Raw genomic sequence first — 288,358 nt, 5'->3', positions numbered from 1 at the left:
TGGTTTCCTTCCAAATTGGCAGTACATGTTCAGGAGATTAAAACAGTGTGGGTGGTGACCATACAGGGGATTCAATCCACTGGTTAGCATTTAGCCATTTAAGGAATAAATACACATCCACAGTGTAAGCTGCCAAGTCAGGATACAACATGAAGTTACTCACAAGTTCCCTACACAGACCTGGCTAAATTCTGGAAAGCTTTCATATTCAGTAATAAAAACAAATGTGCCATCTCTGTACCTACAACTAGTGTGATTGAAGTCATAGGAACCACAGTTTCAGGTGAATAAATGTGCTAAAACTGCACACACACTCTTGAAAATAACAACTTAATATGTGATCATTACTTCGTGTGGTAAAGGTGGATGCTAAAGCTGCACTGTGTACACGTTACTCTTGTTTTAGACCCTATTCCCTATTGGATGAACATTTTGGGGACCCAAAATGGGGCACAAAGACATTTTATGGGGTCAGAAAAATACAAAAATGCATTATAATAGTATGAATGAATGAACAAATTTATTATAGGCTTGTACATTAATCATTGCACTTGGTACAATAATTATAATAAACATAAAAACCAAAAAAACTAATAAGCTAGAAGCAAAAACTTATTTTTTTGTTGCCTGTCCTTTTTACCTGATACACTGCTCACATTAAATTAAATGTGTATAACATCCAGCAGTCACACACACCTACACACACACACACACGCACACAAACACAAAAATCAACAACAAAAACATATCTACCATCTCAATTCAATATTCCTAAATGATTCTAAACTTAAAGCATTTTTTTTTTTTTTAACTTTGTCAAAGGAGTAAATAACTTACATGCATCATCAGGTCCATTCCATAATTTCACACCCACAACCCCAGTCCATCTAGACTTCACATTTGTCCTCACTTTAGTCCATTCACAAACACAAAGATCTCCAAATTTATAATTACTTTCTCTTAATTAATTTCTTAGTCAGAAAAAAAGAGTTTATAAATATTTACATCAGTACCATGTGAAATTCAGAGGAAAAGCCTCAGCTGTAAAATATATAGGAGGAAAAATATTGTAGAAGACAAAACAGACACAGCAGATGTAAACAGCAGTGTGCTGCCAGTTAATTAGAATAACTTGTTAGAACTAATTGTTGCCATAATCATTCTATGTGCGTCTGTTATTCCAACATCAGTCAACGTGTAGACATTCTGTTAAATCATGATGTGTTCAACTAAATCTGTGGAGTGAATTTGTGCTGCATTAGCCAAATTCACAAGCAATAACTTGTGCATTAACACACAGGACATTATGAGCAGTGAGCTGCCATTAAAGACGTTCAGGGGCCAAATTCAGATCTTCATCAATACTTTGGTCAAGACCACCGACACATGAATTAGCCTTCATGTACCTATAGCATAACACAGAGAGGCTCTGGTCCGACTGAGAATCAAATACCAAACCTTTTAGCTGTGGGGTGGAAGTGCTAACCTCCACAAATGAATGAATGAACGAATAAAAGAATGAATGAAAGAATGAGTGAATGAATGAAAGGAAAGTGTCTATCACCTCACTTCAAGATGGCACTAAATGCTACACACTATGGAAATAAATTTGTGCCATCAAATACTGAATAGTTGTATTTTGCAAGAATTTTTTTTTTTAATGTATTTTGTGAATTGAATTTTTTAGGTTTTTTTTTTTTTGGAATAGTTGAATTTCAAATGTTTTTTACACATAGTTTCATAATCTGAATTCAATTATTTAAAAAAAAAAAGTTTCTAAATTTAAAATTCTCAAATGCAGTGCTTTTCAAATTCAAAATAAAAAAAAATCATTATAGCACGGACATCTTGATCAGGTAAAGCAAGCCACTTGATCTAACTTTCCCCCAATCATGTGTCGTGCAGAAGATCACGTGATGCTCAGGTAGCGGCACATGCACAGCAATTCACATGATTACCGCATATGTGCACCGATACCTGAGCGTCATGTGATGTTCAGCGCGATGCATGATTGGGTGAAAGTTAGATCAAGTGGCTTGTTACTCCATTGGTTTTACCTGGTCAAGATGTCCGTACTGTATTGAATTTGAAACGCATTGTATTTGAGAATACTGAATTAAAAAAACTTTTTTTTTTTAAATAATTCAGATTATGAAACTCTGTGTAAAAAAAAAAAAAAATAATTCCACCATTAAAAAAAAATTCAACTATAAAAAATTCAATTTACTAAATATACTCAGTGCCAATGAAAACACAACACTTGAATGTATTTTATTGTTCCTGAGCTGCATCAATATGTTTAAGTTTCACCTGTATAAGATAATCCCAGACAATTTCTTAACAACCTGAGACAGGTTGAGCTATTGTCACGCTTGAATGAACTTGTCTCCATTCATAAGACTTGTTTTTCTCATTGCTCAGCTGCTCAACTTAAGGAATTGTGGTCAGTTAAGGAGTGGTCATGTTCTGTATATAAAGGCAAGCTGAAAAGCACCAAAATCATTTGCAATAACTCAGCGATGCCTAGACTGACACGTGACCAAAGATGCCATGCTATGGGGCTCCTGGAGGCTGGAATCTCTGCTCGGCAGGTGGCGCACCGTTTTGGATGCAATGTGTCCACCATAGTCAGGATGCAACAGAGGCATGAAGAAACTGGCTCAACTGCAGACAGACCTCGCCCTGGACGAGCACGTGTGACCACGCCACAGCAGGATCGCTACATTGAGCTGCAGCACCTCCGGGACCGCTTTGTGACTTTTGGTTTTGGGGGTCCTTGAGTTTCTTGCTTTATCCTTATTTTTTGTCAACAAATTTGGATGTGATTTTTTATTTTTACTGTATAGAAATGGCCTATGATTAATTCCAAAGAAATTATGGAATAAGAATCCTCATCGATTTAAAAAAATATAAGAATCTTCAAGTGTTGCGTTTTCATTGGCACTGAGTATACAACTCTTCAGTATCTGAGGGCATAGATTTACTTCCATACACACTGCACCTTTAATCTGTCATGACCTTAGATGCTTGTTTGTGATTCTCAAGGTATTCAACAGACAGATATGTGAGGGTGTGGAGAGCTAATCTGGATTCATATTTTTCCGACAGACAATTGTACTTTCAGTCTGGTATTGAGGGCATGCCACAGGGAACCTTGTATGGCCTCATGCTGTTGAAATTGTGGCGTCTCTTTCCTGTGTGACGGTCAGATTCCTCTCATATACACGTGACATAACTGTCTGCGTTGCTGTCGTTGCATTGTTGTATTTACACATGATAAAGTGACGCACTGACGTTGGATGAAAGGAGATAGTGGAGCAGGGTCATCTGTGGTCATCGTGCAAACCCCTCTGGACATCTGTGCCTCCTAAGACCAACACCCACCGTTTCCATGGCACTCTGACAGAAGGTCAACAAACAGGGAGAAACACTTCTCACTTCTAATTTAGAAGTTTTCCAACCATCCTTTGAGGAACTCGTCTGCCTCACGCAAGACCAGGGATGTGTAGAGAAAAACACTGTCCAAAATCACAGCTCCATTAGATTTCATTAAATAATAACACTGAAACTAGAACCCCACAGGCACAGCTCAGAGGTAAATTAAATGTAGAGAACTGTATTTATCCCCTCATAATCTTACCAGAGCTATTACAGTTTTCAGTAGTTTTGTTTTTCATTCGTATTTAAGATTGCTTTTTGATTTTATCAGTTTCATTCTGGGTTAGGGTTAGCTAGGTTTAGTTAGTTTAGTTTTTCAGATATTGTGAGGAAAGTCCTGAATTATAGAAGATGAAAAGGAAAGGATGAAAGACGTTTTGATATCAAATACACTGTTATCAAGTATTTAACATTCAGGTCACCAGTGACGCAGTTCAGGGTTAGAGGTTATGTTTGAGCCATGTTTAAGCTGATGTAGTTTAGAGTGAGTTTCAGCCATGGGTCAAACTGAAAAAAAATTGGCTTTCAAAGCAAATGAAGAGTATTGCTCTTCGTTTGTGTGATACATAATTTAGTTTAGTTTATTTGTCTCAAACTTTTAAGTAAAAAAAACAAAACAAAACAAAAAACAAACAATAAAAGCAAGAAATCAGTTACATATGCACCCATCAACTGTCATTAATCACAGAAAAAGTAACAAAATCCAATAAATTTAACATAAATGTACATATGTATCAACTCATAAACAGTTTGAGAAGGGACAGAAAGAAGCAAAGGCTTATCTAGTCCTGCCCCTCCCTTACTTTCAGTGTCAGATTCTTTACCAAAAAATGTCCTTCATCAGCTATCACATTAAAATAGATAACAAATAACCAGTCATACCACTTTTGTATTGGTTGTTTCTCCATTGCGCAACCATTATGCCAAGAAATAAAAATAAACAAATGGAGACTAAACTATGCAGGGTATAATATGTAAACCCCAAACTTAAACCAACCAGAAATATCTCCAATTACATATACCATATTATGAAAGTGGTCTGATTACTCAGTGTATTTGTACCTGTCAATTAATATTTGTTTGTATTCTCTTTTAAATAGCAGCGTATTCTTACACAACTTTAAAGTTTCATCAAGTTTATTCCATAGCTTGATCCCACATGCAGAAATGTACTTACTTTTCAGAGTTGTGTTGACCGCTGAGTAAATAAAGTTATGTTCAACCCTTAGATCAGGGGTGTCCAAATCCGGTCCTCGAGGGCCAGTATCCTACATGTTTTAAATATTTCTTTCTTCCAGCACACCTGGTTCAATTAATGATCAGCTCATTATCATGGTCTGCAGAAGCCTGATAATGACGTAATGGCTTCCAGGTGTGATCGAAGAGGGAAACTTCTAAAACATACAGGATACTGGCCCTTGAGGACCGGAGTTTGACACCCCTGCTTTAGACTGTAGCCTTCGTCTCTCATTTTGAACATGTTTTGCAAATTGCTAGGTAGTCTAATTAACGCAGGTAGTCTAATTAACCCTTTCATGCATGAATTGTGAGAACCTGAGTCAACATTTATTTTTTGAGTGTTTTTGTTCCTCCTTAGCCATGAAAAAAAATGTGATTGAGGTTGTTTTTTTTTTTTTTCTATGGAGTTACAAAAATATCCATGCATTTCATTTTTGAAGTAAAGAAACGTGTTTAAAACCAAATATCAGAAAGTGATATGAAAACAATGAAATAAAAACATTTTTAATACTGCTAATCTGATGTCTTCTCATATTTTAACATATTCTAATGCTAGTAATTGCTCACTTCATGGAGATGATATGCAACAAAAACCCTTTTTGTCTAAACAAATAATTGATTTACACACAAACATGTTCGTGCAGATCAGGCTTTATCAAGAACAGCACAGTTACAGTGATGGCATGAATGTCAATGTATGGGATGATGCATAAGTGTCCACTGTGTTGGCTGATATGGAACTAAAACAACAAAACCCATTAATATACAAGAGAACAGCTGTAGAATAACAGTCTACTGTAGTGACCTATGCATGAAAGGGTTAATATAGGTAGTCTAACTAACACAGGTCGATTGGCACAGGTTGTAACAGGTACAACAGAGGACCCAAGTGCAGAACCAGGAGCTCAATATGAACACTGTTTATTTATCCAGCAAACAAACACCAGACATGGGGCAGGCAGCAGCTGAGTTGGGGTCAGGTGATAGGTCAGGAAAGCCAGGCAAAGTCAAAGGGACAGAAGGCAGATAGGTCAACCGGGGAACGGGCAGAGAGATGTGGTCAGATGAAAGCAGGTGGGTTACCAGGGGGCAGACAGGCAGGTGGACATCCAGGCAGGGCAGGTCAGAGACAGTCAGGATCGAGGTTCAGGTAGGAAAAACACTGGACAGTCACACACAAGGTATAGAACAATCTGGCAAAGAACAGAGGGCAGAGGGATGAATATATACACTCCTGCCTGATGAGCAACAGGTGTGCTCACAGGTGAGTGGATTTAACTGATTAGGAGGAGTGGTATAGTGTGTGTGTGTGTGTGTGTGTGTGTGTGAGAGAGAGAGAGAGAGAGAGAGAGAGAGAAAGAAAAAGGAGCAGCAAAACAGACAGAGATGTGACCCAGGTAGTCTAATTAACACAGGTAGTAATCCCAAATTACCAAAATTCTTATTTTTGAATCGTAATTTTAAAGTTTTTAAGTGAGTCCTATCTGACCTATCTTATTTGATTTGATTCTGTTTTCCCACAGACATTTAATAAAGAGCAAAGCCATTTTACTCTAAGTGTCTGCTTTTATTCGTAAAGTTGTGTAGATCTGATGTGATTTCACCTGCAGCTATATTTGGGTGTTTCTCTGAAACTGGTCCCTAAAAACAGGACAGAGGGGCTAAAAATTCAAACCAGATGTAGACTAATGTTATGAAGCAAGTTTGGAAGCACTTTGGGTCTATTTTAAAAATAACTAGAAGCACTCGGAGAGCGCAGACCTCCGCCAAGGCTGATCAGTGGCCCCCCCCCCCCGTGGGCCCCCCCACCCCCGATCACCACCAAAATTTTATTATTTCTTCCTCATCCCATTTCCAACAAACCCTGAAAATTTCATCCAAATCTGTCCATAACTTTTTGAGTTATGTTGCACACTAATGATCAGTGCCCCCCCCCGTGGGCCCCCCCACCCCCGATCACCACCAAAATTTAATAATTTCTTCCTTATCCCATTTCCAACAAACCCTGAAAATTTCATCCAAATCTGTCCATAACTTTTTGAGTTATGTTGCACACTAACGGACAGACAAACAAACAGACAGACAAACAAACAAACAAACAAACAAACAAACCCTGGCAAAAACATAACCTCCTTGGCGGAGGTAAATATTTACTGCGATAAAAGAGAAAGTATTTTTCGGATAAAACATATTTTATAGTATTTTTATATAAAAATCTGTATGTAACATGGTAGAAAGGACACAAAAATTACGTGCTACTATTTTTTCGAATATCTTTTTATTCTCTCACAGGTACATTTTGGGAATCAAATTAATTATACAAAGCAAAGTGTTTCACAAAAATGACCGCTGTGACAAAATCACTCACGATTAATTTTTGTTTAACTGGGCAAGTTCTGCGTGTAACACCAGTGAACATGATGCGTTACACATGAAACCTGGAATGAGACTGAGACTGATGAAAAACCCACATGTCTGGATTAGAAAAACTACTTGGATCGTCACATTTAACACAGTGTCTTTATTTATACTCTATATAAGACCATTTACAGCCATGTTTTCCAGATCAAATGTACTAACACCTGGGTAGCTTTTCATGTCCCAATTTGGGTCCTATTTTTGGCCCCAGTATTTTATCAGAAATTAAGTATATATAGAGTATATATTTTTTGCATTTATCTGAGGTCATCATTAGGCACATTCTGGGGGGAAATATGTCTAAATTTCTCTTTTATTATTGGGTCTAAAAAAGTTGGCAAAGTGCCAGGTACCAAAATAAACACAGTTTCATGGACATACCCATTTACTTTTAATTGCATTGCATTTTACTTTTTATTTCAGTTAACAATATGAATTTTATTGTTACTTTTATTTCAGTCTTAGTTTTCATTTAGTATAATAACCCTGAATTCAGTGATTGATCATCAACACACTAACATTTCACTCACGGTTCGTTGAAGGGGTTCAGAGGGTCCACGATGACGCATTAACCCCGTATGAACTATAGCGAGAGATGTAGGAGGTGTGACGAGAGAGTAGAAGCAGAGAGGAAGAGATAAGGTGAAGTGTGATGAGGTATGGTGTTCCTGATGACGAGGCAGAACAGGCAGGGAGTACACAGTTCATGTTCAAGGAGGGAGAGTGGACGTGTGTGTGTGGGTGAGGTACCGAGAGAGAATGGGGAGGAAAAGAGAGGAACGGTATAGAGGATAGAGGGAGGACAGACAGACAGTGTGAGGGAGTAGTCTTATCTTAGCCTGTGTATCGTAGTGGCCTGCTCTCATGCACACGGAGGAGGTGGAGCTCTTTATCGTACGCCAGGAATAGTCGAGCTGACTCCTACACTGTGCACTGTGTGTCATATAGGTGAAGAAAGGAGGCAAAGAAGAAGACAGATAAGAACATGCAAAGAGGCATGAAGGGAATTGTGCAGACCTTCCCCTCCAGTAGCAGCATTTTCTTTTTTTTATAGAGGTCTTTTGTGTAAGAAAAAGTGGAAATAGCATATGTGTAAAATAATCTGTTACAAAGAGTTGCACTGAAAACACTGTTTGGAGTATTTTTTTGACTGTTAAGGCACAATCTGAGAGTGCTACTTAAAGATTTTCTTTTGCAAATCAACACAATACTTCACCCCAAACCAGCATAATGATTTACGTCTTTTGCAAAAGTAAGTAAGTCACTACATTACACACAAAACCTCTGACACTGGGGGTGTGAATGAAAAACATTTGTGTGTGTTGGTTTTCAGTGTAGAACAAAGTTATTTACTTTAAAACTTGGTCATCTACGCAGTAATCCCACAGTTACCTAAATATGTAAAATGTGGACTCTCATTCTCAATGTAATGTCTATCACTTTCACTTTACAACTCCAATAATTTGTAAACCAGTGCATTCTGTTTTTATTCGTATTTTACACAGTGGCACAAGTACATTGGAATTGGGGCTGAATTTGGTCATTTAATAATCAACAATGTGCAATAATGAAAATCTAAAACTACAATAACAACTGTGTCTACCTGTCACGGTCCTCTGCACTTTAACTATATATAAATGTGTGAATGTGTGACTTGACAAATGGAGAGGAGCGGAGTGTGTGTGTCTTCTTTTTTTATACTGTTTTTACTACTTTGTACTATTAACATTTTTTTTGCATTGTATATTTCCCTTTTTTTTTTACTCAAGAAGTTCCATCTTCATTGTGTATGCTCTGTCTGTGTATACAATGGCAATAAAAGGAATCTTGAAACTTGTAAACACTGTTGGGTTGTAATTAGGGCTGTCGAAATTAATGAATTAACACGGATTAACCCATCATCACGATTAATTTGATTAAAAATTTTAACACAATTAACCCATCAGAATGATTGAACGTCTCTGCAAATGTATTCGGGTCAGTTTTTCCAAGTAGAGTGACCATCGCGCATGTGCAAACGAGCAGTTGATCCGGTAGTGACATGCAACAGAACCAACCTATAAAGATGGAAGACACTAAACAGTAGGTTGGCCCTCTGGATGGAAATATGAGGACAAAAAAAAAACAAGACGGAACATAAAATATTATGCACACACTGCAGGAAGGAGTTTTCTTTTCACCGAAGCACTTCCAGCGTAAAATACCACATGAACGCAAAGCATACGTTAGTCTGAGTTTCTACTAGCACTTCAGCTAACATGTTGCCCAGCTTTGACAAACACGTTAACTGCATATATATTCCCTTCATTCTTGAGTCTGTTTGCTCATGCAAAATGAAAAGGGATTATTATAGATAAAAAAATCAATTATATTTAATCGTGATTAATTGAGATTAATCCACAGCAACCCTGTGATTAATCTAATTAAAGATTTAATCATTTGACAGCACTAGTTGTAATACAAGATATAATGAAAGCTATCAGATAAATGTAGTGGAGTTCAAAGAACAATACCTGCCTCTAAGATGTAGTTAAGTAAATGTAAAAAGGAGCAGAAAATGACACTTCAGTAAATACAGTAGTTGAGGAAATGTAGTCCGCATGTATCTTTTTTCAGTAGCTTCCACATGGTTGTATTTATCATATGCTGGATTACACACAATGATAAATGGAGGCTGTATCTGACGGACATAACGCTACATTCATTCACAACTGAGTTTCCCTCTGGTGAGAAGCATGTGTGACTCTGTAGAGCCTTCTCCAGGTAATCTTCAACGCTGTCTTTGTCTGTTTTTTATTTTATATTTACTGCCTCAGAACTTTGCTGAATTAAACTACAATAAACCAACGACAAGGAACTGAAATGATCATAATCTAGGAAAAAACAGGAAGGACACTGGCTTTAAATCAATACTGACTGAGGAGAAGTCACACTCGCTGACAACACCCAGTTTAAAGGCAACTGTGAAACAATTATTTGATATTGTTGCTCTTTAAATAGCAAAGTACAAGGTTGTCATTATCATTATGGAACAATTTAGATAATTTGCACATAAACAACTAAACTGACAGAGAATAGCATTCATACTGACGGAGGAGTACATGCAGATGTTTATTAACTGTACTGCAGACATAAAAATGCACGACTGGATTATTACTGTTAACTTTATACCTCATCCTGCACACACAGGAAACATCATTCACGGACTCAGAGTGATAGTGCGCAGTCACAGAACAGTAACCTGCATTGTTATGATGCATTGATACCCATACAGACTGTATATGCAATATGGACTGGAATTACAGGCACTTGCTGTGCATGTTTAGTATGCAGTTACAGTTAGTTTGCTTGGCACCAAAGCCATGATAGATGCATGTCCTTATTTGCATCACATCATGCTATAATAAACACTTTGGGGTGCTATTTTTTTGTTTTTAATCACAGTCTCTTTGCCACAATTTGACATTCTCTACAACATATATCTTCTCCAGGAATGCGAGGAAAAACACTGGCACAAATTCCAGGAGTGGTTTACTCTCCCGGACGGGCTTAGCAGTTGGGTTGGAAAAGTACCTCTATCTGTCTGGATATGTCCCCCGCCAGCAGAGCAGAAACGGCAGCATGCCAGCACTTCTGCACCTGTGTCCCCGCCCTGCACTTTGGAGGGAAATAATTCAGGTTGGACCAGTTTGGTTGTTGATGATAGCAATAAGTGTAAATGGTAGTAGTAAATTCTGAAGTGTTTGTGTGTATGTTCTTGTCATTTTAAGTCATGCAATTCCATATGATCAGACTTTGCAAGAAATTGACATTGCCAAGCTGCAGGACATGGTGACATCTGAGTTGAACAGACACAGACAGAGGCCAAAAGCCTGTGTCACATACAAAACTCTTAAGATATGAAAGAACCTCATTATAATATACATCAGGGATCAGATCAGTACAATTAATTTCATTTTTCATCTATGATATTCTTTTACATACACTTGTACAGTAGTGGATCCAGAAAAAATGGAAGGGTGGGAGGCTATTCATACATACATATGTATTACCCTTCTCCGAATTGTCATATTCCTGCTCAACAGGTCTGCCCGCTTTGTTTACAGAACATACTGTGCATTATGGTCATATTTCAAACGCAATATACACTTTAATCTTAAATAACCCTGAAGCATAGATGTAAATGTCACATCCCGAAAAGTACCAAGACAATCAGATCGCAAATAGGTCGATCCTTAGGCCAGCTGAGATTAAACTCAATACGCTTTGGACTGCAATGCGGAACACTGAGGTTCACTTCCTGGTCAAAGCAGCAAGGTTTTCTGCAGATTTTCATTTGAGGGGGTGTGGCACCACGGGCGCCGGTAGGTAAATCCGCCATTGCTTGTACATGTTAATTAGATATGCAGGCCTCGTAAGTTATTTTTCTTCCACAGTCATCACCTGCAATGTAGAATAAAGAAACAATGGAAATGTAGTTCCACATTTACATCAGTAGACTGATCCTTTTCAGAGGTTTTGTGTGTGTGAGTGTGGTCATAAAGCACAGCCACACCCTTGTCGTAGTAAAATTACACATATATTTTACCACAACCCAAACAAAACCCAACCGTTGTTGCAAAACTGTGGTGTCAAAATGACAATGTCTGCTACCCTATCCATACTACGACAGCCTACCCGTTTTTTATGTGACTAACGCCTCGGCTTATAGTTACATCTGGAGGAAGCTGACTTATAGAAAAGGAGAAGGAAGTAATGATCAGCCTAGATTGGAACACATTGTTTCTGTATGGAGCAAATATGAGTGCCAGCACTATCTCCATTAATAAAGCCATATGTGTCTACTCAGTGTGGAAAATATTCTGAGGTTTGTACATTTTTTTGGCAGAAGATCAAATACCTTGCTTTCCCCCATGTGTTAAATCCCCTGTATACTGGCATGAAATATAAAATACATCTTTGTGTATTTAATGTAAAGTTTCTCATTTTGTCATTTTGCCTGCATGTGCTCTGTGTGTGCTATAGTCACATGCCTCGCAGCGTTGTCACCTTAACAACCCTCGCTGTGCACCTAAGGGAGAACTGGAAAGATGTGATTCAGATAGCTTCCGTGATAAAAATCTTGTCTTTAAAGAAGCAAGCCTCAGAGCGTCATGTTGCCGTGCAGCTGACAAACAGCAAAGAGGTGAGAAGTGAAGCAATGACAGAAAGAAAGATATCTGCCTCACCCTCAAGGCTGGAGGTTTTCCAAACCACAGCCCCCTCCAAAAAACTTATTTTCTCTCAGCATGAGGCTCCACTCGGTCTCTTTAAGCAGGCCCTAATTAGATTAGTGGACTTTATTAGTTGCCCAGTGAACAGAGAAAAGAAGTAGATAGAGAAATAGAAAAAGAGGGAAAGAAAACCCTTAATAAACAGCCATGTCGTCACTCTTTGATGTATCGTGCCTGTGAAATATGCTCCTTGTCCCCTGCAAATGCCCTTCATCACCCAACATTCACTCAGTCAGAAACACACTTGCCCTCGGGGTTCAGTGTGGTGAGACCCTGAGCACGCGAACCAGTGCCTGTCTTTCATTTTGCTTTTGCAAAAGCAATGAGAGAGGTGGAGGCCAAGAGAGACAGAGGGAGCGAGAGAAATTACGAGACGTGCTCCCTACATTCCTTCCAATTTAATGGCTGCTCTAGTATGTCCTGTTTTGACAAGGCATGAATTTGGGCCCCAATACTCTCCACTATTTCCTTCCAGCAGATGACTTACACTATGGCTTAGTGATTGGAGAGCATGAGGGGTTCCCTTTTCAGAAATGTTAAGCTGAAACATTACCTGAAGTACCATAAACACACAGCATCCAGTCTGTAAGATGATCACTTTGGCATCATCATGTGGTGAATTACTTTCAGTGTCTGCCATCGTTCATTTTAGTAACAGCTTTATCTTCTTTTTAAAACCCAATTTGCAGGAAAATCAGCAAAGGTTGAAGTAAATTGTCCCTTCTGGAGATGTTTTGTTTTTGTTTTTTTTTTAGCGTGAGTTGAAATCCCTTCAGAAAGAGGAAAATAAAGTGAATCTATGTTTATTCACTGTTTGTTCATTTAGCGCGCTGCAGGATCCATCTGTTGTTGTTCAATTTTCCTTGTTTGACCCTGAATGAATGTTATTGTCAGCTTAGGAAAGATGCAATATGTAATGTTCTCTGTATTTTGTGCTGCTGTTTTAGTGCCCAAAGCAAGCTTGTGATACTGAACTGCTGAATAAAAATTACAAATGATGAATTAGAGACTTCACCGGATGCACAGTGATTTATGAAGGATTAAGTGTTAATTCATCAACTGATAATACACACAGATTATAAAACCATGGATGATGGTAATGATCCTCACTGTGGGCTAATTACATGATGACAAAGTACACTGCAAATTATTTGGTTCTTATCAAGATAAAAAAAACAAAACAAAAAACTTAGATTTAGTATTACATTCATTCATTCAAGCTTTATTAAGCACACAAAAACTAGATCCATGGGATAAGATTAAAAACACACAAAAAAAAAGAAAAAAAAAAAGAGCATTAATCCATGCGTTACTTACACATAAAGGGTCGATCACCAGTGAGACCACATTTTAGATGCACTGGAAAAAAAAATCTAAATCTTACCAAGTGTATTTTTGTCATTTCTAGTCAAAATATCTCATCACACTTAAATCCAGACAAAAGATATATCATCAACCATTTAGTAATATTTGCCAAATTTCACACCAGCACTTTTTTCCAACTATTTAAATAACTTGAAGAACATTATAAACTCTAAAGGAAGTAAAATAAAAAGACTGTGTCAAGTGTATAATCTTATTTAATTTCTATAATTTCTATTTTTATACCTCAAGCTTTTTTTATTTAGATTTCTTCTTATTATTATTTTTTTTTCTTTCCATTTCTATCTAGATATTGAAAATGTAAAATATTTTGTGAAATATGTTTTTGTTTTTATCCTACTTTGATATAATATTGTGTATACATACTGTTCAATTGTTCATTGTTCAATTTAAAAAAAAAAAAAAAAATCTCATCACACTTGAAATAAGACATAATCACCTAAAGAGTAACTTTCCAGTGAGATATAAAAACTTATTTTTAGACAATAGATCTGGAAAATCTTATTTCAAGAAATCTTACCAGGATAATTTTCGCTTGTTCCATTGGCAGATTTTTTTTGCTTGAATTAAGCCAAAAATAAATCTTCCAATGGAACAAGTGAAAATTATCTTTCTGCATGGACAGATATTTCACTTGTTTTGAGTACCTTTTTTTCCTCACATTTTGTGTTTTTATCTTGTTTTTGGACACCCTTTTTTGCAGTGTAGTTTTGGTCCTTCCAAAAACGTTACCTTTAGTTGTTAATGGTTCTGCATCCTGCTTTCATTTTAATAGCAAACGAGAAAATCTTTCCGGTATTTAAACACAACACAGCCACAAACCCATTTTCTGGCTGAATCTGGTTAAAAGTTCATAGCATGGTGGGTAGTGTTAGTTTGGTGGAGGTTTTGTCAAAAAGGTGTGGCTGCTGTGTAAATCTGTGTAAGCTCTGGTGGTGAAAACGATAATGGAAGCCTTCTGGTTTTATCACCGTGCAGAGACGTGTGTTAAAGTCAGACTTCAGCAGAAAACTCCAGCAGTGGAGCACAAGATAGAAGGACTGACACGTCTGATAACGTCAGAATCAAATTCATGGTTTCCTTGCAGTGGTTTCCCCTGGCTGAAGCTCTTGTGTTTGATTTAAAGGCTGCTGCTGCCAAACACACCAGTCCTCCCACTATTTCTCGAGTAATGGCAGAATCACATCTTACATTTCTGTCTCTGCAGCTTTCATGCACAGTAGAACAAAAAACTGTTCAGCTATCTGTTCTCTCTTCCCTTCCGTTCTCTTCATTCCTTCAATCCATTTGCTGACCAGAACAGAAATTGCCAGCACTTTGAGCTCGTGTGTGTGTTTATGCTTCAGCGTGGAGCCCTTGGGAAGTGAGTCAGTGTGCAATCTCAGTCAGCCCGTATCATAATGACTGCTCATTACCTACCATGCTCTCATATAAAGATATATTTATACACCCGAGGACATAACCTCATCGCTCATCTACATAACAATTATGGCTCATTTTATAGGCCTCTTTGGAGCCGTAGAGGAAGCTCAGAATGCACTCAGCTGCATGAACATACTGGGTGAGGGTGACAGTCAGGTTTGGAAATTAGCAACAGCAACCAGCAGAACTCTGGTAAAGTTTCTGAAAGTTTCTCCGCAATCTCTGACAGATTGATAGATAGATAGATTAATCAGTGGTTGTACTGTATTTGCTGTGGTTAGCTGATAATATGGTGGAAGTGGCTATAAAGCTTTCACAATCCTCTGTGCCCCATAAACAAAACAGGGTCTTATAATAGTTTCTCATTTGAGTGACTAATGGTGCAACAGAGTATTGTTCGCTAACAAATATGCACTTTTACAAGCCTCAAGTACCATTTCACCATAGATTCAGCACTGGAAAAACACAAAACATTGAAGGTTCATGGTTTATAACTGGTTATAACTGGTTACTGGTCACCAGGTTAACAGCTAACAAGCTTGACTTACTTGGATATTTATTTCTAAGACTCACTCTGAACTGGAAAATGAGCTTTATATTCATCACAAATAAGGCAGAAATACTGAGTCTTAACTGCAATAACTGCTACCAATGGTAATAATAATTAAAAGTTAGTTGTATATCAATGAAATTTACAGGAGAGGGGATGAACATATGTGGTTGAGTCTCATCTTTAAGTGACAAGAACAGCTTCTAAAAATCAAGACTATGTTGAGAAGAGGATGTGAATTGTGAACCATAAAGGTCTAATCTGTTACAGCAGCTGTAACTTGTTCATATGTTCATTAAAGTGATGTTTATATCAAGACTTTCTGAGGGCAGCTGGGTTTTAGCTAAATGGATACATTTGACTAAATCCATTCAGTTTGGCTGACAAATGATCATAGAATACAATAGTATACATTCTGCAGAAGGATTGAAGTGATAATGTGAGAATGAATGAGAATGAATAACCAGTGGAGGGGTATAAAAGAAATCATTTGTGTATGAATGGACATTTACTTCACATTAAGCTCAAATCCTCAAACTATAACATAAAAACAAACACTGGTTCATAGTAGATTTATGAGAAATAAAAGAAAAGCTAATATTATCACAGTCAAACAGTTGCAATCATTGATACTTGTACTTTGAACCCTGGATTTGACTAAACAGCTCATACTGTAGGAGTTGGATTTTTTTGTCCATCTGTCAGCTGATATGTGGACATTGCCCTTTGTGCCATTTGACTCAAACCAATGTACATTTACTCTCTCGAGTGTTCGTGCAGCTTAATTGCAGTTAATAATCAACAAATAGAGCCACATTATAGGTATCACAGGCTAAATGCATCATCATCATCAATCATAAACGAGGCCTGTGTTTTGGATTAGGCTCAATGCACGCAGGTGTGGGTTGATTTCAGTGTGTGCATGAGTACATTTATCTAGAACAGATGGTTGATGTCCAGAGGAGAGATAGGAGGCTGGTGCTGAACATGCTGATTTGCTTCCCTGGAGATACGATGTCGTGCAAGTCTTGCCAAACACACCTGTTTTCAATCTTAAAAAAAAAAAAAAAAAAAAGGTCAAAGTGTCTTAGGCTAAAAACTTAGCAAGTCACTGTACTGTTTTTTAATCATTTTAAAAATATGAAATGAACTTAATACATTTGTTTACATGTATTTATGTGAAAATGAGCTTGGTTCAGTGGTTTTCCTTTCAACAGTGATGTACTGGAAGTGACATTTGCTTTGTGGTTTAGCAGGAGACAGACGTGTTGATTTCTGTTAGAGCTAGCTGCTTCCTCTGCTCTCACACACATACACCGACACTCTGGCACACCAACACACAAACACACACACCCTCACATACACACACACACACACACAAACACCCTCACATACACACACACACACACACACACACCAAAGTGGCTCACCATTGCAAGCACGGGTGCAATTGTGTCCCTGTTTGATCTGATCAGTGCCAGAAGTTGACGGATGTCCCCTTCGCATGTGTTGCTTGGTTCAGAACGACACTAACTGGAAACCTTGATAAAAGAGCTGCTTCAGCAGTGAAAGTGTGTGGGAAGTGATAGCTTAAGGCTTTGGCTGTGTGTGCGCGTGCAGACGTGTGTGCATATGTGTGTGTTCAAGTGTGAAAGTGCATGGGCCTGGCAGATGTGTGGGCCATCAGTGACCTTGATACCACAGATGTTCAGAATAAAACAAAGGCCTCAGATCTGTCTTTTTTCTTTTGCTCTTTCTCTTTCACCAACCAAACAAAAGTCCATACAACATAATCAAAACAAAAAGGCTTTCTGCCCATCTTTTTCCAAAGCAGCACAAGCAACACAAACCTGCAGAAGCTGCAGCATTGCCAAGGTTGTGCTATAGTTAAAATATTTCAACCCCTGAGCAATGACTAATAGTAAAAACGTCTTGCAACAAAATGCTGATGCAAATCAACAGCAGCACCGAGCTGAAGCTGCAGATGCGAGGTTTTAACATCTGTAAACCATCTCTCTGGGTAAACTGAGACAGCCAGGATAAATGTGGGCAGTAGAAGTGAATAGGATGCTCTTGCCTTTCACTGAACTAGACTCCCAACTGTGGTTGTGGTTGCACTGGACAGCTCCCAGGCCTAAGTGTGGGTTGTGTATGTGCGTGTCTAACTTGTGCTCAAGACTGATGTTGTAAGTTGGAGTATTCTTGGTTTGTTTTACTGCTAAAGGGTGTGACAAAAATTTATAAAGTAAAACAACCACCAGAAACGTTGGTTATCCTCATCCATATATCTTCAATATATTATCTTGACACGGTCCTCTTTAGAGATACATTTCAGTGCAATGTGTTTCATCTGCTCTTGTGCATAAATGGTTAATATAAAAACAAATATTGAATGGAGGAGGGAGAATAAACTCCTACACTATTGCAAACACAATCATAATTCCTCTATTACAAGATCATTGACAGAAACTACAAAGCTGCTCTTATTTTTCCATTGTATCATTATTGTTCCTTCAACCTACATCACCTACACACCTAGTCACTAGAGGAGTGTAATTTCAGGAGCAGGAAAACCAGGAACACCTCCATTTCATCATAAAAATTCATTCTCAGTTGATTAAATATTACAATTTGATGTTATTCTCAGGAATATAATTGTTTTTTCTGCTGCCTGGTTCATGGAAAAGAAATCTGACATATTTTTTAAAGGCATAAACAATATGGGTTTTAATATAAAAGCAGTATTTTTTGAGTCCCAACCGTTCTGAGAGTTTGTGGCCTTCTCTCTCTAGGGCTTGATTAAATATATCTCTCAGTTAGGGTCATGCATTTTCATCCATAGTCAAAACACACACACACGGACACAATGGTGTCAAATGCAGGGCGAGTTGGCGTCCCTTGGAAGAGGTCAACTCCCTGGAGAAGAACATCCCCCATCATGACACCGCAGCTTTTCACCTAAATTAAGGCCAACTTAAAAAGCTTTGTGATGTGGTTTTCTGCGTTGCAATAAAAATCATGTTAGGAGTTTATGACTCTGTGTCATCTCTTTCATGTTTTCTCAGTCACATGAGTCTTGACAGTGAAATCACTCTAACTCTAGCCTGTGTTATCTCCTGTACCACATCTGAAACTCACTGTGCTTTGGTTATATGTGTCATGTATGCAGGTTTTATCCCACTAGCAGCAATGTTTTCATAAAAACTGAAAAGTTTTAGGGTCCTACCCAAGGTCATGGGTGTGAGTATGGACTGCCATGATGCATAGCTGAGAGAAAAGGGGTAGGGAGAGATGGGGAATAATAGTCACTTCATTGGGACTCAAACAGGGGGGAACACATTTTGTGATTTACACACCCCAGCATGTTTACACAGTCACCTCCTTAATTTTTTTAAAACACATATCTGTTTGTGGACTAAAGACATTGGTGTGTTTGCCACATTCTTGCATTCTTGACTTTAAACCGCAGTGTCAAATGGAGGAGGCTGGCATGCCCTTGAGCACATCCACTATGAGGTTGTATACTGATCCAAAGTGAAAACAAGAAAACTTTGAAAGAAAACAGAAGGGCACAGAAGAGATTCATTTCATGTATAAAATGAGTTTCAAGTTGCTGTAAACTGATTTGCATACTACAGTAAAATAAGATTAAAGAAAATAGACTTAAAAACTTGGTATCTCCACTGGCTCCCTGTTCTATATCGTCTTCATTTCAAAATTCTTGTGCTAACTTTCCGGGCCCTACATGGCCAGGCCCCTGCATACATTGCTTCCCTGATCCAGCCCTACAGCTCAACTTGTAGCTTGAGGTCTTCAGGACAGCACCTGCTGATGGTTCCACGGACCTGTTTTGGCACACGCGGTGACAGGTCTTTTAAAGCTGTGGCACCACGTCTATGGAATGACCTGCCTCTACACCTACGGTCCATGGACTCTGTAGAGAGCTTTAAGAAACACCTCAAAACCCTCCTGTTCAAAAAGGCTTTTTAGTTTCCCACCTGACCCAGGACCACCACAGACTGATTACACTCTATGTATTCATCATAACGTACTCCATGTGTCATCCCCCCCCCCCCCCCCCCCCCAGTCTCTCTATATCTCTATCGCTCTCTCTTTTCTCCTCCTTTACTCTCTCTCTCTCTCTTTAACCCCAACTGGTCAAGGCAGACAGCCATCCTTCAGGAGTCTGGGTCTGCTCGAGGTTTCTGCTGTTAAAGGGAAGTTTTTCCTCGCCACTGTCACCAATCACAAGTGTTTGCTCCTGAAGGATTCTGTTGGGTCTCTGTAAACTTAATTTGATTCTGATTTGAATTGATAAAGCACTTTGTGACTCTGTCTGTGAAAAGTGCTCTATAAATAAAATTTACTTTACTTACTTACTTTACTATTGTTTTGAAAAATGTTAGCACAAACAGAAAACTTGTAGATGATTTGAATTAAGTGAGAGCCAATTTTTCCTCACCTGATTTGTGTACCTCTTGTCTGACCTGCTGCCTTCATGTAGGGGTTTAACTTTTCACATCTGACTCCTCAGAGGTCATGACCTTAGCTCCACCATAGCAGAGCCAATCACACGCATTAGACGACTATGGGTTGACCTCACTGTGACCTGTGGTTGCCGATACTTCCTGTTGCCACACGTCTGTCCTCAGGTCAAACATTACTCATCGTCAAACACCCCAGAGATCATCTGCAGCCAGGTTTCAGTTCCAACTTTGTTGCTTTTATAAAGTTCTACACATTTTCATCCACATGTTGTTTGGGCCGATACGTTACACAGTATGCACAGTCAAAAAAACTTTCACAATGAAACAGTATGATTCATATCAACCAAGCTTTTACCATATTGCACTGGAGTTCTGTCAGTAAATTACATATGCACACAGATAAATTCATGCACTATTCTGCATGGTTATAAACTCAGCGTAGCATCCAAACAGGTGTGTACAATGACAAAAATGCTAAATTATATGCATTCATGCATACATCACAAATGAGATTTCATTTTTTGAGGTGAATCTGACTGTCAAAGGCAGTTTGTAACATTTAGCTGCTGTTATTGCCAAAGCACATACATATTTAGATACTTTGGGGTCATATTATGGTGGCCTCACGTGCCATTTCCCAGCTGCCTGAACTGTGATGTATATGTGGAAAAGACACGGCCTCATGTTATTAGCTGGAGCACGAGTCACCCCAACAGTTGATTGTTGCCTTATTTCTGCTGAGCGGCTCTTCTTCCTTTCCCTCAGACACACATGTCATCGAACCCTCAGGGCCAGAAGAAAGAAATCAAAGACATGTGACCTGCAAAGGGATGGAAAGAGGGGTAAAATGGTGCATTCATGTGCTTGTCTCATGCGCAGGTCTTAAAACATTCAGTTGGCCTTCGGGTTATAAAAATACTTTACGTCTCCGTGATATTACTACAGAGCACTCATTCTTGAAAATATAACCAGACATTTTTCTTCATATTATCTTACAGTAAATTTGAAGGAAAGTTACTTTATTTGAGGAGATTCATATGTAACTGTAGTGGTGTTCTGATGACCTGTGCTGCAGGAGCGGACTCAAATCGGCTGTGCTGTAGTCGGCCAGGTCACACAGCCAGGGCCGCATGAGTCACTGAGCCCAGAGCAAAACCAAAATGTGTAAAAACTTCACATTGGCAGATTAGTTTGTTTACATCCTGCACTGGACGTGATTTGGCCAGGCCGAAGCAAGGCACAGCCAAGAAGCTTGTCTTCTCATTCCTGTCTTTAACTCCATCCTTTCTACCTCTTTCCTTTTATATTTCTTCCTTCCTTCTTTTCTTTCTCCCTCCTTAACTATCTCCCCTTCATCTCCACCATTCTCACAGCTGCCAAGAGCACATGACCATAAGGCAGAATGAAGCGGAAAAATAAAGCAGCCCTGCCCCTTGTAAAAAAAAAGAAATAAAAAAAAAAAATCAGACAAATTATTAACAACAAGAAACAGATGGGGAAGTTGTATTTCCAGAATAAAACAAGACATTCGTTAAGAAAAAAAAAAAAAAAAAAAAAAAAAGTTAAGGCTGCCAAACTGTGAGCTCATACTCTGTAGGTCTTCTGCTGAATATCTATTCATAGCACCAGCTCCAAGATGTCAGACTTTTATGACCCATTTCTCTTGTTATCTGCAGCAACAATTAGGGGCCTGCTAATTTAACTCTGGGAATATGGAAGCATTTTTCTGTCTTGGAGGCAAAGCAAAGACAGCTGACAGTGAACTGATGTTTGCAGGGACCGATCTGCATAGTTCACAACTCTTGGAAGTCAATGAGGGACCTTGGCTTTGTGTGCGGGTGTCAGCAAAACCATCAACAGAGTAGGGTAACACAAACACACAGACATCCACACCTTGTATCAGCTCTAATTTTGAGGTCATGACTGGCTGGCTTTCTTTCTTTAAAGCAGTGGTGTTACATCTGTACCATGATGTACTGGCTGTCAACCTCAGAGTGAAAGAGGTAAACTCTTCACCTCTGTAAAATGAGGTGAAAAGTTTACGTCTTTCACTTGAACGATGAACTCTTCAGCTATGCTTGTTCTCACCCTGTGTAAGTCAACTGCTGCTTTTGATCCCTTGAACCCTCATATGTCAGTCTCTTAGCTTGACAGTCATGCCTTTTCAAAAAAAGAAAAAAAACAAAACACTAAAGCAGCTGAGAACGCCAAATCACATCATATGTTAAAGACTCAGATGTTCTCATAGGTGTCATGAATTAATCTGCTCTGGTCCAAATGGTGCAACAAAACCAAGGCGACAGCCAGGGAAACGTCAGTCATGTGTGACCACGCCCCCACCGCACCGGCGAGAGGTCACATCAGGCAAATAAATGAAACCACCTGTGAGGGTCAATTCATGCCTAAGCTACATTCACACCACCTGCCGTAGTACTCAGTTCAGATTTTTCTTTGTTGTTTTTGGATGTTTGTCACATTATTTCTCAGATTTAACCAATGTTAAATTCTTGTCAGAACTGGTCACAGCCCTGAACTGACCCACATAACACACCAAACCAGACATCAGCCACAGTATGCTATTGTACAGAAGTAAACATGGCAGCCAGTGAAGTCAGCATTTACAGTTTCAGTTTACAGTTTGTGTGTGTGTGTGTGTGTGTGTGTGTAATACTGAATGACACCAGTTATGTGAAAAATTAGACTTGTATCTAGACTATATTAAACTAGATTCACACTGAAAGAAAGCATGCGTTATTTCTGTTATTTTTGTTATTTTTGTTATTTGTGATTTAGGGTTAGGGGGTTAGGGTAAGGGGGTTAGGGTTATGGTTAGGGTTATGGTTATGGTTAGGGTTAGAGGTTAGGGTTAGGGGTTAGGGTTAGGGTTTGGGTTAGGGTTAGGGTTAGGATTATGGTTAGGGTTAGGGTTATGGCACTTCACATGCTAACAACAGTTAGGCATCACAGTATGAACAGCACCAGTCACATGCAATCTGATTCATTCAGTTCTGATCCATTCCACTTCCATATGTGGACCTCTATAACATACAGCTCTAATCATGTGTGGTGTAAGACCATTCTGAACTGTCACATCAGACTTTTAGATCACTGTAGACTGAGATTACCTGTGACAGGCAATGATGTCTATCTATCTATCTATCTATCTATCTATCTATCTATCTATCTATCTATCTATCTATCTATCTATCTATCTATCTATCTATCTATCTATCTATCTATCTATCTACTTTGTATTGCTTAAAACCTCTTTGTGCTCTGTTTAATTTTATTTTATTAGTGTGCTTTCTTTCTGTTCTGTCTTCTTACAGTAGGGGTATCTAGTCTCATTCATCAGTTCAATAGACTCTGATTCATGAAGCGATTCAGCGATTCATGAATAATTCAGTGAGTCATTAATTTGTGAATGATTCACTGATTCGTGAACAATTCAGCAATTTATGAACAATTTAGTGAGTCAGCAATTCGTGAACAATTCAGAATCGATTCAGCAACTTGGCTCTACTCGGCAGAGGTAAGACCAATCTAAAAACATCTTATTAACCTTGACAGTAACCATTACCCTGTAGTCACTTTTCCATTGGGCATATGCGCAAAACTTTGCCGATATTTACTAAATGTTGAAAAAACAGGAGTGCGTAATGTTTTGCATTAAATCACAAATGCAATGATTTGTTTATTTATTATCGTGAGATGTCACAAGAAGTCATTCCATAAACATGGTGACGAACGGAAATATCATGTTGATTCAAAGATATATTCATTTTTGTACCACAGCTCTGGTGCTCATAATTAGACTTCAAAGTTGACATAGACGTCTTACTGAGGCAGTAGAGCATCCAGCCTCTTACACCTGGGAGTGACTACAAATGATGCGTTTTTGGGAAGTGGTAGAAACTGTGCTAAATTCAAAAATTATTCGATTTCCTCTTGTATCCACACATACCGCGCCATGTTTGTTTTAAAACTTTGCTTGTTGTAACATCCATTAACATCCATTTTTTGGTCATGTGACTCTAGTTGCAGAAAAAGGTCTTTCCATTGCAGTTTTGTGTGATATACCTATTTCCCTATGCCCCAAAAAAACACTTCTCTCAAGCGCAAAAACTTTTCATCAAAAAATGAGAGTTTTGGCGAAATTGTCATTTTTCCATTTGGCAAATCTTTTGGCACAAGTTATATTTGTGCAATTTGAGGGTCAGTGGAAAAGCGACTAGTGACTACTTTGTAATTTTTGGGTTGAAATATCCGACTTGGCTTCTTGTGGTGTATTTTTTTATGAATATTTCTGTTTGTTTGGTTAAATTCTGTACCACTTTACACTGGAATCTAGAGGCCAAGTGAAAAAAAAAACTAAAAAAAACAAAACAAAAACATTGTCAATGTACAAAGAGAAAAAACTCTCAGATATTAGTCAGACTGAGCAATAAGGTGCATTAAGTGTGAGCCTTCTTGCAGGCTCCTGCCAGCAGATTAAATTGGATTCACGACTGTCCAGGTAATAAATATGCACCATGTCCTCATCGTATGCTCAGTACACATCAGCCACAAAAATGTCTGAGTCTGGTGACAGACATTAACTTTAACATCTGTTTGGTTCCTGTCAGCCGTAGCGTTCACCCTTATGTGGACACCAGATGAGTGTAATTGTAACCACCTGAAGGTTAAGGGCCCCCTAAGGCTAAACAGATCCTGATTTAGAAAAGCTGGACCTCAAGGACACATTTTCAATCAGAAAGATTGTTCTTCTGAAATGTATCTATTTATCTGCATCAAAAAAAAAAAAAAGTTTAGTCTTACTGTTAGTTTGAAACTGCTTATGTTTGATGTTATTTTCATGATAATGTGGCTGTAAAATGGAGAAAATAAAGAGGGAATTGGCATTAGAAGGACAGATCCAGTCACAGCAAACATCAGATAAATGTAATGAGTCACAGTAACATTAAACAGTTTTCCTTGGACACAAGACTTGATTTAATTAGCGTGTGTAACATAAACAAAAGGAAAACGCATAAGAATGTTATCTACTCTACGCTTTTGCACTTGTTCATAAGCATTCAAAGTTGCTTTGTTTTCTGTAGAGGGTACAAGATTTCCATAAGCCTTTATGGATCAGCAACAAAAGATTAGTAAGCATTGTTTCACTCAAATTTCATCTAAATCTGAGGGGAAAACAGATTTTTGAGTGCATTTCTAGCAGACAGACAGGAAACCTACAAGCGGCGAGATGCAAAAAAATGCATGTCGTCTTTGCAGCCAAGATAAGTGTTGTGTTAATGATGATATACGTATAGTTATTAAAGTACCAAGAGGAAACACATATTGTCTTTGTTAAAACGTATTAAAAGTCCTTTCTGGGTGTTTAAAAAACAGGCTATGAGCTCACTAGTAATTATCACAGTCACGCTCACAGCCAATATGATCTATTGTAGAAATAACTCTCTCACTCACTCTCCGTATTTGACTCCTACACACCGCTGGTATCAACAGGAAAGAGGCAGCCAATGAAACTAATTGGGTGGTGTGTGTTTTATGAAAAGAACAGGCTGTACTGTCCCGAGCTCCCTCCCACAGCTCTCTGACTGGTTGGCTCATAAGTGGTCTGCTTTTCTTCTCACTGATCTGATTGGAGCCAGGGAAAGCCAATAACTGAAAACTTTTTTTCCCTCTTTTCCTCAGGACTTACCCTTGTTGTTTTCAACTTGAGAGGTAGAGCTGGGGTGAGACGTTCCAGCACAGTCACAGCCTTAAGTCAGGAGCATGTATGTGCACTCAAGATATGGAAGTGTGCAGTGGATTTGTACCTGATCACACTCACTTTTCCATCATTTCTTTGATTAAAGCTAATTGCGCTCTTACTGCAAGTGATATTATTGGAAAACAGTCCTTTTTTGGAAAATTATAGGAACATTTAGAAATGCTCTGGCAGTCTAAATAATTTAGCAGACTGCATGTGTTTTTTAAATATATATTATTAGGTTACTAGAGTGAATTAAAGAGCAGCCATGATGTGATTCATGAGTGGTTAGGCGGCTGATTAGGTATGATATAGTTCCAGATCCCATCACTGCTGTGTCATTCCTCAGACTGCGGGTCACATTAAACCTCTTTAATAAAGTGGTTGCAGCTCTTTCAGGTCAAGATTTTGTAATCACAAAGATCACTGTAGTTTACATGGGCGGCTCACTTAAAACTAAAGACTACAAGTAAGTGTTTGTGAAGGGTGGAGCAGATGTATGCTTTGCAATCGAAATATTAAAATAGTGAGCACATGCATCTTTCACCAGCAGCAAAAAAACACAGGATATATAGTCAATTATAGGCTCAGTTTTGCAAGAGTTTATTGATCAAAAAACAATAATGAAAATATATATTTACATATATGGAAAAAATGTTGCTTTGGAAAGCTATACATACACCCACAAAAAGCTCAACATAAATAAGTTAGTATAGTTTTTTCAGTGTTTTTCTTATAAAAAAAAAAAAAAAGGCACACAGGTACACTTCAAAGTTTTACACCAACTGAGGCAGTGTAACTTTGTTTTTCTGCCTCACAAAAATGAGAAATTAATAATAGTGCAATTACATGTTCCACATGAATTCCACACCACAAAGAATGATCTTTGATTCACATATTTGCATAAAATACAGCCCAGTGATTTTAACATATTTGATCTATGTTAACCTGGACATAACCATGAATTAACATGGGCTGGGGTCAGTGAACTATTCTAACTCACCTAATTTAAAATAGAAAGTTAATTCTTAGGACTATTAGCAAATACTGTTAAATTTGATTGGATATTGCTCAGCAGTTCAGCCACCCCACCCACCCCCCACAAAAAAAAGGCACAAACTTTGGCAAAAAAAAAAAAAGACAGAGAGAAAAAGAAAAGACAACAAAAAAGGAACAAAGGAATGAAATAATTAAAACAACTAAAATGGGGAACTAGGAGAAATTATTTGCATGTAAACTTTATCTGTCATGGTTATTCCCAGTTAGATGGACCCTCAACTTACAGTGTGGCCATCTGGGCCTTCAAAAATAAAACACATAACACTGGGACCAATAAAGCCAAAGAAAAACTGAAGACATTTGTTTCCCAATAACCCTGACTTTTGAAATCTGCATTTTAACTTACATCAAATTACCTGAATAATGACACAATATGACCACTTTAAACAAAATAACATTTCTCTGTTGGAAACTGCACTGCAATTTCCCGAGTCAAATTCACAAACTCAAATACACTTAACAAAGTTATGAAAAGCATATTATGCTTTTTTATGTGCTACATCTGAAAACGTAGGTAGTAGAAAAAAATGAGCAAAAATCCATTTGCACACTGCTACATCGTCTGCTGCTTCTGAGGCAAATTAATTAAAAAGAGTGCCAAAACTTGATAGTGTACATATTCAGTGCTTGTGCAGCCTCTACTCCTCCCCTCTTAAGAAAGGCTGCTTCTTAACTTTTTCTCCCCGCTCTGTCGTCTGTCAGATGATGAGAAAGGCTACAGTATTCCACCAGCAACAGGTCTGTGTCCCTGCTCTGCGGGACAGAAAGAGGAAACAGGCTTTGAATGGTGCAATTGAAAACGCGGTTGCTCATGCTTGATATCCCTCATGCACACACACACACAACGGGGGAACAGTCACGTATGACGGCCTACACACACACACACACACACTGTCACAGACTGAGGACAGGAGTCAGTGCAGAAGTGTGTGTTCCTGATCCCAGTACCACTGCTGTTGTGCGCATTCACACCCAGGCTTCTACTTTTTCATAACTCTTATGCTGTCACTGACTGACCTGTTATTCACTGGACCTCCGGTTTGCCGTTCAGCTCCACCGGCAGACCGGCTGCACCGTCCGACTGCTCTTCATCATCATCATCATCATCATCCTCATCTCCGTTGGTTCGTGCGTTTTTACTGGACCGCTCCGTGGAACAGGGACCTGCGTGGCACACGAGAGGAACATTGGTCAGGGTGTTTGTGTGGAGCTGCACGTCTGCTTTACACGGCACCTGACAGACAGCCTGGGCTCTGTCTGGCGGAAAACGAAACGCATTTCAATAAACGGTGAGCAAGTTACGAGGAAGAGGAGGAGAACGCAGTCAGCATAAAGAGTCTGTGCGGGCTGTAGACTTTTTTTTTTTTTTACTCCGACAGGAATGCATATCAGTCGCGTTTCCAAATGCACGGTCGCAGCTGTAAGTTGAACTCGGGACTGAGCTGCCTTGCATTGTGGTACATGGACACACACACACACACACACACACACACACACACACACACACACACACACACACACACACACACAGGGCGCGTCTGCACACACACGGGTACTACAAGGACGCGCCGCAGAGAAAAACAAAAGGCGTGACAGTCTCAGTGAGTCAAGGCTTGTCACCTGAGTCGTTTGCAGGTCGCTTCCTTGAGCCGTCTCTGCCCGGTGGACGATCCGGATGCCCCTCGTTCCTCTCCTGGGTGTCCTGTCGGCTGTTACCGCAGTTTAAGTCCTCATCTCGCCGGGGCCGCTTGCTCCCGTGAGGCGCTCTGCGAAAATACTCCGGTGCGTCGCTGTCCGCCTGCCACTCGTAATCACCCGTAGGAAGCGGTGTGTCGCTAACGGGATCAAAATTATACGTCTCCCTAATCCGCTGCACATCTTCCTGTATCGTAGCCTCCAGATCCCTTCGTATCTCCTCTCGGTCAGGTGTGCCAAAAAGACATCTGCGCACCGAAGGTCTGACACTGTCCGGCTGCCGCGCATCCACTCTCTCCAATGTCGGGCTCGCATTAGAAAGGCGAACATCTGACATTTTGTTGCACATATGACAAGGGGAAAACACTCAAACAACAACCAAACCCTTTCGAAGACTGTTATTTCCAAGTAGTATTCCGTTCAAATGCAAAGTCACGGGGACGAAGCATGTATACTCCGCGCGTATCATCCAACAGAGTTACGCGCAAAAAGGGCAGAAAGCGTCTCCAAAGCCGCTGGAGGGTTTAAGAGAGCCACTCCTGTCAACTCCGTAGTAAGCAAATGAAAACAACAAGTCAAGTCATAACAGCCAACATGGCGTTAGAGGGAGCCGCGAGTGAAGGAAGAAAGTTGACATCAAGGACTATTTAAACAGAGAAGGCAATTCATTGGTCTGCGCTCTAGGACCGCCCACTGCGCGCTCTTAAAGCCGAACAGGGGAAACAACACAGAGGCTGGACTGGATTAACTCCACACATGAATATGGCCTAATAATTGTGTGCGATGTGTTAAATAGACACGGAAAAGCTGAAGGAAAGGAGGCTGGAAAATCAAAGCCTGCATCTGCCTTGTTCTTAGTGCACCATTTATCACAGCAGACAACGGGTTAATCATTTTCAGTTAGTTTCATTTGACTTTATCTGTCAATTGTGCACTTTTTAAAAAATAATCAAGCCGTTGTCTCAAGTGTAAATCCTGATAAGAAAACAATATATGAAAAGATTAGTCTTCCAGCAGCAGTGCTGTGCCAAGCTCTCGCTCCAGGCTGGCAACACTATCACATAAATCAATCACCAAATGACTGTGCTAGTGCTGACAGATATCACAGCTTGATCTGATTTGGTGTCACATAAATGGCTCAGGCACACATGATTCAATCAGTGTAAATCTGTTCTGTTACAGATTCAAGGTTATAGGAGGACGATTACAGCTCGGTTTAATGCAGGAAAATGGCCCAAAAAACCCCCACAGATCTGCCTCCTGGTAGTGGATGACATCAGCTTATGGGCAGAAAGCCTTCCGTCATCATTGGCAGTGTGCCTATCGCTGTCAGACTTTGCCACTGGTGCCACAGGGCTGGTTTGTGTGTCTCACTACGTGTAATTGCTTGTACACAAGAAAGGAAACAAGATGTTTTTAAGACTTTGACAGTCACACACAGCCTTGTGTGTTTTCACAATGTATCTTTAAAAAAAAAAAAGTCATTTGAGTGTACAATTAGTTTTCATGTCAAGACTCCAGAGTGGTTAAATTAATTTAGGCAACATGTGGAAATTGGTGAAGGCATCAGAGTAAACGCCACTTGTGCACAGGAGTTCGTGATGTCCTAGCTCACTCACTCTAAAGCGAGTGTCACTCTACATTCCTCAGCAGCAATTGGCAATAAAAAAAAAAAAAAAGAAAGAAAAAAAAAGAAAAACACTGGGCCTGCCTTTAAGGACCATGCTGTTTCAATTAACCCTTGAAAAAGAAGTCAAACATCTCGTGATAAATACAGCGAGGCCATCTGTTATTTCAGTGTTATCGCCGGGATCTCACTTAATGCATAATGTGTTTATGCTGCTACAAACTGAGCACAGTGTCGTAAAGACTGATTCCTGAGATGAAAACTTGAGGATCACTCAATATTTTGGCTACATACATTTGTTATGAAGTTCAGTCTGACATTGTAAACTGTAAAAACTGAAAAAATGGGGCTCAGCAACACAACAAAGTGTAACTGATACAATGCTACAACATTAATTCAAAAATCTTAGGGTGTAACATTTTGACCCAGGGTTTAAACAAAACCCAGACAGATTACTGTGTAACATTTATATACTTTAAGACAGAGAAACATAGTAAAATAGATTGTTACGGCTTCACAGAAGTCAACAGAGCATACACTTGTCAAAACACATCATATCAATATTAATGTTAACATATTGTATGTTGCCAAAAAGCAATAAAATTGTGTTATGTCATATGAAAGCCTACTAAAAACTTTGCAACACCCATAATTCATCAAGTTCAAAGACAGACTGTCTATGTGTTACTGCCTTCTGTCCATTGCAAAGGTAACAGAAACATGAAACGGGTCTTGAAGACACCTCTATGACAAATGCTACAGTCAAAAATGGATTTGGATTGTCAATGTGGCTGTCTTTCTGCACCAATTTCCCAATTTTAACTGTAAAATAAACAGAACCTTTTAAGCTAACCTACCACAAGAGTAGTGTTAGCTTGATAAACACTATCCAGAGCACAAAAACATGGTGTTCCCTCAGTTTGGTTTGGATCAAAAGTACTGGGGGAAAAAAAAAAAACCAAATCTTATCCCATCTTTATGACAAAAGCTATTCAGATGTTTGTCAGGATATGGACCTATTGCCCAGAGTCAGGACACAGCAGTCTTGGAGCTTTGCCTCTTCTTGGCCAGCTCAGCCTGAATCTGATGAGGGAACTGGTCCAAGTACTTGTTCACACACTGCATGCAGAACCTCTTGGTGTAGAAAAGACTGCAATCCTGACAGAAAGGGAAGCAGAGTTCAGTATGAGCGTACTGAGCTGGATACGTCCACTCACATTTACCTGATGTCTTATCCTTATCATTTAGTTAAACAGGATTAATTGATTCAAAACGCTGCAGCCTTTAGGTTCACTCAGTACATACATAAACCACATGATTATAAAGAGGAAAACTGCAGATCCATGTTTTCTTTTTTTTCTCCACTAGAAGGTCAGATCATGCCAAGTGGAAAAAAACTGTAACAGGAGCACTGCTTGGATTTCAAAGTCGAGGTGGACATGCACTTTGAGCTCTTCTAGCTCACAGTCTCCTGTCCTAACATACTGCAAAAGCCAAAGCAGGGACATGTAAACACCTACTACAGTATTCTTACCGATCCAACACACACACAGCTGCTGCACATGCTACAGGTAGAGCCCAGCACCAGAAACTTCTCCTTATCCGGACTGAACGGGTCCTTAGTCACAAAACACTCCTCAAGCAGCCTGAAGGAGGGAAACAACGAACTTTAAAAACATCTACGGTACGCAAAGACAATATTTTAAACGCATCCTTATCGCCAACGTTACGCGCAGTCGCCCTTACGTTAGCTTTAGCATAGTTAGCTCCTGTAGCATTTAGCTTAGATTTCACTTACACTATAGCTCTGGTGTTTGGTGGTTTCTGGCCGTAGTATGTAAAAGGGCTGCTTAAACCACACAACTGGCAGGTAAATATTTCTGAGGGGCTTCGCTTATACTTTCAGTCATTTTTCGGCAGACATTAGCAGCGCTGACGAAAGTTACTTCCTGGTTTTCATGACGCCCTCGTTTGTGTTCAATGAAGCTCTAGCGCCACCTGTTGGAGCGGGGGAGCAAAGCCATGGCCTCTACTGGTGACACGGATAAAAGAAGGGAGGTGGTTATGGAAGTGCATCTGTGTCCTCAGATTTGGAATTATAAAAGACAGTGAATTTCTAGCAGATTTATTTTTTTTTGCACTGAAATTAAGTATCTGAATTTTTTGCATCTGAATTTTTGCACCTGAATGTTTGCATCTGAATTCATTGCATCTGATTTTTTTTTTATTCTAAATTCATGAACATAGTTGAATTTAGAGGAAAAACTATTCAGATTATTTCAGTGCAAAATAAAGTTCAGATACTTACTTTCAGTGCAAAAAAAAAATAATAATAATTTCAAAAATCCAGATATGTAATTTCACTGCAAAAAAAAAAAATTCCGATACTTAATGTCAGTTCAAATAAAGGTCAGATACTTAATTTCAGTGCAAAAAATAAATAAATAAATCAGATACTTCATTTCAGTGCAAAAAATTCAGATACTTCATTTCAATGCAAAAAAATTCAGATACTTAATTTCAGTGCCAAAAAAAAAAAAAAAAAATCAGATACTTAATTTCAGAGCAAAAAAAGTTCAGATACTTAATTTCAGTGCAAAAAAAAAAAAAATCAGATACTTAATTTCAGAGCAAAAAAAGTTCAGATACTTAATTTCAGTGCAAAAAAAAAAAAAAAAAAATCAGATACTTAATTTCAGAGGAAAAAAAATCAGATACTTAATTTCAGTGCAAAAAAAAAAAAAAATCAGATACTTAATTTCAGTGCAAAAAAAAAAATTCAAATACTTAATTTCAGTGCAAAAAAAAAATTAGAGACTTGATTTCAGTGCAAAAAAAATTCAGATACTAATTTCAGTGCAAAAAAAATTTCAGATACTTAATTTCAGTGCAAAAAAAAAAAAATCAGAGACTTGATTTCAGTGCAAAAAAAATTCAGATACTAATTTCAGTGCAAAAAAAAATTCAGATACTTAATTTCAGTGCAAAAAAAAAAATCAGATACTTAATTTCAGTGCAAAAAAAAAAAAAAAAATCAGATACTTAATTTCAGTGCAAAAAAAAAAAAAAATTCAGATACTTAATTTCAGTGCAAAAAATAAATAAATAAATCAGATACTTCATTTCAGTGCAAAAAATTCAGATACTTCATTTCAATGCAAAAAAATTCAGATACTTAATTTCAGTGCCAAAAAAAAAAAAAAAAATCAGATACTTAATTTCAGAGCAAAAAAAGTTCAGATACTTAATTTCAGTGCAAAAAAAAAAAAAAAATCAGATACTTAATTTCAGAGCAAAAAAAGTTCAGATACTTAATTTCAGTGCAAAAAAAAAAAAAAAAATCAGATACTTAATTTCAGAGGAAAAAAAATCAGATACTTAATTTCAGTGCAAAAAAAAATAAAAAATCAGATACTTAATTTCAGTGCAAAAAAAAAAATTCAAATACTTAATTTCAGTGCAAAAAAAAAAATTAGAGACTTGATTTCAGTGCAAAAAAAATTCAGATACTAATTTCAGTGCAAAAAAAATTTCAGATACTTAATTTCAGTGCAAAAAAAAAAAATCAGAGACTTGATTTCAGTGCAAAAAAAATTCAGATACTAATTTCAGTGCAAAAAAAAATTCAGATACTTAATTTCAGTGCAAAAAAAAAAATCAGATACTTAATTTCAGTGCAAAAAAAAAAAAAAAATCAGATACTTAATTTCAGTGCAAAAAAAAAAAAAAATTCAGATACTTAATTTCAGTGCAAAAAAAAAAAAAAATCAGATACTTAATTTCAGTGCAAAAAAAAAATTCAGATACTTTCAGAGCAAAAAAAATTCAGATACTTAATTTCAGTGCAAAAAAAAAATAAATCAGATACTTAATTTCAGTGCAAAAAAAAAAATTCAAATACTTAATTTCAGTGCAAAAAAAAAAAAGAAGAATCAGAGACTTGATTTCAGTGCAAAAAAAATTCAGATACTTAATTTCAGTGCAAAAAAAATTCAGATACATAATTTCAGTGCAAAAAAAAAATTCAGATACTTAATTTCAGTGCAAAAAAAAAAAAAAAATCAGATACTTAATTTCAGTGCAAAAAAAAAAAAAAAATTTCAGATACTTTCAGAGCAAAAAAAAATTCAGATACTTAATTTCAGTGCAAAAAAAAAAATCAGATACTTAATTTAGTGCAAAAAAAAGAAAAAATTCAGATACTTAATTTCAGTGCAAAAAAAAAATTCAGTTTCTTTTATAATTCAAAATCTGATGACACAGATTTACTTCCACAGTAACAACCATAACAGGCCACACACGAGGCTAAATAAAAATTAAAGTTACTTATTACTGTTACTATTACTTAATTTCAGTGCAAAAAAAAAAAAAAATCAGATACTTAATTTCAGTGCAAAAAAAAAAAAAAAAAAATTTCAGATACTTTCAGTGCAAAAAAAATTCAGATACTAATTTCAGTGCAAAAAAAATTTCAGATACTTAATTTCAGTGCAAAAAAAAAAAAATCAGAGACTTGATTTCAGTGCAAAAAAAATTCAGATACTAATTTCAGTGCAAAAAAAAATTCAGATACTTAATTTCAGTGCAAAAAAAAAAATCAGATACTTAATTTCAGTGCAAAAAAAAAAAAAAATCAGATACTTAATTTCAGTGCAAAAAAAAAAAAAAATTCAGATACTTAATTTCAGTGCAAAAAAAAAAAAAAATCAGATACTTAATTTCAGTGCAAAAAAAAAATTCAGATACTTTCAGAGCAAAAAAAATTCAGATACTTAATTTCAGTGCAAAAAAAAATAAATCAGATACTTAATTTCAGTGCAAAAAAAAAAATTCAAATACTTAATTTCAGTGCAAAAAAAAAAAGAAGAATCAGAGACTTGATTTCAGTGCAAAAAAAATTCAGATACTTAATTTCAGTGCAAAAAAAATTCAGATACATAATTTCAGTGCAAAAAAAAAATTCAGATACTTAATTTCAGTGCAAAAAAAAAAAAAATCAGATACTTAATTTCAGTGCAAAAAAAAAAAAAAAAAAAATTTCAGATACTTTCAGAGCAAAAAAAAATTCAGATACTTAATTTCAGTGCAAAAAAAAAAAATCAGATACTTAATTTAGTGCAAAAAAAAGAAAAAATTCAGATACTTAATTTCAGTGCAAAAAAAAAATTCAGTTTCTTTTATAATTCAAAATCTGATGACACAGATTTACTTCCACAGTAACAACCATAACAGGCCACACACGAGGCTAAATAAAAATTAAAGTTGTCGGTGATACCTACAACTAACAGTGTAATTTGCTAGTTTCTATATATCTGCACTTTTTGAGGTATTTGCCTTAAAAATGTCAACTAAATAAGACATTAAACACAGGTCAATAAGTTAGAGCAGACATTCCTTAGATAAATATATTAGTTTTATTTGTTCAGGCGAGTTCATTTATATTGTACTAAAAATATTAAAACTTTCATTAAAACAAGAAATGAAGTTACAACACTACACTGTCCCATTCATTCCTTTTCTATGTCTACATGAAATTCCATGAACTGTTGACACCACATACTTACTATATTTACAAAATAAAACATACACGATTATTATATTTGTGGTTAAAACAAATGATACTGGCTCACAGTGTATTATTAGAAAAAAATTAAATGGCACAAAATGTTCTGTAACATCTATTTGTTTTCTTAAGTGCTTACTCCTCCTGAGGGTCTGAGGGGTGCTGGAGTCTATCTATATTCTAAAACACTGATCTAAAAAAAACTTAAAGGGTTACGTTTATGCATTTGATGATGATTTCAAAACAGACTCAAGCTTTAAGATTCCTTTTCACCTGCAAATACAGATATTTTTCTCAACAAAATACATTGAAAGTGGTCAGAGAAGATTTGGCATCTTTCAATAAGGCATTGATAAACTTTAAAACATGAAAACATGCCACTGATTGAGTAATTCTCTGAAATAACATAAAACCCTCTAAATATATGTCTGACATATAATAGCTGTATCATTAGCTCAATCAGCACCCAAGCATTTAGGAAGACTTTAAATCATCATTGTTCACACATAGGCTATTGATTTAGTTAGTGTTCACATTCATGTCAGTGTTGTTAATGTGTGTACACTCCTTTTAGAAGCTAAGAGTATTCCACCAGTCGACAACAATCTGTGTAGAGGGACAGTCTGCATCCAGGCTTCAGTTGCTACTTGCGGAAATTAACCCATAAAAACCCAGTGCTACTTTTGTGTCAGTTCGCAAATGAATTTTTCCTCTATTTTTAACCTTTCTTGAGTGATTTATCAACATTTATTCTCATATTATGCTTTGTATTTTATATTCTTAAATAAAAATCAGGTATTTTCCTCTACATTTAATTTATTGATCATGTGGATGTTCATCAAAGCTCCAATTAAAGTTGAGGGTTATTATATCAAAAATAGAGGAAACGGAAGAAAAGGTGACTTTTTCAGTAAAATCTATCATTAACTGAACATAAAAACAAGTGTCTCCATTCACTGTCATTGATCCAACTCCATGGGTTTTACTGGTGAATAAATGCTGTAGAAGATGATGGTGTTTCTACGGTAACTACGGAGCCTCTGAACGTCCAAATGGGTCATATCTGATGACCATGAAAAGATGAATAACTGCATTTCACACCAATTATTTACATGGATTGATAGGATTAGTGGATCGACAGGGATTTATCATTTTATATCAGTAAATGGTTTTGGTTGCCTGTAGATGTTTGGGTCTTTATGGGTTAATTTTAAAGAAGAATTACACTTGTATACAGCATACCTCGACCAAAGTGTCACAGTTCTCTCATGATTTACTGGCTTGTTTGTCTATCTGTAGGATAACACAAAACTACTGCATTGATTTCCATAAAACTTGGTGGAAGGATAGGGCAGAGGCAAAAAAACAAAGGACATCATAAAATAAAAAAAAAAAAAAAAAAAGGAAAATATTCATAAAATTAAGCTAGAACTTTCCAATGTTAGGAACGTGAAAAAGCACATTTAGGACCAGCCCCTTTTTAGTGCAACATGATTAAATGTCATGTTTTATTCCATGTCCACCGAGTTTCACTGTTAATCTAGTCGTGTTTGTGCAACAAGCCAACAGATGCAGTTGATTATATTACAACCTCACCTACAAAGAAGTGATTACCTCTGGGCTAAAACATATCCCTTTTTCATTGAGCACTCATGTTTACTTTCCAAGAGCTGCCTCCCTGATAAATAAATTCATCTGTGTTTTGTTCCAGTGAAGACTTAGTCTGAATGCAGCCTTTTGGTGTCACAGCCCTGTGCATCTACACAAAACACACAATAAGTTGCTTCCAGTGCACTGATCTGCAGACCTTCACATTCTCAGTACATGTCCCTGTATATTTCCTGAAGAAGCGGGTGCAGAGACGCATCCTCTGTTGTCTTGATTTCCTGGATTAACTGAGCATGCTCCGTGACCAGCTCGCGGAGGTCAGCCAGTTTCTGCAGCAGTCTGGGAAAGAGGAAGGCATCGTCGGGGTGGTTGGCCAGCAGGTGGAGCCGAAGTGCCTGAATGATACTTTCTTGTAGCTGCTCCACAAGAGGCGCATCCACTAGGCCTGGACGGTCTGGAATAGAGGCCATTAGACATTTGAAGAGAAAAAAAAGATCATTTGTATAAATTTAAGATACACTACAAACAACAAGTTATGGATATTTTTTTAATTTTTGGGCTATTTCCTTTAATTGGGATTCTTGCACAGCGTGTTTTACTTTTTTTGTGTGTGAATTGAAACATATTTTTTTTAATGACCAGACATAGTTTTATTTACAATTGGCAAAAATGACCCCCCAAAAAAAAGACAAAAAAAAAAAAGAAATATCCTTACCTTTTTGTTTGTAGTATATAAGAGCACATTTGAATTTATTTTACTACTATAATTCAATTATTTTCATCCCATCTAACAACAAAAAGACAGTTACCTCCACAGCAGATAATGGCTGCCACAAACAGGGCCAGGTCACTGTCATCCAATTCCAGACAGTTGAAACGTGAGGCAAACTGGAATTTGGGCTCCATCATGTCACTCAAAGGCCGTCGAAGGCTCTTCAGGAACTCACGGGTGATGAAACCTCTGCCGCGAGCCACCAGAAGACCATCTTTGTTCATGCAGGAAGCCAAGAGGGTGAATAGAGCTTCATACACACCATATTTTAACAGGGTCACCTAAATATGAGGCAAGCAGAGGAAACAGATACAGTCACATTAGGAAAAAAGTGTACAGTCTACAATGCAAAATGATTCCCAAGTATGTTTCTCTGGATTGAAGAAAAGTCGAGGCCCCACAGCTCGTGCACACAGACTAAAAGAATTAAGTGATTCAGTCCACATGTTTATTCTCAAAAATGACACAAATTATAGTTTAGTTTTTTTACTTTTCTCTTTGGTTGGTATAATTACAGCTCAGAAAAAGGAGCATTCGTTTTGTATTATTGAGCAAAAATTACACACTAAATTCTTGGCTCTGTTATGTTTACTTCTGTTTGTGGCACAAGTTGAATGAATGTAATAGAAAATAGGAATAAGAATAAATTGCACGTACATATACTAATACATTTACAGAACAAATAGTGATTTTCTGACGTCAGGAAAAACAAGATGAGTGCAGACTACTATTGTAGAGTATACAGGGTGGGGAAGCAAAATTTACAATATTTTGAGGCAGGGATTGAAAGACAGTGTATGACCAATTAGTTTATTGAAAGTCATGAGAATTTATTTGCCACAAGAAAATTGACATCATAGAAAATGTTTGTATTCTATGTGTCCTCCTTCTTTCTCAATAACTGCCTTCACACGCTTCCTGAAACTTGCGCAAGTGTTCCTCAAATATTCGGGTGACAACTTCTCCCATTCTTCTTTAATAGTATCTTCCAGACTTTCTCGTATTAGTTTTGCTCATAGTCATTCTCTTCTTTACATTATAAACAGTCTTTATGGACACTCCAACTATTTTTGAAATCTCCTTTGGTGTGACGAGTGCATTCAGCAAATCACACACTCTTTGACGTTTGCTTTCCTGATTACTCATATGGGCAAAAGTTTCTGAAAAAGGTATGGATAATAGTGTTAGGTATGATTGTGACATCAATATATGTTTGGTTTCAAAACAATTGACGTAGTGCCTGCTGAGAAAAAAACAACTAAATGTTCATTGTAAATTTTGCCTCCCCACCCTGTACAGACTTTTAATTTTTCACTAAGAGTGTTATGTAAGGTCTAGTGTAAAGTGAGCAGGACCAGCACAAAGTGTGGATCACCATGACAAGGTTCATTTCACTATAATGTTGCACTGGTTATAGGGCCATGTTTATTATTATTTACAGAAATGAGAAGTAACAAAGTACAAATACTTTGCTATTATACCTAAGTATATTTTTCATTCGTTTTGTTTGTACTTTTTACTTTCACCTTCTACAGTTTCAAAACAGGCTCTATACTTCTATACTATGTGGTATGTGGTAAAACCTACATGTATGGATGTGCAGTAACAGACAGTCCTTAGTGTATAGAGCAGTGAATATCAACTATGACAAATATTATAAGATATAATAAGGCATAGCATACAAGAGAGGGAGACTTGACAACCGAGGAAAAAAGGTGGCCTATTTCATGAAATATCCAAGAGAGCAGAATGATGAGGTAACGTGAAGTTTAACGCAAAAACAGACAGTACATCTCATTTTTTTTCTTTTACTTTTAGTCATCATTCAGAGCTTTTTGTCTGTACTTTTACTTGAGCTAATAAGTTAAATCAGTCTTTTGGCTTTTGCAGTGCTACCTGTGATTCTATTTCAGGACAGAATATGTGCACTTTTGCCACCTCTGCTGCTTTGCCGTCCAGACTTGATGCCACCTTGGTCCATTCATGTCTTTTTTACTGTCAACATGATGGTCAGTGAAAAACCACCCTCAGATGCTCTCAAAAAGAAACATTATAATTGTTATTGTTTTCTTTAATTTCTATCCTGTGTTGCCTGTGGAGGGTTATGGGAATACACTAGCTGCTGTGAAGGGGGAGGACAAATTAATTGAGCTGTACTTGAATGTATACATTGTATTGTACTGAAAAAAAAAAAAGAAAATCTAATAAAAACTAAGTTAAAATAAAAATCAATGTTATCACAGGGGAGGCCTTCATTTTCTAATGGTTATGCAACAAGCGCCACCACTTCATCAGATATGCAGGATATTTATGATCATTTGTGTTTGACGTATCTTATCAATAAGAACCTGTTCTTCTTCTTTCTCTGGCTCACATTGGAACCTTACAGGATGTAGCTTGACAAAATAATTCACCTCATTCTATTTGATGTTTGAAGTTTAGTATTCAAGATATATTCATGTTTAAGTTCTGTCTGCAGACCATGAGCAGTCATCTCTGTTGGAATAATAATCTCTGTTGTCCTGTTTGTTGGTCAACAGTGTAGATAAAAATCTGGAGTGGCGTTTGTTCAGGTAGGCCACAAAGTCCACATCAGGATGTGATTGACAGCAGCTGATCCCAAAGCCTGCCCATGTCAGCTGATCTATTCTGCATATCAGGTTGGCTAAACTCATGCAAGTCGTCATTTTTTTATTTGCTCAACTATCACTGTTTCTTCTGCTGGCTAGCTTTGCTGCTCTTCTTCACCTCTCATCTCTGCCCTTACTCTTGTTTCTACTCTCTACCCTCTACAGTCGTAGAAAAAATGATTAGACCACCCTTTGTTTTCTTCAATTTCTTGTTCATTTTAATGCCTGGTACAACTAAAGGTACATTTGTTTAGACTAATATATTAACAACAAAAATAGCTCATAGTAGTTTAATTTCAGAGCTGATATCTAGTCATTTTTCATGTTTTCTTGATAATCAAAATCACTTCAGTTCTTACATCAGTATCTATGGCATTGTACTGACAAAAACAGTGCTTTTAGGCATTCCATGTTTTCTTTTCTGTCTGTTTTAGTCACATAATACACACAGGAGTTAATACTTGATTGCATAACCACTGTTTTTGATGACTTTTGATGGTCTAATATTTTTTCCGCAACTGTATGTTCCATATATAATGTATTCATATGAAATACTTCATTTTGATGAAAGTGCTCCTGATTGAAATTTAGATGCCACCAAATCCTTATCATCAATTTACACACTTCAAGTTTTAATAAAACATGTCTCAGTTCAAGGAAGCTTCATTTGATGAGGCTGGTTCACACCCCTGTCTACAAACCCTGTCCCAGTGGGGACACTCACCTGATCGTTCAGATCCAGGCTCTGGAAACCCGGCACTGCTTTGGCAAACTCCGTCAGCTCAGTGACCGTCTCCACTGATGTGCTCTGGCAGCAGTGGAAGAGCCTGGCTTCAGCCTCCCTCTGCTGGAGCTCCCCACACACCCCAGCAGGAACCAGCTCCCCAGCTTGAAGGCTGATCTCAATCTCTGGATATTTACCGTCTACCATATGGGCTGCTAATGTCCTCTCTGCCAGCTGGAACGTCTCCATATCATGAATGATGAAAGGCTGCTGGGAGAGACAGGAGATGATGTTGGTAGGTGAGTCAGACCTTCACATCTTATTTGAAAAAGTTGCACATGCACTTAGAGACTAGCAGAATGAAGATCATTTTCCCCTCACTGGATTGTTGGTCTTTCCGGTGAGAATGAGCCGTGCTTTTGCTTTGTTCATGTTGAAGTTCTTCATGTAGGCTTTGTGGATCTGCATAATAAGAACCTTGTGGTCACCCTGCATGGGGCTGGCCTCCTCCTTCTCAATCACCTTGCATTCTGCCTTCAGCTTTAGCTTTTCCGCCTGGGGCATCCGACCAAACCTGATGGCTGATTCATGGAGACATTCATCTTTTTTTTTTTTTTTTTTTTAAATCCCATCTAGAACAATTTTCGAGTTGTAAACTTCCTATAGAGAAAGGAATTCAGACTCCTGCAGCACACATACACAAACATTCGCCTACGTTCTGTTCTTCTCGTCCATGTCGTCTTCCTGTCTGGTTTATGACACTGTTCTGTCTGCAGTGGGAGGCCATCTTAACAAACTCAATGACCCCTCAGCCTTCAGAGCAGATGATAGACCAGATGTGGAGCTATATGTGTCTGTGCTTACTCAGCGTCATGTAGGCTCTGGCAGGACACGTTCTACAAAAACGCAGTCAATGTAAAGCATGTGGGCTGGTGCTAAATCAAAGAAAGACATCTGAATATGTGCTTTAATGTCAACTGAGGACTTTGTGGAGCACTTTTAATGCATTCACCATGCTTATTTGTCATTTCTGTAGTGCTATTTCATTAAGAATTTGCTTTTCATTTCATTTCTTTAACCACAATCATAGATTTGTGGAGTGTTCAACATTACCATTGTGGGACATGCCCACTGAGAGGCACTTGTGGAATCTGCAGTACTGGCACTTATTACGATTCTTCTTTTGGATTTTGCATTTACGTGCACACTTATCATACTCCAGCTTCAGCCTGATGGTCCTCCTGAAGAAACCCTGGTCGAGAAAGAATAACACTTATTAATAAAGGGCAGTGATTCATCCATCTGCATTTACAGGGTCAGCCTTGAGGTTAAACATAAAAATGGGTCATTTTTGCCACTTTGACATATACCTGATATCTGATCACGATGATCATTATCACTGTCAAACTGTGTGTTAAAGAAGGCTTGAGTTTGACACTTATATCTGCAGAACCCTCTCCTGGTATACATGTACGCTATAAGAACTCTGCAAACTACTGTTTCAGTTTGGACAGCCCTACGTGATGGAACTGTATCTATTCTTACACGTACATACTTCAAGGAGTACATTGAACCTTGAACTTTCAAGAACTGTGATTGGATAAGACACCCCGGCTAAAATGCTAGAAGATATCACACGTGCTAAAGCATTTGATCCTCTGAAACACTACACACACACACACACACACACACACACACACACACTTATATAAATAACTGCAATTTCAGCCAAGACACATCACTTCGTATCAAAAACAGAATATATATAGTGGCAATGTAAATAAAGCCACATGGTCACATATAGCATCAATCATCACTTTGCAAGAGGCTGTATGTTAAAGAGCATGTGGTTATTATTGGTTATTATGCACTATGTGTCCATTTAGTTGTCATGGAAAATTTGTACATTTCCTTTTTGTGTCTATTGTAACTGTAAATGTAGAGTTTTGTGGAAGGAACTGGGTATGATCTCCATAAACAAGGTCTGGACATATACACTGTTTACTATAGATAGATAGGATAGATAAGATAGATAAGATAGATAAGATAGATAAGATAGATAGATAGATAGATAGATAGATAGATAGATAGATAGATAGATAGATAGATAGATAGATAGAAAAAAAACCCCAAAAAACTCCATACATTCAAGAGGCAGTCATACCAGTGTTTCCAGAACAGACATGTGTAACGTATAGAACTATATGAAAGATTAGTCAGCAATAAAATTGCAGTATTTTATGAATGATTCAGGCGACATAAATTTAAACATCAGATTTCTCAACACAGCACACAATGAATCAACATGATTAAACATAAACAATTCACTGGCACTAGTCCATCTGGGCTTTTTTAATAAGAATCTTAGAGCATCATTGTATACCACTGTCAGTCTGTGGAAGCTGGCCTTTTTATAGTTCACCCACAAATGTGCTGTGTACAGAGGGGTGCAGTATGCTCTAAACAGAGTCAGTTTCACCTGCACTATAAAGCTGGAATAAAATATTTTTACTTTGTCTCATGAAATAATTGTGACAATGTGATTTATTCCTGATAGATAAAGTGTAACTGGGACTCATTATGTAATCACTGAACCTGGTCAAAGGTAATACTGATGTGTATAAATAGGAATAAAAAGAGGAATGTGTCTGAAATCAAAATGATTCCAACTTTATAGGCAACATGTCATCAAAAACAACAAAACTAGATGGTCACTCAGAGGGGCCACAGTCTTATATTTCAATCAAATGCAATCAAAACACTAGAAAAGCACTCGGAGAGCGCAGACCTCCATCTAGGCAGATCAGCCCCCCCACATCACCACCAAAATCTAATCATTTATTCCTTGTGCCAGTATCAACATTTTCTGACAATTTCATCCAAATCCGTCCATAACTTTTTATGTTACCTTGCTAACAGAAAGACGAACAAACAGCCCCCCCCCCCCCCAATGTCCACCAAAATTTAATCATTTGTTCCTTGTGCCAGTATCAACATTTCATGAAAATTTCATGAAAATCCGTCCATAACTTTTTGAGTTATCTTGCTAACAGACAAACAAAGAAACAAACAAACAGACAGACAGACAAACCCACTTGGCAGAGGTAATAATCTTAGATACAAAAAAGTAAAAAAAAAAAACAACAACAAAAAAAAACCCTCTAGCCTCTGCCCCTCTGTATGCATTAACTACAGAATTCAATGGCTTCATCGTTGGCCCATCCAAAAGGTTTAATCAGTGCAGTTGTTTTTTTGTTTTGTGTGCATAATCCTGCTGACAGACAGACAGTAATGAAAACATACCCTCTGTGGTGGAGGCAACAACAGAGCAGCATATGCACGCAGATGTGCGTGGTTACAGTTTTCATGTCAATACTTGCCTCTACTTTGTTATGATATATCGTTGTGAGAGGTGAGTAACAGGATGACAAACATGAGTAACTATCTTTATTGTGCAATGCTCCGTTACAGGCAAACAACACTTTAGATAATACATTTACTCAATCTGATTTATCTAACAGGTAGAAGATTGGTAGCACAAACATCCCACATGCATACTATAACCACACTCAAGCTCTAACAACATAGATTTATACTACATTCCTCTCATTTTCCTGCGATTGCATGCTTCTCTTTTAACCAGTAAAGCCCCAAACATCCACCACTGACTAAAAGCATCTACTGATCTAAACTGTTGATCCACTAATCCTACCAATTCATGTAAACAGCTGGTGTAAAATACAGTTATTCATGTTTTCATGGTCATCAGATATGACCCATTTGGATGTTCAGAGGCTCCGTAGTTACCGTGGAAACACTGTCATCTTCTACAACATTGATTCACTAGTAAAACCCATGGAGTTGGATCAATGACGGTGGATGGACACACCGGGTTTATGTTCAGTTAATGATAGATTTTACTGAAAAATATGCTTTTTCTTCCATCTTTCCTGTTTTGATACAATGACCTTTGACTTTACTCTGAGCTTTTATGAACATCTACATCAGTGTTTTTCAACCTTGGGGTCGGGACCCCACATGGGGTCGCCTGGAATTCAAATGGGGTCACCTGAAATTTCTAGTGATTGATAAAAATTTTTTAAAAAAGCTGCAGCGATGTGTGCAGGCTCATCTGTCCCATTAAATATGATGAGTTGACCGAGACAATCCCAATCCATAACAGACATGACAAACTGTGAAGCTGAAACTGAAGCACCGTGGTACTGTTTATCTGTCAAATGTTCATTGTGGTCAGTTTCAGATGCTGCAGCTCTTTCATAATTCATACTTTGAGTTCTTGTTTGTTCAGTATTAATTGTCAGCCTTGTAAATCCAAGCTGGACTAACTGTACATATCCTGACCAAGGAAAGTCAAATTCTCACTTTGTGCAGTGATCTATACCTGGCTTTTCTGCCTCCGTCCATAATAATATACATTAGACTAAATGCCATCTAAAATTAACATTTATCTGTAACATAGTACAGCAAATTATTACATGATTAAAAACAAATTTATTTTAGCAAAAAAAAATTTCTACATTTTGAATGTCTGGGGTCGCCAGAAATTTGTGATGTTAAAATGGGGTCACGAGTCAAAAAAGGTTGGGAACCAGTGATCTAATCAGTTAATTAAACGTATCAAAAATAGATGATTTTTACTGGAAATAAAATGGAAAAAATCAGAGGATAATATTATAATTGATGGTGATAAATCACTTAGGAAAGGTTAAATAGAGAAAAAAAATCATTTGGGAACTGCCGCAAAAGTCACTCTGGGTCCTTGTGGATTAATGGGGATGGTGTTGAGGATGACAAACCGAAACAGAGCTTATCCACCATGGAAGAACTGAGAACTGTGATGGCTAAGGACAGAGCAGTGTCAAAATAAAACTCTCACATCTGCAGCATCTTACACTTTAGTGTCATCTTATGCTTACTTTGAATAGCAGCCTGAACTCTGCCTGAAAAAAACAAGTAAAGGTTGTATGCCAAGTCAAGCAGCTGCCTGTAAAGTATTTGTGGTGATTCTGATGAATGAGTTGTGGGTCTCACTCAAAAACATACAGATGTGCATTGTGCAACAGATGGGGGATTCTGTAAAACTTGGACAGAGGAATGAAAATCGTGAAATACCAGTATCCTGCTTGTGTCTATCGGTCTTGTCCCCTTTAGTGTAGATTAAAGAGAAATTGAAGCCACATTGCCAGTGCAGTGAAAAAAAATCTCTGAGCGAGGGAGAAAACAAGCAGCTACAGCGTGTATGAAACACAGAAAGTGAGTATGAAACACAGAAATAAGAAAACAAGCCGCATTTGCAAACGTATTCTCTATCTACCAATATTCTTGTTCACTGTGTTGTTTCTTTTTCATGAGGCAAACAGCAGGTTCTATTCCTAGTGGAGCTACTATTAAAGAGGGGAAAAAGTTTCCAACAGGCCAGGTCACACATTACAAAGTCATGCAAAAATAGCAAACAAAGACTCAGATTAGCAGCAACCACCTGTAGCTGGATTAGAGAGGTATGAGACTGCAAGGCTTAGTGCAGTGATAATGTTTAATGTTTAAGAACATACAACTGATCGCTGAGCTGAACACGTGTAGATGTGCTCTCTACTCGTTTCATAAAATTACCAAGGTGACTTTGTAGAGGGAAGGAAGGAAGGCCGCTGTGTGTAGAGGTTTGTCTATGAGTGTGCTACTGTCACTAAATTGGGCTCTGGGCCAAGTGGGGGAGAGGTGACAAGTCAACCAAGGCCACCCTGTCCCCCACCACACATGACCTGGCTGCATGTCTCAGAAACTTTCCACTGGCCTCTAGGTCAGGCGCCTTTGCATGCTGATCTGTGTGTGTGTGTGTGTGTGTGTGTTTTGGATGTGTGTGCTTGTATGTATGTGCAGATTTACTGTTCAATTCATGGGAACCAAAGCAAAGACAAGGCAACAGCACTGATCCGCCTGAATCTGAATACAACTGTCTATATGGTTATACTTATTACTTTGTATGGCCTTTATGAGCTCTCTCACATGTCAGTCCACACACACACAAACACACACACACACACGCACACACATGCACAGTCCTCTAAGTAGTGGTACTATCTCCGTTCTGTTCCCACACCCCTCACCTTGCAGCCCTCACAGGCATGTACCCCGTAGTGGAAGCCTGAAGCCTTGTCAGAACACACTCTGCACTCCACAGTGAGGGGGTTCAAGCTCTCCTCTGCACCTGGCACTGCTCCACAAACCCCCGAAGACGGACTTGAGGCTGGTGTCAAAGTATCTACAGCATACAGCACAAGAAAACACACACAAAATACGTACTTTCAGAGGAGTCCATTTGAGTATGCTGTAGAAGTGGCTCCTGTAGATTCATTTTAGTTGATAAAATGACTAAAGACATGAGTCCTCTTGTTAAGTGCACTTATACAGAAATACGGAGATGGTAGTATGTATGAGTGGCAGAGGGAAAGGAGATTGTATCTACTTAACCGTCAACAGACAGTGTTTTACATGAGACAGTGTAATGATCCGCATTAACAGCAACTAGCTCAGGAATGCCATCAAAATAAACTCATGTTTATCACAGATTAAAAGTGATTTCCGGATGTTGCTCTGCATAATAATTATTTAGCCTGTATTTATAATATAAAGACATCTGTGTCAGAATAAAAATGGAGCCATTTGTTTATAATCAACTGAATTACAATGTATTTTTTCATCAGCATGAAATACTTTAACTTCTGTAGATCTCCTAAATCACAGGTGTCAAACATGTGGCCCAGGGGCCAAAATCGGCCCACCAAAGGGTCCAGTCCAGCCCCTGGGATGAATCTGTGAAATGCAGAAATTAAACTGAAGATATTAACAATTCAAATCATATTTGGTCAGTTGAATCTAAAGTGGGTCAGACCAGTAAAATACTATCATAATAACCTATAAATAATGAAAAAGGCAAATTTTTCTCTTTGTTTTAGTGTAAAAAATTTATATTACACAAAAATGTTTACATTTACAGACTAGCCTTTTACAAAAAATGTGAATAACCTGAAATGTCTTAAGAAAAGTATGTGGAATTGCACCAATATTCTGCCTGTCTCTAAATGTGTTGTGTAGATCCACAGGTTGATCAGATTTGTTCATGTTGTGTTCAAGTATGGTTTGTAGATGGAAACATTTTCATTATAGAATTTGACTTTTTTCACCCAAAAACATAGAAAAAAACTTTGGAGTTTACATTATTTATGAGTTCTTATCCTATTATTTATATTATTTTACTGGTCCAGCCCAACTGATATCACATTAGGCTGTATGTGGCCCCTGAACTAAAATGACTTTGACACCCCTGTCCTAAATCATCCAATCCCATAAGCCTTGTAGTGAATGTACATATTTTTTGTATGTTTTTCAGGCCACAGGTCTACTCACCCAGTGCTATGGAGCTGTCAGATCCTGAGCCAGTGCTCTGGTACTCAGGAAAATCAAAGCCCAGCGTGTTGTCCTCTATGGACCGGGAGATGTCGGCCAGATCGTCCATCAGGTCACCACACAGTGGGCTGTCCAGAAGGGAATCCCCAAGTGGGGATGGGGGACAGTAGAGATCCCCTGCCATGGTGCAGCACAGGGTTCCAAATGTTTGAGGTAATCCCTTACTCACCAGACTGTGATGTGCAGAGAGGGAGAATGACAAGAATGAGGTCTGTGAATCCTGAGGCAACTGTTAAGATAAGTGTGAGTTAGAAAACCGGTCAGGATAGTTTTTCATTTTAGTGCAAACTGCAACTACAATACTCTTCAACCTGCAGGCTTCACTGAGTTTAATAAGACAGCTGTGGTCACAGTGGAACGGTTTACTGCCCACAGAATGTGACGGTTTCACATTTGAAAACTGAAATTTGTGAAAATGGGTTTCAGTGTGAATAAGCCTGAAAATACAGGCCTTACATTTTAGTGTGAACCAAGATTGAATAATATGATTAACTAGTGCGTTGACCTGTGGGGATGCACGGGTTCTAGATGTGGTCGTATTTATGATGTTGTGTATTCGCACATGCTGTACCGCATTTGTCCAGCAGTCACCGCAAAAGTGTTCTGGGTATAGCATTGGGATTGTAAGGCTACTGTATTCCAAAATTACTAACATCTCCCAAAATATTGGTCCTGTCAACTTGCCATTTCCACTAGTCTGTTCACTGACCAAAAACACATAAGAATGACAAACTGCAGCAGTCAGCTCTGTACGGATTTTGTGTAAATCCCGAGACACACACACACACACACACAGAAGATACTTGGCTTTTATAATATAGATAATAATAATAATAATAATAATAATAATAATTATTATTATTATTATTATTATTATTGGACAATAATATGAAACTATTGCATTATTTAGATTTTTATATGATTTAGTATCAGTGTGATGAAATGCACTGATCTGGTATTTAATTTACTGGATTAAATGAATTTTTGTTATTATGAGATTATTATTATTTTCTTTTCTTTTTTTTCCTTTTTTTTTTAACTATAGGACAACTTCTGTCTCAAATATTACATGTGTGCTGTATATACAGGGGCCTGATGAGCTCTGATGGTGTTTGTCTACATAGAGACAAAAGAGTTTCAAAAACACAAAAGACAACAAGTGTTTATTGGAGCAGTAAATCAGCAGCAGACTGATCCTTGTTTTCATGTATAGGAAGAGGAACTTGAGGTCTATTTCCTCTTCTGCTTCAGATATTTATCCACAAGAAAGTAGGCTGACGAAGTGAGCTTGTTAACATCAAAAATGATGAACCTATTCATTTAAAAAGGATGTTTTGTTCTTAAAGCTATGTTTATACCACGCAGGTGACTGTGCAGTATGTGAACACCGCCCACTGAGTCAACAACACATGATTATTTCTGTGCATTATTAACACACAATGGCTCAACCTGTCCAGGCAAAGCAGAGACAGTGAGTTTGTCTGAGAGCTTCACTTATTTATTAACCAAAGGATTTAAACAGACTGCGTGTATGAACGGCTTTAAGTCACTTTCTCTTCGTCAGATAACATTTCACTCCTCCCTGTTTTGTTCTCTGTCGGCCTCTTTCTCAGCGTGCATGTTAAAGTATGTGTAGGAGGGAGTTTGGTGGAGCTTCCAGCTGCTCACAGCAGTGTAAGAACATCTGTTTGAGACATTGTACAACACCACAGCTCCATGTTCATGCTCAATAAGACTCCATCCAACTTCCAGTAATTCATACTGGCAGATGTTATTGTTGTTGTCTGACTGACTGTCCAGATTACGATTTTACAAAGTACTGTATGACTATAAACACAGAACAACATTGCTCTGAATAAATCCAGGAGTAAACGTTAAAACATCATTTGCATAAGTTTCATCTAATTAGTACACAGAGGGCCGGCTGTAGAGCTCTCACAGGGTTAATATGAGCTCAATGCTAAATCTCAGTTTACACAGCTGCTTGCTAATTTAAACAAGAAATAGACACTATCTAATATGAGTTTTGCTGGATTAACTTTCACTGTTTCACTGTGCATGTGGACCTGATTGTTAAAAATGATAACTCAGTAAAAGGCTGTTGATCTGCTTTGGTACTTTCTGGTATGAGACGTCAGACACTCAGGACACAATGGATCTAAGCGTACTTGTTCTTCTCCATGTAGTTTTTGTGTTGCAAAATTTCAGGGGACATGTCTGGACATGGTGTTCCAGTTGATTAATGGAGGAATATTCACAGTGAGTATGTGTGTACAGATGTATGCAATCCAATCCAACGTGAAGGAGTCCGATCATACAGACTCTGCTGATGATTAATTGTTTTATGACTATTGCATCAAGTTGCTCTGATGCAGAAAATGTGCTCTCTGACAATAAGCATGATTTGTCCATCAGAGGGTAAAACCTATATAACAGTAAACAGCTGTCAGTAAAATAGGATCATCTGTAATAACTGCTGACTATTTCTTTCTTTGTCTTCTACATGAATTATTATTATATTATAATAATCATTTCAGGAAAACGTGGGTTTTTTTTATAGAGCACCTGAGTAATGCAATCACTGCTAGAAGAAAAGACTAAAGGGTGTGCAACCCTGGACCCCACCCCACCCCACCCCTTTCCCAATTGTTTTTATTTTTTATTAATGAATGAATGAATGAATTAATTCATTTATTTAGTCTGCTTGTTTTTAACCTTTTTTTTTTTTTGCGCTTAACTATTTTTCATTGTCAATATTCCTATAACCAAGTAACCTACTTATGTGATTTTTTTTTTCCCTAAACTTACTTGATTTTTGTTTGGTTTGTATGGAGGTGTGTGGGATGGGAGTGGGGTGGAAGGGAAGTAGTTGAGGGTTAGTTCTAAGACTACTTCAGAAAGAACCTGTCTAGAAAATGTGCTAACTAGGGCTGTGTATCGGCATGAATCTGGCGATATGATACAAATCACAATACTAGGATCACAATATGATATATCGCGATATATCACGATACTGTTAACACGGCAATGTTTTTTGTTTTGTTTCTTTTTTTTAAAGATTATTTCCTGGAAACATTTATTGTTCAGCATTTGGATAAATAAAGTTTTAACATGCAGCTTTACCAGTACAAAAACACACACAAATAAATAAATAAATAGTGTTTTACAGACATTAAAGCTTAAGTTCTGGCTTAAATCTTCTTATTCTATTGCAAAAAGAATCCATAGTGTTCAGTCCCTGAATCATCCAACATCAGAACATTATTTTGTACGTTCCCAATAAATAAAACAAACATTTACCTCTTTCAGACAGTAAAAAGGGCTTTTAAGGATGCTTGAATTATCCATTATTTAACAAAACAGGATTATCAGTTTTTTTAAAAAATTACATGTATGACCTGCAATATCACAATAATACTTTTGTAGTATACAGAACAAAATACCCATGTGAATATAAAAATAGCTTGAAAAACAAAAAACAAAAATGAACCTCCACCATGTCTGCATTTGAATAAATACCTAACAATATCAATACAGTACTTTTTAATATCGATACAGTATCTTGAAGTGAAATATTGCAATATATTGCGATATCGATATTTTCTTACACCCCCGGTGCTAACCCTTTTTGTTTTCTTTTCTCTTTAATATGGCTCTGACTGTACCTATTCTTTGCCTGTATGTGCAGAAACCAGTGATTTATCTTGTATTTTACTGTTCATTCTCACTGTTTGATAATGGCATAAAATCAATAAAAAGTTGGGAGGAAAAAAAAGTGTGTATATATATATATATATATATATATATATATATATATATATATATATATATATATATATATATGAGTTATTATGAAGGCATCCATAAGTAGGTCACCTTTCAGACACTTTGATGTTCACATTTTTCCAAAACAGTCCAGATAGCCCAGCCCTTGTTTCCACATCACCTCAAACAACATTGTATTTTAATTCCCAGTGGAGCTATAACCCCAACCTGAAGGCTCTATCTGAAGTTCACAGGAGACCAGGAAACTGGAGTCACTCTGAGACACATCCTGCTTTCAACCCAGTAACAGATGACAGCAGTGATAAAGGGGAAGAATAGAATCTGCTTTTACTATTTTGGTTTGATTTCATTTGCAACATCAACTCAAAGACATTTCCAAAAGAGGGCCGGATTTCCAAACCTCATTTATCAGAACCATCAGCTGACCTGGGTTCAGTGCAGATCCTTTTAAGGACCTTTTATTCTGTCTGCTTTAGGGTCAATCACAGCAAGAAAGTCCACTACTAACATATTGAAAAGGAGTTGTGCAGTCAGTGTTCATGTTTGACAGCTCCTTCTACTGCTGCAGCACAGGAAAGGAAATGAAAACCTTTTGAGGTCTGAAAGGGGGATTTCAGGCCAACAAAAATGTTCCTTCCATTAGAATGACAACAAGTAGGTGCGCATCTGTCAGCACCAGCCAGGAACTAACCTTTCAGCTCTTTCATAACACTGTACTGAGATCAGCCACCCACAGAATCACAAATAGGTTAGATGTTTTTCATTTAATAAACCATTTTAGACGGAAACTAAACTCCCAAACACTCCCAAGTTCAAACCCCATCATGGATAAGGGAGCTCTTAAAGATTTAGAATCAGCATTTACATAAGAGTATTTGCTGAAAGAAAGGTTGAATTACCTCCGGGGCAGCTGTCCGGAGCATTTCCAGATGATGGTGCGGCTCTGTTTGCAGAAGGAGGTGTTTGTGTCCCGGGACTCTCCGACAGATCTTGCGTCGTTTCTTTCCGTGCCGTCAAAACCCTCCTCATCCTCAACAGGAAATAACGTAACGACGGACGGCGACACGCGCACACACACCTACCCACACACCTATGGCCGCAGCCAATGATCGCACAGGAGCCCGAGCGACACTTTTTTTTTTTTTTTTTTTTTTTTTTAATTCTATGAGACTTGTACTTCCCATGGTTCCAGACGTCACGGGTGGCTGTGAACGCGTCCCGTGATGCGTGCCCTCCTGTCCTAAATATGGCAGCACATTTACACTGTAGTTGCTCTCAACCAGTCTTTGTAATGACACTTGAACGCAACACATTCAACACGTTAACACCCACGTAAGTGCGTAATTAAAGGCTACTTTTTTTATAATAGTTTAATGAAGTGTTTCTATTTTCCAACTTGCATTAACCTCATGAGACCCAGTAAGTAAACATTTTTGCCGTTTTACATTAAATAACTGCCGTAATTGGAAAAAGCATGATGCTAGTTTTTTCAGATACTTTTAATTTTTTTTTTAAAAATATGTCCTTTTCAGTTTTTTGTTTTTTGTTTTTTTTTTTTTAAGTTGTGAAACTCTTGTCCACTACAGAGGACAAAAATGCATTGCTGGGTCTCAGGAAGTTAAATAACTTCTAGAGCTCTTTTTTTTTTTTTTTTTTTTTTTTTTTTTTTACATACTTTATTTTGGAAACAGCATGATGTAACACTTTTTTCAAATACATTTTACTTTTTTTTTTTTTTTTTTAAATATGTCCTTTACAGTGAAGTTTTGTTTTGTTTTTTTTTTTAAGTAAAAGTTGTGAAACTCTTGTCCACTACAGAGGACAAAAATGCATTGCTGGGTCTCAGAAAGTTAAATAACTTCTAGAGCTTTATTTATTTATTTTACATACTTTATTTTGGAAACAGCATGATGCAACACTTTTTTCAGATACATTTTTAATTTTTTTTTTTTTAAATATGTCCTTTTCAGTGAACTTTTTTTTTTTTTTTTTTTTTTAAGTAAAGTTGTGAAACTCTTGTCCACTACAGAGGACAAAAATGCATTGCTGAGTCTCAGGAGGTTAAAATAACTTCTATAGTTTTGTTTTTTTTGTGTGTTTTTTTTTACATACTTTATTCTGGAAACAGCATGATGCAACCCTTTTTTCAAATACATTTAATTTTTTTTTTTTTTTAAATGTCCTTTTCAGTGAAAATTTTTTTTTTTTTTTTTAAGTTGTGAAACTCTTGTCCACTACAGAGGACAGAAATGGATTGTTGGGTCTCAGGAGGTTAAAATAATTTCTGTAGCTTTTTCTTCTTCTTCTTCTTTTTTTTTTTTTTCTTTACATACTTTATTTTTTATGAGCCAGTGTCTAATGTAGTTGAGAAATTATGCTTAACCCTTTCATGCATAGTGGTCACTACAGTTGACAGTTATTCTACAGCTGTTCTCTTGTATATTCATGGATTTTGTTGTTTTAGTTCCATATCAGCCAACACAGTGGACGCCTATGCATCATCTCATACACTGCCATTCATACCATTACTATACCTTTGCTGTTCTTGATAAACCTGATCGTGTCTGAGTGTAAAAAATTATTAGACTGTAATTAAGTTTTGTTTTGCTTGTTTGTTTGTTTTTTAAATAATGTTTTTTTTTTTTGCATATTATTTTCTTGCAGGTATGTTAAAATGTGAGAAAACATCAGATTAGCAGCATTAAAAATGTTTTTTATTTCATAGTTTTCTCAGTATATCAGTAAATGCATGTTTCTTTGCTTCTAAAATCAAATGCATGGTGTCCAGCTGAGAGGACATTTTTGTAACTCCATGAAAAATAGGTTCATAAAAAATCAGTTGCATTTTTTTTCATGCTTGAAGAGGAATAAAAACACTCACGGAAAAAAAACAAAAAACAAAACTTAATTAAGGTTCTCATAATTCATGCATGAAAGGGTTAAACATGAGACCATGGATGTCAAACTCATTTAATTTCAGGGGCCACATACATCCCAAAATAATGGTATAATAACTAAAAGCAATTCATAACAACTCCAATTTTTCCCCTTTGGTTTGGTGTAAAAATGTAAAATTACATTTAAAAAAAAGTTTACATTTACAAACTATATTTTCACAAAAAATGTGAGTACCCTAAACAGGTATGAACAACCTGAAACCTTTTAAGAGAAGTACAATTTTAATAATTTTATTCCTATTTTGTGTATTTGTAGATCTACTGTGTGTTAGTTGTGATGTACATGAATAAATCACAAGCTGAGACATAATATTGTTAAAATCGCACTCATTTTTAAAAAGAAATTTCAGGATTGCTCATGGTTATTCATATTATTCATATTTTTTAAAAGGATAGTCTGCAGATGCAAACATTTTCATAATGTAATTGTACTTTTTTCACTCTAAAATGGAGAAAAGTTTGGAGTTGACATTATTCAAAGGTTATTGTGTTATTATTTTTCTGGTCCAGGCTGTACGTGGCCCCTGAACTAAAAAGTTTGACACACCTGTGGCTGCTCTAAACCAGTCTCTGTAATGAGACGTAAACGCAGCACATTCTGAATATTATTAACACCCACATAAATGCTCAATTAAATGTCACTTTTTACAATAGTTTAATCAAAAGTTTCTATTGACCATAAACCCTTTATGCATCAGATCACTAGGCAGTCACATGTTCTGTTGGTGTTCCTCTGGTCATAGCATTCATAATTTTACTTTTATATCGAGATTAACTGAAAATGTACTGGAGTGTGTATCTGTCGTCTCGTCTACTGTAAATTTCCTTGCACCACTATACAATGTCTGGCGCCCTCTACTGTATATCTATGCACACCAGTGTTTGGATGTGAGATACTTTGCAGCTTTAGTGGAGTGTGTTTCACAGTACCAAGTGGGAGGGTGATAATTGATGATTTTTTTTGCTGATACCTCAGTGCCTGGTCTCCCTTTTCATCTGTGAAACACACAATCTCATGTTTTCTGATGTGGAAATGTGTCTCTGCAGTCGAGGTTTGGGATGGAATTGGAAAGCACCTCAAAGCCTGTGAGTATACTCTGAAAGTCACAATTTGCATTTTGTCTAAGTGTATACATGTAAAATCTACTACTTCTAAGCTGTAAAACACATCCAACACATTTTAGACTCCCGTTTGTTTCACCACACAAGCTTAAATGAATGATGCAACATTTTAAAGAAATTATTTCAACACAATGACATTACTTCTTTTTTTTTAGCCTTTATTTATTTTTTTAATGAAACAATACAAAGTTAAGACTTGAATGATGCTAAAAGAAAGTCAAAAATTCTACATGTACTTTCTTTATCTAAATATACCCAGCTGCAAATGTGTAATATGAGTACGGATATCAAGTGAATAATGTGATTTGGCACCACAAAGAAATGTCTGAAATCAAATAGCACATCTTTGTGACATTCACTATGCGAGATTTGTTTTCTGGCGAAGATGAGTGTGGTCCTGTGATGTATTGCTGCCCTCCAGGGAAGGCAGTAGGTTGTATAGTTAGCTCCTGATGGGGTAAAATCACAACCCTGAAACCACACAACCTACTACCTCACCCTGTACGAACATCATAAGTCACCCGGGTCGGTAAGATGATCTGGATCCTTGGGTTTACGCAGAGTTCTCACCTGATCACTGCACAAATGAAGATGCAAGGACTTTATCACATTGAGGTTTGTAAGTTAAGACACTGGTAAGTAGGAACAAATATAATCACAAAAAATATAAAAGTGAATATTTTAATCATAATAATCCTATTTGATATAAGAGACTCTTAAACCTGCTCTTATCTTAATACCATAACCCAACCAACACAAGATTTGTTTAAATATAATTTCATTCATCTAAAAATAAAAACAGAAGATATATTTTTTAGATATTTTACAGAGGACTCTGTAGAAACGATGGTGAGGACGGTGATGCTGCTATCACAGTCGCTTCAGGAAAGACAGTAAGTTGTATAGTCATCTGACAGCTTGGGAATGACCCTAAAACTATACAACCTACTACCTCACCCCAAAGGACAGTTTATCTCCTGCAGGCGTCCTTCGTGTCACTATGTGGACGGTGGGTCCTGCAGGAACACCGATGCGAGACAAACAATTCCTCTGGAAACTGAGAGAGAAATAATGTCATCTGCTCTTTTCAGTGGATTACAATCTGAGCTTTTCCCAGATGATTCTCTGATTAAAAGATGACAATTACCATGTAAGGGTGCTTTCAGCTGAGGTAATTTTATCAGATGTATTATTCCCAACATTAAAAATTAATTTCCATTCCTTTATAAAAAACATGTTTTGTTTTGGTTTTTTTTGCCACTAGAAATCAAAGGACTTTTTTACTTTTATGCCATTTGGATGAATTGAAGATAACTGAATAATCAAGATGCAAGTCCAACATTGACAATAATAACCAGTTAATTTCTAATTTTATTTTTGACATTTATTACTTACCTTATCACATTTCTAAAAATAGCATTTTTGTGAATGACCAAAAAACTGATTTTCTTGATATTTTTTTTGTAACTTCTTATGTTAAAAGGATCAAATTTGATGAGAAAATAGAGAAAGAGTGAATCTAATCATGCCTCATGAATTATATTTCATTACTTACCTTACCTTACCCTATCACAGCACTTCCTGTACATCACTTACACCCGACAGTCGCCTCTGCCTGATGGAGACAAACAAGAGGAGAGTGAGATGCTGTTACTGTTCAGACTTTAACCTCTTGTTTTACTGATGAGCATCACCTAACCACAGCACCTCTTCTCTGTAAGTGTACCTGCACAAACACCACAGTAAGAACCAGACATGCACCTGCACACAACTGCGTGTTCATGTGTTCATGTGTGCACATTCACACATAGAAACACAGAGGGCAGTGTTACAAGAGTGTTACACAAACACATCCACATAGTCGACTGTGAAAAATGACAACTCCATTCCAAAAGTAGTCCACTAACATGTGTTACGCCTCATCTGTAGCCCATTTGTGTATGTAGCAGGAAATCTTGGTGCAAATGAGCATGCATTTGAATGTCTGTGTGTGTTTGGTTGAGGGGCTAAAAGGTCAAACAGACAGGTTGCGGTTGTTTCAGGGAGTTTCCCGAGTGAGACAGGAGAAGCTGCGGCTCTGCTGTGGTTTCCCCTCGAGCTGGAGAGCGACGGGGGAGACGTGAGGAAGCGAGGAGGGGTCAGTCTTATAAAAGTGACTCACTGCCTTCACTTCTCACACATATACAAATATAGACGCACACACACATGCATGGACGAGATTGTGGTTGTTTTATTGTCGGCTGGTTATCCCATAAATGCCACACAAATCTCTACACGAGCTACAAACTCCTTAATGTCCAGGCCTGTGAGGTAAATGCCAGGCCTGACTGCGCATCTCCCTCCTTCACTTACTCGACTAATGTGCTGTAAAGCCAACAGCCAATAAGGTTCTCAAAGCACAAGGCCATCTACTTTTCAGAAACACAAAAAGTTATGCAGATAGTGTTTAATACACTAGCTTGTAAATGTAGGTCTCCGATATTTTTGGAAATGATTTTAAAGTTTCTGAAGTGAAAAAATAAATTAAAATGGCAGGATAGAAATTCAACATTAACATCTTTTCTGAACCAGCATCGCCATTACTCGATAAACAAACCTCTGCCCCAATAACAAAAATATGAATGTGTGTCTGTGTATTATCCAAAATACAAAGAACTGCATTTTAAAGAAGAAATATTAATATTAATTTACTTTACTGTTCAGTGCTGTGAGAAGCTCAAAGTAAATTCTGTTCAACTCAAATGAAAAGGGACGGAAGCAAAAATCTGTCTATTTTTTATTTTAATTTTTTTGTAACTTGAGTGAACCAGTCTTTAAACAACCTTTAAACACTTACATTTTATTTACATATGTTAAATTAACCCTTTAGGCGCCTGAGTTTTATATTTATATATATATATATATATATATATATGTGTGTGTGTGTGTGTGTGTATATATATATATGTATAATTTTGATTTCAAGATTTCAAAAAGCTGCCTGTTTTATTCAGTTATGCTGCTTGTCGTAATATTGTGATTTTAGTGCATAAAGTTTTAACACTTATTTTGCAGGGGTTAGATCATACACTCCCCCTAATTGTAATATTTTTCTTTGAGTCTACTCACTATTGCAATCATTTTTATTAATTATGTTCCTTGATGAAATGTATTCATCATCATTTAACTCCATAAAGTCCATAAAATAATTATATTAACTAATGAGACGCACTAAAGGAGAGTGTCCTGTGGCCACACACTCTCACACATGACCTTCAAAGGAATATTTACTTAACATTATGGACACAAACGGCGCCAAGAACAGTAAAACAGAGTTAAACTGTCAGGACTGATCCTTAAAATGATGTGAAAATAACCACTGCACTCTGTGAAGTGAGTGAAACCTGAACATCTAGAAAACTGAAATGAAACTATAAAATAAGCATATATATAAATCAAAAGCAATTACTTCCACCTCAGTTTTGTCATTTTTATTTCTACGTAATGGCTGTCTCAGTCGTGCTGAGAGAAAGGACGAGAGATGAACAGAACATGAGTTGAGACTAAAACTCATGACCCAGACTCAGACCCATGTCCAACAGCGATATGTCTGTGAAATCACATCTCTTAATTCAGTGCGTTTGAGAGTAAAAAGTGAAAAACCCCTAAACTTAGCTCTAGTCTCACCCTGAACTTGTGTCCCACCCTCTGGCCTGCAGTGGACTAAAACCACCAACAGGTGTCATGTCTCCCCAAGTCCACAGTGAGAGTGTGTGCAGGGCTAAGGGCTCCTGTGACAATGAGGCCTTTGTGCAGTTCCGGGTGCCAGCCGGTGTGTCCTCGTGTACTGTTTCCCTCTAATCTTCATTTGACCTTTAGGCTGACGGCTTTTCTTTCCCTTTTTCCCGACTAATTTCCTTTGAGGAGATTATCTTTGAGCTGCAGCAGAGACTTACTGATTCAGATGACATGACACACACAACACGCCGGAGCGGTTTTGATGGAACATGTCGCTCGCTGCCACAGTCATTGCCGTGTGCCGGGAACAATGTAAGCCAGACTGTGTTCAATAAACTAATGACAAACTGCGCGCATTGTGTTGTTGTGTGCCTGTAGGCCGCTGAAAGAGGGACGCAACAGATGCCTACGCTCCGTTAGAGATAAACGGTTTGATTTGAACTTTGAGGATTCAGTAACATGGTGCAGTGTGCAAACACACAAACGAACAGTTAAAAATCCTCACAGTCTGAAGAAAATTTAAGCTTGTATGAAATCTCAAAGAAAGTTGAAAATACAGAAAATAAATAAAATGTGGAAACTTACCTCAACAATGAGGTGTGATGAAGTACGGTTGCTTCCAATTGTGAAGCCTGCAAATGAAAGAGAAAAAAAATTCTGTAAAAGAAATACATATAACTATTTTAAATATAGTTATAGTACACACGCGCGCGCACACACACACGCGCACACACACACACACACACACACACACACACACACACACACCTAGGTGTCCATGTAGCCATCAAGTCATAAACCTGCCAAGCAGCTACTTGAGTGTATCATTAAGGGTGATGTAGCACATGTTAAAGTGATCATGGCTCAGGATTCTGCAGCCATTTTTAGACTGGATAACTTTATTACCATCTACTGGACACTGGTGAATAAGCTTAGATTCATCTCTCACAAAAGCATATGCTTCAAAAAATTACCAGTGGGAATTCTACTACTTTGTGTTATTAGAATTACAAATAAGGCAGTGGCTTTCTGAAACATTTATTTTAATATTCTGCTTTAAACCGGGTCTTAATGGGGCCGTGTTTTACTTTCTTAAAATGCTGAAATTATAAAAGTGCTAAAAATATAGAATTTATTAAAGCCAGTGAGTATGCATTAATTTAAGAATGAAAAAATAACACATTTTACCAAATTATTTTTATATTAGTAAACAACAAAAATAAGAATTTCTGATGTTAAAAAGAATATTATAATACTCTGTCTACACGTCTTTCTCTGAAACACACACATACATACACACACACACACACACACACACACACACACACACACACAAATACACACAGTCACATGCAAATTAAATAATTTAATAAAAGCGTGTGTTCTAATATATTGTGAATAATAATACAGTAATAATAAAGAATAATTCAATAAAAACATAATGTATATGTTGTGAGAAGGAATACAAAAATAGTTTTCAAAAGGCACACAAATATCAAAGGATCAAACGTAAATAAATAAAACAGCAATTTAAAAAAAAATCTGAATTTCTCAAAAATAAATACTACAATATATTTCTTACATTTAAATCCATTTTATCGCATTTTAAGTTTGTATAAACTATAAACATACACATTTAAGGACTTTGTATTATTTGACACTTGGAAAATCCATAGGATTGTTTTAATTATTTGATATTCTTGAGAAGCGTTTCAGTCTACTTTAGTGTGACTCTCTGCACAACACAACCTCATAACTGAAACACACTAGCAACGACACTTCCCCACACACAGAAACTCACTCACCTGTGTGTGTGCGCACACACACACACACAGTAAGATGAGAAAACAGGAGGTGGAACTGAGAGGTGGCTGAAAGTAAATCACAACAAATGAGTCTTGTACCTTATTTCCCCTCTGATTTGCAGCTTCACAAATTAAAATTCACTCATTTGACAAATTAATGGAGCATTAAACAAAACTGTCAGACTCTATCATTAGAGCTGAAATGCTCACTGTGGCTCAACAGTGATCAATATGTAGATTAAGTGTGCGTCTGTTTTTAAAGGCATCATTGCTGCTTCTCTATGAAATTTGTTTGTGTTTATAAGGATTTACTATTTGAGTATAATTATCAAATAAACCTCTGTGTGTTTGAATAAGACTGAGTGGCCATCTGTAATGTGTGCATTGTGTGTGTGTGTGTGTGTGTGTGTGTGTGTGTGTGAATGCTCAGAGGAGGAGGCTGTGCCCTGCACTCCTTGGTGGAGGCGTGGGAACCCCATTCATCTTAGAAACCAGGGTTCATTGTGGGGTACATAGCATCAAATGTGTCTGGGTGTTTGCCTGTGTCTGTGTGTGTTTGTGTGTGTTTGTGTGTGTGCATGCATCCTGTGTGTTTAGATCAAGACATAGTGTGGTTGTCTTTATGCTCCCATTTCCATCATTTTTTTTAAATTTTAAAACATAAGAAGCTGAGTTTTTAACTGACCAATACATAAGATAAGGCAGAACGAAACACTATTTGTATGTGGGTTTTTTTTTAGTTTATATAAATCACAATTTTTCAAGTACATGAAAGCAGCCTTTTGGAGAGATGCCTCATCAAAGTGTCCTACAGTACAACCGGATTCATGTTGATGAATATCACGTCTCTGACTATGTTGTTTTTTTGCTCATTCTTTTCATAGGAATTTCTTTGTGAAAGTGCCAGTATTTTAAGTAAATACACAGTATGCGTTTCATCATTATTCATGATATAAACCAACCCAACAGATCAGAGCCTGTAAATAGGGCATTCTCCAACATGTCTGTGTCACGGGAAAGCATTACACAACATAACCGATGTTATTACAGTAATTTCCTAAGTTACAAAACATGCAACAATGCACGTTTGTCCATGTTTGTTGAAGACAACCTGATAAAGATAGTAGAGTCAGAGGGAAGGAAAATGTACAAAACACTAAAATAGGAAGCAGAACAATCCAACATCCTTCATTTGTCTCTGTGGCGGTTATTACTGCAGCAACTCGTGTGCTGATTGGTGTCCAAAAATGATAGGCTGCTTCTCAAAATGCTGACGTATTTGCGCATTCTTTCACCTGGCTGACACTCTCAGACGAAGGGTTCGGACTCATAGAGCATGGGACAGATGCTGGGGGTTTCCTCCAAGGGTGACAGTGATGGTTGAACCCTTTAGTACAAGAATGGCGGATGAACAGGCCTGTCAAACGTAGGACGTAGGTGGGATGACTAGAGCTATCTGTGATGACTCACACTGCCTCCACTCCTACCTATTGGTCACGGTCGACTGATGCACTGAGGTGTTCATACTGGCAGGCAATGTGAAAAAAATATATAATGTTTTCAGTTAGTGCTCCTTTGAAATATTGATTTATGGGTGATAATGAAAAGGGCCGTGCAAGAAGGAACTGAAGAGGGGTGTGGCGTATTGAATTTCTTAATTATGCGGAGGAATATGTTATAATACATGTAAATCAGAGTTCGTATGTGTCCTCGGGGATGAAACAGATGTGATATTAATAGTTGTTAGTATAGAACTTTTAAGAATACTTTATTAAAGCATAGCGATCTCCTCTGGTTTATATCCGTAACTCAAATTTAGGTATTTCATTAAGGTTAGAAGCTTTTAAGCCATATAATCAAGGTAAAGGGGAAACGTCTGTGGCTTTATGTCTTAAATCACTGTCTTGTTTAAACATATTAAGGAAAATTTACAAAATGAAAAAAGTGCTTCGTACTTGCAATGCATTTTTCAGCAAATCTAAATTAACTGTATGTACGTTAGTCCTGTTTGAGCCCTATTAAAGCTACGAGTGGCCACGTGTCAGCATTGATCTATTTTCAAATGTTTCACTGTCTGTTACAAAGCAAACAAGTCCAACATTAATTTAGAAGAGGTGTTCCAAGAGAAAAGTCAATATGAGAGTAGCGGGTAATAATTTACTGTTAGCTGGACAGGAGAAAGAGATACAGAAGTAGACTGAGAGAGAGAGAGAGAGAAAGAGAGAATGCGTCGTGGTGGGGCTCGGCCTGGTGTAGCAGGCCTTGTCTGGCCCTCGGCCCAACATTACAGCACTGGTCCTTCTCTACTCCCTCCAAAATCGTCTCTCTTTCACAGACACAAAGGCCGAAGGAGGGTAAAACTGCAGGTACGAATGCACCGGCGGGGAGATTAGCTTGGTTTTGTTCGAAATTCAAAGCTCATGCCACGTTTCCTCCTGATTTTCGCCTATATTTAGTTAAGCCTGCTCTCTGTGGATAGTGCTGTAGCAGGCAAACCAGAAGCTCTGAAGGAAATAACACCCAGGCACAGCATTCAAACACAGGAACATCAAGATCAGGTCAAACCAGGATTCTCTGTGATGATTGTTTTGTCTTGGTGATTTATCAGTTCATTAATCTCTGCATGTGTGCATGAGCCCACGTTCGTACACACACACTAGCATACATGCACACTCATATACTTACCTCCACACCCACACACAATCTTTGACTTACCCACAGAGACTTTGAGGCAACTGGCACACACACGCAGCCATCGGCTATCCGGGTTAGGCGCCGAAATCTCTGCCGTTCATTGTGTTGGATTCCTCAGTAGCTGCACAGTATGTCCACATATCCTCTCTGTAGAGAAGGGCAGAGAGGGAGCTTGGATTCAGTCACACAGCTCTGCACTCCCTGCAAGGAGTAGGCGGGCACGCCAAGGAGAGACCCATTCAGAGTCCCAGAAAGTGCCAGCCTCCCTGTCTGCCTCAGCGTCTTGTCTGTACGTCTGTCTGCCCCTCTGTCTGGGTTTTAGCCTGTCAATCTGGCCACCTTACTCCAGCCCTGTGTCTGAGCTTTGAGTAACCTGCCTCACCTCAGCTAACTGTTTTCTAATATTTACAAAGCGGCTCTCCTCACTTTCCCCTGTCTGCCACCTACTAGTCGGAGACTGTCAGGGCCCGCCACAATGGGGAGGCCATGTGGGTTTCCCATGGAGTCGCGTGTTCCTCCCGTCTGGCAGTTAACAAGGCTTTGAATGAGGAATGTTAGCAAACAGAGCCACTGAATGTCGGGTGAATGCTAAGCCAGGCAGCCAGTCAGATTGCAGCACTGGCCCGGGCATATGAATAATGCAGAAGACTCAACAGGGAGGAGAGGAGGCTAAGCTCCGCCTCCCTCTGCCCCTTCCTATCTCCACCCGCCCCTCCTTCTTTTCCCCGCTCGAAACTCAAATGCCTTCACGGGAGTAAGAGAGCAGAGAGGGGGGAATGAGAGAATTCAAGCTCTCTGCTGCTGCTCAAGTCCTGCAAGAGTAAAATAGTTACACATGCACACACATGTAATTACTACAAATCAGTTCTTAAAACATGCCACTTTCCTCTGATGTTGGGAGCTATCGCACTCTTTTTTATTGCTTTTTGTGTCTTTTGTTTGGAATTGGCACCTGTCCCAGAAAAAGCCCCGTCGCTGCTCCGCCTTCCTGCTCCCCTTTCACTGGAGACTGCCCACGAGAGAGAGAGAGAGAGAGAGAGAGAGAGAAAGAGACAGAGAGAGAGAGAGAGAGAGAGAGAGAGAGAGAGAGAGAGAGAGATGGGGGTGGGGGGGTAAGAGAGGGTGGGGCAGAGAACCCAAAAGAGGGAGAGGTTTAGAGATGGAAGGGGTGAGGGAGGTGGAGGGCAAAGCAGATAAGAGGAAAAATGAGAGAAATCATCTGTGAATCCGATAGCTGTTGAAATCAAAACACATTCACATTTAACACAAAAATCTAGCAGCTGGTCCTGTAACATGCCGAAGACAAAATGCTGTCTTCCTCCTCAGTTTTAGGGAGCGAAGGCGCCACTTACGAGAAAAGGAAGAATGGCGAGCAGTCAAGGAGCACGTGCTTGAAAAGCCTTCACATCACGAGTGGGCACGAACCAAAATGACTCTCTCTACCCAGTCCAGTTTAACTCTACTGATAACAGCGGAAAGCAGCCAATACTAGTCGTATGGAAGCGGTCGATGCCCGCAAAAGCAAGGAAACGGGTGTCCCGAAAATATCTTCGAAAATGGCGCAGCAATATCGAAGTAGGAGTAAAGCAAAGCCACTTGTTGCACGATATTGAGCAGCAGATCTTGCAGAGAGAGGCATAAGCAGGCACAGGGTTAAAATCCTGGGACTGGGAGTAGTAAAAAATCCCTCCCTCTTTTGGCACAGCCTAGCTAAAGGGGAGGGCCTGCCTGTAGAAATAGCAGCAGAGCGTTTTTCCCCTGTTTTTTTTTCAGAGCTGCAGCGTCCTAGTCTACCCTCTTGCATGTGGCCGGGACCCAGGGAGAGAGGAGGAGGAGAGCGATGGATAGAAAAAGAAGCAAGAGCCTAGAGGGGAGGGGGCGAGAGAGGGAGGGATAAGAGCTGTGAGTGGAGGAGAAAAGGCTCAGCTGATGATGAAACAGGGACGTGTGGGAGTTCGTGCGCCCTACGTGTTTTCATCGCCAGCCCAGCGCAACGTGCGCATGAACGAGGAGGGTAGGGAGGGAACGAGGGGATGGAGGGGGGCACGGTAAACTCCTTCTGAGGAGGACAGCAACAGCAAATACACATGCTTACAAATGATTAAGAGATTGCAGGACAACTTGCAACACTTAACTTTGAGATTCATCGGCGCGATTACTCTGGTGTCTTTTCATTTATAGAACTGTTGCTGCTGTGACTTTGAAAGACATTTGTGTTTGACCTACATGTCCTCTCAGTATGGCGGAGTGGAGTGGGAGCGATGACTTCGAAGGCCAAAAAAGTAGTTCTGGGATGAAAACTCACAAACACTGTCTTCATTACTCCATCTTTTTCTCCGCCACACATACGTTAATGAGTTGAAACGCTGTACTGGCTATACTGGCACACAATCAAAGTGAGATAAGCACCTGGGTGCGACTGCCCTGCCATGATTGCGACAGTGAACCATGCTGTAAAATCCTGTAATATTTACTGCAGTGCACCCGCTATGTGCCATTACTAGGCCACCCTCGCCTCTCTGCGAACAAGGTAATCTGCAGTAGCAGCCGTTCTGCGTGCGAATAAGGAGAGGAGAAATGTCGGGCAGTAACCGAACGATAAAATGGACTCTGCTGATGACTCTGCTCATGTCCTGCACCCTCCTTCCCCCTCCGCCTTCCCCTCAGTGTCCAGCCTTTTCTGTCTCCCACCCTTTCTTGTCCTATGAGTAGCACTGTTATAGCCGATAGTAATAAACAACCCATTCTGAGCAGCTACTGTTAATTTAAAACCCTATGAGGGCGATCTTTTTAACATTTTTTGTGGTAGATACCACCCTGCTGCCTTAACCCCCACCCCACCCCCAAAGCCCCCACCCTCGTTCACTCTCTCGAACACACACCTACCACCCTCTGCATCAGCCTGCTAAAGGTTATTCACACCCGTCCGGTTTCCACCCGACTCCCCTCTCCAAAACTTCTCTTTGTGGCCAAAATGCCGTAATGCCCTTTAGCTGTTTGCAACTGATTCCGCATGGCAAAAAAACAACTTCCTCTCTTTGGACACCATTCTCCTCCCCTACAGTCTGTTTCCCAAAGAAACCCAGAACTCAGCACAGGCAAATTTTCCCCCTCCTCTCTCCCCAAAGTAACAGCCACACAAAATAGAGAAGAAAAAGGGAAAAGTGTCCAAAAAGACGACAGATCCCACATCATGGAATAAGGCTAGTTTGTCTCTATTTCAATCTGTCTTTTTTATTCATGCAGAGTCGAAAGGAAAATATGCACTTTGACAAAAAGGTGGGGAAACCTCTTTGTATCCACTTAACCTCTTTTCCAGTATGTGTGTTTTTACTGTGCAGTACAAATCGAAGAACGAAGGACAAGTGAGTGTAAGCGAATGAACAGCAAACTAACATGGCCGCTCGGTTAGTTGCAGGCTCTTCTACCTCCTCACTCTTGGAGACTTGGCGACTGAAAGAGAAGGCGGTACGCTGCTGTGTGTTTCTAACTCACAGGACACGAGAGAGCAAGACAGAGAGTGAGTGCACTTGTCTTTCTACAGTGTCAAATGAAACTCAGGTTCGCTGTGTTTTGCGTAGCGTGGCACCGTGCGCATATTAAAAACATGCACGGCATGAACGCAAAAACACAAAATGAACACAAACTAGCAAGAAATCAGGTTATTACATGAGTTTCAAATGAGCCAACCAACAATTTGACTGCACTCTATCAAGATAGGTATTCTCTCATATCCCCGCATGAGAAAAGAGAATTGAGCTCGAAACAGTCATCAGGGTGAACACTGTGACGTCACATCTCGCCACGTCTTTGAACCAATTACAATTGCTCCAAGTATAAATCGCCATTACAAGAACATGCAGAATATAAATCAAACTATTGTGTAAACATGCGCATGTTTCTTCGGCAATCTGAAGAGTCCCTTAGTCCTCATCTATCTAAGACACTGTTCCTGATAGTCAGTTGTTTACCATCTAACATGTGGCAGGAATTCAAAAAACTTGGCAGAGTCTGTTCCACCGTACGTCGTGGAGAGTTCATTTGAGGATACAGCTCTGGTTTTGGCTCAGCTGCCAACTTCTGACACTGTAGCCCTCTGCGCGGCCTCGCCCCTGCAGGAGCGGTCTGCGTAATGCTGCCATTGATGAAACTCCAATATTAACAACCTCATTTATGACACCTCCAAGCGTCCATAACCACAATTTTTTAAATGAGCCCCTTTCACCTCCGGGTTAAATCCAAGCTGTGCTCTACCTTACCAGACATTTATTGTTCATGTGTAAAGGCATAATGCATTGTTGATATTTGATAGGAATTCAATAGGCCTGGTCATATTCTAAAAGTCACACACACTTGCACACCAGTTACACAGTTGGTGAAGGCATAAAAGAAGCTGCAGTGAAGTGATTATTACAACATGACTTTTTAAAATCTGCAAAAATCATACAGCTGAAAGGGAGTTTAATACAAAACAGTCAAATAAACCTCCCAGAGTTAACTTGCCAATGATGCACAACGCATAGTGGCAACATGGTAATGAATGCCTGAGTTTAAATGTGTTATAGTTCACTCATGGGCCAAAACAATAGAGTTGTTGATTCCATCGTCTTATCAGACCCCCGGCGCCTTCACATCCTTATGAATCACACCACAAATCCACCACTAACTGCAAACAAATACCATCAATCAACACATTTAACACACACACACACACACACACACACACACACACACACATTCAATTCACAGTGATCATGTACACAAACTGTGGGTACATCGTCCTAGGACAAACAACACATGTACTACCTCATGGTGAACCACCCTGCGCCACACATTTAAATAATACAGAAAAACAAGGAAACTGATTGTTTTTTAATGGGGATTAAAGAAAATATTTTTTAAAAAAACCTTCTCCTTGAAGAAAATGAATTAAAACATAAATAAATGGGAAAAAATATAAATCCATTAGTTCTCCAAAAATGCAGTTCTTCACTGAAGTGAGATGAATGTCCGACCTGCTAAAGCAGCCGTCTAAATACTTTACTTACTGCATTTATTAATTGCAAATTTGGGGCCATATGAGTGACCTAAGCCTGTCCTGAATGGTAAATACTCACACATGTAGGCTTTTGTTATTTTTCAACTCAGTAAATTATGGTGATACATACATTCACACGCCCGCGTTCCACTTCTTCCTCTCTTCGGTGACCAGTGCGCCGGGCCCGCTCCCTCTACAAGGTGGTCCGCGAAGGGGCCCCTCAGCAGCACGTGCCTTGACAACTTCTCTATTACAGCCGTGACCCCTAAGGTCAGACTCTGAAGAGTTACGAACAAAGGCCACGACCCTGGGGTCAGAAGTGTAACGCCGGGGGCAGGCCGGGGCCCCACAGCAAAGGAAGCGTGCTGTTTGCTTTGAAAGGTAAGGATCACTAACACAGAGGCCTAATAAGGATTAAGGGGCCATCCCCTTTGGGATGTCACTCTGGGGCCTCATACATCAGTCTCTATTAACCTCTGTGACCCTCAGCGGCCATTATAAGGCTATGGGTCACAGACGCACACACTGCAAGCTGTAAAACCTAACGTCGCATGCAGCCTCTCACTCGGGTGACGCTGATTACATGGACAAATTGTTTTAAAGAGTTAAACGCCTTGTCAAATAGGGCCCCGTGCTCCGTCTAAGGAGTGTGGCCTGTTCAGGCAATTTTCAACTTGTTGAAATAGCGGGAAGATTTCTGATTGTCAGGAGTGTATTTTTCGATAAATCATAATGTTTAGTACTTGTATTTCACTCTATGAGTATTAGAGGAAAAGTGTGGGAGATCTCAAAAATTAAATGTACCACTGTAAATTATGAGAAATAATTTTTTAGATGTTTTTCAGCCACGTCCCTTTTGCAAGACTTATAGAGTTTAACAAAATTTCCTAAAAGCAGGTGAGCATCGATTGAGAGACCAGATCACAAAATGGAGGACAGGAGACAACATGGCAGCCCACTGATGCAGTAATTCAGACACTGCTTATAATTTGCCAAATCGCTAGAAAAACCTTAACTCTAACCCAACAAATCTTAAATTACACTTGACCCACTGTTAAACAAAGTTATTTTTAAACACATTACAAAGCAGAAAGCTCCGATACACAGTGTACAAGTTAAAGATATGAATTCTTTCAGTCACAAACAGATCCGAAGGTGAAACCTGAACAACTCAAGTGTGAACATACCATACACTTTGCACTTTTTATTCTCTCTGCTATGTTTTCATCAATATTAAATAATTCCTTTTTTGAATTAAAAGTATTTCATTTGTTTGAAGTTTTTTTTAAGAGTACAAAACAAACTTATCTGATGCTAGAATGAGAAACAGGAGAGCCTGCTGCACTGCTGCACACAGATCATTTCTATCTCCATCAATTTACTGATATGCAAGGAAAACAAGTAAATACATTTACTGGAAAAAGAGGAAAAGCAAGACCAAAATATGAAGATTATATACAAATGTAAATATAAAGTACAAAACAATACCAACAAACCGATTATAACCAAGAGTAAAGGAAAAAGGCAAAGAGGGAATTACTGGTAAAACAGAAGTAATATTCATTCATAAAAAAGGAAGCACATTTAACCAGGGATCAAAATGATTTTTCCATCTTTAAATAAATATTTAAACACTGCAATAATGAATTCATTTACAAAATAAAACTTAAAAATAAGAAGAAATGCAATTGTAAATCTGAGCGAAGCATGCTCATTTGAAAGAAATGCTGACTTTTTTTCCCCCTCAGAATGAATTGTGAATAAAAGAAAACCTGCTTTTCTCATTTTAGATTCTTAGAATTTAGTGATTAAATACCTGTCATTTTATTTATTCTGCTGTACAGAATTTTCAAAGTAATTTAGCTTCACTGTTTTGGAAGACACTGAACGTTTAGTCAGATTGGCAAAGTTGAAGCTGTGCTGCACTTCTATTCACTCCAAGTTCATTATAGTGAATTAATATTGAAAAAAAAAACCCAACATATTACTATAATATAAAAATAAGAAGTGAAGATTCTATAAAGTTCTAATGTTTTAGTTTCAACTGGAAACAGGAATGATTTAAGAAATTCATTAGCTTCTGTAATTAAAATGTATGTAGAAAGCTGAAACACAGAAAGCCACAACATATTCTTATTCCTAATAAAATATCTTTAGGCAGGTGAAATTATAAAAAAAATACACAGTAAATGGTAAGGAAATAAGCAGGGATTTCTGTCTATTAATAATTTAAATATTTGATCTTTTACACATTTTGAAGAAATAATTTTAAAAGAAAACCTTTCCTTTGCAGCAATAAAGACCATGAATACATTAAAACTTATTTAAGTTTCTCTTCATTTCATATTTTAAAAAGTGCAAATAGAAAACACTTTTAAATGAAGTATATTTTTTGTTATGTTTTAAAAATGATTTTTTTTTTTTTAAATTTTGCTTTGAAATGAATGCGGGGTAAAGCAGATAAGTTCACTCTTCATGAACGAAGTGATATAAAGCTTTAAGGTCAAAAACAGCCTCTTCAGTGCAAAGGCACAAACTGAACAGATTGATTCGTGTATTTCTTTGATAATCATTAAGCCACTCACCTCTGAAAACCGAGCCTCTGTGTGGACGGAGCCTGTTCGGCAGCAAAGCAGAGCAAAGGTTGGAAAAGAGGAGAGACCAAAGTGGACCTGCACTCGCTTACAGACAAGCGTCCTGAACAGCTTTAAAACAGCCAAACAGGCAATAAATTCCAAACAAGCAGCACTTTGACAGCTTCACAGCTCTTCCTTTTTGTGTCTCTTCACATCATTGGAGTAAGGGCAGTGCTTTGGGAAAATCATCGTCCTACTTTCAGTTAACCATGAGACTCCCTTCTCTAGGTCATTTTGCAAATAGTAGGTTTATTAGAAAAGTTTGGTTTCTAATTTAGCTAACAAAATACAGCGCTCATCCCGATGACATTAAAAAATGTAATTAAAGGATCTTTATCCAGGGAACAAAGCAACGTTGCTTTAACCTTGGTAGTTTTTGGTCATTTTTAATCATTGTGAAGCCTTGCAAAATTTAATTTACAATAAAGCTCATGCTGCAATCCCTATACATTTGTCTCACAGAATATTAAATATTCTTTCACTGTGTGATTAAAATATTCTACATTGCTGGATGACCCAAGAAAAATGCCTTGAACCCAAACTCAAATGTTCTTAAGACTCAAACGTTTCGGCTCCAGTGTTTATATTATTTTTGTTTACAGTGCTACGCTGAAATAATCAAATTTACAGGCTGCAAACAGATAAAAAATGTCAATCTAAAATACAATTATAGACGCATGTTTTTTGCAGATTTTAAAACTTACCCCTCTTCTCCCTCCCCACAACACACACACACACACACACCCCTCTTGATTCATATCTACTGACTGGTCATGTATCGGGGTCCGTCCCGCATTAATAAATGATTCTTTTTCAGCTCTTTTCAGACATCAGCTTACATGCAGGTCTCTGACATGCTCAGGGAGTGGTACCACCTCTTAAATGGTTCGGACCTACTGTTGGTTCTAGTTCAATGCCACGTCACAGAGCCACTGCAGGCTGGATGGGCCTGCATGACCTAGCTCGGCCCAGATAGGAGCCCTTCATGTCCCAGCCCCCCCCCCAAGAGCCACGTTTCATACAAGGAAGGTGCTGAAGGGTGTGATGTGAACCTATGTTTTATTTTAACTGCAAGTGCAATCTCCCTGTCCTTCTTATCAGGAAACTGCCAAATTGAGTGACTGCCACCTTCGTCTTAGCCGCCTGTATCCAATTCAGCTGACTAAGAGCGGAGGAAGACTCCAAAGAGAGTATTTGTTTGATTTCATATTGATCATGAATCTGGACACACACGCTGGCAGATGCTCTCACTCACTCTCTCTCTCCGTCTCACACACACACACACACACACACACACACACACACACGTTTGGAGTTATCTGCTTTACACAGAAAGCATACGAGTATGTCTCTATGTCTAAATCAGACCTAGGCTATTTATGCCACATGTAAAATATCTGAACTTATCTGATAATCTATATCATTATTTAATGCTATATTACAGTGGCTGAATAAGAAAAAGACAGATAGAGAGAGTGTGTGTGTGTGTGTGTGTGTGTGTGTGTGTGTGATTTAATGATGTACTCAAGGACATCGATGAAGCATGCTAAAATTGAAAAATGAAGAGTGCTAATAGTTTGGAGTGTCTTCTAACTGCCCCAGCCAGCAAGTCTCGATGCTAGTGATTTATCTTTAATTGGATTTTACACAGAGGTCTCCCTGTGGGAACTGGCAGTCTCATTTTTGAACTGTCCCCGCAAGTTTGAGCAAAATGTACAGACAAATGCGAAAAGTTGGTCTAGGACTAAACAGAAAATACAATTACATCTTCTTTTTTTTTTTTTCTTGTAACAACTGTTTTATAATTCAATACAGATACAGTGCACATTTTTACATATATCTTAGTTAAAACATACACTGCAGACTGTTTTCACATTTATTTGGATCAGTTTTCTTGTATTCTCTTATAAGGACTGACCTCAATCTTGACCACAAAGCACTGTTTCAAATGATCTCATTCAAAAAAAAAAAAGGAAAACATACAGTAGTATTTAACTTTTCAACAAGATTAGCTTCAACATGGACATTAACCAGACACTGAAATACTATAATTATACTATGATGTTTCATATTATATGATTACTTTTATTTTTAAATACATTTCCTCTTAAATTTTCAATAAATCTACTCATATTTACTAAACTCACCCGTCAGTCACAACTCTTACTCTGAGTGGAGTGATCATGTACTGTTTTTGGTTTTCCCCATTAACTCTGAACTCACAGTGGTTTCCAGTGCAGTCTAGTGAGAGGGGAAAAGAGACGCTGGCTCTCAGGGGTTAAGATGCTAGCAGTCATGTGCCTGTCGGCTGCAACAAAAGCCTGCCTATGTAGGGTGCATACAGATGGAGCGAGCTCCTTTGTGTGCAGTGTTTCACACGTCGCAGCCTCAGAGTTGCCAGGTCTGGCTCTCTGGGCCTGGCTACAGGCCTAGCTAGCAGCTTGTAGCACCTGACGCTGGGCTCTCACTCTGCTTTTCTTTGCCTCAGACCCAAGTGCAGCAAGTTTGAAAGATAATGGAACAGAAGTCCAAATAGTGGGTCACACAGCTCAACAGAAACAAATGCAACAAAATACGGCACAGCAGAGCTCGGCACTGTGGCCTGGCGGGCTCGGATCCGCATGACAGGGGCAATTGTACGCATGGTTCCCACTGCCACAAAATATTTGATTGTCTTCCTTTGCTGTCTCAATGGCTCCTGTAAAATACCTACCAAGACTTGCAGAGTACTGATAAAAATACAACTGTTGCCTGTATGGATGGTGTGTACAGTGTGTTGTGTATAATGTGTGCATAGTTTTGTATCCTACTATATACACTGTCTGTGTACAGTATGTCTGTGTATTCTGCTATATTTATGCTACAGGAGCCAAGTCACTAAGGCGAATTCCTTATAGTGCAGATGTTAGTGTACACAGTGATAAAACCAGCTAAAGTTTAGAAACAAGTTTTAAGGTGGGAGAAGCTCATGGGTCACATAATTGATTTCTCTGCATTCTCACATATATTACAGAAGCAAACCCTCTGTTCTCAGTAGAGAGGGCAGAGATATATTTTTTTCATAAATATATTTTGGTGCTGGGTGTTTTTCCTGTAGCTATGTACTGTAAAACTGGTGTACAGTAATTATGACACACCATGAAAACATTTCTTTCTTATGCTTTCCATGGAATCAATTCTATTAGAAATAATACAGGAACTAGGACTACACAAATAGGGATTCAGCTGTTGATGTAAACAAGCCCAGATGTATACAGCCCAGTGTGGACCATCTGTAATTAGTTGTCTGTACTCGATATGTACAAAGACCAAACTTTGAAAAGATCAGTGCATTTCATTTCGCATTATAAGTAATATATAAACACAAATGTCTTCGAGGCATGTCATTGTGATACAAACTAAGGTCATTCTGTTTGTTGCAGAGGGCTACTGCATGGTGATATAACTGCACTGTAAATAAAGTGATAAAGGAGGCTGATGCTGAGAGGTATGAAAAAACATATACAGGCAGGCACTCAGCATTGCGCAAAGTATTACACTACAAATTTACAGTACGATCACTCATAAGGCACTCTGGTGGAAGCTTTTACCCAGGCTGACCTGCAGTGAGTGAGCAGGTGGGAGGTTCCTGTCCTGCATGAGGACCCTTCAGCTGCACACCTGGTTGTTATGGCGATTGACATTTCAAAAGCAGGACAATCTCTCTGAGCACCGGGACAGCCTGCTGCCCTGACTACACTTAAAACCCACATAAAATGGATGGAACTGCTATGGTGGAAGTGTATTACTGCATTACTTCAAGTACATAGTCAACTGCTCCAGTTCATCAAAAATATCATGACAGATATAAGCCCACATTCAATATAAAAAAAAATAAAATTTATTTTAAATGTTCGCTGTGCTGTTGGTTTTGGAATGTGAAAGTCCCAAATGAGTGGTGAGCGCAAAGCAACACTATAAAAAAATAAAACCAGTAAAAGTAAATCCTGTTATCCTCCCAAAACTCATAATAAATCTTTGATGAAACAACACTCTGCTCTCTCCAAGTACTGAACTCAAACAAGCTGACGGGCACCAAACTAACTGGTCTGGGGTTATCGGTGTTGAGACTAATAATGGATTCGAACGAATAAAAGCAACTGGTTTTGCCTTGCATACGAAATGTTTTACGTTACCCATTTAAAGCAGTAGCAACAAATGATGGTCATCAGAAAAGGTGCTAACAGATATGTTGGTGTCGTGGTAGTAGTTAGTAGTCCCATTTGAATTTTGCACTGCTAGCAGTAAGTTAACTTCCCTTATTTAAGTTAGCAGTGCCCTAGTTTTTATAGTTTGCTTTTCAAAACCAAATAAGTTTCCAGAGAACAAAAGTAACAAACTAAAAGCCCATCAAGCAATGTGTTACTTTACTTCTTTAGAAGTGGCACAATGGTCATTTATCTTGCCAGCACACTTTACAGTGAAGCTAGGGAGGTGCAATTAGCTCCCACATACTGTCACGACGTGTTCAACACCACATTTCCAATTTTATTAAGAGTGTAAATATTCCAGGATCAGGAAATAGAGGTCAATAGGCATAGACACGTACATATAGTATGTGTAAAAGAAAGTCTCATACAAACAAAAAAACTCTGTCACCAATCCCGCCCTGACACACATACAGTCTTAGACTCAGGACCCCGTGGTTCTACACCATATGCTTACAGTTACATACACCAGGACGGCCCGGGTCGGTGCCTGACAACCACAGCGGCGGAGGAGACGTGAGAGAGGGAGGGGGGGAAAAAAGGTACCCTAGTGTGTTAGTTTTCTGCCAGGGAGTCCCTATTGACCTGTTAAACCTTTGTGACTGGAACAAATGCAAATGGCGCTGACTTGTTCACACAAAATACTAAAGGCCCATTCAAATGAGGCCCCAGGCCACAATGCAGCAGTGGCCGAGCGCTCCGTGGAGGCAGGGCAGCCCCCAGTCTGAGAGAGACACACACAGACACAGATTCTTTTAGCCATTGCACACTCCATACTGGTTGTTTGGTGAAGAGCAACCATCCAGTCTCCTTACCTCTGCTTTGTGAACACAGACACGCACACGAACAAGATAAAGTTACCTTACACCTCTTTGCCGAGTCTCCACTTAGTACTATATCACAATTACTGTTGCTCTGCCCTGAACTTTACCCAATAATTACCTTGTATGACATACTTTGTAATTGGACGCCAGTGGACCTGAACCGTGTCTGGTATCAAAGGTGACACCAGGCATGCTTGATAATGGCAAACTGCTTTATTCACCTTGACTGTTAAGGGAACTAACTATGTGGCTACTCATATCCTCCTATCTGTCATATCCTCCTATTTTAATTGTGACCAAAGGGACTGAACCGCAAGTGGGAAAGAGACAAGAGAGAGGTCAAAAGAGGCAGACACACTAGTAAGTATGCATGACACTAAATGTAAGTAGGGCTGTCATAATATAGACGTTTGAACAGATCATTAATTGTCATAGAGATGATTGCAATTAACAATATTATCTGTTCTGTTTATTATCTTTATGACATTACTGTATTTTAACTAATAATAGTTTAATTACGTACATATGCATTATGTAGAAGAAGAGCCTATTTGCAACAATGGTTATTATATTTCTATGTGTTTATTTCAACAAAAAACTGAACATGTATATATGGTGAAAATCAAATTAAGGACAGAAATTATCAGAACTGAACATTTAATTTGGGCAGACAGTGTGAAATTCAAATGGGTGCTTCTATGAAACTGGTCCCTAAAAATTCAAATCAGATGTAGACTAATGTTATGAAGCAAGTTTGGAAGCACTTTGGGTCTATTTAAAAAACAAATATTTACTGAGATAAAAAAGACAAACTATTTTTCAGATTCATTTCACATTTTTATATTATTTTACATTATATTTAATACAAAAATCTGAATGTAACATGGTCAAAATGACACAAAAATTATGTGCTACTATTTTTTTGAATATCTTTTTATTCTCTCGCAGGTACATTTTGGGAATTAAACTAATTATGTAAGGCAGAGTGTTTCACAAAAATGCCCGCTGTTGCAAAATCACTCGCAATGTATATGTGTTCAGATGGGCAGGTTCTGCATGTAACACATGTGGACACGATGGGTTACACACCAAACCTGGTATGAGCCTGAGATTCATGAAAAACCCACATGTCTGGATTAGAAAAACCACTAGGATCATCACATTTAACACAGTGTCTTTATTTCTAGCAGTATATAAGACCATTTACAGCCATGTTTACCAGATCAAATACACTGACGCCTAGGTAGCTTTTCATGTCCCAGTTTAGGTCCTATTTTTGGCCCCAATATTTTATTAAAAATTCCTTAATTTTGGGATGGCTCAGAGCAAGAGTATAATTTTTTTTGCATTTATCTGAGGTCATCATTAAGTATATCCTGGGGAGGAATATGTCTCAATTTTTATTTTATTATTGGGTCTAAAAAGCTGGCAAAGTGCCTGATACCAAAATAAACCCAGTTTCATAGAAGCACTCAAATATAAAATGATAATTACTGAAATACTGGGCCAAGCTATAAGATAAGATAAGATAAGATAAGATAAGATAAGATATGTTTTTATTCAAAAATTGGGAAAATGGGTTATACTGAGATAAGTTCACTGAAGGAAAACAATGCGGAAATAAGGATAAAAGATGTAATTTCCGTTAGTTTCACCTCTTTGTTTTGAGACATACATATGGAGATCATTACCAACATCTCATGTTCTGATTACTTTTTAAGTGTTATTTTAATGTGGCTTTCTTTCTTTTCTTGATTTGATAGAAACTGGCTTTCCCCTTAGTTATAAATAAACTTTATGTGCATCTGTATCTGCATGTAAAATAATCAGAATTATTTCTAATAATTCTAATATGGTGATTATATAATTATTGTGCAAGGTCTAAATGTAAATGAATCAATCATTCTAAAAAATGGAATCACTTATGAAGACTTCTGTGTTGAAGTCAACCCATAATGCTGAATGCTAGGAGTTCTTGTGCATGTAAAGACACAAAAATGTAAAAAGTGAGGTGTTTACATGCCAGAGACGTGGAAGTAAGCCAGACAACCCTGCTGAGGTTTTCTATAATCAGACTGTGAGCCAAACTGAGCTATTCAAACTGAGATATGAGATTTGTATGAGTCAGCCCACAACTGAGTTAACAAAAATAAAATTCCTCTGCATGTAGATGTACTCACTGGTGCTAAAGACAAATTCAGCTAAGGCAATAGTGGAGGATTTAGGATTAAAGTGTCCATCACTGTGTCAACAAATCAACTGTAAATTAAATATGCAAAGCGAAGTGCACAGACAGGAACTGAGAGGCTGGAGAGGGCTCTGGTTTCTGATTGGACTGTAAATGTCACACAAGGCTGGCATTGAAATAAAATGTTATCATCTGATACTGAGGCACACACATTTCCCTCTGAAATACAGAGCTTTGGATGTCATGGTGGGCTTTTTTGTTCCATCCATTTCTCTCCAAAGAGAAGATTAGTAGGAGCCTGAGGATGGCTCTCACCAGCACATCTGGACAACACCTGATCTGTGGGACGTTGCCTACTGGACCTGCATCAGACTGATTCTATCAAATGAGTGCTTTTATCCCAAATGTAGTGATGTGGTGGGAAGTAAAACTACCACCCTTAACTTTATACATCTCATATATTGCAATTTTGTGACATATAATTTCATATTGCACACATTAAATATCATATTCCTGGTACTATACTGTAAATGCTGGTGCAGAGTTCCCTGAAATTTTATAAATATGATTCGGACTGATTTTATTTTATTTTTTTCCTTCTTTGCAATGTTCACACTTGCAAAAAAATAAAAATAAAAAAAAATAGCTGTTTGACTGATTCGTCTGATCAAGTTTGTGCACATTAATTTCAGCTATGCATAAAATCCATAAAATTTAAATAAATCTTAGTTTATATGTGTTTATTTCACATAATATATATATACATGTATATATAAATATATACAAATTTTAAAATCTTCCTCAACACTACTGTTTTAGTTTTAAATGACGAAAGTGAATAAAAGTTATCTATGAGTGTTTTAATTGCTGCTGCTTTTTGTGCAAATATTTCTTCTTTTTTTTTAAAGTTCTTAAAAATTCTGTCATATTACTTTGGTGTTTTCAGTAAGCTGAAGTCAGTTGCTGAAGCACTTCAGTTTTTTGGCTTTTTTTTTCATCCTCAGTCGTGGGCTTTGCTGTGGCTGTTTGCTGTGTGCTGAGTGACACCTGCAGAGGTCACACGTGAGCTAAAACTCCACAGGGAGAAGGGCAGAGGAAGTGGAGGGGAAGAGAAACACCACAGAGAGGCACAGGGAGATGACGAACCAGACTGTGGTCAAACTGAATTTGCAAATACTTGTTTTTTTTTTTTGTTTTTTTTTACCAGCTGTCTAGTTTGAAGGCAAGAACTGTTTGGCATACACAATTATACAATAACTACAGAAGGACACAATACACACCAAAAAACCTCATATTTTCTATAATGTTAATTGTAAATAAAAAGTAGGCACAAAATAAAATAAATCATATTATTATTTAAGGCTGTTGCTACAGTTCTTCCACTACATTGCAGAGAATATCTCTATTTCCACTCCCCTACATTTATTTCTGTAAAATAAGCAGTTACAGACTAGAGTAGGGGCTTAATGCATCTGAATCCACTCTAAACATTCAGTTGGATTATGTTCAATATGAAACTGCATACATCACCAAACTGCACATCCATTACTTCATTCATCAAGCACTTTTAATTGTCACACAGCATTTTGCCTCCATGTGTAAATGCACAACTTAAATGGAAAAATATTACCTTCCAGGGATACTATTCAGCATTTCAGACTTTTTTTGTCTGGTCATGACCAGTGCAGAGAATGCACTAACATACACCGATGGCCATGAACTAAATCTAAATTCTGTGGTTAAATAATGTACTGTACACCTTTAATACCCCTCAGCCAAATATAGTGTAAGATTCTGTTAAAAGTTACTGCCCTATAATTTACATTACATTGTCTTTGTGTAAATTTGGTGCGCATATCTCAATGCATTCTTCAAATAATGCGATTATGTCGTTGAAAAGACATGTCACCATTTGACCTTGAAATAGAAAGCATTTGACCTTAAAAAAGCTCCATGCCAAGATGCATCCACAGTATAAATTTAATGCAGATATCTCAATACATTCTTCAGATAATGCGATTACGTTGCTGAATGGACGGATGGACGGACAGACAGAAAGACAGACAGACAGACAGACAGACGACAAAATGATTACAATACCCTTTCGGCCAGAAGTTGGCTGAGGGGTAAAACGTCTATTCTAGTCTATCAGTAAATCTTCCAACATTGTTCATTGTTCAGGCCCACCAAACTTTATTTTATATTCTTGTAAAGTTTCCAAATATAATGAAAATGCCATGTTGAATTATAGGCAAATCTGTGGACATTAACACAAGGGACATGCAGAATATTTCCATTTCCACAGTGGGGCTAAAAAATGCAGTATCTTGAGGCTGAATAGTTCCTTGAGTACAAACAGTGGCTTCAGTGAAGCTTTGAGACAGAGTGCAGTTTGTATGTGACATCATGTGTCTGTCTGTGGGGAAGATAGATTTTTTTCCTCTCACTTAGGAGACGCTTTAAGAAAACATCATGTTTGAAACCGTTTAAGTGAACTCACTGAACTTTTCCAAGACTGATATTCATCAAATTGTGCAGAAATTAGCCTGATCCAGTATACTACTCAGATCTACTAACACATGTGAGATAAAACAGCTACTAAAAACTAGTTGCAACCGCAAACAGCAATACCACTTACAGACTCTTAACATCATGAATCACATCTACTCAGTCAGCTCCAGCTATTGTTTCACTATTTCAACTCTAAAACAAACCATGGAATATTTTCTCACCAAAGTGGATTAATCTAAATGAGCACAAGCCGAGTTGTCTTTTCGGAGTAGAAGTTCACTCATTCACTGTGCACTTCACTCAAAAAACCCATAAGGTTCTGATTTATAGGGAGTAAAAAGACGTAATGTCTTACGAATCAACCTCTCAGAAGAAAATAAAAAAAACACATTATCACACAACTGTCTTTTTGGTCCCCAGAGGTTGTCCTTAGGATCATATCCCTCTAACTCCCTAATATCATTAGAACACTCCATACCTAAAGCCAGCTATCTTTCCTAGTCACTGCAAACATCCAAATGCTAACAGTGTCACCAGACAAATCTAAGGCTCATCACTCCAATCTGGCTGGAATTATTATGATTGATTAAAATATTGTCTGGCTTTAATCATGACTTAAGTATCAATCATTGTATTTTCTGTCGTGTTAAATCATCTCCATTTTATTCCTTAAATGTTCTTTAATCAACTTATTCCCCTTTTAATTAAGAATGTGTTTTTCAGGAGATACAGAACAATTATTTATACATTATGCCTGACATTTTAGCTGTAAAATACATAAATCTATTTTGCCTTATTCTGGAGACATGAAGCTACAAAAACATTTAATAAATGGCATTAGTTTAAATCCAAAGTGACGTAATACTGCTGTATATTCCATCAGTGTTGCCATGAGCTTACCTGTTTTGCAGTTTCTTGGCTTTGAGTTTCCTCGTCTGTTTGTTTCCACTGTTGCCCTGCACCAAACACAAGACATAACAAAATATTCAGAATCATACATCGGTACGAAATGTCACTACTACAAAAAATGGAGGAGCTCAGTAATTGATTAGGGCATGTTACACAAGTTCCTGCTACGTGTTGTTCCCCCACACAGTGCTAGTACGAGCCGAGGACAGGACATTCTTCCTGGAACATTTCTGATGTTACACATAAATGCTTTCAAGCACAGACCAGATGGATTTTTTTTGTATACTTTTTTGCATCTATTGCTTTTAAAGATAGAATAATAGCATCAATATTAATTATTAGTTGTGGCTGATAAAGCAGCTTCCATTTCCTGTAAAGTGGTCGATTTTTCATATACTTCTGTATCATAACTGCCCAAACAGCAGCAGAAAATTACTAAATTGTTCTCCACTAGAAGCCCTACAGGACAGCTGTGCAGGATGTATTGATAAGGAAGCCTCATTATCACTGTGTACCCCCTGTACTTTGAAAAGGAAATAATGTTAGAGTTCTTGGTATATCCATGCAATGTTTTCTATTGCAGTTTGCACAAAAAACTGTTACAAGCATATGGATTATTATGAAGATATTAAAATGTTTTTATGGTCTATGACTCCTTGCTAGGAGAAGAAGATGGAAACGTATCAAAAGTCCTGTGAGATTTAAGTTATTAGAGTAGAGTGAGCATTGCAAAGTCCGAACGAAGTGTGACCCACGGTCCATGACTATGTACTTTTAAGACTCATATGCCCTGACAGCTGATGATGGACTTTTTCTGGTCCCAAAACAAACAAAACTGGAAGGTCATTTGTTTTTATTTTTTACTACATTCCTATGCTGGTGTATTTACATGTCCAATCCAAATAAAGATAAAATATAAAAAATAAAATAGAAAAGATGGAAATGCACGTAAAGATCGAGTCATGTAAACAAACAAAAAAAAAGTCTTAAAAATACGATGATGCAGATTTTGGGTTAAAATGTCCAGTATATATATATAATATATATATATATATATAATATATATATATATATATATATAATAAATTACTATAAACTCCTTGCAAAATTTCTGCAGCGTCAATGAAAAAATGGAGTGTTAGTTAACTTTTCTTTGCTATGACTCTTTCAGGCCAATCCACTGCAAAAGATGCACCAAAAAAATTTTTACTTCACAATAATAAAACACCTCATTTATTCATTTTTACATGGTTCAGAGCACAAAGTCCATCACTTTGGCCCTGATACGAGTGGGAAATCGAGCCTGGTTCAAGGTCATGTGGACAGGGTGGAGGTTTAAAGCAGCCCTTCTCTGGTGATATGAGGAGTGTAAACAGTGACAATGCATGAAGACAGGAGTTAACCACTAAAAACAGTGCATCTTCTTTGCTGAAAGTGTATTCATGAATCCTGCTGCGGCTGCAGTATTTCCTACCACAGCATGTTCTAGTTCTACCTTGCAAGCGTACGACTTAAACAGTTAAAGACTCTGCAACATCTGAAAGACCCTGAGTAGGTGGTTTCAGTTACAATATGTGACTTCTATGCTCTTATTTAATCCCTGAAATTCCCCCTTTACTGCAATAGATAAGATTATCTCAATTAGAGGTTAGGTCATGTTGTTTCAACTTTTTAGCTACTGCCATGGGTTTTGAGTGTAATAAATGTTATATAATATGAAATAAATAGAACCCAGATAACCTTCCAGCTAAATAAACCTGACGAAAAAATTATTACAGTTTAAAGGATGTGATTAAGATAAGACATTAAACAGCTTTCACCTTGTCCTCCGGTGCTGTCGCTTTGGCAGGTAATTCACTTTAATATTTCAGCCATTTATCTGACGCTCCCACCTCGATAGGTTTATCAGCTATTTTTAGTTTTGGATCCATTTGTTCCTTCTATATAATCTCATATTAAAGCTATACAAACGTCCAGAATTCAGCACTAAATCTCATCACCGGGCTGCGGAGCACGAGTGGGTGTTTTACATGTCTTTAGCCTCCTAAGTACATAATACGGGCAGCCTCTTTTTGCTGTGTGTATGTTAAAACTGAACCGGAAGAACCTGCACTGCTCCCCGCAGAGCACTGCTTCATTTGCTTTTCGTCTCTCCTTTCCTCTCCCCCTCCCCATCTTCTCACAGGACTCGTGAACTCTCTATAAACCCGCCGATTCCCTCCAGAACGCTGCTGTCTATCCAACATCAGTAGAACTAGAAATAAGACAAAAGAGTGAGAAAAAAAAAAAAACTGAAGAGACAATAAGGCAAAGAGAATAAAAGAGAGCGAAAGAGATAGAGATAGACAGAGACAGAGAGAGAAGCAGGCCAGATTGCGAAGGGTTGAATCAATGCAGCAGCTTGGTCTTTTTTTTCTCCCCTCTTTTTTTTTTTCTTTTTTTTTCTCTCTCTCTCAAATGATTCACAGTGGAAAGAAAAGGCCTATTCCTTGTCCTCAGTTGAACTCCACATCAGCTTCCTGTTAGAAAGGCAAGGAGGAAACACCCAGAGCAACACGCGCGTGCGCACACACACACAAACACACACAAATACACACAGAGGAAGGCCTTCACTAGTGGATTCTTCACTGCCAGAGAAATTAGGTCAAGCACTTAAATGCCCTGCACTGAGATGCGCAGAGATTTAAAACGTGTTTGGTGGGGACAGTAAAAGCAACAGACACGCATGCATGCTAATGCTTGTTGCACTTGCAAACACACTAACCACACTTTATACCATCAATTCATGGTTTGCCACATTAATAAAACCAATAAAAAACTCTGAAATTATTGTTGACAGACACCCTTTGCGCTTACGGTTAATACACCATCCATCCGTAAGGATTAAAACCTGATAACATGCCTCCGACACACAGAATAAAACAGAAATGTGCTTAAAAAGGTAAAGAAAGTACAGTATAAGTCCCCTGATAGATAAACTAAAACTAAAGCAGCTAGAATGCATGCATTCACAAAACGCCAGATGACCTGATTAGGGAGTGGCAGGAGTCTATGTGCGCCTCTCCAACAGTTCTGGACAGGAAGGGACAGCAGAGCACGCCACATTGCAGTATCAGCCGTGCACGCCGAACCCCCCCCACACACATACACACACACACACACACACACACATACAAACACACCACCACCACCTCACCGTCCCCACCGCCTCCCGCCCTCTGACCTGAAATGCCCTTAAAGAAACAACACACCACATCGCCATCACATCCAATCAACTATTCATAGAAGGGGTGGATTGCGCTCGGACTGATCTTGCCGTTTAAGGTTTCAATCAATTGCGTGAGATATGAGAGAGCAGGAGGGGGAGTGGGGACAGAGGATGAAGCTGTACCGAAAGCAAATGGAGAGAAAATTTGGGTGAATCCAAGCCTTTCTCGTCTACATCCTGGCATATGCCAATCTGGTGCTCAACAGGGCTCAGAGCTATAGGGTGGCAGGGGAAAAAAATCCAGACAATAATCTCGCCAACTTTCACTCCGCAGCCATGTGCTTTCTCCTGTCCCACTGACTCACACTGAAGAAATACTCCCAGTCCATTGTCCGAGAGCCACCTGTGTTTCTGCTCCATTTTTTCGAAGTCACAATGGCATTTTCCTGTTTACAGGGACTATGCTTTCTAAACATGCAATATGAGGGGCAATACTACATCACATTTGGAGAGCTTGTTCATGATTGAGAACTGTGGCTAAAAGGTCACACGGCCCCTGTATGACAGATCTGTTCCTCTTTCCAGTGTGAAAAAATAGAGATACGGAAAAGGACGAGAGCATGATAGAGGACATATAGAAGTTTCTGTCAGTCAGCATGGCTCTTTTCTTTGAAAAACTGCTGCCTAGCACTTTCCCTGACACTCCAGCATGAACAAAATTTTACCCACACCACTGTTAAAGCCTTGAGAGTACATACAAACAAAAAATAGCATGTTGTAAGATATGCAGGATGTCACAGATGAACAACCCCTCAAGAATAACAGAGAAATCAGGGTGTGAGTATGTGTTAAACTTTTGACTTAAGCCGAGTATAAGGAGCCAAAGTGTGCTGCACTACTGTGGGTGAAACCAGCCTCAAAGTTATCTTTGGCATGAACAATATCTGTGGCATGATCTGAGACAAGCTAGGTCTGAATGTTGCACATAATATGGCGGTATACTACAGGTGAAAATACGCAGTAAAGAAAGATGGAAAAAAAAAATAAAGGCTGAATTTTCATGTGGTGTAAACAGAAGTGTAATTTCACAGTATAGGAATCATTTAAACAAAAATAAATGCAATTATTCTTTAGTTAATACAGAAAGACGTATGCATGAATTGACTGGTTTTAGGAAAATTTGCATTTTTATCAAATTCTTTCATAGCCAAAACACAAAGAGATTTTGACCATAAAGTAAATGTTCTATAAACATATTTGGTCTGTTCTTAAATGCTTTATATACCTACAATACCTACATGTTCCTTTTTTTATCTACACAATACACTCCCTCAAACCCACAGTACAATACATTAAATAAACAGTCCTATTATCACATGCACACACTTTAACTCCTCAAACCTTTTTACTTTGATGCCTTTCAAAACATCTTTTGGTCTTCTACAGAAGCTCACAGTGCACCTGAGAAACAGGCAGGGAGCCCATCCAGGCCTTTTAACCATTAAAAATACATCCAGCTACTGCTGAGTTAACTCCTCTCAGATTTCAATGAATTAATTTCATCAAAAACTTCTCTGAGGGAAGCCACAGTGACACATGAGTGGAAACCGCACAGCTCTACCATATGTCCTCATGTCTTCCATACAGCTCTGCAGACGCAGCTTTATTAAATGCACATTGAAGTGAAATCCTACAAATTGCTCGGTCGGGAAGCGGGATGTTTTCCGGCGGACTGACGTGATGTGTCCGCTGCCTATCTGTGTTTGCATCGGGGACAACAAAGGGGAAGATTATGCCTTTCCGCCGAGGGAAACTAGGGCACGTACAGGCGACCTCTTTTCTTGTATTATGAGAGAGAATGTACAGTCTGGGCACAGAGTCACCGTCACCTAAAGCCAAAGACATGTTTAGGACTTGTTTTCACATTTAAGCCACCATTATGTGAGGCTGTTTCCATATGCGCTTTTGTTGTTTTGTTTTTAATCCAACTGTAAACTTACCCTGTGGATGCTTTAGTCAGAACCCTGTCCATATCCAGTGACACAACCAGTCAACACTGAATAAATCGCTAAATGCGTTACGCTCCAAAATACCACGTCGTTGTCATTATTGCGCTTTTTACGCACATGTTCAACCTGGAAAACTCGGCTCACGGAGACAAAGGGAACATTTCAGACTACGCACCGAAAGAGATGAAGTTCAAGTTGGAAATGCTCTCTCCCTGCGCCGTGTTCAACTCCAAGTCCGCGGGCTTTATATTTCCCAGACGGTGGCTGGTCTTCTTCTATTGTCTGGACGCAAAAAAAAAAAAAAAAAAAAAAAAAAAAAAAACACAAACGGCACAAAATAAAAGCGACAAAGCGGTAATATCGGCAGATTGGGAAGTGGTAAATGTCGTCGCATTTGTTGCGTTAGAAGACAGGCTTCAGGAGCTGCCACCAGGACACCGAAGAAGTGTGTGTTGCCCCCCCTGTGTGCGTGTGTGTCCGCGGCCATCCTGCTGGGTTCAGTGGGGACAGACGGGCTGCAGACTGCGCCGTGCGTCCTGCGCCGCCGATGAACCAGATGCGTCAGGTTCAGCTGAGGTGAAGCCCCGTTATACAACCAGCCCGGCTGTGCAGTCTGCACCACCGAGCTGCTTATTTAATGTCTGCGAAAAGGAGAGCAAAAAAAGAAAAGAAAAAGCAAATCACATTGGAATATGTGCAAAAGCGGGCTGTGTTGAGTTGATTATTAAAGGGTGCCTGCTTCACTCCCCCCTCCTGCCCCCACCTCGAGTCGAAAAATGCTTTTTTTTTTTTTTTTTTTTTTTTTTTTTTGAAGACTTATCTAATGTCTATGAAATATGCGTTTTTATTCATTTTATTTTTAATAATGTTCAACTACTATAGATAATCCACTAGTACTTCGGTATTACAAACTGCAACGTAATGAAATAGTAAAGTAATAATAAAATATTTTAAAGAGTGAAGCATGTGAATTGCCTTTTAAGATACCTTCTATGTAATTTTTTTATTTTATTTTAAGTATTTATTTATTTATTTATTTATTTATTTATTTATTTACTAACAACAGTATTTTTCGACATAAAAACAGCCAATTCATTTTTGCACACCTACTAAAGTCATGTAAAAAATAAATTATCAATCATGGAGAGCTTTAACTGCGTTTCTATCACATTGCGACACAGTAACAGTAAAAAACACATTTAAACTTATTTCTCGGGCTACCTACGGGTTTTTCTTCGTAGCTCATTAATTTATTCTCACTTGTGATGCAAAAATATACATTTTACACACCTGTCTGCCTGCGTTAATGAGCTTGATTCAGTTTCTCCCAATTAGAAGTTGGAGGATGCGCAGTCGTAGCCCCTCAGGTGACATATAGACAAGCCCAGACTTGTTGAGTCGTCCGATTGGCCTCACATACACCTTATTGATTAATCAACTGGATATTACTGTGGAGATGCAACCAACCCGTCAGTCCGAAGGTTAACAGGAAAAAAAAAAGTCCCCTAGTATAAAACACCTCCGACACTAGGGACAACAACTCAGAGGTAATCCTCTGAACATACAGGACTAAAGAACATGGAACTTTAATACACACACACACACACACACACAAAATACAGCATTTTTATTCCAACAGAAAAGTCTAGACTTTTTATATGATTTTTTTTTTTTTTTTTCAACAAAGGAATACGAATTAGTAGAGTATGTTTTTGAAGCATTATTAAGAAAATCAGATAGATAGATAGATAGATAGATAGATAGATAGATAGATAGATAGATAGATAGATAATAACACAGACACATAATGAAATGTTCAACCTCGTAGACCCCTGTAGAGTCACTATTTAAAAATGCAGACAGCTGAAACAGATAAATAAAGAGCTTTGAAGGCATGTATAACAAGTAACTTCTAACATTGAGTCTTTGTGTATGTTTATGAAAGCACTCCTTTAATAAGAAATTATGTAATGTAAATGTAGTGACTGATTAAAAAAATAAATAAATAGATTAATTAATTAATTAATTAATTTTAAATATATATATATATATATATATATATATATATATATATATATATATATATATATATATATATATATGTATATATATGTGAATTTAGTAATTTATTAAACCCCTCTATGGTTATTTTAAGTTCAGAAAACTTTCAAATAAAGTTGGCCTTCAGTCATTAAAGGCAACTTATTTTTGTTGTAATATTCCCATTTAAACACATACAGGATTTTAACTGGTCACAATAATCTCCAAAAGAAACTAAATATATTGAAAGTGTGATTACACTAAATAAAAAATTCTCTCTTGTTCGGTTGGGTGCACAGTGTGTTTTTTGTCATTGCTCCTGCTCAAATTACTTGTTGTGAGCTGCTTTGTGTATGAGCAGCAGCACCAGACAAACGTTAACCATAGACAACTGAGGCTCATGTATGGAGAGATGATCAGTATTGACCAGTGGTAATACAGGTGCACTCGGTGACTGTGCTTTGTGTACAGTAAGTCCATAACCATCAGCATAGAGACACTGTAGGATTAAGCAAGTGTGTGTGTTCCTACAGCTCGGCTGGGCTGAGCATGTATAGGTCAGGGATTAGAGGGTGACACAAGTTCACACTGATGAACGTTTTCCTCATTTGACTTTAGACAAATACACACACTGACCCATTATTTTAACATCCAAAATATTTTAAAAACAAAACAGAAAAGAATATTAACACTTATTACAATATCAGTGTTGCACTGGGGTAAAAAAGAAAAGACAAACTCAACACACATTGTCCATTTTAACAGTCAAAATTTAAATGTTATTAATTCTTAATAAATGTCTCAAAATAAATGTAACATTACTATCACCATGTCATTAATAATAGGTTTTCTAATTTTTGCATTTATATTGAACATTAATGTATTCACATTTGAATTTGCATTATTACAAATATATTTTCAAAATTACATATAATAATTGTATTTTACTGCATTTCGAGATATATATTAACTTTGTGCAAATAGTGATGTATACTGATCTCACACTGAAGGATGGAGTCTTAAAGTGGATTAAGCTTCTTGTTTTTTTAGTTTTCATTTGGTTTCTTTTATTTTAGTTCTTTAACGCAGCATTTTTAATACTGTTGATTTTATGATGATTTTGTATGTATGATTTTAAGTTATGTTTCACATGTGCATTGATTTTATTTTTGATATTTGTAAATTATACTGAAAAAATAGGGCAGCAGACAATATATTGTACACTCCTTTGTTATTTGCAGACAGAACTGCATACTTATATATATATATATATATATATATATATATATATATATATATATATATATACATACGTACACACACTTTTTAAAGGATTAAGGTGAATATTATAATATTATACATTTTAAGGTTGTTACCTGGGGTCAATGTTACACTGGAAAATGAAAGTCCCATTGATGGATGTAAATGTAGTATTAAATACATCCAAAACCTTACATCTGGACTTGAGCACTTATCACTCATCAATCTTTTATTTTATGCTAGTTGTACATAAATGCACCCAAATCAGTTAAGAAAAAATATTCGTAATGCGCCATAAGCTTATTAGAGTTTTTTATATAATCGGAGAGGAGAGGAGAGGACACCATGTTGTGGAGGTGGCTAGGGCGTTCCATTTGGCACTGCTAATTTGCAATCAGACCAGATCTTTGAGCTCTTTCTTACCATGTCTCCAGACAGTGTGGATGGCAGCTGAGACAAAGCTAGCATTCTCTGCCACCCAAGGCCCTGCTTAGTTTTATTTCAGGCCACTGCTCTCAGACATAGACCATTTTGCATGGAGCACCAAAAGACTGCAGCTAGAGAGGAGGAAGGAGCAAGTTTGGGGAGGAAGAAGAGGCAAAGCGAGGAGGTGGGATAGGGGAGGTGTGGAAAAAGTGGGCGGAGACCAAGGGAAGGCAAGGGCCAAACTGCTCTCACTCCCTCATCGCCTAAGCCCCTCGCTTCTTCCTCTTCTTGATGGTACCCATCCTGATCCTCACAAACTTGCTGCAGTGCAGTGCCACGCCCCACCGAGCCCCATGAAAAGACATGATCAGTGAAATCACTCAGACCTGATAACCCGGGTCACTCACCTTTTCTCCTTCACGATCTTAACTAGTTAGATGAAAAGAAGATTAGTTCTGTACACGTATGTATTCTATATGCCCCTAATACATGAAGATGGATAAACTCTGAAGCAGGACTTAGCTACTGCAGTGCATGTACCTGGAGGCAGCCCATCCACATCTAACCTCAGAGCTCTTATTTGCACACCTCACTCTATGCAGTTGGAATGCACTCAATACTTTTTTTTATTAAACTTTTGTTTAGACAGTGTAGGTTGGCTGAGCATGCGTGTTTTCATGGAACTATCTCTATATAATTAAAAAGTGGGGAAGAAAAGCTTTATCCAGGGCATACTGAGGAGAGTATGTCCTTAAAGGTTTGTACATTCAGCGTAGCATCTAATTTAATAGTTATGAAATACGGCATCAATTCCAAGGGTGCAAGCATGTATACAGCACTATCCAAGCGTGTGTGTGTGTGCGCACACCTGTGTAGGCGTTATCAGCAGTCCAGTGATTGTACAGTATGTTATGGCTTGGTTGCCACAGGTAACAGGTCAATGATTACCCAGAGGGCCAAGGGTGTCCTTAAGCTTAGGTCAGAGCCACTTCCCCATGAGAGAGGACAACAACAGTAGGCTGCAGCTGCCGTCTGTAACTCTAGGCCTGTGCACTTATCAAAGTCTTATCTTGTGTCCAAAGCTGCACTGTGGTCACATTGTGTGTGAGGGCTGTGTGGGTACACATCAGGAGCTGACAACATAGTTTATAAGAACAAGATCCATTTTTTTCTACCGGTCACCCTGAGTCAATGAGTCAAATACTGGACCGTTGGTCTTAGAACACATCAGTAATGCTTAAAAGCAGTCCAAAAAGTACCACTGACAAAAACACTAAGGGGGAAAAACTGCCTCAGTCCTCTTCTGGTTTGGTCTGATTCCCACAGGTTGTCTCACTTATTAGCTGCTTTCCTGCATTGGCCAAAGAGTACAATCCCTCTCAGTCTCTCTCAAACACATGACAATGCCAGGAATGGCTGCATTTGTGCAGTACAACCATTAGGCAACATCCGACTGCCTAATTCATTCAATTTCTCCCTCTGCCATGCCAGCACAATTGGCCTGAAAGGCTGCAGGTGGGGGGCAAAGGAGGCTGGGAAGCTTGTTGCTGCAATGCAAGCAAGTTAAAGTTGGTCGCACAGTTTAAACAGTTACAAGTCGGATGGGTTAAAGCACTGGATGCAAAGTGGATCGTTGGGAAAATTGTGTCCTTGAGGCGATCCCAGCAGGGCTCAGCGGTCACCCAGACCCCCCACTTTGAGCTTGACACTGACTATATCTTTAGCACTGAACAGTACAAATTACTGGATCATATGGCTCTACTTTCTCCCCTCTTCAATCCCTTTCTCTTTCTCAATTTCTTTTTCTCTGGATGACCACAAACAGCCATTGTCACTGCAGACCATGAGAACAATTGGGTTCTTATGCTGTGGCTGGTCAGGGGATGGGAGGGTAAACTTCTGCAATGACTGCACTAAGTAAATTATAGCCCCAATGGCCTGTGTGGTTTGGAGAGGCTACACTTTGTGAGAGATCCATGCATCTAAAATCACCAGTTCAGCACATTTGTTGCCTTTACACTGTAAAATGAGGGCAGCGCTGCAAATGTATAACTCGATTTCACATCCATACAAACATTTTCTCTAAAAGGGTAGCACTGTTAAGCAGCATCAACATCTTGTTTTGAAAAGCACTCCTAATTTCAAAACTATACCGAGACACATCTGATGAAAACTCGATAATTGTGTGGCTGTGGGGCAAAGGAGGATTGCCACAGTCCTGTTTCCTCTCTCCCTCCCTTTACTCTCCCCTTTCCTCTCTCTGGTCGAAGCTCCGCCTGTCCACTGTCCTCCCGCGCTATAATCGCTCCACCCTCCCGCCCTATCCCCTTTCTTCATGACATCATCTGCACATCTGTCGTCCCCACAGGGTGCTAGTGACACAGACAGGCCACAAAATTAGTAGAGCTCCCTCTCTCCCTTTTTGTCACCATCATTTTTTTATTTTTTTAGTCTCTCGGCTTCTTGGTGTTAATCTTTCCCTCCTTGCACCCCTCTCTGCTTTCTTCTCTCCCTGTGTTTTCTTTCTTTGGCTTAACACCTTCTTCTAGTCCTTTTTCACCACTGCAGCATGTCCTGTAAATAATATGGTTGGATACTACATTACATTCTGCTGTTTCCTATGATTGCGGCACGTACATTCGAGCAGACAGGAAATAACCATTAAGCTAAATGATCCATGGGACTGACCCCAGCTTTGACCCATGTGATTGTGTGCAAACTCAATCAGCAAGGTCAGCACTAACATTATGCGACTCATACAGATTTTTTTTTATCATTATTTTTGTTTTTTACTTTTTGTGATTTGAGCTATTAGTGCCTGCTAAAACCGATTAAGAAGTTGTGGTTAAATCAATTTGTGTGTTTTTTTTTTCTCTATGCTGTGTGTGAGTATGGACGAGGAGGAGAGAGTGGGAGTGATTTTTTTGGTATATTTCAACATTAAGGCCCAACTCATTATGAGCCAAGAATTTACAAAAGAATAGAAAGTTACAGAAGTGTAACACACACTTGATTCTCAAAGCCCCAATGCAATATTTATTCTCATATGATTGATTAACAGATCAAATAATCAGGTTAAACTGAACCAAACCAGCTACACTGAAACTACAATCTTTGCTGATGTGAAAGAACAATTACAATCAATTCCAGAATTATCTAAGTTTTGGGTTTTTTTTTGTTTTTTTTACGTATCATGTTAATTTTTTTCCTCTATATCTTACAGTCTAACATTACTGACATAACAGCTCTTAACCATTTGCTCTGCATGTGTAATTCTGAGGGGGAAAAAAATAATACTAAATATTAAGGCTTTCACTTTTATTTTTATTTTTATTTTTTTTGGTCTTATAAAAAAAAAAAAAAAAATCAAACTGTCACAAGATAAATAGTTTCATGATACTGGCAAAGAATGCAGCACATTTTTAATTGAACCTTTATTTTACTTGGAAGTCCCTTGAGATTGGATCTCTTTTGAGAGGGAGGCTGATGACATGAAGTGAGATGAGATGAAGTGTGAATCACCCGTTTAAAGATATTCTAAAATGTTTATTATTATTATTGCTCATGTGGCTTTAAAATATCGATCAGTTAGTCCAATTTTATGAGAAAGAGAATATAGCTGAATAAGAAAATATGGTAAATGTAAGTAGATTAGATTGATCAGTGTTAATTAGACATGTTGAGGAGACGTAAATGGATCTAATGGATGTGGAATTTCATTGTCAGTTACGAATAATTGTCTCATGCTTCTACCTTTCAGTAAAAACACTCACAGCTTTTTAAATGTAAGTCAGTAGGTAAATGGGCATTGCCAGTTCCACATTTGATATCCTGCATTTACTTTGGACCACAATTAAACCAGATGGTGGTGTTATTAATATGTTAATGTTGTTCATAAAGTTTATATATTTAAGATTTCTAACTGGGGATTAGGGAAATAATCACCATCCGATATGACATTCAGCAAAAACCTAAACATTCTTAGATAAAAATTCCACGGTCCAAGCTTACGTGTACGAATGTGACAGTTGAATTTTGTAACTTTAATGATAGGAAGCAAGATGGTGGAACTAGTGGCGTGGTGGTAGGATCAACAGGATGTTGTACAGATCTGACTCCTGTACTTTGAAACACAGGAGTAAAGAGCCCCCTTGAGGATCTTAAAATTACTCACTTTATACTTTACTACTGTGTCTAAACTGCTGAGATGCAATAATGTTTAACTCACCTCAGGCTGCAGAGTAAATATTTTATCCAGACATGTGCAGAATCTGGAATCAAGACAAAAGGAGGAAAGGAAAACCAGGAACATTTGCTGTTGGTTCACATTTTAACTATTTAATACTGAACTCTAGAAATGAAATGTGTAACATCTATAAACCGATTTAAGATATTATGTTTGTTTTTGAGGTTTTTTAATTGTTGCAATAATGGATGTTCCGGCTTCTTTTGTAATGCCGTGCAAGACAAAGTTGGTGTGAAGGGACATCTTGACCCAAACTAGAGAGGACTGAACTGAATTGACCTTTTCTTGTGCTTTGTCTCCCTCTGCAGTTAGAGCAGAGTATGAACACATAACTGGGCTTCTCAGAGAACAAAGCATGACAAAGGGAATAGTGCAGAAGGCTGATTCTATTCTATTCAGACTGGAGTTGCATGCAAACTAAACTTAAGCCAAACAGTCAGTAACTGCAAGTGCTAATTTTACTCATAAGGAGCAGCTATTATGGTTATTGTACTACTCTTAATTGAAATTTGCACATGTTTAGGTCTAGATAGCATATAATTGGAAAATGTGACGTCAGGACAACCAGTGCATTTATCACACAGATTTGGGATTTAGCTGATTAATTACAATCAGAATGATGAGCAGTAGCTTCAGTTTGTCTGCCTGAAAGTGCTGTAATACCTGTTGCTACAAGACATGCATATGAAATCAGCAGGTCTTTGAACCGTGTTAGTGTCATTACTCAGGGTTTTGTTTCCAAACGCCTCTCTGGTGACATCGTGCATCTATTTCCCCAACATCTGCAACATGTTTACAGCTCCAAATCTGTACTTCTACACCAAAAACATAAATCGTGCTTACATAAAAGGAATCATTTTTGGAGACATTTATGTGCCTCGTGGCATTGTTAAAAATATGGTGCTCCCTCCCTTCATCTGCTTTCAAAAAGGTTCAAGATGCTGCAGCGACAATAATTGCTCAGAAGTGGAATTGCGTTGTTGTTCCTCAACATGGAAACAATTTCCCGTGTCAGCTTTTCGTGTTTCAGGGATGCTCTGAATAGTGTAAATTAAATTTGATTACAAAGTAGTTTCTTTTAGCTGTATCATAAATACTATCTTGATGCTAACCCCTGGGGTAGTTTTGTTTTTGATCTGTAACACTTTATAATCCCTCCACAGTGGAAGAGGGAAATATTTATTTCCCCAACCACACTCAGATTTCTTCTGCATTCCAGCATGAATTTTACCCCATTAAACATATAAGCACCATGTGTTTGTCTTACCATATTACAATCTAAACAATGCCTCTGACATTGCGGTAAAGCTTGAAGGCTGCATGTAGCTACGTGCCAACACTGTGCATAGGCACTTGTCTGACCTAAACAAATTAAACCCATCAGGATGTCTTAGTGGATGAAAGGCACACACATGAAGGAACTATAAAATGACAAATGAGACACCAAAGGCCTGAAAAACAAAACTATCAGAACACATAAATGCACACCAGAGAGGTCTGAACTTCATATTCTAAGTGTATTCACTTGTCTCCTGTATGTGCCATCGAAACATCTGAGCCAGCGTGAGATGATACTGAGATGTTTTTCTTTAAAACAGAAAAAACAAAAAAAAAAGATTAACAAACTGAAGAAGTTATATCTCCATCTCTGTTATCTGTAGCTTTTCTCTTGTAGTTAGTTCAGTCTACTGGTTTGCCGTTACCAGTTTTTGCTTTATTAAACAGTGTAACTGTGTGTGGTGGCTGTCAGCAGTGCACTGGATCTTGTTGGGTGTTGAAGGTTTTCCTCAGACGAGAGTGAATTTTGTGTTTTATTATTATTATTTATTGTTACTCTTTGAAGTCTTTATTTTACTCAGACTGAAAGTTAAATTACCTTTCAGAGATCAAACAATGAGCATAAAACTATCGTCTGTGCTTTAAATGAATATAATATGTTAGTTGGTTAGTTAAGTTTTATTTCAAGCACATAAAGTCATCAGATAACAAAGAACAATATGACATGGACAAAAAAAAATTTGCCGTGTGAAAAAAAGTGGGAAGAAGTATAACTTATAGACTCCCACCCACTTTTTACAAACTAATAATTACATTGATTCCGCTTCATTTGCTTGGGTAACACACTTATTTCTTTTTTTTTTTTTTTTTTTTTTTTTTTTTTTTTTACATTTTTACAATAACACAAATCCAGGCAAACCATTCACATACACTTTTTTAGTCACCTCACACCCAATCAGATTTACACAATCAACCTTTTTTAATACAAACTATAATATTTATATGCACTTTAATTATTTACTACAAATACTATTATAAATAAATGTGATAATATCTCCTAATCATGACAGTCTGTGTTAATTAGTTAATTACAAATAGGTAATACTATATACTATATGAATTGCTAGCCATTTGTATAAAATAATTTTGTTGGAGCAGTAATGTCATATTCCAAAAATATTTCAGAGTGAATATAATTGTTTTAAATCATCATGTTTGACATCTTTCATGTCTCACTGATGCTGTAAACACAAAGGTCACTTATGACCAATGATCGACTAAAATTGTTTATTTGACAACCAGGGACAAGATAAGCCTCAAAACCTACAGAGCCATAAGAAGACAGCATTATTCATCTGAACATTTTAGGCTTCCATCCAGAATGAGGCCCTGCTGTGACACTGCTCCATTCTCTCCCTGCCTGTCTCCACTCCTGTCACTCACCATCACAATATACTGAAACCCTGTCCAGATCTGTCCTGATAATATGCTATCAAATCCCTTTTTCTCAGTCAGAACTTTGACATCTGCTCCAGCACTTGTAGTTTTACAACTGTCTGTCATCACTGATTTGATGTCATGTTCAGCGGCGAAAGAAGAATTTTCGGTGTAGACCCAAAACCTCCCATGTCTCCCTCCTCACCTCATCTTCAGCACAGAAATATGAAAAGAAACAGAGATCACTGTGTGAGCGCCAAGACAGTGAGTGCACGCTGCTTAAGTGCTATCTTGGCTTTGGAAATTGTGGTCAGGAGGATTATTTGGACAGAAAGGCAGTGGGAGAGGGAGTGACAGAGAAAAGCATGCAGCAGACTCACACACATATACAGGTTTGGCCTCTGCTGACCACGTGCCAGAGACATTATCTGTGAGTTGTCCACTGGAATGGCAGCACAAGTGGAGTTCAAGCGTCATCCTGACTGCAACAGCCAAGATGATCATATTTAATGGCAAAGCTGCCTCTCATGGTTTACAGTAGTGTATGTGTGACTGGAGCTATGGTTGAACAGTCTGAATGGGCATGAGGATTTGGCCCATCTTATAACAGCCAAGAATGAAAGGTATTCTATTCTTTCTTATTCCAAATCACTGCTATCTCTCAAAATGCTTTGCTGGCAGCTGCTGAGAATTTAAATTAAAAGGTTCAGTTCCACAATACTGCCCTCAATAATAATTCTCTCAGAGAGAGTCTCCCTTTTGTTCACATGATTGATGTGTCATTTTGGAACAAATTTATTCATATTATCTTCCTGTGGTTATTCGTTCAGCTCAAGTAAGTCTTGGAATGTCTCGCTCAATTTTCAGTCTCCAAAATGTCAACAACAAGTGAAGAAAATATGCACTTTGTCCCCTCCATGAAGCAGACCTATAAAAGCTTTGAAGGTGCAGTGGTCTTGGACACGACCATCCCCACTAATTGTTCTTTTTCTTACTCACTTTAAAGTTCCTCAGCAAACACTGCGCTGTTTGCAAGGGTCATCTTTAAAAGGTAAAAGACAGCAGAACAGCAGACATTCTTCTTGTATTGTGCAATATGTTGAGTATTTATCCTTCAAATTCCAATCTGATTATTCCAAGGCACTTCAAAGACTCTGAGTTTTACTGTGTAAAATGTGTTCTTACGTTTACTCTTCAGTAATTATTGATGTCTTCATTCTTATTCAGAGGAAAATGCTTTTAAAGACTCTTTTGAAATCACTGTCTCAGCCTGTCTTGAGAAACTGCACTAAATGTCACTATTAAAATGTTCATTTTGGTATATTGACATCTTCTTTCATGCTACCACATGAGGGCGTATTGAGATACACCAGCAGAGCATTACAACAAACAGCAGCTGGATGTTTGAAGCATCCACTGAAGGAGCACTGAGCAAAATAATCAAACACCAGTGGCACAGACCTTTAACCTCACTGCAGATGACTGGTTTGTCAATGCTTGCATGCTTGAGGATAACATCTTAGATGATAGAGATTCCATATATTCTGTCTCTCTCTTGTTTATTTTGTAGTTTTTGCAAATCACAAGTATTTAGAAACATGAATATAAATGAATAAATAAATAAAACGACTAATCCACAGAGTTTAGGATGCAATTGGCTTTTTTCTTGTGAAATGTGTGGCTTGAAAATACTACAGCTAAACTTGTGCCTTTGAGACTGTACATACAATGTCCTTTACAGTTCTGAAGTTAGAGGTGGGTGTTAAAGTGGCATCACTGAGGAGACTGACTGTACCCAGAGGTGGAGGTGTACTAACCCCTCTGCATCTACCAGCTGGTGGGCTATGATTAAGTGGTAGTGTTTAATTTTACGAATCAGAAGGGGAGAGAGAGAGAGAGAGAGAGAGAGAGAGAGAGAGAGAGAGTGGGATGCGGGACCGAGCGTTAGGGGTGGGGACACGGTGGGATGCGGGGTGCAGCCTCATCTCAGGGGCTTTTAGAGACGTGAGCGGCACGTATCTGACAGCCGGAACCCCAACTGCCCCCACCCCTCTCTCTCTCTCTTTCCCACCCAGTCCTCTCTCTGCCCAGGTGGCAGAGCGCACTTCGGCCGTGGGATGCAGCCTCTCATCTGCAGCACATGGACAGCGGAGTTTGGAGCAGCCGCAGCGCGCCACTAGCTGAACGCACCATCGCTCAGTGGCGGATAAAAGAGACGATACTCCTGCGTTGAACTCCCGGTCTTCAGATATAAAGGATATATTTATTCACAGCCCATCCTCTTTACCCTTCTTCATTTTTTCATACAGCAGGAGAGCAGAACAAGTTGTGTTCAATGCGCAACCATGCTCATCATCTCATCTCGCAGTGCGCTGCTTTCCGTCTACTACCCGCAGATCTTCCTCATCCTCACCAGCGGTAGCTACCTGTAGGTTTCTTATATCTTACTCAATTTCATCATTAGAGATCGAGTGTAAGGCCACAAACGCCCAGGTGGCTGTGCGCACATTACGCACCAGGTTTCCAGGTCGTAGAAGTGGATAGTAAGGGGAGATGGCAGGTGCAGGTGTGGAAAGGACAAGTTTGAGTGGAATTGAACATTTTTTAAACATCTGGTTTTAAAGTTCCTAAATGAACATCTTTCTAAAACAATATGTTCTAGATGGCAATTCAATTACTCTGGAAATGAAAAAAAAAAATGACTTGGAACATCCAGTTAATGAGTTTTAGGAAAGTGGTTAGGAAATGCGTGACTTCTGTCATTTAATCATTTTTATTTTATTCCACAATGGAATCACGGGGCTACAACGGAACATGTGCTGCGGCTTTTTCCCACCATTTGGACTGTTATGCCTTTCTTGGTTAAAAATGGTCATAAATCGACTGGTTATAAAACGTGAATTTAGAGACTTGAGTGAATGAGGCCAAGATTTAATCTACCTGATTTTTACTAGTTCTAATATGTGCACAGCTGATGAGATAACCTGCTCTGATGGATTTACACATTACACCAGAACCACTTTGTCATAGGAGCACCTCGTCAAACAAGAGCTGTAATGTGAAAGCAGCATATGGAAAAGAGTAATATTGCACTACTTTGTGCGCTGCCTGTAGGCACAAGCCAATGTAATGAGCTCTTTCTCATGGCATTAAAAGACCCAGGCCCTCACAAAGTGAGTGATTGCTGCTCCATTCATGCTTCTCATTCATAACAAGGGCAGGTCCTGAAAACTAAAATAGATGTGGTGGTTGATTTTTTTTTCTGCAACAGAGAGAAACAGACAGAATGTAGTGATTTAGACCCATTTCTATAAATAACCTTTTATTCTGTTTCTTTATGAAGGTCTCAGTATTACATCTGATGTAATCTGGAGTCCAGATAAGTGATACAGAGTTTGCACAGTCTTCCCATTAAAATAATTTCTGTGTTACAGAATTGTCTGGAAAACTACTGATAATGTTAGTTAAAACTTCCTTTACTGTTCATTCAAAAAAAAAAAAAAAAAAAGACAAAACACCACACAAATGGACAAGTGTTTGAGAAAATGACATCTAGAGGTAACCAGTGCACATAATTTAAGCCAAACTAGATAGAAGAGTCTGTTTTCCATGGCTGTAGATGTTTTGTCACTACCTCTCATGGGCTAATGTCTTACCAATACCTGTCTGACTTCTTCTAGGGCACTATCCTCTGTGGTAGCTCTGGGTGCAAACATCATCTGCAACAAGATACCAGGACTGGCCCCTCGTCAGCGGGCCCTCTGTCAGAGTCGGCCTGATGCCATCATTGTCATTGGTGAAGGTGCCCAGCTGGGCATCAACGAGTGTCAGTACCAGTTCCGTTACGGCCGGTGGAACTGCTCGGCTCTGGGAGAGAGAACTGTCTTTGGACAAGAGTTGAGAGTAGGTCAGTCTGTTTGCATCTGGTTATCTTGAACTGTGTTATCAAAACTGAGCTTCTCTGTCTTCTACAAGTTGTTTTAACAGTTTTCAATCTTAGAATAGACAGGAGGAAATAGGCACAACAGAGTAAGGAGTAGTATGGAAGGAAGGGTGAGATGGTGTTGTGCATGTTGTCCTACAGGACACACAAGGATGCATTTGAAGCAGGGATTGTAATGTTGTGCAACCATTTTTTAAGGTAAAGAAAAAATATTGGACTACATACAGATGTTTCACAGCAGTTGGTCAAGTCCAACTTAATTTGATGGAACAACTTCAACTTTTTGTCTAGATCATGTGTGATCAGAGCTGCAGAAATCTATACAACTTTTATGATGCATGTGGTCTAAAGTCAGATGCTATATTCAGCTCAGTGATTTGACAGACTGGTTTTGGCAGATGATGGGCAGTGAAAAGGCAAAGCGCTGCCACAGTAGGTTGATTCAATAAAGTGACTGACTTTGAAATAGGTGTCAAAACAATTACTGAAAAGAGGCAACCACTATGAAGTCTGCCACATTTATACTCTTAAGAAAAGCTGAATCCTGAATCATTGTGCTAGTGTGAAACCACACTTGCAACACACTTTGTCACGACAGAACAACCATCAAGTGAGTGTGAAGCATGATCTAAGACTTATCTGGGTGTGCCGTCCTCTCAGAGCCTTCGTACCAAATCTATAAAATCTGTAAACACACAAACTTATACATATTTCTGGATGTAGCCAACATTCTTCCCAGTTTCATTTCTCACAGAAGCCTGTTTGCTTCTAATGTGAACCTCTTATATAAATTGTATTTCAGTCCGAGATGTTTTGTTGCGGTCTTGCTGTGGGTTTGGATCCATGTTTAATCTAGCAGCTCTGGGAGCAATCACTTTCTTCTACATGGGAGAAAGGCAGACAGATGTCTGGATCCCTTTATTTCTTTTGTCAGAGGAAATGTCTCTATTCTCTTGTGGTGTGTAAACGAGCTACAAGAGACAATTTGGACCCTGTTTTGTTCCCTGTTCTCCCAGTGAGGACAGTTGTAGCAGTAAGAACTTTCTGGAAGAATAAATGTCATTATTTATGTATAAAAAATAATTAGGTTTGCAACTATGGTGTGGAAAACATTTAGCCTCTCAGATTATATTTAATCTTTGTTGGGAGTCTGTCTGATAACAGGGTTTGCTATTTGTTATTTGTCCATTTTTGACATTTTTAAAACTGGAAATGGGAGCCAGGGTTGTACCCCCTCTCATGTGGCAAACGTACCACCCATACCACTTCATTTGATTGACCTGCCGGGTCTGTCAACTAATTAGGCAATGAGAAAGACCAGAGAGATTCATGCTAACCACTAATTGAAGTCAGCTACAGCAACTGGATGGCAACAATGGAACCCTGCATGCACTGCCGTACAATCAAAACAAATCACAGTGCAAGGAGATGGCTGTTTGGCTATTGCACATGCCTGATGCCTTGAAATGCTCACCATACAATATATCTGAAGGGTCATGGATTTCGCCTGATGAGAGAAGACTTCAGAGTTTGTTATGAGTTATGGACCAGGGCAACCGCAGGCCCAATGGTTTCTCCGAGTGAGTTTGTCAGGTTGGAAGGGAGCCATTAGAATCGCCTCTCCCAGAGACGCCATGCATTAATACTCTGGGCTGTTGAGAAGAATGAAGGCCCAGCATTATCCTGATTGGAGAGGGAGGATATCCTATTACACAGGCCGGCTGTAGTGCCAATAAATTCATTTCTTCTCCACGCCATAAATATAAATGTGTTTATTCTGAAGTTCAAATGGTGACACACAAAAGCTTGGAAATGGGCACATCTCAGTCAAGCCTGGCCACAGATTATTTTAACATGCAACGCAACAGTATCATTTGCTATAATAATGTGGACCGCCTAAGACGGACACAGAATGACACTTAAGCTGTGTGAGAAATTCTATTGATGTAAAACAATAAGGCCTAGCAACTCCATGGGTCTATAAAAAGCTCCTCTAGTCTGCCAGTAGATGTCACTTATGTTTCCTAAATTTCTAATTGTTCTTTTAACAGTGACAAACTTCTGAGGCACATCAGATGGAGAAACACTCAACTACAACATTCTAGAATGTGCAGATGCTCTTCATTGTCAATACAGTCACTGAAGCTTTATGTTTATAATAAATCAGTAGTGAGAGACACACTTCAACAGCTTAATGAATATGGGAGTCAATAGTACTGTAGTGATGAAGAAATGGCTACATCATAAAACAATAATGAATGGAATCATTTCAATACCAACTTCCAATTCAATAATTCAGTGGTGGCTATCTTAGTCTCATAAGAAAGCCTTTTTACAGAGTGATAAAGATGAGGTTCAAAATTTTTATCTACTTAAAATTAACATCAAGACCGGTATTTAATTCTTGCATTCTTTCAGTGGTGTGATTACAAGTACTAAGAAAAAAATTAAATGTTACATTCACACATCCTTCGTTTTACTTCAAACAAACTAATTTAGATTGTTCTTTATTCTTTTTAGGCAGCAGGGAGGCGGCCTTCACGTATGCCATCACTGCAGCTGGAGTTGCCCACGCAGTCACGGCAGCTTGTAGTCAAGGCAACCTGAGCCAGTGTGGCTGTGACCGCGAGAAACAGGGCTACCATGACCAAGAGGAGGGTTGGAAGTGGGGAGGCTGCTCAGCTGATGTTAAGTATGGTGTGGAGTTCTCTCGGCGCTTTGTAGACGCACGCGAGATCAAGAAAAACGCCCGCCGGCTGATGAACCTGCACAATAATGAGGCAGGGCGAAAGGTAACTGGAGCAAAATCAATCAACATATTACTGATCTGGTGTAATCTGATAAAGAAGAAGAAATGTCTGAACTCGAATCATCTTAAAAGCATTACTCAAGGCTCAGCTCTTACTTGTACAAGTGCATAACCTGACAAAGTTCTCTGACACCAGAGTGCTTGGATGCAAGTGTAAAGGACTATGTGAACGGCCGGCATATGACAGAATAGGACTGGGCACATACAGTTGCCAGATGGAATTGGGCCATAGCTGTACAATCTATTCACTGAATTAAAAAGCATTAAGTCTGGATAGAGGATATTATTGCAAGTCTCTCTCTCTTCCTTTCTCAGCAGTTATACTTTTGCACCAGCGCACACACTGAACTAACCACAGTCAAAAGTAAACTGCTCTCAAATGTGTTGATTCCCTGCCATGTAGGGATGGACAAAATTGCAGATTAATGCGCTGAATAAATAAGTTACAAGATGCTCTAAATATGAGTGGAGTTACTCAACCATTAGTGTTCCAATCAAATAGTCTCAATTATTGATATCAAGCCAAGTCACAAAAAAGTCAGTCAAGAGGGGCCAACGTCACCTGTCAACTTAGCCATCTGAAAATATTTGTATGACATTATAATATAAATGGGGCTCAAACCACATTGTAATTCTATATATGTATGGTTGCACAAAAGCCCTGGTCAGTTTTCTCCGGCTGTCACGCCATTATGTGGTCTGAAGAAAGGTAAAGTTAATTAGAGACTACAGTTTTGGGCTTTGAGTTATTTTCCCCAGGTTTTTGACACAAATTTGGCATACTGGTCAGAGTGCTGAAAGTTGAAGTGTCCGCAGAAAGCCCAGCTCAACAAGAAACACTTGAAGGCTTTGCAATTTCTATTTACCTTTTCAGAATTAAGAAATGAATGTACAATTTTACACTGATCGTTTGTGCTGATGATTTGTAGCTGTTAAGTGTATTAACTTATACAGACCTAATCTTTGTTCTCTATGTGATCAGATCCTAGAAGAGAGGATGAAGCTGGAGTGTAAGTGTCACGGTGTGTCTGGCTCCTGTACGACTAAGACCTGCTGGATCACCCTGCCAAAGTTCAGGGAGATAGGTTACCTGTTGAAGGAACGCTACAGTGAAGCGGTTCAAGTAGAGCCAGTGCGGGCCTCACGGCTCCGCCAACCCTCGTTCCTACGGCTCAAATTGGCTCGGGGCTACCAAAAGCCCACAGATACAGACCTGGTCTTCCTTGAGCGCTCGCCTAACTACTGTGAAGAGGACACATCCACAGGAAGCACAGGGACACGAGGCAGGCTGTGCAATGGCACCTCCACCTACACAGATGGCTGCAACGTGATGTGCTGTGGCCGAGGATACAACACACACCACTACACGCGTGTCTGGCAGTGCAACTGCAAGTTTCACTGGTGTTGTTTTGTCAAGTGCAACACCTGCAGTGAGAAATCAGAAGTTTTCACATGCAAGTAGGAAATCGTCAAGTTGGAGATGATGATTAAAGAAAGACGTGGGACAAAGGTAAGGGGATATGACAAAATTGGACACGGAGTTTAAAGTGAAGGACTTGGAAGTATTTATTCAACATTTTGCACATTTTGACATCCTTTTTGGAATTCTTACAAGAAATAGACAGAAAATAAGTGGCAGAATTTGGGAAAAATGGACATGAACATTAAGTATATTGTATTCTACAAACATGTCGCAGAGGAGAGGATTTGGCATTCAGCAAAGCAAAATGAGGACGATAAACATCTACACATCTTAAAAAGACGTAACTTAAAGCCTTCAGAAGAAGAGAAACTATCGCTGGATCTCAAGAAGGACTTTTTTAAACAACCTAACTGGAAATGCTAGAAGAGCAACGTTCTTCTGACTGCCATTGAAAAGGACAACAGCATCTTGAAGCTCTAGTGGATTCTGCTGAATATCGAATGATGGCAGTGGAACACGTTTAACTGTACGTTCACACTGTATTCTGTTTGAACACTGAAAATAAACAAACTTATTTATGTAAAATATCTTTCAAACCTAAGGTCTTATAGGACAGATAGCAAGACAATTGCTTTTTAAATTGTTTTCTCTTTTATGATCTTCAGTTACCAGTGACACCCTTCAAGCTCTGAAGAGGCTATTTTTAGTAATGTGGAATTGCATTCACAGCCACTGAGCAAAAATATTTAGCTCCTCCTCTGCTGATTTTTAATTTTTTTTTTTTTTTCTGACTATCAGTGGCTTATTAAGCTATAGATAAGTTATTTTTCTTTTGCACTTGCTTAGTCACATTCTTTCTCTATTTCATGGAACATCAGAAAGTTGGACGGTGGTGCTGTCCTGACAAATCTCTCATGGACATGTTCTCCCCCTGGGCCCAGAGCCTTTGTTACACCAAGAGCCACAGAGGCAGAAAATACTCTCATACTATTTTAAGCAACCAACTTGTCAGTTTGAACGGCGCTTTCCATCCCAACCATATTCATTGTTTGCTTTGCAGAGGGCCCTCAACTTTTAACAAAACCATGTAAGCCTCATTGGAACTCCATAGAGGTGCAATCAGGTTCAGATACATCGAACATTCCAATGAACAGCAGAGACATGGAATTTCACATCGTGGCCTCTGCTTACACAAGGCCTTCCAGCGCGGTTTAGGCCTGCTTCGGTGGATGGCATGTGCCCTAACCACACAGAAGGGGGTATGAGAGGATCAAAGGCCTTAAAGCTATTTTTGGACAACACCCTTAATGTATTCAGAAATGTTTATTTAGGCTTTATATAACGTACTAAACAAGTTGAAGAGTATATTTTTATATTTTGAGGAACGTGGCACTTTATGTCATTTATAGATGGAAAGACAGTCACTATTTACAATTGTTTACTATTGTCATTGTATTCAGATTTGAGAGCTATAAATTATTTGGAATTTGTGTCTTTGATAAAAAAATTCCTAAATTGTAAATAATCCACATGTTTTTATCAAATTAGCCCAGATTGTCCATTTCAATAGGATCCTTCACAATTCAAAGTAGCCAATAGTCATTTATCAAGTCATCAAGTGTTAGAAAGTCCAGGGAAATTTGTGGAAACCATTCACTACTGTACATGCATGGAAGTTGTGAGTACATTAGAGGTTTCAGCAACCCACTAAATGTGCAGCATTAGAGATTTCAGTGTTTCCAGTTGTTATTTTAGAACTTTCAGCAACAAGGACCATCTCATTGCTTTCTAAAAGTTAGAAATACAGCTTAAGTTCCTTTATTTGTTATATGGCAAAAATTAGTTGACATCAATTACAAACAATTTCAGTTTTTTTTACCAATAAAATTTGAGCATCCTTTTAATGCCTCTTGAGTTTTATGTCACATTTGACCTTTACTGATCTTATATGGATCATTACAAAAGCTGTTACTTATTCAATATTTTACAGATAAAGAGAAAATATTGATTGCCCAAAATATGAGCTTAACTTCCTGAGGGTTTTGGTGGTGTGAATATTGAACCTGAAGGCACAAATACATGATATTACAGCGTAGAGTATCAGCGTAACAGACACCGATATGGGAAACACAAGAACATACTGCCTAGACTGATGTGGTACAAATATGTTAGGAGGTGAGCAGATAGCCGTAGCCATGCCACCTCATTCAGCCCGCACAGCCTCTTTCCTGTGGGGCTGAAAAGCATTGCAGCCAGCCAGTCGAGCGCAAGTAACAGCTGTTTTGTTAGCTGTCTGAAATCCTGGGGACCGGAACCACATAAGCTCCCTTCACTATGCAGGCGGATTGAGTGAGAGTCCAGCCGATTGTTTCAATACATTTTGTCATTAAAAATCTGAGGCAGAGAAAACAGGGTGGAGCAGGGTGTGGGCAGGCCTGTAAAGCACTGCATTGTTAAGGTGTCAAGACCATTCAGCTTATCCAGCAGCGGGAGGAGCAGGGAGGGATGTCATTCTGCAAACTAATGCTTCTGGTCTGATTCACTCACTCATTCCCTCATCGGACTCCTGTTTTCATCATCTCAGTGCATTGTCTACTGATCTGAAATCAGCATCACTGATCAACAGTATAAGTACACTAGACATGCAGCAAAATACTAAGTACTACCTGAAAAGTTATGGAATTCTTATTGTTTACTATATGTTTGCTCAAAGGGAAGAGAAGTAGCGTCTGGCTTCACACATGAGCACAGTGCTTTTAGCTTAAAGATGGGTAATAATCTATGTTGCATGCCAGGAAGCATCCATGCCCTATTTATCTAAAGAGAGAAAGTGGTGTAGGATATTGATGAATACATTTTATTACACTGAACAATGCCAAGTATGGAGCTCATTACTTTTATAGCGTTATTGGAAGAAGATGTGCAAAAGCAGGAACAAATATAGCGGTGGCAGGAGGCCCAATCTGCATATTGTTGGGTCACATCCTACTTTTTATTAGTAGTCAATACCTGCAAATTTTCAGAGTTAGTGTGAGGACTGAGAAATGGTGGCATTGCAATGTGTTTGATTTGCAATATTTACAATTTGATGGTTTGTTTGTTTTGATAAATAGTTATTCACAAAAACCCTGAACTCCAAGAAGGTCTTATCTCCTGCAAATACACCACCATTTAATTAGGTAAGGCAGGAGGGGGTTCTATCATGTTTTGATCATTCTCTGTTTTGTGGTTACTGCTGAAGTCACTATGGGCCTGGGATTAAACCCTAACCCCTGCTGGTAACATCAGTGTCTGTGAAAAGTGAAAAAAACAGACACTGTGGTGCTCTTTGTTTTTGGATTAAACCACAAAGCTGCAGCTTTGCCAAAAGGTACCAGCATGTGCTTGCCTCTCACAAACTCTTCATTTCTAAGACTCAGGTCAAGACAAAACAAGAACTCCTGAGGTCTTGACCTGTTCTTTTATACCAGGGCAGACCCCATGAGTCTTTTGTGTATCAAGAATACCTCAAGCCCCATCTGAGGATGAGTGCCAACATTACTGTGGTAGAGAGACAAATTCTATGTACTTGGGGTAATATGTAGTTTAAAAGCGCCTTTTCTAATCTTTTTTTTTATATACATCTATTAGCAATTTGAATTAAATACAAAACTTATGCATTAAATAACATATTGGTGGTTCACCCGTAGGTAAACCTTGTGCATGTACAACATGTACACACACAAGTACATTCGTTTGCACATGTACTTTACTCCTTTCTGAAAAACCTGCTTCTGGACTTGAGGATCTCCTTCTCCTGGTTGTCCTTCTGGGGTTTTCACGAGTCCTTCATCACAGGTTTTAGCAGCAAATTTCCATCTCGCTCTTCCACCAGAAATCCCAGTTCCCTGAGTGCAGAGTAGTCAGCATTGCCACGACGTTCCAGGGAGGCAACCACTTCCTGATTCTGTGTGTTGTGCTCTAGAAGGTTTCTGATTGTGAAGATGGCCCACTGACTGATAACTAGTACAGTACGTTAAGGACAATAACTACAACAGTAACAAAAGAAAGAAACATACTGCGATTTCTTCAACTACCAACTGATGAACAAAATTAACATGTCAAAACTAGACACCTTGTAGTGATTGTAAGCAGCTACAACACAAGAATGTGAATCAAAAAACAAATGCATAACAACAAACAAACACACGTAAAGGTTGGACTCAGAGGTGAACAGGACAGTACAACTGTTTTAAACGTCAAGCTCATAATGTCAAACTCATGAAGTGCCTGGTATTTGCCTTAGGATGCTGAATATGCAGATGGTCAAACAAATGTGTTTTGCAGACAGGTTATGTTTTGGGATACAAAACATTTTTAACTCACCCCTCTCACATTTCCCGCATAAATCCATAAACAGTGTCTCATTCTTAACCTCTCTCTGAGCAGAAACAAATACTGACACCTCCATGAAAAAAGATGGAAGGAGTAGTGTATGTGGACAAAGACTCAAACTATTGACCTGGGAAAGGAAAAAATAAGCACAATACCCTTGTTTCAGTGGGTAAATACTGACTTTCCGCACGATGCTCAACCATTCAGAGAAGAGCATGTGTCCAGTGGTGTACTCCAAATGAAACACAGTTTAGATGTTCTATTGCAACAAACTCCAAAAAGTGACTAAACCTAATCTCCCCTAGTCCCTCTATTTGACGTTTTGCTGATAATGTCCACACCAGTTGAAAAAGTCAGTGAGCACAGATCATCTGCTTTTAACAGAGTTGGCAGTTTTTGGGTACACTAGTACAATTTAATGCAACCTAATACAAAGTAATTTAATGAATGCCGGTTTGTAAAGCCTTACCCTGTTTTTGTTGACAGTGTGTCAATGTCGATTTAACTTTGTGGTAGCTCTGGGGGGAGGCATTTAGAGGTAGTGTTTAAAACATCCTATCACACTCATGTATGTAAATTGACACTGACAAAACAGTAGAAACATGTATCAAAATGCAATCTAATCCAAAAGCACCAACGTGGCCTAAAAAGCTTACCTTAAACTCACATGATCCTCTCTGACAATTTCAGCTAAAACTGAACATTACAAGCTTCACAAACCATAACATCACTGACAAGGTCTGAACGCACTTCAAAACAAAAACTAGCTTTAACTAACAACTCTACAGACTTTATTAATTAATTCAATCAGCCAACACTATTAACCAACTGCATAAAAAACAAAAAAAAAATGTCTCGTGATATTGCGTGAAGACGTCAGGGGCTCTGATTGACCATTGGCAGATACAGCAGCAATCAGGCTTGATTGAAGCAGCAAATCCTTGTGGTTGCAGACCAAAAGGCTTTTCCATGCAAATGTGCTAGACAGATGCAGATTGACAAGAATGGCTTCTAAGTTTAATTAGTAAACAACAATACAGATAATTGTGAAGCTCATGAACATCAGTATGCACATATCTTGCTTTTTCATCAATCACCAAATCCTGTTAACAAAGGATACAAGGGTTGTTGCTGTCTATGTTGCAATTGTCCAAGATCAGAGTAATGCCTCCCAGTTCTCTCACCTGAGAAAACAAATTCAGCAAGATGTTAAAAACTGAATGAATAATGCGTTTCACTCACTTGGTGTTTATTTTGTGGAATTTTCTCCAATGAAAATTCAGCACTCTTTGTGGAACAGTCATTTAGTTGATGAATTTCAAACTGACAAAAAGGAAATCAGAAAACCTCTATTTATGAAACAAAGTTTTTGACAGATTAGGATCTGAAATTATTATTTGTGTCACTAGGTATTGCTTTTCAACACACTTGATTGGCTATGTCCGCTATGGCCTGAAAAAAAACCCAACATGCATACCAAGAGCACAAACTATCCATTCTGTGTGAAGTCAGCAAACAAAGCCCTAGTTCTGAATTAGGAAAGCTACAGTCAAATGTACCATGTTTATGTAGTCGCTAGTCTCATTTTTAAAATAAAAACAAATGTATATAAAAGCATTACATACATTGTGGCTGAAAATGTGATAGTGTTATTTAGGTATCATGCAGCATTCAAAACTCAAGAAAAAATAAACAATCATTGCAGCATGAGAGGGTCAACACAAAATATCGAGTGGAGCATGCCTTTAGCAGAGCCTCACATCCACGAAAAAGCAGTTGTGTGGTCACAATGGGGTGATCTGCTCTGTGTCATGTGTCTGATTCTATAGGCTTAATTATTCTCATTCCTTGCTGTTGCCCTCCTGGTGCCATTGTGGTTACTTACTGGTAGGAACACCAGAGAAGACAGTGCTGAGTTTCAGAAAGTGCAAATGCCATTGAAACTGTCAAAGAAACAAAGTCGCTGACTCGTACAAGCACTCGTGTCTGCATTTTCCACTTTCAAAATTATCGTCTGAAGTTGCTTACATTATGTCCAAACCCATAAAGAGATGAATAACAAGCGACTGGACCCTGACTTCAGCCCAGTATATGCAGTTCAGCGCTTTACATGCACATCTTAAATTACAATCTCTCCCAAAGGTGAACACAATGACATTTGGTTTACTGGAAGAGATCTTAGTGAAAACAGATATGGGGTGATTTCTGACCACTGACAGACCACAGATCAGCATCCATAAATATTACAGAGAGGCCAGCTGAGGGTGGCCATCCCACAAGCATTCCACCAATCTGTTTCTATTAAGTAGGACCGAGACGATATTGGGCCACAGATACAGTCGAACTCCTCACGGTCCCGTTTATTATCTATCTGTGCTTTTCTTAATAATGAGATGCTGACAGATGGCAATGGAGAGAAACTGATAACATCAGGAGACAGAGCAAGAAAGGAGGGAGTGTTTCACATTTCAGAAACCAAGTTGTCGTGTTGAAAGAACATGGAAGCTTGCATAGAACACACAGCCTTCTGCTCCATTAGATGTAACATTCATCTGCACTCTTTGTGGAGATCATGCATTCTAACGCATGCATGGGAGCTAATAACTAGGGCTTGTGATGCACTGTAATAATGCTGATGTGGTGAGGAAATAAGTCTATCAAAGCAAGGCCTGGGGCCCCCAAAGCTCTCACCCTTTTCTTGACTTTTTCCCCCCATTGTGTTAGACAGACAAAGCATACTCAGTAAATCCAAAGAAACCAGAGGGTTAGAAAAAAAAGATAAAAATCTAATGAATAACAAAAACAAACAACACTGGTTGTCTTTTTGTAAAAACGGGTTCAGGGTTAGATTTACTCATTTGTGAGAGCTGCAAAATTATCAAATTGTAATCACATCATCAGCCTGTGCAATTAGATTAGCAGAAAAAGCTGAAATTTAAAGGTCCACAGTGTGTATGATACAGGCAGGATTTGGTGACACCAAGCAGAAAAATACTATGTAAAAAATGCTAAATTAAATTGGTTGAATTTATTGTTTTGGAAATACAATCTAATTTAGGTTTGTATGTTTAACTTGGAAAATAACAAAATTATTTTGGGATAGTATTATTAACGTTATTTTTGAAATGTTATTAAAACTATCAGTAATATATGCATTGATAATACTTGACAATGCAAGAAGAATCAAATAGTAATTTGCATATTAAATTGCAAAATTATCCATAATAGTCACAATATCAAATATAATTTGTAAATACTGCAATGATCATTGATGTTTAGCATTTGCAACCTTAGAAAAGTATTTTGTTATAGATATATAAAAAAAAAACACAAAAAAAGCATAAAAACAAAAATGTGTTACTTACAACACATTTCAACTAATTTACGTTATACGCCCAGTGTGGTCGGCATTCATTTGAGCCTTTAGTTCACTAATACACGTTAGTTCTTCTCTTGACGAGACCAATCTGCAGGCAATTAAGATGTTAAATCAGCATAACTGTTTGCCATTCATGCTTCCGTCAGTTCATCTATCTGTCCACATATCCATTCTGTACCTTGTTTTGGTTGTTGGTATTGTTATGACACAGGTTTCCAATCAGCCTGATGAGGTGAGCCTTGAAGCTGATGACAGGAGAGAAGGAGGAAGAGTCTCCATCTCCACTGAAGTTCTGAGCAGCACTGAAAATATTCTTACTGGCTTTTCCTATGGCGTGCACCTGTTCCAGGAGTTCTGCAGAGAATATGCAAAGGGTTAAATGTGTGAAGGCAAACAGAATATGAAGACACCATGAAAAAGAAACAAAGTTCATGAAATCTCTGATTTCACCCAGATATAATTACTTAGACAAGTTGTCTATATAACAAATTAAGCAAATATCTTTTAAACATGTTTGCATTTGTATTCTCTTATGTTGTGTCAACATTAGTCAGACCTGTGTATAGGAATTTTCATTTGTTTCCCATGGGTGATTTAATGGGGATCTGGATTTTACTCAGCGCTGTTTCAGCGAGTGTCTAAAATGTTAAAGCTGACATATTTACCATAGGAAGGCCAAATCAGACCCACAGACTCCACAGTTGCGAGTGTGTGTTTTCATTTACCAACAGTGTTCACTAGAAGGTCAGGATGGTCCTGTAAAAACATGAACTGCTTGCGGTCTGAAGTCATCTCACAAAGACCATCCAACAAGCTAATCACTGTCAGTGCCTCCTGCAGGACCTACAAGGGATTGCAATCAACAGGTGGCAGCCACATGAAACAAAGTCTGTCTTATGTGAGTTAATCTTACAGAAAGAAACATGTCCAACAAAGTGTCATGTTTCATCCATTTTCTGTTTTACAACTGCAATAACATCTAAACACACTGAATATAAAAAATGGCTTAGTAAGACCAACTTAGTAAAAACATTCTTTTGGAGTTTTAGGCCTTTAGAGACGAACACATGAAGATCATTATCTGTACCGTATCACTGGATGCAGAGCCAGTGGCAAGTGTCAACACAGCACCACAAGCTTCCTGGAAAGAAGAGGCCAGGAAACAAGCAACACCAGAATGGATACCACACTCCTCTGAGTCCTCGTCTCTTAGCTGGGCTAAGAGCAGTTCTAGCAGAGTCACTCTGAAAAACACACACATCCACATTACACTGATATTGATAGTTCATGTCATGTTATGGACATCACTATTCACTGTCTTGCAAGTTTACTCTTAGTTTTTCAGTAATACTAACTGTTCTGCTGTGACATAAGGAACTCCAGAATAAATAAGGGTCTATGTGTACAATACATCATAAAGTATATTTCAATATCCATCATTTATCCTCGTGGGCCTGTTTGTCATAATAAAAATGAAATACCTGTCATGATGAGACATCCCAGAGTACATGCTCTCCACCAGAGCTGAAGACTGAAGGAAGTGCTGGGTTGCAATGAGCACCCTGTAAATTAATAAAGTATTTTAAAACACTGCATACAAGCACCGAAAAGCTGTCTATACTTGGAATTACATGTTCTTTTGTGAATTCAACTATCAGAGACACACACACACTTACGTCCAGTCCAAGTCAGGGTGGGTTCTACAGAGTTCCATCACCCTGAGTGCAAGCTGGATGTTTTGTGGCTCTGCCAATTTTTCTACTTTGGCCTCATCCAGGCATGTGTGGAGGACCATGGAGGTGTAGTTCACTGCTTTATCATTGGCAACACATAGCAGCTGCCTGTTCATTAGATTTAATTGAGTTAGTAGTAGGAAAAATGTGATAAATGATGCTAAATTATTGCTACAAACATAGTAATAATTTGCCAGGTGTTTTTCTGTCTTTTTCTCTGCATTTGCTTGTTGTATGTTGCTACTGTAAAATTTCCCCACAGTGGGATAAATAAAGTCACATCTTATCTTATAATTGAGAGTATGTTTCTAATATGAGTCAAAGCTTTAATTCTACACACTCATGTTAGCCTGCTTCACTTTAAACTTAGCCTTTTATAAAGTATGAATAATAGTGACTTGACAGTTCATACTGCTAATGTAGATGCTACATTGCCTCTACTGTGGCACAAAACTTACAGAAGAAGATGTGGGAAGGTCAGCTTCCAAATGTCATCTTTACACATCTGGTTTCCCACAGCCAAGTTACCAAGGAACTGGATTCCACAACAAAGTGCTGGAGGACAGATGATTTTAAAAACATAAGTACTCATGGAAGAATTATGCAGTCAGTTGAAATCAACTGCTATGCTGACATTCAAAAGTCCATATTAGGACTCACGTTCAAATATGCCATCACTGTTCTCCAAGTGTTTGATCTGAAGGATGTTTAGGACTTTAACTGATACATCAATGAAACCAAGATCCCTGGAGAAAAGACAGAATTAATCCTCCCATAACTTTTATGTGTCCTTGTGTCTGTGCATAATTTCATTGATTACTGTAGACATCAAAGAATAACAAAAGCACTTTAATATACTGCAATTGAGAAAGCTAACAACATATAGCTGTCATTAGTATATGTGGTGAATGTGCCAACAAGGTGATATTTAAACTGTATATTAATTAAGGTGAAATGGAAAACTTGTCAAATTTGAATCCACTTTAAATATGTTCAGTCATTTCCCTTTGTGGCTGTATTACCTGAGCAAGCACTGGTTGCGTGTGCTCTGGACACAGGAGTTCCTCTGAGCCCTGAAGCACTCAGCTGTCAGCTGAAGTTGCATAGTTACAGACTGCAGGTCCTGCTTGTCCCTGCCGGCAGTGTGCAGCTCATCATACAGCTGGGTTAAAACCTGAAGGAGACTGGAGAACTCAGCCTCCGTCACTGTGTCTCTGAGGACAAGAAGTTAGATTGATTATAACAGTCTTCTTGCATCTTAGTCTTTAGTGCAATAATTAGTCTAGCTAAACCAGGGGAGTCACACATATGGCCTGTGGGCCAAAACTGGCCCACCAAAGGGTAGTTTAGGGGCCACATTCAACCCAATTTAATCTCAAGTGGGTTGGACCAGAAAAATAATATCATAATCTAAAATAATAACTACAAAATTTTCTGTTTAAGTGTAAAGACCTTATATTACATGAAAATGTTTACATTTATAAACTATCCTTTCACAAAAAATGTGAATAACCTGAACAAATATGAACAAACTGAAATGTCTTACGAGAAGTAAGTGCAATTTTAACAATTTTATGCCTGTTACTAAATGTCTTGTGTATTTGTAGATCCACTGTTATCTGTAAGTTGTAATGCACATGTGTAAATGATGAGGGGTTGGAATTTTAAAAGCAATGTTTCTTCCATCCCCTTTTCAAACCATGAGTGTATCGGCTGTCCAGTTGTTGTCTGTTAAGTGTTTAACTGTGGTAGCAGGTTTGAAATAAACATGTGAATGAACGAATGAATGAATGAATGAATGAATGATGAGACATGTTAACATTGCACTTATTTTTCTAAGAGGTTTCAAGTTATTCATGGCTGTTTTTTAAAGGATGGTTTGTTGATGTAAGCATTTTTATAATGTAACTGTTTTTTTCACTCTAAAACATGGAGGAAAGTTTGGAGTTGACGTTATTTATAGGTTATTATGTTATATTATTATTTTACTGGTCTGGCCCACTTGAGATCATATTGGGCTGTATGTGGCCCATGAATTTGACACCCTTGAGCTAAACCATTCCTTTCATCAGCTGTGCCTGAGCTATTTCTGCAATGAGTCTGCAAAGAGTCAAACAATTGACTAAAACTAAAAAGAAGGTTCCTATAGTAACGACAACATCCACATTTACCCAGAGTCAAGTTCAGAAGAAGAGTTCATGATCTTGTTGGGAAAGATGGCTTAAATTAAACTGAGGTTAGAATGGGTTAAGTTAGCGTTAGTTGACAACTGGACTCGAGGCTAAATTAGCCGGTAAGCTAATATCCTCACAAACAATTTACAAAGTCAGAAAACAGTTTCACGGTACCTGCATTCTTTTTCTCGTAGAGCTTCGGAAAATGTTTTTAAAATCTGCAAGTGTTCAGGGCAGTGTTTTTCTTTCAAAATGCCAGCGATAGAAGCCGACATGTCACCGATAGTGCTGGTGGAAGCTGCCATGTTTCCTTACTTCTTGCGCATAGGCGGGACTTCCGGTTAAATTTTATCATCCTATTCGTCGAACGTAGAGTGAAGGCGGAGTCTGAGCATGTGCCGCTTTGTTTTCAGTGCCAGTGTTATAAAGTAGCAGGAGAAGATTGAGATTGAATTTCATAGATTTAATGTTTTCAGGGTTTTGATATATCATAAATTATTAATACATGGAAAAAATATATAATAACACACCAAATTTAAGTATAAAGTAGCATATGTTATTGTGTTTTGAGTAATTGTTTTTTACTGTTCATACAACCAAGTAAAACATAAAATTCATACTGGTTTTGATGATTTTCAAAGTAATAAACAAAAACATCATGTAGGGAACTCTGGTTGAACTCACTGGTGGCAGAAAACAATGTAATTTGTGGGTCTAAACAGAAAAACTGAAGTAGCATTATCAGCTCAGTCTTAAGCAGTACACTCTGTGTGTATAAACATTGCAATACACTTCATATTTCAAGGCTGATAAAATTCTGCAACATATTTCTAAAGTTTTGAAGAGCATGTAACAACAAGCAGTGCAGTTAGCTCCAGGTCAACACATGCCTCCACCAGAAGAGACTGCTATTTAATTTCAGTCCACAACATTTGTCCAAAGCTGCTTCTCAGTTGAGGCGGTGGGAATGTGGAATTATTTACTACATAGTATCAGATAATGTAGATCTCCTAAACATTTTAAATGTAGTTTGAAAAAAAGGCATGTAGTCGCTGATCCTAGAGACTATGAACATGGTCAGCAGTAGAACTGTGTCTCTGGCAAATGTGTTTTATTAATGAAATGTTTGATTTTATGAATTGCTAACAGTGTGTTTCCTTTAGGGAAAATGGTATTAATTCATGTTGCTGGTGCTGGGAAAGGTATTGTTGTTTTACATCATAGTGTTTTATGTAATAGTTTTGTTTGTAGTATTTACTGTATTGCATTTATCTTAACATGTTAGAGCTTGATATACAATACGACATATGTATTGTGTACTGTCCCTGCTGAATAAACAATAAATGAATTAATTAAGTTGCATTGGTTGTGATACACCTTGTATGTTTAGACTGAAGCTACATTCACACTGCAGGCAGAAGTGGTCCAAATCTGAGTGTTTTGCCTATATCTGACCTATATCTGAATTTTTGTATGACAGTCTGAAAGGCACAATTTTATTTTATTTTTTTTTCCAAATCAGGCCTAAGCCATTTTCATATGTGGTCCTAACTCAGATACATATCTGATGTTTTGAAATGCAAATTCAGTCTGAATGGTCATGTCACATGTCATGTGACATTTACATCATTGAAATGTAATTCTGCACTGAATGAAACACGAGCTGGCAAGATCCATTTTTGCTTCCATAAACACAGTGTGCTGTGTGTAATATCATGTCTTCTTCTGCGGATGCAGGCCACTTCAGAGCTGCAGACTGTTCACACAGGACTCTGATGGCAGTTGCACTGACATTATAATGTGAACAACCTTGAAAAAAAAAATCATATTTCAGCAAAAAATCTGAATTGAACATTAAGACCTGTAGTGTGAACTGCACTAAATTAAGAGGGGTTTTTGTGAAAGTGAAGAGCTTGGGCCCATATTTAGAAATACTCCTCAGTATGACGTGCAGATGTTCTACACAGTCTGTAGGTTGCAGCTGCACTTACATTCACAACCAGTACACTTAAAGCAAGAAAAGAATCAAATCAATTCACTCAAATCAAAAAAGTTGTGGGACAATTGTTGCAGCTGCAACAACAAAGCCACTGGAGAAGCTTTAGGGATTTCCCTGTAGAGTGGTGAATTTTAGATCACAGGATTTTCCTCTGTATGGTTGTCCCCTGTGTTTTCACTGGCCAGGCAGAGCATGGTGGTGGTGAAAGGCAGATCGATGTGGAGAGGAGTTGATTATGGATGGTAAGAAGTATTCACCTCAAGCAATTTCTCAGTTTTAAGATGAGGCATTCAAAGAGGCAAACATTCCCAGTATAGGATTCCTATTATTCCTTCTCTGAGTGGAATTACTAGAAATATCTTCACAAACTGGAAGTGGTATGTTATAATGGGGAATCTGAAGAGTTGAGTTACAGGAAAAACAGGACATTCTATCAGATTTTAGTAATTCAGGAAACCTCAGTTATGCTAACTAGAAGAAGCCTGGTTTAATCTGCAGTAGTAGAAAATCACAACACAACTAAACATAGTCTCAATTATTCACAGATGTTCATACAGTCTAATGGTACAAAACCTAATCAATGTTGTTGACATTATGCTTTTTATTATCTGATGAAGTATGTTGTATCAGGTTACTCAGAACACATGAAATAGGGAAAAAAAACTTAAACACTGTCTTAAAAGTGCATCACAGAGTAACAAATCAAAGTATTCAAACACATATTAAAACTCCCCTTCTCTTTGATGGCTACGAACTTTCAATGCATCTTTACAGATATCTGGCTTGTTGAAATTGTGTTTGTTTCATGCTACCAAAATTACAAAAACTAATCACATGGATGACTTGCAAACTACAGACACATTTAGGTCATTTTATTCAGCTCCATTTATGTAAAAACAACAACAAAATACAAAAGTTTGTGCTCTTGATTTTTTTTTTAATTAAAACACATTCAGTAAGATAAAATGTGCCCAGGTAAAGCCTATTAATGATCATTTTTGATTTTCTATCTCCTTTCATCAGCCAGGCCAGCTCAAAACCAGAACTCAGAGATGAAGATGTGGATATTGACAATATTACGATGGAAAACTACCCCTGAATTGCCATAGTTCATAGCCACCTCCAGTATAATGTCCTTGGGTCCAGTAGTAGGTTGTAGCTGCCGGACAACACCTAACAAATGAGACATATTGGGATTAGTAGCTGAAATGTAGCTGAGAATGACTGATGCATAAATACAGAGTGTATAAAAAAAAAACAAAACTATACATTTTGAAAAATTACACCCAGTTCCACATTTGATAATTTTTGGAATTTTCTTTTATGGATGTCAGTAGGTAGGGGATTGGTGGATATTTGTCCAAATTTACAGACCCAGGTTTTCATGCATGAGTGAGCAGGGGCAAATTGCACAATCCAAGTTAAAACTGGTTTGCGCGAAGTTGCGGTGGGATTTAAATCCAATCAAAGGTCATGGGAGGGGACAATGGGCATCCATCTTAACCCTAACCCTAACCTGGCCTGTCCTCAGTGACATTTTCAGGCCTAAACAAGTTGAATTAACTTTGAAAGGCAGGAACAGCTGCCATGGGTAAACAAATGAACTTGACACGGTGGCCAAAGTGTTAATGCTGTAACCTGGCAATTTTGTGGAAAACAAGATGGATGCCCATTGTCCCCTCCCATGACCTCTGATTGGATTTAAATCCCACCGCTACTTCGCGCATGTATAAGGGTTATGGTAAAGAGTGTACTGTCTGGTTTCTTACCCATAATCATGTCCTTGTGGAACCGCTTCACCACGTCAAAAGAGAACCGGTCATTTGAAGGCATGATTTCAAAAGAAATATCAGCTGTGCGTAAAGTAGATGGTAGTGTCGGAGTATGTATCTGCAGGAAAACAATTTCTGTAGAAAGAATAGATTTTTATGTTTCTATTAGTTTGAAAGAAGCAAACCACAAAGTAGAGCTGGTTCTTAAAATCACATGTTTATATTCAAATTAAACAATTGTCCTGTGGGTTGAAATAAGTAATAGAAAGTTATGTGCTGTGGCAGGTCCGTGGGTGGAAAGTTTTATTTCAATGAGGCAGCAAATTTGAAAATCTGCTATTACAAGTTATTGAGTGAAATAATATGATACAGAATACGAACATGTATTCGTGATGGCTTTATAATCACACATTCACATACTCACATACACAAATCACGCACAATATTGAATGTAATTGACTGAGGGAAAACAAAACCAACAGAAAACTTCCTATGAATGAATTTTTTCTTACCTTCTGGTTTGCTTAAGTCTCTGAACGTAGGCAGTGAGAGAGCAGTGTGGGTGACAAGGTGGACCGGATCAAGAAGGCAGTTGAAGTCCTCAGGCTGGCAGGCCTTAACACAACGCAAACTGACTGAGACATCATTTCTAGAAGAGAGTGGCAGAAAAGAGGTAATATTAAAAAGGCAAGGCAGGTTTATTTATATAGCATTTCATTCATACATTCATTCTCTGAACCCACTTTATTCTCACTAGGGTCACGGGGGTCGCTTGGAGCCTATCCCAGCTACTTACGGGCGAAGGCGGGGTACACCCTGGACATTTCGCCAGTTCATCGCAGGGCTGACATATAGAAACAAACAATCACTCTCACACCTATGGGCAATTTAGATTAACCAATTAACCTATCAGTGCATGTCTTTGGATTGTGGGAGGAAGCTGGAGAGAACCCACGCAGACAAACTCCACACAGAAAGGTCCCACCCCCATTGACTGGTGTTGGAATTGAACCCAGGACCTTCTTGCTGTGAGACACGAGTACTATCCACTGCACCACCGTGTCATAGCATTTCATGTACAAGACAATTCAAAGTGCTTTACATAAAACATTAAATACATTACAGCAGAGAAGCAATAAAAAGTATAGCCATGAAAAAAAAAACAAAAAACAAAACAACAAAAAAAAACAGATAAATAGATAAACAGAAAAAAACTTCAAGCTTAAAAGAAACAGTGCAGATCTGAACTGATGAATAAGAACTCTATTCAAATGCAGCTGAAAAAAAAAAGAGAAAAATGGAATGAAATGGGAAAAGTCATGATAACACAAAGGTAACAGACAGGTACAAAACAGATGGCGCCATGACAGATTTGTTTAAAGAAAAGTTAAAAAACACTTCATACATTTGAGTTGAGAGCTTGGCAGCACCTGAATAGCCCTATAGACCTTCCATGGTTCTTCAGAGAAGCCAAACCTTGATTTCAAACCCTGAAATCATATTTGTGAGTGTTCCTCAATGTGAACACAGAGGAGCTTTCAAACTTAACCTCAAAATCGGCACCAGGAGCAGAGCCCTGTAATTAGAAGCACACAGGTGAGTCCAAGTAGTTAAGTAATAGAAGCCAAAGCCACAGGGAGGATGGTGTGGTATTCCTCAGCAGCAAAACGTCCCCCGGGGGAAAATGAATAGTAGAAAACCAGAAAAATGGTATGTAAGAATTAATTACATTTATTGTGATCCAGTGACATTCACAAAGCAGAAGAATCGGTTTGGTTGGTTGGTTGGTTGGTTGGTTGACAGCAACATTGCAAACAACTGCATGGCCTTTTCGTTTCCATAAAAGCAGAAGTATCGTGACGCATTTCATCATATTTTTTTTACAGCTGAAGTCTCTCCTTAATTTGAGATAATATTAGAAATTCCTATGTTAGATAACCTAGTAATTTAAAAGCAAGAAAATTATTTCCAGACATAAATATTTAATAAATTGACATTTTCAATCAGCTCAATATGCACTGTACCCCAGAAATCTGCAGGAAGAAGGTGAAAAAGTGGAAAATTTGTCTGGTTGCATTTATCCAGCTGACCAATACAGCTACCGGTCTTTTTGGTATCATTTACAGCAAATTAACAGATAACCACCCAATACCAACACTAAAAGCACCATCCATCATATGAGCTGTAATGCTGCTGCACCACTAATTGAGCCCCATGCTGGCTGGACCCCAGGTACCCATAAATAAGTGCCATGGTTATTTTTCTTACTCTCTTCTAAGGCGAGGCTTGTTTGATCCTATGGTGAGCCCGCTTGGATCTGATCATTGGAAAAATTAGTTTCAACATTAAATACAACCGCAGCAGAGGAAGCCGGAGAGTAGTGGCAAAAACCATTTCTGGTGAGTGTGTTTGCTTGGGTATCACGAAGTAAAAAGCCATTTTTATCTGTCTTTTATTAATTCCAAACACACAGAAAGCACACATAAAATTACGCTGCTATACAGACATGAGGTACTATGAGGTGCCATCCATACAAAATATTTTAACAATCCTGTCATAGTGTTGCAGTGATCCTCAAAAGCTAATCAGCCCCATCTAGTGGTACATAAAACATCTATATTCCTATTATTACTGCAAAATTATAAACTACATTTAATGAAAGCTATTAATGAACCTTAACACCACAGTTCATTTACAAAAGTTACTTAGAAATTTTTGGTTGCTGTTCTAGTAATAAATTATATCCTGTAGGAGAGTATGCATGCACCTTATTATTTTCATAAAAATTCATTCTTTTTCTCATATGACACAAGATTTGCTTATGGTTTCAAAAGGAGTTATAAGGAACAACATCACAATCATTATTCAGTGCAAAAATGTAATCTGGCAAATTGGTTGAGCTGGAATAAAAAAATGTTTTATTGCATTGAAAGAGTTGTAGATTTTGTCCCTTATCATTAACAATGATGAATTAAAACTTTACTATAACTCAAGCATAAGGGAAAGAATGAATAAAAATGAAATAATGCACTAGTGGTGAGTAAACGAAGGTAGACTATAAGCTTCTTCTAATATGGTAATGTTCTCGATGGCCGAAAGAGCTGCTCGTGTGTGACAAACACAGCAATCTTAGCCATGTATAAATGTGCCGTTCCGTAACGAACTAGCCTCATCTCCACTGTCAGAAAGAAGTCCCGGGGCTGTGACAGGGTTCGACGCAGTGAGATCACTCCTCCGTGGGCCTGCTGCTGCACAATGAAGTACCCCTCCTCATCTCCTGAGACTATGCTGAGCAGCATTTGGTCTCCTGGCACTGAATTAGAGGGGCCCATCCGGAAAACATCAGCAGGGATGGGAGTGTTGGTAGGAAAAGTGATGTTGTAGAAGGAGATTCTCAGAGGCAGTAAGAAACACGACGCAGGGTTACGACTGAACTCACAAGATACACGCTCGCAACGGCTGAAAGGGAAAAATGAAAGCAGGGGCTCATTGGATGAAAGGCAAATATGCTACAACATGGGCTGGAAGGGATACTAAGAGGAGAAAGCCAGAGGAAGCCAGAGGAGGTGTTTATCACTACTGGAAAATGTCACTGACAAACAGCAGAAACAAATGATAACACGAGTTATGGCAGGAACAGATTAAGTGTAAAACAAGAGGTCAACTTAGAAAACACAGACTACACCGCTACACATAATCAGCCCTTCTATTTCAACAGTTACTCATTACAGAGTAAGAACTCACCCTTGTGCTGCTTTCCGGAAGTTTGGCGGGCATTCAAAGGACAGACAACGAAATCCTCCATGGATATTAAAACAGCTCTCAGAGACAGAGCAGGTATGGGTCCCTGTTGCACATTCGTCAATGTCTGAAAAAAAAAACATGGAAAAAAAAAACAAAAAAAACAAGGGAAAGTTTTAAAAATGCTGTAAAAGACTGAGGATTAACCCACAAAGACCCAGTGTTACTTTTCTAGCAGTTCCCAATTGAGTTTTTCTCTCTATTTAACCTTTATTAAACAATTTATCCCCATTTATTATAATATTATCCTCTGTATTTTGCATTTCTTCAATACAAATCAGGTATTTTCCTATATTTAATTCACTGATCATGTAGATGTTCATAAAAACTCCGATTAAAGTTAACTGTCATAATATTAGAAACAGAGAAAAATGAAGAAAATGTGACTTTTTCAACAAAATGTATCATTAACTGAACATAAACCCAGTGTGCCCATCCACTGTCATTGATCCAACTCCATGGATTTTACTGGTGAATCAATGTTGTAGAAGATGACGGTGTTTCCACGGTGACTATGAAGCCTCTGAACGTTCAAATGGGCCATAGCTGATGACCATGAAAAGGTGACAAACTGCATTTTACACCAATTATTTATATGGATTGATAGGATTAGTGGATCAGAGGTGATTAAACATTTGATATTGGTTGGTGGTTTTGACCACCAGTGGTTGTTTGGGTCTTTATGGGTTAATCACAAACCCTTTTCATTTTGGGTTAGAATGACTGTGTTTCCAGCAGGTTTCTTTTGTTCTTTACACATTCTGAAAACCACAGACTAAGACTGGTCTCCAAACCTTGGCAAGTGCGTCCATTAGGAGCAAGTGTGTATCCTGTGGGAGGGCAGGTGCAGTAGAAACTTCCTTGAGCATTGGAGCAGTGGTAGGAGCACACATGACCTCCAGCAGGCAAAGCACACTCGTCAATATCTGAGAATAGAGGAAAACAAAGGCAGATATGAAATAAGTAGGATCTGCTGTAATGAATAATACATCTGTATCAATTTGACCTCATTATTCCACGAACTAAATAGTACCTTCACACGTTATCCCATCTATATCGCTCAGCTGGTAACCACGGCGACAGTAACACTGGTAGGAACCATAGACGTTGGCACACTCCTGGCTGCAAGGGTTGGCCTCACATTCATTGACATCTGCCAGTAAGCAGGTTGAAAACAAATGCAATAAAAAAGTAAGAAAAATTTAAAAGGAGGAAAATGTAAAGAAATGAGAAAAAAATACCAAACATTTCAGTTGATATACAAGACTATATGTCAAATGCTGATACAACTAATACAACTCCAATTTTAGGAAAGTTGAGATAGTTGCAGATTACATAAACCTATATTTTTTCACAATAGAATAAGAAAGACATTAAATGACTACACTTAAAAAATGTACCATTTTAAGAGAAAAATATTGTAATTTTGAAGTTTGATGGCAGTAATATGGCCCCAGAAAGTTGTGACAAGGTTGTATTTACCACTATGTAGCATGTCGTTGGAGTTTAGGGAGAGGAATGGTAAATGGTCAGTACATATATATATGTAGTACTTTTTCACACTTTTATGTTGCCCAAAGTGCTTTACAAAGCCTCACATTCACCCATTCACGCACACACTCATACACCAGTAGGCGGCTCTGCCAAGGCCCTGCTGGGAGCAATTTAGGGTCTTGCCCATGGACACTTTGACATGTGGACAGTTGGAAGCAGGATTCGAACTGCCGACCCTTTTTTGTTTGCTGTAGGATTCCATCTGCTAAAGGGTCCTGGGTTTCTTTGATTATATTTCATGTTGTAGATGATGGGATGATGAGAAGAACAATATTTTGAAATGGTTCCAAAATTTATAGATGTAGTTTTTTGGTGAACTGGTGAACCTCAGCCCAACTTCACTTCTGACAGGCTCTGCCTGTTGTTTTTATACTCATTCATATCACTGAGCTGTTGCCAGTTAAAATGAGTTGCAAAATTTTCTTCAACCAGTTTTTTTTTTAGTACCACTTACTTTTCCACCCTTTTGTTGTACCGTCACAATTTTTATCAAACATGTTACTGCCATAAAATTCCAGATTATCATATTCTTTTCTTAAAATGGTACACTCAGTTTATACATTTGAGTTGTTATATTGTGAATAAAATATGGTTTCCTGAGATTTGCAAATCATTGCATCTGGTTTTATTTACATTTTACCCAAAATCCCAACTTTTCTGGAATTGGGATTGTACATCTTCAGATATGGGTTCCCAAATATCTGACACTTGTCAGTATATCACCCTAATGTTTCTTAATGAGCAGCAGTAATACAGATTGAGTTACCATCACAGTTTCTGCCATCATGGGACAGTTTGAAGCCCATGCTGCAACTGCATTGGAAGGATCCCTCTGTGTTCTCACACTTGTGGGCACAGAGTTTTCCAGGATAATGTCTGCATTCATTGATATCTGTAACAGAACACATTGTACACCACAAATGAATTTACAAGAGATACAAATTCACCCAGTTTGTTTTACAACGGATTCATCCTTGGCATAAAAACATTAATAATGAAACAATCAAAATAATGTTATATCAGATAATTGTTTCTTCAACATCACTATACATTACCTTCACATTTTTTGGTGATGGTGTTAAAGGTGTATCCAGCTTTGCACTCACAGCGATATGACCCCTGTAGGTTGACACAGCCATGGATACCACATACATTATCTCTACGACACTCATCCACATCTGTATGAGGGAGGAGGCAACCAAGAAAAATACTTCTATCAAACAGAGAATTCAAAGTCAGATACAGTGTTTTCTTTCCATGCAGTATTAGAAAATCAGGTTATCTGCACAACATCTACCTACCTTCACAATGCATCCCATCCTCAGAGAGTAGATACCCCCGTCCACAGGTGACTGTGTTCCTACGACAGAAGTAGGAGCCAATGGTGTTTACACAAGTCTGTCCAGACGGGCATGGAGTATCACGGACCAGACACTCATTTATGTCTAATAAGAAATGAGAAAGAAACAGTTAATCCAATAATGCAATCACCTTTCACTTCTGTCATATTTGAATAGAAGGTAGACTCACCAATGCAGCTGCCAGCAGCATCTTGAAAGTAACCCTCTGTGCATGTGTCCTTAGGGTGGCAGCGGAATGACCCTGGTGTGTTTCTGCAAAAAAAAGTTGGTTCACAGTTATGGGTCCCCGAAGCGCACTCATCAATATCTGGAACAGAGGGAGGAGAAATAACGTCCAGATCAGCAATATTCCACGAACAAATAACTTACATCTCAGCAGGAGCATTTTATTTTATTATTATTTTTTCCTAAACCCACCACCACCACCCCTCTTCGCAGGACAATTTTATTTTTTATTACAGCTCGTGTTTAAGTAACAATCTCCAACTTCATATTCACATGTTCATTCATTCCTTGCTTGTATACATATACATATGATGAATATGTAATCAGCATCTGTTTTTGTCTTGTCTTATGTCTGTTTTGTCCTACTGTCTTGTCCCGTCCTGTCTCTGTACACTTTGGGCTATATGAGCCCTCCCTCTATGTATATGTATCACCGTAACATTTTAGATAGGCACTGTGTTACCTACAGATCTCCACTGTAGGTACATCCATCTACAGTGACTTGTTACCTTCACATGTATCTTTGTCTGTGAGTTGATATCCAGTTCCACATGCTATTTCCCTTTGACAGCGAAATGAGCCCTCTGTATTAATGCAAACTTGGCCAAAGATGCAGTTATGCTTGCCAGTGATGCATTCATTAACATCTGAGGAGACAAAAATCCACTCATAAAGGAACAGTTTCTTTTTGTTGCGGGTAAGTAATGACACCTTTATTTATGACGCTTTTATTTGCACCACTTACCATCACAGGTCACACCATCCTTTCTGAGTTGATAGCCATCAAAACAGGAGCAAGTACCATTACCTATACACAGCTGGGAGCAAATGGAATCTGAAAGCAGAGACAAATAATAGGCAGCCCAAGAGATAGATTTATACTATCATACACAAAAAACCATATATTTTCAGACAACAATACAAGTCATTATACAGTATCACAGCAGTCATAGACCCGGTCATAGATCAATTATGTAAAGCACTTTGGGTGCCTTGAAAAGTGCTAGAGAAATCTAATCCAGTATTATTATTATTATTATTATTATTATTATTATTATTATTATTATTATCATTATTATTATCTATCTATCTATCTGATGCCAATTTGATGTTATGTGGGCCAGACAAGTATAATAATATCATAATAACCTATAAATAATGGCAACTTCAATTTTTTCTCTTTGTTTTAGTGTAAAAAAGCAAAATTACATTTACAAACTGTCCTTTCATAAAAATTGTGAATAACCTGAACAAATATGAACAACCTGAAACGTCTTAGAAGAAGTAAGTCCAATTTTAACAGTATTCTACCTATTACTTACTGTTTTGTGCCTTTGTAGAGCCACTGTGATCTGTAACTTGTAATGAAAATGTATAAATGATAAACTGAGACACAATATTTTTAAAATTGCCCTCATATTTCTCAGCAAATTTCAGGTTGTACATGTTTTTCACATTTTTTTAAAGGATGTTTTGTAGATGTAAACATTTTCATAGTGTATTTTTACTTTTTTATTCTCAAAAATAGAAAGAGGTTTGGAGTTGACATTATTTACAGGTCATTCTGTTATTATTTCACTAGTCTGACCCACTTGAGATCACATTGGCTATAAGTAGCCCCTGAACTAAAATGAGTTTGACATCCCTGTACTAGACAAAGAGGATGGTGAATAAGCTTCTTAGATTTCTAACTCTAACAAGATGTGAAGGTTACAAACCTCTGCAGGCCTCTGTATCTCCTGGAGGCTTGGTTGTAACATCAGGATCAGGTTTATTAGTCTCTGTGGCAATGAAAAACAGTCACATAATAAGTATGAAGCACTGAGCACAGTCTTACAAAAGATAACTTCTCCAATCAGTGCAGTTTTTCTGTTTGTTTGCTCTTATCACTCTGGTCTTTGCTCTACATAAAAACACATTGCTTTAATTTTCTTTGTGTTGGTGTGTTTTTTCTGCTCTGTGCTTCCCACATGTTGGTGTTTTTCTACCTGAAGAAGCCAGCGAGGCGACAAAAGCTACGAGCTTAAACAAGTCGCCAGTTGGCCCAGATTCACCATTTGGCAAGGTGTCTAAAGCTAAGCTCAGTGAATACCCCTGTGACCTAGACTGTCTGTTGGTCTGTCTGGCAGCAATCTGCTCCACAGCTGCTACACCAAGGACATTCAAAACAGTGTTTCTTGAAAACACTGCTGTTTTCTACCCATAGTAACATGACTACTTCCTTAGGAAACCAGCCTTTTTTGCATTTTCGTTGTTAGGGGTGTTAAATATGGTTCAGTATAAAAGTTCATCCTTAAGCACTAATGTTTTTTTTCTTGCTAAAATGTATTTAATGTTTGCCAATGGCCAAACCCCTTAGTTATTTTACAAATGCCTCTTTTTTCCCCACAATACAAAAGTGTAGTGCCTGTCGAGTCACAAGAGACAGAACACACTTGAGTTATTTGTGATAAAGTCACTGTTCATGCATTTTACCTTGAGGAGGACGTTCAGTTACTTCTGTTATGTTTGTGCTACAGCATGTGTTAGCCGCACTGCCACACTCATTCTGTAGCAACAAACCCTCAAGTGTGCAGCTTGAACCCTGGCTTGCTGCCGTAAGTCCAAGCATACAGCAGTCACAGCACATCTAAAACAGAACATGGAGAGAGAAACCAAAGCAACAAAGGAAACCAGTTAAAGAGCCTCAGTTTCTGATGCTTGACTGCATTTTTAATTTTAAGGAGGATCACAGAGGTGCGTAACGGTTAAATTAACTGATATCCCATAAGCAAACCACCTTGGAGATTTTGGTGTCACAAACATCTCCTGGGAAGAACGGTCTCTCACATACACCTTGCTCACGGGCCATCGTGATGCCAAAGCTACAGGGGCTGTTTTCTGGTGATGGTTTTGCTGCTGCTGCTGTGACACAGCACTGCTCCTGAGCGACCCTGGACAGTTCAATGAGAAAAATGAAGTCATCTCTCAGTTCAGAATTATGTGATGACATGAAGATTCTACATTAGATAAAACCAATCATGCATCACTTAAAATACTTGTAAAAAAAATACATCATGCTATGTTTTGACATCCTGAACTAACCACAAGCACAAGAGTAGAGAATACTTGATACACCCCCCTCCCGACCATGTGTCAACCAGGTGTTTCTCCATTTCATCAATCACTACCTCTATGTTCTTCCAGTCACACGGGGCCCTTTAGTGTTAAAATGCTCCAGGGGGCCACTTAACGCCTCTGCTTACCATGTACTTTTTATGTAACAATCCTCCCCTGTAGCTTAAGCTGAAGGCTACAGAGATGATTTAAGGCTTGTAGCCCAAAGGGTATTTCCTGCTTTTAAAGATGCCATAACAAACTTCACTGGATCCTACAGGATACATATATTTCCCCTTGCGTTCTCACTCCTTTGGTGATTTCTGCCTGTCTCAAACAGGTTCTAATTGTCAGACTGTCTTTCTTGTTTGATTGTTCCCATCGTTTACATCAACAAATACAAACATTAATTTTTACCTTCTGCCAGTTTGCTGTTAAACTCCGGGAGGAAAAAGTTGACATCTTTAGTGTTTTACTTGTAAAATTTTAGTTATGAATTGACCATTTCATTCTTTTTGTTAAGTATTTATGCCATAGGTTGCATTGCTATATTTCTGTGCTGTGTTAAATGTTTTACATGTACTATATTATTATTATTATTATTATTATTTTTAAGCTCCCATTACTACACAGGTAACTGCACCACATAGGAAGTGGCTGATTGATAAATTATGTATTATTTTACATCTTATATTTGTATATTTCAGTTTATACTGTACTTGCAGAATCTGCAACGTAATACATTTCCTTCTGGCATTAACCCTTTAACCCCTGAGACATCATTCCAGGTAAATGTGCTGCTGTGAATTAGCATCTGTTTCTGTGTCATAAAAGCTGCTGTGAGTATGTGCTCGTGTTCCTTTTCTTCAATGGTTTTGTTTTACTGTGTGTTTTAGGGTCAAAATAGGGTGGAATAACAGAAAAAGGCAAAGAGAGGAATTGAAGTTTGACAGGTTTTGACTAAATAAGGCACTAGAATGTACATCAGTAAGAGATTTAGGATGTTTAACATGAACTGTGAAGTGGAACACACTGAACAACCACAATGATTTGAATTTGGGCCCAGTAGTGTTTGCTTTGGGGCTGTTTTTTCTACATCAGTCCAGCTGCTTTTTGACACCTGGTTGAACTCCGAAAAGCAGTCACACAGTGAAAATACAGTAAAAAAAAAAAAAAAAAAAAAAAAAAGGAAAATCATAATGATACTGCAAACAACAGTAAAAACAAAAAACACAAGGAAAACAGTGTAAAAAAAAAAAAAAAAAAGCCCAAACCGTCTATTTTTTTAGTGAGTCAGTCTCACTCACTGCTCTGTGTTTTGCCCCCCCCATGTGCACTGAGCATGCTCAGATGTTTATGGGAAGAACAAAGACTATTCTATTAGCGTGTTTTGAAAATTTTCCTATAATTTTTAAGAATATTTCAAATAAATCATACATTCAGAATGCTCACCACAGACACGTCAGGGGTTAAAGCAGTGTTTTTCAACCTTGGGGTCGGGACCCCATGTGGGGTCGTCTGGAATTCAAATGGGGTTGCCTGAAATTTCTAGTAATTGTTTAAAAAAACAAAAAAAAAAAAAAACAACTTACTATTAAAAAATATATGGTGAGTTGACAGAAACTGAAACTGAAGCACTGTGGTACTGTTTATCTTTCAAATGTTCATTGTGGTCGGTTTCAGATGCTGCAGCTCTTTTATAATTCATAGGTTGAGTTCTTGTTTGTTCAGTATTAATTGTCAGCCTTGTAAATCCAAGCTGGACTGACTGTACGTATCCTGACCAAAGAAAATCAAATTCTCACTTTGTGCAGTAATCTACACCTGGCTTTTCTGCCTCCATCCATAATATATATATATATTTTTTTTTTTTTTTGATTGGTTTTCCCCTGTAAGTCACTTTGGAAAAAAAGTGTCTGCCAAATGCATAAACACAAACATATTATATAGACTAAATATTGTCTAAAATGAACACTTATTTGCAACATAGTACCGCAAACTATTACATGATCAAAAACAAATTATTTTAGCAAAAAAAAAAAAATTCTTCATTTTGAATTTTCTGGGGTCGCCAGAAATTTGTCATGTTAAAATGGGGTCACGAGCCAAAACAGGTTGGGAACCACTGGGTTAAAGGGTTAATAAAGTATTCTAATTCTAATTCCTGTAGACCAGAAGTGCAACAGTGCTGGTATTATGAGGGAAGACTAACCTTCAGAGAAAAAAAACTAAAAAACTTGGCCCCTCTCACCTGCACCCCCTGTACAGATGGTGCCTGGGCCTCATTTCTCATTTAGAGACCATCCACAGGATAAGGCAGAAGAAACCAGGTGTTGCAGAGTGTAACTCACCTACAGATGTGGTCAGAGGAGAGAAGGGGGAGGATTGTACAGTCTTGTCCTTTCAGTGCCCTGTCCCTCCCATCCGCACAGCACCTCTGAATGAAGACCTGCCATTCTGATGTGGAAAAGGAAAAGGATGGACTTCAACAAGTGGCCGAATAGTAGAAGAATACGCAATAATTCGAGTCAATAATACTTTTAATCTGCATCTAGTGTCTCAACCTCAATGCTGCGTGTATTTTTTTTTTTTTTTTTTTTTTACCTTGTCCATGCAGAACTCCGACTAGAGAAAATAAAAGTAAAGTCCACCGTGCCATCAGCCTCAAACTGCAGTTTTCCTCTTTTCAGATGATCCAAATCCTGCACAGTGGTGGTGAACGTGTTGAGATGTCAGTGGACAGCGGATGAATGTGTGTGTGCAGCAGACGGAGTGTGTTTCCTCTGGAAGGCAGACGCAGCATCTCAGTGTGTGGAGAGTCCACGGAGCTCTGTGGGTGGGGAGGGCGGGGGTAGACGGAGCTGTGGGCTGCCCACTCCATCACACTGGCCCCCTCATTTGCTGCGACCATTTGCAGGCAGGTCGAAGTGGGTGTCATAAAGGTAGGAAAACACTACTGAACACAGACTGCCGACAGCTCTTTGGTCACTTCAGACACCTATTTGTTTTTGTTCCTTTCGTTTATTTTAATGTTTTTGTTGTTTTTTGACAGAAATTATGACAAGATAAACTTTATTCAACTTTTTGCATTTTAACCCATAAAGACCCAAACATCCACTGTCAAACAAATGCATCCACTAATCCACAAGTGTCAAACACGCGGCCTGCGGGCCAAAACTGGCCCGCCAAAGGGTCCAATCTGGCCCGTGGGATGAATTTGTGAAAAACAAGAATTAAACAGAAGATATTAACAATCAAAGATATTAAAATCATTTTTGTTCAGGTTCCACAGCCAGCAACTTCATTTTTTTTTTCTTTTTGTTTTCATGTAAAAAAAAAAGCCAAATTACATGAAAATGTATACGTTTAGAAACTATCCTTTCACCAAAAAATGTGAATAACTGGAAAAAAAAAAATAGGGATGCACCGATACCACTTTTTTCCAGACCGAGTACGAGTACTTACATTTGAGTACTTGCCGATACCGAGTACCAATACGAGTATTTAATAATCCCATTCCAGTTGTTAGTTCCTTTTGTAAATGTGCTTTATTGTCGTTGTCATTAGTCTGACTGGAACAAAGTGCTGCTACTGACATTTAATGTGTTGGAATGAACGTTTGTCAATTAATCCACCAGGGGGCGCCGCTCTGAATTAACCATACTGGACAAATACCACGAAGAAGAGTAAAGTTTTTTGAGAAGAAGAAGAAAGTCAGTAATAACAAACATGGAGATGACAGAGGCAACACTAATGTGATACTCATATTGCAGCGTTTTCACTGGTAAGGTTTAAAAGCGAAGCTTCAGCAGGTAGAGAAAAGAGAAATGAGCGATAAGTTTCGTTTTCACTTCTGTTGGCGGCGGTCCGCACCGCTCCGTACACCTGCTGGTACTCTCATTCTGTGTACGCATCCACGAGCACCCAGTAAACAGATGGAATGTACGCAGAGGACGGACAGAACACTGCGTCTGTATCTGCCTGTGTCTTTAATGTTACTTGCAGTCAGTGTTACTTTTATCGTCATTTATTTTGAAAAATCTCCACACTCTTCACACTCCACACACATTATTCCACTGCTGCGTGCCTGCTGCACTGAACTGTGAATGTCACACGGCTGTAAGTGGTATCGGTGCATTTGTATCGGATATCTTTTACAAGTACGAGTACACACACTGAGTATCGGAGCCGATGCTGATACTCGTATCGGTATCGGTGCATCCCTAAAAAAAAAATATGAACAACCTGAATTATCTTTATAGAAGTGAAATTTTAACAATATTCTGCCTGTTAAATGTTTTGTGTATTTGTAGATCCACTTTGATCTGTAAGTTGTAATTCACATTTGTAAATGATAAACTGAGGCATAATATTGTTAAAATTGCACTTAAATTTCTTAAGACATTTCAGATGTTGATGTCATTCACATTTTTGATGAAACTTTTTAGATGTAAATATTCTCACAATGTAATTTTACTTTTCTGACTGTTATTATTGTACTGGTCCGGCCAACTTCAGATCATATTGGGCTGAATGTGGCCTCTGAAGGAAAATGAGTTTGACACCCGTGCGCTAATCTAAACTGTTGATCCATCAATCCTATCAATACACGTAAATAATTGGTGTAAAATGCAGTTTATCATCTTTTCATAGTCATTAGATATGACCTGTTTGGATGTTCAGAGGCTCCGTAGTTACCGTGGAAACACTGTCATCTTCTACAACATTGATCCACCAGTAAAACCCATGGAATTGGATCAATGACAGTGGATGGACACACTGGGTTTATGTTCAGTTAATGAGAGATTTTACTGAAAGTCACTTTTTTTACTCTGAGCTTTTATGAACATCTACATAATCAGAGAATTGAATATAGGAAAACAGATGATTCTCACTGGAAAAAATGCAAAATTCAGAGGATAATGTAATAATAAATGGTGATAAATCATTTAGGAAAGGTTAAATAGAGAGAAAAATTCATTTTGGAACTGACACAAAAGTCACACTGGGTCCTTATGGGTTAACACAATGCTAAAGTCATTGTCCAATCCTCTAAAAAAACAAAAAAAAAGTTAATATGGGTTGTATGTTTTACATTTTCATACCTTTGTATCTGCATAAAGTCACTGTTAAAATGTCTGTTATCTTCTCGCTTGAGTTGATGCCCATAAAAGAAGACTTAAGTAAAGTAAATCAAAGTATATACATTAAAACAGATGTGTGTCTAATGTTGCCCCATTTCTCACAAAACCCCCCAAAAACTACAGTTATGTAACAGTGTTACAGTGGAGCTTAAAATGATGAAAAGACGTCAATGAGGGAAAAAAAAGAGTGTCTGATGAGGTAGTGATGATTATTATGTCTCTGAATTATCTGTTGACCACAGTAAAGTGTGGGTTTGTGATTAAAACCATTTGATAAAACCTTGTTAATCTGGCAACATTGTAAGTATTGGGAGTTGAGTTTTGTTCTTAAACAAGTAGCATACACTAATCAACCATAACACTGCCCACTGACAGGAGAATTGGTAATTACCTCCGCCAAGGAGGTTATGTTTTTGCCAGGGTTTGTCTGTCTGTTTGTTTGTCTGTCCGTTAGTGTGCAACATAACTCAAAAAGTTATGGATAGATTTTGATGAAATTTTCAGGGTTTGTTGGAAATGGGATAAGGAAGAAATGATTAACTTTTGGGGGTGATCCGGAAGAAATCCTGGATTCTGGATCACTTTGAAATTTTCGTTAACATTGTGGTAAATGGGGCCAAAATTTTCGTTTCCCAATATCTCACTTAATTATTGACCAAAACTCATGAAATTTAACTCAGGAATTGACAATGGGGTCCTCTATCACATTTCAAAAGCTGATCCGGATCTGATCCAGAAGGCGGATTTTATTTTTAAAAATAAATGTAGGATTTGTATCACCGATAATGTGGGGAATTTTTGCGCTTGGCGGAGGTCTGCGCTCTCCAAGTGCTTTTCTAGTACTATTGATTATTTCTTTACATTGGCACCATTCAGTGGGTTGGATACATTAGACAGCAAATGAACATTTAGTCCTTGAAGCTGATGTGTTGGAAGCAGCAAAATGAGAAATGTAAAAAATGTGAGTGACTTTGACCAGGTTCATATTGTAACGGTGATGACTGGGTCAGAGCAACCTCCACAACTGCAGGTCTTGTTGGGTGTTCCTGGTCTGCGGTGGTTAGTACCGACCAAAAACGGACATCCCAATCTGAGGATAATTGAGCATCTGTGGGAGGTTCTGGAGAATTGAATCAGATCCACCTCTGTACTTCCAGGACTCCAGGGATCTGCTGCTAACATCCTGGTCCAGATACCACAGCACACCTTCAGAGGTCTGGAGGAGTCTAGGTTTCAGGTCAGAGCTGTTTTTGTGAGGAAAAAAAAAAGGAACCTACACAATGTATTAGACAGGTGGTAATAATGTTCTGCTCCCATAGACACTTGAATATTTAAGGTCTGGTTTTTGTTCTTTAGACCACTTTACACTGGGAATGTCTGACAAGATCTGGAGATGCTCTGACCCACTGATTTGTCCATCAGAATTTCTCCCTTGTCAGTTGTCCATATCCCTACTCTAGCCCATTTTGCTGTTTCCAACACAAACTCTAATGCCTAAATGTTCACTTTCTGCCTAATATATCCCACCCACTGACAGGTCCAATTGAAATAAGATAATCAATATTAATACCACTTTGCCTGCCAGTGCTCATAATGTTGTGGCTGATCACTGTATATTTCAAAAAGCCAAGTTTTGTCAGATAGCCTACAAATGTTTATAATAACAATATGGCCAATAGCCCATGTTATTTTGCATTCTTTTATTTTGTTCCTTTTATTCCCACTTCTGTGCCAGGGAAATACTTAAATCTTTGTTACATAAAAATAACACTTTAAGTCTTTCACACCTTCAGTGCACGATCACTGAGTGAGCACAAATTTAATCAAACAAATTTATGAAACCACTTTTAATGCAACACAGATAAATATTGGCCACCGTGAAGTCATTCCATTTGCCATGAGCCAATGACAGTCGACAAGGCAGATATGGTCCAATACCAATATATCTGTGCACTTCTACATAGCATTATAAGATACTAATGAAATAAAAAATACTATTGTCTGGGAAAACTGAGCTAAAATACCTAATAAAACAGAGGTTCAGTTTATAAACACAAAGGCTGAAACATTATAATTTATAAGACATTTTGCATGCATTAACTAAAGCAAAGTATCACTTTCTTACATTAATTTGCAACAATTGTGCAATATTATGTACAAGCAACTGTTCATAATTTAGAAATGATCCCGCTGGCAAAAAACATTTTTTGTGCTTTCCGGCATCATCACAGAAAATAAGCCGTTACAGTAAAATCGTAACTTCTGTTCGTCTTAATCATAAACAGAGCTTATATACTCTTCAATGTCCACCTACAGCATGACGACTACTCAAGTAAGTCTGAATAGCTGTACTATTTTGTTCCTATTGCAAACACTATTGTACAAAAAAACCTTTTCAATTGCAGCAATTGTAGGTCCCACTGGGGCCATTTATATGGAAGACTAAAATCATCCATCTTTTTTTTTTCTTTATAGTTTCACCATCTCTCTACTCATCCATCTATTCATTCTCCTCTTTGGCTGAGTTTGCAGGAGCTGATTCCTCCTTGGTTTCAGGCGGATCTGTACACTTCTCTGTAGAGAGCTGAGGGTTTTCCTCATGGTGGGAGTTCAACACTGCATCGTCTTTTGTTTCAACGTTGTTAGCCCCCGGGGAGACTTTCCCTTCTGCAACAGGAGTTTTCTCTTCTTGCTTTACCTCCTCTGCAGAAGCCCCCTCTCCAGCTGTTTCTCCCACCTCTTCTTCTGGTTCCTTTTCACTTGTAGGATTCGCCTCCTCCTTTTCTGTTTTTTCTTCCTGTGCTGTAGCTTGCCCTTCTTCCACAACAGCCATGTCCTCTTCTACAGGAGGGATTCCTTCTTCTGCAGGACTTGCTGCTTTATGCTCTGCTTCTTGAGTCGTACTTTGCTCCATCATCTCTCCCTCCTCTTCATCTATCTCATCCTCTAAAGGTGGAATCATCCCTTCTTCCCTTCCTCCTGGAAAGATCCTATCTGGATAGACCAGCTTCAGCTGTTCTTCAAAGTAGTCCTCCAAGTATAAGCCTGCACTCCCCACCTCTGAAGTTGGCTTAAAAAAAAGATGTGATGAAAAGACATTTATTATAGACAGATTGCAATGATTTTAGAGGTGTTTCATATAGAAAATGTTCTAAAATACATGGTAGATTCTTACCTTGTAGTACTTTGCACAGTTGGAAAATATGAGCCTGACATCAGAGACAAAATCCTCAGGACAGTCATAACATTCACCCTCCTTTGACTTAGATTCCAGCTTTCTCTTGACAATTGACAAATCCATCGGGGTCGTGATTAACTCTTTGTACCTTTTTGTCTCCTAAATTAGAAGGTTTGGCACATAACACACATGCATAAAGGTTAGGAAGGAAGAATTTCATGTTAAAACATTTTTTTTAAAGATTGTATGTGTTGTACCCTTCAAAGTTATTTCAAATAATTTTTATCCTATATGACTAAATTAAAGACTAAATAAAGACAGTGACTTACTGATGGAGAAGCAGGCTGCTGAAAGTCAGTACTGAAGTCATTGCAGAACATACGCAGTAGAAGCCTCTCACACCTCTGCATTTTGAATAAATGAAAAAAAAAAAAAAAACATCAGTCTAAGGAAATGCACTGATCTTGCAGAGCAAATAAATTTAAAGTGAGTTGTGTCATTTGTTTGCTGGCAGATGTACCCTTCTATCAACAGAGGGGAACTTTTCAGTGCCAGGGTCATTCTTCCTGTCACAGTCATACTCCATCTCAGGAGAAACAAGGTCTCGGCAAAATGAACAGAACCACTCGCCACTGAGGAAACATACAGAAAGTCAGAGGTGTTAGGACATGTGCATACACATGGTCCACTCCAGCTAAATACAATTACAGGACTGCCTGCACTGTCAAGTCTGGAGGGAGAGTATGTCAGCAGTTCAGAAGTCAGTAAAGATTTAGTAAAGCCCCTCCTGCACAGCTATGGCACAGTTCATAGGATGAGGCACAAATTATCTGAGGTAACTAACCCAAACATGCAAAACAAAACAAACCTGTCTTAAATAACCTTTCTCAGCATTTTTAGTTTATGTTGTATATAAGGAGGAATTAAATTTTTGTAACAGACACGTAATCTTCCAAACAGATATAAAATTACATGCAGCGTTGGTAGCTGACAAAGTACAAATCTGGGGGAACATGCCAGAAATGTTACTAATCATTTAGCAACAAAAACAGATACAAACAATATCTTATATCATGCATCTGTGTGAATAATCTGACAAGTATCAAAGCAAGAGAGTGACCTCTATTGGAAGCTGCTGGACTTACAGATCATTCAAAGCAGATTGCAACATTTCACTGATTTATAAATCCTCACATACTACAGAATCATTAATGGCAATTTTAATTCATTACAATGTTGACAATCTTGTGTAAAGTTGTTCAGCAAAAGCTACAAAAAATAAACTGTTTCCAAGTTAAAATCCTCAGAGAGAATTTGGCTTTATAAATCCTAGAAAAAAAACAAAGTACAACTGATTGCATATTATTTACTTATTCTTTTTAAGTTACCTTGATGTGTGGCATTTGATCATTATATAACTGTGCATTACAATCCCTGACCAATGAGAGATGAAATACCTCTCACCTTGGGGACTCATTCAGAGTAGGGATGTGGCAGGACAGATGAAAAACTTTGGGACACTTGTCACAACAGAGCAGCTCTCCACCATTCTGGCAGACGGCACACCAGTCCTCATTTGGATCCTCTTCTGGCTCTGCTCTCTTCTCAGACTCTGGCTGTGCTGTAGGCTGAGGACGCTGCTCTTTTCCAGGGATGGAAACTGGTTTTGGGACAGGGACAGGGTCAGGGTCTGGTGGACACACCTTCTGCTGCTGCCGTGGCTTGGACTGAGCCCCGGTGCTGCTGTCGGGCAGGCTGGACCCGATGCTGGACTGCACCTGTAGGAGACAGACGAAGAACCAGATAAAGAAAACATGAACAAGTTGATTCAGGATTTTTTTCACCTATGCAATTCTCTTACAAAACGAACTTCATCCTCGTCCTCTGGTTCATCCTTGATGACGATAACAGGCCCGGGGGACAACCTTCTTCGTCGCTTGGCTGAGGGGGCAGATGGTGGATCAGAAGTCTGCTTCCAGGGTGTCATCCTTCAGTATACAGAGAAGCGGAAAGAGGTTAAGTATTAACCACGACTGACTCAAATGGCCCATTAGACTTGTTTACACATAACCAGCTGGAAAATCCACTAACAAAAAATAAGGATGCAAGTATACATCTAACATCATATTTTACCCTGTGCTTCTATCCGTAGAGGATGGTTTGGTCATTGGGGAATTCTGCCGTCCTTGAACTTCAGAAAGAAAAAAAAAAGAAAAACTTTGAGGTTTCACTGGTTAACAAGTCAATTTTACATTACATAAGATCTTTAAAAATTACAGCAGAACAAAGATAATGACCTGTCATATGATTGGGCATGCTTGTTTTGTCTGTGGTTGCTGAAGTCAAACTTGAAGAAAAGTTGGGTTTGGGAACAGAGATGGTAATGGAGGGGACGGGTCCAGCAGCTTCACTTCTCTTTAGAAAAGATGAGTCTGTTAAGCCCCGCTTAGGACATCAAGACAAAACAGGCATTATTATTACATAATCAAATTGACACAAAACAAGCCCAAGTAGCACTTTCTGTCTATCATTATTACCAGTGTGAGTAGGGCAGTCAGTGCCATCTGTTTGTGTTTCTTTGTGATTATTCATAACAAACAGAGCAAAGATGACCAAACTCCACAGCGATGTTGACCCTAAACCACCCTGGTCACCCAGAAATTTTGAAGTCAAAAGGTCAAGATCACAGGATCAAAAAATTTATTCAAACAACTATTTTGTCTGCTATGCAGGCACAGTAAGCTTCTGTAGTGATTCCAATTCAAATTTCATTATGTGTTTATGTTCATATGGATATAAATAATATACAGTATATTATTTCGTATTTTACAAAGTAGAATCCTAACAAGTAAAAAAATCTGAAACAATTACTGGGCATGGTGAGGACCTCTTTTGAGTGTCCTCTGGTCGTTTGTGTGAAACTTAATACTTTACTCCATTCTCATCTACCCACCTGATGTAGAGATGTCTGTGTAGCGATTCCAGTGGACAGAGGCTGTGGATAGCGGGACATACCCTGCAACACATCCAAGGGGTTAGAGGGAAAGCTGGAGCTATGAATTACATCTTACAGGTTAGATGTAAAAGAATCTACAAATTAAGAAAAAAAAAACTACAAGGTTTTTAACCCACTGAATAAGACCTGCTCATGACTCCTATGTCACATATGCAGTTTTTATGTGACTGAGGCCAAGAGAAACTTTCATTAATCAGGGATCATTAGCTCAAGATACTCCTCCAAAAAATGTGTGACTTTCATACAGTTAAACCCGCTTTCTAAACAATGTCTCCAAATCCACTTACCTGAGCAGGTGGAAACCCTGGGTTGTGAAACACGGAGGAGGTGGGGCTCCTTGGGGTGGGCTGGGAGGTCCCATACCTGCGTCCAGGCTGCCCTATGCTGGGAGGACCCTGGGATGGCGAGGACCCTCCATGGATTGGTCTAGTGGGAGGTGGAGGACCCGGGGGTCCCGGAAGTCTGACATTCTGATACCAGGACCAGTGGTTTGGAGGAGGCTGCCTGTGGGGCTGCTGGGAAAGTTTGTCCACCTTAGACACAGGAATAAGAAATCCCAGTTTTGTACCTGAGAAATCTGATGCTATCTTCTGGGTTTTTTAGCGCTACTCTGACTATCTCACTTATTTTCTATGACAGCAGAAGCACTGATTGTGCCGCACTTATTTGTACCTGCATCTGAAGCTGAGCCAGGGTGCTCTGTCGCTGTTGAGCGGAGAGTGACAGGCCTGCAGTAGGTGCCTCAGCTCTAGGACCAGTCTGTTGGTTTGTGAGTGGAGGTCGACCTGGACTCCTTTCTACTACTAGAGAACCTGGAGAAAACAAGTAAAACATTTCAAATAATAATTCTGTGTAAAATCACTTAAAATCTAATCTATTTCAACTCCACTTCTGTTCATTGGAAGCTCAAATAACCAACCTACAGAAACACCAATATACATCATGGTCAGAATTTAAACCACTGATTTGGACACAGTGATTTTCAATTAACTTCGATTTACTCCATTTACTCTAACACATTGTGCAGAAGTATGCATGTAGTTTAAGACTGAAGGTCATTTAGATCACAGAGTAATGAAATTATGTGTCAGAAAACAAGCACAGCTAGAAGTTAGGAAAGCCATTTCATCATCAGGTGGTGGGAGCAGATGTTGCAAAGTTGTGGCAAACCTCAGTGGGGAACTCAAGTAAGGAAATATTTTGCATATTTTCACAGATAAAGAAAAAACAAAAAAGAGGTAGAGACAAACTCACAGATGAGCCAAACTAACTCAAATGATTCAGTGTCAATTAAAAAAATTCAGACACTGGTCTTGTTTTGTTGTATAAGAAATTTAGAAACAAAAGAACACGAAGACTTTAACAAATGTTCATTTTCTTATGTATAAGTGTCACATAAAGTTCAAGAAAAAATGTGCACAGGAATGTTAACAACTCTAACCCTACTAGAATTTTTGCCCCATGATGCAAATAACTGCAACTTGAGGGTTATGGTGCAAAACCCAAACTTCCTAGTTATATAAAAAGAAGCACACACGTGCTGAAACAAAAAAAAAAAGAAAAAGACAATAATGGACAGGAGAACATAATATAAGATTATAAAATTTAGGCCAGATGAGATTAATGAGTCAGAGCGTAAATGGCAGAAAATCTTATTCACTAGATTTAAGAGCACAATGACAAATAAAGATAAGATAAAAGTATGGGATGACATAACTTCCAACAGATTTTTTTAACACTTGCAGCCATTTGTTAGAGCTTTGCTGTTGTTTTCTTACCAAGGTCTACATTTGTGGCCCAGAAGCCAGAGCGGCACTGGAAACGAACTGAACTCTGCGGAACGATAGAGGGGCTACAGCTTGCCCTCATCAGGTAATGGATCTGGAAGAGGATCTAAAAAAAGCCAAGATAGTTGTAATGTTTGACAAGGATTTTTTGAAGTTGTCATTGTTGAGCAAAATAAACAGTAAAGCTCCATGCACAATACATAACTTCCAGAAGCAAGTTAAATTATTGTGTGACGTTACATCTCTCACCAGTCGTTTGCAGTAAAGGAGGGCCGTTCCACTTTGACTGGCTGTGGCCCATTTTGTGAAGCTGATCACGTGGTCTAGGTGCCTGCTCAGAGAGTTGACATCGTCCTGTTGCTTCTTCAAACCCAACTCGTGGTCCTTAGTCAGAGCCTATGTATGCACGTGTTCACAAAATGTAAGAGAAGACATCCTGAATGCCCCAAGAGACCTTTGAATGGCATACCAGTTCTGAAGGTGTAAAATACCTCAAGCTGATTAACCAGGATCTTTCCCTTCCTGTTGATTTCCATAATGAGGTTACAAATGGATTTCTTTATTTCATTCGTTACAGCCTTACGGTTTTCGTCAACTTGCTGTAGCCTGTGGAATCGGTGGAAGACAACAATTTCTCTTACACAACATCTCACATAAATCCAGCATCAAAAAGTGCAGATGCATTTTAATTTAAATGAATGTCCTAAAGCATAATAGAAAAAAAATACAATGTAAATAAAGTGCAATGAATCAATTAATTAGAGCTAGAGAGTACAGTCTTACCCAGATGTAATGAAATTAGACACTTCCTCAATGGCCTTTCTTTTCTCTTGTAACTGTTGTGTCATATTCTCCAGATACAGCCTGTGGTTCCTGTATGCATCTTCTAAAAACTGGTAGCTGTATGGATTAATGAATGAAAAGGGTAAGTACAAGTTTAAAAAAGACACAGCACCTCCTGAATTAATCTTTGTCTATTCTGTCTGGATATATGAATTGGTGCTTTATTAAATATGACATTAAAATACTGATAGTTTTATATATTTTTTCCAATTGCCTTGTTCCTTTATCATCAAAAGTCACATTACAAAAACAATTCACTAAAAATTAGAAGCAATCAAGACAAGACAACATCATTTATCAATATAATATCCCAAAAGAAGTGAAAAATCAGTTCATACTTGTGATCCTTGTGCTTAAGCAGCTGACAGTCACGACAGGTGAGTCGGTCACATGTCTCACAAAACAATTTGAGTGGCTCCTGTTTGTGGATGTCACAAAAGACAGGCTTCTGTGTGGATATTCCTAGTGCTTCTGGAATAAAGACAAAGATCAAAGTTTTAGAAAATATGATTGTAATGTCAGGCATGAAGGATTTAATCTGCAGTCTCTATATGATACTGTGTCCATTTCTTCAGGCTATGATTAATTATTGCTCTATGGGACAATATTTAAACATCCTAAGGTATTAGAGACTTAAGACTGAGGAGCTGTTCTTCCTCTGGACCTGAAAGGAGGTAAAATCCATTTTGCAGCCTTCAGTCTCCAACACTTAAGATTGTTAACAATATCATCTACTTTAATATTTAAAATATGCATACTAGAGAAGGTACCTGGTGACATTTCCTCTTTCTGACGTATGGTGTGATCCCTGGTGAATTTAACCCTTTGGTGGGCTTCAATACATGTCACGCACAGAAACTCCACACACTCCACACAGTAACCTGTTGCCTCTGTGTTGTCATCACAGCTCATACAAACCTATCAAAAACAAAGATTTATAGCAAATTAAAAAAAAAAAAAATCACCATTGTAATGTTACAATTCAATAAAGTCTTATTAGTTTGGGATGGGTAGTAGATGACCAACCTGACTGGTTTTCTCCACAGTGCTGCTTGGCACTTCAGCGGAGTCCTTGACAAAGAAATTATCCAACACGTCCATTTCCCAGCACTCCTGTCTGCACACTGGGCATCGAATGGCACCCACTACTGTAGAAAAAAAAAAACAACAACAAAACTTAGCACACGACTATTTACAGTTTTATTGTTACAAATATCTGTAGATATTAATTAATGACTGGTTGATTGAAAAAGAGGACTTGAAATAGGTAGGTAAACAGAAACACCAAACTTAAAATATTAAAATATATCAAAAGGTGAAAATTAAAGTTCAAAATTATTTCACTGCATCTTTAAAATGTCAAGATCCAAACATGAACATAGTAGTATATACATGTGCACAGTTATTAGATATTAATCACGACTTTATCAGTGACCTAAATGATTTCAGTGAGTTCTCACATGGTTTGCTGTCGGCTGGTCCTTGTAAGTCACGCCTAGGGTCGGCGTTCCTAAAGGGGGTAGGCAGACACCTCTTGCAGAAAGAGTGAAGACATGGTAAGAGTTTGGGCTCCCTGTTGTGGAAACTCAACTTGCAAATTGGACAAGTATCCATGAGCCCGAAGGTGCCTTGCTGTTTCAGCCTCTCCTCCTCCGCTGGTAAACTTTCGGCCTCGTTTTCCACGATGATAACAATATCGTCGTTATCAACATTTCCAACACTTTCATCCATTTTTTTCTGCTGCCCGATATTTCCAGTCTATCGATTACTATAGCGTTGCGCGTGAAAGCAACGACTATTCAGTAATTTTCCTAACCTTACAAGCCTAATAAGGGCTCTGGATATTAGTATTACATATTAAAACATTAAATACATGGTCTACTCATCCAACCAGTGAATTGTAATGTGATTGTTTTAGGTGAATTTCTCTCCGTCCTGGAAGCTAAATTAGCAACGTAGCCTCTTTTAATTTTCAGATATGTTAAAGGTAATAAGAAATCCTCCTACTTTTGGCGACTCTTCTTCGAACATATAAAAGATAACAGGCCACAGTCACTTAAGAATGAAAATCACGCTACATACTCTATAAATACGCCATTTACGTTTCTGGGGAAGCGACCATCTGTGTGTTATTTGCTCAAAACCTAAACACATACCATATATTACCCAGACTGCACTGCGGTTCTTTAAAGCTACAGCACCCGGTGAGGGACAAACTGCATAGAACGGAAAACCATTGAAGTGGAAAGCAAACAAAATTAGTTTAGTGAATGTAATCTGTCTGAAAGTAAATGTACCAATAGATTCATTAGTACTATTTTTGAAGTCTAGGTTGTATCATGACTATAGCAGAGAGATCAAATAGTCCATGGGCCAGACAAGATGTCGGTACCACTCAAGGTGGCAAAGGTTGCTTATACTTTTTGAAAAGATACATGTCTGTAGTCAACATTTTGGTATGATGACCTTTCTGGAGTCACATGAGTTGCTAAATTACTGTTAGCAACTGTTAAAGTCACCCACCCCCATTGAAAAAATGCATTTTTGACACTGGTGCCTATCTTGGTATTGGCCCTGATTAAGGACATGTTTCAATGTTTTATATTAATTTGTTCAGTATCATTGTAAAGGGGACACTCTGGACTTTCATTCGAGCTCTTTTGTGGATACTTTTGACAAGTACAGTAGACACTGGAGCTCTTCAAACTTTTAGTAACACAATTTTTCCTACCATTTTTGCCTAAATTATCTCTTCGTTTAGTCCTGTGGCATCAGGAAGCATCAGAGATACAAAATGCAACACTGGAATGCTGGCATGACTCTAAACATTCAGGAAATTTATAATTTACCTATATTATCTCATTGTGTGTGTGTGTGTGTGTGTGGGGGGGGGGGGATTTTCAGCCGAGTATCAGGCAGACAGTTATTCTAAGAAAGCAGAACAAACAGTAAGATGAGGCTTCCGATCCTGTCAGCTGACATGGCAGCTGCTTGTTACTAAAAATTTATAGAATTTGACTGTCTGGAGGATAAAGCGGTTCAGAAAATGAATGAATGAATGAAAAAACAATACTCTCATGCCATGTTTCCACTATGTGGTTACTGGCTCAACTCAACTCGGCCTTTTTGCTTTTCCATTACGAAAAAGGACCTGGAATCTGGTACCTGGTACTAGTTTTTTGGTATCACCTCCGCTGAGGTTCCAAGACTGGGGAACAGATACTAAAACGTGACGTGTAAACACTGCAGACCACTGATTGGTCAGAGTTGTCTCTGTGACCCACCCTTTTACAAAAAACATATGTGAAAGTTGACAGTAAATATAGTGGTAGGTTAATCCACATGATGACAGCCTGTAAAACTACACCATGGTCAGTTAAGATGATTCAGACTTTGGTGGCCGATATAAAAATTCAGCATGAGTTTGACGGGACAACACACAACGAGCGAGTTTATCAGCAACTCTCTGAGCAGACGACACGAAAGTAACGCACCGCATAGCTATGACGTCCAGGTACTGTAAAGTGGATAGTGTCCTGTAATGGAAACGGTCTCCAGGAATAGTACCTGGTACCCGAGTCGAGTCTTGGCGGTTCCACATAGTGGAAATGCAACATGAAATGAAACTATGTTAAGTTTTTTTGAAGAGGTGAAAGTGGACATGACTAGATGTCCACACGAACTTTGGTGATGATTGATCACTGTGCTAGGGCATTAAGCTACATCAACCTTTTTTTTTACATTAAGTGTTTTAGAATGTTCCTCTTCTTCTGCTGCTGTCAGAGCAAAACAGCGGCCACAACCACTTGATCTTCCTTTTCTTTGTCTTGCATCTGTAGAAGTTTCAGTGCTGTGAGCATTATTACCATCTTGAATACGATAATCATGACACGGGACTTTTAGTACATGGCCACTGTTTATATACCGATCTAAATATTCTGAAACAGCATAAGATCTTCCTACCAGCGCCTGGAGAGCACCGTGAGTTTCACATAGGGGTGCTGCAGCTGTACATTCACCTTATGACAAAAAAAATTCATGAAGTGGCCATAGGTCTGATGTAGGAAGGTCCTAAGGCACCCTTATGAAGAACGTAACAACTGTAAGACACAAAATCACGCATTTTCTGACAGAGGCCTCACGTTGATCTTGCATTTTGAACGGCAGCTGTACCAACTTCATAAGATGGCCATAAGAAACTACTGATCTCTCCACGAATGTCTACAAATGCCAGATCTCATACCAACCGGGAGATTCGTACGAACTCATCATTCGTAAGAGGCATTGTGACTGAGGTTTTAACAGACTTGTTGAAGATGGGAAGTTATTCCTTTCTTAAATCTAAGCTCAAGGGTTGAATCCATCAAAATGAATATCCTGCCAAGGATATTGTACCTCTTTCAGACATTACTTGTGAAGGTGACAAACCAACAATTACTTGAGTGGGATAAGCTCATATCTAGGTATATATGGAACGGCAGGAAACCAAGGATTAAGTATAGATGTAATCCTGGATACTTTGCCTGGTGGAAGGAACTTGAATTGGCTATGTCTTGGATCCTACTCCAAGCAATAGTATCAGATGATGTACTAACCAAGCACCTCCTACACAGAGCGAATCAATTTATTAACCTATCTTTGAAGATCTGAAAGCAGAAGTTGTGCAACATACAAATGGCAAAATTATTGAGGTGGTGTTCTTTTGACACCAATCTGACTGATAAAAGATTTAGGACGTGGGCAAAATGCTTATTGCACTCTGATACACAAGGGGTTGCTGAAGACTTCCAGACCATGTAGGAAGAATACCGTCTGAAACACCAGGATTTGTACAGATTCCTCCAAATGTGCCCCTATTTTGAAGTACTTAAAAAAGATGTACACTTACTGGAGGACATGATAAAAACTGTTTATATCTGCTTGTAAATCTGAATGCAACACCAAAACAATATCTAAGAAATGAAATTGTTTCTCAAGTAGAAAATCAGGAAAGTCATTTTATATTACAGTTTTTCTCAACTGCTAAAACACATTTCACAAAATTTTCCTCCATTTTTCCAAAACTCTAAACACAGCACACTTTTCTAAAGCTACATAAACAAAACTACACCAGCAAACAAATTCAACAACAAATTCAAACTTTCACTCCAAAACAGCTGCTCAAAGCCTGCAAAAATTTAAACACTATACATATCATCACACACCACAAAAAACCAACTGAAAACAGTGTTCAGTGTGTGAGAATGTTCTTTTTTTCCACAACTGCCAAAGCATGTTTTTAGAAACCTTACAGCATCTGTTCTCAGATTATATCACTGTAAAGTATTGGGCCTTCATAGATGTGTGTTTCATATGAACAGTATGTAAATCTACAGAAAATATAGTATGTACACTACTGTACTGTATGACAAATCTATGCAAACACTACAGAGGATCCAGTACACACAACAATACTCACTGAAAACAATGTTCAGGGTGTGATATTTTTTATTTACAGAATTTACCCCACACACACATATATTATGCGGCATCACGTCATTGCACTGGGTCAGGCCACAGGACCTCATCTACATCACAGGCAATATTGTCCCTTGCCAGGCAACGTGGGAAAAATGCCTTGGCATGGCGGATCCAGCCTTGGAAGGCCTCCACAGGCACGTCAGCTCAGGCCAGGTCCATAGCCCTGAGAAGGTTCTCTCTTGTGTAAGGTTGGCGGTCATATACCTTCCACCTCCATGTGGCATTCTTGCAAAACCCCTGACAACAACTGCTACAACAATACCCACCTCAGAATTAGATAATATGCGTGTATTATTATGAAACTGTATATTATTTTCTGAATCCTTACTTGTATAGCTGTAACCTCACTGTGAGATAAATGATTATCCCGTATTGCCATTGATTTGAACAAATGCATAAAATGAATGTGATCTTCTTGACTTTTGTCTGCTTACTGTTTGTTCTGCTTTCTTAGAATAATTGTCTACCTGATATTCGGCTGAAAATCACCCCCCCACAATGAGATAATATGGGTAAATTATAAATTTCCTGAATCCTTAGAGTCATGCCAGTATTGCAGTGTTTGCATTTTGTATCTCTGATGCTTCCTGATGCCACAGGACTGAAAGAACAGAGATGATTTAGGCAAAAATGGTAGGAAAAATTGTGTGACTAAAAGTTTGAAGAGCTCCAGTGTCTACTGTACTTGTCAAAAGTATTCACAAAAGAGTTCAAATGAAAGCCCAGAGTGTCCCCTTTACAATGAAACTGAACAAATTAATATAAAACATTGAAACATGTCCTTAATCAGGGCCAATACCAAGATAGGCACCAGTGTCAAAAATGCATTTTTTTCAGTGGAGGTGGGTGACTTTAGCAGTTGCTAACAGTAATTTAGCTGTGACTCCAGAAAGGTTATCATACCAAAATGTTGACTACAGACATGTATCTTTTCAAAAAGTATAAGCAACCTTTGCCACCTTGAGTGGTACCGATACCTTGTCTGGCCCATGGACTAAAATGGCAGGGACCCACCTCGCTAACATTTTGAACATTGAATAAAGCACACTCTATGAAATGGCCAATCTTGCCAAAAAAACACACTTTAAAATCATAAACAGGATTTATCTCGTGGCAGAGTTTCTTAAGAAAAGATTTAAGTTTGAGGTGGATCAATGCTCCTTCTGCAGTGGTTGTAATGAAACCTTACAACATTTATCTTTCCTATGCCCTCACATTGTTTTTAGTCAGACATAAAAAAATGGATTTCACAAATTAAATATATAAATAAATGATCTTCCATGTTTTGAACTCTATTATATTATTTTTTGTATGGATAGTTTGGCCTCATCTGTTTCAGCTATCGCCAACATAATTTTATTATTGGGTAAGTATGATATCTACTGTGCGAAGTGGAGAAATAACAAACCCTCCTTTTCTGGATTTACCAACGAATTTAAAATAAAGTCCTTGTTCCTATAAATATTTGAAACCCCCCCCCCCAAAAACAAAAAACAAAAACAAAACTGCAATGAAAATAGGCCCGAACAGTGCTTGTCATTCATTATTTTAATTCGGAGTCTTTTCTGATGCATCTCTGCTCTATACGTGAATTTAAAATGCTTAATTATTTGCACTGTATTGTATTTGAATGTAAATTTTGCTCTTGTCTTTATATATCCCCACAGCTTTTAGAGTTCTTTATTTTTTTAAATACTTATTTTCATTTGTATTACTGTTTGACTATCATTGAGAGTTTGTATTTTTCATTGGTTCAATAAAGAAAAACAAAAGATTAGGGTTTTTAAAAATAGCTGCTCTGCTGCCAGTTTCGAAACAAGACCATGTGGTTATCATATAGGTTTATGATTGCACTCTGTTCTTTTCCTGTGAATGTGCAGGGGGCTGTGCTTTGTGGGGAGGAGCCTTTGTATTGAGAAAGAGCTGTTGAACAAATGTTACTTACTCTGCTGAGTGGAACTGTCCCCTGAGGTGTTGAATAGACACACTGTGTTATATTACTATAATACTTACCACAGGATAATGAACCTGACAGCTGAGAGTCACTCTGTTCCTCTGAGTGATGGAAACAGCATTCCTCTGATAGGACTGGGAACCTATGGGGATCCACGGCAGGTAAGACTGCATATGGAGAACACTGCCTTTTAGCAAAAACAATGTAGTATTGCTTATATGACATATTACATGACTCAAACCTGAACTGCATTACATGAAAACAAAGTGAAAAGTGTTCAGTGTTTATCTGTACTTTATTTTCTTAAATAGACACCTAAGGGGACTGCATATGAGTCAGTAAAACTGGCCATTGAAGTGGGGTACAGACACATTGATGGAGCTTTGGTCTATTTTAATGAACATGAGGTGGGACAAGCTATAAGAGAGAAAATTTCAGATGGAACTGTGAAGAGAGAGGACATTTTCTACTGTGGAAAGGTTTGCACAAGCTTTTTTGTATGAATATGTGTATGTAACTTAATACAATAATAATAATAATTGTAGTGTTTGTCTTTTGCTCTATCTTTATATGTACATATTTTTCTTTAACTTCATTCTGTTACTGCCTTGAATTTCCTCATTGTGGGATCAATAAATTCCTATGTAATCTATTTGTTTTGTTCTTTCAGTGAACTAGTGAACATCTGTGCACACATGAAAATTTATCTTGACCGGCAATGCTTTGGGCAGTTTGTCTACTTGTTAATTATTTATCTATCTTTTCCAAAGTATTCTGAGTCTGATCTTTTCTGAATTACAAATAGTTGTGGAACACATTCCATCCTCCTGAGTTGGTACGACCTGCTTTGGAGAGAACATTGAAGACATTGCAGCTTGATTATGTTGATCTTTATATTGTGGAGATGCCCACAGCTTTCAAGGTGTGCACATTTTTAATGTCATTTAAAAACACTAGTTTGAAACAATGAACACAGCAAAGTATGCTGTATATCTGTGCAATGATATTTTTATTGTGTAATAGTAGTCAAACTCAACCATATTGAATTTTATATCTTTTGAAGCCAGGAGACACATTCTACCCAAGAGACGAGAATGGCAAGTACATTTATCATGACACAGACCTTTGTGCAACATGGGAGGTGAGAATTACTTACCTGCATTACAGCTTGTTCAAAAATTTAATGACACAACTGAAGTTAAACCATTTTATATACATTTCAATCTCTTTAGACTTACACTTACAGAAAACCATTTAATATAGAAAAGAATAGTTTTTACTGGCCATTCCTAACACACACTCATGATTAGAAATGTAACCTTTGTCAGTGTTAGGTGCTTGCAAAATGCTCAAAATCTGTTCAAAGTCCATTGTGGCTTTTTGCCAGCTGGCTATACCTACTTGTGGATTACATTTGTCAAATTCTCCTCTAAAGGCATTGGAAGCCTGTAAAGATGCTGGGATTATTAAATCACTTGGAGTGTCCAATTTCAACAAACGCCAACTGGAGTTAATCCTGAACAAACCTGGACTTAAATACAAACCTGTGTCAAACCAGGTAAGACAAATGAATTAAGGCGTTGACAAAATCTAGAAAAGACATGGAAACACATCAAAGCCAATAAACAGACAACAGACTAATGAACTATTTGAGCTTTTCTCTTAGTTTTATTTATTTATTTTTCTTCCTAGGTTGAGTGCCATCCCTATTTCACCCAGCCAAAATTGCTGGACTTCTGCCGCCAAAAGGACATTGTTATTGTGGGATATAGCCCTTTGGGGACATCTAGGGATGCATCCTGGTATGAAAAATACCTACTCATCAAATTCAGATGTCAGATAGTACAACACAACAATGTAACCCTGTTCTGTATGCATCTCACCTGTACTGTCTGATATTCTGCAATTCCACTGTTGAAAATATGTATATGGTCTGTATAGTGTTTATCGCTATTAGTATTACTTTATATTGTTTTTGCACCATCTTTATGCATGCACACTTTTTCTTGCACTTTATTCTGTTGTGGCCTCGAGCATTGAATTTTCCTGTTGTGGGATCAATAAACTCTTACGTAATCTAATCTTGTAACCATTAAAAGACAATGTATTCTCAGTCCTAATTTTAACAGCTGATTAAAAAGCATTTTTTTATTTCCTAAGAAAAAACATACAAGTAGTGACCAACCAAACATTTCTACAGGGTAAACCTTTCGTGTCCTCCATTGCTGGAAGATGAGTTACTGGTGTCAATTGCTAAAAAGTATAATAAGAGTCCAGCGCAGGTGGTCCTGAGGTTCAATGTGCAGAGAGGAGTGGTGGTCATCCCCAAGAGCTTCAGTCCTGTTCGCATAAGGGAGAACTTTCAGGTTTGTTGTAATACAGTATACTTTTGGTTGAATAATAATATCAAACACACATCTCAAAGTATTGCATTAAAAATAAAGTGTTTATGATGAATGTATCAAGTTGCCTCTGCGACTGTACCTCAAAGTCTGTTCTTAAAACCGCAGATCTTTGATTTCTCTCTCTCTGATGCTGAGATGAATGCAATTGAAGGACTGAACAAGAACATTCGCTTTGTGGAGCTGCTTATGTGAGTATAGTCCAGACTGAGTCATGTTCTGCTGTTTAAAGAAGCAAAAATGTATATAATAATTAAATATTTCATCTTTCACATTTAATAACAGGTGGTCGGATCATCCAGAATATCCATTTCATGATGACTACTAGACTACACTGTTATGAAGATGCAACTCGTACTTGATGAGAAACAAGCTGGTTTCCGTTTTCCTAATTGTGCCTGAACTTGGAAATTATTTTACGCACACATTTAAGCCTATAATAACTGCGAAAGAATATATGAAATTGTTGCAAACTAGATTTATGCTACTTTTATGCAAACAAGCAATGTTTTCACCAAATGAAGTATGTCATGTAATTCTGATATTTAAAAAGCTTTTGTTATTCACACCGATGTGTCTTCTCCACATTTTAAGTGGAGAATGGCTGCTGCACTTGATTCATGCTACTTTTATTTAGATAAGAGATGTGTTTGTCAAATAAAGTATGTCTACAACTTTTTTTGACTGATGTGATATGTATCAATTCCGCATTACTAGAAGGAAGTAGAGCATCGCTGGTGTATTGTTTAAAGGTGTTATACATCGCTAAAAGTATGTAAACTGCAGGGAAATGAAATGAATACACTCATACAACTGCATAAACTGTTAAATAAACTATCTTATATTGTAGAAACTGTACTACGATTTACCGTCGCAGAAGTCGTGCTACATTCAAGTGTTGTAAGAAATTATTAAGCCTAGACGTAGTTGAGCGTGTAGCTATGTGTGTATGGCACAGTAACAGTCGGCGATCTAAATGATCCAATTTGTCTCAAGGTCATTTTAGCAATTAACAGAACATACTTGAGCCCTACACTTGCATGACTTAATACAAATACAATCTATTCATTATTAGTATATTCAGTCAAGCAACTTTTAGATCTAATATTCAGCGAAATAGGAAGTGGCTAAATGTTTTCGTGGGTTCCTGAAGGTATCATATCACCTCTCCAGTTTTGCTAGTAGCTAGCACTTCAGCTAATGCGGCTACAATCTACGGACGACGTTAAAATAAATGAAAAGTGACACTCGGTTTAGCAGAGCGGACGGATTGTTGCTTTTATTAAATCTGGATCAATCCATACAAACCTTTGTTATCTGTCTTGCGACGTTCTCTGCTAACGTCAATGTTAGCTGCGTAATGGGAAACCGTAGCTAAGCTAACAGTGGCTAACCAAATTAGCTGACCGCTAGTTTCAATGCTTCAATGAATGGGGTTGCTGCACTTACTGAGGACACCAATCAACAATGTACTGCTCCTAGCCTTCTTGTTGTATTCCTGTTTCGCTGGTACTTAGCCATCAGGAGCTCGAAGACCTGGATGCAAAGAGAAGAGTTTAGTCGTGAAACGAGCTAACGTGATTACGCTAAATAACATGGACACCTAACACTAGCATTGGACTGTTTTTTTTAAGCCAACCCTGGATAACTTTGTTGATCATGCATCATCAGATCATACACTACCCAGGTACATAGATGAAGGAGTAGCTATGATAGCTTGCGTAACATAGAACTGCAGTCGATACTGCAAAGAACTGTAAAAGTGTTTTTACTTTGGTTTTACAAACTTCCATTAAGAATTTACGAACATTACTGGCTCGGGTCTTCGTCGCAGAGTTGATTTTTTTGTAAAGCTGTTGCCTGTGAGAAGCAATGATGGCGTTTCGGACTAACCCTGCCCTCCGTCCCAGGTAGGGGAGTGGTGGTGAAGACTCCCCGGTCTGGCCTGGCCCGCTGTTGAAGATGATGGAAAATAATTGAGAAATCATTGATATATTGACTGGTCTTTATTTATCTACTTTCAAAAGAGACAATGCGAGGCCATCGCGACTGGAAGCCTTGTTTTTGAAGTGATTTGCTATTTGGGAGACTACAAGGCTCATGATGGACATGGAGGAAGTTCCCTCAGAAGAAAATTATTTGAAATAATCGTGGACTGTTGATCTCAGCTCTTTGCCTTTGTATTTTCCCCAATATAATTTGAAGGACTATTTCACTGACAACACTCCAACATGTCTGTATTTTCGGAGTTCGTCCCCCCTCCTGAATGTCCGGTTTTTGAGCCGAGTTGGGAGGATTTCTCGGATCCTTTAGGATTTATCAACAAGATCCGACCCATTGCTGAGAAAACGGGCATCTGCAAGATCCGACCCCCGGAGGTAAACTCAGTTTTTACTTAAATAATACACGGATTTAAATTGATATTGTGTGAGAATCTGCAACGCATTTGCCTTGTTATTGTACGTAGACAGTGCTGGTTTACGTTGGGCCTGCGTAAATTTTGCGAAAAGCAGTGACATTAGTAGTTGCTATTAATGTAATAGAGGTCAAGGCCGGCTGAATTTCTTTGCTCTGAACAGTCCATAATTACACTCATGACATTGTGTTTTATGTGTTTTTGCAAAAAAAAGTTTGCAAGAGACGAGATAAATCCAGCAACTTGGGCCACATGTCTTTATATTTTTTTTCTCCATTGCTTGCTAAGTCACAGTACAGTGATTATCCACGTTAGCTCCTTAAATACGACATTGGCATGAAGGCATTTGTCACCCTGTAAAACATACTCATACCATGCTACGTTGGGAATTACTTTTCTTGGGCCTTTTGACTGTGTCTAACTTTTAATTTGTGTTACTTGTCTGTGTAAATACTGATGTACAGTATTTATATCTCTTGAACGCCATCAGAGGGTTTGCAGTTTTTAGCTGAAGCCTCCTTTTCTTCATTGTTGCTGTAGTATTAAGTATATGCCTCTGTTTTCTTAACTATCAGGAGTGGCAGCCTCCTTTTGCCTGTGATGTACGCAACTTCCGCTTCACTCCAAGAGTACAGAGGTTGAATGAACTTGAGGTAAGTTAATTTTGAGTTTGCCAAAGCCAGCATCACTCCATCAAAACAAAAATCCAATGGGATTGAATATATTAAGGATGTCTATAAATTACGCTGACTTGATTTCACATTAAGCATATTGTGTCTGGTAACTAAGGCAATTGTTAGATTTTGCATGTGAAAGAATGGTGTTAAGAGGTTTTCACTGAAGACAATCCATATGGTCCTGCAAAATCATGCAGTCATTCAAAAGTAATGTTGCCTGAAGTATTTAATGTGCAAAACAGCAGTAAAAGAGGCTTCTGTATTTTGTATCATCCTCTCTACTGCTTTGCCCAGGCTCTCACTCGTGTTAAGCTCAACTTTCTGGATCAAATCGCAAAGTTCTGGGAGTTACAGGGCTCCAAGATTCGATTCCCTCATGTGGAGAGAAAGATCCTGGACCTCTATCAGCTCAGCAAGGTGAAAAATAGCGCTTAATGTTTTTGTGCTGCTTGTTTTTATAGTATAAATTTGTTTTAGTAGGCAAAGGAATTATTTTTTTTTAATGTACAAATTGCTTTAAAGTCTTGAAACTGAGGAAATTTATTACATTTTTTTTCCTTGTGAGTCTTGAAAACGTCAAAATATTTCTGTTTGCCATGACAGTTTTTCCTTGACTGTCTACTTTGATGCTTGTAATAAGTACTTCTGTTGCACGACTGTTTGTTTCACAGATTGTGTCGTCCGAGGGTGGCTTTGAGACTGTGTGTAAAGAGAGGATATGGTCCAAGGTGGCCAGCCGAATGGGCTTCCCACCTGGAAAAGGCACCGGTTCACTGCTGCGGTCTCACTATGAGAGGATCCTTTACCCTTATGAGCTCTTCCAGTCTGGAGCCACGTTAACGGTGAGTGGCTGATTAAATGTAGACATGCTGGTGAAAACTACATAAGTTTAGATTTCAAGCGTCATGGTACTTGATAAAGGATTTTTTTTTACAATAACACTCTCTTTTATTTATTTCTAAAGTTTCTAGTAAATTGTTTATGAGCGTATTGTAATATGGAAGCCTCAAAACTCAACAAAATGTCCTGAATATGTTAATATTTTAAAACTTTAAATGGGCCTAATATTCATCATTCTGTCTTGTTTTTCCAATTAGGGCATCCAGCGGTTGTATGATGATGGAGATGAAGGTGAAGAGGTTGATGAGGGAGTTGGTGAAGAGGCTATGGAAGAAGAAGAGCAAGATGATGAGGAAGATAAGGAGAGGGATAAAGATGGGGAGGGTGATGCAATGCAAACCAAAGACAGACTTTTGCCTGAGAGACGATCCAGACGTCTAAAGTGCGAGGTAAAATTGAAAAGCCTCTAAGGGGATGATACTGCATGAATCAGTAACTGTAGTCATACTATACACAAAGCGTCATTCTTTTCAAGTGTCAGACATGTAATAAGCTGTATATATGTTATGTTATCATAATATTGTCCCGTAAAAACAGATATTGACTCATATTTCTGTGTGCTCCTGCTGATGTTTCCAGCTGTGGCAGGCATGTTCCTCTGGCTGTCTGAAGCCTTTAGCGCGGTCACTGTGTTTCACAGACTGTTTGACACTTCACTGCTTTTGTTGTGTTTTCATAGAGGGAAAACAAGGAGCCAAAAGGCCTCAAAATCTTTGGTACAAGTCCCAAGATGGTAGGCTTAGAGATTGTATCAGCTGGTAAGGCTCATTTTTGGTTGACCTGTATTTTTATCTGTGAAAGATTCTGAACACAAAACTTAACTGTGTTTTCTGAGATTTGTGGCAAGTAATCAGTAAAACTGTCCATTGTTATTTCTTCCCTTTCTGATTAGATGATGGATTCAACAAGAAGCAGCGTCACCTTAAAGCCCAAGCCTTTGCCATCAAAATGAGACCTCGGAAGGAGACCCTGGAGGTCAACTTTGTAAGTACTGGCAGATAACAGTGCAGCCTCTGAGATCTGCTGATGCTCAAGGCATCTTGGGTTGGTTTGAACATGACCATCACCATATGTTGTTTGCCATTGATCCCCCAGATTGACCTCTACCTCTGCCTGGTGTGTGGACGAGGAGATGAAGAGGACCGACTTCTGTTGTGCGATGGCTGTGATGACAGCTATCACACCTTCTGTCTGATCCCACCTCTGCAGGATGTGCCCAAGGGAGACTGGAGGTGTCCAAAGTGTGTTGCTGAGGTAAAGTTGAAATTCTGGTGCAATGAATAAAATCTTGGAAACATTCATTGGTGAAGGTTAGAATTTAGTAATACCCTTTCGAGTCAGAGGGTTTCACAGATTTCACTGGATAGAACACTTTCTTCTGTTAACAGAGTTTTTCTTTTGAAACATTGCTTACAACAGAAATGTGTTTTTGGAAAATTCAGTACTGTTGCTCTGAATCTAGAGTGGAATATACACAATTTACTATTAATACACAAGAAATAAATCCAGTTATGGCTATACAATTAAGTTATGATGGTTATTTTTTCATTCTTTTGATTGTCAGTGGTCTAGATATTAACAGATTTCGATCTTGGATACTCTGAAGTTAACCATTTCCAGATTAGGCCGTACAACATAAGGAATTAATCCAAATTAAATGTCAGCCAGCTAAAACAGTTCCTTATAACATGTTACTTTGCTGAACATTAGGCCTATTGCAACACTATTTCACAAATATTATCTGAACTTTCTCTTACTTTTTTAGGACTGGGCTTATAAGTGATTCAACAAGCACTTGTAACTTCAGAAAACTTTGTAAATGATTTGTAGAAATATGATGAATGCCATCAGCTCTGTCAAAGAGAATATCATTTAATAATATTATCAAAATTGCTTCAAAGAAATTAAAAGTGAATGCAACAAGTACGTTTGTGGTTTGTGTCCCTTCACAGGAGTGCAGTAAGCCCAGAGAGGCATTTGGCTTTGAGCAAGCTGTGAGGGAGTATACTCTGCAGAGCTTTGGAGAAATGGCGGACCACTTCAAGTCTGACTACTTCAACATGCCAGTTCATGTATGTAAAAACTGACAAACATCTATGTACACTCTTATGTTTGTTCATGCTTCGCTCATGCTTGCACTCTTTACTTTCATTTTTACTGCATATTTGTCAAATATGCTTTAACAGGTAAAGGTTAACTCTGCTGGACAGAACCTAGATAGGGGTCACCAGCCCTGGTCCTCCAGATCTACTATCCTACATGTTTTAGATGTATCCCTCTTCCAACACACCTGATTCAAATGATAATCCTATCATCAAGCTCTGCAGAAGCCTGATAATGACCATCAGATGTGCTGGAAGAGGGAAACATCTAAAACATGCAGGATAGTAGATCTCAATGACCAGGGTTGGTGACCCCTGGCCTAGATGAACCAGGGCATTTCATCATTTTCACCATGTGCTTTCAGATGGTCCCCACAGAGCTGGTGGAGAAGGAGTTCTGGCGCCTGGTAAGCAGCATTGAGGAGGATGTCATTGTAGAGTATGGGGCTGACATAAGTTCTAAAGATGTGGGCAGTGGGTTTCCCATCAGGGATGGCAAGAGGAGGCTACTGGGAGATGAAGAGGTGAGAAAACCAGCATATGTGCAAACACTTTGCAAGTATGGACAGTAGAACCCCTCTTATTGGAGGGAGAAGCTTTATTGTTTTACTCAAAAGTGACTGAACTCTTCATTTTATTTTCAGGACTATGCCAACTCTGGCTGGAACCTGAACAATATGCCAGTGCTGGAGCAGTCAGTGCTGACCCACATCAATGTGGACATCTCGGGTATGAAGGTTCCCTGGCTCTACGTGGGCATGTGTTTCTCCTCTTTTTGCTGGCACATTGAAGACCACTGGAGTTACTCCATCAATTTCCTCCACTGGTGAGACATCATGAAAATGTTTTAGCTTGTGTGCAAAAAAATATAACACAATATACAGCAACTACTACTGCTGATAACTGAACAAAATAAAATCATTAACAAGGGCAGAGAGGCTGAACAGAGCACTGTGGTATTTACATACATCAGGGATGTTGTTTGGAGTTATTCACTGTTATTAAAGTTAAGCTACTGTGTTTGTAAAAAACTGACAGATAAGTATCTTAAATGTAAATGTATTCACTCCTACCATCTCTTCCTCTGTCGTCTTTTAGGGGTGAGCCGAAGACCTGGTATGGAGTGCCAGCCTCAGCGGCAGAGCAACTGGAGGCAGTAATGAAAAAACTGGCCCCAGAACTGTTTGACTCCCAGCCTGACCTCCTCCATCAACTGGTCACTATCATGAATCCAAATGTCCTCATGGAGCATGGCGTCCCTGTACGTAGCCTGAGAGCGTTTTATTTATTTGATTTTTACAGTGAGGTATGCTTGAATTCTATTCACATATATTTCTTTGTTTACCCCTCTCAGGTTTATAGGACCAATCAGTGTGCAGGGGAGTTTGTAGTGACCTTCCCCAGGGCGTACCACAGTGGCTTCAACCAGGGTTACAACTTTGCGGAGGCTGTTAACTTTTGCACTGCTGACTGGGTAAGGAACATGAAACTCCTCCTTTACTGGCCTATAAAGACACCATTATGGTAGTAATGGCATTGTAATAATTGTAAATCGACATGTTTGTAATTGTTTTGTCTTTCATTGTTTTAAATATTTTCATTTCATTACAAACATAGACACTTAAGCCCATCCATTCATCAGTCTGTAGTCCATACCATTTAACTATACAAGTACTTTTGTGTTTTTTTTTTTATGTCTCTTCTTAGTTACCCATGGGTCGTCAATGTGTAGCCCATTACCGACGTCTCCACCGCTACTGTGTTTTCTCTCACGAGGAGCTTCTGTGCAAAATGGCAGCAGATCCAGAGAGCCTTGATGTAGAACTGGCTGCTGCTGTTTTCAAGGAAATGGGAGAGATGATGGAGGAAGAGACGCAACTTAGGCAGGCAGCCCAAGAAATGGTGAGAACAATCTCCTTTATGACGGTTTCATGAATATAGAAAGTTTCAGAGACAAAGTTTATTTTTCCATGCCTACAGGGGGTGCTGTCTTCGGAGCAGGAGGTTTTTGAATTGGTTCCTGATGATGAGCGCCAATGCTACAAGTGTAAGACAACTTGTTTCCTGTCTGCACTGACATGTTCCTGCAGCCCAGATCGGTTGGTTTGTCTCCACCACACAGCAGATCTGTGTGACTGCCCAATGGGCAACAAGTGTGTCCGGTGAGATATCCTGCCTTTTAAGCCAGGACAATAAACTTCCAACAACAAATAGGCTTCTGCATTTTCATGATTTACATTCCTTTATTGAAATTTCAGGTATCGCTATGATCTGGAGGAGTTTCCATCCATGCTGTATGGAGTCAAAACACGGGCTCAGTCCTATGACACTTGGGCTAAGAGGGTGACTGAGGCCTTGGCTGCTGACCAGAAGAATAAGAAAGGTGTTATCATTAATTACTACTCCAATATCAGGATTTCTGGGGGTTCCTCAAACACCTTAAAAAGTTCAGTATGAAATGTCAATTTGAAACCTGTTAAAAATGAAAACTGATTGAATCTCACTTTACTCTATGCAAGAAATCACTCAAATCAGGAATTTTGCAGGAGGATTTTTAGTAGTGGTTTTATATTTTGCAGGCTTCCCATTGAACTCTAACGCCTTTATACCCAAACAGGACAGGGCATTACTTGGTATTATTCTGTGTTCACATTGGGAACATCACCAGAATCATTCCAGCATGATAAATTTATTTTATAATGATCTTGGTGGCTTTGTATTACTAGGTGAGGTTTTATGTGATTCTTACTGTGTCTCCCTTTTCCTCTCATAGATCTTATTGAGCTCAAGGTTTTGCTGGAGGATGCAGAGGATAGGAAGTATCCTGAGAATGCTTTATTCCGACGCTTGAGGGAGATGGTCAAAGAGGCTGAGACATGCTCTTCAGTAGCCCAGCTGTTACTTAGCCGAAAGCAGAGACACAGGTAAATGGCCATAACAGCAAAATCAGATACAGTTATCTATATGACAAATACACACACTTGAACAATTTTTCATTTTACAATCAGTACTCTAGCAGATGAAGTTGAATGATGGACTGAGGGGTTAGTATTTTTCCATGTGTGTCTATAGCAGTCGTCTGCGTTCTGAGACCAGCCGAAATCGTACTAAACTGACGGTGGATGAGCTGAAGGCATTTGTGGACCAACTCTACAGGCTTCCCTGCATCATCAGCCAGGCCAGACAAGTCAAGGTGTGCCCGCTCTACTCCTATGTGCTTATCCTGGCACCCAGCTATGGTTATTAGTTTTATTGTATATCTCATCTCCTCCACTGTCGGTGTGCTTTGTTTCTCAAGGAGTTGCTAGAAAATGTGGAGGACTTCCATGAGCGAGCCCAGGTGGCGCTGGCAGACGAGATGCCTGATTCATCCAAGCTCCAGGCTCTATTGGACCTTGGCAGTGGCCTTGATGTCGAGCTTCCTGAACTGCCCCAACTTAAACAAGAGCTCCAGCAGGCCCGCTGGCTTGATGAGGTAAGCGTCTGTGAGACCAACATCCTGTTTGTGTGGTCTGAAAGAGGAGTTGTTATGCCTGCATCTGCATCATCTAACACCTCTTTCCTCATGACATCCCAGGTGCGTATCACCCTGGCTGAACCTCACAGAGTCACGCTGGAGCTAATGAAGAGGTTGATAGACTCAGGGGTGGGTCTGGCTCCTCACCATGCTGTGGAGAAAGCCATGGCTGAACTGCAGGAGATCCTAACTGTTTCAGAGAGATGGGAGGAAAAAGCTCGCGCCTGCCTCCAGGCCAGGTAATGTGACATGGACACATGTGCATTACAGTAAAGCTGTGTGACATGCTGAAATTATTGTTTGTTTGAGACTGCAATGGGAACAAGTCTGTATCATAATTATGTAGTTTTATATTCCACGTCAGATTTAATATTCAAACCATGTCCACGTGACTGAAGTTGCTCCTCTTTTATGTACAAGGTCCTCCTTTTGTCTTGACAGGTCAGAGTCCTCCTGTTCAGATTTACATTGTTGTTCTATGTCACATTCATAATCCCCCTTGTTTCGTTTTTTTGCCAGCATGCAGATTTCTGGCCTGCAACACATGTCATATGAAAGACAGTGTTGTCCAAATGACAGAAAATATTGACATTTAAAACATGTGATTTGTGACACAATAAAACAAACCATAGAGTGCAACATGAAATGATTGACACTTTTCTATAAATTTTACAGTGTATTGTCCTATTGCACCGTCCAAATCTGCACAGAGACAGAATTACTTAGATGACATCAGAATGTTGAGATATTTGTACTGTATTAATTACACAGTGTGAAAATTTTGAACTAACAATATAACTGACACATCTGTCTGTCCTTTTGAAACTTCAGGCCACGACATAGCATGGTGACCTTGGAGAGCATTGTGCTAGAAGCCAGAAACATCCCAGCATACTTGCCAAATATTCTGGCCCTTCGAGAGGCCCTACAGAAAGCCAAGGAGTGGACCACCAAAGTGGAAGCCATTCAGGTACCAAAAAAGTGCATTTTTGATCATTTAGAATACATTCTTCATATGAATGAATGAATGAATGAATGAGTGAATGGGCTTTGGTTAAAACCTCGCACTGTATTTGTATTTACTTTGTACTGTGAATAAAAGCTCCTAAACTTGTTACAAACTTCTCTCCTTCTATGTCTCAATCCCTCAGAGTGGTAGTAGCTATGCTTACTTGGAACAACTGGAGAGTCTGCTGGCCAGAGGTCGTTCAATCCCTGTCCGGTTAGATCCTCTGGCCCAGGTGGAGTCACAGGTGGCTGCTGCCCGAGCCTGGAGGGAAAGAACTGCCCGCACCTTCCTCAAGAAGAATTCCACATACACACTTCTTCAGGTGGGAAAATATGACTGACTGTTAACTCAGTCACATATTTAATTCCACATCAGGAATCAAACTTATAATGCCTGATGTGAAAATGTTTTGACAAAGAAATGCAGTATGAATACATGAGTGAGCCCAGGTAGAGAGCTAATCCGCCTTAAATTACAGAATATAAAATAAGATATATCATACTCAGTCAAGTTCATTCGTAATAAGCTGATAGACACATGGCCTCAGGTAGAACACACAGTACTTACAATACAGTAAATATGATAAAAGGGTAGAAGATTGACAAAAAATAAATAAATTTTTGTCAATCAAAACTAAAACTCTGTTGACTTCAGACATTAACACTTTCAGTGCCATGGGCCGATTAAATCGGCTTTACGAAAACAACCTGTAAAGTGCCACGGGCCAATCAGATCGGCTTTGGAGAACACGCCATATTTGTGTACAAACAAACCATCCACCCCCATTTCTTTCTCACATTTCGATGACGTTCTTTCTGTGTCCCCCTTTTGAGACCAAGCAGACGGGAATTTGAGGTCACGCAACCGAATAATATTGTTATATCTTTTTAATGTTTCTTATTCTCCGGTGTTTCATCAGAGGGAGCCCTCCATGCCGGGGGGCGGCTGTGGACTCCGGGGGCTGTGGCGCCTTCTCTCATTGGGGTCCGCTCCTTTCTGGTGGGTGGGGGTCCCAGTTGGCCCTCTCCCACTAGTTGGGATGCGGGGCTGTGTTGCTGGTGCCTGGTCGCCGGGGTCGGCGGCTGCATCCTGGTGCGGATGGCTCCCTGAGACAGCGCCTCCTAAATTGATGTTTTACTTTTACTTGTACATTTTTGTTCTGGTCTACCCGTGCTCAGTCAGTCTTCTTAAGTATGTGTGAGCTTGTGGGTTTGCATGTATATGTGTGTGTGTGTGCGGGTGAGTGGGTGGGTGTGGGTGGGTGTGGGTGGGGGGCGGTACTGATTTTTAAACTGATATGTAAAGCACTTTGTGCTACAGTTTTTAATGTATGAAAAGTGCTATATAAATAAAGATGATTATTATTATTATTATTATTATTATTATAAATTATGCAAATTACGATCAATAATGAATTGGCTGTGTCCGGTGCGTTTTGGATCTAATCAGCAATCAGTCGGATGTTACCGAGCGGTTTCCTGCAGGATTCTTCAAATATTATAAAAACAACGTGAAATACTGAAAAACGTCCAAATTCTGTGGCACTTTTAAGGCTTATTAGCCCCTTAACTGTCTGGCACTTAAAGAGTTAAAGACATGAAAGTCAAAAGAGAAAATGAATTACCTTCCAGGCAGAATGTTGGCCAACACTCTAAAACAAAGAAACCAAAACAAAACTCTACCTAAACACCCAGAAGGCTTCCCACACATGCACGCATAACTCCAAAAAGTAGAAAAAGAAAGTAACAAACAAAACACTGCAAATAGGACGCCACACCCTGCCCGATAAGTTTAACCCAAAGTCCCAGAGCCAACACAGACCTAACAGACAAAAGTAAAGTTACTACTATAAAGTCATTTGACACAGAGGGCACATAGACCATAAAACCCTCTAAACATTGGGTGTCAAACTCATTTCCTTTCAGGGGCCATATACAGCCCAGTTTGACCTCAAGAGGGTGGGACCAGTAATATAATAGAATAATGACAACCCCAAAGTTTTTCTTTGCTTTTGGGCAAAAAAAGTAAAACTCCAATGTGAAAATGTTTACATTTACAAACTATCCTTTCACAAAAAATGTGAATAACCTGAGCAAACCATGAACAACCTAAAATTTCTCAAGAAAAATAAGTGACACCTCAGTGACACCCTTGACTATCAGTGTCTTCTGGGAGCCAGATTGAACCCTTCATGGGGCCAGTTTTGGCCCACGGCCCCTTTGTTTGACACCCCTACTCTAAACAATGTAAAAGCAACCTATCAAACACTGAAAACCAAACAGCAGCAGCCTAGGTTTTCCTAAAAAAAAAAGGTAAAACAGATAAAATCATGTAAATTGAAGAACATATGGGCGATGGAAAATAGTGCTGCCTTTTAAGTTATTGTTACCACTCATGACTGAGGGAAACACTCATCACTACTGACAGTGGGTAAGTACTCAAAACTATGGTCCTTTAAATCTCATCTGAGTCTAAACTTGAGTACAGATGCTGTGTTTGCATGATGAGAGGAAAGTGTGTCTGAAACCATGAACAGCCGGCGGCATTTAAGCTGTTGCGATTATCCTATTGCACAAGTGTTAGCTGCATAAGGTCAGGTTGGTTGAAGCAGAAATGAGCCCAAAATGACACATACCAAAATATGTAATAAGTAAAAGATACTGTGCTGTGCTTTGAATCTGGTCTAGACCAGCTCTAATTGTAAAATGTCAGGAGATAACTTTTGTCATGCTTTGGTGCTGTATAAATAAAATTTGATTGACTGATTGATTGTCCCACCCCATATTCAGTGGAAATGTGTCAGATTCTCTTGGACATGTACATTTATTATATCATGGTTAGTTGATGAAAGACTACATATAAACAATAACATGTACTGTAAGCAAAATGAATCCTAATTATTATCCGATACTCACATCAGTACTGTACCCCTCACTTCTTAGGTTCTGAGTCCACGGGTGGACATTGGGGTCTATGGCAACAGCAAGAGCAAGCGGAAGCGTGTCAAGGAGCTCATGGAGAAGGAGAGAGGGGGCTTTGACCCTGATACTCTGAGTGATCTGGAAGAAAGCTTAGAGGAAGTACGAGATCCCACCACTGTTGTAGCAGCCTTTAAAGCCAAAGAGCAAAAAGAAGTGGAGGCCATACACTCACTCCGTGCTGCCAATTTAGCCAAAATGGCCATGGCTGACCGCATCGAGGAAGTCAAGTTCTGCTTGTGCCGAAAGACTGCCAGTGGTTTCATGCTGCAGTGCGAGCTTTGTAAGGACTGGTTCCATGGTGCGTGTGTACCTCTGCCAAAGACTGGATCTCAGAAGAAACTAGGCGTGGGCTGGCAGAGTAATGGCAAAGACTCCAAATTTCTGTGCCCGCTGTGTCAGCGCTCAAGGAGGCCAAGGCTAGAGACCATCTTGTCACTGTTGGTGTTGCTACAGAAGTTGCCAGTACGTCTGCCAGAAGGAGAGGCCCTACAGTGTTTGACCGAGAGGGCAATGAGCTGGCAGGTAAACATAGAAACCATATTACTGTGAAGTTATGGAAGGGAAGGAAGGGTTGGCATTTACAGTATGTTTAAACTCTACTGGTCTCACTAGTCTTATTTGTTTTGACAGGACCGCGCACGACAAGCTCTGGCCACTGAGGAGCTGTCCTCAGCCCTCGCAAAGCTATCGGTGCTTAGCCAGCGCATGGTAGAGCAGGCTGCAAGGGAGAAAACTGAGAAGATCATCAATGCTGAGCTGCAGAAAGCTGCTGCCAACCCTGACTTGCAGGTAATGCAAGCTGTCACAGTATTTCCTGTTCTTAGGAAGAGCAACAGAAAGCATTTAAGAGTTCAAGTACAGTAAGATACTATGTTTTAATATCAGTACAACTTCCATTTCTCTTTACGTGGACATATCTCAGATACACTGAGTAGAACTGACCCCTAAACATCAATAAGAACGATCCATATCGTCTAACATGTACATGCTCTATAACAGGTAACCTATTCCATGTGGCTCTAAAAATTGTGAGAAATGATGGGAAAAATGAAGCAGTTATTTTGACATTGAGACAAAGACGCCACAAGAGGGCAGTAATCTGTGCATGTGGATCAGATGACGATAACTAAACAGTACATATTCCTAACATGGCATACAGGGTTTCTACAACTCATTAAAACAATTAAAGTATGAAATCTCAAGCTTCAAGAATGCTGCACTTTGATCAAAACTGTGTTCAGGTAGGAATTTTAGTTGTAAAGGAATAAAAGTTGCATGACATGTCACAGCAACATAAAAGTACAATAAAAAAAGCCACCTACAATCATCCAGTATTGTTCTGTTGACCTTTATGTTCTCCTGTTGTAAAATCATAGACTTCATCTATTCATGTCTGTTTCGTCGTCTTCTCAGGGACACATTCAGACGTTTCAGCAGTCAGGTTTCAGCCGAGCAACATCACCACGCCCCTCTGTGGACTACGATGATGAGGAAACGGACTCAGATGAGGACATCAGGGAGACCTATGGATACGACATGAAAGTATGGGATCCAGTAGCGGCCTGGTTTAGAACAATGATGAAAGTATACATTTTTAATATATCTTTGTTGTGTTTGTTTTGTTGTAGGACCCAGGGGAAGTGAAACCCTACTTGTTCTGTGATGAGGAGATTCCTGTTAAGTCAGAGGAGGTGGTCAGTCATATGTGGCCAGCTGCAACACCCTCTTTCTGTGCTGAACATGCCTACTCCTCAGCCTCTAAATCCTGCGTCCAGAGTGAGGCTTTATTATTGGTTTTTCATACAAATCTTTAGGACACCTGTTCTTAAAACCTCTTTAGCATGTGTTGCAAACTTATTCAGAAATAAGGACAGTCTTCATGTTGTGTTCAAAATATTTATGTTTTAGACCTGGGCACACCCAGAAAGCAGCCACGGAAGACCCCTCTGGTACCTCGCAGTCTGGAGCCGCCAGTGCTTGAGTTGTCCCCTCAGGCTAAGGCCCAGCTGGAGGAGCTGATGATGCTGGGAGACCTGCTGGAGGTGTCCCTGGATGAGACCCAGCACATCTGGAGGATCCTGCAGGCCACACACCCCCCGTCTGAGGAAAGATTCCTTCAGGTCATGGAGGTAGGGAGGTCATCCATTACATAACCTGACCACACAGCTGGATCCTATAGCAAATACTGTCAGTGCCTCACTGTAGAAGTTGGATTCTGATGAAAAGCTTTGAAAGTGCATCCACAGAGGTAACTTAAATGACAGCATGAAGTGCATTGTGCATCACAAATAAGTTTCTCCTCCACTCTTCCAGGTTTTTGCCAAATACAGTATATATGTTTGCAATTTTGGAAAATGCTGCAAGTGGTTGAAAATTTCCCAAATCAGAGTGTACCTACATCATCGCACAATATTGCAATGTACTTAGTGCATTTTATTACTAAATATAGGTCTGATCATTTACATGTTTTTTTGCTTACATTTTTAATTTCTTTTCTATGTCTCTCAGCCTGATGATTCTCTGATGGAAAAGCCTCTGAAAATCAAACTGAAGGATTCAGAGAAGAAAAGGAAACGGAAGTTGGAAAGAGCTGAACACCACCACATGTTGATGGCCGCTGCTGCTGCCAGTGGGACGTCCGGAATGGGGGACATGCGACCTGCCAAGTCGAAAGAACTTAAAAGGGTTGGTCTGGAGCTTGGACTGGGGGGCAAACCCAAGAAGAAGAAACTCAAACTCAGCCTGGACAAGAACCGGGAAATGAAGCAGTTAGCAAAAAGGTTAGCCAAGGAGGAGAAGGAGAGGAAGAGGAAAGAGAAAGCAGCCGCCAAGGCAGAGGCCATCAGAGAGGGGCTGGAAAAAAGAAAAGAGAAGAAGATACTTGACATCCCCTCCAAGTACGACTGGTCTGGAGCTGAAGACTCCAATGATGAAAACGCTGTATGTGCAGCCAAGAACTGCCAGAGACCGTGTAAAGATAAGGTGAGGATTTATTTACCACCAAATACTAGCGAACATTCTGCTTGTGTCAAGAGGTCATTCTGCAGTCAAAGCGGCACAAGGGATAACTCATAGATGATTGATAGATTTGTTAGCAGTTACCAGAGGTCAAAGGTTACCACGTGATTCTGCCTCTTTTTTAAACTCAAAGGTCTTTTGTTTCATGTAGGATATGTCCTCTTACATGGGTAATTTAGATACTGGCACAGAAAAAAACACGATAGAAATTGTGTTTTTACTGGAGCTGTGTTGTTTTTAACAGATAGTTGAATGTTGCTCACTTAATTGGACATAATTCTGCAACTTATACCAACTTTTACAAATTTTTGGTGCATCTTTTATTCATTATATCTGCAACATAGTAGTTATTCTCTAAGTTCTGAGCCTCTCTTTTTAATAATAATCACAATTTAAAATTTTCTTGTTTCAACTTTGCCAAAGCTTGTTGGGCTTTTATCCACCATTGTAAAATCTCCATAGAGAAAGATGCCATTGTCTCATGCTGCCAGGGTGAGTTCATATATGAACAAGGGGACAAGGGACATTGTCCAGACTATTCTCACTAAGTGCAATCCAGTGATGGGAAAACAGAATCATCAGCGGTGACCATCTTGGCATAATCAAACACACTATCCTCTGTCCTCAAATGCTCTCGTTGTTTTCGCTGTAATGCTTTCCCCCTTTTCAACACTTTACAAATCTTAATACTGGTATTAACACAAACCATATCATCATCACAGGTGACATCCATGAGGTCTGGGCTGCCATCATCAATCATGAACTCCCCTAGAAGTCTAACTTTTTACGCAGTGGGAGGTTTTGTGTCATGTTCTTCCTCCTGCAAACTGTACAGAACAGCTTATGAAATGCAGGAGGATCTAGTCGATCATTTAAAACTCTGTACATTTCACAGGAAGAGAATGACACAGGTTTTTTTTTATTTGCCGAGTACTGAGTTAATAACGAACACTTGTTAAAATGTAGATCTCTGAACTTTATTGAATATCAACAGCTGATAACAGCACTGGAACACCTTAAAGAGAGTTACACATAACGTATTAACAGCGCAGGTTGATGTGGTCCTTGTGTAGAGGAGTGGCCAAGTTAACCATCGGCCAGTTCGCCTTCCCTGTGTCCACACAGTAGCCAATCAGATCTATGGAACTGGTAGGTCTGCCACTCGGATTGATGAAGTTGTGATGATTAACAGTCATGTTTTGGGTATATCTGTTTCACAATGTACCGTCCATCTTTCAGAATCTGATACATAATTGAAGTTCAAGTATTAAGACACAGGGTAGTGTCTTTAACTTTCCATTTTCTTGCTCCTCACTTAAATGTCTGCATTTGTGTCTCCAGGTGGATTGGGTGCAGTGCGACGGTGGCTGCGATGAGTGGTTCCACCAAGTTTGCGTCGGTCTTTCAAGCGAAATGGCGGAGAATGAGGATTACATTTGCATGGACTGTTCCCAGAAGGCCACTGGGATGAATTTGGCAAGCGGAGGAGGTGTGATGGTGGAGGAAGTGGCAGAAGAGAGCGTTGTAGTATTGGCAACATCAATGTGCAGCGGCAGCATCCAAAGCGTGCCCTCATCATCAGTCGTTGCCTCGTGGTCTCACGCGTCCACTGCCTCCAATAAGTTAAATGTGACAACTTCACATCAGCAGCAACAGCAAGAACCTCAGCAAGGCAGTTAGCGCTTAAAAGGCCCATTTTTGGAAACAGACTGTACCTCACACAAAGAGCGTAACACAAACCCCAGTATCCAGGCTAGCAACCTCAACCTGTTAGACTGTACAGCATCCAACCACAGGAAAGAAGGAATCTGTGGGAATTGTTGAACTGCCTGGATTATAGAGCACAAGAGATAAGACAAAGGAATTCTAAGGCCAGAGAGAGTGAGCCTTCCAAGACTAAAAATGAATTTTCACTACATAGCATCAGCTATTGAAAGGTCTCTCCTCTCCCTGTCAAACAACTGAATGTGCACAGATGAGACTTAATCCTCCTTTGCCTGGGTTTTAGGTCAGTGATTTCCCAGTCATCCCTGAACAATAACAAGTCATAGATGCACCTACAGTCAAAAAAAGTATACCCACTTAACCCAGCTGTTGTATTCACTGCGAACGGGCAAATAAAGCAACATGGTTCTGGTTGTATTTTACTAGGTATCCCGATTTTCTCCAATCTGCCTGACCCTTCAGACAATAACATCTCAAATACGTAGGATTCGAGACTAGGAAAATGGTTGTTGTAGTGGAATTATTTATAATGTACATAGCTTTTAAGCAATGAAATAAATGGATTGTGGCTTTTTTGTTTTCTCACCTTTAATAAACTCTTCCTAGTCAAATGATTGAAGCATTGTTTTGCCTTTTTTTTTTTTTTATTAATTTAATGATGTTTTATACAGTTACACACATGGGTTGGGGTAGAGAAAGTATCAGCCAGTGCTATTGTTAGTTCACTGTAGAGTCATTCACAGGGTTATGCAGTGACATACAGCTGTGCTATGGAGAGGATGGCTGATTTTAAGGTGCGTGTTAAGTTTGGTATTTCATCTGTCACTTGTTAGCTCCATTAAGGAGGAAATGACAGAGTGTAAAGATCTCTGGTATGACAGCTTGAATGTTGAATGTCAAGTCTTGTGTATTTCTTTCCCCATGACTAATGAATTAGGTTTGTTCACTTATTACACATTCAAGTGTTTAGTGTACGTCAGTGTTAATGTTCATTATTAGTATAATGTTGCACAATGATCTTAATTGGGAACACTGTTACATAGTTAACTGCAACAGTTGTGTCACGTTTATTAATGTAGTGAATTCTACCAAAGAATTCTTGCCATTTTAAAAGGAAAGCAAGGAGGGTGTCATAAGGCCAGAGGGCTCTGAGATGTGAGCTGGTGTCCAAATCTGACTACGCCAAGTAAAATCCAGTATGAACTGACCTCAGCTGCTTTTGTCTCAGTCAAAGTGACAGTCAACGTACTGACTGGGGGAGGAGTAGAAATGAGGTCATCGGTGATTACAAGGTAACAACAAAACAGAATTTCACTTTCTAATGGTAGTTGATGTGTTACTTTAAAAATGTCTTGCTTTGTTAGGACATGACAGTTAGATGTGTTGTGGTGTTAATACCTGCCCTGCCTGATGCTCCAATAACATCCATCAGATGACCTATTTCAGGGTTTTAGTTATATTTGAGTCATGTTAAACTGATGTAGCACAAATTGTATTTGAGTCATTCATACAGAAACTGTAGTGTCCCCTTTCAAATGAAGCCTAATAACATACGTATCGATGGCCAAAAAACAAAACCTCCTATCTGCAAATTTTTAGATTTTGAGTTTTCACATTAAACCTAGTATACCTAGTATGTATTGTTAACACATAATATAGAAAGAGAGTCTGAGAACAGTAGAATGTGCTTGGATATCTTTAACAAAGACTATGCTAAAATAAAACTAAACTTTTTTTTTGTTTCCTGAAAAAAGTGATTTTTTCAGATAGGAGGCTTTGTATTCTGGCCATCGATATGAGAGATGCACTTATACTGTTTAAGTAAGGATCCTAGAAAGTTCCCAGTTTTGGATCCTAGAAAAGGGGGGATATTCTAAGGTTAATTTCATGATAAGAACAGTTTGGAATTTTAATCACCAGACTGTCACTGCTTGAACTTTTTTTTATTGCTCTGTAAAACAATATACATGTCATGACTTTCTCTTCCTCCATCCATCAGCTACAGAACAGATTATTAAATCACTGACAGAGGCAGGTTGTCCAGCCTGGACTCATTTTCAGTTTTGTTATTCCCCTGTGAGTGTGTCTAATTTTTCAGTCATTCTCCTGCCATTAGTTTACACTGCATAACAACAGCTGTAGAAAATTATAAATATGACACTTACAGGGAAATTAATAATGCAGTATCATCCCGTTTAGTGCCTTTAACTTATAGTTAATACTTTCATTATTCAAGCACTTCATTTTTTATCAGATGTTCCTTTGATTAATGCAAAACACATTGAGTTGCCTTTTACACGTGAACTGTGCTATATAAATATAACTTGCCGTATTTTAACTATGGATCCACAGTAGGTGATGCACCTTGCTCTGAAGGGGGCAGACCAAAGGAATGACAGTGGAGGCTGGCCTAAGTTTAGCATGACTAACCCCCGCCCCTCACTGTGGTCATGTTAAATACTAAAACTTGAACCTTTCAGGATAAATTCCCAGTGACAATTTGAGCAACAAGACTCGCGAGATACAAAGAATACTAAGTGACACTGCAATGAAAGGTAAGGCAAAAGAGATTTTTAGTTAGGCATGATGGAAATCAGTTTTTATGCATTTATAGCAGTATCAAAATGCAATACATAATAAAATGTACCCATGTTAGTATGTAAGGTGATTTAATGTATTTTGATTAAACTGTCATTTTGTCATGACTATTAAGCATCTTATTAGTATGAAATTTAAACAAAATTGTGATTCCTTTGGTACCAGCGAGACCGTATTTTTTCCTTTTGTATTGTCAATGTTCTATTTTGTATTTCCTTGTGTATTTTCTTTCCTGACATGTTCTGTTTGACCTGCTCTTAAATTTAAGGGAGAACTGTGTTCTTCAGGACAACCAACTATCTCCTCTAACCTCTTAGCTGCTGCAATCCTCCTCTTTTCTCTGTTTAATTTTATAGGAGATTCTCCCAAAATCAGCCTTGCTAATGGCGCCAGTCATACTAAAGACCTGCTCTCCACCTCAGAAGAAAAGATGGAGGAACGGGGCCAGTGGAGCAACAAGGTAGAGTTTGTGCTTTCAGTTGCTGGTTCCATCATCGGACTGGGCAACATGTGGCGCTTCCCTTACCTCTGCTACAAGAACGGGGGAGGTGAGTTGGATTCCTCTTTCATTTTGATTGAATGCATACATGAACATCAGCAGAGATGAAACGGTTTCCCCTTTTTGATGTCGGAGATGGCCTTTTATAAGAACATGCTTGTGTAGCTGCTAAATTGGACATCCCTCTTTCTCCCTCCATGGGGTAGCAGGGTCAGGGCTCAGTGCTGAGCAGGGTCAGACAGCTGTTGTTGCTTCTTGCTCACAGCAGTTGTGCCTTCAGAGAGGCGGAAATCTGAGTATGCAACATCCCTGGCCACCTGACGGGCCACCGACACGAAACCTCAAAGAGGGTGGCAGTGGATCAGATTAAAATGTAACAAGTCTAATCTCGTAGTTTTGTCGTAATTATTCATGCTGTCAGTGATATAATGATTTATTTCAATTTAACACCACATTAAATGTTTAAGTATATTGTACTGCGCACAGATAATACATATAAATTTACACTAACTGTACTCAAATTGATTCCTTGAATGTTACTACCATCAGAAGGAAGTTTCAGTTTGATGTTGTACTTATGTTTTCTCTCATTGGAGCCAGGTTTGATAGTTACAGGCTTATTCTTTGTATGCCTTTTTATGTTTTTTTTTTTTAATTTATATGCCAGATAATGTGTGCTTTAATTCAGCAGTTCCTTTACTCCAAGACAATTTTCCCCTACAAGAAACAATAAAGTAATGACAGCTTTTTTTCCAAGTCTCATGCATAGACTCTATGGTCTTTCTAAACAGGTGCATTCCTCATCCCTTACCTGATATTCCTGTTCACCTGTGGTGTCCCTGTCTTCTTCCTGGAGACGGCCTTGGGTCAGTACACGAGTGAGGGAGGTATTACCTGCTGGAGAAAAATTAGTCCATTATTTGAAGGTAAGAAGAACAGGTGTATCACCTTAAGTCATGATCACAGAGGACTTGGATATCTGATGTACTCCATATATAAAACTGTTGTCTCTGCAGGTCTTGGTTATGGCACGCAGGTAATAGTGACTCTGTTGAACTTCTACTACATCATTGTTTTGGCCTGGGGGATTTTCTATCTGTATTTCTCCTTCTCCTGGGACCTGGCCTGGTCCTCCTGCAACAACACATGGAACACAGGTAATAAGTCCACATTCAGGTGTTGTTCTTGTTGTTGTTGTTTGCCAGTGCATACAATAGGTTTAAGTATTTATATAGTTTTCTTGTTTTGACCAGCAAACTGTGTGGAGTTTCAGAGAAGAAACACCTCTATCAACACAACAATCAATCCTAATGCAACTTCTCCTGTCATGGAGTTCTGGGAGTGAGTTCTCAGACAGTGACGCTATGTCCTCATTATATTTCACTAATATTGCACAGATAATGACGGCTCACCTCAGCAATTGTTGTCTGTTTCTGCAGGAGAAGAGCGCTGAGAATTTCCCCTGGCCTTGACCACATGGGTACTCTGAACTGGGATCTGGCCCTGTGTCTGCTCATTGCCTGGATCATGTGTTACTTTTGCATCTGGAAGGGGGTGAAATCTACAGGCAAGGTGGGTGAGAGCTTCAGTGAGAGTGTAAATGACCTTTTCTTTAAATCTATTGATTCATTTTACCCGACAGTTTGAGGGCACATTATTATGATATCTAGGATGTATTTGTTTATCTTTGCATGCCCCTTTTTCCTATATTTAACCTCAGTGCATTTGTGTCTGCATAGGTGGTCTACTTCACTGCCACCTTCCCCTATCTGATGCTGATAGTGCTGTTAATTAGAGGGCTCACCCTGCCGGGAGCTGGAATAGGCATCCAGTTCTATCTTTATCCTGACCTAGGACGACTGGCAGACCCCCAGGTACCACAATGTTACTATATCACGCTAAAATTACAACACAGTGATGTAAAGTCTGGTATGTAACAATCTTTAAAAAAATATATACACACAACAGTCTCTCTACCATTCATAAAAAAATCAGATTCCCATTGTGGGCTTTTTGGTGCTCTGCTCTTTGTGGGTGAGCACACCATGTGCAGGTACCCCATGGTTCTCTGCTGGGTTGCGTAGTTTCCACTGAGTCCACCTGCTCTCAATGAAACAGGGAGAGGATGACCCAAAACAGGGATCAAATGCAGGGCCAGAACACTGCTGGGACTGTAAACATGAGTTCTACCTCGACTGAGCTGCAAACAGACTGCTAACAGGCTTTTCTGTTAGGGTGGCGAGTTAGAAATAAAATGAAACTGAATTATATATACCATTTACTTTCTGCTCTTTTGTTATGTGGCGGCCCTGCTTTTAAAATGACACAGAGTACACACATTGTTTTACCACAACACGTGCTGTGCATTACATTTGTACAGGTTCAGTGATTTGTACTGTTTTACTATTATGTCAGTGTGTAAGTCAATCATTATGTATGCTAAATCTTAGCATGTGAAATTCTCTACATCACAGATGTCAAACATGCGGCCCGGGGCCCAAATCCAGCCCACCAAAGGGTCCAGTCTGGCCCTTGGGATGAATTTGTGAAATGCAGAAATTACACTAAGATAATAACAATCCTTTTAGTTCAGGTTCCACATTCAGACTAATTCAATCTCAAGTGGGCAGGACGAGTAAAACACTATCATAATAACATAGAGATAATGACAACTCCAAATGTTTGTCTTTGTAAATGTAAATATTTTCATGTATTTAAAACAAAGATTAATTTTGCAAAAAATGTGAATAACCTGAAAAAATATGAGCAACCTGGAATGTCTTAAGAGAAGTAAGTACAATTTTAACACGATTCTGCCTGTTACTAAATGTTTGTGTGTCTGTAGATCCACTGTGATCTGAAAGTTATAATGTACACGTGTAAATGATAAACTGAGGCTTAATATTGTTAAAATTACACTTTTTTTTTTCAGTTTGTTCATGTTATTCACATCTTTTGAAAGGATAGTTTGTAGATTTGAACCTTTTCATGATGTAAATTTACTTTTTTCACTCTAAAACATAGAGAAAAGCTTGGGGTTGACATATAATAACATAGTAATATATAAATTTGACTGGTCCGGCCCACTTCAGATCAAATTTAGTTGAATGTGGCCCCTGAACTAAAATGAGTTTGACACCCCTGCTCTACATAATGTATACACTGTGTCACACGTTTGCATGTATTGTGTGTGATCGATGTATTCTGATGGGTTGATGAGAGTCTGATTTCGACCAGCTCTACATGTAAAGTGTCATGAGATAACTTTTGTTAGGACTTGGCACTATATAAATAATTTTGATTGACTGATTGATGGGTGACTGATCTATTAGCTGAGTGGCTTTAAATGTTTCGTCATTAGGTGTGGATGGATGCAGGTACCCAGATCTTCTTCTCCTATGCCATTTGTTTGGGGTCACTGACTGCTCTGGGCAGCTATAACAGATATAACAATAACTGCTACAAGTGAGTACTGTCATTATTTGGAAAAATTGGAACAAATATTCCCATCAGCTTTGTTTCTGTGAATCTAAAGATGAAAAATGACAAAAAAACAAACAAACAAACTGCTGTCTCTGCTTTTGTCTACTGCTGTTTTCATATTTAATTTACAACAACTTAAAAGCCTGCCCTCTGTTGCAGAGACTGCCTGGCATTGTGCTTTCTGAACAGTGGCACCAGTTTTATGGCAGGCTTTGCGATCTTCTCCATCCTGGGTTTCATGTCTTATGAACAGAATGTTCCTATCTCTGAAGTGGCAGAATCTGGTGAGTGTTTCAAGCCCAAAGAAAGTTGCAAAAGCATAAGATTAAAAACAATAATCTTACTATTGAATTCTTAAATGAGCATTTCACCAGCCTGTGTTTCTATACAGGTCCTGGTCTGGCATTCATAGCTTATCCCCGTGCTGTGTCAATGATGCCTTTCTCTCCCCTCTGGGCTGCCCTCTTCTTCATCATGATTGTTTTTCTGGGGTTGGACAGCCAGGTAGCCAAAAATCATTACATAAAGTTAATATATACTCCTGGTTACAGTATGACTTGGCCTTGTTTTCTGTATTTTCCATCTCTTTGCTCTCTTACTTTTCAGTTTGTTTGTGTAGAGAGTCTCGTGACAGCGATTGTTGACATGTACCCTGCTGTGTTCAGACGTAAAAACCGCAGGGAGCTCTTCCTGTTAGCTGTGGCATTTTTATCCTTCATTGTGGGTCTCATCATGTTGATGGAGGTAGGGGCCATAATCTGGTACCACACATGTAGTTCATACACACAGGTAAACACTCACCATTAGCGTAAAGTTGTTTTTTGTTTTAGTGCGTCTCACTGTTTGTTAGTGTGGCCATATGTTATACATTCACTACCTTTAAAATGTAATATTGTGTACCTCATATGTTATCTATTATGTTCAAAATTCATCCAAATATCATTCAAGGATTCCTATAAATTGTTCACATAAACTTAGACACATACAGTTTGATGATACACACACACACACACACACACACACACACACACACATACAATTTAAAATCAGCTTTTGCTGAGCGGTCACACCTGATGGTTGTTTAGGGATGACCCATGACTCAGGATGCTTTGTTTTGCTGAAATAAACTCATACAGAGTCCACATAGTTGACATGGTTTCACCTCTGCACAGCTGGAAACATGAATGCTCTGCAGAGGTGTCAACAAGTCCTCATTTTGTAAGTACAAGCAAGTCAAAGGTTTTGTGCAACTTGTCCCAGGTAAGTCTCAAGCGTTGTTATACAACGCTTAAAATCTAAAGTCAAGTCTGAAGTCTTTTCAAGCCTGAAGTCATCTTTTCAAGTTAGTTAAAAATAAACAATGTGTGCTATGATAACCATGAAGGAGTTATACAATTTTCATAATTTACACAACTACATCTTTTTCTTTGGTTTGAGTGTCGCTTAATGTTTTAATATGAGCAACATAAAATGACATACATAAAAAAAAAGAGTGATTAAGACATGGCAAAGCTTATTTCATCAGAGTGAAATAGATAAATGACCCTTGTTTTGTACTCACTCAGTACTATCACTCTTTCCTTATAGGGTGGTATGTATGTCTTCCAACTCTTTGATTACTATGCAGCCAGTGGTATGTGTCTTCTCTTCATGTCCATCTTTGAGACGGTGTGCATTGCATGGGTCTATGGTAAGCTAGCATTCCATTGATGCTGACTGTACAAATCAAATTTAGCTGTTGTTAATAAAAACAACTTTTAGTCATAACAGTGTCTTTCAAAACAGGATTTTGACTGTTTTTCCAGGTGCAGAACGGTTTTATGATAATATTGAGGACATGATTGGCTACCGCCCAGGACCTTATATCAAATACTGTTGGTTGTTCTTCACCCCAGCCACATGCATCGTAAGTATCAACAAACTAATGAGGAGTAATCATGGATTCCCAAAAATGACAAATGGTCAGAGATTTTCTCTATCAAACACAGTCCCAGAAATAAAAACTTCTTGATGCCTCTCATTAAAATATTTTACTTTCAGGGTACCTTTGCCTTCTCCCTCATCAAATACACACCTCTGAAGTACAACAATGAGTATATTTATCCATGGTGGGGCTATGCTATTGGCTGGCTGCTTGCTCTTTCTTCTATGGTCTGCATCCCCCTTTGGATGTTGTACAAGATCAGTACCACCCAGGGAACACTAAGAGAGGTAATACTGATCCTATTTATGGGTAATGACCCACTGGCCTCTTTACTTAACTAAATATATAATAGCTGGGACACAAACCACCCATGTTTTTAAAAGTTCCAACTAAACAGATAATGTTATAATGATCAACTTAAATGAACCAATTAGACTTTTTTTTTTTATGTTTTCACAGCGTATTAAGTTCCTCATCACACCATCTGATGACTTACCTAAAACCAAGAGGGAGCAGGAGAGGTTATTGGCCATCTTTGCTCCTGAAGCAGAAATCAACATAACTACCAATGGCTACCTTCCTGTGTCAGAGAGTGACTCCAGCATATAAGGCACCTGAGGTGATATGTATGAGAAAGCACATGAAGTCCGTTTTTGTCTTACAGTGCCATTGCCTCCATCTGGGTGATCACTGTGGCTAAGATCCAACAAACTGTTACGTTACATAGTTGAATACATAAACAAAAAATAAAACCCACTCAGGAGATAATAGGCCTACAGTCTGTTGGGTTTGGCAGTGCTTGTAGAGTAATGGCAGAAAAGAGGGATCAACACAATGAAAGTACAAAGTAGCTCATTCATTTCATTGTGTATATGTGTTACTTTTCAGGGAGAAAAAGTCATATCTAGATTCAAACTGAAATCTATTGTTCATTTCTACAACAAATTGAGTTAAAGTGTCTCTTAACTATAAAGTGTTACCATTTTCCAGTTGGAATATTCTAAACAGTGATGGTAATAATTACTGAGACATATATGCAGGGACTACCAAAATGTAAAAAAAAATATAAATAGTGAGGATGAATTTTATCTGCATTTAAAGACAATAAATTACCACATATTACTGCACAGTAATAGATGAGGCTGATCATTTCTCAGCAATGTAGAGACTGAAGTCGTCGTGTGTATGTCACTAAATGGCTACAAAGCCATAATTGTATCATACTCTGGTATTATCATAAGGATGGCTTTATTTCATATTTACTGGAAATTATATAATTTGTAATGCATATACAGTACATGTACATGTATAAAGACTAATGAAGGTTTAGACAGTGAGTGAAATTATCACAATGTTGCACTGCAATAGTTGTAAGACTAACGTGGTATATAAACTTTTGTACTGTAACATAAAATGGCTGTACAAATAACTGTAAATAAATATGAAAAATTGACCACTATGAAAGTGTAATTTCATTCTTCTGACCTCATGACTGTGGCTGATGGCATATACTCATAATCTTGTGATCATCATCATCATCATCATCATCATCATCATCATCATCTTCATTATGAATACATTTTGATAGTGCATAGACTGTACTTTGCAGACCTTGCAATTAAATTTAAAGACACCATACATTCAGCACTTACTTATATATGTATAACTCCTGCTATATAAATAAAGATTTCATTAGTTCACTGAGTAATAGAAAAAAATATTGGAAGAAAAATGAAAAAAATCAAAAAAATTTTGATAGGATTTTGATTGAAAAAAAAACCAACAAAAAACATCAAACCATTCCATAATCATACCTGACTTTCTTCCTCCAAACAATAGCGCGTTGAAATGCTAAGACATAATGCACACACACACACACACACACACACACACACACACACACACACACACACACACACACACACACACACACACACACATATAAATCAATCTATCTATCTATTTATCTATATCTATCTATCTATCTATCTATCTATCTATCTATCTATGTATATATATATATATATATATATATATATATATATATATATATATATATATATATATACATATATATATGTGTATATATATATATACACACACACACACACACACACACACACACACACACACACACATATATATATATATATATATATATATATATATATATATATATATATATATATATATATATATATATATATATATATACACACACACATATATATATATATACACACATATATAACTTTTTAGGGGTGTACAACCTTCAGAAGGCTGTATAGTAGGAATGATTGAGCAGTTTTGGACCATTTTCTAGAATATCGTTGCCCCTTGATCCTGGTCCTGTTCTGTCAGCGGGCCTGTAATTGGCTGAAACAGTGACGTCACAGTCTCAACGTGCCTCGGTGACGCCCCACACTTTCCCACCATGCAGCGGGTGATGTCTAAGGAAAGATGGCGGAAGGAGGAGCGGCTGATCTGGATACCCAGAGAGGAGAGGTCGCGGCACTGTTAAAAACACAGCTAAGAAAGGGAGACACCTGGTAAGACTCAAGCTAAAACACCTTCAGAGATGCTGCGTAGCCGTCGGCTGGCTCTGCCAAAGTTGTCAATGCCATGAAGGATAAGAAAGCCGAGGTGACGGGCCGTGTTGACAGCTAGATCCGTACAAGCTAACGGGACCCACTCTGCTTCATGTGTTTCAGCCTGACGAGCTAACGGTGGATAAGCTAACGCTAGCTGTACAGTACCAATGAAAAGCCAGAAATCTTTTATACAGATGTGTTGCTCTAATTATATTTACTACTTCCAGCGTAGAAAATAAATATGTCATAATCTGAATTGGGTTGCATTTCGTTACTCTGATCTAGCTAGTTTGCTAATAGCTAATTGGCTAGCCTATCGAAGCTCCAAGCGGTTTGCCAGTCAGTGGGTTCATCCGTCGACTTCGTCAGGGCGGCGTCGGAAAAGAAGCACCTGTCAAAATCACAGTCAGCTGGCCAGGCATGTAGCAACCTGAACTGAACTCGGTGTTAACAGTGCCGCTTTTACAACTATCAATCTGTGAAATGCCTTCATTTTAAAGCCACATTTTTGTTTTGAGCAACGACGGCAATTTACCATCCACCTGCCTGCATTTATCACCCTCCACTAAACTAGCATAGGATCTCTAGATTATAAAGTAAATTTCACGGGATAAATCCCACATCACAAATCATTAATTTCATCTGATTATAAGTGTCTCATTCTCTTTTATCGTGGCTGAAAAAGGCTATTCTAATTGATTTTTCTTGCAGGTACTTGGTGGACAGTCACTGGTTCAAACAGTGGAAGAAATATGTGGGATTTGACAGCTGGGATAAATATCAGATGGGTGACCAGAATGTCTACCCAGGACCAGTTGATAACTCTGGTCTTCTCAGAGGTAAGCCAGTCAATATCACATACCCTTAAATCTAATTGGAATAACTGTAGAAACTGTATGGAGTTTACCTTCACCTCAGGGATTCCAGGTCAGTACAGTTCCATCTTTCTAGAAGTAGCATCAAAGTGTTCAGAGGAAAGGGAAACAAAACAACACTGCAGACTAATTCTATAGAGTAGCCTTTGGGCAGTTCATAGAAAGCTCTCCAGCATACCATTTTCTTTGTGTTTTTTGTGTCGTGTGAGACAGTCAGTGCAGGGTCACTAGTGTGTCCTAGTGAATTTGCTTTTCCATACTGTACCTCCCTTGCATGCCTCACACATGTACTCTTTCACTTACCTCTAGATGGGGATGTGCTTGCCATCAAAGAGCACCTCATCGATGAGCTTGACTACATCCTGGTCCCAACAGAGGGCTGGAATAAGCTTGTCAGCTGGTACGGATTGACAGAGGGTCAGGAGCCAATAGCACGCAAAGTAAGCATTAAGTACATTGTGAATGGACTTGATATACAGAGTGTGTAATGTTTGCTGAGCTGATAATCAAAGTAAGTAGGGTACAACAGTACAAATAATACTGCATGTTTGTATTTAACCCTAAAGAAAACAAAAGTAAATTATTTAGTGTAAGGTATCAAAATATGCTGTATATCAAAGATAGAAGTATGTTGTCATACATCTAATATACTGAAGAGCTTCCACAGTGCTTTTGAATCACTTTTTTCATTCATTCATTCTTTTTATGAACTTCAATTATGTGCTGTAGGTTTACTGGTGAGTTTTGCACACATTTTTACAGTGTAAAACTAATGAATGGCTTTACTCAAGGTTACTGTTGATAAGTCAGTGCAAAATGATGGAGGCTACAATTTTACAGCACGTACAGTATCAAATCCCAGCTTCAAATCTCACTAGTCATGGCATCATGGCTGCTGGATAGGACTCCTCTCCCCCCACCATCTCTGTCATTCTCTCCCTTGTTCCTTCTGCCCCTTTCTGTTGACCCTCCCATTTTGCCATGTATGTCGTGGGACGTATCGGGTGGCCACAGGGTTTCTATTTTCAGGCAACGATCTGGATGACTGAAAAGCTACATGGAGCGATCTGCGAGACACAACATGCAGGAGGTTCATTATTAGTTTTCCTTTTTTAAGGCTTTGTTTGTTTTGTGAGGTTGTCATCCCGAGGTGCAGGGGGAGCACAAGCGTTACAAAGGATTAATTAGGAAGACTAGCCACACATTTGGTGCTACAGTTCCTTCCCACTGTCCTCTTCTTGTTGATTGCCGGTGGAGTGTTCCTGTGTGTCCTTGTTTTTTGAAGTGGAGGAATGCCGGCTGAGGTCACACTAAGAGACGCAGTGTGGACGCTTCTGAGTGGAGTGCGATAGACAGAACCAGGATGGGAGGAGGGGGATGGGTGGAGTAAATGGTGTTGGCTCTACTCTGATTTGAGAAAATCTATCAAGAGTTTAGCAGTGAGTTTGGCTTTGCTACTAGCTTACAAACACATGGGTGTTGTGCACAGGGGTAGGATGAGCCCACCGGGATCTGGGTTGAGGTAGAGGAGGGGCAGGTGGGGAGTGAATCTGAGCTGTGTGTGTGCATGACTTTTGCAGTTCTCAGAGACATTTGTGAAGTTGGTACTGTGTGTGTGTATATATGTCAGTGTGCTTGTGTGTTGGAGGGGCTCAGCAGTGAAATAAATAGGCCGGGACCCCTCAGCTGTTTCCGTGAGGTGCTGCTAATTTAGGCACTTCGCTCTGACTCTGCTCCTATCAGTACACCAAATGAGTAGCAACCGGGGCAGCATTCTTTACTTTATCTGCTATAAACTGAAGCTAGCACAACCATAAATTGACTAGCCACTTCTTGTTGTATAAGGCAATGACTACAATGATCACTATTATCATAATAAAAAAGGAATATGCTAAAATAACTGTTGCAGTAGTTAATGGTCGTAGAAATAGCAAATGACTATGTTGTTTACTCAGCTAACTGTTGCTAGATGTCAAAACTGAAGTGTAATTGTATCATAACAAGCAGAAGATTGTATTTTCATCTGTTTGACTCATACACGTAATGGTGCCAACATGGATTTCTTTTTGGTTTTTACCACTTTGTTGTCTTAATTTTTTTTCGGGACACCATGTATTTGTTGCTACACATGCGTTTTCATCTTCAAGATTTTATGCAGTTCAGTTTTCTAATAGAGTCCAGTGCTGGATTGTAGATACAAAATAAAAGTTTAATAAATATGTCCATGTGTAATTTTCAGACAGTTTCTGATAATATTATGTTGTAAAGGACTATGTTGTATTTACTTATTTAGTGTTTTTTTCCCCCTTTTTTATTTAAGGTAGTGGAACAGGGTATGTTTGTGAAGCATTGCAAGGTGGAGGTGTACCTAACAGAGCTGAAGCTCTGTGAAGACAGCAACATGGATAATGTGATCACCAGACGCTTCAGTAAAGCAGACACAATAGGTAAGACTGGCCAGTCCTTATTTCAGTTTCTGTACATATTGTGGTACAAACTCAACTGACCTATGTTTAAGGAGTTTTCTGTAAAATATCACAATCTTTTCATTATTATTATTATTATTATTATTATTATTATTTTAGTTGACTGAAAAGGGAGAACTCATTGGTAAATGGTAGAATTCCCAATAAGAACATTTCACATGCGAACAGTTTGTTTTTAAAGTATGAGTTCCCACAAGTGTCAAGACAAGATTCTCTTAATGATTTAGTGACTGTACACGCTCAAACATGTTGAGAAACACACACTGTACATACTAAGAAAGTTATAGTTGACTTTGGTAGTAAAAAATTATATGTTGGCAGTAAAATGTCAAAGTCAGTTTTTGCCATATGGGTATTGCATACAGAAACCTGAAATTCCAAGACTCTAAGGCCCCACAGTGCAAAGGAAACGTAAAAAAATATATATATCAAAAAGTATAAAAATGTTCACTGATGAAAGAGTTTGCCCACGATTGCTTGTTATTCAAGACTTACCACTTAGAATGTTCTACACAAACTAAAATTGTCTTGTGTTTTTTCATTTTCTTTTTTTTGGATTTTATTAATTACCTGCACTGTAGACATGATAGAAAAAGAAATGAGGAAGCTCTTCAGCATCCCTGATGAGAAAGAGACCAGACTGTGGAACAGGTACATGAGCAACACCTTTGAACCTCTAAACAAACCTGACAGCACCATCCAAGACGCTGGCCTCTACCAAGGACAGGTAAGGATTTCCATTTTAACAATGTGTGTACTGTAAAAAAAAAAAAAAAAAAAAAAAAGAAAAAGAAAAGAAAGAAAAGAGTCTCTCTTGAAAACAGCAAAGCATTCTTAGGCCAGAGGAAAACTGTTTGGCAAAATCACTATAAAGGCATTAAAATCTGGTTTGCAATGACTTGCTTAATTTGAGCTTTTATAAATCAGATTCTTCAGATATTTGTTTTCTTCACCAGTCAGTCCTTTTGGTCACATTGGAATTTCAAGAGGATGCTTGGCGTTGTCTGAGTCCTGTCCAGCAGGTTAAATGACCAGTAGAGGGCACTCTAATCACCTTTAAGTAGATACAATTCTTATTCTTTTTGAATGACTTTTTTCCTTTAAATGTTTATAATATACAATAAGTCGTACCTCACCCAAATGCTTTAGGTGGAAATATCACAAATTTAGTCTGTTTCCTGAAGTTTGAGTGTCTGCAGATGGAGCTGGGGTCCTTCCTGTTGTAACTGTTTCTGCTTTCTTTCCCACTTACAAAATGAAAACACAAGGGAGTACAAAAAACAAATCTGTTCACATGAAACTTATGAAGATTTAAAAATTATTGTTACTATGTTATGATGTTAAACTGAAGGTGGACCTACTGTTCTGTAATAAAACGATGACACCTTTGAAACTCATAACATCCTTTTATCAGTAGTCATGTAAATATTTCTTAATACACATACTTACCTTGTCCTAGCATCCACTTACCTGTCACCTAGAGCAGACTTTTAAGACAGATTAATTTAGACACCTGACCACAATGAGTCAGCAGACATCTGATTGTAGGTCTGTCCTGTTCACTAGCAGCTGTTGTACAGGATCACTGAGCCTTGGACAAATCCTCACCAAGTGAAAGGGTGAATAAGCTCCATCCGCTAGCCTACCGTTCCCTAAAGGCAACAAATATTTTTGCAGGTTGTTTCCATCTAAACATGGCTACCAAGACAGTCATTGGTAATACTTATCTATTTCAAAACAAGAATTTTACACTGCACTTTTAACATATAGTAAAAATGTGTATCGGATTAGAGACAATTGTAGCAGATTTGATGTCATTTTAATATGTTGTTTTTAAATTAGACTTTTATAAATATCTAACATTTGGTTTAAACTGAATAATCTGCTAATTTATTTCAAAGGAATTTTTTTATGATTTGCACTTTTGCATTTAATTATTTTTATTTTTCCAAACATCATCACACATCTAATCTTAACATTGGAGCACTTGTAAATTACCCACCCGTAACAAGATGGGGTCTTCATATCAATATAGTGGCTTTTTATCTCTCTCACACACACACACACACACACACACACACATACACACACACACACACACACACACACACTTTGAGTATCCATGTATATAATATATACCAACACCATAAATATCTACACAAAGGTGTCTAATCATAGTATACACACTTACACACATGAGGCCTGTGACCATTGTATTTTCAGTGTGTTATCCTCTTGGTCTTTAGTTTATGAAATCTGAAGTGTCCAGGTATTTGCTCCATTTCAACAGATATTTTGCCATCTTGTCCTGCATCCTATATGACATTCTTTCATATGCCACTACTTTTCTGTCATCCACTCCTGGAATGGAATATTTCTTCCAGTTCCTCATGATAATCATAGTCATTAATCTATAATCATTAGAACAGTCTGTATCCAGTCTTTCAGTAGTTTTGGAAATGCAGATAGCACTTGAGGGTCTCCTAAATATCTTGGGGCTAGGGCTGGGCGATAAAATGATAATATATATCACGAAATAACTTTTCCTTGATAGAAATATAAGACATGCTCGATACGGTTTCAACAGAATCCATTCGTCCATGTTTTGACAGACATAAGAACAGCCAATCATAATCAAGTTGCGCTGCATCGAACCAATCATGCTAGGCCATGTCAAGTTAGGTTGACACACACAGCACAGGTGTAAGAGCAGCCGCAGCACACACGCTAATGTTTGGGCTGCAGCAGGAGCTAATGACTGTTCCCTCAGGAGAAAATGTGACAGAGAACTCGGGAGACCGGGTTACTGACAAGTAGGGTGGGAACCATTTCAGTTCAGGGCCTTCAATACAATATGGAGGTGTACTGAACAAATACATGTAGCCTATGTGAAGAACACAAACATTTACCTTTCCTTAAGTTTCACTTTCGGTTTTACGGTAGTTACAGCAGTTGAGGAACGCACCCCCACGTATATACCCCTGGTATTGTTTGGTGAAGGTGGTCTGTTGTTGTTTGTGTTCTCTTTTAAAACTTGAAAGCTTTTGCCTGCTGGTTAGTTTAGTTTTAAATATATAAACCTGTTTCATTTATCTGAAACAGTTGTATAATGTTCTTCAGCACATCTGTCATGTTCAACCTCTGACAGAAAATAAGTCATATTTAAGTCAAGAATAACCTTCTGATGAATAATGGAAAATTTAAGCTTGACAAAAATAGTGATTTGATTTATATCGTGATACATATTGATATCATCTGATATGAAAATAATTTGTGATATGATTTTTAACCGTATCACCCAGCCCTACTTGGGGCATAATATAAATTGGCTTTTTATAACATTAGGTGGGGTGCGAGATGTTTTCCTGGAGCATTTTTACTATATTGCTTAAAATCCCCTTCACATCCCAATTACAACCAATTAATTAAATGCTCTATCACAAAAATAAAAAAAAATGTAGTCACCTGTGGAACAGACAGGACTGAAAAAACACCATCCAATCATTTTAAGAGCCCAATCGAAATGATTGAATGGTGATTTGTCTATCAAACTCAACTGCCATTTGTCCCTCCCCTCTCTGTGCGTACCCCTCTTCGTGCATGAATCGTGCCTTCTCACAGGTTTGGAGCACTGGTACAGGAAACGAAGCCAGAGCCAGAGCTTGGCTGTATTAGCTATATTAGGGTGGAAAGTTCACTGGCAAACTGTTTTGTCACTAAGGATGCAAATTATCGATTAATTCATTAATTGTTAGTTGGTTGCCCTTATCGATCGATTAACGATTAATTGATAAGCAGCGATTTTCCTGAGAACCTGAATTTCTTTTTCAATATAATATAAGAATAAAAGCTAAATATTGTTTATATACTTCATGAAAAAACATGTCATATTCCTTGATGATTGATTTATTGAATCATTGGATACAGTCAGTGTTTCCTGTGGAATTCATCTGTTGATGTGACGTGTGTAATGGGGGGGTTGCACGTGTGTGCGTTTCGCCGGTGGGTGGGTGCATGCGCGCACGTTTCGTGGGGGGATACTCGTGCGTGTGCAGTATGGCCAGGGGATGCGTGTGTGTTGGTTGGTAACCGCACGAGTGCGTGCTTCGCTTTCCGTCCTACTTCTGATACTATAGGGGTACGGGGCAGTCCGTGCCCCCACAGAAGTGAAAATGAAGCTTTTTGCTCATTTATGTCTTCCCTGCCTCATGAAGCTTCGCAAATGCATTACATACCTGTGGCCCGAATCAGGAACGTGGAGGATGTTTTCAACTTCTGTCTCACTGACCGTAGACTAGACCAACCTCCAGGAAAACGCTCCGATACCGACCCTGCATTTGTGCGTGTATTTAGTTGGGGGTGCACCGCTCCCACAAACAGACAGCCGGTCTGTGTTTGGCTCCACCATGTCCCTAAAGACATTCTACTCATCAACGCCATGATCCGGTTCAATAACCGGCGATCCCAGCCGCAGCGTCACAGCACGGACACACCAGGAGCCTTCGGTGTGGACGGGCGGAAAAGGGCAATTAACTGACAATTAATAATTTAATCGAGCAAATTCTTATCGACAATTAATCGTTAGCCGATTAATTGTTTACATCCCTATTTGTCACTAACATAAATCACTAGGAAATGTAACGTTAGCCAGATAGGTATGAACTGGGGCTCTTCTGTAAGAGCGGAGGTGTTGGAGGAGACTGAAGGAGGTATGCATGGATTGGGGAGGGGGCTGTAGCAGTGGCTGTAGCTGGGGTTGGAGCAAGGGCTGGAGCCGGGCGAATGGTTACTGTGCAGCGCTCATGAACCCTTGAGAACAAGCATTGGGCATGCCAGTACTCTGGAGGTGTGGCTTCGGGGGGATGTCTGAAGAAAGGGGTTTGGACTTTTGAATTGAGTATTTTCAAAATGTAGCTTGCTCGAACCGTTTTTCTAAGATCTCTTACCCCACCTTTAAGGCTTATTTGCTACTCATACAGATATAGAAACTCTAAAACCTGTGGGCTCTTCCACTGAGTGAAAGCAAATGGATCCCTGATATCTTTCTGTTGTTTCCCACAGGTTCTTGTAATAGAGCAGAAGAATGAGGATGGCACATGGCCTCGAGGCTCCACAGCACCCAAGTGAGTGAACACAGCGTTTTCTGGCTCATCTCTCTTTGGTGATTGAAGGGAGAGTGTAGATGTTTTAACTGAGAAATAGAACTCAGTTTTCACACTGCATTGATTCCCAGTGTGTAGAACACATTTGGTCAGTTTTAGGAAAGAAATCCCTTCATGTGTCGTAGTACCACAATGCCATACACTTTTGATTACTTTCCTTTTTGGAAATTACAAAATGTAATTGTGCAACTCCTCTAAAGTTTTTCTGCTCTTTCACTACAGCGCCTCATAATCTTCAAAAATGTCTTCCTCTCTATGACATTGTCGCAGTCTCCCTCTTTTGCTTGATCTTTTGTTGCTGACATATTCCTCCATTTATTTGAAGTCATCTCTGTTTTGTTTAATGGACACTCGCATACCTTTCTGGAACAGCTCCTTATTTTCAACTCTAACTCATGATCTATTCTTTATCTTTTGAAGGTCATCTGGTGCTTCCAATCTCTCTGCTTTGCCAAAGATCTCGCCTTCATCTCTCACAAACAATCATAACAGCAGCTTCAACAGCAGGAAGTAAGAATTAGTAGTAGTTTGAATAGCTAAAAGGGTGGGTTTGGATGGCAACAGCCAGAGATGGTACTAGGCTAGGTTTAGAGATGGAATAAATACCACGATATTTGCAGTTGTCATGACCATAACCAAGGAATGCCCTGCAGAAAAATAACAAGTCCTGGTTAATCAGTTCAGACTTTTTAAGTTTATACTTACCTTTATCAAGTGTGTTAAGCTTTGTTATGTGCCTGCTTATCTCTGGCTGTTGTAAGGGTTTATACTATCTCATCATATGCAGTTTCAGCTGTAAGCGCTGATAGCAGGGAGGGGGATGGCTTACGTGGAACTGATCTTTTAAAATTTTCTTCCTCAACAGCAGTGCTCTCTGAAAATGGTCCATAATTGCCTCTGGGTGCATTATTGAGCATCTAATTATGTTTAAAAGATTGTATCTGTTCTTAATAACGAAGAGTTCTAATCAGGACAAGGGAAATGTGAGGATTACTTTAAACAACAATCTGCACCACCTGATTTCACTTGGTCATACAGCTTTCATAGTGGCTTCAGAGATTTTTTTTTTTCTAAATTGTAATCCTTGATATTGCTATATATATGGTTGAATATTTAAGAAGGGTGATGCATGTTCCGTTTAGGTATGAGTCACAGAAATGTCTCTCAAATATCTAAGTGTTCTTTAGAATCCATGACAAAATACACCACAGTTTGATTGTTGAACTACAGTAATTACAAATTAATGATTGATGCCGAAGCATTGGGACCTGGAGGCTCTGATGGCTCTGTTCTGTAGAGCACTGCTTGACTGTGGGTGGAGCTTTTGTCTTTGCTGTTTGGTAGAATTTACTGTCCCCTCCTTCCTCCTAATGCGTGTGATTTACTGCATGCTGGTGTGTGTGTGTGTGTGTGTGTCTCTTAGATATAGCATTTCTAAACACTGTTGGTATGCAGAAATAATAGCCACAAGCTGGGCAACATGGAAAAATCAATATTGATCAAGAAGGCAAATGTTGAAATGAACAGAGCCTCCTGCTTTGCTCCTGCACTCACTTGTTCTAAAATGAAACGCAATCATTGTCATGTATGTTTACATGATTGGCTTGTTCACATATACACATTGTCATTTCACAGCTTTGCATTATATTTTATGATAGCAGTGGCATCTTTTTATGTTCACTGTTGGCAGATTATGGTATGCACAGAGTGGGTGACTTGGGGAAATTGGATCTTCACTCTCCCAGCAGCTCTCCTGTCCCTGATTCACTGTAGTGCCAGCGCCACCGTTTTCTCTGAATTATGCATGGGCCCTCTTTTTTTTTTTTTTTTTTTTTCAAAATGAAGTGTTTCTGCATTACATAACACTTGTCTTTCTGATTTTGCGGTTTTGGCCTGGCCTCTTAAGCCTCAGTAGCTCGCTTGGTAACAGCAGTAAGTGTTACTGTCTTATGAGGCGTTGCCCCTTGGTTCTGGCAGGCAGATTTCCTCTGTTTCTCTCCCTCTCTCTCTCTTTATACCTCTCCTCTCCCCTGGAGCTCATTGCGATGCATACGTTCTGCAGTGACCTTCAGAATACATTTCATCTGGTCCTGCCTTTACACACATTTCCTAATGGCCCTTGTGATGAGACCAGTGTTTCTCCCTGGTTTCACTTTATTTACTTAAATCTATCTCTGTAAAAACCCTCATACTGACAGCCATTGCATGTTGAGAAGAACAAGGGAGAGTTGCAAAGTGTGTTTCACAGATGAAAGGCTCTAAGCTTGTATATAACAGTGAGAGAGAAAACGAGAGCAAAGAATTGTGTGTTAGTATGTCGAAATAAGAGAAACACAGACTGAAAAAAATGCAAGAAACGGGGATTAATGGTGTGTGAGTGAATGTTTGGATCTATGTGCAACGTGTGAGGGAGAGAGAAAGAGGTAGAGAGCCACTGAGCAGGAGTTGGGCCTGTGAATACTGCAGCCTCAGCTGGATGCAGTGGATCAGCTGCTCCCTCCATCCCCATCTCATTTCTCTTCTGTCAGCCCCCCCCCACACCCCTGTACTTTTCACCCCTCCCCCCTATTCTCTCTTCTCCCTCCCTCTCTCTTTCTGTGCACCTCTAGCCTCGGTAGCAGTAGTCTTGAGCATCCTTGCTGCTGCTGATGCTGCTATAAATATCTGCTTGTAGCGGCAGAGAGCAGCAGGCAGGCCAGAGGGAAGAGCAGAAGACCAGAGGACAGGACAGGACAGGACGGCACAGGGCAGATCTGAGGCAGAGAGCGTAGCAAGATGACAGGCGGCCGAGCCCGAAAAAGAAGGGGAGAGAAAAGAGGAAGGGAGCTACTTAGTTAGCTCAAGGGAGGACAGAAAGTGTGCGTGTGTTTATTGGCTTGTGCTGGACTTGAAAGTCAAACTGAGGCCTAAACTTGTACCTGACTGTGTTCAAACTGCTGCAGCTACTGCAGGACTCAACAGTGGAGAGACAACTGGACTTACTTTACCGGCCTTTTGAAAACCAGCTTTTGCATGGGTTGGACTCGAACCAAAACCTCCACCAGGCTGCAGGTGTTTTTTTTTTATGTGGGGATGCGGGCCGGCATGGGCCGGGGCGGGGCTGAGATGTCATGCTCCTGTGTTGCTGGTGGTGCCTGAGGCCTGAGGCGGTGGAGCTGGATAGCAGGAGAGTGGACCGTGTGCTGAACTGCGAGGCCACTGCCTCCACCGCCATCACAGCTGTTTCTCTTGACCAGTGGGAGGCAGAAACAACCAACACTACCTTGCAGCCCTCCCAGAGGTCGGCTGATTGCTGCATTTGGAGAGGACTAGCATTACGCTTTGTCTGATTGTGTAGGAAACCTGAGAGAATCTTTTTATATGGGTTTGGAATGTAGTTTTGACTTCAGACAAAAAGGATGCCGTAAAAGATGAAACTATATGTATGTTGTTATTAACAACTTTATCTGGTAAAGCTAGTTATAGATGTTAACATGGGTAGATCTAGTAGGTGTTTTATTCATGTGTCCTTTTCATTCTCTTAGCTTGTAATAGTTTGTCACAGAACCCCCATCAACTGATGTTTTTTGATTCATATGTTTATTGCACAGTGTGAAGAATTCGAGCTATAGTCTGCCATCCTACCACCCCTACAGCAACAGCTATGATTACTCGGATCAGGCCAGGCAGAGTGAACGGTCAGGCCTCTGTGGACTCTCCAACTTGGGCAACACCTGTTTTATGAACTCTGCTGTGCAGGTAACTGCAATCTGGAAATTTACACAGCTTGAAAAAATATGGAAATGGGAGCTATGTTTCTATCTTCAGGACCTTTTTCTAAAAAATACTCATGGAGTTTACAAAGTATACTGTGTTTGATTTGTTCATTGTTCAAATACCCTTTTGAACTCATGTCTGTGCATATTTTGATGGATATATTTGTGGCAGCATTGATGTTGGCAATGCAGATCACATGAAGAGCCTGAGAACGCTGTCTTCTGATGACTGTTCTGTCTCTGTTTTTGTGTTCCTTTCAGTGTTTAAGCAATATTCCTCCATTGACTGAGTACTTCCTCAAAGATAAGTACACAGATGAGCTGAATGAGGACAACCCGCTAGGCATGAAGGGAGAGATTGCCAGAGCCTATGCTGAACTTATCAAACAGTTATGGTCGGGCAAATACAGCTATGTCACCCCAAGGCCTTTCAAAGTAAGTGCCTAGGAAAAAGTAAAACTGTGAAAGTCTGTATGTATTAATGTTATTATTCAGAAATCTGAAACACGCAAGAAAGGAACTGATGAAGAGTAACCTATGTATTAACCTGTAGACGTCCAGAACTGACCATCTGTCTGATCATGCAGAAAATAATTGTGGATAAACCTATACTGAACTGGATGAGTCTCACTATCACTTGTTTCATTATATTTGTATTGAAGTATGTGCAGATGAATACATATACTGTAGGTAGAATACCCACTTATTTCAGAGTCTCCCTGTTTTTTCAATCTCTGTATGTTTCTATCCTTCAGACACAGGTGGGTCGCTTTGCTCCCCAGTTTTCGGGCTACCAACAGCAGGACTCCCATGAATTGCTGGCCTTTCTTCTTGATGGCCTTCATGAGGACTTGAACCGCATTAGGAAGAAACCCTACATCCAGCTCAAGGATGCTAATGGCAGGCCTGATAAGGTAGAACCACCAGCTCAAGTTTTAAAAGCATATTAAAAATTATTTAATTGGACAAAACCATTATAGTTCCTTGATTTCACTTTTTGGGGTTTTTACAGGCTGATATAATAGCTGGGTTGTCTTTTTTTTTCGGGTTGTTAATTACAGGTGGTTGCAGAGGAGGCATGGGAGAACCATATCAAGAGGAATGACTCTATTATTGTGGACATCTTTCATGGCCTTTTCAAATCCACCTTGGTGTGTCCTGTTTGTTCCAAGGTCTCTGTAACTTTTGACCCTTTTTGCTACTTGACTTTGCCACTGCCTATGAAGAAGGAGAGGACATTAGAGGTTTATCTTGTAAGGTTGGACCCGTTGGCTAAACCCACACAGGTAACACACATTGCTTTGGAAAGATCCATCGTCTGTATGACTTCAGGTTAAAATAGAATTTAAAGTGATAAGCATTTGTCTCTTTCAGTACAAGCTGACTGTTCCAAAGGTGGGCTACATCTCTGACCTGTGTACCTCCCTTTCTAGCCTGTCTGGGGTTCCTGCTGAGAAGGTATAAACATCACAGTCAGCTCTGCTCTTAGCCGTAACCTCGCTCTCTTATTAGCTGTCACACTATAATGCTGACCTCTCTGCAAACAGCACAGACCAAAATAGTCAAACCCCTTTTAGAATGTGACTCCCCACATAGCTTCAGCTGCTTGTGTGGAGAATTTTTTTTGTAGTAGGTAATTATTTTTACAGCTATTTAAATATTGAGAATCTTACCTTTATTTTGTATTGCTGTCTGCTTAGTAGATTTTTGGTATTTGTTTGGACATAATTCTAATTGGCCTCAAAAGAGCATCAAAGGCATCCCTCATCTGACTGTTTCTTTTCTCCATTCCTTTTTCAGATGATTGTAACTGACATCTACAATCACCGTTTCCACCGCATCTTTGCCACCAACGAGAACCTCAGCAGCATCATGGAGAGAGATGACATCTATGTGTGAGTGTCAGAACTTTGCTGACATGCACAATCTAAATAATGCAGTAACTTATGACTTCACAAACTTAAAACATGCTGTAACTTCTTGTTTGATGCCACTATACAAAAAATGCTTTTTTCCTAACATAACAGTAGGCAGTAGAATGTTTTTTTCCTGCGGTCTATGCAGTGGGACTTAAATTGACTGACCATTCCTGTCCCGGTAGGTTTGAAGTAGCAGTGAACAGGGTAGAGGACACAGACCATGTTGTGGTCCCAGTGCACCTGAGAGAGAAGTACAAACAGTCGGGCTACAACCATACCAGCACGCCGCTGTTTGGGCAGCCCTTCCTCATCGCTGTCCCCAGAACTCTCAGTGAAGATAAGCTGTACAACATGCTGCTTCTGCGTCTCTGGTATAAATCCTTCTTGGTGTTTGCTTGCACTGTCATTGTAAGAAAATGACTCTAGCTACTGTTTATTAATTTTAATGCTGACTGAGAAGTTTCATTTTCAAGCCACTTTTGCTTGCCAATAAGAATAATCACAGAAAAAAAAGTGCTTGTTTTTATACCAGCAGTAAAGCAGTTCCTCTAAAAGCAAATGATTTTGTGTTTGCAGCCGGTTTGTGCGATCATCTGTAGAGGAGGATGAAGACGACTGTGATGAGACACAGCCATCCAAACAACACACTGTCAATGGCAATGCCACTAATGGACTGCTGGAGGAAGGCTCACCTAGTGAGTGAACAAACATGCATATATTCCTTGTAAATGTGGCCTTTTTAATTGTGGCATCACTATAAATCTGCTCTGTCCTTTTTCAGGTGAGATGGAGACTGATGAGCAGGATGACGAGTCCAGTCAGGATCAGGAGTTACCCTCTGAAAATGACAATAGCCAGTCAGAGGACTCTGTGGGAGGAGACAATGAACTGGAGAACGGCGTGGTTGGTCCACAGAACTCCACCAAAGGCCAGCAATCAGCTGGGCACAACAGAAAGAGACTTTTTACATTCCAGTTCAATAACATGGGCAAAACGGACTTTTCCCTCATCAAGGAGGACACCAGGCAGATCCGCTTTGACGAGGGACACCTCCGACTCAGTGGTAGGAAATTGAGTGAAGTTGGGAGTGAAAAAAGAATTTGTTTTAGGAAGAGGATGAATGTTCACATAATATGAACAAATTCAAAAGAAATATGTAAAAAAAAAAAAAAAAAAAAAAGAAATAAGTAATTTTTCTTTTTCAAAATCTGATTTTGGTGTTTGTACTCTGTCCACTTTCTCACAGACCGCTCTTATCTCTCCTTGGACTGGGAGCCAGAGATTAAGAAGAAGTACTTTGACGAAACTGCTGTTGAGGTAAAGGCAGTATGAAGAATTTTGAGAATTTTGATACAGATTTCACTTCATTGGATCAGTATCAAAACAGCACTTCAGGAGCAGGAAGCAATTCTAGAGATGAGGTCTCAAGAAAGTATTAAATCCTCCCAGGACTTACAAGGCACAGCTCCTTTCAAGAACTGAAAAAATTTTCATACTTATTGGCTCTTTTTAAAAAAAAAAAAAAAAATGTCCAGCATCATAACAGCAGAATGGTAATCTGGCTGCCTTTTGGTGCTGAACAAATTTCCTTTGTCAAGGGAAACTTCATAAAGTACATGAAGCTCCCCTTGATATTCTACTGCCTTTATTATGAGTTTTGTTGAACCACATTTCAATGCCGGACCTGACGTGGTTGGGGTGGGGCGGGGCGGGGTGGGGTGGGGCAAGAAAGAAGAATCATTTATTGGCCCTTTTTAAATAACGTTGTTCTTCATTTCTCAAAAACGTATTAGTGTGTGTTTGTAGGTACACATTGTTATAAATTGGACCCATTAGGTTTTATTTAAGCTTGTAGAAGGTTATTGTGATAACAAGGCCACATCAAAGCATAGTGTTATCTGTTCTATTTTGGGACAGGGATGTAATCCATGTCCTGTGAGACAGTGTTACTGTGAAGTTCTTGGTCTAACAGGTGTGTGTGTGTGTGTGTGTGTGTGTGTGTGCGTGCGTGTGTGCGCGTGTGTGTGTGAACAGGACTTTGACAAGCATGAAAGCATGGAGTACAAGCCTCAGAAGAAGGCCTTCTTCAAGCTGAATGACTGCATCGAATTGTTTACCACAAAGGAAAAACTGGGAGCAGAGGACCCCTGGTGAGCGACACTGCACAGTCCAAATAACTTACAAAAAGGATGGCCACATACTGTGGCTTCATGATAATGACATAACTGCAACAGTATCAAACATGTGTGTGGCTTCATAGGTACTGTCCAAACTGTAAGCAGCACCAGCAGGCCACGAAGAAGCTGGACCTTTGGTCTTTGCCGCCTGTGCTGGTGGTCCATCTGAAACGCTTTTCCTACAGCCGTTACATGAGGGACAAACTGGACTCATTGGTCGACTTCCCACTCAGGTACACACACAATACACGTAAAATGTAACTGCAGTAGGACAGTGGGCTTCTACTGTAGTCTCACTTTATTTAAAGATTCCTGTTTTATGCCACAGTGTCTACTTTTGACTATTGTGATAAATTATGGATAAGGATTTTCAAGGATTTTGATGTTTTGGTTAATATTTACAGTTGGCAATGCTATTTTCTTATATACTGTCAACATGACGTCTGTTCCCTTTTCATGCCTGTACTGAAAGAGATCAGTTTTTGTGAATTTACGCAGTGCAGTAAAATGTGTGTGGTCACCGAACTATCTGCAGGTCATGTGTAAACATCCAAAGTGACGGACCGCACAACAAATTTGTCTTTGATAGCCATGGTAGCAAATTCATGAGACCTCTTGGAATATATTCCACAATAATGACCAAATCGTGCAGCTCTTATTCAAATTATGTGTGTCTGACATGAGACTTATTTGGTTTGTGTTTTGCAGAGATCTGGACATGTCTGAGTTCCTTATCAACCCCAATGCTGGGCCCTGTCGCTATGACCTCATTGCTGTGTCCAACCACTATGGAGGGATGGGTGGAGGCCACTGTAAGTAGGGGTGTTTTCATCTTACACCTGATGACACCCCTTGTTAAAGACATTTTAACAGGATAAGTAAATATAGGCTAACAAGTGAGATGTTAACATCAGCCATGATTGAGCCTTATCAAACACAGCTTTGTTCTTTGTAGCATAGCACAGCAGGGAGCTTTTTTTTTTTTTTTTTTTTTTTTTTAAGATTTCAGTTTTCTTTAAGGGCTCTTGAAGTGAATTTCTGTCATTCACTGGTAGTTCCAGCAGGCAGACCGTAGACTAGTGTTGCAGCAGTGATTGAATACACTGCACAGTATTTACCTATGCAAGTTTTTAAGAGATAGGGGTGTGTGTACGTGTGTATATGTATTTAAAAAATGCATAAAATCTGTATAACTCTATAGTAATGTATTGTACCCCTGTCATCTTCAGATACTGCTTATGCAAAGAACAAAGATGATGGAAAGTGGTACAACTTTGATGACAGCAGTGTGTCTCCTGCCAACGAAGATCAAATAGTGGTGAGTGTCCTCGTTTTGAAAAACCTTGTGGTCCTACAGCAACTTCATCAAAGAGGGGATTGTAGAACACGACCTAGAATTGTTTATTTCATCATAGTGATGTGCTTATGTTGTGACTAATTGGGATTAATTGTTACATTGCCAGAGAGACTCAAATCTCAAAGACTCCCAACTGTGCTGATCCATTCAAAACACTATTTGAACATACAGCCTGTAGTCATGGGCTTTTCTTCACTGTTGGTGAAGAAGCACAAAAGTTCAATTATATAGTAAGAGAAGCCAGAGTCCAGAATCAGATTCTCATTAAGATGTGCTCACAGTAGGGTGTGGGGGCACTAAGAAAGTTTTGAAGGTTTCTCTTAAGAAAAAAAAGTTGCAGTTTTTGTTAAAGGATAGCTACATTCAAGCATTAAAAGTCAAAACCATTGCATTCATACATTTTCCCTGTAGGCACCAAATAGGTGCTTGTTGCTTTCTTTTGATTATGTTTAATAGATGTAGATTTTTTTCCAACTCTAAAACACTGATACTGTGTGTGCCTGAAACGAACAGTCTTTTACTGTATTAGAAGCAAGATAAGTGTTTAGCTGAACATTTTAGTCAATGTCATAAGCAAATCAGATGTACTGCTTGTCAAAGTAAATCATCAAGTGTGGACTTGATCATCAGACTAACTATATCTAAGTGGGACTGATTTTTGACCTGAAATTAAGCTGTTATTTTCCCTCGAAGTTTGTTTTTCTATTTTTGAAGACTGAAAGTAACTATTAGCCACTATCGACAGCTTCTGCTGCTGTTGATAGCTTTTAAGATATACTGTTGGCACAGAGAATCTTTTTTTGGATCCCAGTGACAGATAATCCATGTCGTGGTCGATTCATTTTTAGTTTTTGTCTTTTCATTGGCGCTTCTAAGAGTAAGATTACAGACAGTTTTGTTGAACTAAACAGGAAAAAGGATTGTCTTCAAAAAATGTTTTGGTCATAGAATTCCAGTCTAGTGGTGTAGTGTCTGTTAGTTGAGGTTAACCCAAGTGAGTTATTAGATTTGTGTGTGCCGAGAAGTATTTGTCAGAGTAATTTTGTGTCTATCTCCTTGTATCTCCAGTCCAAAGCGGGTTACGTGCTATTCTACCAGCGCCAAGACACCGTGAAAGGCACCGGCTACTTTGCTCTTGACCGTGAGGAAGAGGAGGAGGAGGAGGAGGAAGAAGAGGATGGAGAGGAGGAGGAAAACGAAGGGGAGGAGAGACGGGAGAGAAAGAGCGCCTCCTCTGCTCAGGGGGCGTCGTCCGCCGGCGCAGCCGCCGCCCAAAGCGACGAGGAGGACCTGAACGAGAACCGACGCCGGAAGAACGACAACGAGAAGGAGGATGATGAGGAAGAGGAGGAAGAAGAGGAGGAGGAGGAGGAGGAGGAGGAGCAGGTGCCCAATCGAGATGTCGCAATGAAAACCAACTGAGGCGAACAGGAACACGAGTCAATGGAGAGAGAGAGAGACTGGGATCTTTCCATCCAAAGCCATATGGACACAGCACGGCAGCAGGCGCCATCAGTCCCACCCGGCGGCTCGGACTCAGCCGCTTCAGGGTGGAGCCACTGGGGGATGAAAGCTGATAGGTCAGGGAGCTGCCAGGGTACGCAACACTATAAGAAATCAGGGCCCTCCTCGGTGGTTGGATCACTGTGTGTGTCTGTGTGTGTAATGTGTGCGAGTGTGACGCCACGTCCATTTGTTTCAGTTTTGCTTAGCTGCTCTGTGAAAAGAGTCACTGAACGACACCAGGGATTGATTTTAGACTTTACATTACTTGGAGATTATCAGCATCAGTGTGGCGCTCTGAATCTCCCTCTGCTTTTTGTGTTGTTGTTTTTTTTTTTTTTTTTTTTACATATTTCTGAAAGCAATGCATCGTTGTCGTATTTTAATATCATTTAGACCTTGTATATATTTTAAACACTGAATTACATTGGGTTTTCATAATGCGCTGAAATGTTTTGACCTTGCACAATCAGCAACCATCCATGTTTTTTACGTATTTTTGCTAGTCATACTTCAGTTAACACTTACTGTCTTTCTCAGCGTGTTTTCTTAAACACACACACAAGAAAAAAAATAGTATTGCCTTTAGTAAGCCAGTGGTGAGACGCATCTACAGTTTAGACTTAAATTAGAGAAGTGATGCCATCATAGTCACATGGTCTTATACAGTGTCAAACAGCCAAAATGTCATCGCTTTGTATTACTGCTGCTACTGCTGTGCATTTGTAGACAGATTATCAGTATATGGGCTTGAACTTTGATGCTTTTAAGGCCCTGCTCTTGCTGTCTGATATACTCTGTTAATAGTATAGAATTCTTAGATGATGGTGGGAAAGTGGATTGAGATATTACCCCATAAACATTGTAAAATAATCAGATTCTACTTGCACATATTTTGATCTGCAAAAGTAAAGTAGGAAATGTTGGTGTCACAGTGTTCAGAATTAGTAATACTTTGTCTTAATCAACTCATCGTAGTGTGCTATTGCAGTTCATATGTTCAGATGTTCGCTGGCACATTTCTAAATCCTAAATCTAAATCTCTCCAGCTCTCCCTCCTAAGTTATTCATAGGTGATGTTAAAAGCTTTACCATGGCTCTGCACTTGTTTTCATATTAGAGGCACTGTGAGATTAGGAACATTGGTGATTTCACTGGCATCAGATGGATCTTCTCTTGTTTGGATCACCTCAGCCTTAACTCTTAATCTCGGACCAGTCGCCTTTTCTTTGCACATCTCTATCAGGCCGTCTGTCCTGCATGGCCCCTCCCACACACACACACTCACACAACACCTGTGTAGGAATGTCCATATCATTTGTTAAACTGCGCGTGTTATATTGCAGCCACATAACGCCATTTTTAATCCACAAGAGGGCCAGAATGTATGCTGAAAGAAATGAACACTGACCAGATGTATGTGGTTGATGCCTTTTTGATTCTTTACAGGGGCAGGTTTTTATTATTATAATTATTATTTCATTTTTTTTTTTGAAGGCTCCCTTTCTTGGTTTGATTGAATGTGATGGAAATGTGTTCTTCACCTTTGATATTAGCTGTATGTATTCATGGGTACTGCTGAATGAGTCCCTTTCCAGGGGTGAAATGCATCATTGTGGTCCTGAGCTTTGAGGATGGGAGGGCAAATGGGTGGGTGGGGTAACAAAACAGAAAACTAGGGTGAGTCTGCCTAAAAGGCCTTTCAGCTTTTGGGATCATGATACAGTGAAAATATTTTGTGGCAGATAGTTGCAGGATATTCCTCCATCAGTGCGACTTATGATGAAAGTCTATTCTCCATGGTGGAGTGTGGCTCTTATGTTTTGTTTTTTTTCTACCTGTTTTTTTCCATTGTAAACAGCATTAGCATACCTGTTGTTGCCTCAGAATATTAGATGTGTACCATGCCTTTATGAGCATCTATGTGCTTCGACTTCAATGGGCTTTATCGCCTCAGCGCTGCCTTGCTTTTTGGGCGACTCACCCCATCCTGACTGAGGGAGATGTGATTGCTACTATAGGCTTATACAATACTGTACATAAGAGTTCACTCTGTGAGTGCACATTTGATAAAGTTTATTTATTTATATGTAAGCATTTAATAAAACAGACAATATATTTAAAACCTTGACAAGACCTGAAATGTCAAGGGATGTGGCTCAAGTCCACACATACACATTGCCTGTGCTCTTGTCAGGGAGGGAATATTTTTAAAAAAAGGATGGCTCTGTTGTTTTGGGACTTTTTTTGTAAAAATAATTCAGACATCCTTGCATGACAACATAGTCGGGGTTTCCAGGTTTGGCTGCACTTGAGTTCACTTGGGTTTACATTTGAAATGTGCATGTGTATTTATACACAATCTTCAATAAAGTTGTGTAAAGCTTTGTGGGCCTTGTGTGTCAGTGCAGTGTGTCATCAGTGTGCTGTGTTTTACTGTGCTTCTTATACTCCTGCTATATCAGCTACAATCAATATTTGGACTATAAAGATAATGAACCTGTAAAACAAACTGCAGAAACTAATTATGTAATGTCTGCAATCTAGAGAGTATCCCAGGCTTAAGCAGTGATTGCAGCAGATCTTCTATGTCCTGACATTCCCATAAACAGACTGTCTCCATGAGGCTGGCTCCTGCTGTCTTCATGCCTCTGACTGCTCTGCCCTCCATTTTCTCTTCATCCTGTTCCAGTGTGAGCGGCAGGCAGCTGCAGGATGGTATTTGAGGAGGAACACCGTGTTCTCTCCGGGTTCTGTCGGGTTCTCTGTCTGCTCACAGCTGGGAGGTTCCCCGGGGCAGCGGCTCGTCCTTCTGACCAATGAGGAGGAGGAGGAGACAGACGGAGCAGGGTGAAGACAGAGGATCACTCCTCTGAACAAAACCAGAACCAGGGACTGTTTGGGTTCACTGATCTGGAAGCTTTTACCACAAACAACAGCAACTTATTACTATGGACCATTTTCATGATCTAAATGAAATTACTCTTGAAAATGTTTCATCCTTTCCATCCAAAAATATCCCTCAAACTAGAACCACTGTAGTCCTATTAAAGATAAGGGGATCTGTCTGAGAAAGAAACCAAGTGAATGCACTGACTCTAACTCAAACCTGTGTATTTATTAAAATGTGCTTCAACAGATGGACTCTGTTTTTCCATGCGTTTCTTAAATGTGACCACCTGGTGGCGCACTCCGGCTGCTTCTGTCTCCAGTCGTCGTCTACTCGGTTCAGAAAAACCCGTCAGAGTCAAACCTCTTCTTTTTCTCCAATCTGTGGTCCTACCTACCCGTGTCCTGACGTTCCCCGCGAATTTTATCCACGCTGCTCCGCCACATCCACTCATTTTCCACACCTACTTGACATACTGCGTTTGCGGGGGGGGGAGAAGGCAAAGAAATGCGCATTTGATCACAATATGGATTGGTTCATGTTTTTGGTTTTTTAGAAGATCGGATGGTTTTAAACCCGGGATAACTTTGTTTGAAGACGCAGAGAAGGGGGATAGACAACAATAGATTATAAAACAGTCTGCTGCAGTTCAGCTGCAAGGTGAAAGGAATGAGGATGAGGAGCCGAAGGGAGTCTTTCCTTTTCACTAAACGGACTCATTTTCGGTAATAAACAGACGGAATTACAGCTTTAGGAGTTTATTGTGACTTTTTAGTTGGCACGGTATTATCTCTTAGTATTCTCTGGTAGAAAATGTAAATATACCTGTTTTTTTTAATTTATTTTTTATTATAGACTATTTTAACATGTGCATTTTGTTAATAATTTCTTTTAAGTTGTAAATAATGTGATGCGTTTATTGTGATTTTTCCACAGGATAACTGAATGTTTAGGACTACTGTGTTTATTACAGCCGAATTCTACAGATAACCACCACTTTTTTTTCTGTCTGACGCATTACTATGCATAATATTCAGACTTAGATTATTTTTAAGATGAAAAGTTACACCACATGTTTTTTTTTTTTTTTCTTCTTCTTTTTGGTTCCGGTGATCCGTCGGCTGTGGGTCTGGGGAAATTCACACAGATCTCCACCGTCTTTACCTGCCATATGTCATTGTCTCCGAGGTCATCTGAGGAAAGTAGAGGGTGCTGGGAATGTAGAAAAGGTACGGGAGGTGTTTTCCCCCCTCTTTTCGATGCTCTGGGTGGGGTTTTTGTCTCGCTTTACTGCGGCCACGTTTTACGCGCACGCCATTTTTCTGCGCTTTTACGCACAACGACAGTGAACACACCGAGATCCAGATGGAAACTCAAGTTGGTAAATCTAAATCTAAACTGGACGAAAAGAAGGTGAGAGGCACCCAGGAGCCAGGCGCTGGTTGAGGTAGTAGTTTGTGCTGTTGGTCGGGTTGTCATATTACCCCCTTGTGGAGATGACTGCGCAATCTACTGCCTTGCCGGCGCTGGTGACTTGCGTCTGAGGAAACAAACGGGATCAACGTGAATGTCGGAGGTCACTGCAACTGTCTGTCAACACAATGAACTGAGAGGAGACCAACACGGATGCACCTATTTATCTAGTCATTTATTACAGTAGTTGTGCGTAAATGTAAACTGTGCCAGAAATGATGAAACAACCTGAACCTGAAATATGTCCTGTTTGTGTTCTTTTCCTAAATAAAGTATTTCTTGTATATTTTTTACGCACGTTTGTATTATTTCTCTTCTCTCCTGTCAGGATGTGTGTTCAATTATTACAACTGAATTAACCCTTTCATGCATGAATTATGCGTACCTTAGTCAAGATTTTTTTCTTGCGTGTTCTTATTCTTTTATTCCTCCTTGGGCATGAAAAAACCAATGCAATCGAGTTTTTTTTTTTTTTTCATTGAGTTACAAAAATGTCCGTGCATTGTGTTTTTGAAGTGAAAAAACATGTCTTTAAATCCCAATATCAGAAACTGACATGAAAACAATGAAATAAAAACATTTTTAATGCTGCTAATCTGATGTTTTCTCACATTTTAACATATTCTAATGCTAGTTATTACTCACTTCATGGAGATAATATGCAAAAAAAAAAAAGAAGTCTAACAACTGATTTACACTTAAACATGTTAGTGCAGATCAGGTTTATCAAGAACAGGCAAAGTTACAGTAATGGTATGAATTGTAGTGTATGGGATGATGCATAAGTGTCCACTGTGTTGGCTGATATGGAACTAAAACATCAAAACTCATGAATATACCAGAGTTTTGAATAACTGTCCACTGTAGTGACCAATATGCATGAAAGGGTTAAAACCCTGTCCAGATGGAGGTACTTGGTCCCAAAATGCAAGATAAAATACAACAGAAGCAGTTTTATTCCTAAGATGTAACTAGATACTGTCCACAGGCCTTATTTATTTAATTGAAGCTAATTATCTGGGTTTTTAAACTCTTTGTATCCTTGTTTTGAACTCATTTTTATGCTTTTCATTTTGTGTTGAAGGAGATCTATGGGTTTTTCTGCTCATTTATGTCTGAATGATGAAATGTTAAATATTATGTATGAATGAGAACTGACTGCAGGACAAATGTACCCACGAATAAAGTAGCCTCATGATTTAAGAGTTGATTTTACAAACCAGTCATGACCAAATGTACTGATTTGGCAGTTGTATCAGTGTATAGTAACATTCATCTGTCTCCATTTCCTGTGGTTAATACAATTATAACACAGGAAACCAGTTTGGTATAATGGCTTTCATCCAGGCTAACCCCATCTTCATTTAGAATTGTCTGCATCTCTGTATATTTGAAACACTAGGTGAAATAAAACATTTTCCTTTTGTGATTCCACATAACATGTTTTAGATTCAGTGTGGTTCCACTAATAAATCCCTCTGTTGTTCTTTCAGAGTCTAGTCTTTGTGAGGGCAGTTGCTTGTTTTTTTGCTCCTCCACAGGGGGAAACCAGGAAACACAAACAGCAACAGTATTGATTAGGTTTGCACATCTACTTCTTTTGTTTCTTGCTCTGTCACATTGATTTGGGCTGGTAACTGATTTGCACTGCAAGCGGAAAGATTTGGGGAACTATTGATTTCAGACTTGCATATTGAGCTTCTCGTTACTTCAACTTGACATGCACTTACTCCCTTTTTAATGACGCAAAAACACATCCCTTACACTGATCTTTAACATTTATTTTCTCTTTTCATTTCTGGAAAAGAAACACTGAGGGTAAACATTTTTCTCCAAAGTCAGAGTTGCACAATGAAACATTAAAAATATTCCTTTTTATCTTCTTAAGTTATCTTTTTGTTATACAAAACGTACATTTCACATTCACAAACGGAGAGGTCGAGGGCAGCACAACGGTCACTTAAAAAGGATCCCCCAGTGGGCTCTCATGTCCTCTTTGCTACAGAAAAACCTCTCAGTTCTTGTCCCATATCCAACCTGATGATAAAAGTAGAAAAAAAAACAACAGCAGGGTTGACTTCACAATACGGCGACTTTAAAAAGGGAAACCTGGAGAGCCTGGGCTGAGATGAAAAAGTAAATATTTTAAGAGCTTCCAGATATTACGCATCACCACATGTATTTACAACAGTGGAACTAACACACCCCATGCCTTTAGAAACCCCCTCTCATCCTTTACTTCACTACACATGCTAATAGAACCTGAGTCGATGAGCAGCAGTCGGGTGGCACAATGGGATGAGAAAAATAAATCATGATCATATTTTAACATTCATGTAGGAGAAGAAGGCTTAATGACATAATTAATATCAACATTCAACAGATGCTCTAAAGTCCCGTTCAGTCGCCGTCATGATGCTCGCAGTTCTTAACATTCACTCTCTAAGTCGGATGAAACCTGGGCTGTTTGAAGCTGCACTAGTGAACTGCGATACATGTCAAGACGAAGAAAGTGGAGCCAGAACGGTCAACAATGTAAAATAAAGCCGAAAAAACCATAAGATACTGGATAAATAATCTAAGAGTCAAGTAGCTTATCTAACTAGTACGATTCAACAAATAAAACAGCACGTAATGAATGAATGAACAATGCATTATCAGACAGTATTGTGAAGTAAATATTTCTTTCATGGAATGTACAGGAGGAAAAATGCACCTTATGAACTTCAGGTAAATTACTGCTGCTTGGAGGAATGTTGATAACTGTCCAAACAAAAGTCCAAGCTAAGATGATAAATAGCCCATGTGACATAATGGCACATTATCGTGTGATCTAATGATGGCTTCCTCATCCTGGCACTGAACAATATCCAAACGAGAACAACGTCTTTGGATTCAGGCATTCCTGTGTTCTTCCAGGTAGTTAAATCAAAGATTTCTCCCACTAGAAAGTCAGTCAGTGCTACTTCAGAGCTCTACAATTCACAACAGAGGGAAAAACACAATGCAAACATAAACCCTATGCTATTACTCAGCTGTGCATTAGAGATGTTGATGTCATTCTGCTGACTGTTTTTCTCAGCTTGGAATTAAACTCCAAAGTAAAAACAATCTACTAAATCTTAACTGTGTTGAGCTAAACAGCGTATCCCACACAAACACAAAATGACCCCTTTACTATATGAACACAATGTTCATCAGGTAAAGAAAAAAAAAAAAAAAAAAGATCCTTTTTGGTCCTTTTTCCCAGCGATTCATTTAGTTTTGAATCTTGCGTTTCACTGACTTGTCACTCCTTAACATTAACGTCATTCTTTAACGCTACATCTGGGAAGTCAACAGGTCTAATATCCTAATGTAATAATCCTACAGCAAAAACAACCTATTAAATATATGCAAGGTCTCTGCACATTCATAAAGAAACAACATTAAGACTAGTTTGTTAATACATCACATAAATATAAATTCAGTCCATATAAAACAAACAGCAGTGTAAACTATTGCACCATTGCTCATATTCCCAGGCCTACAATATCTCACTGCATGCACTGACATATCGTTAATAGCTACATCAAAACACAACATTGTTCTTCCCAAATCTGTCCTTCTGAAGCATCTGAAGCTCAGGATACATGCAAAACACATCAAACATGTCAAAGCATAAGAAAGCTAGTGTTTTTTTCTTGGTTCAGTTTGATTATGATTGTATTGTCGTGGTTTTTTTCTACCATATAAATATGAATTGGGTTTGTTCTCCTCCCTGCTGCAGGGAATATTTGCCTCTTCATCATCTCATGGCTCCTTGGTGATGTGGATCAGCTTAAAGTGCAAAGACACTATATCCAAGGCATTTAATTCAGAACTAAAGCTTAAAAAAGTCAAATTCCAAGAGGGATTTTACACTTTTTAGCTGTAGTATCAGATTAAATGACTTGTTGCAGTGACTATTTCTCTTTCCGTGAGGACTTAATATGACTGAAACTCCATCCAGGTATGAGTTTTTTCTAACATGACAGTAAAACTGATTTCTGATCTGCCCTCTTGGTGTTTGGCTGTGAATTATTCCCTTTTTTTCTTTGAAACACCATGATCATCAACTTTCGTTCTGGATTATCTTAGCTCTTAGCAATCAGCAACCTTCAAAACAAAAACATGACGGTCAATGGGAACAGTCATGCAGACCCCAGTCAGAATGGCCTCTGTACGTCCAGTCAGTCTGTTTGTTGTTCTGGAGGTAGCTTCTCCAGCAAGTGAGTCCTTCAAAGCCACACTGTGGCAAAACAGAAAAAGCAGCTGACCCACCAGCTCAGCCCACGGTTCACGAGACAGAGGAGGTATTATTTTTTGTTTTATAAACAAGTGGACTGTACAGTACAGAGGGAAGAGCAGGGACAGAGGAAAGCTCAGTATTGTACAGCTCTGAAAGAGGTCAGGAGAAAGACTTCTTCTGTTTGGAAGAGCCTCCGCCCTTTTCAACTTTCAAGTCTCTGTAGAAGTTCAGGAGAAGGCCACCTTATCATCCTGGGGAGTTGCAATCTCTATCAACATTAACCCCAACCTTTGATCAATATGTCACTGACAGAAACACTTGAGGATACAGAAGGAAGAAGAGACCACATGTCTACTCTTTACGTTGGGGGTTTTCTGATGCAAAGTGGTGACTGTTGTTTCCTGGAGCGGCCAAGTTTGGTGACTGACCACTCCTGAACTTCTACAAAGACATGAACTGACGGTTAAACTAAACTTTTGTCTGAGGAAGAAATGAGAAAGAACTAAAAAAACAAAAACAGTCTCGGAGATCAGGATTGACCTGATCGATGCTTTTGCTATCAAGTCCTTAGCCTGTTGATTCTTTGTCAGAATCCTCAGGGCTGACGGTTTCCATACATCAGAGGTATGATGAAGACAGAGATATCATCTCCGGAGCCCAGACGCTCATTTGTGATCCTCCAGCCTCGGTCCCTCAGGACCCCACGTGCTCGCATCACCAGGTCCTGAGCTGCCATTGTATACCTGGATAAAGATTGGACAGTAAACACCCAGGTCAGACTTGACCTACAGAGAGATGACTTCCTCTGCACTGGTGAGTCAAACTATTTAGCACCAAGTTTTCATTGTAGTCAAAAGAAAAGCAGAAAAGAGAAAACAAATCATCACACCTGTGCAGATCATCAGGGTCACAGTTGGCTAGGAAGGTGGTGACAGACTCAGCGACCTCCTGGTTGGAGAGGACGTCCCACAGACCATCAGTCCCCATTACTAGAACATCATCAGCTCCATGCTCATACTGCGTCAGGTTATACACCTTTACCTACGAGACAAAACACAAAACATCAGAACATTCAGTTTTTCCATCGACATCCTACTGATTATTCATCTTCTCAAATTTAAGTACCAGTATTTTGGTGTATCTTTATCTTTTAATGAATAAATTGGCCTGTAAATCCATACAGTTCAGGCAATTTTTCTGTGTATTGACTCAAGTTTACTAACTCATGTTCTTACCACTGAATTCTGTTGTTATTGAAATAATTAAAACAAAAAAAATCAACCAGTGTACCAACAAGTGTATTATCTAAGAACATTGACGTATGTTATACATCATATAGATACTGATTGTAAAGGTTTTCTGTTTTTCCTCACAGACTACAGGTGCTTTCACACCTACCTAAGACTTTTTGGACAGTTAATCCAAACTAGATTTGCAGGTTGAAACCTCCCCCTGACCACGGTGCAGAATAAACAGCCTGATCAATGGTCTGAACCAATGAGGTGGTCTTGTTGCAGACCAACTGGAATGAGAGTTCGGTTACATCTTTGAATGGATACGACTTAAAAGCAATTTCAGAAAGTCATGTAATAAACAAATGACAAGAAACAACCTGTCTACAAATCAATCAATGTCAAGCATAACTAACTGGATCAAATGTGTACAATTAAAAAAATTCACCTTGGTTCAGACTTTAAGGTGTGACAGCACCTGATACAGTATACATCCATTGTATTTCAGCTAAACTGTTATCTACTCTGACGTATCCCTCCCACAGAAAAGTTCATGGCATTTCCTTAACTTAAGCTGTATTTTTTTAAAACAGACTTCAGTCACCTAGAGTTTCACAAGAAAACACATGAGAGACTTTGGTGAGAGGTGAGAGTTGTGTTAGTAAGAAAGAGACAGAGTGCTGAGAGGAGTTTTCCAAATGAACCCGCCATGAACCTGGGTATTAATGAATTAAAGATCAAGAATAGAGCTGAGGGAGGAAAAATGCAAAACTCTATAAGACAAACTACATCAGGAGATGAAAGCACTCTGAAAGCAGGGCCAGACAGACAGACAGACAGACAGACAGACAGACAGGTGAGCTCAAGTTCTCCTACAGCTAGAGACGTTTTTCAGGCAGAGACGCAGCAAGATACTACTTCAGTGACTGTATCGCAGATATGACAGGGTTCGTCATGTGATGTTATAGCTTCACCAATCCTTGTACACAGACGCAGCAAGGTAAGAAATAGAGCTGAGAAAACAAGACGGAGTGAGGAAAGATATGTGGTGGTCCTCTTCTGAGCAGCATCTGATTCAGATTTAGAGATCACTGTGTTGACACTGTCACCTACAAGAACAAATTACTGTCGGAGGCTTAATGGGTTTAAGGTGATAGATGGTGACATGCTCAGCCAGAATTTTTATCGTTAGAAAGTCAAGCATGATAAAATGCAGTGCAAGCAAACTGCATTCGTCTGTATCTTCAGACTTCTGTCAGATTTTTTTCTGGTGGTTATGCCCCTTCAGAGAGTCAGTGTAAGATATTTTTCTTATGTTTGTTGGGTGTAAATCAATAAGTCTTACCTCAGGGCAACAGGACAGGAATGGTTTGATGTAGATGTTAGAGTCATGAACTTTAAGGTCATGGTCACCAAGCCCACGGGTCACCCCGATGGTTGCCAGCACTCGTGCCTGCGAAAAACATGCTGCTGTAAATCTCCCACGCAAATGAACAGACTTTGAGCAAAAATAGATGTAAAAGCTGCCAATAGTCAGTGGTTACTACTGAAAACCTTCAGCTAGCGTTCACTGAGCATATGGTCAATATGATGGCTTCGTATTTACTACACTTGAGTCATGATGACAGCGGTTCGTCCTGCTGCTTTTCAGACAGAATCTTCAACATGAGTATGCACTGAATCCTGCAGTATTTGTTTACATGAACTGTGTAAAGTACATAATATTTCATTAGGTGGTGTGCTACACAGGGAAATGAAGATGTCATTTTGGGATATTGCTGGTGCAGTTGCATCCAATGCAAATCTTCAGCTGTTGAAAACATCAGCAGATGTCAGGTAAGATAAATTGCAAGATAAAAGGTAAAGGTTTAATTTAACCGAAATATATGCATAGCAGAAGATAATCAAATATGAGGTGTGAAGGTGTGGCTGAAGTGTAGTGATGTGTGTAAATGTTGGAAGTGTGGGAAATAAACAAAAGGAGAATTTAAGAAAACCAATACCAGCCCATCAAACATGGTGTCTGGAAGGAGAACGAAAGCGAGCAACGAACCACCTTTATAAACTGGAAGACATCTAGCCCAGGTGTCATCTACAGGCAGGGATCAGCCCATCCCACAACTGGCTGCTAAGCAACCGATAATGCACCCCAACAGGGTTTGACATGTGAGTAAAAGCTCCAGTTTTTCAGTACATATTTTGTTCGATATACTACTATACTACTTCCTCCCCCGTGTTGCCTTGGGCTTGCTCCTGGACTATCTGTTGGTTTCCTTCTCAGTATAGTCTCTGGAAGGCCTTGATCTGAATTTGTGAAGTGCATTGAGATAATGACTGGTGCTATATAAATAAAACTGAATTGAAGAGAAATCTATAACTCAACTGCATGCCACAAATATCACAATATGTGACCCAGTTTAAGGGTGTAAAAAGTAAGAGCTTTAACAGAGTTGGTGTTCAGTTCCTTTAATTATTGAATTCTTGCGGTATTTCCACTCTTTCATCCCAATATGAAGCATTTTCAATGTGTCCATTCTTTGAATTGAAGGCCTATTCTGAGGCAACAATGGCACAATGTGTGGGCAGATTCTACTTTCTTTCCTGATGGGTATTTTCATTGTGTCTCTTTTTGCACCAAACAGAAAATTATGTAACAATCAGACGCGGAGAATTCGAAGCATTCTGTGTAATTTATTTGCTGGAGTGTTTTAAGTTTCAGTCTCTTCTTTCCCACCTCTCCCCTGCTGTCTCAGTGGGGATTAACTTTGCTTCTCAGAGAGATGGCTGTCGTGTGTGTGTCTGTATGAAATGTCTCTTTGTGTGGTGTTTGTGTCTTTCCGAATGCCTGTGTGTGTGTTAGATGTAGCTGTGCTGCTGGAGTGAAACAGATGGACCGTCTCCTTTTCTCTAGTGTGTGACACTGGACACACACACAAGCACAGTGTGCTTCTCACACATCAGAGAGCAAGTGTTCGCCCACTCTCTGGGTGGTTGGCAGGCACAGAGTGTGTGTGTGTCTGTCAGATTGACAATGTTAGAACAAGTGATTTACGGTTTTCTCTGCACTTCTGAATCCCAGAGTAGCTGTGCAGGGTTTGGAGTGGATACACACACTCTTACCTTCTTTCCTTCACCGTATATTAGTGGAAACTTGAGATCTTCATCCTCGATGGTCTTGTATGCCCTGTGTTTGAGTAAGGAAAGGAAGAGCAGACAGAGGCTGTGAATAAATCTTTTTCTGTCTGTCTGACTCACTCTAGAGATGTAAAGGTGTGAGATGAAAAAGGAACAGGAAAGACTTGAAAAGGAAACCTTGGAAATCTCTTTTCACTGTCCTGTTTTTTTTTTACACTTTCCTTGTGTAACAGTGACCCTCCAGAACAAAACTGGTTCTTCAAGAGATACAAACCTCCCAGTCGTTACCCATCCAGACCAAACACAAAAATATCTCCGGCATGCTGAGTGAAGCACAGACTAGAACAGCCCTGATGCTTTTCAGCCGTACAGGAGCAACAACAGCCAAAATTTCATCATCTAACCTCTGCATCTTTAATTTGCAAAAGTGACAGTAACATGGAAGCTCTGTGACATCAGATTAATTACTCCCTTTGACAACATTTAGCCCTTATGCTGTCAACAACTGGAACAAACTACTAATAGAGTTGAGATTCTTCCCAAATGCAGATATTTTTAATCCATGTTGAAAACGTGTGTCTATGAATGAGCTGTATAACTTACACTCTACTCTTATTGTAGTATAAGTACAATCCATTCTATTGACTATGCAAGTCTGGAGGACTGGATATTCTTTTAATAATTTTAATATAAATTTTAGAAAAATATTGTATTCCTTTCTATTATGATTTTGTGTTCTGTATTTTTTTTATATCATTTTCGCTTTTCATTGCATTTATTCATTTTTTGACAGTTCTAGTTCAGTTATCTGTGCATCAACTGCATCCATGTGTCTCCCCCTACTTCCCCCCTTCTCCCCTGGTCTCTCTTTATCTCTATCGCTCTCTCTTCTTTCTCCTCCTTTACCTTCTACCTCTAAGCCCAACTGGTCAAAGCAGACGTCCATCCTCCAGGAGTCAGGGTCTGCCCCAGGTTTCTGTCTGTTAAAAGGAAGTTTTTCCTTCCGCTGTCACCAGTCACCAGTGTTTGCTCCTGGAGGATTCTGTTGGGTTTCTGTAAATTGGCTTAGAGTCTGGTTTCGACCAACTCGATATGTAAAGTGTCATGAGATAACTTTTGTTATGATTTGGCACTATATAAATTAAATTTGAATTTAAATTTGAATCATTTTCTTTGTATTTATTTCTCTCTGGATGTTCCTTTTATTGATATTTGTGTATGGAATGCGCTATATTAATAAATTAGCTTTGCCTTCATGTAATGTAATGTCAAATTTTAAGTTTTTTTCTGCATGAATCTAGTGTTTCTTTTCCTGATTATTCTGGCTCTCTCTTCATGCCCATTCCATTGTGCTAAAAATTAAAGTGGGAAAAAGTGGCACTGCCATTCTTTGCCATTTGATTTAGCTTCTATCTCATACCAAGCGTTTGTCTCTGGAGTGTAATAACACATAAAAAATTTAGCCAGAGAAAGCAAGAGGGAGGGAATTTCAGAGTGCATGAGCTAACAACAAAAAAACAAGTTGAGAAGTGCACAAATGGAAGCAGAAGATCTGGAAACACACTTAGAAAATGCAGCTTTGATGTCAGACTGAGAGACTCCACGGCTGACGCGGATGTACTTAAACCAGTTAGATTAGACTTGGCGTCGCCAGTCAGTGGAGACTATCAACAACTTCAAACGCCTTCATATCTGACCAGGGTTTGCTCCGCCTGTCAGCCCAGGTCTCTCTCTCTGCCCATCTGTCTGTCTAAAAATCCAAGACGTGTACTTTTCCTGACCCAGTTGCTATACTCTCTCTCTTTCAGCCTGGCTTTCCTCCTCTGCCTTTGTGTCGGAGAAGCAGAGATACGACGTCTTCATCCGCCAGCCAGCCCGCCTCACATCTGCACATCACACTTTGCACCTCTAGAGCGAGACAACAGTGACTCACACTGCGCTAATTCACCCTCACACTGCGTTCGAGTGACGCAATGTAGTCATTCAAACATATTTAAATGGTGATTAATCAATTTAAAATAATCAACACGATGCTAAATGATTTTCTATTTGGTGTTTTAGGTCAAAGATGAGTTTAGCTGCTTTTCTCTGTTTCCTGTAAGTAACCTGAATAAATATGCTCAGCAGTAACAGTAGTAATGTTTGATGACATTCTGCTTACTCTTTGCACACCTCATTTCATTTAAATAAATATTTGACACCTAAGTTCATGGAGGAAGCTACATAACATTTAAAAATTGTGAATATTAAATGCATATCTGTGAAAAGGGTGTTCTTAGTCTGAAATTGTGCATTTCTAAAAAAAAAAAAAAAAAAAAAAAAAAAAAACCCTAGTTCATGCTACAGAGGTTTGGTTGTTTCTTGTTAATTATATTTGTGTATTTGTTTTGGTTTAATATATTCCCTGCACTGGTAACATAGTAAAACCCTGTCAGTGTAACCGGGCAAAATGTATGGTGGAATGCATAGAACCACGAAGTCCCGGGCATAATTTTATTTGTGTACTTTGAAAGGAATGGTCATTCCCTAATTTGATTTAAAGTAAAAGAATGAGGATGTCTTTATCTCTCTCTCTTTTTTTTTTTTTTCTTCCTATATTTTCTATTTTTTGATTGTCATGTTTAATTTAAAGATATTACATTTGGAGGAGAGTGGAAAGAGATGGGAAAAAAAAAAAAAAAAAACAAACTCAGCCATTATGTACCAGCTGTATGTGGAATGTATTTTATAATGTTCAATAAAAAGATAATTAAAAAAAAAAAAGAATATTAAATGCATTTCTACGAAAAGGGCATTCTTAGTCCAATATTGCGCATGCACAGTTGTTGACATTTTTCAAAGAACACACCGAGATACAGACAATTTAAATCTAGTCGTTCAAACATATTTAAATTGTGATTAATCAGTTTAAAATAATCAACACGATGCTAAACGATTTTCTATTGGGTGTTTCAGGTCAAAGATGAGTATAGCTGCTTTTCTCGGTTTCGAGTAAGTAACCTGAATAAATATGCTCAGCAGTAACAGTAGTAATGTTTGATGACACTCTGCTTACTCTTTGCACACCTCACTTCATTTAAATAAATATTTGACACCTAAGTTCATGGAGGAAGCAAGGTAACATTTAAAAATTGTGAATATTAAATGCATTTCTACGAAAAGGGCATTCTCAGTCCGATATTGCGCGTGCACAGTTGTTGACATTTTTCAAAGAACAAACCGAGATACAGACAAAATTTAAATGTAGTCGTTCAAACCTATTTAAATGGTGATTAATCAGTTTAAAATAATCAACATGATGCTAAACGATTTTCTATTGGGTGTTTTAGGTCAAAGATGAGTATAGCTGCTTTTCTCGGTTTCTTGTAAGTAATGAATAAATATGCTCAGCAGTAACAGTAGTAATGTTTGATGACACTCTGCTTACTCTTTGCACACCTCATTTCATTTAAATAAATATTTGACACCTAAGTTCATAGAGGAAGCTAGATAACATTTAAAAATTGTGAATATTAAATGCATATCTATGAAAAGGGTGTTTGTAGTCTGATATTGTGCTTGCACAGTTGTTGACATTTTTCTAAGAACACATTGAGATACAGACAAAATCTAAATCAAATACATGTAAATGGTGATTAATCAATTTAAAAGAATCAACATAATGCTAAATGATTTTCTATTGGGTGTTTTAGGTCAAAGATGAGTTTAGCTGCTTTTCTCTGTTTCTTGTAAGTAACCTGAATAAATATGCTCAGCAGTAACAGTAGTAATGTTTGATGACACTCTGCTTACTCTTTGCACACCTCATTTCATTTAAATAAATATTTGACACCTAAGTTCATGGAGGAAGCTACATAACATTTAAAAATTGTGAATATTAAATGCATTTCTACGAAAAGAGCATTCTTAGTCCCATATTGCGCGTGCACAGTTGTTGACATTTTTCAAAGAACACACCGAGATACAGACAAGATTTAAATATAGTCGTTCAAACATATTTAAATTGTGATTAATCAGTTTAAAATAATCAACACGATGCTAAACGATTTTCTATTGGGTGTTTCAGGTCAAAGATGAGTTTAGCTGCTTTTCTTGGTTTCCTGTAAGTAACCTGAATAAATATGCTCAGCAGTAACAGTAGTAATGTTTGATGACACTCTGCTTACTCTTTGCACACCTCACTTCATTTAAATAAATATTTGACACCTAAGTTCATAGAGGAAGCTAGATAACATTTAAAAATTGTGAATATTAAATGCATATCTATGAAAAGGGTGTTTTTAGTCTGATATTGTGCTTGCACAGTTGTTGACATTTTTCTAAGAACACATTGAGATACAGACAAAATCTAAATCAAATACATGTAAATGGTGATTAATCAATTTAAAAGAATCAACATAATGCTAAACGATTTTCTATTGGGTGTTTTAGGTTAAAGATGAGTTTAGCTGCTTTTCTCTGTTTCTTGTAAGTAATGAATAAATATGCTCAGCAGTAACAGTAGTAATGTTTGATGACACTCTGCTTACTCTTTGCACACCTCATTTCATTTAAATAAATATTTGACACCTAAGTTCATGGAGGAAGCTACATAACATTTAAAAATTGTGAATATTAAATGCATTTCTACGAAAAGAGCCTTCTTAGTCCGATATTGCGCGTGCACAGTTGTTGACATTTTTCAAAGAACACACCGAGATACAGACAAGATTTAAATACAGTCGTTCGAACATATTTAAATTGTGATTAATCAGTTTAAAATAATCAACACAATGCTAAACGATTTTCTATTGGGTGTTTCAGGTCAAAGATGAGTTTAGCTGCTTTTCTCGGTTTCCTGTAAGTAACCTGAATAAATATGCTCAGCAGTAACAGTAGTAATGTTTGATGACACTCTGCTTATTCTTTGCACACCTCACTTCATCTAAATAAATATTTGACACCTAAGTTCATGGAGGAAGCTAGAAAATATTTAAAAATTGTGATTATTAAATGCATATCTATGAAAAGGGCATTTTTAGTCTGATATTGCGCGTGCACAGTTGTTGACATTTTTCTAAGAACACACAGAGATACAGATAAAATGTAAACCTGCCTCCTTGACATTGCTCATACCGATCCTGATAGAGATGTATCATTACTGGATGCTGTGGCGCATCACTCTGCTTGTGAGCTGGTGGGCTTATGGTGAAATATACATCACACAGCACAATGCACAGGCAGAACAGTATGTGCCAGTGCAAGTCGGTGAGTGTCTCTAAAAGCACACCTCATTACGAGTTTCCACTGCAGCCCCAGTCAAACAGCATGGTGCCTGGCTAACCCACAGAACAGTGAGCATTCAGGACCATCTCTGCTGTATCATTATATCATATCAGCTTTGGCTGCTCCCTCATTAGCTCTCTCCTGGTCTCTTCAGCTTTCACCGTATAGAGCAGAGTTAGCAGCAGTAAAGAAGAGAAAAGGAGACAATCACCAAGTGGTGGAGGCAGAGAGTATTGTTTTAACCTTTTATAGATTTCTATTATTTTCCTGATGTCAGGGAGGGATTTGGCAGGTGTAAATCAGTGGTTTTTTTTATACAGAATAGCAAACAATGAGTCAACAGAGACAACAGAGAGGAGATGACTTACCATCCGTTCATGGTGAAGTCTCTATAGAGCATCCTTTTGCCCACCTCCTTCCTCTGAACTCTCCGGGGGAATTCCAGGTGCGTGAACTCGTTTCCTAACAGTTGAGGTTGCATGAAACCCTGCAAAATGACCAGTGAGGCTCATCAAGCTGGGGTATCTGATGCAGAATTATCACCACATATGATATGTACACACATTGCAGCTAATAAGTACTCACATTTATTTAATAGATTTATAAATCTTCAACTAGATAGTCCCTGTGAAGTGAATGTATTGTAATGTACAGGCAGTGTTTTGATTTTTGATTTGATTTTGATCTAGTGATTTATTCCGAACATGCAATGAAATTTAACATATATGCGAATTAGCAAAACATACATAATAACACAAATATCAAGAATCATAACAATCTTAGACAGAAGAACAGCACAATAGTTCCATTTACATGCCTGAAGTAGATCTAGTAGCTTGGAGACAAATATTCCTTTTGAATAAAACCCATTCTCTCAGAATTTCACATTTTTGGCTTAATTTTTCTTTATTAGTGACAAATTGGGCAAAGTTTCGATATTTTTATTCTGGAGGCATTTTACTTTTAGACAAGTGTTACTGAATTTTTTTTTTTTTTTTTACATACAGTAATTGTTCAGCGAATACAAATAATGACAAATTCTGGTCTTAAGTTCCTTCATCAAAAGGTGAGTCTTAACTTTCTAATTCAAAACTCCAAAACATTCACCTTACTATTGATACAATTAAGACAGTCATCCATTTCATCTTCACATTAGAAAAGCTACAACACTCACACTATCATTAATTATTTCTTTAAAAAAGGGTGTTTTTAGTTGCTCAGTGAGTAACTGACTTATCATTTTAGATCTAATTGCACTTACTGGTAGAAAAAAAAATGTGTAATGACACTTGTTTCTCTTTCAAACACATTTGTGTTGTCTTGTTACTTATTATATCAATTTATGCATGAAATCAAAGGGAAACTTGGACTTTTGAATCACTGTTTGCTGCCTCTGACAATAAAAGCTGACACCAGCTGGCACACTTGTTGACCATTGTCTCATTGGCAGATTTTTCCTGCTGCAAACCCTTCTATAGGAAATAGATGGAATTATTTCAAATGAATGAAACCCAAAACTCTCTTACCAGGAACTGTAGTCGCTGTCGCTCTGACTCTGGTGTGAACTCTGTTGACATTGGAATGATCTCATTGTTTCTAATAATAATACCCCTGTAAAGAGGACAAAAGGAGAATAAAGGACTAGTAAACAGTCTCTTACATCCAACAGAACAGATCCATTTGCTGCTGCAGCTTGCTGATGTGCTGTGAGCATACATCTTTTGGGTCTCTGGGGTCCCTTCAGTGTAATTATCCCTCTCCTTCATGGCCCTTTTCATTTAACGGATGACACACAAGAACACACACCTGCTGTCGCCTGCATTGCCAACATATAGTTTTCCGAGCAGGTAAACCACAGTGAGAGCTGTGCATCCTCCTGTGATGTTATAGACGTGCTTCTCCCTTTCAATCTGGGCGTCCTACAAGAAACACACACAAAAAAACATTAACCACCACCTCATCTACCAGCAGCCCAGCAGACAGCTCTTCTGTGCACTTTTCTATTTCATGACAAGTATTATGTCTGTGCTTTCATTTGTCCCACATCTTTAATGAGAGGCAAATTATCACCTTTTCTCCACCTCAGAAATCCTGCAGTTAGAGCTGCGGCTTTATGCTGCAGGCTTCAGAAAGTGGACTGCTTCCTGTAGAGGTCACAGTTTTACCAGTTCAGTGACAGTGACTGACAAAGATCTGTTGGATCAAATGTACGGGGGCTTCTTTGTGCTGGGATAAGAGAGGTGGGCGGTGGATCTAAAGATTTTTCACACTGACTCTTTTTCAGGGAGCAAAATGTAGACTGTAAACCACTGCCATCTAGTGGCGATCATGTAGTTTGGCATACCAAAACAGTGAGTATGTTTACATGAATACTATTATTCCACTGTTATCCTGAGTATGAGAATTATGTAAGTATGACGGCCTATTCTGTTCAGGGCTTTTTCCAAGTAAAGCATATGGAATAGGCTGATATTGTTCCTGATTCTAATTAATTCATCTAATTACTTAGAATCAGGACATGTTACGAGGACATGTATCATCAGTGCTGGATGTTGTACACACAAGCAAACGTACTGTAACGGAAATTTTTGTCTTTTTCTGTACGGGTGAAACTGACTCTGTTTAGAGCATACTGCACCCCTCTGTACGCAGCACATTTGTGGGTGAATGATAAAAAGGCCAGCTTCCACAGACTGACAGTGGTATACAATGATGCTTGAAGACTCTTATTAAAAAAGCCCAGATGGACTAGTGCCAGTGAACTGTTTATGTTTAATCATGTAAATTCATTGAGTGCTGTGTTGAGAAATCTGATGTTTAAATTTATGTGTCGCCTGAATCATTCAGAAAATACTGTAATTTTATTGCTGATCAATCTTTCATATAGTGCTGTACATTACACACGTTTGTTCTGGAAACACTGGTATGACTGCCTCTTGAAAATATAGAGGTTTTTTCTTTTTGTGTTTGTATTTATCTGTTTGCTTTTAATGTGGAACATGAGTCTGAAATAAAGCGTATCTATCTATCTATCTATCTATCTATCTATCTATCTATCTATCTATCTATCTATCTATCTATCTATCTATCTATCTATCTATCTATCTATCTATCTATCTATCTATCTATCTATCTATCTATCTATCTATCTATCTATCTATCTATCTATTTAATTTGCATGTTTTACTGCCGGTTGTGACTCATGGCCCCTGTTTACACTCAGCTGGAAAAAGACAAAAGATCCTTTTTGGTAAAGAGGGATCGCCCCCCCCCAAAAAAAAAAAAAAAAAAAAAAAAAAAAAGGGACATTTCTGATTGGAAGGAGAATAATAATGACAGAGAATATCAGGATACAGATATGAGTGACTATTGAAAAGCTGACCTTTCCAAAAAGCTTTTGAAGGAACAAAAGAGGAAGGCTGAGTTTACATAACGGAATGTCTGCCACCAGTGCAAAACTTTGAATATATATATTTAATGGTGTGAGCAGGGCTCGTGTAAACAGCAATATTAGAGAAGTGTCCATTTTCATTAGCTATGTAAAAATGTATTTAGGAATGTTTGTCTTTTCCAGAATAAGGGCAAAAACAAAGATTTTTGTGCATGTAAACAGTCCATGTTTAAAGCCTTCTATAACTATGTTTTTGCATCTGTTAGATATGGATTTAATCTAAATTACATACATTTCATTAAATGTATGGATAATGAACAGCAAAAATATGAAATGGATACTCTCAACAAAAAGGCCTATGTAGATACTTTTCCTGGTCAAAGCAGACAGACTAAATGTTTCTGAGAAAATTAATTTGTAGGGCTGGGTATCATGGCCAATTTCCATAATCCATTCAATTTTGATTCATAAGGTTCTGAATCAATTAATCACGGTTCAATTCGATCCAGTATCGATTCAATTCAGTATTAATTGATTGATTCAGATTAATTCAGTGATACCAAAGTACAATTTTGCGTTATAACCTGATTATTTGACTATTGCAGTCATGCAACACATCAATACTGGTATCAGTATTGATATTAGAAAGGAAATAATTTCAGCAGTAAATAGATGAATCTGCTCTTAAAGGATGAACGGGACACAAACATTGCCATGTTTCTACAATGGCTGAGAACAGACTTCTTTGTCATCTTTGTTCTGTTTTATGGCTGGTGGCTTCTACTCACTGAAGGGGGGTGGGGGTAGTGTAGTGGTGGGTCATTGTTGCTTTACTATTCCTCGAACTCCATACTCAGCCATAGGTGATAGTATGGATTCAAGTTAATATTCCTAGAACGACCAGCTTCTGCGACTCGCCTCAGAGAACCTCTGGGCGGCCAGTTCCTTCACACTGCGGGTTCGAGTTTGAGGCCGGGAGGACCTCCCGCAGAAGGGTTTTCCCCAACCTTTATCCGCACCCCTCCTGCACTGGAAAGTGTCACAAGTGAAATCGAGACGCCACGTCTTCCCCAGGGGTTCACAAGACGGAGCCGGCTGCGCTTCCGCGTACTCCTGGTCCTGCTCTGAAAAATCGATCTCCTCCACTATTAATTGATTACGCAAAATTAAAATGAAATTGATCTAAGATCGATCAAATCGATTTTTTTACCCAGCCCTATTAGTTTGTGTCAGTGATGTACAGGGTTCCTACAGGTTTCTACAAGTTAAACTTAAGACTTTTTTAAGACATTTTAAAGACTACTTAGAACAGAATTTGGTGCCCATTTCACAGCCACACTAGCTAGAATTTAGGAAAATGTATTTATTTACTTCAATGCCTGGGCAGCAAAGTTAGTGATAACTGGTTTATAATTTCAATATAAATAGTCAAGTTAAACTGAGTAGACTAGTGTTACTTTCTTTGCATCTTGGACATTTCCCAGACACATTTAAACACAATCCAGTGAACAAATTTATGGCAATAACTTAAGACCTACCATGTCAAATGTAATACCTTTCAAAGACTTTTTAAGGTATTACATGCTGATTTGTAAATTCAAGACTTTTAAGACTTTTTAAGTACATGCAGGAACCCTGGATGTAACAAGGTAATGATCCAAACTGTTATTAATCTCTTCTGTTTTTGCTGTGCTGTTAAAAAGGTCAATATGTGTCAAAATACAGTAACTCAGGGTGTTTTTAATCAATTTGAAACAGTGTAGAGAACTGAGTAAAAATGCTGATGATGGGATGTTGACATGGCTGAACACACACACAAAGGCAGCCTCACAGACAGTGTCTCTGGGGACGACTTCGAGTACCGACTCATGCCTCTAGTGAGTGTCAGAGCTCTCAGCACTGATCAGGATGAATGTACGCATGTGGACTCAAACCGATGTCTGTCTCACCATGTCTTTGAAGGCGTTCTCTATGGCTCCTATCACCAGGCTCTCATGCTGGATCCTTTTCTCTGTGAAAAAGCGTGGTGGAGGTGGGGTGCTGCACGGGGACCCCGGCGCACCTGCTGCTCCGCGAAGCGAAGCAGCACGGGTCAATGTGGGGCGGTGAGGCCCGGGGGTGTTTCCCTGGAGGTAGGGGTTGTTGTCAGGTTCCTCCCCAAGGACGGTGGGTGGTGGGGAGGCCAAGTTGCGAAGGATCTCGATGACGGCCTGGAGTTGGCAGGCGATGTGGTGCTGAAGCAGGCGGGAGGCGACCACTGCTGCACCCGAACCAGCGTGACCGTCGAACAAGGCCCAGTAGTGGAACACCAGCCCCTCACTGTCCTGAAGACACACGAACAGAGATTTGGATTTCAGCTTTAGCTTTAGTTTCACATCAAGCAGTCAGCGTACAACAGGGTATCTGCATATTTAATTACTTTAAATTACACTAAGCAACTTCAAAAATGCACATTTAAAAATTTGCTAGAACTGTCGAGATGTACTCAAACAGCTTCTCAGACACAGAGTATACTGTTGGTCTGCCTGACTGATTGTGCTTTTTCTCAACCACAGACCAATTTATGAAAGTTGTACTCACAAGTGTACAAACTGGGTAGGAGAGTGAAAAACTAGGACGGGCTAAATTGTTAACCCAAAATGCGTAGGCTTTGTACACATGTGGCCCTCCCTATAAAAACCCTGAAGTAAAAATGGGGAAAATGTCAGGAGCAAAAACGCCACGCTTGAGTGCAGCCAACTGTGGCAGTTGGACTCAGGATGCTGTGTGCAGGAATGATGCAGACGGACGCTGCACGTCACTTCGGTGTCCATCACTCCACCATTCAAAATGTTCTGTGTATGTCTCCCAGAATGTGTGCAATAAGAACTATAACTATAATTGGAAATATAGCCAATGAATTCAAAGTAAAACATTCAGGAATTTCATTGTGCATTTTTAAAGTTACTTAGCGTGTTTTTTAAAACCACTAAAAAGAAAAAAACTATAGCAACAACCAGCAAAATAAACAGACAAGACAACAGGAAACATTTACTGAAAATAGTGTGGATGTCATTGTTTGCAGAGCATGAGTTGTTCAACTTGTTTTAAAACCTCCATTCCTTCTTCCCTCAACGTGGCAGTTGGAGAAAGAACACAGAATTCTTTATGACTGAAAGGGAGGGGCTTTGTAGAAAAAAAAAAGATCTATAGACATACATAAAACTGCAAATGGTAATCGTCGAGGTAGATAAAGCAACATCAAAAGTGATCAAAACATAGATGCACTTGTTCATCGTGCCCCAAATCAAAATGAATGCCTCCGCTCCTGCAGACAGTTTCCAGATGTAGTAACAGAGCGATATTAAAATCTTCAATGGCACAATCTGGACAAAAAAATTGTTTTTATTTTCTCAGGTAACACTTACATCCTGTTTTACTTCTTCTCATTTCTAAGCTCTTCACAAAACAGTGCTCTATTTACAGAAACTGGGCTGTCTCCCTGGAGCCATTACAGACTATTGTTGAGTGTTGAGACTCAAAGACATCTGTCTGAACCTAAACCACACCCACATGATAGACAAATATGTTCCATTTGAATTGGAAGGAGCATTTCCCATCATAGATGACTCAAACTGTGCCTCGAAGCTTTTCAAAGGTTAAAATACGAGACATTTACAGTAGAAAAATGTTAGTGTGTAGGGATTGAAACTAGAAATGAAGATTCTTCATCCAGATGATTTATGCGGCCTTAAGTAATGCAGTGATGTACTTCAGTCCAGGACTGAATCCTGCGTAGACAATTAAGCAGCTAAATATCAAACACTACTAATGTATTATGAGTCCATAATGAGACAAAATATTTAATTTCTGAAGCATTCTCCACTTCAATAATGAATGATATTATTTAAGTGGATGATATGGTGAGTCATCCCTGAACCATCAGAGAAACATGACTCATGTTTCCATCACTGTTTTGGAGCTTCCTCTACATGTCACTATTTCCCACAATAAGGAAGCTCAAGGCTTTCCCGACACCTGCTGGGTTATAATCTGACCTTAAACACACACACAGACACTGTTACCTAAATAGTTGGAATAATGTTGTTCTCAGACACATTCCTTCCTTTTCCTATCTCATTCCTTTTCATTCCTACTCCAGGGGCAGTCATGGCCTTGATCAGAGGTTCCCAAAGTGGGGTACAAGTACCGCCACAGGTACTTGAAAGAAGCCCAAGCGGTACTTGAATTTAAAAAAAAAAAATACATCAAATAAGTCATTATTGTGTGTAAAACACAATAAATACATTCATATAACAGTTTTATTGTCAATCATCTTGTTTAACCTTTGGTAACATTTTAAAAACATTCTATTTTGTATAATTCAAAATGAGTTTATTTCAGTAGATAAGGAATTATTTTTTGTTGATGAAAGGTTAATTTATTAATTAATGATCAATTCATGTATTTTTCTTATCAATGAAAGATGGCATTTTGCACACAAAATCTACTTTAATTTATATATATATATACATATATATATACTACATTTAAATATATGTTGTTTGTTTACAAAGTATAGTACAAAGTAAGAAAATATAAACAGACACCTTTGGCACAGGAACAAATTTTGCCAAATTTTTTTCAATCAAAAATGCTGAAGCTAGAGTTGGGGGTACTTGGCTAAAAAAGTCTATTTCAGGGGGTACTCCACTGTAAAAAGTTTAAGAACCACTGGCCTAGAAGATAGGAGAAATGGCTTGTGACCAACAGGGTAATCGGGCAGGTTTAATCTATATTATTTGCTGATGGGCCCTTGAGCAAGCCACTTAAACCCCCCACCACCACCCATTTGCTCCCCAGGTACCTGACACGGCAGCCTACCACCTCTATTCTGCAGTGTGTGGAGTTCCTGCAAGTTTCAGCTACTGATGAAATAAATGCAGAGGATGCATTTCAGAGTGTGTTACATGTCTGCAAGTAAAATATACAGAAAAATGTAGATATTTAATTTATACACATCAGTAATGACCTCTGACCTGGTACAATGATTACATACTGAGTCCTAGTTACACTTTGTCTGTCAAGAATAACTTTGTAGACATTGTCCCAAGGAAGCTTGGGACAATGAAATGACCCCAACCACTAGTTTCATCACAGATGTTTCAAGAATTTGCTGACAAAGATGACGACAATGATGAAGACGATAATGACGAAGACAATGTCGGACAAAGCGCCTTCCCAATAGCTCATGGCCTGTCAGCCAGTGAGCTACAAAGTGGCTCAAATGAAAAAGTGATTCAGAGAAAAAAAAAGTTTGTTTGGACTGGCTTCACAATTTTAAGAATTTGTTGCATGTCTTTGTATGAAGTAGAAGTGCTTTAACTATTTATAGAATGTGGACTACTAACCCGACAGTTAGCACTGTTCAGACATTTTGAAGAAGCTGCCTTGGACTTTAGAAAACACTTATGGGAGCTTTTCTCTATATATAAAATATGAAAAGAAAAAATGCAGACTGAATTTCCCTTCAAGGATAAAAAAAAAAAAAAAGTCAGTTAACCTTTAAAATTGGATTTTCACAATATATATATATATATATGATATTAAACACAGCTGAAATTCATGCAAATACCATCATTTCCTTCAGAAAACCACACAGATAAACAAAACCTTATAATCCTAATCCATAAATTATATTATATTTAGTAGTATGCACAATGACACTAATTGAAATGTCCTTAATACTTGTTTCTTTTGAAAGCTTCAAAAATCAACTTCATTTTCTGTCTCTTGAACTAACTGAGGATCAGGGATGACACATTAGCATTAAACATTTCTACAGAATGAACATGAACACAGTCTCCGTTACATTAGTTTGTTGTGAATTATTGGATGAAAAGTGGCTTCTGACCGGTTCTGTCTTCTATTAGGTCTCTGCTTCCTGTGTGCCTGTGAGCAAAATACTTTAACATCTGTACATATGTTAATGCATGCAGTGGAGTGCAGATATCTTTGGCATTTTTCCCTGTTTTTGATGGCGACAGTATAGACAGTGCAGACTTTGCCTTGTATGTATTGTACATCCAAATGAACTGCAGAGGTGTATTAGTGTTTTCGTACCTCTCCCATCTTGCTGTGCTCCATGCGAAGCCCCAGGCCCTCTCCATTGGGCAGGGAGTTGCGTCTCTTGGCGGTGGGCGTCTTACTGGGCGTTGAGGGAGGGCAGTAGCTCATTGGTCGCCTTCTTGCCACCACCACTTCGCAGCAGGCCTGGTCCTCATTCAGTGCACTCTTACCAGCATTAATCACCCTGCAAGAGGATGTAAACAAGTCTGGGTAAGAAGACACATATTTAAGGTTTGGGTTTATGACCAATCCTCTTGATCGATTGTAGCCCCTAGATAAATGTCCTACTCGCCACCGAAAGCCTCATGTGTTTATAATGAGTTCTAATTTAGCAACAAAGAAGAGATGCCAGTCTTGCTGTGCCTTCCTGTTCCCATGCAGCTGTGCTCTGAAGCAATGGGCTGAATGAAAGCCAGCACAATATGTTATTTTTTTCTTCTTTTTTTTAATGAAACGCTACCACAGTCTTTCATGGTTATTATGGCTCAGTACAGGATCACAACAATTGGTCACAAGCATAGCCTGAGGTTTCTACAGCATCTGTTCACATTTTATGTTTTTGATGAACCTAGTTTGTGGTACTGCTCTGCTGGGATCGTCTCATGCATCAGGTCAGTGGCTCCTGGGTGACACAGATGTCTTATGACTGTACATACACTACCAGTCAAAAGTTTGAACTCACCTGCTTTTTCTTTATTTTCATGACTATTTACATTGTAGATTCTCACTGGAGTCATCAAAACTATGAATGAACACATACGGAATTATGTAGTTTAAAAAGTGCAACATAACTCAAAGCATGTTTTATATTTTAGATTCTTCAAAATAGACACATTTTGCTTTTATTACTGCTTTGCACATTCTTGGCATTCTCTGGATGAGCTTCATGAGGTAGTCACCTGAAATGTTTTCCAACAGTCTTGAAGGAGTTCCCAGTGATGCTGAGCACTTGTTGGCCATCTGTGGTCCATCTCATGTCATTTAAATGAGAAGGTGAGTCCAAACTTTTGACTGGGAGTGTACATGCCCAATACTGCTTGTGTGCAGGCTTATTCAGCTTTAACTATGCTTTGTTAAACCAGAGAGACCACATAGAGTGAACACAATCTCAGGGACCACAGCAGGAATGACAATAATCACACAACTTTATGGTCTGCATGAACATTAGGTGATGATTTGTATTTCCTCACTTTTTAATATTTCTGGGTTTGAAAACAGTTAGCTTAGATTTTAGGATTGCCTATTGTATATGATAAGGTTTATAAAACCACGCAAGTTCTACATCAGGGTTTCTGCAGGTATCAGCAAATCTAATTTAATGCTTTTTAAACATATTGCCACTTTAAACATATTTCATGCCCATGTCCAATGGCAGATACAGTTTTATATATAGTTTTATGTTGGTTTACCATCCACAGGCTTTAACCAGGGTCTGAATAGTTCCTCCTCCAATCACTTCTGCTGAAAGTGAAACTTCTGTGGAAATTTTCCCATTTTTCCCAATTTGCTAATATTCCGTCCACTCTTTCACCACACTATGAACATGCTCACAGCACGTTGCATTCCAAGCTTCCGATGTTGTGACTTCATGTACCAGCCGTAAACAGACAATTAAAGGGTTCGGCTTGTCAATCATCACACTATAATTCCAATCTATTCAAATCCGTATTTACATATATATATATATATATATATATATATATATATATATAATATTTATAACCATTTGCACTACATTCATATCAAACCGTATTTGCACTCTCCTTTTAAACACTTTTTTATTCAAATTTATATGACTGTTTGTTTTACGTGTATGTCTATGTTTATGTGTATGTTTTTGCTGCTGACAACACTGTGAATTTCCCCATTGTGGGATCAATAAAGGAATATCTTATCTTATCTTATCTTATCTTATCTCTTATCTTATAATCAAAATAAATCATGAATAACAATGGTTTTTTTTCATCAAGTGTATTTAATTTTTTCATGCTTTTGAATTTAATGCTTTTTAATGCCATTTAAGGCCTTAATTTTCACAAAATCTATTTAATGACTTTTAATGCTTTTTAATGACCTGCAGGAACCCTGTACATGTGAAAGCTGCTTCACCCTGCATGGAATTAAAAATTGGTTAAAAAAGTTTCTGATTTAATTCCTAACTGTCTGACCTGAAGCAAGTGAACATTAATAATAATAATGATAATAATAATAATAATAAATTGCATTTATAAAGCACTTTTCATTCAGCATAATCTCAAAGTGCTACAGAGGGAAGACAGTCCAGTAAAAAAAATAAAAAAATACTGTATCAGGAATAAAAGACTAAGCAAATAAAACAAAGTATCATGGTGGCCCATAAAAAGCCTGTCTAAGCAGGAATGTTTTTCGCCCCTTTTTGAAGGAGTCCAGTGACTGAGGAGCTCTGAGGTGGTCAGGGAGGGAGTTCCAGATACGGGGGGCGGCAGAGGAGAAGGCCTGGTCTCCCATAATAAACAGCCAAACTACTAGAACAAATGCTTGTTTTAATGTTTGATTTAATTATGTTTGTTTTCACCACAGTATTCCCCTGGGTTGCTTCATACCCATATATTTTTAGACAGAACAACAAAAACATAAACTCAGTTGTTGCTTACATAATAATATAATTCTGTTGGCAGATATTAAGAGCAACATCTACGAAAAAATTATGAAAAATTTTTACCCACTCACCACCTATAAAACTGCCCCTCACTAAACTGTTTCAGTAACAGCTACTGGACTCAGTAAAGGATTGAGCGAACCCATACATGGTTAAAAACTAAATGAGATTGTGGCGACAGCCCCAGTGACACGGGCCCTTCTGACAGACATGACTGGAGGGTGTTGTGAATTTGTGTGAGAGAGTCGAGAAACTGGCATGTCTATTTATAGACACAGACTGTGGGTTGATTTCCACTGGGCAGCATCATGTCTGGTTATCAGCCTCAAATGTTTATTAGTCTTTGATAGATTAGATAGAAAGAATCAGTCAGAACGATACTGGGCAGATTCACAGACAAATAGAAGACATAAACGGACATTGATTCATCCTGATGTATATTTACGAGGAGACGTTTTTGACATTTATTAATAATCATACGTTTTATCAGTGATTTATGTTTGTAGTTTTTCTGCCAACATTTAACAGGTACCTACACCTGTACCTTTGATATTTGGATTTTAACCCATAAAGACCCAAACATCCACCACCGACCAAAACAATGTACTGATCTACACTGTTTCATACCTGTTGATCCACTAATCCAAACAATACATGTAAATAATTGGTGTAAAATGCAGTTATTCATTGTTTCATGGTCATCAGATATGACACATTTGGACGTTCAGAGGCTCTGTAGTTACCGTGGAAACACTGTCATCTTCTACAACATTGATTCACCAATAAAACCCATGGAGTTGGATCAATGACAGTGGATGGACACACTGGGTTTATGTTCAGTTAATGATAGATTTTGCAGAAAAAAATAATCTTTTTCTTCAGTTTTCTCTGCTTTTGATATAATAACCCTTAACTTTAATCTGAGCTTTTATGAACATCTACATGATCAGTACATTAAATACAGGAAAATGCCTGATTTATATGGACAAAATACAAAATACAGAAGATAATATTATAAATAAATAGTGATAAATCACTTAAGAAAGATTAGATATGGAGATAATTTCATTTGGAAACTGACATAAAAGTAGTGCTGGGTCTTTATGGGTTTATAGGAGGTAACACAAGGAAAATGCAATAGTGAGTGGAACTATCCCCTTCAGAGTAAGTGCATCTGTCTGTTGCACCTGTCTAGATCCATATAGTTCTACGGCGGGGGGGGGGGGGGGGGGGGGGGGGCACAAACAGAACACTGTACTGGTGCGGGTTAGTACCTGCAGAGGTTAAATAGGAACATATCACAGTTAAAAGCTGGTGTAAAGCTTCAAACAGAACTATCCAGGGTATTTTCCATTGACATTTCTCTTCCAAGTGTGTCATTTAAGTTATTATTAGAGCTAAGTGGATCTAAGTCAGTGTTTCTCAAACTGTGGGGCGGGCCCCCTAGGGGGGGCACGAAGGCTTGCCGGGGGGGCATGGGCTCACTCCTGGGTATTTTTTTTTTTTTCAGGTTACAATAAGTAGCAGGTGTAACTAATGTTTTAGCATTGGAGCATACCGGACTCATTTTAGGGACATAAAACAAACAAATCTACTGCCATGGTGATCTGTCACTAGACTAGACAAAGAGTTTAGGTTTAGACAATGGACAAGGATTTGACTGGAAAAGAAAAATGTGCAATGTTTGTGTTTTTGCACAGTTCTTACCGTTTGCACTTTAATGTTCTGCGATGTGCAATATAAACAGGCTCATTACAGCCGCTGATATTGTTAAAACATTCGTCTTTTTTACCAAAATTTGTTTGTTGTTCTAAAAAAAGGAACTTTATTGTCGTAGTTGTAAGATAATTGCACATTTCCTATTTTTATTTGGAAAAATATTGTCTCAGGGAGCAGTCGTGTTAAGTTTATTTGTATTGTTCACACAAAAATCTGAGTTACTTTTAATTTGCGCAACAAATAATTGAAGGAAAAAGCTAAAAGTATTGTTACAGTATTGATGTTTCTTTCAATAAAAGCTATAATTGCACCACTGTTACAATGTTGTTGGGGTTGAGGGGGGCCTAGAGATCTTTTGTCCTCCAAAGGGGGGCCCGACAGAAAAAGCCTGAGAACCACTGATCTAAGTAATGAAGCCACTGTATGGGATGGAGTGCAGAGACGCAGCGGCAGGCGTCACGTGTCATTCACCATATGCATTGTGTTGAAGCCGTGGTGCCCAGGAGGACTGATCTTCACGGTGATTACTCAGCTCTGATTCTAACCTAATGCTGCACACATTATCGCAACAGAAAATGTTCTGAGTTATTACAGCCATAAAACACTCCGACACACCAACCACTTTTGCTCTTGTTGATACAGGAAGCCTTCGCTCTGTTTCATCTAATCTACCATCAATAAAAAGTAATGTGTATGTGTGTGGATTTTACATATAGGACATGAAAACACACACCTCTGACCTGAATAGAAAAACACACATACTCAATACATTAAACAGGTGAGATAACGAGTGTGTCCCGCCTTTTCACTCTGTTGCATAAAAGGTGCAGCTGGTGCTCTTGTGTGTATGACTGAGAGTGCTCATGCAATTGTTTGCTCTCATTTCACCGTTAGCAGGAAGAATAATACCCATTTTATGCCCGTGCCAATCAAATTCTTATTTCATTCTCAACAATTAGCTCTCCTCCCATTAGGAACAAAACCTAATTTTCCCTTCCATTGTCAGACATCTAATGCCTTCTTTGTTTCTCTAGTCTCAGCAACAGATTCTGGGCCAGACATTGGCCCAGAGGATGTGATAATTATTTGGCAGAGCACAATGATTCAAAGCTTTGCCTCTGTTTAACTCTGCACATCAAAGGGATGGGAGCAGCAAAAATCTGTACTTTCTCTGAACATTACATAAACACATAAATACAAAGGGTAGAAGGGGGTTTAAGTGTAACATCTTTGCTGAAAACTTATCTTATTTAGTTGTAATGTAAGTCAGAGACACTAAAATCACTGAAAATGTATCTTACAGAAGCTTTTTGCCCCCGTGGTCCTCATGACAGTTTAGTAATAACACCAATAGAGCAGTAGTACAATTCTAACACATCTCATCCACACACTCTTTTGTATAATCTTGCCTTTTCTTAAAAATACCATAATCACTAATGTCTTTCTTGCTGTTTCCAAGTAATAAAGAATAGAAGTTAAATGCGAAGTAAAAGATGTTAAAGCCCAAACGGCTGCTGTAATGACAGCACAGGAGACTTTAATTACAGATAAATGCTGATATGAGCTGAACTCATTAACTCCTCCAGTCCCACAGAGACACTTTGTGGCTGCTTCATGCACCTGGTTGTGCACCGGTGTGTACGAGAAGACACAAGACAGAACAATGAGACCACAGTGCGCATACATCCAGTACACTCAGGTGTACAAAGAGTTCTGCAAACCATGTTAAGGTGTTATTTTAACCCATAGGCTCAAGAAACTAGACAGGCTGAAGAGAGCATCAAGCCATACATAAGGAGGTCATTCTTCTCAAAGCCTCTCCAAATGAGTCACTTTTACTTCATTTAAACCAGTGGTTCTCAGTCTTTGTCAGGTTTCCCTTTGGAGGATGAAAAATCTCCAGCCCCCCCTCAACCCCAACAACATTGTAACAGTGGTGCAATTATAACTTTTATTGAAAGAAACATCAATATCGTAACAATACTTTTTGCTTTTCCTTGAATAATTTGTTGTGCAAATTAAAAATAACTTGAGACAATATTTTTCCAAATAAAAATAGGAAATGCACAATTATCTTACAGCTATGACAAAGTTACTTTTTTTAAAGAACAAACAAATTCTGTGAACAAAGATGAGCATTTGAACAGTATCACTGGGTTAATGAGCCCGTTTCCATGGCACATCTCAGAACATTAAAGTGCAAAAACAGAAACATCTCCCATGTTTCTTTTCCAGTCCAATCTTTGTCCATTTTCAAAACCTAAACTCTTTGTCTAGTCTAGTGACAGATCACCATTGCAGCAGATTTGTTTCTTGTACATCCCTAAAATGAGTCCAGGGAGTTCCAGTGTTAAACATTAGTTCCACTGTTACATGTTCTAACCTGAAGGGAAAAAAAACACCCAGGAGTGATCCCATAACCCCCCTGGCAAGCCTTCACACCTAGGGGGCCCACCCCACAGTTTGAAAAACACTGATTTCAAAGAAGAGGAAAGAACAAGGGGTTTTCAGGAATCTGCTAAAACAGACGACATTAGCATGTGCTTATCAGCTACTGCTGATTATTTCGAAATCATGTGAGCACTTTGGATTAATCAGCAGATTTTATCTGATTATGACTCGGTGTAAAACCATGTGAATCACTACTATCAGGGTGGAAGTGAGCTTCGTGATTTATTAACTAAGGGTGGAAACAGATACAGCAGATTTATCAAGTGATACTGGTGCTAAAACACATGTTGGCCACTAACTGCAATGGCATTTTCTCTAACAATAATCCAGCCACCTACTGTAGAATTAATATCATATACTGTGCATAAGCTGTGCAGTATATTGTGTTTTTCATTATGTGTTGATGACTGCAGAGACATAGCCTGTGTGAGGATACGATAGAAAAAGGACACAATGCATTGACATTTGAGTAAAAGCCATTTACTATTGAACCTATGTCATACGTCCTGGTAGTGCCCTAAAGGTCTTTCAGCCTCTGTGTGGGTCCACCCTGTGATATACTGCATTAAGTGCTGATATGGGCCTCTATCAGTATGGGCGAGGCATCTCCCTGCACATTTACTGTAAGTGAACCAAGTGATTGAATATTTGATATCAAAAACAAGAGCACAAATAGTTCTTTGTCATACACTTAAGTGCTTAAGTAGAAGGCCAGTGGGAGTGGTTCTTGATGACATCATCATGTCCCATCCTCATCTTCAGCTCTATTGACTGATGGGGGGGGGGGGGGGGGTTTGAAGGTTTTAATCTCTGTGGGGTTTACACCCACAGGGTTATAGGGTCAACTTTTGACATTTTTCCACTTGAAACCCACATGGATCACAATTACAGTTTGTGCAATTACCAGACAGGCAGATTAGCAGACACAATATTCAGCCTTTTTGCAATAATTGGTTTAATATTTTGATATAAATCCAGTACAATCTTTTTTTTTTTTAAACTCTGTTACACCCTGAACTATTGTGGTTTCTACAGTACAGTATGGCTGAATTGAGGCAACTGAGACTGAAATTATCATAGAAATGTAAGTTTTACTTTTTCTTTAGCCTTAGATATTTGTAAACTTTTCAACATATATCCAGTATATCAGGAATTCTGAAAGGATCTTGTTGTTTTTTTCTCTAAATTTTAACATCACTATTGCCATCTCAGCTCCAAATGCATATCTTTCAGGTCTCCTTAATTGTTACTCGTCAGAGAAAACTATATCAGCAGACCCTCATGTGAATGTTAATCTGCAGGATGTCAGTCAGGACTGTGCTTTATGTGTCTGACATGTGTTGACATAAGCCACCTCCCCCTGCTTAGGCATGGATATTTTCTGCTATAACATATTGATATTGGCAGACACAACAATGAAAGATGCACATGTGAATTTATTCTTAAACAGCATCAAACTATCTGAGATGATTGTTTACAGAGCAGCATCAGGTGTCAGCGTCTGGGGTTAGGATAACTACATGACAGTATTAGTGTGCATCTTTAGTAAACTGGATGTCCATGTATCTGCAGGCTGGAGGCATGTAATCACACTGTGTAAGCCATAAATAGAGCACAGTTCAAGACTAATACCCACATACTGCTGGTTGTTCAGCCATCATCCCCTTACACGTGAAACCCAGCTCTGGCTGTTGTGATCCTTTGGACAAATGCAGTCCATCTAGGAGGACACGCCATTCAGGCTGCACGCAGGACTAGGACTGTGGGTGAATTCAGACGCATGTTGGAGCTGGATGCAGGTCCCAACAGGTGCACAAACTCTAAGGACCCTCTGCATGCATTTGGGCCTGTACTGGACCCGGGGGACATGCACTCAAGCCTCTTTGGAGGGTGCTGCCTTTGGGACAGACTACTTACTCAGCGTATCCGGTGGCCCACGGTAATCTCCTGGTTTCCTTCAGGATCAGGATGGGCCGGGCTATGTGGTCCGCCGAACACTCGATCTCATCGGCGGACAGACCCAGGAACTCCGGTCTCATATAGGGGAATTTCAGGGGTAGCTCGGAGCCGGCGTTGCCCCCTCCGCCGGAGCTTCCACCTGCCATGATCCCACCCATGAACCCGGCCACGGCGGACTTGACCCGTGTCAGCATGTTGTTGGCGCGTCGCGGCGGAGCGTCCGTGGGCCGATGCGCGGCGCCGCGGCTGCCTTTCCCCGGATTCCCCCCCAGCTCGGCCCCGCGAGTCGACGACAGGCCCGATGGAGAAGAAGAGGCGGTGGCGGAGGAAGAGGAGGAGGAGGAAGAGGAGACCGTCAGGCGGTTAACGGCTCATGGACACGGTGCAGCCGAGGCCGGGCTGGAGGATGGACGGAAAACAGCGGGGATGCTTTGAGTGTGAGCCCGCACACCCCCATGGACGGTCATTGATAAGAGCTGGGCCGACGTGAACGCGGAAATACACTGGCGATTAACGGGTCATGTGACGCATCCGTGGATGCACACTGCAAAAAATATTCACATATGGACTCACAGACCTAGACCCAGGTCCACATCAGAAAACAGAACACATACAAAACAAAACAGGGATTAAAAAAAAAAGATTTATACTGATTTCTAGAAATTTTCTGGAACCCAAATCAGCCTGTGAATGAAAAACCCTAATCATAAGGTTACTTTAATCAGCCTTAACATTTATTCATTTATACGCCTTCTTAACATTTTTTACAGATAATATAGGATTGTACAAAACACCCTGGTACAGAGGCACTTATAGAAATCATCCTGTAGAACATACAGACATAAGTGAAAAAGGAAAAGGAAATATTTGGCTGTTATTCAAAAGCATCTGTGTATACTACAAAAAGTACTATACAAATACATTTTTTTCTTCTTCTTCTCTCTCTCTCTTTATATTTATATTTTTATTTTGTAAGACAAAATTTATACAGTAAACAAATATGGGAAAAGTGTAAAAAAATAAAAAAATGCATTTTGTATATTGGTCAGATGCTACCAAAAATAAAATAAAATAAAATAAAATAAAAAAATTTCATAAATCTCCAAAAGCTTCATACTTTAGTTGACGAACAGACAGAATTGTTTGAGAATCGGAGAGATGTGGTGTATAAGATCTCATAATTATAATATATATAGGTTATAATCTATGAACACAGTAACATGTATGTTTAAGGTTAAAGAGGTAAACAGAGTTGGAGTCTCTGAAAAAGTGGCGTTGTACAAACTCACTCTTGAAACACATTTACACAACTTTAAAGCTTCTATGAACTACAGTATATGCCAGTATTCTTTCCAGTGCAGGAACTGATTAGATCCATGATTCTTCATTGTATGATGAGGTGCTTACAGAAAGGTTAAAGTGAGTCAGGTGCACAGCCTTCGGAGGCTATAGAAACCACAAGAAAAGAAGGAAAAGAAGCTGCCAGTAAAACCACTTTACTACAGAGAATAAGAGCTTTTACCTTCAGTGCTATCAGTGCTCAGAAGCCTTGGGTCTTTCTTTTTTCTGCATCTTGTAAATAATAAATAACACGGTATTATGAGTACAATTTAACATGTCCTGAAATTGAGTTCAATCTTGAAAAATTAAGAATAGCAAAGAAGTGTGGCCACTTTTTGCTATAAATAAAACATGTCATAACTGAAATTTATTTGATGACGTGACCAGACTGACTGACCAGTATCCATGAAATAAAGAGGAAGTAATAGGTAGTAATAATAGGCCTTCATTAGGATAATTACTGCAGTGATTAATACATTAGCCTCTCATTTCTTAAACAGCCATCAGTTTGATAAAGAGGATAAGGATTCGACTGTGTTTCCATGGAAAAAGGTCATGTGATCTGATGAGTCCAGATTGACCCTGTTCCAGAATGATGGACACATCAGGGTGGGAAGAAAGGTGGATGAAGCAATTACCCATCATGCCTAGTGCCTACTGTACAAGGTTCTGGGGGCAGTGTTATGATGGGGTTGATTCAGTTGGTCAGGTCTTGGTTCAGTGACATTATGTGTCCATAAAACAATGGAAATAAATGACGTGACACTGCTTTAGGTTCTTGAAATGATGCCATCCATCCATCCATCCATCCATCCATCCATCCATCCATCCATCCACAACATACAGTACAAAACTCAAACATCAGGTACATCAATTATTGCATTACACATTTGCATACCCTGTCCACCTTTTGCAGATGTGAAATTATTTGAGTGTAACTTTTTAAACCACTGTATTAGAGGCACTGACCTGAAAGAAATTATATAATGGAAGGTCTTTGATTTATTTTTCATCAAACTGGTTTTTCTCCATTTTGTACAGTTGTGTTTTGTAACAGCAATGGTACTGACTGGGGACCAGTGTTGTGTGTAATGTGTTACAAAGTAACGTGTTACAGTAATGTGTTACAGTAATGCGTCACTGTAACGCGTTACAGTAACGTAACTACTTTTTCGGGTAACAAGTAGTGTACCGGGTTACTCCTGAAAATTTGATAATGAAACGTAGTTCCCTTTTCAATTAGGCACAATGTTACTTTTCTCAGGGACAGATTTCACAAGTGTCACATACAATTTTTTCCCCCAGATTTTCTCTACGCACTAAGAATTATGCACATGCTCCAAACCCTCAAATACAAGTTTCCAAAGGTAGGGGAAAGGAAATGAGGTGCACAACAACGGGAGATGGCCGAGTCGAACCAGTTCCTCGTAGTGGAAATGCAGCAATAGAGGAATTAGTAAAGCATCTTTAGTTTCACTTTCATTGTCCACCCCCCCACCCCGCCCCGCAAACTGGGCCTGGCGTCATCTGTTATTATTATTTGTACATACTGTATATGTTATATTTTCTGTGGAGAGATACAAATATAAAAGACAGTTAATGCAAACACACCTGTTTGTACTCTTTTATTCCTTCACCCAAAGAGAATCGATAAGGAATTGGATCGATAAGCAAAATCGATCATGGAATCGTAATCGTTAAATTCTTATTGATTCCCATCCCTATACACTAGTTACAACAAGTGTTTACATGAAGAAAAGATAGGATCTATGTTTTAAAACAGTGAGCTTCTCGAAAAGATCCACTTTCCATTAAACTGAAACAAACTATGGGAGTAATCAGCGTACTCATTCCACTGTCCTGACTCTTTTATGGTGCACCTGGTTTGCACTTTGATGTTGCACAACATGAGGGCTTTTAAAGGAAATGTAGTGCCTGATGGTAAAATACAACTGAAGCTCCTGCTTATGCAGTTTTTACTTCCACCATGTCTGTTTTCCCCTTTGTCAACACAAAGTTCTTCACCAAGTGATTACTACACATCTGGTTATCAAATGACCTATTATTATCACTGTGCTTGGAAGCTAGCCAAAGGAAATCTTCCTCTATTCCCAGAATTAGATATGTAGAAAGTTCAGAAATCCTTAAAGTTTTTTTTCTGATCTTGGCAGAACAGGTCACCCAATAGGAAAAACAAACAAACCTTTGGTTTATACTTGATGTGTTTTGGGCTTTGCATAACTTACTGGAAACTGAAGATTTGTAATACAAAAAAACATAAAAAAGACATGAAAGAATTTTTTGCAAAAAGTTGTCTAAAAAGGTTTAGTCAGTTTTCCATGTTTCAATGTCATTCAATGATTAACCATCTGCCTCCCTCCAGGAATCAGTAAAGTAGTATTTGGACATGCATCAGTAGTAAAAGCTAAGAGGAAGTTCTGATGAAATCTGTGGAGAGTCAAATGTCAGGGTTCACTCTTATGACTAGACGATTTTTTTCATGCTCCTCAACCAGTTGTTGAGAAACCTGATCACCTCACACACATTAAGTGCCTTGTTTTTTCCAAAATCCATCCATATGCATCGACACCTGTTCTGTTGTTATACTTCGCTCTGCCTCTTTGCTCTTTGGCATTTAAGAAGACATTACATTAGATAAGTTCAAGCCACTCTGGATTTAAGATTACTTCATTTAATATACAGTAAAATATAAATGAATGTTTTTTTTTCTCCAAATGAAGTGGGAACCCAAGCAGTGGTAACACAGAAATACTTGTTTTATATGTACTCCTTTCCTGTTAATGCTGGTATATTACTGGTTACTTGTATGAGTAGTGGGTGGTTCACTGGTATGAAAATCAACTTTTATGTTCCACTGGTGTAAGTTGTGAATATCAAACAATCAAATGTGATGAGAACTGTTAAAAAAGCCCCACCCCCCTACTGAGTATAAAGTCTCTCTCTTTTTCAGGCACAATGACAGTCACTGTACAACTCAGTATTAACACAGAAACAAGGGAGCATCAACTGAATGTAACACAGTCTCACAGAAAAGCCTCATTTGACCCTGGAACAGAAAACAAGACAAGAGGAGGAGTATAAGGAAGAGGAAGACTAAGAAAGACAGTTTACAGTACCTGCTGAAGCAAAGAAGTGGAAGAAGTCTGTGACTGCTGCTTGGTGAAAATGATCCTGTGGCTTACCTTACTGGTGTCTCCCTGCATTTTTAGCCAGACTTCAGCGGTAGCAGAGAACACCAGACTGGAAAGGATAGAAAAATGTTCTACCAGATGTTCACAGGTAAAAAAAATCTGCTCAATTCCTGTTAGTGTTGAGGTTTATTTTCATCTAATTTAACAACAATACATAATGTTAATCCTGGCTTTAGTGATTTCCACAAAATATCTGTGATTCATATATATTCGAGAATATACTTTACCTGTGTTACAATTTTCTGTTACAGATATATGACGATGTAATCCTGGTTCACACTGTAATATGTTGCATTCTGGTATACACAAGTAATCACACACCACTGATAGAAACTGGTATTAATGCCAATATACTACACATAATGGGGACAATTTCACCTAATCAATAACTGTATGGCTAATTGTACTTGTCTGTATCGAACAAGGTATATTCAATGCAAACCTTGAGTGATTGCCCAACATCTATAATCTCTATATATATATACAAAACCAAAAAATGCAATTCTGGGGGTCATAAGGGAATTTTCCTGATAAGAACACCTGTCAGGTTTTTCGCTCTTACTTGCATTGAATAAGATTTAAATAAGATTACTAATTTGGATAACTTTTGTTGTGCGATAGGAATCCCACAAAGGGGAGAATATCGGGGCAAATATTTAGTATGGACATCTTATTTCATGAAGTTGAGTAATTTCTGGTAAATTGTGTGTTTGTGTCCAGTTTCCAGTGAACTTGCATCGAGTAGAGCAATTTGGTGTGGGAGCGGAAAGGAGAGGATGTTCCCACCAAGCCGTGTTCAAAACAGAGTCATTAATAACATAACATTATATTTGGCAAAAGAGTCTATCACATATGCATCAAATGGTTGGTTCCTTTTATGGTAGTAATGATGTTCAGATCACCCCTGTATAAAACCCCTGTCGAATAAAGAATGGGAGAGATTTCCTGAGATCATCCCGAAGTCGTGGTTTCTTTGTTATTTTAGCCACAAGAACTGGTGCTCAACGTGGGGCTCGAAAGAGGCCTTGGTCAATTCGCAGATAGGACGTGGTGACACTGTATTTGGGGCCCAAACTAAAGGTAAGAGCTTTCTTTCTTGCCAAATACATGCACGGTCTCATCACACCTTACTGTGAGTAGAATTTTGGCTCTCTTCGAAAAAGAACTTCATGTAAAGTGATTGGGTGTGATCTGGGGAATCTCCACTCACCAACAGGCCGTGGGACCCCTTGATATTTTCAATAAATTGACCCAGGGTCTGGTATTTAAGAATTGGCAGTTAAGAGTTTATGTGCCATCCATGAGGGACAAAGTGTTTTGTGGAAGACAAAACAGCAGTGAATATGTGAATTCCGTCTAAGAGGGAAGAAGTGTTTTGTTGAGACAAAGCAGAAGTAAATGTGTGTGAGCGCTACAGCAGTCCTCCAGCCCTGGGGACAGTATTGGATCTATGAATAAGGTCGATTGCATTATTTTGAGTCATGGTTATTGTGTTCTCTGACATGCGTTTGCATATCTACGCTCCAGCCTATGTTGTAAGTACTGTACATAAGGTGTAGGAACTGGTAGAAAAATGGACCATAGTCTTAAACAGGGGCGTAGAATTGCGTAGGGACACTAGGGACATGTCCCTACCAATATCCATCCACTACTGTGTTGTCCCTACCAATCCAACCACTGTCTGTAGTGTTTAGTCAATGATTATGGCACACAAAGGGTTAATAGTCGGTCTCTGCTAGAAGTCCCGCCTCTAACCTAATTATCACTCTCCGATTGGCTCTGCAGGTTTTGCTATCGTACATGTGATTGGCCATTCCCGCTGTTACTCCATCTACTTGTAAAAGCTACAGCTACTCACTAGTTGGACAGGACAGGAAAAAAAAAAGTTGGACCGGACAGGAGGCAGTTCCTATCTCCACCCGCTTAGGGTAAGTTGTCAACATGTATGCATTTGTTCTGCCTGGGTCACGTCAGCTAGACGGATTTGAATATCAGAGGTGTCATTTACATGTACATTTGTACATGTGTCTGTCAGCATGCGTGTACGTATGTGTGTCTGTGTGTGCAGGGCCTGTTCATGGCATAGGCTGATAACTGATAACATGATAATTTCTCATCAATTGTCTTAAAAATAAAGAAATGAGAGGAAAACAAACAAACTAAACAACCAACCAATGTAACCTTTTATAATATTAAAAAAAAACATTTTATGTTACTAGCAACAGCTAGCTGAAATGAAATGAAGCCAAGTTGGCTAATAATGGAACTGCAGATGATTAAGATATGAGATATTTGCTAAGGTGTGTGGTTTACTGATGCTGAACTGGTTTATACATGCCTCTATGTGCTTTATATATGTTTCTATGTGGTTTCTATGTGTTTCTATATGGTTTACTGCTAGTTGGCAGGTTTATATATGTTTCTATGTGGTTTACTGCTGGCTGCTTCATGTATCTCCTCTTCATGCCCCCCCCCCCCCCCCGCATGTATGTGTGTGTGTGTCTTTGTGTGCATGTGTGTGTTTTTTAAGGAGGGGGGAGGGGCACCAAATTCATATCTCGCCTAGGGTGCCAAAATGGCTGGAACCGACTGACTATGATTGTTTGCTTGTTTGATCAGCTCTACATGACGTGAAATTATGATCGCAAATGCAAAAACACATCAACTTTCAGGAGTGCTGTCTTGGACCACTTTTGTGTCACCACCAATGTCAGAATCAAACCTACTCCCTTGGTCTTAAATATTGAAAGACCATCTTTCTTCTGCTTTGCAAGGAGTTGCATAAATTAATTGTGCATTGTCCATTTTACAAAAAAGTAGTGGGCCTTTGTGAGTTAGTTTACGACTCTGAAGATTCATACAATTCTGTGTGTGGGCACCTTATGGGAATATTATAGAATGATTTTATATCTGTACCGCAGTTTTATGCTGTAAGATTTGCTTGCGCCTGCTTGATACTAAAATAATCAATGGTGCCAGGTGACGAGGTCTACATTAAGGTCTTCTGCAAGAGGTGGTTCGAACTGCAGCGAGAGGGGCCGTATGAGGTGTAAGCCACACCCACTGTGGTCCAGATGGAAGGAAACAATGTGTGACATCATCCAAACAAATACGTCAGAATCAGAGTGGAACAACAAGCCGCCAGCCATTCACCTGATGGCGATTGTGCTGGGGCTGCTGCTACTGGTCTACATAGGGGCCTGGCAGACTGCCAGCCTACCAGGCAGGAAGCTAAGAAAGAAAACATCATCTACAAGGACCAAAAGACCTGAAACAGATTAGTATGATGCAACAACACATCATAGATACCAACATTATGCACGAAAATCCAGTAACAATAGATTAATCTGATCTTGGCCTACTGCTTTGGTCCCATAGATAACTAATAATTATCCAAGAGATGACGGTTTACTAAATACCAATCCTATTTATTTCATTGAATTTCCTCTATATTTATCTGGATTTGGCTGAAAAATGTAGAGTGGACAAACTTCATCTATTACAATCACCAGTGATTAATTAATGACACTAACAAAGCATTTGGTGTGCCTGGAAAACAATTAAACATAACTAGTCAAGTAGTTTGGAAACTTCAATAGGTTTAAATTGGATATTCAACTGAATCCTTAATACTCTAGTGATAATTTTATAGTCTGTTGACTTCATATCCATTCTGAGAGAGGTTTTGTCCGACAGGTGACGATGATGGTGGCTGCATGGGAGGTTGAAACTCAGTTGGCACAGATGGTGATTAAGCATCTGGACATGTTTCCCATTCCTGACTATGACTCTATGGACAAAGGTAAGCTGTGAAAGTCTGTATTTGAATGAATGGGATTGGATGAGTTGACTTTTGTCTCATCACTGTCTGCATCTGTACTCAAGCCTCACTGACTGTACTTTGAACTTACAGCCAACTGCACCTGCAAGGACTTGGACTAATGGACTGAGCTGTCAAATCCAACTGTAATATACATTTACACTGAGATTCCCTGAGACCATCCCGAAGTGGTAGTTTCTTCATTATTTTAGCCACAACCGTTCTTCCATTATTTAGTGGTGATCTCTATGAACTGCATGATGTTGCACAGCTGACCTTCCTCCACCTTGTGTCTCAGTCCCTACGTGAACTGGAATGGGTTCAGATCAGCACCGTGCCAGGACACTCCTTCAGAAAGGCAGTGTTCAGCTTGGAGCTATGCTGTGAAACAGAGGTCTTTGACCCAGTTTTAAAATGATGATAAATCACCTATTAAAGGTTAAACGTAGAGAAAAATTAATTTGAAAGCTGCCATAAAAATAGATCTAGGTCTTTAACAAACCCATACTGTATGTTTTTTTTTTTTTTTTTTAACTTTTATTGTATATGGGATTTACATTGTTTCGCGTAGTATTGTAGATTAATTTATATCAATGTTCAAAGCCCCATTTTTCTATTTTTTATTGAATATTTAGAACATGTTATTTTTTTCTGAATAAATGTGTAGAGCCTATAAATGAATGAATGTGCCACAATTTCCTTCTGCTAAACATGGACAAACCAGAGGTAGTTGTTTTTGGACCAAAAGAAGAGCGATCAAAAGTCAGCACAGAGCTCCAACTATTACAGCTAAAAACCAGCTGACAGGTCAGAAGTCTGCGTGTAGTCATGGACTCAGACCTGTACTTTCAAAACCACATTAAGACCATTACAAAGGCAGCTTATACCACCTGAAGAATATCTGTAGGATTAAAGGACTTATGTCTCAGCAGGACCTAGAAAAACTGGTTATCTTCAGTTGATTAAATGACTGTAACAGTGTCTTTACAGGTCTGACTAAAAAGTCCATCAAACAACTGCAAAGCTGATCCAAAATGCTGCTGCTCCAGTCCTCACTAGAACCAAAAGAGTTGACCACATCACACCAGTTGTGAGGTCTTTACACCATCTTCCTGTCTGTCAGCGGATAGACTGTGGCTCAGGTGGCTCAGGTGGTAGAGTGGGTCGTCCAATAACCAAAAGGTTGGCGGTTCGAATCCTGCTCTGTCCTAGTCAGTCCGTTGTGTCCTTGGGCAAGACACTTCACCCTCCCTGCCTGCAGTACCATCCACACTGGTGTATGAATGTTTGGTGGTGGTCAGAGGGGCCACGGCAGCCACGCTTCTGTCAGTCTGCCCCAGGGCAGCTGTGGCTACACATGTAGTTTACCACCACCAGAGTGTGAATGTGAACCATGAACCATCCAGACCATTCAGGTCCACTGGCACAGGTTTACTGACTGTCCCCAGAGTTCAACCCAAACAGGGAGAAGCAGCTTTTAGTTTGTATACTCCACACATCCGGAGCAAACTGTAGAAAACTGCAGGTCTGCTCAAACTCTCAGTTCTTTTAAGACTCATTTGTTTACAGCTGCCTTTGATTAGAGTATTTTATTTTTCAGTTCTAATACCTGCACTGCAACTCACAATTTTAACTGTTTTGACAGATTTAACATTAAATTCTTAATTTTAATTAAGACTGTTTTAGCTTCTGCTTTAACTGTCTCTTATTCTTGTTCTAATTTATTTCTTTATTTCTATCTTTTTTGCACTTTCCTTTTGTTTACTGTTTTATTCTGCTATTGTTCTAGTATTAGTTTATGATTTTAATGTAATTTTATGTGGTTCAATGCCTTCGTAAAGCACTTTGAATGGCCTTGTGTATAAATGGTACTATACAAATACATTTGCCTTGCCTTGCCTCGGAGCTATGCTGTGAAACAGAGCTAAATTTGACCCAGTCTTAAAATGATGGTAAATCATCTATAAAAGGTTAAATGTAGAGAAAAATTTATTTGAAAAACTGACACAAAAATAGATATAGGTCTTTAACAAACCTATACTGTATGTATATTAATTTTAGTTTTATCGTATATGTGATTTACATGGTTTCATGTAGTATTATAGATTAATTTATATCAATACTCAAAGCCCACTTTTTCTACTTTAATTATATATTTAGAAAATGTTATTTTTTCACTAAATCTGAAAAGTTTCTGTTGTGTGTGTGAATGAGAGTTGTGTTTAGTGCTTTCAGTCCTGCAATGTGGAAATGTGCTACATTCTTGTCATTTACTTGTGATTTAACTTGTAACAATAGGAGCTGGAAACCGGTGCCATGAGTAGCAGGGGTTTATGAGCTGTCAAAAACTTAGCTCAGACTGGTCAAGCTGGATAGCACTTAGCAGCTGAAGTGAGATTTTCCAATAAGGAAGCGAAAGACCTAAAAGAAAACACACTTGGCGAAGACAGACATTATGGAGACATCTAATGCATGATGTGATATCAAAGAATGTAAACATACAGTACCACAACCAGTCGAAGCTGCGAAGAATGTGGAAAAAAAACTACTTGTGATGTAATACACACTGAATCCCAGCAGATAGAGCTATTATACAAACAGGTAGTCAAACAGGTTTAACATACAGCCAGTCCCACCAGAAAGGAGCTTATTCAGGAAATGCTATAAAGCCTAAACACTTCTGTGAAATAGTCATTTACTTTTAAGATGTAGTGCAATCATCAGCCCACTTTAACATTGATCTTTGCTCCTGGGAAATCCCTCAAAACAATATGTAGGCCATGTCAAAACTGTGTTGCATCATATTTTTATTGTGGAGGGTCAGAGGAGTCTAATCTGGGCTCTATTGTTTCCTTCTCTATTCACACCTTCTGCCTGACATTGTATCTGTATCTACTTACGGCAAGTGAAAGTGTTTGAGTGTTTTGCAATGACTGACAAAAAAATAGAAAAAATGGAAATAGAAAAGGTACATTAGTTACAACAAGTGTTTACATGAAGAAACAATAGGATCTATGTTTTAAAACGGTGAGCTCCTCGAAAAGATCCACTTTCCATTAAACTGAAACAAACTATGGGAGTAATCAGCGTACTCATTCCACTGTCCTGACTCTTTTATGGTGCACCTGGTTTGCACTTTGTTGTTGCACAACATGAGGGCTTTCAAAAGAAATGTAGTGCCTGATGGTAAAATACAACTGAAGCTCCTGCTTACGCAGTTTTTACTTTCACCATGTCTATTTTCGTCTTTGTCAACCTAAAGTTCTTCACCAAGTGATTACTACACATCTGGTTATCAAATGACCTATTATTATCACTGTGCTTGGAAGCTAGCCAAAAGAAATCTCCCTCTATTCCCAGAATTAGATATGTAGAAAATTGAGAAATCCTTAAAGTTTTTTCTCTGATCTTGGCAGAACAGGTCACCCTATAGGAAAAACAAACCTTTGGTTTATACTTGATGTGTTTTGGGCTTTGCGTCACTTACGGAAACTGAAGATTTGTAATACAAAAACATAAAAATGACATGAAAGAATTTTTGCAAAAAGTTGTCTTAAAAGGTTTAGTTTGTTTTCCATGTTTCAATGTCATTCAATGATTAACCATCTGCCTCCCTCCAGGAATCAGTAAAGTAATATTTGGACATGCACCAGTAGTAAAAGCTAAGAGGAAGTTCTGATGAAATCTGTGGAGAGTCAAATGTCAGGGTTCACTCTTATGACTCTTATGATGATTTTTTTCATGCTCCTCAACCAGATGTTGAGAAACCTGATCACCTCACACACATTAAGTGCCTTGCTTTTTGTTACTTGTATGAGTAGTGGGTGGTTCACTGGTAAGAAAATCAACTTAAATGTTCCACTCATGTAAGTTGTGAATATCAAACAATCAAATGTTAAAACTGTTTAAAAAAAATCCCCACCCCCCTACGGAGTAAAAATTCTCCCTCTTTTTCAGGCAGAATGACAGTCAGTTACTGCCTCTGCACTAGCACTACACTGTACAACTCAGTATTAACACAGAAATACTTGTTTTATATGTACTCCTTTCCTGTTAATGCTGGTATATTACTGGTTACTTGTATAAGTAGTGGGTGGTTCACTGTTATGAAAATCAACTTTTATGTTCCACTCATGTAAGTTGTGAATATCAAACAATCAAATGTGATGAGAACTGTTAAAAAAAAGCCCCACCCCCCTACTGAGTATAAAGTCTCCCTCTTTTTCAGGCAGACTGACAGTCAGTTACTGCCTCTACACTAGCACTGCACTGTACAACTCAGTATTAACACAGAAACAAGGGAGCATCAACTGAATGTAACACAGTCTCACAGAAAAGCCTCATTTGACCCTGGAACAGAAAACAAGACAAGAGGAGGAGTATAAGGAAGAGGAAGACTAAGAAAGACATTTTACAGTACCTGCTGAAGCAAAGAAGTAGAAGAAGTCTGTGACTGCTGCTTGGTGAAAATGATCCTGTGGCTTACCTTACTGGTGTCTCCCTGCATTTTTAGTCAGACTTCAGCAGCAGCAGAGAACACCAGACTGGAAAGGATAGAAAAATGTTCCACCAGATGTTCACAGGTAAAAAAAATCTGCTCAATTCTTGTTACTTTTGTGGTTTATTTTCATCTAATATTACAACAATATATAATGTTAATCCTGGCTTTAATGATTTCAATCAAAAATCTAATACTAATATGACTGTGTTATTTCCCATGGATAAAAATACCACACAAATACATCATCTACTAGTGTTACTGTTATTTATCAGCAACAACTGAAATACTTTCTACCAAGATTTAGTATTTTGGAGTTATAACTTTAATTTACTTATAGCTTTTCCATGTGTACAGTGACCTACCTGTCTGCTTCATTTTGTGACCACGTAAAAAAATATACATTTACACAAACATTCCACAGGCCAGCATGGATCCAGCGCACATACACACACTTTAAGTGAGATGGCGTAAGTCCTTTTGTAACGCTGTACTGAAACACTTATTCATTTACTCCAGTCTAAGGATGAAGTCAGCACAGCTGAATATCTAGTTGGGTTTAGAGTAGATGGGTACACTTAACATGTTTACTGCTCTGTGTGTTGTCTAAACAGAGCCTGATCACAGTCAGTGCTGCAAATGCACAAAAAGGGCACGATTTTTGTAATTTGCAAATTTCTGTGTATGAAACATATTAGATGAAGTTAGTGTAGTAGTACCCAAATATTGTAGTATTTTATTCACAAATATCATCATGATGAGGTAATGTGATTGACCTCAGACCTGTTTGTGTGATACCAGATAGGACTGCTTTTATAACAAAATAAATGTCAGGTATCTAATGTTTCATTTCCTGTCACCAGATATTTCTTTTTTTAGCTACTTGAAATGATTAATGCCCCTTTATGAACACACATTTTTGGGCAAAGACCAATCTTTCACTGATCTCATCTGTGCAGAGGATTTAAAAAGAATATATTTAGTAAAACTTTGATGTCTTCCACATCACAGAAGTGAAAACACATTTGTACACTGCCTGTCATTACTCAATGCAATAGTTTTTTTAGTGCAAACTTCCTGCTGAAACATGACAAGGATATATTTAACAAAGTTTTGCAAGTGAGCCAAGTGAAAAGGCACTTAATGACCTTGCATGTAAAAGGGCAATAATGCATGCTTTTTATTAGGAATTAATGATGATAATCACCACTTAGCACTGACTTACAATATGACCTACCTCTGAGGTGACATGCAGCTTGAGTTTGACCTGAAGGAGAAATGAGGAACATAAAAAAACAGTTCAGGGAATCCCCCTTCGAGACAACTGTTAACTTTGTTAAGAATAACTTTATTAACAGATATAATAAAGAAGATTCACAGAAAGGTGCAAATATATGTTTCACCTGTTTCTTTCTCTCTGCAGGGCCTTAACTGCAGGACCAGGTCAATGTGTAAGTAAAGATCACCCCTAATGCATGCACAAAGGGCACCATGGAAAGAATAGAACTCACTCTCAAATGTGTGCACTGCACTAGTTTTAAACTGCACGTCTTACATGCCAAAATACATTTAGTGCTTTCCTTTTTAACAGGCGCCACACCTATCATAAGTCATCAGATCTATTATTATTAAATTAGATGATAGCACAGAGTGATTGAGGAAATATACAAATATTGTTGTTCCTTGCAATGAATAACAAAGGAGGAACACAGCATAGCTCATACATGACTGCACTAAGCCATATTTGTTGGGTTTTGATATTTAATCTGTTGCTATCATGGCAAAATTTTCATACAGAAGCAACTGCGTTGCCAGCATGCCCTGCAAGATAAACAGCATTTAACCCATGGAAGTGTGGCGGAAGTATGATGTCTACTCAGGCGTTTACTTTCAGCTCACTTTTTCCAGTGTATCAGTATATGCACATAAAACTGACTTATTACATGTATCTTTATTGTATTTCTTTCCTCTGTAGTTTTGCTTCCTGATCCATGCCAAAATCCCCCTGAAGGTTTGAACATGTCATCTGCGCTCCAAAGCGTCAACCTCTCTACTGTAATGAGGTGTGAAGCGAGGCAGAAATGCTCCCTTCATCTTAGAATACAAAGCCGGTTACATCTTAATGGTATGTATGTGATAAGAAAAAATACATAGTAAATCACTTGGATTTCCTACAACTGATGCAACTGTTTTTCAGCTTGACTCATCCTACCCCTAACCCTAACCCTAACCCTAGCCTTAGCCCTAACCCTACCCCTACCCCTACCCCTACCCCTAACCCTAGCCCCAACCTTAACCCTAACCCTAGCCCTAGCCCTAATCCTAACCCTAGCCTTAGCCTTAGCCCCAACCCTAGCCCTAATCCTAATCCTAACCCTAGCCTTAGCCCTAGCCCTAACCCTAACCCTAGCCCTAACCCTAGCCTTTACCCTAACCCTAGCCCTAACCCTAACCCTAGCCTTAGCCCCAACCCTAGCCATAACCCTAACCAGAGCCCTAACCCTAACCCTATCCCTAACCTTAACCCTAGCCCTAACCCTAACCGTAACCCTAACCCTAACAGAGCAATAAAGTTAAAAAAAAAAAAAAAAAAAAAAAAAAGACTTTCATAATGAGCAGTCTTGGGAATGAGTATCTGAAAAATTTCTAAGTAACTAAAAGTTAAGCTAAGAGACCTTTTCAGGACAGATTTAGGAGCAAATATGAGCCAGTCTAATCACTTTATGATATTCAATAAATAATACATGGTTTCAGTACATGGTATCTAAATTCAGTGCATCTCTGCACACAACAATACATTACAGATTATAGTTTTTCAGTCATGAATGTCTAGACTGCAGAAATAAGTCCAGTTCAGAATATGGAACCTTACCTAGGCACTATTAATAAAATGCTTTTGCTGTCAGTGATATTTTGTCTGTCTTTATTTATTATATTGATTTATGACTTATAATTAGGCCTGTTTGAGATTCTCTTCAACTCACACATACAGAGGTTGTGCCACTGTTTATTCAACCTGTTCATGAGGAAGTTTGAGGATGTAGTTCTTCTGTAATCAGGACAGTGATAGTCTGGCCACATTTAGTATGGTAATCACCCATGACGCACTTTAAAGGTCTTAGACAGCGCACTTTATTTGGAAAGGAAGTTGCACCACTTTCCATAACTGAACTTCTGCATTTTGGATAAGTTGATCTATTTTTTCTGTTCCTGATTTGGCACCCATACCCATACCCATATGGCAAAGTAAAGGTCAGAAAACACTTATAAACCACCTCAGCACATTGTTTTTTATCTTCACGGATATCCTTACTCTCCAGGAACGAGTGGGGAAAACCCTTTGATCCTATAAAAGGGTCTAGTGCACTCACTCGTCACACTGTTACTAGCACTGTTCTTCCTGTATGACAAATTAATCTCCTTCTCAAGTATAAACTCCGGTACTTTTTACTTGTAACTGAATACTTGACTGACTGTTAGTGTTTGACAGTTTTTATATATATTCCCATTGCATCTCTGAACAGACTTCTGACTTGACTATCTTTCTCTCAGAGGCCATCCATGGTTTGTCCGTCTGCACAGAGAGCATAGGGATGATCGCAAACTGCCAAATTATCAGCTTCACCAAAGCCTCCAGAGAGAAGATGTTGGGACAGCAGGTATTCTAAACAGCACCTGGACAGTACACATGTGGTTATATATTTTAATTTAATGTGTAATGGACATGTATTTTGAATAAGCAAATACAAATTTCACGGCAAACTGCATATTACCAAAGAGAAAATCCTCCCTGATTTTATTTAATTACAATTTTAATAGTTTTTCCCAACAAAGAACGAAATAAAATCATCTATGATAATTTATTCAATTCTTAACCTATTAAGACCCACTGCTAGTTTTTCTGGCAGTTCCTAATTGAATTTTCTCTCTATGTTACCTTTCTTACGTGATTTATCACCATTTATTGTAATATTATCTTCTGCATTTAGTATTTTTCTGTGTAAATCATGCATTTTCCACTATATTTAATTAGCAAGATCATGTAGATGTTCATGAAAACTCAAAGTAAATTCAAAGGTTATATCAAAACAGAGACAACTGAAGAAAAAGTGACTTTTTCAGCAAATGTATCATTAACTGAACATAAACCCAGTGTGTCCATCCACTGTCACTGATCCAACTCCATGGGTTTTACTAATGAGTCAATGTTGTAGAAGATGACGGTGTTTCCATGGTAACTACGGAGCCTCTGAACATCCAAATGGGTCAAATCTGATGACCATGAAAAGATGACAAACTGCATTTTACACCAATTATTTACATGTATTGATAGGATTAATGGATCAACAGGTATTAAATATTTTAGATCAGTAGATGATTTTGGTCACCAATGGATGTTTGGGTCTTTATGGATTAAACATTTAAAGACTATGAACTCTTCCAGCCCCAAAAGTTACCAGCTCACTTAACTGCTATTTGCACTGTTAGCTGAGAGTAAATAGAAATTGATATTTGTACACAATAACACTGTTGAACTCTTTCAGGGAATAGGACAGCTTATGTATTTCAATTTGCTCATTTCCTGAAGGTGGTGGTGGAACATGATTATACTGAAATTTTACCAAACCAAGAACTTCAAGTTACAGTGACACCAGTTTCGAGTTACTGCAGCGTACCTTGGACCGGCTCCCATCTTGCTCCAGGTAACATGACATTTGCATATTAAGTATTTCCTTCTGAATAATAGGAAGTGTTAACATTAGAAACTGTTCGGTCCCCAGATATGTTTAGATAAGTAGTAAATGATTTATAAGTAACAAACTGCACTTGTTCTGTGGTAGCAGTATGGATATTTATAAAAGTAACACATTTATGTCATATTTTCAGCTAAATGTTCTTTAGAAGCGATTTAGAGTTCACCCTGTAAAGCCTGAACCATTAAATCATTGACCGAAAATTCCAGTTCTTTGAAACTGGAGCCTTTATTGGTCCTTCTGAACAACCAAAAAAATAGTTTTCAAATATCAATTTCCATGTATGAGTTTAAATTTTGTATAATATTTGATACATTGGGTCTCAAAGCTCAAATAAAATTATTTTTGAACAAATAAAAACATGCTATAACACAAACATGTCTAATAAATTGGTAATTCCTTTTCCAAATTGCCAAAGTTCTGCCTCCTTCCTCATTAATGACAATCTTGTAGTGCCACTGGAAAGGCCTCTGGTGAATGAATTCCTCCCCCCCGGTGGATTATCTGTGTATTGCATGTATTTAATTGTATACATCAGGTTTTTCGAGAAAAAAAATCACACCGATCATGTAGAGGGCTTCAGAACTCATGTATCGAATATGATACGTTTGGCATTATAGGGTTAATATATGTTTAAATGTGCTTCACAGGATGTATCAATGAGGATTTGAGAAGGCACGTCCCAGAATGCATCAGTAAGTTTTTACCCTACATAACATTGGTTGGACCCCACGACAGGTATATTAATAAGAATGATAGTCTCCTCCACTATTGTTTCATTTATATACACATTTTGTTCAAAACTACTTGATATAAACCATCAGTTGGAGAAAAGTCAACTTAGGTTTTTTTTCCAGTCTCTAACAAGGTCACAAACTACTCATATAAACTCTCAACATACCACTGCCTGAGATCAACCTCTCATTAATTCTTCTGTTTTCCAGCTGGTAGACTTTCATATCATGTAAACCCTGAGAGGAAGGAGCTGAGTGTCACTGTGTCAGCCATGTTGGATGATTACAACTACTTAGTCCGTCTTTGCCACAAGGCACATTTCTTCTGCTCTGGCACAGGACCTGTGACAGTGGTGAGTTTCCTTCATTGATGAATAGTCTGAACACTCTTCTATTTTCTCATGAGTGTGAAAAGCAGAATATTTTGCTGTATGCTTGATGAACCACGCATTAATTGTGTGTGTTCTGGTATGGATAAACGTATACCACAACTTTTTCCAGTCATGTTTTTTAACCATTGTCTTTTTTTAATAAGTTTTTCTTACAAATAATGCAAACAGCAATTAAAACAAACAATATATATGAAAATTACAACTTTTTGGTAAGATGTTGGAATAAAAATAGAACAGATTTTGGGTTTTAAATTATAGTAACCCACTAAGTCACTATTGTTATGAGATCTTCTGGATAATTTGACAGTAAGTGATAAATACCTTCTAAAAATCTTTGGTGCTGCAATGAAAAAAAAACAAACAAACAATCACTCAAAAATGGCTTCAAGTTGATCTGCTGGAGGACTGGTTGAAAATTAACATTTATGCTGAAGCTGCAAGATAAACTTTACATAATAAGACAGGGCAAATGGATTAGTTTAATTAAATATAATTAATGCGTGGTTTGTCTCATAGTCCTGTGAGATGCTTAATAAACTGCTGCTCTTAAACTAAATTAATTTGGTTACTTGATTGCTATTTCATAACTGTAACCTAAATTATCATTACTATTAGATTGTGACTATTATCTGTTGCCGATTGTTGTTTATGTTCTGTATGACAAGATGATAAATAACTAATAAAAATTAAGTGTCAAAAAAAAAAAAAGAAAACGAACAATACAGAACTGTACATTGTAGAAAAGAAAGAAAAAAACAAACAAAAACAAAATAATCCATAAACAAAATGAAAATAATCCCCTCAAAGTAACCCCATTTATCCCCATGTAGTTCACTGTCACAAGCCCAACACAGTCCCTCACCTGTCATGATGTAGTTGTGCTATAGTTGATAAAAAAAACAAAAAGATACACATTTCATTATTTTTTATTTAAAGAATCACCAAGAAGGGTCACCTACACTTGCACATATACAGTTGCGGAAAAAATTATTAGACCACCCCTGATTTTCTTCAATTTCTTGTTCATTTTAATGCCTGGTACAACTAAAGGCACATTTGTTTGGACAAAAACAACAGAAATAGGTCATAACTTTAATTTCAGAGCTGATATCTGTCCATTTTCTATGTTTTCTTAATAATAACCAAAATCACTTCAGTTCTTACATCAATATCTATGGCAGTGTGCTTACAAAAACAGTGCTTCTAGGCATTCCATGTTTTCTTTTCTGTCTGTTTTAGTCACATGGAGTCGCACAGGAGTTAGTACTTGATTGCATAACCATTGGTTTTGATGATTTGATGGTCTAATAATTTTTTCGGCGTCTGTATATATAAACATTTCAGGGAAAGATGGATTAGTCATGTAAAGTTTTGCTTTCCCTCTAGATAAAGAAGGAAGAAACTGTGAAGAGCAGGACTCTGTCATATTCCAGACCTTTGCCTTGCCTCTGCATCGAGGTAAGGTTTTCTCTGGACGGTTTCAGTTTTAACAGTCAACACAGCTGAACCTTCATTAGTCATGTGTAAATTCCACAGGGATGGTCTGATGTGATGGATGCACGCAGGGTCCAGGTCTGCCCTTTCAGACACAGTGAGTCACTTGATTACTCGTAGTACCTCAGGATGCACCTCAACGTCTCATGTAATTATGACTCACTATATTTCCTTCCACAGATATGGAGCCACTATGGTCTGGGATTATGTTTGACTCGCTGGAGGGGGCACTGTCATGGCAGCCAGCTTGTCATGTAACTGCCGTTGTCACATTGTGTCAGAAAAAGGAGGGAGGAGACGTGTGCGTGGATCTGCCCAATGCCTCCCAGAATGTTTCCAGGGAAAAGGTGCAAAGCCCTGACACGTCGAAAATGTATAGCTGTGTTTACTGTGCTTGTGGCGTATGCTCACAAATCACTGAAGCAGGAAGTCTAAAGTGCGTGTAAATGTGACCAGAGAGAGTCACAGGTGTAATTTACAGGATTATGAAACAGAGCACATGATGTTTTTTAAATTTGTCGCGTCCTATTTCCAGCCCTTTGAGTGAATGACAGTAAAATGTTGTGACGAACCATTAATGGTATCATAAACAATCTATTAATAGCAAGGTATTTCTCCCATGAAGGGCTGAGTCATTCTATTGTGTTCCTCGATGACGAGGCAAATCTTGTTCCTTACGCGCGTGACGTCACAACGATGTCAACAGGAGTGTTTCCCTGTGTCGCTAGTGCTGTGAGTCACAGTTTACACAGATGGCAGTAAAAGTAAACCATGTGAAGCCGAACATAGCCAAGCACCGTCAACTAGATTCTTACAGTAACATAAAACAAGCTTTCACTTTGCCTCATAGATGTTGACGTCAGTGGTCAGTGTAAGCACAGACAAACACACGTGAAATTTCTGCGCAGACGTAGGCGCTGTTGTAAACAAATACAAAATATGTGCACTTTGGACTGAGCTGGCCTATGAGCATCACTGGATTACATGCAGACACATGTCATCTGAGAAGGGAATTCTCTTTTAATACGTAAATGCCCTGACGCAGATGAAATCTAAATAAAGCTGACCTAAAAAACTTAACAATCAAGCCTGAACCTGATAGGGGGTAGCGTGGAGTAGAGTGTGAACTTCCAACATTAACCCATAAGGACTTTTGTGGCAGTTCCAAAATGATTTTTTCTCTATATCTAACTTTCCTTAAATGACTTATAACCATTTATTGTAATATAATCTAATGTATTTTGTGTTTTTTCAGTGGCAATCAGGTATATTCCTACATTCACTTTTCTAATTAAGTCGGTGTTCATAAAAGCTAAGTGTAAAGTTAGGGTTATTATACCAAAAAAAGAGAAAACTGAAGAAAAAGCGACTTTTTCATCAATAACTGGACATAAACCCAGTGTGTCTATCCACTGTCATTGATCCAACTCCACGGGTTTTACTGGTGAATCAATGTTGTAGAAGATGACAATGTTTCCACGGTAACTACGGAGCCTCTGAACATCCAAATGGGTCATATCTGAAGACCATGAACAGATGAATAACTGCATTTTACATCAATTATTTGCAATGTATTAATAGGATTAATGGATGAACAGGTATTAAACAGTTTACATCAGGTGATGGTTTTGGTCACTGGTGAATGTTTGGGTCTTTATGGGTTAAGTGTCCACTTCCAGGTTTTTAAGGATCTTTAACAAATATTCAGTCTGCAGCAAATCATAGTACAATGTCAGATAGTCAATACACAGAAAAAAATCAAGTAAATACAGAAAAAGTACAACTAAAAATACAAAAAACCCTCATGATTATCCATCAGCTTTGGATAACTACAACTAATGTAGAAGAAAATAAGTGTCTCTGCTTCTACTGCTTTAAAAAAAAGTACATATTTATATCTGAATTACTACCAACATAAAGTGGTCACAGCTACAGTGTACATATATTTCACGTTATTTTAGCTGTAGGCCTAATTTATGTGCATTTACAGTATTTACTTATTTACCAGTGGTACACACACAACAGTATACTATAATTTATTATAAAATGACTGAAAAATTACTTAAAGGAGAGGTTACTGTTGAGGAATGCAATGTAATCTTAAAATCCATCTTAACTTTTCAGATAAAATTTCCTGCGGTGGACCCACACCCCCAGCTGTGCATGAAGGTAACAACAATTGACAATACAACTTTATCTACATTAAAGTACACATTTTATTTATCATGATTTTTGTTTTTTACCGGCTGCTACAAATCTGTAGTTTTCCATAATAGATGTGATGAATTGACACAGAGAAGTTAAGTTAGGTTTCATTACAAAACTGGGTTAAAAGGTGAAACAAGTGTACAGCTGGGTGTGCATGTAATTATGTGCATGTGTTAAAGCTTGACATAGTTATGAACCATGAGCAAATTTGAATGTAAAATAATGCTAATATGAGGCATTTTCTCTGCCAACTCTGTCTCTGCAGTTACAAGTCTATGTAAGTCTATCACATGGCAACTCAGAAAAGCACCTTTTGGTTTACATTGTTGGTATAATGTAATTAAAAAGCAGAAATACACAACAACATGGGTGTATGATTTTAATGCATATCTTCCAGCCAATCATAATCAAGGCATTTTTTCCAATAACTTGGTCTTCTTTTACTTATCTTTCTTTGAATTTGGCATTTATTTATTTGGATTAAGAGCAGAATGAAACATGGACATTATTTTTTCTTTAGTTCACTGCAGGCTCCCAGTCCTGGATCAGGTGTCCCTTTACTGATGAGCGATTCCCAGGTACCAGTTCAACCAATCACATCACACAACAATTACTTGATCATCACATCACAATGCATCACAAATGTGAAACATTTCCAGATTCAGAAATAGGTGGTTACATAATAGAGATAACAAAAGACAGTTTGTGATGTGTTGTAGAGTCAGTCATTATATTTATGGCAGCTGTGCAATTATCTCCAGAGTGGGAGCTGACTGTGTCAAGACAGGACGGAGTGAGAGTCATGTCACAGATCAGAGGGGCATTCTCTGTGGAGCTTTGTGTGAAGTCTACGTCTGATACGTGCCACACCACTGACACACGCACTGTGCATGTGGTAGGTTTGAAGTGCCTCTTTCAACCCTCTTATAATGATTTCAATGCCAGGAATCATCACGGAACACCAGCCGCTCCCTCTTATTTTGAACATCTGATAAACATGAATTAAGAGCAGGTGACCGTAACGACCAAAGAACATCCACATCATCCCACTTGTATTTACAGTAAAATGATGTTTACCTTGCATGACCTTTATCAGATTGCGGAGATTACACCCTCTTTTGTTATATTTGTTGCTGGGAGGACACAACAAAGCAACCGAAGTTAAAAGACTTTCATACAGGTTGTGTAGCTATCACAGGGCGTCTGCCAGCATAGTTCTTTTGCACAACAACAACCGATCTCCAGCACTGTTATTGCAGCCATTCATTTATGTTTTTACACTGTGTAATAACAAACTAATCAATCATCACTCCACTGAATAACTCTTTAATGATAATTACGATGGTGGCTTCACATGAATTTATAATAAAAGTAAAACAGAAACCGTGGCAGTTCTCTGGCTCATCAGAGAGTTAATTCTTTTGTCTGTTTCTCAGGGGAAACATAAATCTGTTGCCTTAAACCTCCCAGAGGGCCTTTTCAAGGACAGTTTTTGTTTACGGGTAAGTTTGTGGAGTAAACTGATACTTTAACCTGCATGTACCTGCAGAGAGACTGACTTTCAACACAAATGTTTTAATTGGACAGGTGAAGAGGATGGATGTGAAGTATGGCGCCACAGTCAGTCACTGTTATGACGCATCCAGTAAGTATGATCTCTGCTTCGATCTCTTGTAAAATGTTTTTTGTTATTTAAAAAAAAAAAAAGGTTTGAGACAATAAAAACACCTGGACGCCTCTCTGGGGAGGTGTTTCGGGCATGTCCATCTGGGAGGAGACCTTGGAGCTGACCCAGGACACGCCAGAGGTATTATGTCTCTCGGCTGGCCTGGGAACGCCTCAGGATTCCCCTGGAAGACCTGGTTGAAGTGTCTGGGGAGAGGGTTGTCTGGGCTTCTGTGGTGAGACTGCTGCCCCCCTGACCCAGACTCAGATAAACAGATGAAGATGGTTTGGTACGGTACAATAAAAGCACATACAGTATATTGAGAAAAGTATTGGAACACATTGAATTCAGGTGCTTTATTTTTAACACAGTGCTGGGCTGCAAAATATACTATAACTATAATGACAAATATCATTGGAATAAATGTTTTAATTTCATCTATTCGTCTATTTTTAGCTTACCAGCCGACAGGCCGTAAGCTACTGTCGTCATGTGGCGTCTGTCGGCATCGTCTGTCGTCTGTTACAAAAATTTCAATCGTCTTCTCCGAAACTACAATTCCGATTGACTTCAAACTTGGTATACAGCTTCTTTATGATGATGTCAACAAAAGTTAATGAAATTATTTGGATCTGGATCTGATTCTGGATTTGGTGCGACTTTGAAAAATTTCCCCATTACAAGAGATAGGAAGTGGATCGATGCAATAACTCAGTAAATATGAATGATATCCGGTGTAAATTCCTACAGTCCAGCCCTGATGGGGAGATGACCAAATCATAATCTCCACATGCTGATCAGGATCTTCTTCTGGATCTGGAACTTATGGAAAATTTAACATGGGCTGTTTTGGGGAAAAAATTTCAATCATCTCCTTCTCCCAAACTACAGTTCTGATTGACTTCAAACTTGGTATACAGCTTCTGTATGATGATGTCAGCACAAGGTATTGCAGTTATTTCCATCCAGATCTGATTCTGGATTTGGTGTGACTTTGAAAAATTTTCCCATTATAACAGATGGGAAGTGGACTGATACAATAAATCAGTATCAATGATATCAAGTTGGAATTTGAATTTTTTACAGATCTGATTGGAATATGACCAAAACATGGGCTATTTCTGTAATATAATAAATACACATAACTGGGTGGTAGTAAATGGCATCTGGATACATTTCCCAAAGCTTTTAATTTGGCCGATAAGCTACAGGGCCATTGGTCCTGTTTTTGGTTATGTTATCGTTGTCATGATTCAGTGTTTGTTTTTACTTCATTTTACTCATTGTTTTTAATGTTTGTAGTTGTTTAAAAATGTTTTACCTCTAGATTTCTCATATATAATATGAAATATAATTTTTAATAACCATAAATAAAAAAATTTAAATCACCATCTAGAAAAGAAAAATCAGCTGTCAAACTTTTAATATTGTGACGATTACTGACAACTGACATGAATATTTTTTGTTATGGTGATCATATTTCAGATTAACAAGAATGTGAAATCTTACAAGCTGTAGGTGGATGCATCCCAATAACTGTGTCCATATTCTGAGACACAGCAATGCATTTTTGCATGCAATGCATTCCTCTTTAGGGAAGTTGAGTTTCACAGCTTTACTTAAAAAAAAAAAAAAAACTACAGCAAAGGACATTTCTTTAAAAAAAATCAGAAACATATATGGAATAACTGTTCATCCTGCTGTTTCAGATCAAGCCAGTTATATAGTGGGAAAAAGCCTAAACCTTTACTTTCCAGGGTCTCAGGAGGATATAATGTATGTTTACTGTCATGATTTACTTCCTAATCATGTGTTTGACCCTTTAAAGTTTCCCCTCTGGCTTCCTGCCATTTACAAAACTTGTAAGGTTTATGCAACATTTACTCAATTCTATGTTTATAATGAAATCTGTAACTCATAAAGACCCAGTGCTACTTTTGTGGCAGCTCCCAAATGTGTTTTTCTTTATATTTAACCTTTCTTAAGTAACTCACACCATTTATTGTAATATTATCTCCTTTACTTTGCATTTAAAAAAAAAAAAAAGAAAATCAGGTATTTTCCATATTGAATTTACTGGTCATGTAGATGTTCATAAAAGCTCACATTAAAAAACTGGGAAAACTGAAGAAAAGGTGACTTTTTCAGCAAATCTATCATTAACTGAATATGAACCCAGTGTGTCCATCCACTGTCACTGATCCAACTCCATGGGTTTTACTGGTGAATCAATGTTGTAGAAGATGACGGTGTTTCCATGGTAACTATGGAGCCTCTGAACATCCAAATGGGCCATATCTGATGACCATGAAAAGATGACAAACTGCATTTTACACCAATTATTTACATGTGTTGATAGGATTAGTGGATCAACAGATATTAAACAAGTTTGGATCAATAGACGGTTTTGGTCAACGGCTGATATTTGGGTCTTTATGGGTTAATGTGAACATGTTTCCATTTCAGCTGACCCTCCTTCATTTACCTGCTGTGTGTGAACCACACTGTACTCTGATTTAATCACATCAGCTGGTCTGTCATTACTTGTCCACTAAGTCAACATACTGTTTGTTTTCTCCACAGATCAATCTTTACCTCACCAACCTTTAATTTCCACACAAACTGCTGTGGATTGGACCTGGGTTGTGCTACCAGCTGGTGTTTGCCTCGCCGTCATCATAATTGTCACTTTGGTGCTCCATGTGATGTTAACCGGTAGGTAGAAAATCAAACTGTCAAAAGCAGACCTGTATGTTGACATACTGCAACCAAATTGACTTAGGCCCAGTTCCAGTTTCCACACTGTGTTTCACTGATGAAAGCTCCTGATAAACGTGCAAATTATCCCCACCACAGTGCTATAAATACTCTAATAAATACATGAGGTGCAGTTCTATTTTTAAAAACGATTACTGTCTATGTTTATATGTTGGAATTTCCTCCTCTCCATTGATGTTGTTCATCAACGTCAGTGCTGCCTTTTTCCCACTGTTGATCTAATCATTTTGATAATAAGCTGTTTCTACTAGATTTTGTAACAATATTTAGTGTATAACAGCTGAATATTTACACAATTATAGTTGTCATATAGTCTGAAAGAAGTCAGGCATTAAAAAATAAAGTAGTAAGACTTGATTATCACGTTACTTTTTTGTTGATTCCATGGGTGTGTGCATGGTTGAAACCAAGGGGAAAGAACTTCAGCTCCAAAATGAAGCCATTGAGGAAGTATCGTAAAGTTGTAATACCGCTGACGGCCACTGGGGTTGACTCCAAACAGCCCTGGCTTACACTGAATGTTAAAAATCGAAAGTCAATCATTTGTTTTCTAGAAATCATTCCAGTCTCCTCTGTTTTATTTGGAACCTCCGATAAATATTCTGGTCAAATCTAGACATTTTTTCTTCAGTTAATCATATCTCAGGTCAACTAGAAGCTTTGATATCTGCTGTTTTGGTTTATTTAATTATTAATAAATCACCTGTTTTCCTGACAGCTTGACTATAGTTGTGGTTAACAGGTTCCTCAAACAAGACTGTAAAAGGACTTTGTTACACAGTGGTTGATGAAGTTCACTGTTTGCACTTTTACAGAGTTAGTAAGGTATTGTTTCACATTGGCTCACCTCTGACCCCTTGGTCCCCTGTAGCCCCACCTCTGTTATCCAAATATGGTCATGTCTGGCTCCAAAAAGCCAACATTTAAAAACCAATGTGACAATACTTTCCTCTGTCCACTGAGTATAGAAGTCTGAATGTCTGAAAACTCTATTGTTATTATTATTATTATTATTATTATTATTATTATTATTATTATTATTATTATTATTATTATTATTATTATTATAAAACCTTACTTGTCTCATCTATATTATAAAAGGGGAGTGGACTCTGTGTGTGTGTCTTGGGCATCTCACAAAATCCGTACAGAGCTGAGTGCTGCAGTTTGGCATACTGGTCAAGGAAGAGCCTAGTGGAAACAGCAAGTTGATAGGACCAATATTTTGGGAGATATTAGTAATTTTGGAATACAATAGCCCTACAATCATGTTGCTATGTCCAGAATCATAGAATCATCATTGAAGTGGGTTACCTAGCAACAGATAAACAATAGGCCCACATTGCCATGGTGTCAAATTTCATGTGCAGAAACAGACATGCCAGCTGAGAGGTTATTCAACTGAAAAAGCCAGTGGAATTTACCAAGAAAGTAAATAAATGAACTGGACCAGAGGATGTAGAACCCACGGGTCAACACGCTAGTAAAATAGAACACTCAGTGAGGTATTCCTGGTTAAATGATGGATAAATAAAATAAAATAAAAATGTTTTGTTTTTTGTTCTTTTGTAGTTTATCAGAGAAAGAATCAAAAAGGAAAAACACAAGACACTTGTCCCTCTGAAAAGCAAAAAGGTAAGATATTCAGATATTTCTTTCCTTTCTTTTTGCTTTATTGACTCTGCACAGTAGTGAATGTCCAAGACACTCACCTAAACTTGAGTGTCATGCTGTGTTTTCGTAGGTTCTGCTCCTGGCTGTATAGTCTCTGTATTGGAAACTCGGTCTGCTCTCCATGGAGGCGTCCTCATACCGGATTCACCAAAGTGTGGGAAAAATGAGAAGGCCAACTTACTCTCCCACTGACCAAAGAATAGTATTCAGGTCAAAAGACTTTGTTGCAAAACTGTAAAGATGTTACAAAAAAACCCAATTCTCTGTTGAATGCTATTTGGAATTGTGGGCGACATATTTCAAAAGTTATGTATGACATTGTGCTATTTAGTCGTATGTTTGTTTTTTGCTCCATTGGATGTTGTTAATGTATTCAGTGTGCGGGTGAAAGTTAACTTGTGCATTATGTTGACATTATTAACTTATATTCATTCAGCTTGCAGCTAAAAGGTTACTTACCATCCAAATGAAAATGTCTATTTTCAATAAAAAAAAAATTCAAAACACATAAGAAAATTGCATATTTTTGGTATAATAATACTTAATAATGCCTTAGACACATATTTTTATTATAAGGCTGTGCTCTGATGTATTATGAAAAGGACATTTTCTCTTTTTTTTCTTTGACAGTATGTTGCAGATCTCAAATACAAAGACACATTTCTTTAAATATATTGTCCAGTTCCCAAAACTCAAACAAATCACACAAATGTATAACTACACATTCCTTTACATAAACCTCAAACTTTCATGTCAGAAACATTACACATCATTCACTTCACATTGATGCGATTAACTGAAGAATAATTAATGCACTGCTGCCCTTACAGGTGGAATAATGCTGTTTTCAGACACATTCCTCTTTTTATTTCCTGTTTATACACATCAGTAATCATCTTTGACCAGGTGCAATGATTACATATTGAGTCCAATTTACAGTTTATTAAAAATAAATCACATTGTCACAATCATTTCACGAAAAACATTTTATTCCAACTTTATGGACAACAGAGTACAAATGAATTTAAATAAACTGAACTGAATGAAAATGTGAATGTGTAAATATGAGCTGATGAACAGTACTGTAATGTAATTTTCCATGTTTTAGTTGTATGAACATTTATTTATTCTCATTAGGAATATTTTTTCTCCCTCCTCTTCCTCCTCTACTTTCTTTTACTCTTCTTCTTCCTCTACCTTTGGATATTTGTGGATCCAAAACAAACACGCAGCTGACTCATGTCTGTTTTATCTGTTTTTCCTCTGAATGAATGATGAATGAATGCCAGTATTTCATGGGTGATGCAGAAGGGTTTGTGTTCAGAGTTTTATACAACAAGTTGAACACATTTGATTCATGTGTGAAACAGGGGAATAGTGTTGAAATTTTGAGAAGTGTGTCTGTCTTTTGGTGGATGCAGTATTGTTGGTGAAGCCATCTACAAATATCAGAAAAAAAAAACACCAAATAGCTGCTAACATACCAGTCCTTTCTTTTGTTGCATACCAACAGATAAACTGCACCTTAAGGCCTAGAAGTCATTCTTGCACCTCATTGTTTTTTGTGTAAAGGTGTGTGTAAACCAGTCGGAGTAGCTGGTGTTTGTCAGTGAAAAGCCCTTGGGTGAACTCACTGGAACATTCCAATTTTTGTCAGTTGCTTCAAGGGTCAAAGTTCAAGCAGGTGAAGGTTTATTTGTAATTGAACATGCTAAAAACATGAGAATGAAAACTGTTTCACACTCCCAGTGATGGACATAGAAAATAATGAACTGATATAAACAACCCACAAACCAACCACAAAAACCTAAACTCATATGAAATAAACATAATGTTATAAAATGAGAATTTTGTTGAGATGAAGTGTAGTAGAAGTGCAGTTGACAACTTATGGCATGGGGGGGGGGGGGGGGGTCATGATGTTCTATTCTTTCTATTATTCTGTTATTTTTTCTATTCTATTTATTCTGCATCCCAACCCATCTATTTAAAACTCTACTGGTCATCACAGTTATAGTCCATCTGTGTGTTATTTGTGAAGTCCTGCTCTGCTTGGACGTATCTGATGTAAGGTGACGCACAACATGAAACTGGAGAAATCATGAACATCTAAAATGAAGGAAGCTTTATCTTAGGACAAATTCTCTCATCTTTTCCTTCCTGCTTTGGTGCATACACGTATGACCCACATGTTTTCTTTGTGGGGGAATGAGTTCAGTTTCGTTTACCTAACCAAATGATAGCACCCAAAACAGGACATGGTACCAGTAAGAGAACAGTGGTCTCTCTGTGGTCATACTTACACAGCAGGCCATGCTGGCGTACACATCCACCAGGTTTTTTTTATTTTTTTTTTTTTACAAAAGGAACTTGTTAAAAGTCATAATGGCTCAGTCTATGTCCAAGTTAGGTGGAAAATGTTTCCTTGTTAGAGTCTTTTTTGATTGCACGGAAAGTAAGCATGTAAAGCATGTGGTGTCACAAATATAGAACAGTACCAGAAACAGCACAATTTAATTCACTATTCAGATTCTCTCAGGAAGCAGGAAAACGAAAGGGGCTTTTACGTTGGCGGTGAATGTATTTTTTTGCTTTTATCATAAACACAGACAGAGACCATAAATCTTAGTACATAACAGAGCCACACATGTTCACATTGGTTTTGAGCTTTCCCAAAATCTGCATATTTTCCAAGTGCTTCCTTATTCTGTGGAGTTACTGAATCTCTCTCGCTCTATCTTTTTTTTTTATTTCTATCATAAAACATGTCCGTTTGTTTAAATGATTCATAAAGTAGTCACATGGAGGAAATAATTTCTCCTGATTATCTGTGGACAATCCTAATTCACAGTGACTAAGCAACAAATCTGTGTTGGTAACAGGTGGTGTTCAAACCAGTGCACATTGGATATGTAACATACACAACACCATATGGGACTAGTGTCATTTTAAAAGACAAAAAAGGGTATTTTTGGATTATTTTTGGCAGATTATTGGTAAAAAGTATGAATAGTTTTAAAATGGCCAACACTGACATCTGTGAATTACTCAAGAGTAACTGTGTTTCTTAACAGTACTGATAAAGGACCTCTGTGACTTATTTCCTGATGTAAAATACTCTAACTGTTGCTAATATGCCCATCCAGTGGGGTTTTGTGAATTTAAAACATGCTGTGCATTAATTTTTCATCCAGTTTAAACAGCAGTGTCAATACATTTTATCACTGTATAGTGTGTATTGTCATGACCATAAGGAAGAAGAGAAAGACTCACACAGCATTTACAAGAACTGCTCAGGAGCCACATATACTGATGACAACAGCAGTTTATAATCTAATCTAATGAAGTTAAAATAATTTAGGTCAAAGGCCAAATGCAGAGATTAACAAAAAAAAAAAAAAAAATCAAGTCACACAAGAAAATAAGGATGAAATAAAATTGTGAAATTTAAAGACAGGATTAGACTGAACACTGAACAACAAAAGTCCCCAAATTCTAAATGACATGATGACACAATCACTACAGCAGTATCTGTGGGCATTTCAGTGTGGAATCTGGGTGAAGGTTAACATGTAAAGCTTTTTCATTACTCACCCATTGCTTCATATTACATGTAGTGTTACAATATTCAACATATTATAGTTTCAAATGAAAACTAAATGACAGTCTGATAAAAACTGAAGAAATTTTTCTCTGTGAATGATCAATAAAGAGCTCCTCTCCATGGACCTATGATTTCACACAGATGTAACTGAGTCGTGTACCATAAACAGTATATTACCAGGCAGGGCTCCAGATGTACAGTGAAATCGTGACACTTTCAACACCAAAAAAAAAAAAAAAAAAAAAAAAAAAAAAAAGCCATTTTGAAAAACAGCAGTCATCAATCCCCCTTAAACTCTCTCCAAATCTTAGAAAATCTTTTTGAAATCTGCCAACATTATGAGTGCATTTTTATTTGCAGTGGATGGAAAATGTTTTATTGCATACAAAGTTACCTTATGCCTGATTGTCGTAGAGGTGTAAACGACAGAGAAATTCGTGGAGATGTCAATCACGCCTTCCTTTATTGTGCACAAGTGAGAAACTGACAGACGAAGCTTCGCCCTCTCTCAAAGGTCACCTCTGACCTGTCCAGGAAGTCAGTCTAACTTATGTTTAGCTGTGATTGGTTAATATGATGTATGACCCTGTCACTAAGCAGAAGAAAGAAAATAAGAAAAAAAACAGACAGAATGTAAGATCTTGGAGTTGCCCTGGGAAGTTTTAGGGAGTTGGGTTATGCTGTATCTTGTGGTATCATTAGAGATAAAGTAACTTACAAAACATGCAGAATGGAAAAACTGACTGAGAGGAAACATTCACATCTAAGCCTGTGGTTAGAAAGAGAATGAAAACTGAAGAGCCATTATAGGGGTCTTATAAACTAACAGAAGACTTATGGCCAGTATTAAAATCAGTATTAACATGATAAATAGTGCCACCTTCAGGCTAGAATAGAAGAATGGAAAACACTTCATTCAAAAATTACACTCATTTTAGTTCAGGTCTCAAGTGAATTGAACCAGTAAAACCATAGCATAATAACCTACTAATAATGAAAACTCCAACTTTTTCTCTGTTTTAGTGTGACAAAAGTAAAATTACACAAGCATAACCTGAAGCACAACCTGAGAGTTCTTATCCGTTACTATATGTTTTTTTTTGCCTTTATAGATTCATTAAAATCTGTACATTGTAATGTATTTGTGTAAATGATAAGCTGAGGGATGATACTGTTAAAATTGTATATTTACTTTTTTGCAATCAAACAAATAGAAAAACTTGGAGTTATTATTTTAGGATTATTATACTGTTATTTTACTGGCACAGCCTTGCTTGAGATCAAATTGGACTGTATGTGACCTCTAAACTATTATGAGTTTGACACCCCAGCTAAAGACTAAACTATAGGGTGTCCCAAAAAAACTGACATCGTTTGAGATGTCCATATAAGATAAGATGAGATGAGATGAGATGAGATGAGATGAGATGAGATGAGATGAGATGAGATGAGATGAGATGAGATAAGATAAGTTAAGGTAAGGTTATGTAAGGTAAGGTAAGATAAAATAAGGTAAGGTAAGGTAAGATAAGACAAGGTAAGATAACATAAGGTAAGGTAAGTTAAGATAAGGTAAGGTAAGGTAAGGTAAGGTACGGTAAGATAAGGTAAGATAACATAAGATAAGGTAAGGTAAGGTAAGGTAAGATAAGTTAAGATAAGATAAGGTAAGGTAAAGTAAGGTAAGATAAGATAAAGTAAGGTAAGGTACGGTAATATAAGGTAAGGTAAGATAACATAAGATATGGTAATGTAAGATAAGTTAAGATAAGGTAAGGTAAGGCAAGGTAAGGTAAGGTATGGTAAGATAAAATAAGGTAAGATAACATAAGACAAGGTAAGGTAAGATAAGTTAAGATAAGGTAAGGTAAGATAAGATAAGGTAAGGTAAGGTAAGGTACAGTAAGATAAGGTAAGATAACATAAGATAAGGTAAGATAAGGTAAAGTAAGGTAAGATAAGATAAAGTAAGGTAAGGTATGGTAAGATAAGGTAAGGTAAGATAACATAAGGTAAGGTAAGATAAGTTAAGATAAGGTAAGGTAAGGTAAGGTAAGGTAAGGCAAGGCAAGGTAAGGTAAGGTACGGTAAGATAAGGTAAGGTAAGAAAACATAAGATAAGATATGGTAAGGTAAGATAATGTAAGATAACATAAGGTAAAATAAGGTAAGGTAAGATAAGGTAAGGTACAGGAAGATAAGTTAAGGTATGGTAAAATAAGGTAAGTTAAGATAAGGTAAGGTAAGGTAAGGTAAGATAAGGTCAGGTAAGGTACGGTAAGATAAGGTAAGATAACATGAGATAAGGTAAGGTAAGGTAAGATAAGTTAAGATAAGGTAAGGTAAAGTAAGGTAAGATAAGATAAAGTAAGGTAAGGTACGGTAAGATAAGGTAAGGTAAGATAATGTAAGATATGGTAATGTAAGATAAGTTAAGATAAGGTAAGGTAAGGCAAGGTAAGGTAAGGTAAGATAAGATAAGGTAAGGTAAGGTACAGTAAGATAAGGTAAGATAACATAAGATAAGGTAAGGTAAAGTAAGGTAAGATAAGATAAAGTAAGGTAAGGTATGGTAAGATAAGGTAAGATAACATAAGGTAAGGTAAGATAAGTTAAGATAAGGTAAGGTAAGGTAAGGCAAGGCAAGGCAAGGCAAGGCAAGGCAAGGTAAGGTAAGGTAAGGTACGGTAAGATAAGGTAAGGTAAGATAACATAAGATAAGATATGGTAAGGTAAGATAATGTAAGATAACATAAGGTAAAATAAGGTAAGGTAAGATAAGGTAAGGTACAGGAAGATAAGTTAAGGTATGGTAAAATAAGGTAAGTTAAGATAAGGTAAGGTAAGGTAAGATAAGGTCAGGTAAGGTAAGGTATGGTAAGATAAGGTAAGATAACATAAGATAAGGTAAGGTAAGGTAAGATAAGTTAAGATAAGGTAAGGTAAAGTAAGGTAAGATAAGATAAAGTAAGGTAAGGTACGGTAAGATAAGGTAAGGTAAGATAACGTAAGATATGGTAATGTAAGATAAGTTAAGATAAGGTAAGGTAAGGCAAGGCAAGGCAAGGTAAGGTAAGGTAAGGTATGGTAAGATAAGATAAGGTAAGATAACATAAGATAAGGTAAGGTAAGATAAGATAAGATAAGATAAGATAAGTTAAGATAAGGTAAGGTAAGATAAGGTAAGGTAAGGTACAGTAAGATAAGGTAAGATAACATAACATAAGGTAAGGTAAAGTAAGGTAAGATAAGATAAAGTAAAGTAAGGTATGGTAAGATAAGGTAAGGTAAGATAACATAAGATAAGGTAAGGTAAGGTAAGGTAAGGTAAGGTAAGGCAAGGTAAGGTAAGGTAAGGTACGGTAAGATAAGGTAAGGTAAGATAACTTAAGATAAGATATGGTAAGGTAAGATAATGTAAGATAAGATAAGGTAAAATAAGGTAAGGTAAGATAAGGTAAGGTACAGGAAGATAAGTTAAGGTATGGTAAAATAAGGTAAGTTAAGATAAGGTAAGGTAAGATAAGGTAAGGTAAGATAACATAAGATAAGGTAAGATAAGTTAAGATAACGTAAGGTAAGATAACATAAGATAAGATAAGGTAAGGTAAGATAATGTAAGATAAGATAAGGTAAGATAAGATAAGTTAAGGTAAGGTAAGATAAGGTAAGGTACAGGAAGATAAGTTAAGGTAAGGTAAAATAAGGTAAGTTAAGGTAAGGTAAGGTAAGGTAAGGTATAGTAAGATAAGGTAAGGTAAGGTAAGGTAAGATAAGGTAAGGTAAGGTAAGTTAAGTTAAGGTAAGATAAGATAAGATAAGATAAGATAAGATAAGATAAGATAAGATAAGATAAGATAAGATAAGGTACAGTAAGATAAGGTAAGGTAAGGTAAGGTAAAATAAGGTAAGATAAGATAAGGTAAGATAAGTTAAGGTAAGGTAAGGTAAAATAAGGTAAGGTAAGATAAGATATGGGAAGGTAAGATAAGGTAAGGTAAGGTAAGGTAAGATAAGATAAGATACGATAAGATAAGGTAAGGTAAAGTAAAGTAAGATAAGATAAGATAAGATAAGTTAAGGTAAGATAAGATAAGATAAGATAAGATAAGATAAGATAAGATAAGATAAGGTACAGTAAGGTAAGGTAAGGTGAGGTAAAATAAGGTAAGATAAGATAAGGTAAGATAAGTTAAGGTAAGGTAAGGTAAAGTAAGGTAAGATAAGATAAGATAAGATAAGATAAGTTAAGGTAAGGTAAGGTAAGATAAAATAAGAAAAGATAAGATAAATTAAGGTAAGGTAAGCCAAGGTATGATAAGAAAAGATAAGTTAAGGTAAGGTAAAGTAAGTAAGATAAGATAAGATAAGATAAGGTAAGGTAAGATAAGATAAGATAAGATAAGATAAGATAAGATAAGATAAGATAAGATAAGATAAGATAAGTTAAGGTAAGGTAAGGTAAAGTAAAGTAAGATAAGATAAGATAAGATAAGTTAAGGTAAGGTAAAGTAAGATAAGATAAGATAAGATAAGATAAGTTAAGGTAAGGTAAAGTAAGATAAGATAAGATAAGATAAGATAAGGTAAGGTAAGGTAAGGTAAAGTAAGGTAAGATAAGATAAGATAAGATAAGGTAAGGTAAGATAAGATAAGATAAGATAAGATAAGATAAGATAAGATAAGATAAGATAAGATAAGGTAAGATAAGATAAGATAAGATAAGATAAGATAAGGTACAGTAAGATAAGGTAAGGTAAGGTAAGGTAAGGTAAGGTAAGGTAAGGTAAGGTAAAATAAGGTAAGATAAGATAAGGTAAGATAAGTTAAGGTAAGGTAAGGTAAAATAAGGTAAGGTAAGATAAGATATGGTAAGGTAAGATAAGGTAAGGTAAGGTAAGATAAGATAAGATACGATAAGATAAGGTAAGGTAAAGTAATGTAAGATAAGATAAGATAAGTTAAGGTAAGATAAGATAAGATAAGATAAGATAAGATAAGATAAGATAAGATAAGATAAGATAAGATAAGATAAGATAAGATAAGATAAGGTACAGTAAGATAAGGTAAGGTAAGGTAAGGTAAGGTAAAATAAGGTAAGATAAGATAAGGTAAGATAAGTTAAGGTAAGGTAAGGTAAAGTAAGGTAAGATAAGATAAGATAAGATAAGATAAGTTAAGGTAAGGTAAGATAAAATAAGAAAAGAAAAGATAAGATAAATTAAGGTAAGGTAAGCCAAGGTATGATAAGAAAAGATAAGTTAAGGTAAGGTAAAGTAAAGTAAGATAAGATAAGATAAGGTAAGGTAAGATAAGATAAGATAAGATAAGATAAGATAAGATAAGATAAGATAAGATAAGATAAGATAAGATAAGTTAAGGTAAAGTAAGATAAGATAAGATAAGTTAAGGTAAGGTAAAGTAAGATAAGATAAGATAAGTTAAGGTAAGGTAAAGTAAGATAAGATAAGATAAGATAAGATAAGATAAGATAAGATAAGATAAGATAAGGTAAGGTAAGGTAACGTAAAGTAAGGTAAGATAAGATAAGATAAGATAAGGTAAGGTAAGATAAGATAAGATAAGATAAGATAAGATAAGATAAAGTAAGATAAGATAAGATAAGATAAGATAAGATAAGGTAAGATAAGATAAGATAAGATAAGATAAGATAAGATAAGATAAGATAAGATAAGGTAAGGTAAGGTAAGATAAGATAAGATAAGATAAGATAAGATAAGATAAAGTAAGATAAGATAAGATAAGATAAGATAAGATAAGGTAAGATAAGATAAGATAAGATAAGATAAGATAAGATAAGATAAGATAAGATAAGATAAGGTACAGTAAGATAAGGTAAGGTAAGGTAAGGTAAGGTAAAATAAGGTAAGATAAGATAAGGTAAGATAAGTTAAGGTAAGGTAAGGTAAAATAAGGTAAGGTAAGATAAGATATGGTAAGGTAAGATAAGGTAAGGTAAGGTAAGATAAGATAAGATAAGATACGATAAGATAAGGTAAGGTAAAGTAAAGTAAGATAAGATAAGTTAAGGTAAGATAAGATAAGATAAGATAAGGTACAGTAAGATAAGGTAAGGTAAGGTAAGGTAAAATAAGGTAAGATAAGATAAGGTAAGGTAAGGTAAAGTAAGGTAAGATAAGATAAGATAAGATAAGTTAAGGTAAGGTAAGGTAAGATAAAATAAGAAAAGATAAGATAAATTAAGGTAAGGTAAGCCAAGGTATGATAAGAAAAGATAAGTTAAGGTAAGGTAAAGTAAAGTAAGATAAGATAAGATAAGGTAAGGTAAGGTAAGGTAAAGTAAGATAAGATAAGATAAGATAAGATAAGATAAGATAAGATAAGATAAGATAAGATAAGTTAAGGTAAGGTAAAGTAAGATAAGATAAGATAAGTTAAGGTAAGGTAAAGTAAGATAAGATAAGATAAGATAAGATAAGATAAGATAAGATAAGATAAGATAAGATAAGGTAAAGTAAGGTAAGATAAGATAAGATAAGATAAGGTAAGATAAGATAAGATAAGATAAGATAAGATAAGATAAGATAAGATAAGATAAAGTAAGATAAGATAAGATAAGGTAAGATAAGATAAGATAAGATAAGATAAGATAAAGTAAGATAAGATAAGATAAGATAAGATAAGATAAGCCTTTATTAGTCCCACAAAGGGAAATTCCATGTTTGCAGCAGCAAAAGTACAAGCACACAAGAGCAAAGAAGTGCAAAAACAATATAAACACAATGAAGAAAGTTACAGATACTATTTACAGCTGAGCACATGCTGATCATGCCACAGGTTTATTGCACAGTTTACTGTATTGTTTATTGAACGGTTATTGCACAGAATTTTTGGAGCAGCTCTTAGTGTTGAGCCTGACAGCTGCAGGATGGAAAGACCTTGGATACCCCTCCTTCACACACTTGGGGTGTCTCATTCTGTCACTGATGGAGCTCCGTAGTGCAAGGAATGTGTTGGAGGATAATTAATAGGAGGTATTTTTGACATAAAATGTTTTATTCTACAAATTTCAAATGAAAAATTCCAGGGGATGGTAATTCTATAATGTTCTAAAGTCAATACAAATGTTCAATGTGTGTGTGACCCTAACCCTAACCCAGATCCTTTTTTTCCTTCCTCTTGAAATTTCTTATGCCATGTCCAAATCTGCTTTCCTGTTGGCGCTTGTTTATGAAATTTTCTAACAAATTCACGTCGCACATTCAAATTTGGGCGTACTTCAATACACAGAATGCCTTTTCTGTTGCATTATACACCATGTCTATTCCTGAAAGCAGAACAATAAAAATGATTATACTTTTTTCAGCAAAAAGAGCACACAAACTTTAAATTATAAGGTGATGAAATGATGTCAAATTTTTTGGGACACCCTGTACATTTCTGTCCTGTGATTACCATTTCCAGTCTAATTGCTACATACAACCACAAGAGGACAGTGTTCACCAAGGATTGATGAGGTGCGTCTGTGCGTCTCACAGTGAATATCAGTGGAAAATCTGACAGACTTGGAAAATTAGTCTTAATGACTGAGGAATTGTAAAATATATTCTGATGTTCGGTTGGCTGACGGGCTTCAAAAGTCAGTGATAAACCACAGTGGAGCTGCAACCAAACATTTACATATTATGCATATGCACCTTACACCCTATGGGAAACTTTAGATGTTTAAGGGATGTAAATACAGGTGAGCTATGATGCAAAATATAAAATGTAGCCTATGCAGTATTTTATTCCAAAGAGTTTGTTTTGTGTATCACTGACCGCCATCTAGTTTTATTTCCTACATTTCCCATAATACACTTTGATACTTGTTAAACATCATGTTCTGTTGACAGTTTTATATGTACAGGGTGGGGAAGCAAAATTTACAATATTTTGAGGCAGGGATTGAAAGACAGTGTATGACCAATTAGTTTATTGAAAGTCATGAGAATTTATTTGCCACAAGAAAATTGACATAATAGAAAATGTTTTTATTCTGTGTCCTCCTTCTTTCTCAATAACTGCCTTCACACGCTTCCTGAAACTTGCGCAAGTGTTCCTCAAATATTCGGGTGACAACTTCCCCATTCTTCTTTAATAGTATCTTCCAGACTTTCTCGTAATAGTTTTGCTCATAGTCATTCTCTTCTTTCCATTATAAACACTCTTTATGGACACTCCAACTATTTTTGAAATCTCCTTTGGTGTGACGAGTGCATTCAGCAAATCACACACTCTTTGACGTTTGCTTTCCTGATTACTCATATGGGCAAAAGTTTCTGAAAAGGTATGGATAATAGTGTTAGGTATGATTATGACATCAATATATGTTTGGTTTCAAAACAACTGACATAGTGCCTGCTGAGAAAAAACAACTAAATGCTCATTGTAAATTTTGCTTCCCCACCCTGTAGGTGTGCAAAATATTAGCACTTTCGCCCAGAAAAGTGTCAAATTTGGCTCTTTCTGTGAGATGGAATTATTTCTGATTCTTTTTGATGTTTTGGATAGTTGAAATTAACCCTAAAATTAAACTCTATTCTAGTCATGCTGAAAATATCTCAGCATGATGTCATATTGTCTAAGCTTTTGTTGGTTATCCACAGGGATATAAATGCCAGACACAATGTCAACAGCTGTTTTTTTGGGGTTTTTTTTGGATGGAATTACCCTACGAAATTATTAGAAACAAAAAAATCAAAACCACTGAAGTATTTTAAGACCATCAAATGTCCACTGGATGATATTTAAGATGACAACCATCAACCAACCATGTCTCTTTCTTTGTTTTTCTGTCTATATCTTTGTTTATCTGTCTGTCCATCTTTGTTACTAAGCCCGTGCAGTGAAAGAATGACAAACATGGAGGCCATAGACAACAGACAGGGATGAGCTAATCCTTGTTGTGTAGAATTCCAGACATTCCGATGGGGTGTTGTACCCGGGCGGGCTAATCGTTGAGTGCCGATGCAACGCTCGCGCCGGGGCTTTGCACTAAACAAACACAGCCTTTTAGAGCAACAGAGAGTGGAAATTTCATGTCAAACAGGCGAGTTTACACACAAGCAGACGCACACAGAGGCGCTTACACCCTCAGGTATGCATGGAAAGACACATATACAGAAACACATATGCACACATGTGAGGAGAGCTGGGGAACTGGGACAAGGGTGAAAGGTTCATCAGTGGAAAAAAAAGGGAAATAATGGGGGGGAGGGGAAGATGAAGGATCTACTTTTGACAAGAAACTCTTTAAGGGAAGAAATTTCCAGTCCTAATGTCCTGGAACTGAGAGAAGAAAGAAAGTTTGGCTTTTTGCTAAATTCTCGAATGAATTTGAACTGGAAAAAGAAGTCCTCTCTGTCTGAAAAGTCTTTAGAAATGATAAATATGGATTTAATCAAGTGGTTTTAGATCTGACATGGTCCAGGCATGTGATTGAGATGAAGTATAATATACAGGAGGATATGAGTAAAATGAGGGGATAAAGATAAAGAGACACACCAAGCAGGAAGAGGGTAAGATGTGTTGTAGGTGGAAGCGATGACAGATGACAAGGTAAAGAACCTCCTGTAGATGAATGATGAAAGAGGAGGGTTGTCAAGATGAGAGGATGAGCAGACAGGGAGCCTGCAGAAAAGACAGGCTTATTAAGGAAGTAGAGACAGGAGGGCTTTCGAAGAAAAGGACAGCACACGTCGGTAGGTCCTGTTGACTAGAATAGGAAAAGCTCTTACATACAGAGGCCTCTTTGTTCCTTTGTGAGTCATTCTAGAAAGGGCACAGCTGAAAACAGTCGAGATCAGTCCATTAGGCCTGGAGGTGCCGGAGCTCCAGTGTTGACTGTGTATCCGGAAAGAAACGGCAAGCTTGAGTCATCAATAAACAGAACAGGCCGATGAGTGTATGTGTGTGTGTGTGTGTGTGTGTGTGTGTGTGTTTGGGGGGTTAATAGGAGGCAGAGAGGAGAGAAGTGAAGGGTTTAGGGGGGATAATGGTGCAGAGTAGCACGGGGCAATGATCTCATGCCTCTCCCAGCTGGAAAACAAGGCCTTTTCCATGGGCTCCTATCTCTCTGTCACCCCTCCGCTGTCTCTGCAAATCCCTCCTTTTCTCTGTCTCACCAGCTGGTTTTCCAACTCTTCCTCTGTCTCACTCTGCCTCTCTCTCTCTCTCTCTCTCTCTCTCTCTCTCTCTCTCTCTCTCCCTACAATAGGGTTTACACTAAAGAGAAGTTTTTAGTTGCGATGATGGTGTTTTTTTTTCTTTTTTCACTTGCTTTTCTGTCATTGCTTCAATTTAAAGTGAGTGTATATGTGTGTGGCGCAAGGTTATTATCATTATTGAAAGCTAATGAAATGATGAAAACTAGAATTGTAAAAACATTTTTGTTAACTGAAATAAATAAAAACTAGAATTAAAAGAAAAAAATGATAACTAACTGAAACTGTGTTGTTTGCATGTTTACAAAACTACAAGAATTATGATAAAATTCCCTTCGTTTTCGTCTTTGTCAATGTCGGATTGATACGAAATCGATTTATTTCTCTCAAGCAGTTTTATCTGCTGGCAACATATGATATTTAACGGTCCGTCACTTGTGGTCACTTGTGGTTTACAGTCGTCTTCTGGTGCCCACTCTACCTGGAAACATGGAGGCTAAAGTTGTGAGAAAGCAGCAGAGTCCTGTCCTGGATTTATTTGAATATGACGGAGAAGAAGAGAAAAGATATTAAAAAAAAAGACTAAAACTAAACCAAAAGTAAGTATTTAGAAAAAACCCCAAAAACTAATAAAAAATAGCAAACCTGCTCTAAAAATGAATTAAAACTAACTGAATTAGAGAAAAAAAAACATCAAAACTAAATAAAACTAAACTATAATGAAAAATCCAACACTATTATAACCTTGGTGTGGTGTATAACAAACATAATCCAATGTAACCTTTAAAATGTACTCCCTGCCTTTTAATTACTCCACTAGACACAACGCAGGTCAAACCTTCAGGGACTGCACCATAAATGCCTAGTCACTGGGAGTACAGCAATAAAAGGGGGTGAATAGCCCAAAAAAAAAGGGATGGGTGAGTGACCTCGGCGGAGTCACTGGCCTTTATCAGCTATGTTGACCTCTGACCTGTCATGACCCCGGCACACGCCAGCCCTGCTGCTGACTCTCACTCATCCTCTAGGTTGCGCTTATTGTCACGTTAGAGCCATGTGAGTACACACCGACAATCAGGCTTGACCAATCCCCGGCACACACACCCAGAGTCCATCTGTTGGAATACAACCTGCGACCCTTGATATTTCAATAGCAGAGGTCAGGCCATGTGCCGGTCCACCAGCTGTGGAAACTCCGCACTCCTGTGTTAGTGTGAGGCATGGGCAGGTGGGCTGGACTATTGGTATAGTGGTATTAAGAGAACAACACAACACAATGGCAACAGCAGCTCACTCAGCACAAACATGGATTCATAAAGACTCACAATGTGGCCACCAAGAAATCTGTCCGCTTCTCATTGTTTTAATGATAGATAGATAGATAGATAGATAGATAGATAGATAGATAGATAGATAGATAGATAGATAGATAGATAGATAGATAGATAGATAGATAGATAGATAGATAGATAGATAGATAGATAGATAGATAGATAGATAGATAGATAGATAGATAGATAGATAGATAGATAGATAGATAGATAGATAGATAGATAGATAGACAGATAGATAGATTTATTTACTTTATTAATCCCCAAGGGGAAATTCAAAATACAAAATGCGGTCACCACCCCACAAACACAATCAAACCACATCAACAATCAATAAATAAATAAATGCAGAATATAAGTCGCCATGAATAAGTTTGATTAAAAAGGAAGTAGAATTAAAAGATAAATGATATAAATGATATATATACAATGATATACAATGACATGATATATTTCTTTCATTCTATGATTTGGTGAATTCAACAATAACAACAATGTGATTTAATATGATTAAGGCGTGTTTCATGTTTTTATTTCATCTCCAAATACATTGATCCCGTTGTGATGTCTTTGTTTGGGTGAAAGCTCAGTCAAAATGCATCACTCCTGTTCTCACTGAGAGCTGGGATAGGCGGAAAAAAATTTGAATAACATGGAAACACAATACAGAAGCTGTTTTTATGCAGGAGTGGATCGTGTGTGTGTGTGGACTGACCCCCCACTGTGTGCTAAGCAGAGGGTGGGGGTGGGGGTAAGAGGCCTGTGGGTGGATGAGTGCCAGGTCTTTCCTGCACTTCTATAAGCTCCCCACTTGTCGGGCTTTGCTTGATAATCACTCTGTGTGTGCATGTGTGTGTGCTTGGTACATGAACTGGCATGGCTTCAGAGGGATCTGCCAACCCCCCATGCACAATGGCATTTGTTGGTACAGGCCTGCTGCACTAGACCACAATCATGTTGTGTACAAGACACCAGGATCTCATCAAAGAAAGTGTGTGTCTAATACTAAAGAATGAAGACACAGAGGGTGAGAAGTAAGATGTTCATAGAAAAGGGAATAAAGAACAAATCAGACTTTGAGGAAAACAAGAAGGACAAACTGAAGTCGTGTAAATTGAAGGTGTGCGACATATGGGTATAAACATATCACGAGAAATAAAAAAAAACATGTGTCTGGAGATCCCCACTGCCCACTATACATCACGATAAATTAAGGAATTAGTGCTGACATCCACATATGGCACAGACTCTGACCAGCTATGCAAAGCTGACTCCACTATCACACTGATGTACTGTTACTCTTAAAATGCATAGCAATGCCAAGGCTGTGCTAAAGCCTCCATATGGGATTTTTATGCACATTACACTGAGCTTAAGAAGAAGGTATAATTTAAGTCCAAAACGTTCACTTTTGATATGAAGAATTTGCATTTTGGTTTTTTTTTGCCCCTCTAAACCCTGCCAGTATGTTAATGACTACAGTTTTCTCTGTTAAGAACTTACATGTGACATGTGACAGCTTACAGATTGTATCTATACAAATACAAGAATTAGCATTGATTTGTGATACTTTGCACAGTAAAATGAATGTGAGTGAGTTGACCTTTAAAAGGAGATCCTGCACATTTTCAATGCAATGTTTTAATGATAAAGATTTACAGCTTCACATGAGCCTCCAAGCAAAAGAATCCAAGTTTAATAATAGGCTTTATAGAATGTTCAAGGAAATAATGTTGCAATAGCATCGTAATGCCTTACCAGTAATCAGTTTTACAATGGATGTACTGTTTTGCATCTGCATGATTAGCATGTGGTTGTACATTCCTCCTTTAAGATTCTCTACACTTTATTTGAACAATCTTTCTCAGTAAAATGAAGCCTGTGACTCAGCTTGGCCTCTGTCCAGCATTCCAGGCCTATAAGTATATGGGATACACAATACCATACCGGCAGAGGACCTTGGCAGCCAACACACACTACAGTTACACTGCAGCAGCGGTGGCATGGTCGATGAACCCATTGGCCTTTCTGTAGTACAGTGTGTGTTCAAAAAGGAGCATTGTTTTGCTGGAGGGATGCATATTGTATACCTTCACAGCAATGTCTTCCATCATCTCAGCATATCCATATGGTTGGCCTATATTTCCAGGCTGTGTCCCCTCACATATAGGGCCCCTGTGGGAATTCAATTCCGCTGTAATCATGATGGTTGAATCCCCCACGTTACAAACCAAACTACCCCCCACCCCCCACGCCTTTATTATTATTGTCACCTTAGGGTTCAGATCTGCCCCTTTGGCCCTCCGACCTTTTCCAGGCGTACGTCCTCAGGGGCCCCGGAGCTATTCAATCTCATCTATGCATCTACATATGATTCCTGTGATTTTTAAATATGTATTTAAATGATTTTCTGGTGACTGTTGTGTCTTCTGGTCTGCATAAACATTGTATGTGAGCCAGTTGGTTTTAACAAACCTGATTTTAGGTGTTTTGAGTCCTCTCAGTGC

General features: G+C 38.4%; 13 protein-coding genes and 3 long non-coding RNA genes across 25 annotated transcripts; 6 read left to right on the top strand and 10 right to left on the bottom strand.

Annotated features, from left to right (window-relative positions):
* Positions 1-26,547: 26,547 nt before the first annotated feature.
* cdkn1ba (cyclin dependent kinase inhibitor 1Ba) lies at positions 26,548-29,531 on the bottom strand. Its single transcript, XM_030150115.1, has 3 exons — positions 28,645-29,531; positions 28,042-28,188; positions 26,548-27,777 (listed from the first exon to the last, which is right to left on the bottom strand). Exons 1-2 carry the CDS (start codon positions 29,066-29,068, stop codon positions 28,049-28,051), a joined length of 564 nt encoding a protein of 187 aa, XP_030005975.1. The 5' UTR covers positions 29,069-29,531; the 3' UTR covers positions 26,548-27,777; positions 28,042-28,048.
* Positions 29,532-29,663: 132 nt separating this feature from the next.
* On the bottom strand, positions 29,664-32,248 carry cdpf1 (cysteine rich DPF motif domain containing 1; the record flags this gene model as incomplete). The annotated part of the gene is made up of 3 exons (XM_030148322.1): positions 29,664-31,504; positions 31,881-31,992; positions 32,145-32,248. Coding segments are annotated over 3 exons (345 nt in total), but the record flags the coding sequence as incomplete, so codon positions are not given.
* Positions 32,249-37,551: 5,303 nt separating this feature from the next.
* On the bottom strand, positions 37,552-54,374 carry LOC115430399 (peroxisome proliferator-activated receptor alpha-like). 2 transcript variants are annotated; one of them, XM_030150393.1, is made up of 8 exons: positions 53,814-54,374; positions 49,069-49,357; positions 47,769-47,923; positions 42,757-42,895; positions 42,025-42,224; positions 41,644-41,913; positions 38,327-38,570; positions 37,552-37,971 (listed from the first exon to the last, which is right to left on the bottom strand). In XM_030150393.1, exons 1-8 carry the CDS (start codon positions 53,835-53,837, stop codon positions 37,727-37,729), a joined length of 1,566 nt encoding a protein of 521 aa, XP_030006253.1. In that variant the 5' UTR covers positions 53,838-54,374; the 3' UTR covers positions 37,552-37,726. The 2 variants fall into 2 exon arrangements, with proteins under 2 accessions (XP_030006253.1, XP_030006254.1); XM_030150394.1 differs by having other exon boundaries at positions 37,727-37,971; positions 41,644-41,910.
* Positions 54,375-57,130: 2,756 nt separating this feature from the next.
* Positions 57,131-89,349, bottom strand: LOC115430220 (uncharacterized). Of its 2 annotated transcripts, none has more exons than XR_003936901.1 (6): positions 88,955-89,349; positions 83,554-83,609; positions 65,231-65,356; positions 61,296-61,342; positions 58,554-58,608; positions 57,131-58,050 (listed from the first exon to the last, which is right to left on the bottom strand). It is a non-coding gene; the product is annotated as an uncharacterized LOC115430220 (long non-coding RNA). The 2 variants fall into 2 exon arrangements; XR_003936902.1 differs by having other exon boundaries at positions 58,559-58,608.
* A 12,462-nt stretch (positions 89,350-101,811) lies between these two features.
* wnt7ba (wingless-type MMTV integration site family, member 7Ba) lies at positions 101,812-108,413 on the top strand. Its single transcript, XM_030149342.1, has 4 exons — positions 101,812-101,894; positions 103,147-103,373; positions 105,930-106,201; positions 107,201-108,413. Exons 1-4 carry the CDS (start codon positions 101,812-101,814, stop codon positions 107,678-107,680), a joined length of 1,062 nt encoding a protein of 353 aa, XP_030005202.1. The 3' UTR covers positions 107,681-108,413.
* On the bottom strand, positions 108,380-119,613 carry atxn10 (ataxin 10). The gene is made up of 11 exons (XM_030149341.1): positions 119,476-119,613; positions 118,150-118,341; positions 117,788-117,873; positions 117,586-117,682; positions 117,071-117,235; positions 116,876-116,956; positions 116,482-116,638; positions 116,120-116,237; positions 115,573-115,748; positions 113,136-113,199; positions 108,380-111,643 (listed from the first exon to the last, which is right to left on the bottom strand). Exons 1-11 carry the CDS (start codon positions 119,604-119,606, stop codon positions 111,459-111,461), a joined length of 1,452 nt encoding a protein of 483 aa, XP_030005201.1. The 5' UTR covers positions 119,607-119,613; the 3' UTR covers positions 108,380-111,458.
* Positions 119,614-122,229: 2,616 nt separating this feature from the next.
* Positions 122,230-135,886, bottom strand: LOC115430747 (fibulin-1-like). Of its 2 annotated transcripts, XM_030150939.1 has the most exons (17): positions 135,714-135,882; positions 135,461-135,566; positions 132,793-132,946; positions 132,489-132,642; positions 131,732-131,794; positions 130,759-130,848; positions 130,523-130,660; positions 129,958-130,095; positions 129,729-129,872; positions 129,483-129,605; positions 129,194-129,319; positions 127,907-128,026; positions 127,668-127,799; positions 126,817-126,940; positions 123,585-123,721; positions 123,070-123,207; positions 122,230-122,473 (listed from the first exon to the last, which is right to left on the bottom strand). In XM_030150939.1, exons 1-17 carry the CDS (start codon positions 135,766-135,768, stop codon positions 122,334-122,336), a joined length of 2,082 nt encoding a protein of 693 aa, XP_030006799.1. In that variant the 5' UTR covers positions 135,769-135,882; the 3' UTR covers positions 122,230-122,333. The 2 variants fall into 2 exon arrangements, with proteins under 2 accessions (XP_030006799.1, XP_030006800.1); XM_030150940.1 differs by lacking the exons at positions 122,230-122,473; positions 123,070-123,207; positions 123,585-123,721 and adding an exon at positions 124,395-126,531 and having other exon boundaries at positions 135,714-135,886.
* A 2,335-nt stretch (positions 135,887-138,221) lies between these two features.
* Positions 138,222-139,250, bottom strand: LOC115430432 (uncharacterized). Its single transcript, XR_003936937.1, has 2 exons — positions 139,097-139,250; positions 138,222-138,644 (listed from the first exon to the last, which is right to left on the bottom strand). It is a non-coding gene; the product is annotated as an uncharacterized LOC115430432 (long non-coding RNA).
* Positions 139,251-139,970: 720 nt separating this feature from the next.
* Positions 139,971-149,267, bottom strand: trim24 (tripartite motif containing 24). Of its 4 annotated transcripts, none has more exons than XM_030149826.1 (19): positions 148,538-149,267; positions 148,104-148,222; positions 147,848-147,995; positions 147,416-147,548; positions 147,018-147,134; positions 146,726-146,840; positions 146,484-146,630; positions 146,226-146,340; positions 145,120-145,259; positions 144,735-144,980; positions 144,385-144,447; positions 143,729-143,876; positions 143,565-143,622; positions 143,293-143,419; positions 142,896-143,209; positions 141,952-142,063; positions 141,761-141,835; positions 141,429-141,590; positions 139,971-141,323 (listed from the first exon to the last, which is right to left on the bottom strand). In XM_030149826.1, exons 1-19 carry the CDS (start codon positions 148,806-148,808, stop codon positions 140,754-140,756), a joined length of 3,180 nt encoding a protein of 1,059 aa, XP_030005686.1. In that variant the 5' UTR covers positions 148,809-149,267; the 3' UTR covers positions 139,971-140,753. The 4 variants fall into 4 exon arrangements, with proteins under 4 accessions (XP_030005686.1, XP_030005685.1, XP_030005687.1 ...); XM_030149825.1 differs by having other exon boundaries at positions 148,104-148,225; positions 148,538-149,266; XM_030149827.1 differs by having other exon boundaries at positions 144,735-144,962; positions 148,104-148,225; positions 148,538-149,266.
* Positions 149,268-154,532: 5,265 nt separating this feature from the next.
* Positions 154,533-157,666, top strand: LOC115429279 (aldo-keto reductase family 1 member D1-like). The gene is made up of 9 exons (XM_030148593.1): positions 154,533-154,712; positions 154,863-155,030; positions 155,357-155,473; positions 155,615-155,692; positions 155,987-156,109; positions 156,244-156,353; positions 156,752-156,917; positions 157,062-157,144; positions 157,239-157,666. Exons 1-9 carry the CDS (start codon positions 154,620-154,622, stop codon positions 157,279-157,281), a joined length of 981 nt encoding a protein of 326 aa, XP_030004453.1. The 5' UTR covers positions 154,533-154,619; the 3' UTR covers positions 157,282-157,666.
* LOC115429280 (uncharacterized) lies at positions 155,929-158,541 on the bottom strand. Its single transcript, XR_003936756.1, has 3 exons — positions 158,403-158,541; positions 157,036-157,175; positions 155,929-156,891 (listed from the first exon to the last, which is right to left on the bottom strand). It is a non-coding gene; the product is annotated as an uncharacterized LOC115429280 (long non-coding RNA).
* Positions 157,929-175,912, top strand: kdm5a (lysine demethylase 5A). Of its 2 annotated transcripts, none has more exons than XM_030148590.1 (29): positions 157,929-159,331; positions 159,945-160,022; positions 160,341-160,463; positions 160,718-160,888; positions 161,144-161,335; positions 161,626-161,704; positions 161,839-161,930; positions 162,042-162,200; positions 162,899-163,018; positions 163,414-163,572; positions 163,693-163,874; positions 164,147-164,309; positions 164,403-164,522; positions 164,756-164,950; positions 165,029-165,210; positions 165,307-165,431; positions 165,822-165,972; positions 166,124-166,241; positions 166,347-166,523; positions 166,626-166,804; positions 167,397-167,535; positions 167,717-167,896; positions 170,517-171,077; positions 171,186-171,344; positions 171,969-172,097; positions 172,184-172,331; positions 172,464-172,684; positions 173,064-173,537; positions 174,915-175,912. In XM_030148590.1, exons 1-29 carry the CDS (start codon positions 159,185-159,187, stop codon positions 175,251-175,253), a joined length of 5,262 nt encoding a protein of 1,753 aa, XP_030004450.1. In that variant the 5' UTR covers positions 157,929-159,184; the 3' UTR covers positions 175,254-175,912. The 2 variants fall into 2 exon arrangements, with proteins under 2 accessions (XP_030004450.1, XP_030004449.1); XM_030148589.1 differs by having other exon boundaries at positions 157,930-159,331; positions 166,121-166,241.
* A 2,414-nt stretch (positions 175,913-178,326) lies between these two features.
* Positions 178,327-184,983, top strand: LOC115429278 (sodium- and chloride-dependent GABA transporter 2-like). Its single transcript, XM_030148591.1, has 14 exons — positions 178,327-178,444; positions 179,187-179,321; positions 179,412-179,585; positions 179,649-179,736; positions 179,835-179,967; positions 180,135-180,269; positions 181,757-181,860; positions 182,038-182,162; positions 182,270-182,382; positions 182,485-182,622; positions 183,466-183,568; positions 183,684-183,784; positions 183,919-184,089; positions 184,262-184,983. The coding sequence occupies exons 1-14, from the start codon at positions 178,327-178,329 to the stop codon at positions 184,409-184,411; spliced, it is 1,788 nt and encodes a 595-aa protein (XP_030004451.1). The 3' UTR covers positions 184,412-184,983.
* A 1,239-nt stretch (positions 184,984-186,222) lies between these two features.
* usp15 (ubiquitin specific peptidase 15) lies at positions 186,223-208,014 on the top strand. 3 transcript variants are annotated; one of them, XM_030149443.1, is made up of 22 exons: positions 186,223-186,351; positions 187,105-187,232; positions 187,578-187,708; positions 189,589-189,715; positions 190,336-190,481; positions 194,816-194,877; positions 195,337-195,426; positions 198,507-198,654; positions 198,933-199,106; positions 199,427-199,585; positions 199,733-199,957; positions 200,046-200,129; positions 200,472-200,566; positions 200,773-200,961; positions 201,167-201,285; positions 201,372-201,653; positions 201,837-201,907; positions 202,625-202,740; positions 202,851-203,000; positions 203,476-203,579; positions 203,997-204,085; positions 205,193-208,014. In XM_030149443.1, exons 1-22 carry the CDS (start codon positions 186,263-186,265, stop codon positions 205,544-205,546), a joined length of 3,132 nt encoding a protein of 1,043 aa, XP_030005303.1. In that variant the 5' UTR covers positions 186,223-186,262; the 3' UTR covers positions 205,547-208,014. The 3 variants fall into 3 exon arrangements, with proteins under 3 accessions (XP_030005303.1, XP_030005304.1, XP_030005305.1); XM_030149444.1 differs by lacking the exon at positions 195,337-195,426; XM_030149445.1 differs by lacking the exons at positions 186,223-186,351; positions 187,105-187,232; positions 187,578-187,708; ... (2 more) ...; positions 194,816-194,877; positions 195,337-195,426 and adding an exon at positions 195,443-198,196.
* Positions 208,015-211,750: 3,736 nt separating this feature from the next.
* On the bottom strand, positions 211,751-242,692 carry LOC115429604 (protein phosphatase 1H-like). The gene is made up of 10 exons (XM_030149199.1): positions 242,117-242,692; positions 233,386-233,575; positions 229,233-229,607; positions 225,699-225,811; positions 225,419-225,503; positions 224,261-224,379; positions 218,613-218,676; positions 216,838-216,945; positions 215,150-215,301; positions 211,751-215,003 (listed from the first exon to the last, which is right to left on the bottom strand). The coding sequence occupies exons 1-10, from the start codon at positions 242,350-242,352 to the stop codon at positions 214,856-214,858; spliced, it is 1,590 nt and encodes a 529-aa protein (XP_030005059.1). The 5' UTR covers positions 242,353-242,692; the 3' UTR covers positions 211,751-214,855.
* A 12,078-nt stretch (positions 242,693-254,770) lies between these two features.
* Positions 254,771-271,680, top strand: il17rel (interleukin 17 receptor E-like). The gene is made up of 18 exons (XM_030148275.1): positions 254,771-255,114; positions 256,453-256,480; positions 257,005-257,154; positions 258,582-258,688; positions 259,618-259,732; positions 260,434-260,478; positions 260,728-260,870; positions 262,296-262,367; positions 262,446-262,500; positions 262,584-262,750; positions 264,528-264,572; positions 265,132-265,189; positions 265,373-265,506; positions 266,048-266,113; positions 266,199-266,256; positions 268,861-268,992; positions 270,628-270,690; positions 270,800-271,680. Exons 1-18 carry the CDS (start codon positions 255,001-255,003, stop codon positions 270,919-270,921), a joined length of 1,674 nt encoding a protein of 557 aa, XP_030004135.1. The 5' UTR covers positions 254,771-255,000; the 3' UTR covers positions 270,922-271,680.
* The last annotated feature ends 16,678 nt before the right edge of the window (positions 271,681-288,358 follow it).

Source organism: Sphaeramia orbicularis, chromosome 12, assembly GCF_902148855.1.
Source record: "Sphaeramia orbicularis chromosome 12, fSphaOr1.1, whole genome shotgun sequence".
NCBI classification, from domain to species: domain Eukaryota; kingdom Metazoa; phylum Chordata; class Actinopteri; order Kurtiformes; family Apogonidae; genus Sphaeramia; species Sphaeramia orbicularis.
Note: the sequence above shows the minus strand (reverse complement) of the source record. Positions and strands in the feature narration are given on the sequence as shown.

What these genes read in the sequence shown, in the direction of transcription:
- cdkn1ba (XM_030150115.1), bottom strand. Translation starts at nt 29,068, where the DNA reads ATGTGCAACAAAATGTCAGATGTTCGCCTTTCTAATGCGAGCCCGACA. An exon ending in GCGACCTGCAAACGACTCAG is followed by an intron (nt 28,189 to 28,644) that starts GTGACAAGCCTT and finishes TGTGCCACGCAG; the next exon opens with GTCCCTGTTCCACGGAGCGG.
- LOC115430399 (XM_030150393.1), bottom strand. Translation starts at nt 53,837, where the DNA reads ATGCTCCGGACAGCTGCCCCGGAG. An exon ending in CCGGAAAGACCAACAATCCA is followed by an intron (nt 41,914 to 42,024) that starts GTGAGGGGAAAA and finishes TGTCTCTCCCAG; the next exon opens with CAGCCTTTCATCATTCATGA. An exon ending in GCCTGGATCTGAACGATCAG is followed by an intron (nt 38,571 to 41,643) that starts GTGAGTGTCCCC and finishes CCTCATATTTAG; the next exon opens with GTGACCCTGTTAAAATATGG.
- wnt7ba (XM_030149342.1), top strand. Translation starts at nt 101,812, where the DNA reads ATGCTCATCATCTCATCTCGCAGTGCGCTGCTTTCCGTCTACTACCCG. An exon ending in TGGACAAGAGTTGAGAGTAG is followed by an intron (nt 103,374 to 105,929) that starts GTCAGTCTGTTT and finishes TATTCTTTTTAG; the next exon opens with GCAGCAGGGAGGCGGCCTTC. An exon ending in ATAATGAGGCAGGGCGAAAG is followed by an intron (nt 106,202 to 107,200) that starts GTAACTGGAGCA and finishes CTATGTGATCAG; the next exon opens with ATCCTAGAAGAGAGGATGAA.
- atxn10 (XM_030149341.1), bottom strand. Translation starts at nt 119,606, where the DNA reads ATGGCAGCTTCCACCAGCACTATCGGTGACATGTCGGCTTCTATCGCT. An exon ending in CGCAACCAGTGCTTGCTCAG is followed by an intron (nt 117,874 to 118,149) that starts GTAATACAGCCA and finishes TCTTTTCTCCAG; the next exon opens with GGATCTTGGTTTCATTGATG. An exon ending in CACCCTGACTTGGACTGGAC is followed by an intron (nt 116,957 to 117,070) that starts GTAAGTGTGTGT and finishes ATTAATTTACAG; the next exon opens with GGTGCTCATTGCAACCCAGC.
- LOC115430747 (XM_030150939.1), bottom strand. Translation starts at nt 135,768, where the DNA reads ATGGCACGGTGGACTTTACTTTTATTTTCTCTAGTCGGAGTTCTGCAT. An exon ending in GGATGGTGTGACCTGTGATG is followed by an intron (nt 130,661 to 130,758) that starts GTAAGTGGTGCA and finishes TTGTCTCCTCAG; the next exon opens with ATGTTAATGAATGCATCACT. An exon ending in AGATGGGATAACGTGTGAAG is followed by an intron (nt 127,800 to 127,906) that starts GTACTATTTAGT and finishes CTCTATTCTCAG; the next exon opens with ATATTGACGAGTGTGCTTTG.
- trim24 (XM_030149825.1), bottom strand. Translation starts at nt 148,808, where the DNA reads ATGGATGAAAGTGTTGGAAATGTTGATAACGACGATATTGTTATCATC. An exon ending in GGCCACAAATGTAGACCTTG is followed by an intron (nt 145,260 to 146,225) that starts GTAAGAAAACAA and finishes TGTTTTCTCCAG; the next exon opens with GTTCTCTAGTAGTAGAAAGG. An exon ending in TCTACGGATAGAAGCACAGG is followed by an intron (nt 143,420 to 143,564) that starts GTAAAATATGAT and finishes TGTATACTGAAG; the next exon opens with GATGACACCCTGGAAGCAGA.
- LOC115429279 (XM_030148593.1), top strand. Translation starts at nt 154,620, where the DNA reads ATGAACCTGACAGCTGAGAGTCACTCTGTTCCTCTGAGTGATGGAAAC. An exon ending in CCTATGGGGATCCACGGCAG is followed by an intron (nt 154,713 to 154,862) that starts GTAAGACTGCAT and finishes TTTCTTAAATAG; the next exon opens with ACACCTAAGGGGACTGCATA. An exon ending in GCATAAGGGAGAACTTTCAG is followed by an intron (nt 156,918 to 157,061) that starts GTTTGTTGTAAT and finishes TTAAAACCGCAG; the next exon opens with ATCTTTGATTTCTCTCTCTC.
- kdm5a (XM_030148589.1), top strand. Translation starts at nt 159,185, where the DNA reads ATGTCTGTATTTTCGGAGTTCGTCCCCCCTCCTGAATGTCCGGTTTTT. An exon ending in CCAGACGTCTAAAGTGCGAG is followed by an intron (nt 161,336 to 161,625) that starts GTAAAATTGAAA and finishes GTGTTTTCATAG; the next exon opens with AGGGAAAACAAGGAGCCAAA. An exon ending in AGGCCCGCTGGCTTGATGAG is followed by an intron (nt 166,524 to 166,625) that starts GTAAGCGTCTGT and finishes ATGACATCCCAG; the next exon opens with GTGCGTATCACCCTGGCTGA.
- LOC115429278 (XM_030148591.1), top strand. Translation starts at nt 178,327, where the DNA reads ATGGAGGAACGGGGCCAGTGGAGCAACAAGGTAGAGTTTGTGCTTTCA. An exon ending in AATTAGTCCATTATTTGAAG is followed by an intron (nt 179,322 to 179,411) that starts GTAAGAAGAACA and finishes TTGTCTCTGCAG; the next exon opens with GTCTTGGTTATGGCACGCAG. An exon ending in TTCTGGGGTTGGACAGCCAG is followed by an intron (nt 182,383 to 182,484) that starts GTAGCCAAAAAT and finishes CTTACTTTTCAG; the next exon opens with TTTGTTTGTGTAGAGAGTCT.
- usp15 (XM_030149443.1), top strand. Translation starts at nt 186,263, where the DNA reads ATGGCGGAAGGAGGAGCGGCTGATCTGGATACCCAGAGAGGAGAGGTC. An exon ending in CTGGGAGCAGAGGACCCCTG is followed by an intron (nt 202,741 to 202,850) that starts GTGAGCGACACT and finishes GTGGCTTCATAG; the next exon opens with GTACTGTCCAAACTGTAAGC. An exon ending in CCAACGAAGATCAAATAGTG is followed by an intron (nt 204,086 to 205,192) that starts GTGAGTGTCCTC and finishes TTGTATCTCCAG; the next exon opens with TCCAAAGCGGGTTACGTGCT.
- LOC115429604 (XM_030149199.1), bottom strand. Translation starts at nt 242,352, where the DNA reads ATGCTGACACGGGTCAAGTCCGCCGTGGCCGGGTTCATGGGTGGGATC. An exon ending in GACAGCGACTACAGTTCCTG is followed by an intron (nt 224,380 to 225,418) that starts GTAAGAGAGTTT and finishes GTCATTTTGCAG; the next exon opens with GGTTTCATGCAACCTCAACT. An exon ending in TATACGGTGAAGGAAAGAAG is followed by an intron (nt 216,946 to 218,612) that starts GTAAGAGTGTGT and finishes TGTTTTTCGCAG; the next exon opens with GCACGAGTGCTGGCAACCAT.
- il17rel (XM_030148275.1), top strand. Translation starts at nt 255,001, where the DNA reads ATGATCCTGTGGCTTACCTTACTGGTGTCTCCCTGCATTTTTAGTCAG. An exon ending in CGGCTCCCATCTTGCTCCAG is followed by an intron (nt 259,733 to 260,433) that starts GTAACATGACAT and finishes TGTGCTTCACAG; the next exon opens with GATGTATCAATGAGGATTTG. An exon ending in GGTCTGCCCTTTCAGACACA is followed by an intron (nt 262,501 to 262,583) that starts GTGAGTCACTTG and finishes TTCCTTCCACAG; the next exon opens with ATATGGAGCCACTATGGTCT.